The 288,358-nt window shown below is 40.4% G+C and overlaps 4 protein-coding genes across 12 annotated transcripts in view; 2 read left to right on the forward strand and 2 right to left on the reverse strand.

The window, feature by feature from the left end:
- Positions 1–25,403: 25,403 nt before the first annotated feature.
- Positions 25,404–79,151, forward strand: SLK (STE20 like kinase). Of its 2 annotated transcripts, XM_082631683.1 has the most exons (19): positions 25,404–26,173; positions 43,058–43,222; positions 45,192–45,240; positions 45,572–45,721; positions 52,206–52,278; positions 52,441–52,635; positions 53,176–53,257; positions 55,221–55,349; positions 55,696–57,072; positions 59,279–59,409; positions 59,636–59,759; positions 61,228–61,407; positions 63,874–63,966; positions 71,362–71,491; positions 72,115–72,239; positions 72,759–72,947; positions 73,502–73,627; positions 74,898–75,011; positions 75,452–79,151. In XM_082631683.1, the coding sequence occupies exons 1-19, from the start codon at positions 26,024–26,026 to the stop codon at positions 75,596–75,598; spliced, it is 3,729 nt and encodes a 1,242-aa protein (XP_082487809.1). In that variant the 5' UTR covers positions 25,404–26,023; the 3' UTR covers positions 75,599–79,151. The 2 variants fall into 2 exon arrangements, with proteins under 2 accessions (XP_082487809.1, XP_082487810.1); XM_082631684.1 differs by lacking the exon at positions 63,874–63,966.
- A 1,017-nt stretch (positions 79,152–80,168) lies between these two features.
- Positions 80,169–124,314, reverse strand: COL17A1 (collagen type XVII alpha 1 chain; the record flags this gene model as incomplete). 4 transcript variants are annotated; one of them, XM_082642164.1, is made up of 56 exons in its annotated part: positions 80,169–81,117; positions 81,478–81,558; positions 81,714–81,776; positions 82,019–82,156; positions 82,645–82,989; positions 83,273–83,419; positions 83,901–84,011; positions 84,112–84,201; positions 84,703–84,843; positions 85,152–85,220; positions 85,558–85,695; positions 86,158–86,283; positions 86,746–86,796; positions 87,106–87,180; positions 87,261–87,293; positions 87,610–87,636; positions 87,944–88,000; positions 88,465–88,518; positions 88,679–88,720; positions 88,840–88,893; positions 89,801–89,878; positions 90,407–90,442; positions 91,779–91,859; positions 92,094–92,129; positions 93,969–94,004; positions 94,967–94,993; positions 95,853–95,924; positions 96,178–96,213; positions 97,421–97,483; positions 98,130–98,165; positions 98,698–98,733; positions 99,104–99,157; positions 99,792–99,827; positions 100,482–100,544; positions 101,317–101,421; positions 102,183–102,245; positions 102,348–102,374; positions 103,729–103,755; positions 104,135–104,164; positions 104,524–104,745; positions 105,329–105,541; positions 106,566–106,610; positions 107,754–107,834; positions 108,208–108,369; positions 109,454–109,522; positions 110,357–110,428; positions 111,765–111,836; positions 112,451–112,609; positions 113,819–113,962; positions 115,362–115,409; positions 116,616–116,651; positions 117,562–117,609; positions 119,812–119,946; positions 120,955–121,059; positions 122,314–122,358; positions 124,263–124,314. In XM_082642164.1, the coding sequence occupies 56 exons, from the start codon at positions 124,312–124,314 to the stop codon at positions 81,065–81,067; spliced, it is 4,545 nt and encodes a 1,514-aa protein (XP_082498290.1). In that variant the 3' UTR covers positions 80,169–81,064. The 4 variants fall into 4 exon arrangements, with proteins under 4 accessions (XP_082498290.1, XP_082498291.1, XP_082498293.1 ...); XM_082642165.1 differs by lacking the exon at positions 88,679–88,720; XM_082642167.1 differs by lacking the exon at positions 87,261–87,293 and having other exon boundaries at positions 87,115–87,180.
- Positions 124,315–181,902: 57,588 nt separating this feature from the next.
- On the forward strand, positions 181,903–185,944 carry SFR1 (SWI5 dependent homologous recombination repair protein 1). 2 transcript variants are annotated; one of them, XM_082602645.1, is made up of 5 exons: positions 181,951–181,984; positions 182,258–182,296; positions 182,847–182,962; positions 183,808–184,218; positions 185,263–185,944. In XM_082602645.1, exons 3-5 carry the CDS (start codon positions 182,867–182,869, stop codon positions 185,452–185,454), a joined length of 699 nt encoding a protein of 232 aa, XP_082458771.1. In that variant the 5' UTR covers positions 181,951–181,984; positions 182,258–182,296; positions 182,847–182,866; the 3' UTR covers positions 185,455–185,944. The 2 variants fall into 2 exon arrangements, with proteins under 2 accessions (XP_082458772.1, XP_082458771.1); XM_082602646.1 differs by lacking the exon at positions 182,258–182,296 and having other exon boundaries at positions 181,903–181,984.
- Positions 185,945–189,746: 3,802 nt separating this feature from the next.
- Positions 189,747–288,358, reverse strand: part of CFAP43 (cilia and flagella associated protein 43) — a 104,501-nt gene continuing 5,889 nt past the window's right edge. For 2 of the 4 annotated variants that reach the window (XM_082631707.1, XM_082631709.1), the window contains 36 exons: positions 286,036–286,132; positions 280,650–280,817; positions 277,150–277,300; positions 271,305–271,464; positions 267,440–267,507; positions 265,718–265,849; positions 261,277–261,393; positions 254,517–254,597; positions 250,068–250,216; positions 248,387–248,490; positions 246,230–246,370; positions 245,235–245,407; positions 243,950–244,099; positions 241,767–241,897; positions 239,666–239,813; positions 237,117–237,218; positions 236,285–236,362; positions 226,684–226,809; positions 221,455–221,559; positions 219,190–219,306; positions 218,071–218,298; positions 216,286–216,492; positions 215,290–215,379; positions 214,911–214,991; positions 214,159–214,284; positions 208,660–208,779; positions 205,722–205,829; positions 203,847–203,933; positions 203,071–203,159; positions 201,242–201,455; positions 200,028–200,140; positions 198,373–198,532; positions 193,463–193,627; positions 191,590–191,670; positions 190,242–190,395; positions 189,747–190,057 (listed from right to left, as the gene is read on the reverse strand). In XM_082631707.1, coding sequence (XP_082487833.1) covers positions 189,891–190,057; positions 190,242–190,395; positions 191,590–191,670; positions 193,463–193,627; positions 198,373–198,532; positions 200,028–200,140; positions 201,242–201,455; positions 203,071–203,159; positions 203,847–203,933; positions 205,722–205,829; positions 208,660–208,779; positions 214,159–214,284; positions 214,911–214,991; positions 215,290–215,379; positions 216,286–216,492; positions 218,071–218,298; positions 219,190–219,306; positions 221,455–221,559; positions 226,684–226,809; positions 236,285–236,362; positions 237,117–237,218; positions 239,666–239,813; positions 241,767–241,897; positions 243,950–244,099; positions 245,235–245,407; positions 246,230–246,370; positions 248,387–248,490; positions 250,068–250,216; positions 254,517–254,597; positions 261,277–261,393; positions 265,718–265,849; positions 267,440–267,507; positions 271,305–271,464; positions 277,150–277,300; positions 280,650–280,817; positions 286,036–286,132 — 4,688 coding nt within the window. In that variant the 3' untranslated portion in view covers positions 189,747–189,890. Of the gene's footprint in view, positions 190,058–190,241; positions 190,396–191,589; positions 191,671–193,462; positions 193,628–198,372; positions 198,533–200,027; positions 200,141–201,241; positions 201,456–203,070; positions 203,160–203,846; positions 203,934–205,721; positions 205,830–208,659; positions 208,780–214,158; positions 214,285–214,910; positions 214,992–215,289; positions 215,380–216,285; positions 216,493–218,070; positions 218,299–219,189; positions 219,307–221,454; positions 221,560–226,683; positions 226,810–236,284; positions 236,363–237,116; positions 237,219–239,665; positions 239,814–241,766; positions 241,898–243,949; positions 244,100–245,234; positions 245,408–246,229; positions 246,371–248,386; positions 248,491–250,067; positions 250,217–254,516; positions 254,598–261,276; positions 261,394–265,717; positions 265,850–267,439; positions 267,508–271,304; positions 271,465–277,149; positions 277,301–280,649; positions 280,818–286,035; positions 286,133–288,358 lie in introns of those variants that run through there. The other 2 variants (XM_082631708.1, XM_082631710.1) reach the window with 2 other exon arrangements.

Consider the following 288,358-nt stretch of genomic DNA (forward strand, 5'->3'; position numbering starts at 1 on the left):
GTGAGACAGGAGGAACTCCACTATATTGCAGATAGAAGTGTAAATTGGAGTATCCTTTAAAATTATGGCAATAGCTATAAAAATTACAAATGCATATGCCTTTTGGTTCTGCATTCAACTTACAGGATTTTTTTCTGTAGAGGAGCTTACATATGTGTGAAATGAGGTATGTAAAGATTATTTACTGCAGCATTGTTTGTAATGGCCTGTAATTAGAAACAACATAAATGTCCCTCAATAAAGGACAGATTAATCAAATTAAATCAAATCAAGTCAATTTAAATTGTACAGTGTCATTAAATAGCCTATACGAAAAGATATAATAAGTGAAGAATGCAAGGTACAGAGCTGTGAGTATAGTATCTGTATTAGGGCTTTTTAGAGAAATAGAACAAATAGGATTAATGGATAGATGGATAGATAGATAGATAGATAGATAGGAGAAGATTATAGGAATTGACTTATGGGCTTATGGAGGGCATGAAGTCCCACAGTCTGCCATCTGTAAGCTGGAGAACCAGGAAAGCCAGGGGTGTGATTCAGTCTGAGAACAGAGGCCTGAGAACCATGGGGGCTGATGATGTAAGTCCAAGTCCAAAGGCCTTAGAATCTGGGACTGACGATGTAAGTCCCAGTCTGAGTCTGAAAGCCTGAGAACCAAGAGCACCAAAGTCTGAGGGCAGGAGAAGATGGATGTCTCTCCCAGCTTTACCTTTTTTTGAAGATTTACCCTTTTCCAGCCTTTCTGTTCTATTCAGGCCCTCAGAGGATTGGATGATGCCCACCTGCACTGGTGAGGGTGGATCTTCTTTACTCAGTCTACTGATTCAAATGCTAACCTCTTCCACAAACACCCTCACAGACACACCCAGAAATAATGTTTATTATCTATTTGGGACATCCTTAGCCCAGTCAAGTTGACACATAAAATTAACCATCATCAGTATCCTTCCATTTATTTACAAAACATTTGCTTGCATATGCAAAGCTTATCTCTTGAAAGATACTCAAGAAATTTATAATGGTGGCTGATTTGAGGGAGAGAAGGTAGACAACTGGGCTGCAGGGTGGAAGGAGACCTACTTTTCATTGTGTACCCTTTGTCCTTGTAAAACTTGTACCATGTTAATATACATGTAAATGTGATATAATAAATTAAATGTGAATTTAAAATCCTTGAAGAGTATAAAATAACTGCAGAGAGCAGTAGGGGAGTGAGAGCCTTTAGCTCTGGATTTAGCATAATCTTGGCAACAGAAAAAAGAAAGAAGATGAATGGCATTGAGTGCAACAGGCTTAAATGTGGCCAGTGTCACAGTGATTCCCCTGCCAGATAAGAAAACATCTGTATCTAAGGATAAAATGCTTATGCAAGGAATGCAACAGTACATAGATGAATATGAGTATTTTGTAAAACTGGATGAGAAAAAGCATTCTGAGAATATGAGGGGAAGTTTTATATTGAGGATTGGTCCTGAGAGTCATCCTGGACCTTCCCTCTCCCTCCATCTACATATCTATGAATCATCAAATCCTAGCAATTTAACCACTAAAAGATGTCACAAATATCTCAACTTTCCTCTACCACGTCCCTAGCCTAATCTACCACTAGTCACTAACCCAGACTGGCAGTCCTGAATCCCTTCATTCTAAATTAGAATCCTTAGTAGTCTCTATTCTCTTTCACAGAACCCTTTATTTGTCTTCATAAGTCTTGTCCATATATGAGAATACTTATTGGTGTACTTGTTTGATTAATGTCTCTTTCCCCAACTGGACTATAAGCTCCAAGAAGTCAGAGACCATGTCTGTTTTGCTAATCACTATATCCCCAACTCCAAACTTTGTGTTGAGTAAATGAATGAACTAGATTATGGAATTCATTTGATAAACATAGCTGTATACATAAGGGGAATATTTTAAAACTGCATTGATGAGAATATAAGGAGATAAATTATCAGAAGCAGCTGTGTACTTGGTCATGAAGGATGGTCTAAAAAATACACTAGGTTTTTTCAGCCTCTGACCTCCACAAGTGTGCCATGCTTTGAGAGCTGTCTTCCCAGACGCTTCAGCAAGGCATAAGACTTCAATACTAGTAAGCGGAACAATTCTCCCTTTCACTATTTCACTCTACTCTTGTGTACAGCAAAGAGCTTCTTATTTGAAGACGTGAGGTCAAAGAAGACTGTATATATCGTTTTAGCATCACCTCCCTAGCAAGTCTGTACAGGTTGAGTATGAACTGGATGGAGTTCATGGTGAAGTTTTGCTTCAGGAATTTCCTGAAATACCTCTCCACAAAAGTTCGGCTCTCAGAATTGAAGATTACATTGACCTCATGCACTGCTAGTGACATTTTAAATTTTTCTGGGAATCAAGACCACCATGAAGAAGTTTCCAGTGATGATGTTACCAGCGTTTAATGACCAAAGTACTCTGTACATACGTTTTTTCATGTTCCATTGTGATAATTGTAATGTATTGCAATAATTTATGTGTCTGTTTCTTCTGCCTCTGTAATGTGCCCTTCTCAAGGACAGGAATGTAATAGGAACTCAATATATATGTCTTAAATGAATAATCTGAATTCAGTACCTGGATTTGCCTCTTGGAGGAAAATTTTATTAGAGGGAGAACAGTTCTAGTGTAATTCACCACTGATTAGCACCATAGCTCTGGACAGATCATTTACTCTTTCTTCATTTTCCTCCCTTTTAAATAATTATGAAAAATGTAAACATAAAGAATAATAAAATTAACATCTACCTACCACCCAGTTTTATAAAATTTTAATATTTCATCAATTATGACAGAGAGAATGCCATGTGTTCATCAAATCCTATTTCATTTTCCTCTTCCCTGGACACACAAAAAGATTGCATCCCCCAGCCTCCTTTGCAGGCAGGTTGGTACCATGAGACTCGTTGTGTCAATGGGCTGTAAGCAGATGTGGTGTGTGTGTGTAAGTTCCAAAGTAAGCACAGAAGAATGAATTCTCTGGGCTCTCTTCCCTGCTGCAGAGACCATGGAAGCATGTTTTAAACTGGCATTATTGGAAGATCTGGAACCTCCATCAGCCTGAACGACTGATGTATCCCTGAATGACTACATGGATCAGTGTTTGAGAATATCCCTTGCTCTACATCTTCATCAACACTGAATTTATTTATTTATTTATTTATTTTTTGCGGTACGCAGGCCTCTCACTGTTGTGGCCTCTCCCGTTGCGGAGCACAGGCTCTGGACACGCAGGTTCAGCCGCCATGACTCATGGGCCTAGCCGCTCTGCGGCATGTGGGATCTTCCCGGACTGGGGCACGAACCCATGTCCCCTGCATCGGCAGGCGGACCCTCAACCACTGCACCACCAGGGAAGCCCAACACTGACTTTTGTTAGTTTTTAAAACTTTTCTGCCAGTTTGAAGGTGTGAAATCATTGTTTTAATTTGTGTGTGTACGTGTTTAAAATATTTTTCAATTTCTTTCCTTATTTTATTTGTTTATTTTTTGGCTGTGTTGGGTCTTCGTTGCTGCACGTGGGCTTTCTCTAGTTGCGGCGAGCGCGGGATACTCTTCCTTGACGTGCGCGGGCTCCTCATTGCGTGGCTTCTCTTGTTGTGGAGCACTGGCTCTAGGCACGTGGGCTTCAGTAGTTGCAGCACGCAGGCTCAGTAGTTGTGACTCACGGGCTTAGTTACTCCGTGGTATGTGGGATCTTCCTGGACCAGGGCACAAACCCGTGTCCCCTGCATTGGCAGGTAGATTCTTAACCGCTGCGCCACCAGGGAAGTCCTTAATTTGTGTTTTGCTGATTATGAGTGATCCTGAGCATCTTTTCAAATGCTCGTTTGTCACTGAGTTCTGTGAGTGCCTGTCCCTTCACCCATGATGATGGTGGGTTTCCTTATCCTAGTGTTTTGCAGGAATACTTTTTTTTTTTTTTTTTTGTGGTACGCGGGCCTCCCACTGCTGTGGCCTCTCCCGTTGCGGAGCACAGGCTCCGGACGCGCAGGCCCAGCGGCCATGGCTCACGGGCCCAGCCGCTCCGCGGCACGCGGGATCCTCCCAGACCGGGGCACGAACCCGCGTCCCCTGCATCGGCAGGCGGACTCTCAACCACTGCGCCACCAGGGAAGCCCCAGGAATACTTTTTTATTTTGGAAATTAATCTTTTGTCAGTTACGTTCACTGTAAATACTTTCTCCAAATCTGTAGCTTATCTTTTTTACTTTGTTTAAAGTATCTTTGTTAGATAGAAGTTTAATTTATTATAAAATAAAAATAAAAAAGAAAGAAGTTTAATTTATTATTCTCCTTCTTCTGCAGCTTTGTGTAAGAATTCTTTCCTATCTCATGGTCGTAAAGATATTTTTCTGTATTTCTTTTTGAAAGTTTTAAAAACTTCTCATTTTAAGTCTTTAATCCATCTGTAAAAGTTTCTGAGCCTGTATGCACGTGTGTATGCATGTGTGTATACATGTGTGTATGCGTGTGTATGCACGTGTGTGTGTGTGTGTGTGTAGTACGGTATGAATGTTATTTTTTTTTCCATAAAAATAGCCAATGTCCCAAGACCATTTATTATTTATTTATTTTTTGGCCAAGACACATGACTTTTGAGAACTAGTTCCCCAACCAGGGATTGAACCCGGGCCACGACACTGAAAGCCTGGAATCCTAACCACTAGGCAAACAGGGAACTCCCCCCAAGACCATTTACTGACTAATCTATCATTTCAATTGATGGTAATACAACTTTGCCATATATCAAGTTTCCGTTTGTGCTGGGTTCTGTTTATAGGTCCTTTAATCTGTTTCATTGGTTATTTTTCTGTCCCTGGGTCAAAGCTATGCTGTCTTAATGGCTATAATTTTATAGGTCTTGATATCTGGTAGTATGAATATTCCTCTATCTTGATTTTCATTATTGTCTCTGTACTGCTGACCCTTTGTATTTCAATGCAAACTTTGGGTTGAGCTTGTCAAGCTCTACCAATAGCTAAAGCTGAGATTTTTTACTATCACATTTTCTGGTTAGTACTAATGATGCATAGAAATTCTATTGATTTTCATATTTTGATTTTGTACCCAGAAATCTTGTGCCCTAATATTAATTGTATGTAGACTTTTTGGAATTTATAGATAACCTATAGACTGTAAATAAGAACAGCTTTGGTTCTTCCTTTCCAAATCTTATATTGCTCCTGTACAGTATTAAAAGGAAATGGTTACTCTTACTCTTTATTTTAATAAAAATGCCTTTAAAGATTCACCATGAAGTATGTGTTTGCTCTTGTTTTCTCTCTCTATGCTTTTCTGGTGAATATACTTAAGCTAAAGGAGTATATTCAAACTTTTTACGCTTCATTCTCCTTGTTTGTAATATGTAGATATCACCACCTGTTTTACCTATTTTGCTAGGCTATAGTGAGGATTAAATGAGATATCTTCTAGAAAAACCTCTGAAAACAGCAAAATACTATATTCAAATGTCAGTTTGTGTGTGTGTATAATTTTTTGTTCACTGCTGTATCCTTAGTACCTAGAACATTTTCTGGGACAAAGTTGGTGCTCAATAAATATGTGTCAAATGACTGTGAAGAAAGAATACTAATAATAAACAAATGTTTCATGTAAAGTAATATTTCCTTACATCTTAGCAGAGACGGCAGCAAGGGCATGCATGCTGCCATTCCCTGTATCACCTACCAGTGGCAGAAGCCACTAAATTGTCTCAGAACCTCTTCTGAACTTGAACGCTCAAACTCAGAACCCTTTTCAGCTCAGTGTTCTAGCCAGCCATTTGCAACTTATTGTAGTTGGCATATGAAAAAGAACTTGTTTACCAATGTGCCTTAAAATTTAACCAAACGATAGCATTTAATCTCTACTTGATTGGGCATATGGTACTGTTTGAAATTGAGGGTTTAGTATTTACAAAGGTAAATAGCCACGGGAGGGTTACATAACAACCGGAAATTCCATTCTGTTTAGTTGGCTTATTTTTCTCATATAGTTCTTCAAAAGTTGAAAACAAAAGATATCTGTTAAGTTAAAAGCAACATTAGGCCTACACAAAATTTTCCTTTTTATTAGTAAAATGCTCCGTTCATAAATTTATCTTTATTATTATATTGCTAGCTGGAAATGAATTGTGAGCATGATTTTAATAATTGGTTAAAGGGCTTAATTTTAAAAAAATTGTTTTCCAGCAAAGCTTACTGAATCTTCTATTTCTGATAGGTAGAAATTAAGGTGAATCATAATAAGTCATCCTCTCACATACAAGAACAAATAAGCATTAAATTTCCAAAGTGATTAAGAACATAATTTTATTTTGTACGTTTATATTGCTTCTCATATTACATTTGCCATTTTCACTTCTTCTCATGTTATTAATCTGCAGTTTCATGTAAAAAGGGACCTTGTGTGTTTCTCTTCACAGACATTTCCACCTGTCACTTCCCTCCCACTTATGACAAACCCCTGTCAATTTTTGCCCTAGAATATACAAAATTTAGTGATTAAAAATAGAAATGTAAGATGTGTGCACTGGAAGGACACGTTCATTTACTGAGAGGTAGGTGATCAATGAAACATATTCTCTTGTATTAAACCACGAACACCTTACACCTGGAAAGATTTGTGATTTCCCTGTGGTCCATGATGCCTGTCATTTCTCACTTCTTGGCTTCCTGGGGAAATGAACGTGTTCCAACTTTGCACTCCTGCTGCTGGGCTTTTAAGAAATGTGTCATAACATTCAAAAAAATTCAGATGCTATTTTCTCCACTAACCAACTTTGCCAAAATCAAGTCTTGAGGCTCTTATGAAAGATTAAAATTTCAAAGCTAGTACTTTGTAGAGAAGGGCATACATCATTATTTCGTTCTAATCTGCAGCCACCTGACAGGCTCAAGAAGCAATCATGGCCAGGAACCAGATTTCACATATTGTAAAGTCATTGTTGCTTTTCAATTTTGATTTAGCCCATACAAAAGCTAACAAGTAAGGAAATTTGCATGATAAAATATTATAGGAAAAAAGAGAGTTCACAGTAGTATGGTTGATATATATACATAAATATGTGTATATATATGACATTAGGCAAGTTAGCTAAGGCCTCAAATTTCCTCTTCTGAAAAATGGAGATAATAGTATCTATCTCATAAGATTATGGTGAGTGTTAAATAAAATAATCTATGCAAAGTACATAGCACAGCACCTGGTAAGAATGTGTACAATAATATATAGTTTATGTAGACTACGTATTATTATCCATATTTTAGAACAAAGGTTGGATGGATATAAACCTAAATCTTAACAATGCTTACTTTGGGGTGGTGGTATTATAGGTGATTGCTTTTTTCTTTCCTTTGCTTTGACAGTATTTCTAAATTTTCTCCCATGAGTCTATATTACTTTAAAAAAAATAAATTTATTTTATTTTATTTATTTTTCTTTTTGGCTGCTTTGGGTCTTTGTTGCTGTGCATGGGCTTTCTCTATTTGCAGTGAGCAGGGGCTACTCTTCATTGCAGTGTGTGGTCTTTTCATTGTCTTGGTTTCTCTTGTTGCAGAGCACAGGCTCTAGGCACATGAGCTTCAGTAGTTGTGGCACTCAGGCTCAGTAGTTGTGGTGCACAGGCTCAGTAGTTGTGGCACACAGGCTTAGTTGCTCCATGGCATGTGGGATCTTCCTGGACCAGGGATCGAACCTGTGTCCACTGCATTGGCAAGTGGATTCTTAACCACTGCGCAACCAGGGAAGTCCCTATATTACTTTTTTCTTCAGTAAGAAGTCAGTGTCCCTTGACCAAAAGTAGTCAGGTGGTTCTCACTCACCAGAATGATGGGGCATATAAATGAATGTCTGGAGCTGCCTGTGTTTGTTAGGTCATTATAATGGTCCCCAATGAATCCCAGCTCCCAGTGTCCACGCCCCTTTGAAATGTGGCTTTGCCACTCCTCCCATCAACAAAGAGAGTCTAATTTTCCACCACTTGAAACTGGGCTGGCTTTCTGACTTGCTTTGACTAATAGAATGTGACAGAAGTGATGCTGTGTGAACTTCAGGACCTAGACCTTAAGAGACCTTGCAGCTCCTGGACTTCCCCGTTAGTGCAGTGGTTAAGAATTCGCCTGCCAATGCAGGAGACCTGGGTTTGAGCCCTAGTTCAGGAAGATCCCACATGCTATGGAGCAACTAAGCCCATGTGCCACAACTACTGAGCCTGTGCTCTAGAGACCGTGAGCCACAATTACTGAGCCTGTGTGCCACAACTACTGAAGCCTGTGAACCTAGAGCCCATGCTCCGCAACAAGAGAAGCCACTATAATGAGAAGCCCATGCACCGCAATGAAAAGTAGCCCCTGCTTGCCACAGCTAGAGAAAGCCCGTGTGCCGCAACAAAGACTCAATGCAGCCAAAAATAAATAAGTAAATAAATAAATAAAAGAGACCTTGCAGCTTATGCTTTTGCCATCTTGCAATCCTGAGATGCTTCATGCTGTGTGGAAGCCCAGTTTAGCATACCTGAAGGATAGCTTTTGTGTCCCAAAAGACAGCCAGCACTAGCTGCCAGACATGTGAGTGAGACCATCTTGGACCCTCCAGCTCCAGGCAAGTGGTCAGATGACTACAGCCACATAAGTGACCCCAGCTGAGCCTGAAAAGGAGATGCCTAGAGATTCAATACACAAGATTGTGAGACATAATATAACACTGATATTTTAAATTACCATGTGTTGGGTTGGTTTGTTACACAGCAATGGATACCTGAAACACTGTACTTCATAAATGCCTAGGCTGCCCAAACAGCTTCATCTTCACAGGGGATGCTGCAGAAAGAAGGGATTGCTCTCCAAACATATTAATTTACTGTACAGTTGTAGAGAGTAAAAAAAGTCTTCTTTTTATCTTTGATTTGTTACCTGAACTTAATCTTACGCTGTTGTAAATCTATACAGCTGTCCCTTGGTGGATATGGAATTGAGGATTTCCTCAATCACCTACCCCAGGGGCAAGAGTGCTCATTTCCAGGAGTCCCTGTTTGAAACTTTTGAGAAGCATTGTCTCACTCTTATTTACCTATTGTGTGTCCCCCATTTTCTGGGGCTACCCTGGCTGGGATATCAAGGGACAAAACATTCATTCATTCATTAATCTGCTTCTTAAATATTTATTGAGCACATTGAGACTGGGCTAAGCAATAAAAGAAAGCAAGTGATTTTAAGACATGGTCACTGCTCTCCAAGACAGGAAGATAAGACATGCAGATAACGTCAATAGAAAGTAATCCATGCTAAATCACTGAGCGAATTACGGACAACTCATAAACCATATGAGTTTAGGGGAAGAAGGCCTTCCAATTAGAAGGGTCAGGATTGGGTTTATAGGAAACACGCAATTTGATTTTAGCCTTAAAGATTGAATTAAGCATTTGGTGGAGGTGAGATGGTGAAGGGCCACCCGGACAAGGGAATTTTCATGAACAAAGGGCAGGAAGGAGATACAAGACACATTTGAGAGGTGTCCAGGAGACAAATTTAACTGAAGTGGAGGGTTCATTTACTGAAATAAATGAAACAAACATTTTCTGAATGCCTGCTGGGTGTCAGACACTCTGCTAGTCTCTGAAAATATTGAGATAAATGACAGTGGACCCATTTCTAAGGAATGAGTAATCTAGTGTGCCAGTAGCAAATACACCATTGTAGTGGATAGGATGATAAGCTTGTGGCTGAGTATCAAGGAAGATAAGTCTGGAAAAGTAGGTTGAGGCCAAACTATTGGAAGACTTTGAAAGCCAAGATTTCCCTCCCCCGTATGGTTCAGAGAAATTTCCACTTAAAAAAAAAAAAAAAAAAAAAGAAACTTTTTTTTTTCATATTAAGCTTTCTTTGGAACAGTGTAATAGATAAGAATGGAACTATTCTCTCTCAGTCCTTTTCCCTATGGCAGCCCCAGTGTTCCTCTACAGTCCCAGATAACACAGTTTCAAAAACAATATTACTGTGCTGGTAATAGGGGCTTATTGAAGTTTTTTGGTTAAAATCAGGAGAGTCACATAATGTATGTAACATGTCCAGTCAAAATAGATCACAATTGTTGAGCAATTACTAGGTAGCAAGTATCATATTAAGTGTTTTCGAACATCAGGATGGTACTATTATTATCCCCGTTTTAGAGGGGAGGGGTGTTTTCAGAGAGATTAGGTAAATTATCCAAGGTGTACAGTGGCCAGAGTAGAGTCAATGAGACCTCAGAGTCTGTGTCATAGGTTAGGCACAGCTGGGAGGGTGTGAAGCCTCTAAACTATACTGCCTTCTAATCTGCTCAGCTCATACCAAACACTTGATTAATGGTATCTATTAGTATCATCATTTTTTCTAGTGCTCTTAAAAGAGGACAAGGGTCTAGGAATTGCTTCATACATTTGGATATACAATTTTAGTTGAGGCAGATGAGTTAATGACCCAGAATCACTAAATTTAAAGACAATTTGGAACGTCCCTGGTGGTCCAGTGGTTAAGACTCTGTGCTCCCATGGAAGGGGGCACAGGTTCAATCCCTGGTTGGGGAACTAAGATCCCTCATGCCATGTAGTGAGGCCAAAACTTTAAAAATAAATAAATAAAATGAAAATAAAGTCATCTTGTTTCAATACAGTAAATAAGGTACCAAATGATGTCATTATTTACAATTCATCTGTTCTGCTGGGGTATTATACAGATTCATGAAAATATCACCTTGTTGGGTTTTGAGCTACTTAGAACAGTTTTCTCCATAAAGAAAAATGAAAAAAAATGACCAAGAAAAGTACCAAGGGTTGTATGGACGAAATGCATAGTTAAAGAAATGCAATTTCAAACAGTGAGGTTCCAAGGCTGCCATGTGGAGTTGTTCACCTTGGGCAATGTGCAAAGGTGACTGGCCAAGGGAAGAGCAATGTGGAAATGGAGTTCTGAATGGAAAATTCCACATTCTGGCATGGTCTGTGTCCATCTAGAAAGCTGGGAGTGGGGAGGGAACTTTAAAAATTTATTCACCCAGAGGGGACACCTTTAAAAAATTTAAACAAAGGCATTCTATAGGTTTGCAGGGGTGTGAAGTAATATTTCCCACCTATTATTATTGGCAAAGATGAAAACCTTTTTGTTAAGCTCACAACTGGTGAGAGTACAAGGGAAAGAGGCATTCTCTTGCATTGATTTTGGGAATTTTTGGACTTTAAATTGGGACTGCCTTTTAGGGAAACAATTTAACAATATCTTAATTTTTTTAAAATTCTCACAGCATTTGATCTAAGAATTCAACTTCTATGAATCTATGCTTTAGATATACTACACAAATAGGCAAAGGTAACATTACAGGATGCTCCTTGCAATATTATTTGTGAAAAGAAAAACCAAAAAACCACCTACATATTTGTGTAGGAAAGTCTGATTAAAAAATTATGGTGGGGCTTCTCTGGTGGCGCAGTGGTTGGGAGTCTGCCTGCTGATGCAGGGGACGCGGGTTCCTGCCCTGGTCTGGGAGGATCCCACGTGCCGCGGAGCAGCTGGGCCTGTGAGCCATGGCCGCTGAGCCTGCGCATCCGGAGCCTGTGCTCCGCAGTGGGAGAGGCCGCAGCGGTGAGAGGCCCGCATACCGCAAAAAAAAAATTAAAAAAAATAAAAATAAAAATAAAAAAATAAAATAAAATAAAAATTATGGTGTATCTATATAATGGTATAATATGGAGCCACTAGGAGGAAATCTGTATGTACTTATATGAAAAGATATACAGAATATATCTAAATGAAACCAATCAGATTGCACAACATTTTAGATATTATGCTCTCATTTGTGCAAAAAAAGAGACATACATGTGTATAGGGCTATGGATTTATAGGGCATTTCTGGAAGGATATACAAGCAATAGTTAACAGAGGTTCCTTCTGGGAAGCTAGGAGAGTAGGGGTATGATTTTAATCTTCCATTTTATATCCTGTTTTGTTGTTTAACTATTTTTAAAAAAAATAAGATGAAAACAAACAGGAGGGGTTTTGGATCACATGTTCATTGCAGCATTATTTACAACAGTCAAGATATGGAAACAATCTAGGTGTCCATAATTGGATGAATGGATAAAGAAGATGAGATACATATACTTACATACACACAATGGAATATTATTCAGCTATGAGAAAAGACATTCTGCCGTTTGTGGATAGACCTTGAGGGTATTAGGCTAAGTGAAATAAGTCAGAGAAAGACAAATACTGTACGATATCAATTACAAATGGAATCTAGAAAAGCTGAACTCCCAGAAAAAGAGACTAGAATGATTGTTACCAGGGGTTGGGGTGTGTGGGGAAATGGGAGATATTGGTCAAAGTGTGCACACTTTCAGCTATAGGATGAATAAGTTCTGAGGACCTAACATACAGCATTGTGATTATAGTTAATAATACTATATTATATACTTGAAACTTGCTAAGAGAGTAGATCTTAAATGTCTCACCACAAACAAAGAAATGGTAATTATGTTACATGATGGAAGTGTTAGCTAATGTTATGATGGTAATCATTTTGCAATATATAAATGTAACGAATCAATACGTTGTATACCTCAAATTTACACAGTATGTCAATTATATCTCACTACAGCTGGGAATAACAGGGGATTTGAGGGAACCCAGCTCTGAGACAGAGATAACTGTGCTGCAAGTTTATTACTTGCTCATGCTTGGGTTCAACACCTGTGGAAGGAAGGGAAGGAAGCACGATTGGGCAGGAAGAAGGTGGGCTGTGAAGTAGTCTCAACAATGGCCTCAGTTAAGCCTATTGGGATCTCCGGAGCTGGGATGGCTCTTCAGAGCTGTCCTGCATCGGGGTGAGAGGGCCAGGCCTTGATGTACCCTGGCATCAACCAGTCAATGGGTGAGGCTGTCACAGGAAGATGTGACCTCGGGGGAGGAGACTATTGAGCTGAGTCAGTTCTGGTCTCCCATCGCCCAAAAGGAATTAGTCCTTCAGTTCTGAAGAGGGAACTGGGTGGCCTATTTAACACCACTTCTGTTGCAAAGCCCATTTTCCTGCAGGCTCAATAGCATTTTAAATTTGTCAGGAGAACCCCACATGGTTAACCCTTCAAAAGACAGCTGAGGGCTTCCCTGGTGGCACAGTGGTTAAGAATCCACCTGCCAATGCAGGGGACATGGGTTCGAGCCCTGGTCCGGGAAGATCCCACATGCCGCGGAGCAACTAAGCCCATGCGCCACAACTACTGAACCTGTGCTCTGGAGCCCGCGAGCCACAACTACTGAGCCCGTGTGTCACAACTACTGAAGCCTGCGCACACAGAGCCTGTGCTCCGCAAAAAGAGAAGCCACTGCAATGAGAAGCCCACGCACCACAACGAAGAGTAGCCCCGTGCTCGCTACAACTAAAGAAAGCCCGTGCACAGCAACGAACACCCAACACAGCCAAAACAAAAAAAGACAGCTGATACAGCTAAGAACAGCACTGGCTTTTGGCTATTGATCCTCAAACATTGCCTCATATTAAAATATCGACGAACACCATTTAATTGCTGGTCTTCTTGAGCTCTTACTTCTCATATTAAGCAAATTGTAAAAGATGAAATGTCTTCTATATCAAAAACATCACTTTTTCTTTTTTTAAACCCTACTTCCACCCACTCATTGTTTGACCCTTATTGGAGTGGTTTTAAATCCTCTGTTGAATTTGCTACCTGCTCTTGGGAATTAAGGGAATACTGAATTTTTCCTTCTGTGTAGTACATATATAAGTAATACTTTGACTACACAGAAACCCTCATTCTTTAATAAAAATGATGTTTTATTGAAGCTGAAGAAGCACATCAGTGCACGTACAGTGCTTTTATATTAAAAATCAAGCTAGCTTGTTTGGCCAGTTTAATAAAAGGGTGTGTAATTTGAAAATAATTAAGTTGGCCTGGTTTACAGGAGTGTACCACCTTGTAAATGAGTTTATCTGGAGAATCTGGATGCTATCAAAACATAATGGAACATAACCTCCCTTTGGGAAAATAAATCATGTGTCTTGAGAGGAAGACAAAGGAAAGCTCTGGAAGAGAGCTTGTGCTTCTGAGTTTGTGGGTTTAGCAAGATCGGTTCTGGGGTTGGATGGCAATAATACTGGCGTCAAAGCAGTCTTTATCCTTTAATAATTCCCTAATCCTTGTTGTTATGTGAACCAGCAAACGTTTGAAAGGCAAAGCTGTAGAATGGAATTAAGATGGTTTCCTGAATGAGGCAGAAAGTTTCAAGGGGAGCAAAGAACTTACAGTTTTCCACTGGAAGCCTACATTTTGAGAAATTTAGTGAATACCAATTAGAAACAAAATGTTCTACAAATCTCAGTATAAATATTGGTGCTAATCAAAGGCATAAAAACCACCAAAGTGGCTTCCACATTGTAGGAAGAGTCACTTAAAGGGGAGATCTCTCCCAGTGGTGGCCCAGACTTGTATGTCTGGAAGCTTATTGGTTTGGATGTACCTCTAACCATTTACATAACATTGAGAAAAACTATGTCTATAATATTGGTCCATCTCAAAGAATGGAGGGGGTCATTGCCAACAGAAATGATGGGGGTGCCAAAGCCCACTCAGGTCACCCCTGCATACTACCAGTTTTCTTTCCTATGAAAATAAATTTTCAATAAACAAAGTTATCAAAGGACCATTTCTTAATGTTTTGCTTAGGGACCCTGACTGTAAACTTAAGTTAGCTGCATATCCGTAATACAAACCTGGATTTATTATTACCATTACTAAGGAGAAGCCTATGAGTTGCCTTTGAATAAGATACAAGGTCACAATAATTGATTATAATTATTAATTGATTATATAACATCATTAAAATGTATTTTTCAGTTTCATTGAGGTATAATTAACACAGTAAATAGCACATATTTAAAGTGTACAATTTGGGCTTCCCTGGTGGCACAGTGGATAAAAATCTGTCTGCCAATGCAGAGGATGCAGGTTCGATCCCTGGTCTGGGAAGATCCCACATGCCGTGGAGCAACTAAGCCCGTGTGCCCCAACTACTGAGCCTGTGCACTATAGTCCACGAGCCACAACTACTGAAACCCACATGCCTAGTGCCTGTGCTCCGCAACAAGAGAAGACACCGCAATGAGAAGCCCGTGCACCACAACGAAGCCCCAACGCAGCCAAAAATAAAAATAAATAAATTAATTAAAAATTAAAAAAAATAAAGCATACAATTTGGTAAGTTTTGACATAAATATTCACCTATGAATCCATCACCATAATCAAAATAACGAACACATTTATCACCCCCACCAAGTTTCCATGTACTACTAAGTCCTCTCCCTCTTCATTCCCAACAACCACTGGCATGATCTTTATCACTATAGTTTAGTTTGCCTTTTAGTTTCCATGTACTCCTTTTTTTCTGGCTTCTTTCACTCAACACGGTTTTTGAGATTCATCCATGTTATTGCGCACATCAAATAGTTCATTCCTTTTTGTTGCTAAGTAGTGTTCCATTGTATGGTGTGATGGTTGATTTTATGTGTCAACTTGATTGGGCTAAGGGATGCCCAGAAAGCTGGTAAAACATCATTTCTGGGTATATGTATGTAGGGGTGTTTCAGAAGAGATTAGCATTTGAATTGGTAGACTGAGTAAAGAAGATCCACTCTCACCAGTGTAGGTGGGTAGCATCCACCTGTAAAGGGCCTGAATAGAACTAAAAGGCAAAGCAAGGGTGAATTTGCTCTCTGAACAGGGACATCCATATTCTCCTGCCCTTGGCAAGGAACACAACATGTTACAATTATTTTAGGTTTTCTCTGAAAAAAAAAAAAACTCATTAAAAAGTAACCATAGTTTTCAATTATTTTAAAAGTTGTAATAGAAGTCAATAGGATTTACCTTTGCAATTTAATTGGATGTCTGCACATCTATATGTGAGGCTATTGGAAAAAGGGATAATTTGGGGTGGGTTTGGAAGAACGAAACTTCTGCTGCAGCAGTGGGTAGATGACAGCTTCTCAGGTGGAGGGATAGGGCACTAAGTCCATAAGAAGAGGGGAGACAGGAAGAACAGAATATAGAGTCATAGAACTTGAGGGCACAAAATTCTTTAGAGGTCACCCCGTCGAATGTCTCATATTTAAAAGACCTTTCTGAAATGCCATGGGATAGCACAGAGCCTAAGACAATAGAAAAGATGGAAAGAGAATATCCCAGATGTTTCAATGATGACACTGAGGTCTATGTTAGAGGCCAGTGATACCACCACTTTATGAATCACCTTTGTTAAAACCAGAAAAGATGTCCCTTTGGGCTGACAGACTCACAGGCTCTCAGCCTGATTAATGAAATGTGTGCTGGATTTCAGCCTTCCCAGACCCCTTTGGTGGTGTGCTTTTGTATTTTGGCACAAAAGCCAAACAAGTGTCTTTCCCCAAGCCAGAGAGGAGTCTAGAAACCAGAATTTCTAACTCAGTTGGTTTGAGAGGGAGCTGATTAGAGTCAGCACAGTTTGAACACAAAGGTTCAAACAAAATAACTTTTCCAGCAATCAAGTATAGATCAGGGTGGCTAAGACTTGATAATAAGGCCAGGGGATGGAAATCAAGGTGCTGTGGATCCAGGATAAGAGGAGACTAAGGACTGATTGGAGAACTCTATCTGCAGAGGTCAGGTTCTAGTGGAGGATCTGAAAGGCTAAAGGAGAATGATGACAGGGGTATTTGTGAAGCTGGTCAATATCCTACTCGGCACAATGCTATACTTTGATGCTACAGTTTTTAATCCAAAGTTCCCTCATGCTGAAGTGATACATCTGAGCTGAGACATGGGGAAACTGAATGTGTGTGGGGACTGTGAATTGGTCTCTGATAAGAAAACCAAAACAAAACCTCCATTTGATTTTGGATGATGACAATATGAATAAACTTGAGTTCCACTAGATATGAGACAGGATATAATTTCTAAATTTATCCACTTCAGTCCAATGTTTTCTTTTTTTAAAAAATTAATTAATTAATTAATTAATTAATTTATTTTTGGCTGTGTTGAGTCTTCGTTGCTGCACGTGGGCTTTTTCTAGTTGCGGCGAGCAGGGGCTACTCTTCATTGCGGTGCATGGCTTCTCATTGCAGTGGCTTCTCTTGTTGCGGAGCACGGGCTCTAGGCGTGCGGGCTTCAGTAGTTGTGGCACGTGGCCTCAATAGTTGTGGCTCGCGGGCTCAGTAGTTGTGGCTCGCGGGCTCCAGAGCACAGGCTCAGCAGTTGTGACACACGGGCTTAGTTGCTCCGCGGCATGTGGGATCTTCCCGGACCAGGGCTCAAACCCGTGTCCCCTGCATTGGAAGGCAGATTCTCAACCACTGCGCCACCAGGGAAGTCCCCAATGTTGTCTTTAAGGACAAATAAACAGACAACTTTGTATCAGTATATTAGAAGTATGTTGTGTAGTTCAATTTAAGATCAGGTGAGAATTTTAGGAAACATGGAAAGCATTCTATAACATTCAACACCTAAACTGAAGTATACATACATCTGAAACTAACACGACATTGTAAATCAATGATACTTCACTTAAAAAAAATAAATTGAAGTACACATTGCTACTATTACTTTCCAAGCAAAGACAGAATGTAGAGGGTTTTTTTTTTTAAACTTATGTAGCCTTTGATTATGACCCCAGGGACTTTGAAATAGCTACTGAGATGCCATCTACGCTTTTTAACTGCCATTAAAATAATTTTAAATTTGGTTAGGCAAATTTAAGGTATTTCACTTTATTACCAGAATTAACTGGATTACATATGAATTTTTCTAGTTAAAACTATCTTGATATTAACTCTTCAATTTTAAGGGTTAGAATTTCAATTACTGAATTACTGAAAGGTTAGTCTGGTTTTCTTAAAGTCTGGTCTATTGAACACCTTTCTTGCAAGATGACACTTTAAAATACAGATTTTACGGTTAAAAATGTTTGAGAAACAGTGGATAATCTTGTGCAGAAACGCAAAACACGTTAGCCCATTAAATGTTCTGCAGTAAGAGAAATTTTAAAACTTTATTTAACCAAGAGTTTCCCAAAGTTATATGGCTGTAGTACTCCTTTTTAAAGTAAAGTTTTGCTTTACTTAACCTTGTTCCAGTTATAGATTGCTGCTTAACAAACTTTCCTAAAACGTAGTCACTTAAATTAACAGCAGTTGTTTATTTAGTTCATGAATCTGCAATTTGGGCAGGGCTCAGTGGGGAAGGTTTGGCTTTTCTCCACTGGGTGTCAGCTGGGGTAGTTTGAATAGAGTCAGGAGGATCTACTTCAGGATGGTTCACTCGCCTGGCTGGCAGGTTGATGCTGGCTGTCAGGTGCGAGCTCAACCAGGACTGAGGGCCTGGGGCCTCTGTTTCCTTCCACACAGTTTCCTCCACATGGGCCTCTCCGTGGGTTATTTTGGGCTCCCTTAGAGCATGGTGGCTGGGTTCCAAGAGTGAGCGTTCCAAATGACAGGAAGTGGAAATTGCCAATTTCTTAAAGTCTGGGTCTGGAAACTGGCACAAGTGTCACTTCTGCTGTATTATATTGGTTAAGCAGTCACAGATCTAAGATTCATGGGGAGGGAACATAGATACTTCTCTTGGTGGAAGGAGTTTCAAAAAATGGAGTGGATATATGTTAAAATTATACACATAGAAAAATGCACAAACCACAAGAGCAGAGTTTAGAGAAATCTTGCATAATAAATGCACCCGTGTAATCAGCATCCAGAAACCTCCCTCCACCCCCACTCTGCTCCCACCCCTTTGTCCTCTTCCAGTCACTACTCCCTCAAGGGTAACCAACATCCAGGACTATAATACTAAAGGTTAGTACAGGGTTTCTCAACCTCAGCTGGATAATTCCTTGTTGGGGGTTAGGTGGGGAACTGCCCTGTGCATTGCAGGATGTTTAGCAGCATCTCTGGCCTCTACCCACCAGATGCCAGAAGCACCCTCTCCCCTAGTTGTGACAACCAAAAATGTCTGCAAAAATTGCCAAATATCTGGGAGGGGGGCAAGCAAGATCACCCCCAGTTGAGAATCACTGGGTTAGAAGATAATATCTCTCTTTTATTGTTTGTCTAAATCCCACTTAACCATCTAGAATGCAAGTTCCTAGAATATATGCCTGGCGTATAGCAGCAAATGGAGACTATCTATTGAATGAAGGGGTGAATGAAAGGTAGCAATTCTAAATAGGTATTTAAAGACTCAACTCTATATATTTACACAGCTGAACCCTCAATTACAAATAATTTGTTCGTTTTGGGGAGACATGCCATTTTATGAAGTTCACATGGATTTAAAAACTCGAGAATATATATGCATGTAAATAGAAATATATATTGGTTAATTTCTTCCTGCAGCAACATAAAATACAAGCCACGGAAATAGAAAAAAAACTGTGATCACCCAGACAAATAGGCAGTATCTCATGATAGTGTTAATGATTTACTGTAATAAGCCACAAACTGTGGTTTGTAATTGCTGTGACAGCTTCGTGAAACAGGAGTTTGCAGTAACAAGGTTTTCCTTAAAAACCTGGGTGAGGCACTAGGTTCTAAAAGATTAGAAGGGGAGGAGGAAGAAGGACAAGACGGTAACAAGGGCTTGGAAAGTTATTTCTTTACAAGAAAAATCTAAAAATTTCCTTTGGAAGATAGCCACTGACTTTACTCTGAAAATATCCCTCCCTCCCCCCAGCACATGTGACAGTGTGACATCTCACTAGGTAAATTTTGTAAGGGTTATTCCAAGAATAGTTTTCAGTGGAAATGGGATTGTCAATGAATTTCAGCAGACATGCCCTTCTTTTTGAAATTCCTAACTACAGTTATTACTCTTCAGTCAAAATTGTGCCAGAAAAATGGACACAGTTACTAGTAGATAAGGCAACTAAAGTTAGGGGCACCATGAAAACAGAATTTTATAGTTGCCAGAGCTCTTAGAGACCATACAATCATTCTGAAAGGGCAAACTACTACAAAAATTTTACCTTAGCAGTTATCCTGTTTTCTGGGTCATTCTGAATTGTCTCATCTCCTTGAAGACACCTCTGTTAAAAGTGAAACTCGTGTAATCCTCAGGGTGTAGAGTAGTGACTTGCCCACAGAGCTGGTTAATCACAGGACAAGTAATTTTGAGCCAGTGCTCAAAACGATCACATCCAACATATGTCTTATGTAGCAAAGAGAGAAGAAACATAATACATACAACTATGGAGCCATATTAGCACAAAGGCTTCTATCAACCTCACAGGCCTGGTTGCCTGAATGCTGTGGCTAGTTAATGTCTGAATGAAATAAATTTGATATGGATCATTCAAATCCTTAAAGTTCAAAAGATGTTATGGTGTCTAGATTTTTAAACTGGAATTTGAATACCACTTATAAAAGAAGTATGTCTGTACAGTTTTGTTTTTTTTTAATTTCCTAAGATCTGAATATGTTAAGACTTGTCATTACACTGTGAAATGCTTTTGATTCATTTGAGCAGAAGCAGCTAGGGATGAGGAGAGGGGGGGAGTGTGAGTGTAACAGTTCTGTATGATGCAGAAAGGGAGATGAAGTAGAAGGGAGGAATTTTTGGATTCCCTTTTTGAATCAAAAATAGCTTAAATCAAGTAATTTGTTTACTTTTAAAACAGGAAAAAATGACCAAAAATCTGTAGTTTCCTGAATGACACACAAATCCTATTTCAGGAGAATAATTGTCATAATTGCAGGTTACTTTCTTAAAATACCTGAAAAAATTCCTTCCTAAAAATGTAACTTCACAAGGATAGAAAAATGTATTTACACCACAGGGTGCTCGTACACCAAAGGAATTTGCTCCTTCCATGTAACCTCCACAGTAGCATTTAAAGAACTTATTAGCAAATTTACTGCCTAAATTAAGAATATGGAAGGGAAAAGGAATTGACATGTATTTTGATTTCACTAGGTATAAAACTCTTTTATTTTCATTCACTATCCAACAAAAATTTATGGAATATGACAAAGACATTGGGCTAGATGCAGGGGGTGTAAGGATGAGCAAGACACAGTCCCTGCCCTCAAAGTCTAGAGGGAGAAACATACATATACTTTCAGACACATACTCAAATGTACACATGCTCACACACACAAACAGACCCACATATACCCCCATACACATATATTCACATACATATTCATTGCTCATACACAAACACACCCAACACCCATACACTTTCACATACTCACACACATTCACATATAAACATATTTACACATACACACACATGTACATATGGGAGCTCACAAAGTGGAGACCATGAGTAGAGTATGTTTCCAAGTTACAAAGGGAAGGAGAAAGAAATAACAGTGGCAACAATCCTGTGAGACAGCTATTACAGAAGCTCAGTACGGCTAAGGAGATAGTCATAGTGGAGCTGTTAAATCCTAAGGAACTGGTTTACCAAGATCTAGATTCAAGTTCAGATCCTCCATTACTATCTCTGAGGTCATGACTATGTTATTTATATTTAATGCTGTCTCAGGTTTCCTCACTTTTATTTGGGAGCTATCACAGAACTTACCTCAAAGGGTTTATATGAGGTTTAAATGAGATGATACATGTAAACCACTTAGCACAGTGCCTGGCATGTAGTAAGCACTCCATACATATTCAGTTTTTAATTTTTAATGATATCCTTATTATTATCAGTGAAGGTTAGTTACCTGGTAAATTGTGAAGACAGTTCTCCCCTCACCAATCTGTTAGTGAGTGGAGACAAAACATTGTGTATTAAATGAATACTTTACATGGCCACTGTTTAAACTTAATTTTTAAAGGATTAAAAATTGAAGGAAGGCAAACTATTATTTACAGATAACACGAACATCTAGATATAATAGTCATTATTGGGAAAATCTGAATCTGACTAAATATCATCTCACCTGGTGTTATTAAATAATTTCTGTGGCTGTAACTCCATGGAAAAACTATATAAGCTATTATTAACTCCACGATCATTTCACCAAAGTATGTTGGACTTGATCACCTCATTTATACACTACTGACAATGTCATTTGATATTATTCATTGATATGATGAGGCAATTTATAAGATAAGAAATAAAGGTGGCCAGTATACATCTGAAAAGTTGTTACATCACCAACAATCAGAGAATTGTAAATGAGAGATTATTTTGGACTATCTTGGCAAAGTTTAAAAAGATGGATTGGGTGCTATTGAGGGGCTGGTGACACTGGCATTCTCATACATACATTGTTAGTAGGAGCAGAGATTAGTACAACCTTTCTAGAGGCCAATTTGGCAATACAATTAAAAACATTTAAAAATATGTTCTTTGATTCAGCAGTTCCACTTCTTGAATTTTATCTTAAAGGAATATAATCAGACAAATATACAAAAATGCTTGTATATGCATGCTCACTGCAGTGTTGTTTATGATGACAAAAAATTGGAAACCACCTAAATGCCTGTCAGTAGAGAAATGCTTAAACAAATGATGGTAGAGCTATACACTGGGACTCTATGCAGCTATTAAAAAGATAGATCTGGGCCTCCCTGGTGGCGCAGTCGTTGAGAGTCCGCCTGCCGATGCAGGGGATACGGGTTCGTGCCCCGGTCTGGGAGGATCCCATATGCCGCGGAGCGGCTGGGCCCGTGAGCCATGGCCGCTGGGCCTGCGCATCCGGAGCCTGTGCTCCGCAACGGGAGAGGCCACAACAGTGAGAGGCCCGCATACCGCAAAAAAAGAAAAAAAAAAAAAAAAAAAAGATAGATCTATTTGTGTTGACATGAAAGATGTCCATGATCCATATCAGATACCATTTTTATATTTAAAAAGTATATGCATAGAAAAAAATTTGGTCATCTATAACTTTTTAAAAGCAGCTTCATTGTGGTATAATTTACATACCATACAATTCACCCATTGTAACTCTACAGTCCAATGACTTTTGGTAAATGCATACAGTTTTGCAAACATTACCACAATCCAGTTTTAGAACTTTTTTGTTACCATCCAAAGTTCCCGCCTGCTCATTAAGGCTTAACTCTTAACAGTGGTTAGGTTGGGGGTGAAGTCTGGGAGGGTGAAGGCAGGAGGGGAGAATTATAGACAGCTTCCTAGTTTATCATTTCTGTCTCATTTGAATTAATTTACAACAAGGATATACTATCTTTTAATTGAGAAAACAGTAAAGGTTTTTCTATTTTGAAAAGAACAAAAAAAGGAAACAGACTTATACCCTTTGACCCAAATCTACTTCTGGTAATTTATCCTAAGGAAATAATCAAATATGTGGAAAAGGATCTGTGAACAAAGATATTTATTAATGTTTTATCTGAAACAGAGAAAAGTTGTTAAGCAATCTAAATATCTCATGATGGAAGAAAACAATTACTAATCACACTGAAATATGAAAGGTACAGGATGCAAATATTTATATGCAATCTTTATAATTTTATCCATGTAAAAAATCTTAATGCACAGCCAGAAAGTCCTGTTTGGAAATATAATGAAATCTTGCCAATGGTTATCTCTGGATGGTAAAATTATAGCACTTTTAATTTTTTTGTGCATTTCCCACAATGAGTATTATCTTTACATCTAAAGCCAATTACATAAATGATACTAATTAAAAGTAGGGCTTCCCTGGTGGCGCAGTGGTTGAGAGTCCGCTTGCCGATGCAGGGGACACGGGTTCGTGCCCCGGTCCGGGAAGATCCCACATGCTGCCGAGCAGCTAGGCCCGTGAGCCATGGCCGCTGAGCCTGCGCGTCTGGAGCCTGTGCTCCGCAACGGGAGAAGCCACAACAGTGAGAGGCCCGTGTACCGCAAAAAAAAAAAAAAAAATTAATTATGGTATTGTTTTCACAGGTGTTTCCATTTGTCAAAACATAAAAGTGTGTATTTTATTTTATTTATTTTTACAATAACTTATTTTCTCATTTTTATTGAAATGTAGTTGATTTACAATGTTGTGTTAGTTTCAGGTGTACAGCAAAGTGATTCAGACCATATATATCTATATCTATATATCTATATATATATAAATATATATATTCTTTTTAAGATTGTTTTCCATTATAGGTTATTACAAGATACTGAGTATAGTTACCTAAAAGTATATATTTTAAATATGTACATTTTATTGTATATCAGTTATACCTCAATAAACCTATTAAAAAATAGTCTTGAGAAACAAGATCATCATATCCCTCTTACTACAAGAGGGGTTTTGTTATGCCATTTTGGGGCTGGAGGACAAAATGATTTGGTAGGGGTACTTGGACAGCAAAATGGCCTCTGCTCCAGATAGCATGGATGCATGCATCCATTCATTCATTCATTCATTCATTCATGGGGTCTGCTTTCCTATCACATGCCAGTAATGTTGGTAGGTACCTGGATATCATGATGCTTAACCAGCCACTGCCCTGAAAGTGCTCCCTCCTAGTGGAGGGGAAGGCGCGGCACCATCTGACAGATTGCAGCCAGCACCCACATGAGGTCATCTTCCACTAGTGCTGTCCAAGGGGCCCGGAGGCAGATCAGGAAGTGAAGGCCTTAGTAAGTGGTTCAGATGGAGTCAAGAAGGGTGACACCAGGATTACGGCTATGGAAGTGGCCAGAAGACGGTAGATTACCCTCAAGGGAGTGTCGTGATCATCACTCAAGAAGCGGGCTTAAACAATTTTTATATTTTATGGCTGTCTTACGTGCACACTTGGAACAACAGCAGGAACTGAAATTGAGCGTTTGCCGGTGCAGGCACCTTGCAAAGGGCTTACATCCATTGCCTCATTTACTCCTCGCCACAACCCCCAGGTCGGGACTTTAAGGACCTTCATTTCACAATGAAGAAACTGAGGCTCGGAGAGGTTAGTCGCCCAAGGTCACAGAGCTCGTAAGCTCTGGATCCAAAGCAAACAGCCACCACAGATACTTCCCTCTCACTCTGGGGCCCGTTTGAGAACGAAAAGGTCCAGATCGGGACAGCTCAGCTTTCGCTCGCTACGCATTTTCCCAGATCCAGAATGGAGGAAACATCCGCTAGCACAACCAACAGGGTCGTGCGCAAAGAGGCAACTCCATCAAAGCCGTTGGCTGACAAGAATTTGGGGCTTGGAGAACAAACCCGGAGCAACCGTCAACCAGCTACCAGCTGAAGCACCAACAGCGAAGCCCGCGCCGAGGGCAAGCGAGCCTCCTAGGGCCGCCAGCTTGCGGGGCTCAACGCGCGTGCGCGGGGCCAGAGGGGCCACCCCCGCGCGAGTGCGCGGAGAGCCTGGCGCGCGGCCGAGGGAGCGCGCGGGCGCGCTGCGGCGTCGGCGTTGGCGCGCACTCTAGGCCGAGGCTGCGTGGGCTGGGGAGGGAGCTAGGCGGAGGCGGCGGCGGCAGCGGCTGCGGCAGCTGCGCCCCAGAGCCCAGGGGGACGCGCGGACCTCGCACCGCGGGTGCAGACGGCTGCGGAGGAGACCCCGGGCTCCCGGCCCGGGGCGGGAGAGCTCGGCCAGACGACTGCCCGCCTCAGAGGCTGCCGGCCGCGTCCCTATCCCGGAGTGGCCGACGCCCCTGGAGACTCGCCGTGACACGGGCCTAACCGCGGTGGCCGCGGGCGTCCGGACCACTCGGGCCCGTCGGGCCGGGCCGGTCGGGGAACAAGCGTCCGGGCAGGTGCCGCCCCCCGAGGGCCGGCCGGGGGCCAGGCGCTTAGCCGCGCGGCCCACGGGCCGGGCTCGGCGGAGGGGCCGCCCGCGCAGCGTCCCCACCCCGTGGGCCGGAGCGGGAGTCGCGCCCCGCCTTCTCCGGAGACGGCCGGGCCGGAGCGGCGGGATCCCGGACAGCCAGCGCCCGCCGTCGCCCGCCGGGCTCGCGCGGGAGAGGAGGGAGGAGAAACTTTGCCTCTTATTGTTGTTTTTACTCCTTAAGTGTAAGGAACTCTGTTGGGAGGAAGAATGTCCTTCTTCAATTTCCGTAAGATCTTCAAGTTGGGGAGCGAGAAGAAGAAGAAGCAGTACGAACATGTGAAGAGGGACCTAAACCCCGAGGAGTTTTGGGAAATTATAGGAGAATTGGGCGACGGAGCCTTTGGGAAAGTGTACAAGGTAAGAGGGAGAAACGGGAAGTTGCACTTGTGAGATCAAACAGCCCGTGGCCCGGAGTGGCACGAGGATTTCTCGCTCCCGCGTCCTGTTCCTGTCTCTTGGACCTTCTTCTGACTTCGTAAACGTACGTTGGAACTTTATTTAGGTTATCATCCAAGCAGCAGCTAAGAGGTAGGGTTTAAGGTTGAACAAAATGGGGCCTGGATGTAGTTTAAAGAGTAGTTGCCAAACGGAGGCAAGGTTTACCGTCTGCTCTGTTAAACGTTAAAGGAAATGAGGGTGTTCTTTAATTTAAAGGAGGGGTCTGGTTGTGGCCCTCAAGCATTTTCAAATCAGAAACTCATTATACTTTTCAGTGGATTTCAATTTGTGTACTAGCTGTTTGCATTCGTATGTATACTTACACTAAAGCAGTTCCCTTTTGGGGTCCAGAGTATATATTTGGTTGTATCTATTGCTCATACATAACCAGTCTCTTGGGGATGAGAGCAAAGTAATTGCTACTTGCAGACTATTCTTGAGTTGGTTGCTTGACAGCATACTGTAAAATGGAGTGGAATTTCTGATAGAAAATTTTCTGAAGAAAACCTGCATCTGGTATTAGTTTCTAAATATAATTATAATAAACATTGACTAGAAGTCAGTTTAAGGGCTTAAGAAATTTAAAAAAACATGCACCTACATATATACACACACATATTTTTACATACAGATGTTCATTTCAGTAGAAAGAGGTTTGCCGTTTCAATAGGAAGGCATGGGTTAACTGTTTACTGTCTTGTAAGGAGTATATGAATGATGTCATCAGATATTTTCATCCTGAAGGGTGAGGATTTTATGAGACAGTTTAAGGGGAAGGACCCACAGGGTTGCCTAGAAGTGAAAATATAAATAACTTAAGTTTATACAGGACTCTGCGGTTTTTAAAGTACTTTCACATAATTTGGCCCCCGTGAGAGTTCTGCGAGATATGCAGGTCAGTAGTATCTACATTTCATAGATGAGGACACTGAGACTCAAATTGTTCACATTCACACAAGTCACAGCCTAGATTTGATCTCAAGTCTTCTGACCCCGTATTTACTGTTACTTTTTTTTTTTTTTTACTTTAATGTCTATTGGTAGAAGTGATAGCAGTTTTCCTTCTAAGCATCATCACACTGTCTGCCTTTGCCCTGCCTCTAATGCATCTCAAAGCCCCTCATTCTTAGTCTGAAATATCTACTCTTTTCTGTGTGCTTTCAAAACACATTGTTCACCTTGCTTACTATGGCACTTGTCACATGTTAATGTATTTATGTTTTTATGATAAGACTAGGGGCCAAAATTATATACATTTGGGTTAATTCTATTGCCTTAGCACATAGTGCATTTCTCTTTATATTTGTGGAAACGAAAGAATGTGTGTTACCTGCTTGTGAGCGCTATTGAAGCTACTGTGTGCTGTGAAAGTTGACAAAGTAAACTTCAGTGCCTAATGTGGAGGGTAGACTATGGATTTCAACAAGAGCTTACAGTATAGAATGTATGGTAGACAGGGCTTTTAGTGCAGTGGGATGATCACTCCTGGGAGTTAAGAATTGTGTTTTATTGCTGGTTGTCACAAACCAGCTTCGAGATCTTCGAGAAATTTAATGTCTTTGGACCTCCTTTTTCTGAGGTGGAAAATCATAGATTTCCCTAAGTGTTTAGATTCTTTTACCCATTAATGTTCTGTGAGTATGCAGTTATCTAGGAAAGGCAAAAATAAATCCTCAAGGCTGGGATCTGGTAGTTAGAAGGCAGTAGGTGATTATGGGCAGTTTTCGTGGTATAAATGTTTTATTGAACAGAAACAGTGTAATATTAAGACACTGGCTCCAGAGTTGGACTATATCTTGGCTCCCTCAATAGCAGCCTGTGACCTTGGACAAGTTACTTAATCGTTCCGTGTCTCATTTTTCTCATCAGTAAGACCTCCTCCTCAGTGTGTGTGAATTAAAGGAGATAAAAAATGTAAGACACAAAAAAGGGCTCAGAACATGGCAGAAAATTACTGTTATTACATTTACAGCTCGGAAACAAAATATGGGATGGGACAGGAAAAGGGACCTACGAAGATAGTAAACCATTTTCTGGCACAGGCAGATTGTGTGGACATGCTAACGCTATGTGATTTAATTCTTTAATGACTCTGCAGGGGGAATGTATCTTCCTATAGTGGGAGACCAATTGAAAAATTTTTGAAAAGCAAGAGACTTACTCCATGTAGTTGAACACTATAAGGTTGTGTCAAGGATAATTTTTGTGGGCTTGGTATCTATTTTAGTGGGATATTTGAAGAGTGTGAGTTCTTTGCATCTTTTCTTTTCATCTTTCTATTTTATGCTTTCAAGGAGTAAGCTCTGAGATTTTTTTAAAAAGAAAATTTAAAATTTAAACTTATCTGACCTGTTCTGCCTTTTTTGTAACCTTTTTTATTGTACAAGATTCTCTAGAAATTTTAAATTTATAAACTTCTGTGTAAGAGAAAAAGCTTTGATAGCTTTTTTTTTACAATTGTATGTATTAGTATGTAATAGAAAACTATTTCTAAAGTTGCTTCCAACTGTCATTTGCTTATGGAAATTAGTAACTGTTACAAAGGTTAAATTTCTAAATAGGCAAAATCACTTTTCCATCATATTGTTGTATGCTTTCCACCCAGTCCTGCACTATACAACTCTGTAACAGTTACTTTCTTGCCTGAAAGATCTTCCCAATTTAAAATTTATTTTCTCTTTTTAATAGTATTATTTGACACATAAATGAAGATATGTAGTATCCCTCACAATTTTTTATGTTTGGATTTCTGTTGCTTTGAACAGAAAAAAAAAAAAAAAAAGGAATGACATGAAATGATCTATTGAATTGAAGCTGAACTATTGACTGTGTGCTGGATGAAGGTGATTCCTTTTATGTCCCTGATGGGTATGCACCTTTTTTTAAAAAAAAAGTAGTGAAATATATAATCTTTGTATTGAGAAGTATAAAACATATATGTACGTTTAGCAAACAATAGTAAAGTGAACTCATATTAACAACCATCAGAGTAAAGGAATTCTGCCAGTACCCCAAAATCCTTCCCACCTCCTTTCTGAATTGCTTCCTCTCTCCCCCTAAAGGAAACCACTATCCTATCTGTAAGTTTTTCATTTCTTTCCTTTCTTCATAGTTTACTATCTAGGAGTGTATAACTAAACATGATACCTTTAGTTTTGTATGTATTGAGTGTATTTTGTGTCTTGCCTCTTTTGAAATCAGCATTATGTTTGTAAGGTTTTTGTCTTTGTTATCGCTAAAGCGGTATGTAGTTCATTGTTGCATAGAATTCCAATATATGGTTACATCACCAATTATTTACCATTGTACTGTTAATGGATATATCAGTTGTTTCCAGTGTTTGGCTTTTATACACAGTACTGGTGCATATATGTATGAGTTTCACTAAGACTTAACTCAGGAGTAGAATTGCTGGGTTATAGGGTAGTGTATCTTTAATTTTACTAGATGATGCCATACTATACCAGTTTACACTCCCACCAGCGGCGTATGATAATTTCCTTGCTCTGCATTCTCTCCAACATTTGATATTGTCAGAATTTTTAAGTTTTGACAATCTGATGTTATAGTTTTCCTTGTGGTTTTAATACATCTTTCTCTGACTGCTAATAAGGGATTCTTTTCACAGGTTTATTAGTAATTTGAATTTCTTCTTTTGTGTTCAAGTTTCTTGTTCATGTACCTCTTGGATGTCTTTTTCTTGTTTATTTGTAGTGTATTCTGGATTTTAACCATTTGCTGGTTATGGTTATTGCAAATACATTTTCATTCTGTGCCTGTCTTTTCATTTTCTTTATGGTGTCTTTTTATGAACAAGAAGTTCTTGACTTTAATATACTCCAACTTTGTTTTTTCTTTTTCAGTTAATGCTTTCTGTATTGTATTTGAGAAATTCTTTCCTGGAGTGTCCTTCCAGTTATTGGATGGGATGCTGCCCGATTGATGAATCACCTAATAAAGCTAATTAGATCTTTGAAAAAAAAAAAAAAGAGAAAAGCTTTCCTAACCTGAGATCATGGAGATAATCCCCTATTTTATCTTCTAAGAGCTTTATGATTTTGCCTTTAACATTTAGGTCTACAACCCTAAATGTTAGAATAGATTTTTGCAAATGGTATGATATAGGGGTCCAATTTCATTTTTTTCTTCAATGGATACACAGTTGTCCCAAGACTCTTCATCACTGGGGGAAACTATTCTTCCACTGCTCTGCAGTGCTGTCTGCAACATGTGTCTTTTTCTGCGATCTCTAGTCTCTTCATTAATCTATGAGTCTATTCCTTTGTCAGTATCCCGCTGTCTTAATTAGGAAAGCATTAAAACAAATCTCTGCTAGAGAAAGACTTCCCCTTGTTCTTATTCAGCAGTGTCTAGTATATTCTTGGCCTTTAGTGCTTTCATGTACATTTCAGAATTAGCTTAATTGAGTTCCACAAAAAAACCTGTTGTGCCTTTTTGAAGGGGTTTTACTGAATTTATATTTAGATCAACTTTGGAAAAATTAACGTCTCCATGATACTGAGTCTTCCTACCTATGCATATGTTTTATCTCTAGGTCTTTTTTTTAATAATCTCTCAATGATGGCTTATAATTTTCCTCCCCAGAAGTCTTAGGAGCTCAAACTACTTCAAGAGTGTCTTAAATGCATTGTTTTTCCTCTTGGAATTTCTTCCTTGTTTTGGTTATGTACAACCTTCAGTAGTCTTCTGAGAAAGGATGAATGGAAGGTTCGGTTAAGACCAGGCCTGTCTGAATATGTCTGTATTATAATGTCATACTTGATGTATAGTTTGGTCCTAGAAGTCTAGTTCAAAAATACATTTTTGAACTAGTGTTGGTGAGGACAAAGAGCAATTGAGAAAATCCCCATCCCTTACTTATGGCCAGGCTTCCAAAGTGATGGTATGAATTTATACCCCCATAAGTAAGGGATGGGGATTTTCTCAATTGCTCTTTGTCCTCCCCAACACTTGCTACTGTTATTAATACTGTTATTAATATTTTATGTTAGCCATTCTGGTGAGTGTGAAGTGGTTTTATTTACATTTTCCTTATGACTAAAAAAATTGAGTCATGTGCCTATCATGTGCCTATCGGATATTTGGGTATTTTCTTTTTTGTGAAATTTCCTGTTCGTTTGCCCATTTAAAAAAATAGCTGTATTGAGGTATAATTTATATAACTCAGAATTCACCTATTTTTTGTTTATAACTTGATGAGTTTTAATAACTTTGTACAGTTTTGCAACCATCACTACAGTCTAGCTTTAGAATCCTCTTTTGACCACCTGAAGTTCCCTTGTGCCCATTTACAGTCAATTCCTGTTCCTGCTGGGGTTTTCTTTGTCTGATTACTAATGAGGTTGAGTTCCTTTTTATAGACTTATTGGCCATTTGGATTTCTTCTTCCCTGAAGTGCTTGTTAAAGTCTTTTGGGTTCTTTTTCTTTTTCTCATTGATTTATGGGAGTCTATATATTCCGGAAACTAATCCTCTCAAGTTATATATGATGCACATTATTTTCTCTTGCTTTGTAATTTGTCTTTTCTTTCTCTTTATGATATCCTTCTTTTGTATAGACATTTCAGATTTTAATGTAGTTCAATTTATTAACTTTTTATACTTAGTGCTTTTTGTCTTAAAATTTCCTTATCCAGGGTGATGAAGATGTCCTCCTATATTATGTTCTTAAAGTTTTGTGGTGTTGCCTTCTTCCTATACATTAGGTCTATAATTAAACTGATGTTGGTTTTTGTCTATAGTGTGAAGTAGGGGTCCAGTTTCATTTTTTCTATGTAGATACCCAGTTGTCTCAACACAATTTACTGAAAAGACCACCCTTTCCGTATTGCTTTGCAATGCCTCCATCATATGTCGAATGTCAATATACACATGGTATATTTCTATGAATTTCCTATTTCTTTAGGATAAATTCCTAGAAGTAGAATTGTTAGGGTAAAATACATGATCATTTATTAATGTTTACTTTGAAATTACTCTAGAAAGGTTTATAAATTTATTTTTAAATTAATTTTTAATTATATTGTAAGATGTTATGGAAAAACCTGAATGAACTTTTTGGCCAATCCAATACATAGTTAAAGAAGTTCTATTTATTGGGAAAATTAACTTATTAGAGATTAAAGTTGGTTTCTTTGACCATTACTCTAATTATTGTTCCTTCTCTTCTCTCCATAAATGTAACTATTATCATCGGTTTCTTTTTCTGTTTGTTTTGTTTTTGGGGTTTTTTTTTGGCTGTGCTGCGCAGCTTGTGGGATCTCAGTTCTCTGATCAGGAATTGAACCCAGGCCACGGCAGTAAAAACACTGAATCCTGTCCTCTGGACCACCAGGGAACTCCCCATCACCAGTTTCATGTATATGTGTCTAGATATTTTTCTGTGTACTTAAGTATATATACATGGGTTACACCTATTTAAACAACCCAACAATGGTCTATTTCTGTGCCTTTGTTCCTTGACCTTTTTCAATGTTAGTTTTTATCCTTTTAAAAAAGTATTTGCTTTTTCACTAGACAAAAAGAGTATCTGTTTATTTCATTTTCCATTTCTCTCATTTTTAAAGAGATTGCCATTTAAAAATTAATTGAATTATTCATATTCTAATAGAGTTGTTTTCTTGTTGATTTGAAAGTACTTTTTATGTACTATGAAAATGAGCACTTTATAATAATGGTGCAGTTATTTTAGTTACTTTAGTTTATGCTGCTTTTTTGATATAAAGACATATAATGTTCTTTATTCTACAAAATCTGTCATTGTGTTACTTTGCTTTTTTCCCTTCACTTTCATGCTTAGAAAAGCCTTCCCTACCCAGAAATTAGATAAATATTTATCTATATTTTCTTCTAAACTTCTTAATAGTTCAGTTATGAAGAATTTTAATTTTAATTCATCTGGAATATAATTTTTTTTCTGTGGATTGACATGACGCTCTATTCTACCTTAAAAAAACCAAAAATATATTTCCTCTATTTCTAGAAATGTAAATACTATTATTTTGAAAATATAGCAAAGTATAAAGAAGAATATATAAAAATAATTCTACCTTTTAGATAACCTGTTAATTTAAAAGAACCCAAGGGTATACTCATGTGGTTAGAAACTTGAAGAGTACAAAAAATGATAAAATTGAAAAATGAAAGCCTTCCCCGCCAGTCTTTTTTCCCGAATTTAACCACTATAATAATATCTGTGTATCTTTTCAGGTAAAATTTTATGCCTGTATGGGCATATATACAAATGTTTCTTTGTAAAACTGAAAATGTATCGACACATGCACGTTAGTATATACAGGTGAACTTAACTGCCTATCAAATTGATAGCATAATCATACTGGAAAAGTGCTTCAAATGATGTTTTAAATTAATTAATTAATTTATTTTTGGCTGTGTTGCGTCTTCGTTGCAGTACACGGGCTTCTCATTGTGGTGGCTTATCTTGTTGTGGAGCATGGGCTCTAGGTGCGCGGGCTTCAGTAGTTGTGGCACACAGGCTCAATAGTTGTGGCTCGTGGGCTCTAGAGCGCAGGCTCAGTAGTTGTGGTGCATGGGCTTAGTTGCTCTGTGGCACGTGGGATCTTCCTGGACGAGGGCTCGAACCCGTATCCCCTGCATTGGCAGGCGGATTCTTAACCACTGCGCCACCAGGGAAGTCCCAAATGATTTTTGAATAGAGTGCTCTGACTAGTGGGATGTATTTAAAGGATAAAAAGAACAGCAAAGAATGCTTGAACTTTATTAAATAGGTTTGTTACTAGTAGTGATACTAATGTTATAATTCTGAAAATACTTTGCATGTACTATAGGATAGAGCAAATTAATTAATAATTCCCCACTAAAAGGAACCAGGGCTCTTTGAAAAGTCTAATCCAGGTCTGGGCTAGAGAAGTACAAAAGTGATAAAATTGAAAAGTAAAAGCCTCCCCACTACTCATTTTTTCCCAAAGGAGCCTGGATATCTTGGACCAGAAAGCAAAGATATGCTCAAAAATAAATGGGGACATGCCCAAAGAATACTGGTTAGTTTTGAGCAACAAAAATATCAACAAAATAGTAGCCTAATAGAGGAATGCTAGTTAGTTAATATATAAAGATTGATAAAATTAGAAAAACCACTATTTTGCAACCACACTATACTAATTCAGGCAAAAATTATTGATGGATGCTAAAAAAATCATTGTGTGGAAGGCTGTGGAGGAACATGGTTTCACCCCGTAAGTATCGTAAGTAAGTATCACCCCGTAAATGTACCTTTTTGGTAGAGAGAGCTGATGGATACCATCTTAATTAAGTGATCAAACCTGGGGTTAATCAACAGTAACAGGAGGAACTGTATTTTCTGATGTAATTCAGTGGGAACTGTATAATCACCTAATGTAGTATTTTTGTTAAAGATATCTAACCTGAATCTGATAATGAGGAAACAGTCAGACAAGTCCATGGTTTGAACTTTTAAAAATGTAAGCAATAAAGGATTTTTTTTTTAGATATTTGAGAAATTTGAATATGCAGTATATATTAGATATTGTATCAATGTTAAATTCTTTGGGTATGTTAATTATATTGTGGTTATGTGTGAAGTGCAGCTTACTTTGCAAGTGGCATAGTAAAAAAGAAATGCATATATGTGTGTGTTAGTATATACATATGTATCTTTTACATATATATGTAAAATATATGTGTGTGGATCTTGTGTGTGTGTATGTGAGGGTGAGAAAAGCAAATATAACAAAATGTTAATTGGTGACTGGGTGAGGGGTGTATGGGTGTTCACTGTTCACTCCTCTGTAGGTTTGAATTTTTCAAAATAAAAAAGTAAGGGGTCATATTTTAAAATACTCTTCTGCACATTGCTTTATTTCACTTAACAGTTCTCCTTTTCACATTTTTTTCCTCCCTCTATATAGTCATCATTTTTCTCTTTCTCTTTTTCTGTGAAAGGAGAAAGAAAGTCTCCTTTCAGAGTAGGCAACTACTTCTATACTATTACTAAAGTTATTTGGTGTTTGTTAAATACTGCATTATGTTTTGTACTCAATACCACATGAAGTCCAAATTCCTAGCATGTATACATTTATGTTTTAAAAGAGGTAACTGAAACTTTGGATTGCAAAAGTAGCTTTAACGTGCTGGCTTTTCTTTTCTCCTTATTTGTAAAAATCTTCGTATTTGTGTTGAATAACTTACCTTGACAACAGCATGTTTTGGCCCTTCTATAATTTAACGTTAAGAATGTTTGTGTGTCGGGCTTCCCTGGTGGCGCAGTGGTTGAGAGTCCGCCTGCCGATGCAGGGGACGCGGGTTCGTGCCCCGGTCTGGGAAGATCCCACATGCCGCGGAGCGGCTGGGCCTGTGAGTCATGGCCGTTGAGCCTGCGCGTCCGGAGCCTGTGCTCCGCAACGGGAGAGGCCACAACAGTGAGAGGCCCGCGTACCGCAAAAAAAAAAAAAAAAAAGAATGTTTGTGTGGCAATGACCTGCCTTATCATTTAAAAGCCTTTATTTTTCTTGAATTAATGTCCAGAAGTAGTACATCTTTGTCGTATTTTTAAATATTTTTTTGAAATTGTCTTTTCGTGTTCTCACTTTTTCATCTGTTCAACTATGCAGCCTGTGCAAATTTCCCCAGCTTATCTTTCACACAATTGTCAATAATGTTCCAGTTTATTCAGGCTGCTCCGAGTCAGCAAGTCCTTGAAATAAGTGGGAAAACTGTGTGATCTGAGAATTGGTAAAACATTTTGGAAACTGCAGATTTAGCCAACGTTAACTTATTACTGACATTTTGCTGTTGGTATCTTGACTGACAATAACTCAGTTTTCAATAAATAACCAGAACAATATAAATAAAATAGTGTTTGGGAATATAAAGAGAATATAGAGTATATTCCTTTCTCTTTTGCAGAATTCAGGAAATGACATGAAAACTCTTTAAAAATTTTATTTATTTATTTATTTATTTATTTGGCCATGCCAAGCGGCATGTGGGATCTTAGCTCCCTGGTCAGGGATGAGCTCATGGCCCCTGCAGTGGAAGCGCAGAGTCCTAACCACTGGACCGCCAGGAAATTCCCCGGAAAATGCTTTTTTAAAAAGGATTTCTGTAATAGTTTCCAGATGTTATGGGAAGAGTATGTATAGTTGATCCTCATTATTTGCGGATTCTGTATTTGTGAATTTGTCTACTTGCTAAAATCTGTTTGTAGTCCCCAAATCTATACATGCATTACTTTCACAGTCATTTGTGTACGTGTGCAAAGCTATGTAAAATGTGAGTCCCTAGACCCACACATTACATGCTGAGATTGAACTAAGTGATGCTATGTCTTCTCGTCTCAGCTCTCACACAGAGATTTCCAAAGGATGCAGACAGTAGAGAGCAATGTCGTGAGGTGCAAGAAGCTCCTGCCTTGGGACCAGTTGGGTGGGGTTTGAATCCCAGCTCTGGCACCTGTTAATTGGGGCAGCCACCTAACATTTTTGAACCTCATTTTCTCTTTTGTAAAACAAAGAAAATAGAATCTACCAGAATGAGTTGTTTTTGAGATTGAAGATTATAATCTACATGAGGAGGGGTGTGTGTGTGTATTTCTTTTAGGAGCAGTGCTTCAGTATTCACTAATTCAGGGTCTGTAGTGACCTATATAGAACATAACTAGCACAAATAATGGAAAGCAACTGTATATCTTTGCCAAGTGATGTTGAGTAATTTTATTCTTATTTGATATTCACACTCATTCCTAGCAAAATCTTATCAGGGCTCTGAGAAGATCACCAGAATTAGCATATAATGTAAAACAGGTAGCAACAATCGCTAAACAATCTAAAACTATCTGCTTTCTCTAGTGCTATTCTTTTTTTTTTCCCTCACTTAACTGCTCTTTGGAACTTTGAATGTTTATTAACCAATATTTATTTTTAATTTTTTTAACTTTTTATTTTATGTTGGAGTATAGCTGATTAACAATGTTGTGATAGCTTCAGGTGCACAGCAAAGGGACTCAACTATACATATACATGCATCTCTTCTCCCCCAAACTCCCCTCCCATCCAGGCTGCCACATAACATTGAGCAGAGTTCTCTGTGCTATACAGTAGGTCCTTGTTGGTTATCTATTTTATTTCTTTATTTTTAAATGCATAGACCTTTTTTAAAGTTTTATTTATTTTATTTTTGTCTGCATTGGGTCTTTGTTGCTGTGCGCAGGCTTTTCTCTAGTTGAGGAGAGTGGGGGCTACTCTTCATTGCGGTGTGCAGGCTTCGCATTGCAGCAGCTTCTCGTTGCTGAGCATGGGCCCTAGAGCACAGGCTCAGTAGTTGTGCCGGGCTTAGTTGCTCTGCGGCATGTGGGATCTTCCTGGACCAGGGCTTGAACCCATGTCCCCTGCATTGGCAGGCGGATTCTTAACCACTGCGCCACCAGGGAAGCCCCAAGAATAGCTCAGTCTGCCTTTAAGGGGCTTGCTGAAAGCCAACTAACAGCTGGAGGTGCCGGGGAATGAACCTGGGGCCTGGTACATGCACGTACATGTTGATCCCAAACTCTGTGACTATCCCTTCTCCCCATCCTTCCCAGTATGAGTTTGTTTCTGTTTTGTAAATAAGTTCATTTGTATCATTTCTTTTTAGATTCTGCATAACCAAATATTTAGTACTACTCTGTGTCTTAGTTCTCCCATCTATAATCCTCATCTGTTTTAGAAGGATTATGCCACTTATTAAATTCGTGTCTTTCAGCTCCAGACACCCCCTTCTATAGCTCTACTTTGTGATGCAGTTCTAAGATTTTGCAAATCACATTTCTGGCTTGCCAGCTGCTCACTTTTAGGTTTCAGAAGTATGGAGCACTAGAGGGAGGCTGCAAGGAGGAGGAGGAAGAAAGAACCTACGCCTTTCTCTTTGTTTCCTGTGGGCTCCCTGTCTGCTTTCCTGTTACTTTGACCATCATCCTAGTGGAAGGTCTTCACTCCAGCAACAGCAGTCCTGAATTCAGTTTGTAGTTTTTCCAACACTCACAGAGCTAGCCTCATCACAACCCTTACTAACACCAGCTCCAGTTGGCTAGTCCCCTCTTCTTCAAAAGGTACCCTAGTCCCACAAGATCCTCTTCCAAGTTCAGAGCCGCCAGAGGCTGCTGAGCAGAGCAGCACTCTCTCCTCAGGGAGCTCAGTTTCAGCTCTGCAGAATCTTTCCTCCAGGTTTCTGAGTTTTAGTCATTCCAGTCTCTTTCCTTGGCTCCTGTGATTCGTGAAGATAAAAACATAGTGATTTTTAAGTGATCACGACTGATCTCTGAAAACTGTTTATCTATTGAAGTTATGTCTCCTTTAAATTAATATCTGAGTATTTGTTATTTCATTCTTGTTTTTTATTAACACTTGTTTAGTTATAATTACGTCTTTATGTGAAGAATTTTCATGCTTTTAGGTAGTAGATGAGACTTTCTTTTTTTTTAAAATGAATTTATTTATTTATTCATTTTTGGCTGCATTGGGTCTTCGTTGCTGTGCACGGGCTTTCTCTAGTTGTGGTGAGTGGGGACTACTCTTCGTTGAGGTGTGCGGGCTTCTCATTGCTGTGGCTTCTCTTGTTGTGGAGCACGGGCTCTAGACACCAGGCTTCAGTAGTTGTGGCTCGTGGGCTCTAGAGCACGGGCTCAGTAGTTGTGGCACACGGGCTTAGTTGCTCCGTGGCATGTGGGATCTTCCTGGACCAGGGCTCGAACCCGTGTCCCCTGCACTGGCAGGCGGATTCTTAACCACTGAGCCACCAGGGAAGTCCCGAGACTGTTTCTTTTTAACACTTTATTTGCATTATGTTTGTTGATAGTTTTACACACTTAACAACAATTTATTTCAGTTTTGATTTTTAGAGTTCTCTGGAATCATATCCTGATGAGTAATCAAGTTATTTTCAAACAATAATGTAAGAAGCACTATATTTTCTAATGTAAATTTTATTTATTATTTGTATTTAACCAAATGGTATTATTGTTGGTTTAATCAGTATACCCAGGGCATGGAATAATGAAATTTGTTACTACAAAGAACTTTAGAGATTATCTAGTATTAATTATTTTTCCCCTTTCATGCCATTCTATTCGCAAGTAAAATACACATCTTTAAAACCTTCCAGGACATTGGTAGAGGCATGCAGAAGCAGGATGACTTTTAACTCTACTCACAATATCCTTGGTCTCTTACCAGGGCTCGTATTTTATAGTGTTCCTCTTTAAGGACCATTCCCCTGTGCTCTTTCTTCCCAAAGTGTTATGTTAAAATGGTGAGAGAAGGGCTTATTTCTCACTGGCTTATTTCCTGACTTGGGGGAGGGCGAGTTCTATTTATTACTTTTTCAACTGTAGTGTCTTTCTTAGAGAGATAAACTTAATGCCATATTTCACCAGTTAATGATAGACTTTTTTTTTTTTTTTTTTTGCATTACGCGGGCCTCTCACTGTTGTGGCCTCTCCCGTTGCGGAGCACAGACTCCGGACACGCAGGCTCAGCGACCATGGCTCACGGGCTTAGCCGCTCCGCGGCATGTGGGATCTTCCCGGACCGGGGCACGAACCCGTGTCCCCTGCATCGGCAGGTGGACTCTCAACCACTGCGCCACCAGGGAAGCCCCTAGGATAGACTTTTAACTTTTAAACATCTCTCAAATTGGGATATGTCCCAATTTATTGATTGACGCCTTAGTATTGTTGTTCGCCAGATGACAGTTGTGATGTATCACCAAAGCTTTTCATGGCTAGAGAATGATATTGTGTGGAAAAACACAGACATTAGATAATTCTGAGTGAAAAAGTGACTCAGGAGTTAAGTGTGAAGAAGTGTTTAATTTTTCACGTATGCACAAGAATAATATACGCTAACAATTTTTGTCTATATTTATCCCAAAGAGCTCTTAAAAAGGAATAATGTGAAAATTCTAAATGATAAAGTGCCTGGCAGTTTTGCTTCCTTAGTGGAATATAAGATAATGGCACATCTTAAAAGGCTTTGTAGATTTGATAAAATACGGTAGATTAGCATATTATTCTAGAGTGGTAGTTATGACTGATAAAGTTATCTTTCTATCCATACATATTCTTTGAACCCTAAACATTAGGGTTACTTTCTTAGTAATTAGTATTAATTTTTATCTCTACCTAAGGAAGTAAAATGTAGCACAATCTAATTAGGAGAATTCCCATATATAGGCTAATACCTGGTTTGTTTATTCTTTCTACCTAAGGAAGTGAAATGTAGCAAAATCTACTTAGGATAATTCCTATATATAGGCTGATACCTGGTTTATTTATTCTTTCATCATCATCTCAAAGGTTAGATAATAGATCCCTAAGAAATATCCCGTAGACTGATTTTTTTGTATCTTATTTCTCTGTAAAAATAATACATGTCCATTTAAAAATGTAAACAATATGAAAAATATAGAAAAAGTCAAAAGCACGTGAAACTCTGCCATCCCCACTGATGATGTCTTTCCAGATATTTCTATGTAGCTATCCCTGTGTGAAAATGGATGTGTAGTTTTTGTAAAACTGCATACCTTTTGTGTTTAGTAAGTTACTTTTTTTCCATTCAGTGATATGTTGTGGCTTTTGTCCCATCTTAAGAAATATTAATTGGTTAGTCAAATATTTTTAATGGTTGCATAATTTTCCATTGTAGAAGCATACTGAAGGATTTAAGTAGACTCCCGTTAATGGACATTTAGGCTGATTAAGTTTTCTTTATTGTAAACAGTGCTTTGATGAATATTTTGCGCATGCATTTTTTTTTTGTAAAATTATCTCCTTATAAATTATTAAAAATGGGATTTGGACATTTATTTGTTTATTAAAACACTTATTACTAGCTTTTGAAAGTTTGCTATTTTTTCTTTTAAGGTGATTTACTGAAGTGATGATAACATATATAATATTGAAATGTCTTTTAAAAACCTCATTAGTATTTTAAGATTTGATTCCTAATTTTAAAAAAATGATCTTGGCTTCTACTACATATTTGGAAACCTTTCATTTCTAATAAATGGAGGTGAGAAGTTATTCAATTAAAGAAAAAATGGAAAAGTTAAAGTACTAAAAACAATGAAAAATACTTAAACTGATGGAAGTATAGGGAAACTGGAAAGGGTAATGATTAAAATAAAGAAAGGGCTTTGGAAACAACCTGGATTTGAATCCTGATTCAACCTCTTACTAGCTCTACATGACCTCGGGGAAGCCTTTTAATGTCTCTAAATTTATTTATCCTCCTTAAAAGTAGGGATGCTAATATATCATGGGGTCATTTTGAGGATTAAATAATAATAGTAATAATTCCAGATAACATGTTTGAATCTTTTTTACTATGTATGGCAGGCATTGTATTAAACGTTTATATGTATTTTTTTCACTTGGCAAATATTTATTATCTTAATTCTCACAAACTCGTGAGATATAAGTATGCTTTATTGATGAGGAAGCTAAAACTAAGAAAGGGAGTTTGTAAGTTGCCCAAGCAACATAGTTAACAAGTGGCAGAATCAGAATTTGAGCCCTACCAGTCTGACCCCATAGAGCCTGCAATAGCATGCATCAGTTAATATTTATGTTTAGGCTATCTTTAAAAAATAAGTATGTCAAGAGAATGAGAAGACAAGCCACTTGGAGAAAATGTTGGCGAAATATGTATCTGATAAAAGACCGTTATTCAAAATATATTAAGAATTCTTAAACCTCAACAATTAGAGAACCTACAGTCTGATTAAAAAATGACCAGAAGATTTGGACACCTCACTGAAGAAGATACTCAGATGGCCAATAAGCATATGAAAAGATGCTCAATATCATATGTCATTAGGGAGTTGCAAGTTAAAACAAGGAGATACCACTACACACGTATTAGAATGACAAAAATCTACGCCAACAACACCAAATGTTGGCAGGGGTGTGGAGCAACAGGAACTCTCATTGCTGTTGGGAATGCAAAATAGTACAGCCACTTTAGAAGACAGTTTGGCAGTATCTTGCAAAACTACACATACTCTTACCATATAATCCAGTAATTCTGCTCCTTGGTACTTACTCAAAGGGGTTGAAAACTTAATGTCCACACAGAAACCTTCACACAGATGTTTATAGCAGCCTTATTCATGATTGATAAAACTTGGAAACAACCAAGATGTCTTCAGTAGGTGAATGGATAAACAAACTGGCACATCTATATAATTGACTATTATTCAGTGCTAAAACGAAATTAGGTATCAAACCATGAGAAGACATGGAGGAGTCTTAAATGCTTGTTACTAAGTGAAAGAAGCCAATCTGAAAAGGCTACATACTGTATGAAAAACAAAATTATGGAGACAGTAAAAAGATCAGTGGAAGGGTTAGGAAGAAGGGCAGGACGAATAGGCAGCGCATAGAGATTTTTAGGGCAGTGAAACTATTGTGTATGATATTATAATGGTGGATACATATCATACATTTGTCCAGACCCGTAGAGCACATACCAGGCGTTAATCCTAATGTAAACAGTGGACTTTTGGTAATAATGATGTGTCAGTATAGGTTCATCAGTTGTAACAAATGTACCACTGTGGTGCAGAATGTTGATAGCGAGGGAGGCTGTGCATGTGTAGGGAGGAGAGTACATGGGAACTCTGTGTACTTTCTGCTCAGATTTGCTGGGAGCTTAAAACTACTCTAAAAAATAAAGTTTATTAAAAAAAATAATATTTAAAAAGCAAGTATGCGTTATAAGCGTGAACTTCTGATACTTTTGCTTTTAGGCCCAGAATAAAGAGACCAATGTTTTAGCTGCTGCAAAGGTGATTGACACCAAATCTGAAGAAGAACTTGAAGATTACATGGTTGAAATTGATATATTAGCATCTTGTGATCACCCTAATATAGTCAAGCTTCTAGATGCCTTCTATTATGAGAACAATCTTTGGGTAAGTATTTTCTGTTAATCTGTAGGAATAACCAAAATGAGTTAATTGTCCTAAAGAGGTTTATAAGTTGTGTAGGCCGATTTTATGTACTACCTCTTCTTTTTAGTCACTTATGCTACTTGAATGAGAATTGACCTGCTGGTGAGAGGGTCATTAACAACATAATTATCCTTAGCTTCAACAGACGTTTTGATGTGTATTTCAGATTGTACTGAATTTCATGATTGTTTGACATTGGACTCAAATGTAGAAACTTGGTTAAGAATATTAAATTTCCTAAATAATGAAATTAGATGCCTTTCTTGTTTTTAATTAATTTTTTTTCCCAGTTGGAACTTCTTTCTTTCTTTGAAGTCTTTTTTTTCCCCAGCACTTTAAAAATTTTATTTTTTCTTTTTTAATTGAAGTATAGTTGATTTACAATGTTGTGTTAGTTTGAAGTGTCTTGTTTAAGTGTCTTGATTTACATTTAAGCATTTACTTAAAATGTTTTAAAGTTTCTTTTGTTTTCTTTGCAATTGTTTATAATTTCTTATACTAAACTTCTGATAAATCATGTAATAAATTATAAAATGCTTACTAGAAATGTTAAATATTGGGTTTGCCAAAAAGTTCATTCAGGTTTTTCCTTACGGAAATTTTTTGGCCAACCCAACATTTATCTTATGTATTATCAAGCCCAACTTTAGTGCATGATGTAGTGGCCAAGTCTGTATGTAAAAATTTTATTCATTTTTAGGAAATATTAGGCATAAATAAATATATAAGTAAAATGTTAATATTTAGTATAATAACCAGTCACTTGCTCTGCACTGATGCTAATTCAATCAATAGGACTTTTTGAAATGGAGTTTTAGTTTTTTCTCCTTGAAGGAAGAAACAAAGTGTTATGAAAGAAGAGTAGATTGTACAAGCCGTACCTGATTGGGAATCAGAAGGCCTTTATTTTTTGATTTTGATGATGCTAGGCAGGAGCTTGAATAAGTCAATTAACCTTTATGACTTGTTTACTCATCTCTAGGATGAGTTATGATCTGTCTCTCAAATTACTTTTCATATGATATAATGAATTTCAAAACAATTTATTGGCAAACTCCTGTAAAAAATAAAGTGTTGTTATACAGAGGAGAAAAAAGTGTGAAGCTACACAATTTGTTAAGGTATGTAATTTAAAAAAAAAATCTATAGTTATTATTAGTGTGGTGCCTTCTAATATAGTTGTTCAGAGTTCTAGCAGAATGTTTCCAGAGATAGTAATGAAAGTGAATTCCTAGACAACTTAATAAATAGATAAGATCTTTATTTGAGACTATTACAAAATAAAAAGCTGGACAACTGTGAGGGACAGTTTAGTGGGAGAGATAGACATTAATTAATCAAAGAATCATAATAAATATAACATTAAAACTGTGATAAGGGTCAAGAAAGAAAGGTGCATGGTGGTATGTACCAGGGAGATCTGGGAAGGCATCCACCAGGAAGTGATAATTGAGCTAGGATCTGAAGCTTTTGTATATGTTTTTTTCCCTATTTTTCAGAAAAACTAAAAGTTTCTCTTTTCAGGGTTTATTCCTAGAAATAAAGTTAAAAGATATACTTGATCACTTACTTCACAATAGTTACCTTAAAAAGGAGAGTATAAAATCTTTCAGTGGTGATGAAATGGATATATAATACTGTCCTGAATAAAAATTCTACACCTGGTAATTTTACAGAAGCAGGGATACTAAACATGATGATTAAAAAAATGCACATATTTCCACAATGTGTTCTCTTTGTGCTTTCTTAGTTGTATATCATTAAGACTTGTAACTCTTTTTACAAAGAAACTCTTTATGGTTGTTAGCCTACTATTGTTTCTGTAACCTAGGTTATTTTATAGCTATTTCTTTATCTTTTATGCTAAATTGAAGACAAAATACTCAGACTCAATGTCATTTTAGACACGTGCTTTTTTATTTGCCTGCAGATCCTCATTGAATTTTGTGCAGGTGGAGCAGTGGATGCCGTGATGCTTGGTAAATGGTGTTTTGTTCTTCATGTTAATATCTCAAATTCTACTTTAAAAAAGTCAAATGATTTCAAACATTTATACATATATATTTATCTTATTGTTTAGAGCCATTCAGTAAGTTAAGAAATCAGCCTAATTATTTTTATATCCTTGGATAATTGTAATAACATTCTAAAAGTAAACATTGAGTATAATATGTGAAGAAAGTTCTGTGTATAGTTTTTTAAAAGTCAGTTCATTGTGTATGATCTTTGACAGTGATGGTAAAGTTATATAGCCTGCTGATATGCTTTCACTGTACAAAAATGCAGCTTTGTTTACTTTCTTCCTTGTAGAGCTTGAGAGACCATTAACTGAGTCCCAAATACAAGTAGTTTGTAAGCAGACTTTAGAGGCATTGAACTACTTACATGATAATAAAATCATCCACAGAGATCTAAAGGCTGGAAACATTCTTTTTACCTTAGATGGAGATATTAAGTTGGGTAAGTTTATTCCTTTATATAAAACATTTGAATTTGTGCTTTGAGATTTCCCCCGTATGTCTGTAACTTAATATTGTTTTGTTATGAGTCAAATATGTGAAACATGGAGAATTATATTCAAATATGTGAAACATGGAGAATTACTCGGTGTTAATTTTTTTCCCCCATTTATTTAGGTCTTCTTTAATATCTTTCAACAGTGTTGAATAGTTTTCAGAGTACAGGTCTTTCAATTCCTGTATGCTTTTATTTATTTATTTATTTATTTTAAACATCTTTATTGGAGTATAATTGCTTTACAATGGTGTGTTAGTTTCTGCTTTATAACAAAGTGAATCAGCTATACATAGGCATATATCCCCGTATCTCCTCAGTGTTAATTTTTAAGATACTTCCTAGGAGGGAATTCCCTGGAGGTCCAGTGGTGAGGACTCAGCGCTTTCACTGCTGAGGGCCCGGGTTCAATTCCTGGTCAGGGAACTAAGATCCCATACACCATGCAGTGTGGACAAAAAAACAAAACAAAATTTCCTTGGATACATAATTATTCATTAACTCCCAGAATTCCTAAGTATAGGCACCTCATATAAAGACTCTTTTAAAAGTAAGAAAGGATGGATTTTTATTTTTTAAATGGCACACTTTTAAAAGACTGGCTAATTATTTGTATGTAGACTTAATACTTGTAAATATAATACATTTAGAAAATGCCATAGTATGTAAAACCACTAACTTAGTTTTATCTTCATTTCCAAGACTCATATCTAGTGGTTTTCTTTTTCCATGTTTAGTTTTATATTCTATTTTGTAGATATGGTATCCTGGCTAAACTAACAAAGTAACTAACCTTAAGTCTGAAAAAGATGCCTAAAGTAAGTGTAAGGACTAGAATTTTTAATTTTGTTTTTTACACTGAGGGAATAAAGGATAATTTCATAAGGAGTAGATGTAGATTTTAGATGGGAATTAATGAATTTCATATATACGCATACAAATAGAAGTATCCCCAAGATATGAATTAAAAAAAAATCTGGTGATGAAGTCTAAATTTGGGTATTTTGGAAGGATATTAAAAACAGAATATATTCAAAGGCCATGCTGATACCAGTGATCATATTCATTTCACTTCACTTTGTCATGACATCTAAACAGGTATAATTTGATATACTACTAAATTTTAACCTTTTTATTAAGAAATGGATACAGATACAGAAAACCACACTAACAGTTGTGTAGTTTATTGACTTGTAGCTTTGTACACAATAGCTTTGTAACCACCACCTAGATAAAGAAATAGAATGGGACTTCCCTGGTGGTCCAGTGGTAAAGAATCCATCTTGCAATGCAGGGTACGCGGGTTCAATCCCCCCTGGTCGGGGAACTAAGATCCCACATGCCGCGGGGCAGCTAAGCCCAAGTGCTGCAAACTACAGAGTCCACACTCTCTGGAGCCTGAGAACCATAACTAGAGAGAAAAAACCCACACGCCACAACTAGAGAGAAGCCTGCGAGCCTCAACAAAGAGGCCGCGCGCTGCAGCGAAAGATCCCGCATGCCTCAACGGAAAAAAAGAACTAGAACTATGTCAGGCACCCTAGCAGCTGTTTCATGTGCCCGCTCTCAATCACACTGTCCCTCCCTTCTCCACAGGTAATCTATATCCTGACTTTTATAGTAATCACTTCCTTGTGTTTCTTTATGGCTCTATCACCCAATGTTCATGTCTAGACTTTAGAGTTTAGACTTACCCATATTTAAAACCTGCTTTTTCTTCTAAGTCTCTTTTAATTTATAGGTTGCCCGCCACCGCCCTGCCATTCCTTTTTTCTCTTTACATTTTATCTATGGCATGCATTCTCGTGGCATGCTTTCTCAAAGAAAGTTGGTTCTTTGGGGACAAAAAATTTTAGTGTTACCATGGTTGTGACCCTCCAAAGGCCCATAGATATACACAAACAGATATACAGTATATCTGTGGCATTAAAATTTCATGGGGGGGAGGGAGGATTCGGAAAAAATGTCTAAAAAGGCTCCTTAGGAGAGAGATGAAAAAAAGGTTGAGAAACACTGATGTATAGGACCTAGGCTGTTGGACCTGTAGAGTTTCTCTCATCTTGCATTTTGCTGACTGTGTACTCCTGATGACTTTAGTAAGTTCCTCTCTGTATTTCCCTCAATTTGCAGATGAATCCAAAAGCCTCATCAGTCTCAAGTTTGACTTTTTTGGCAAGACTATAGGTGGTTTTGTGTTCTTTCATTGGGAGGCATGTAATACCGGCTTTTTGATCTTTTTTTTGATGTTAGCAGCTGTTGATGTTTATTGCCTGGATCCGTTCTTTGATTGGAGTGGAAAAATGAATTATATCATTTTGTTTTCATTTATTATTTTTGATAATAATTTTGGTGTAATTATTCATCAGTTATTTCATTATTTTCATTTATCATCATTATAAAATTAGGAATACTTATATAAAAAGACACTTCCCTTCAACTGTTTGGTTATTCAGGAGTATAGTTCATATAGACAGGACAGGAAAAATGCTTGATTCTTTCCTTTTATTTATTTAGCTTTAAAGACAATGAATTGGTTCTCTCTCATCCTTAGTTTGTGGCCAGTATTTTTTTAAATGGCATTATTAATTCATGAATTTAATTTTATTTTATAGGTTTCAAATCTATTACAATTTTTATCCTTATTAAAGCTCACGTTGTACCATCTTGGTCAGTGGGAGTTTCTTCAAGCTGGCTTGTTAATCTTTTTGACATGACTCTACTAATCTTTGGTAGGTTCCTTGCTGTCTGTTAGGTTGAGATGTTTCAGGCTCATCTTTTACATTTCCTGCCTCAGACCTGTAATTAGCCATTTCTTCAGGAAGCCCTGAAGAAGAAGTTTTAGTAGGACATGGTATTTCAAGACCACAATCTGAGTGTTAGACATGCTTATAGTTTCTGGATTTGCCTTCATTCTAGGCCTTTCCAAAGGACAGAGCTAGGCTCTCATGAGTTCCTACATATGTCCTATTCAAATTCAGGGTAAAGCCTTTTTTTTTTTTTTTTTTTCCTTCTCTTAGCCCCTTCTGTATTACATCTGTATCACTTTTCTTCTATCCTGAGAATCTTGCTTCTCAAGAACATTGATGATAGATTTGGAGTATTCTGTAATTACTCATTTTAACCTTCATTTCTATATTCAGCGCTCACCACCGCTCTTGTTCATGTCTCTTTGGTTGTGTTGGTTGTCTGAAGTTCATTCTCTGGTAGATTTCTCTGAAAGGGCTCTCTGAGTTCTTATATAATGGTAACACTTCTACCCTTTATACTTTGAAGGTCAGTTTTGCTGGATAGAAAATCCTTGGTTCACATTTCTTTCCTTGAATATCTAAAATATGTTCCTCTGTTTTCTTCTGACATAAAGTGTTATTGAAAAGTCTGATGAGAATCTGATTTTCTTTCTCGTGTAAGTCATGTGCTCTTTTTGCCTAGATGCCAAAGACTTTTTTTTTTAAGGACTATACTTTGACTAAACTTTTCTAAGTGTTGTTTTTTTGTTTCCCGCTCACCCCCCGCCCCCGAGGAAGGTTTTCTGTAATTATAGATATAAGTATTTATTCTGTTCCCTTACACTGACTTTCTCCTTTTAGAGACTTTTATTATCTTTTTGTTGGGCTTGACAATCATCAGTAGTTATAACTTTCTCTCAGGTCCTTTTTATCTTTCTTCATTTTTATTCATTGTGGCAAAATATACTTAAAATTCACCGTCCTAACCATGTTTAAGTGCACAGTTCCGTAGCATGCAGCGCATTCACACTGTCGTGCAGCCAACACCACCACCCCTCTCCAGAACCTTTTCATCTTCCTCAACTGAAACTCTGTACACACTAAAACACTTAAGTCCCCATTTCCTCCTTCCCCCAGCCCCTGGCAACCATTCTCCTTTCTGTCTCTGTGAATTTGACTACTCTGCGTACCCCATATAAATGGAATCCTGCAATACTTGTCCTTCTGTGACTGGCTTATTTTACTTAGCATAATATCTTTAAGGTTCATCCATGGTGTAGCATGTGTTAATTTTCTTCCTTTTTAAGGCTGAATAATATTCTGTTATATGTATACACCATATTTTATTTATCAATTCATCCATTGATGGACACTTTGGTTGCTTCCACCTTTTGGCTTTTGTGAATAATGCTGCTATGAACATGGGTGTACAATATCTACTTGAGTCCCCGCTTTCAGTTCTTTTGGGTATATACCCAGAAGTGGAATCGCTGGATCATACGGTAATTCTCTGTTTAATTTTTTGAGGAACTACCGTACCATTTTCCACAGTGGTTGCACCAGTTTATGTTTCCACAACAATGCACAAGAGTTCCAGTTGCTCCACCTCCTTGCCAGCATTTGTTATTTTCTGTATTTTTGATGATAACTATCTTAATGGGTGTGAAGTGGTAATGGGTGTGAGTTTGTTGTGTTTATTTGCTCTTGCATTCCTCCTACTTTTAGCCTTTGTTTCTAAAATTGTTTTTTATTTCTAATTTTCCCTTGAGTTCTGTCACCTCATTTATGAGTTTTAAAATTCTGACTTCTGTTACTCTTTTATGTCATCATTTTTTAGTCTTGTAGCTCGTTTTGAAATATAATTTTGATCTTTTTTAGTGCATGTTTTTCTGTAAGTGTACTAAAATCTTATTTGAATACAGGAATATACTTTTGTGTAAAATAATGCATGCCATTAAAAATAAGTATATTTTTGAAGATTTAGGAATGCCAAAATAGTTTTGAGTTGGTTGACATTTAAAGTAGTTGCACTTTGTTTCATTAATTCATAAATACAGAGAACCTTCCAATTCTGTGACATCGTATTAAGTGTACACAGATGCATATAGAACCATACTATCCTCAAGAACCATATATACATTACAATAATCAAATTTTAATGATCTTGTCAGATCACATTGTTACAAATGGAAATAAGTATATAAAATGCTATTTTAACAGACCAACATATATATGCCATATCATTATAAGTAGAACTGTAAAGCACATAATGGCCTTAGTTTTCCCCTTTGCACAAACATGAAGATGCCTTCTTGTCCCTCCTTAGTTTACCTCCTGCTCATAAGAGTGCTTCAAGAGGTACGAATGTTGACAGTGGACCTTAGTGGTTTAGGCCTGTTTCTCGACCTCCTTTCCCAGTCATGTTCTGAGGGGAAAAAAGTTAAAAAGAATAGACCATCAGTAGGTTCTAGGAACACACTGGAATACGTACTGAGCTGATTCTACCTGAGTGGAAAACCTCTTCTGGCAGGAATTTCATATTGTGATCTCAATCCCATCCTGTGGAAACATGGCAAGTTATAAGTTGAGGAAGTAGGGGGGTAATAGGGATGGAGAGTCCTGAATACATCTATTTATGTTGCATTTTCTGCAGATATGTCTTCCAAGTATAGTATGTTCTATTGGCAAATTCATTTATTAATTTAATTATAAAACATTAATGAAATATCTAGTGTAACAAAAGACTTCATACACCATATTAAGAAGCTTAAACATCATTCTACAGGCAATAGGTAGCTGCCAAGATGTTTTAAGCAGGAGAACTACATGGTCAAAAAAAGAAAAGAAAGAACTATATAATAGACATAAATAATTAGAATATAGGGCAGGATTTCATGAGTTTTAAGAGTTCTACTGCCAAAGTATCACGAAGGTTAAAATTACACATACGATTAATAACAGTAGCTGACATTTATTGTGTGTATATTCTGTGCCAGGCCTTGGGGCATGAATACTAAATACAGGATTTTTGGTATTCAGTTTTGAGAATTGTGGCATGTCAAATAAAACTTTAAAAGTTAAATGTATATGGCATGAGGTAATTTATGCAACAATAGCAATTTTATATTGCTATTAATGATTGAACTCTAAGCTGAAAAGGAGTTAACAACCGATAAAGCTATAATGTTGCTGTGCCCTATAATTTAAATTAGAAAGCATCGTTCCTAATTTTTTTCTTAGTGGTATAATTTTATGAGGAAGTTAGCAAGACATATGCTGTCATAAAGGCTGCTTTGGTATAATTTCTGTTTTTCACACTATAGAAAAAATGTCCCTTAATTTAATTGTAACATATAACACTAGTTGGCATTTATTTTGGTGAAGTGGATAGACTGACCTATTTTAAAGTTACTATTTTTTTTTTCAATTCTGGAGTATTTGTGATCTGAAGATGTGTAAGGATGGTGGTATCAAGTGTGTTAATGATGGAATCTTTTCTTTGGCAGTTTTTTTTTGGGGGGTGGGGGTATGGTAGAAAGAGGGTGGTCAAAATTAGGATGATAGGGAAGTTATTTCTCTTTCTATTTTGCTTGCCCTTTAATAACAGTGGCCTTATTAAAGACTTGATATACTTTTCCCTTATGTTCAATATAGTGTTCTTTGCTTAAAAACTATCATTAATACTTTTGTATGATTATTTCAAGCGGATTTTGGAGTATCAGCTAAAAACACAAGGACAATTCAAAGGAGAGATTCCTTTATCGGCACACCCTATTGGTATGTATTCAGTTTTATGGATTTGCAGCGTTAGTTATGTCAACAGTTATTATTACTCATTAATTTTGTCCACATAATCAATTATACTGTCTATCTTTCACGTGGTTTGTGATCACTGCTCTTCAGTTAAACATCTTAATTTTCAGTTCTCTGTCTTCATAGGATGGCTCCTGAGGTAGTCATGTGTGAAACATCTAAGGACAGACCCTATGACTACAAAGCTGATGTTTGGTCCCTGGGTATCACTTTAATAGAAATGGCTGAGATAGAACCACCTCATCATGAATTAAATCCAATGCGAGTGCTGCTAAAAATAGCAAAATCTGAGCCCCCTACATTAGCACAGCCATCAAAATGGTAAAGTATTCCTAAACAATTTTTTTTAAGAAGCAAAACTTGATGCTTTATTCTTCCAACTTTCCAAGGGTATTTAAATTTAGGTACATGGTACAAAGATTGTATGAAGTAGAAAACTGATTTTTGGTGTATTTTCAAGACTTAAGGACCATATAAACTCCTGTAACTAACTTTACCCATAAATTAAAAAATACCAGTGATTTGAGTTCTACATGAAAGAGATATTTTCTGTACTATGAGAAAGTGAGGCATAGATGTGATTGATCTGTATTTGTGGAGTTTAATATAATGGAAGAATTTTTGTGATTTTTAGCATACTTATGGATATATGGCTGCATCTCAATGACTTAAACTGTGAATCTATTTACATATATGTAACTTGTATTTATAGATAAATGACTTATGAAATATTTCATAACTAGTTTTCTTATGTTGAATTAATACTATTACATACATAATGGAACTTAACCATAATTTCTCAGAGTTTTGATTTCAATAACAAGAAAAATAGAATGTCATTATTAAAATTTTATTTTGAAGGTCTTCAAATTTTAAGGACTTTCTAAAGAAATGCTTGGAAAAGAACGTGGATTCCAGGTGGACTACATCTCAGCTACTGCAGGTAAGATAAGAGTAGTATGACAATGGCAAACCATATAATTGTTGTAACATCTCTTTAAGAAGAATACAGTTTCAGATTCCTTCAGTGTGCCCTCTTTCCACTTGAGTTTCCCTGTGCAAACTCACTCAAGATTCATTGTAGTAGTTAACATTTGCTTTAGAAACATTTGCTGCTGTTACTAAAGGGCATTTATTTAGCTTTTAAATTTCTCGTATGCTTTTTTGATTCAGTTTAATTGTGTTTTTTTCATTTTGTTTAGTTATTTCCACTTTGTCAGTTACTTACATTTTGTCTCTCCAGTTACTAGAAAACAAGCACCTTGGTGGCAGGGGCCATGAGCTAATTAAATTTTTTTTAATGTCCCTTACAGTGAGGGTAAATGTTCAGTAAATATTGCTAACTTTTAAAAAATGGTGTTAAAGTGATTGGATAATTTTGTTTTATAGCAGGACTTGTTTGTAATATTTGAAATAAAATTTTGTCAATAATAGTATAGGTAGAGAAATAGAATGACAAGTCTTGAGGCAGTTACTGTTAGATTGAGTACAACTCCTCCATTATAGTTTCTTAGGTTGATCTATTTATCTGGGGGGAGAAGCAGGAAAAATTTCCTTTCTCTGTACAACTATTCTTGGAACACACTTTCTCTTATTATTTCACTAGCCCCCCCATTTGAAGGCCTTAATCTGTGACAAACACCAAGTGTTGAGTGTACAGAGGTGAATAAAATATCTTCTTACTCTTAAGAATATTAGAACTATGTCAAAAAACAGATGTTTATAGACACTTATTATTAATTTTTATTGGAGTATAGTTGCTTTACAATGTTGTATTAGTTTCTGCTGTACAACAAGTGAATCAGTTATACGTATACATATATCCACTCTTTTTTAGATTTCCTTCCCATTTAGGTCACCACAGATCATTGAGTAGAGTTCCTGTGCTAAACAGTAGGTTCTCATTAGTTATCTATTTTATGCATAGTAGTGTATATATGTCAATCCCAGTCTCCCAGTTCGTCCTACGCCCCCTTCCCCACCTCAGTAACCATAAGTTTGTTCTCTACATCTGTGACTTTGTTCATCTGTACCATTTTCCTAGATCCCACATATAAGTGGTATTATATGATATTTGTTTTTCTAACTTACTTCACTCTGTATGACAATCTCTAGGTCCATCCATGACTCTGCAAATGGCACTATTTCATTCCTTTTTATGGCTGAGTAATATTCCATTTTATATATGTACCACATCTTCTTTATCCATTCCTCTGTCAGTGAACACTTAGGTTGCTTCCATGTCCTGGCTGTTATAAATAGTGCTGCAGTGAACATCGGGGAGAATGCATCCTTTCAAATTACGGTTTTCTCCAGATACATGTCTAGGAGTGGGATTGCTGGGTCATATGGTAGCTCTATTTTTAGATTTTCAAGGAACCTGCATACTGTTCTCCCTAGTGGCTGTACCAATTTACAGTCCCACCAACAGTGTATGAGGTAGATACTTTGAACAGAACTTTAAAGCTTTTTGTAATTCTTTTATTGAGGCTTTATACATATTGTTACTTTCTAACAAACATATTGTAAACATATTGTTACTTTATAAAACTAGTAATGTACTTGAAACTTGCTTTAAATTTTAATTTAGATTTTAGGTTATGAAGTTTTCAGACATACAGAAAAGTATATATACCTGCTACCCAGATGTAATATGTTATCATTTTTGACATATTTCTTTCAGATTCTTAAAAAAAGGTACAGATACAGTTGCAGGCAGCCCTTACTCCTGCTCAATTCCCTCCCCCTCCTTCTTTTCCCAGATGTAATATCATCTGAAGTTGTTTGTATTTTTCCTACTTATATGTTTATATTTTTGTCACATAACAATGTGTTTTATATATTTGAAATTTACTTCACAAGCATTTCAGTTGTTACTGAGTATGCTCTTTTTAATGATCAAACAGCATCCCTTTGTGACAGTTGATTCCAACAAACCAGTTCGAGAATTGATTGCAGAGGCAAAGGCTGAAGTAACAGAAGAAGTTGAAGATGGCAAAGAGGAGGATGAGGATGAGGAAACAGAAAATTCTCTGGTTAGTATTTAGAAAGGAAATTTCATTTAGGTAATTTTTAGAGTTGAGTTTTGAGGTATGATTGCAGCTGTGTCTAAGAATTAATTGACGGGTAGCATTACAAAAACCTTTAATTTTAGAGGTGAAGATTTGTTAAGTTTGCTCCTTGCTGCCCATTTTTGTCATATTTATTATGTGAAGATTTGTCAATTCTTTAAGTTATTTTTATAATTTCATCAAATTTTACTGAATAAAGATATTAAATCATTATACATATGAATTAAATCATTTTTATATATGGAACGTTGTTTTGGTTACCATCTTGAAATTATGTTTTAACACTAAAACTGTATAAAATCTTTTTTAGCCAATACCTGCAAGTAAGCGTGCCTCCTCTGACCTTAGTATTGCCAGCTCTGAAGAAGATAAGCTTTCACAAAATGCTTGTATTTTGGAATCTGTCTCAGAAAAAACAGAACGTAATACTTCTGAAGATAAATTTAACAGTAAAATTCTTACTGAAAAACCAGCCACCGATGAGCCTGAAAATACTGTGGTAGGCATTAATGAACATGTTAATGATACTCATTTAGAAGCTATGGCTGAACTTCATAATAGAGCAACAGTAATCGAGGAAAATGGGAGAGAGGAGAAGAGACCCAAGCTTGAAAATCTACCTGACACAGAAGACCATGAAACAGTGGACATTAATTCAGTCGATGAAGGAAAAGAAAATAACATAATGATAACTTCAGAAACAAATATTGAACAGAATCTGAAACCTGAGGAAGAAGGGGATCGAGAAAAGCAACAGATATTTGAAAATAAGTTTATAAAATCTGAAGAAATTGAAGACACTACTATTCAGACAATGGACTTAGTTTCTCAAGAGACTGGAGAAAAAGAGGCAGATATTCAGGCAATTGAAAGTGAAGTTGAGTTTACAAAGGAAGACACCCTCGAGAAATTAGGAAGAGATGACAAAACTGAAAAAGATATGATCAGTGATACAAGCAAAGTGATAGGAACAAATGCGGCAGAAGATGTTGCTCAGAAGGCAACTGAAAACAGTGCTGAGGATTCTCAGAGTAATGATGGGAAAGAAGTGGGTGAAGCAGGCCAGAAATTAGTGATCAAGTCCACAGAGGGTCCTGAGGCTGGTGGTACTGAGGAAGTTTCAATTAAAGAAATAGTTGAAACTAATGAGATAGATCAAAAATCTGTAGAAGGTAAAGGTGAGGAAGAGGAACAGTTAATCAGCAGTTCAGAGAACATAGTGGAGACCAATGAGGAGCTCGGGACAAATGAAGCTGAGATTACTGAATCAAGTAGCACTGAAGGGATGGAGGTCAGAAGTGCGGTGACTGATAGTGACCAAAAGGCTTTAGGAAGTGAAACTCAGGATGCTTATGAAGCCACTGCTCAGATGGACACAGAGCAGAAAGATATCCCATGCGAAGTGCCAATTAAAGCAGAACCTCAAGCTCCTGCCACTTCACAGTCCAGTGAACCTCAGCCTGTTCTAATACCCAGTATTAATATCAACCCTGAAGATGCAGAAAATAAAGGAGAAATAGGTGCTTTATCAAAAACTGAAACCACGTTACCAGAATCTGAGAATCAAAAGGAAAATGATACTGATTCAGGCACTGGTTCCACTGCTGATAACAGCAGCATTGACTTGAATTTATCCATCTCTAGCTTCCTAAGCAAAACTAAAGACAATGGATCAATATCTTTACAAGTAAGTGTATACGGGTCCTTGTTTGGGTTTTTCTTTGTTATTTTGGCAGTTGAGAGTTTATGTGAAACTGACATCTTGAAAACAAAACAACACTAAATCAGTGTGGTATTAACCCTATAAAATTCTTCAGGCCTATGAGGGCAATCAATTAAAAAAAAAAATAAAGAGCTTCTGGATGTCATCTTTAAATTTTTGGTAGTACCTATCTATTTTTGCCAACTTGATAGAAACAGTATAATACAGTTGCTTACTGGAATTTGGGTTTTCCTATTGTACATACCTAGGTATAATTGTAGCAAGAATCAGCAGTATATGAAAGAATTGAGGACTTGAAAGAATGATCTCTTTTTAAGAATGTTTAGGGTATAAACAGCCCTTGTTACCACTGGCACGTGCGGTGACCGCTCTTACCTCCTCAGTCATAGCAATCACTACTGCCGTGAGAATCATCGTGGGAAGAAAGCCAGATACTAAACCTCGAACACTTGGAGCTGTTAAGCACAATTCTCCAATCTGAGTTACTAGGGGGAGCTGTGTAGAAGTATGGAATGGGGCCATAGAATCAGTATTTATAGCAAAAGATCCCATGAAATTCTGATACAGGTGAGACTCTGGATTGACAGGTGGCAGAAAAGCAGAAAGAACTGAAGAAAATTGACCTTAGGGATAGGACTCCAGGGCATGACTGATCAGCCTGCATATCTGTCCCAAATTATTATATGTATTGCCTAGATAGTCTTCAGTTTTCAGGTTGTTTCCCTGCTGAAATTCCATTAATCTGAAGTTCATTCACTGACTTAATAGTTAGCCTTTCCAAAAAATGCAGATACTTCTGTGAGAATTAAGGTGATATTAGCTGTGGATACTTTAGTAGGAACTGAAGAAATGGAAAATTTGGAAGTTACAGGGAGGTAGATTTATTTTTGGAGCATGCCCACTTTAGGTTTTAGAGGAAGTCTGGATAGGGTGGCCGTAGTCCAGGGCTTAGGGAGAGCAGTGTGAGAATACTAAAGAAGCCTAAAGAGTACAACAGTAAGAGGCTGAAGAAAGGTGATTAGGAAGTGCCAAAGATCAACTTAAAAATTCTAATGCATTTTGAATGTAGTATTTTCACAGTCCCCTTTTGCTCCCTCTGCTTTCTAACCTTTTCCACCTATCAAAACTAAGTAATTATCTGTTCTGAATACTTACATGTTTACCAAGATGTATTTGTAGCAGTGTTATACTTCTGTTATTTCTCTTTGCTTTTAAAAAGCATTTGGATAACCAACTGAGGAATAAAGAGTTTGGTCTTGATAAAGAATTTTGGGCAATAGCTAACAGGCAGATCTGGTATTTTGGGAGTGCAGTAAGGGTGCTGTCTTTCTAGTAACCCTAAAATCATTCATCCATCTCCGGCCCTGAGGTGGAAGAGGGCTGGGGATATTATTGTTGTTGATGAAATGGATTTTGAATCCCAGTCCTGGCAGTGTTTAAAAGTTATCTGGGAGGGGCTTCCCTGGTGGCGCAGTGGTTGAGAGTCCACCCGCCGATGCAGGGGACACGCGTTCGGGCCCCAGTCCGGGAAGATCCCACATGCCGCGGAGCGGCTGGTCCCGTGAGTCATGGCCGCTGAGCCTGCGCGTCCTGCTCCGCAATGGGAGAGGCCACAACAGTGAGAGGCCCACATACCGCAAAAAAAAAAAAAAAAAAGTTGTCTGGGAGCCTTTCAAAATGAAATTCTCAGCCACCCTCAGACCTGTTGATTTAGATTCTTTAAGGGATGAGTCCCAGGAATTCCTTTTTAATTGCTTTGTAAGTGTTTCTAAAACAGAAAAACAGAGGTATCTGCGAACCTACAAGAAAAAAGAGGAAAGAATGATTAACATGTGAAAGTTGCACTAATTACTCTTTTTTGTGAATTGCTTGTTACCACTTGTGCCTAATTATGATGTGGTATAAAAATTTTACATGCACATCATCAAAATGCATAATTTCAGTTGAAAAAATTTGATTTTATCTGTAAAATCATGTGAAAGTCAGATGAGGTGTGAGATGATATAATTGGCTTCAAAGTTGAGTCTTACTGCTTTCTATTCATAATTTATATGTGTAGTCTTCATAGTCTTCATAGCTGTTTAGTTTCTTGTTTTTTTAAGAAGAAGAAAATGTTTTCTCTCTCTAGTATTCCCCATATAAAGCCTAACTAAAATAAAATCTCACTCAGGAAACAAGAAGACAAAAGAAAACATTGAAGAAAACACGCAAATTTGTTGTTGATGGTGTCGAAGTGAGTGTAACAACATCAAAGATAGTTACAGATAGTGATTCCAAAACTGAAGAATTGAGGTTTCTTAGGTGAGTAGAGAAACAACATGATTTAAACTGGTTTTGTGACTTCTCAAGTCTCTGCAGAGTCTGAAGAAAAGAGAAACAAGAGTAAAGTCTTGGCTAATTTTGGATTCGTGTATTACTTTTCCATTTGAAAATAAATGTTACTTTTAAAGTTTTTTTCTTTTAAAGCATTACTTCAAAGGTGTAACTTTTGCTGTCTTTCTCTATCCTTGCCATTAAATTTTATCAGACGTCAGGAACTTCGGGAATTAAGATTTCTTCAAAAAGAAGAGCAAAGAGCCCAACAGCAGCTCAATGGCAAACTGCAACAACAGCGAGAGCAGATTTTCCGGCGTTTTGAGCAGGAGATGATGGTAAAGTCTTGGAATTTTGTACCCTTTTGTTAATAAAGAAATTTAAGGCTTAGAAAAAAACCCACCACTGGCAGGTTTTAGAACTTGGTCTCTAATTACTAGATTTCTCTGGCTTTGTGATGTATTTCTCGCCTTTATTTCTTTGGTGTTTTAGATGCTTTCTTTTTTCTTCTCTCCTCTTCTCTTCTCTTCTCCTTTTGCCTGACTTACAGTGTGGTGGGTGTTTTCATTTTTCTCTGATTAAATCTGTCATGAAAACCTGGAATCATGAAGCTAGTCGATGGTTTGCAAAGTTCTTCGGTGTGCCTGTTGCTGTATAACTTTTTATTGTTACAGTTTGACCTCTCAGAATTAGAATCCAAGATTTAAACCAGTCTAGAGCAGTTGTCTTCAAACTTGGCTGAGTATTAGAACTTCCTGGGGAATTTTTCAAAATACACTTACTTTTCTAGCTACTACAGTTAAGCTTCCACATCCCTTTTCACAGCTGCTAGAGAAGTTAGTGCTGACTTGTAAAGGGTAATTGTCACCGAGTCTTTAAATTTTTACTTTGTGTCCAAAGTTGGAAAAGGTATTATTAATGTGATATAAAATTTCAGTAACTTATGTTGAACATGTAGCTTAATGTAGGTTAGAAAAAAGATCATTTGAAATGTTATAGGATTCATGGTTGATTATAGTACTTACATTTTTATAATTTTAAGTGGTAAGGATTGTTTTGTGTGAAGATTGGCATTGCTGATTACATATGTTGGATCATAACTGAGAATTCCTAAGAAAATAATGAACTTTTGTTCTCTTTGAGTATTTTTACAGTACTTATATTCTGTTTTTTTCAGAACTTTATAAAAACTGTTTCTCCCCCCCATATTTTCCAAAATATTTTGCTTTTTAATTTTTTTTAAAAGAAAACACCCTTTACAAATACTTAACTCTACCTGTGTCTAAAATTGCAATGTTACTCAAGTATTATATAAGCAGGAATCTTTTGTTGAGAGAGTAGATTTATAATTCTAAAAGGTTTGTTTCAATGAAATAGAATATTTAAGAATCTTAATGAGGAAGGGTAAATTTGAAAATGACAAGTAATGGTACGTTTTTAAAATAGACTTCAAATGAGACCTTTGATTTATCAAAAATTTTATAGGATAAATATTGAAATTTTTCTTACTTTAGTATTGCATAGCAACTGGATATTCTTCTAGATTGTCTAAAAATTTTGAACATTCTACACTTGTACAATAGAAAAAAGTTTTCCATATTAGAAAAAAACGAAATGCACATCTTTTTGAAAAAATTTTAAAACATATTTTAGTGCATTTGAACTTGTTCAGTATTGCAAAGGGTACGTATTACGTCACTCAATTTAAATGCCAGTTATGTGCTCTTAGTAAACATCTTCAGTATAATGAATTAATATGAGCGTTAATGTTAAAGTTAAATGACCTTGAGCTACATCATTTTACAGAGCAAGAAACGACAATATGACCAAGAGATTGAGAATCTAGAAAAACAGCAGAAACAGACTATTGAACGTCTAGAACAGGAACACACAAATCGCTTACGAGATGAGGCCAAACGCATTAAAGGTGAACAAGAGAAAGAGTTGTCCAAATTTCAGAATATGTTAAAGAACCGAAAGAAGGAGGTAAGCGTAACTACTGTTTTTAATGTACACTTAAGACTGTCTAAGGAATTAAGATAATACTTGGTAGTTAAATGGCACTCATTCATTTTTTTTTTTTGGTCTTCCCAGCATTTATGTAGGGTAGTAGTAAGGTCAGATGTTACCTCATTTTACTGCCAAGAAAACTGGAGCAGAAGAGGTTTTAATGGCCTGTTCAAGTTCACAAACTATTATTAAATGTCCAACTAACCCTTGAACCAAGTCTTCAAATTGAGTGTAATCCATTTTCCTTTCAACCTATCACTCCTCCTTTATTAATGCAACATTTAAGGCCTGACATAGTAATGTTTTTTGTTTTTGTTTTTTTTTTAGTAATGTTTTTTTTTCAAGAAAACATACTATGTTCTGTTTGCAGGTGGCAATAATAGTTCATCTTAATATTTATTTGTAATATTTAATTCATGCTTAAAAATTTTTTTTTCTCTTGATTAGCTTGATTACCTTTCTTGGACTTTGTGTCAAAACAAAAGCTGAGTAAGCTGAAATTTGGAATAATATCTTTAAGTTTATCAAATTGTGAGATACTTTGAAGAATCACAGGTGGAAAGTATCTGTAAAGTCATTTGATTATAATGAATTTTTTTTTTTCCTGTAACTGTTCCATATTGTCATAGAATCTATTTGTGGTATTATTTACTATGAAAGATTGTCATTGTTTCAGAAGGAGGATTTACGTATTGTATTAGTGTGTCTTTTTCTTCCCCAATTAAGGTAACACTAAGAGAGCTTTTACATATTAGCAGTTTTGAGAGATAATTTTATAATTTATTCTGTTCCTTTAGTGTAAGAGGAGAATTCATCTTTTCATGATATGAAAGACCCCAGGACAATATTATGATCAGTTTTATTAGTTTTGGAACACACTAATATCAACCAAACTAGTGAATACATTTTCACTTTTGTTACATGTCCCAAGTACTCAGATTCATTGATTTTAACAATGAAATTATGCAGATAATGGAACATCATTTTGCTGAACTTGAGGATCTGCTTTAAACAGGATAGAATCAAATGTTAATAAATACAGTGCCTTCTATGATTTCTTTAGGTAAAGATGAATGAAATGGTATATAGCCTTTTGATGTGGCTACCATTTCTAAAAATTACTGTTTATTATGTTTTATGTAGAATTGCTCTATATACCATGATGTATGACTTTACTGTATTAACTAAATGTTAATTTTCTTGAAAGCATGAGTAGTTTTTATTAAGAGGTTATTTTTTAATATCAGGTTAAATTTTAAAAATTTTGTAGGTAAGTATATGATTTAATTATAGATATATAGAAGTTTCTAGTTATTGTTACTGTTTTGGACTAGGAGAAGTTTAGCCAGAGAACATGTTTGAGATAGTGATATGCATATTTTAAATAATTCTATTCTGTATTTTTTTTCCTTATCGCTAAACTTCTTGCATTTGGGGAGTCTCTTCTTTTTCATGGTGATTTGGTTTCATGAGAGATTACTGATGGGAAATTTTAAATACACTATGTTAAATCAAAATCAGTCTCTTTCACAGACCATCAATGGCGTGTGGTGATTTGGAATCTGGTTGCTTTTGGTGCTTCTACTTATAAACACGTGATCGTTTTTCGTAGTTGGATTACAGATCTCTTGTTAGGTGGAATACATATCTAGGGTTTTGAAATGATTGAAAGAAGGAGCTCTAAAATACACTTCATTTTATAATTACTTTATTTGGTATAATAAATCATAGCATATAAACTTATTTTATGAGGGGTTATATTACTGATTTTAAAGCTGACAATTGATTTTGGCTTAAATTATCAGCAAAGGAGAATGTTTTTCTAATCTAATCCCAAAATCATCAGATGTGTTCATTTTTATCACACCATATATAAAATACTTTATTATGAAAAAAGAAAACTTAGTGTCCATTTGTCTCTCCTTTGTGTATTCTAATGCTTACTTTCCCTTTTGTTTTTCTTTTGATGTCATTAAGTGGATTTCATTTAGAATTATTTCATTGGTTTTATCCAGCCAATTATGAAATTTTGCAGATTTATAAATGAGTGGCATTTGTTTTCTTTATATCCAATATTTCAAACAGTGTCAGTAGATATGTTTATAACTTTATGATCTTTCAAGGTCAGTTGAGTTTATCACCTTTAGTTCAGCGTTAGCGTTGCAAGTAATGCTTTACTGATTGTCTTTGGATCTAACGAGAGAATGATATGTAGGGATAACTAAGCAACTAATTTTCCTTGTATGGTGTAATGTCCCTTTCTGCACTGAGATTAAGCATGTTCTATCCTTTCATTCTTTTTCACCAAACTAACACCTATGCTAATGCATGTTGAAAGGAGCTTTTTAACAGCTTTATTTGACTTGTAGCTTGTCTGCTCTCATAAATGCTTGCTGTGGAGAAAGTGTTTTTCCCCACCTCCTGCATGCTTATACACTGTAGGTTATAAATGAAGTGGAGAAAGCACCCAAAGAGCTGAGAAAAGAGCTCATGAAACGCAGGAAAGAGGAGCTTGCACAAAGCCAGCATGCTCAGGTAACAGCAGCAGCTTAATGCTACTAAAAACAGAAAGCGGCAGTATTCTCACAGCTCAGTAAACCATGGTTGAAAGGGTAAATTCTGTACTTATTATATGATGTTGACGTCTCCTTATACAAAGGTCCCCAGGGCATTCTTTATGTAGTACTAAATTCACACTAATGGTGACATTTTAGTTGCTAACATGAAATTAAGTGAAATGTTTGGAAAGCTGACTCCAGATGAAATAAACGTGTATGTTAATGTATAATCCACTGCATTCTTATTTTAATCATGATAGAAGCTTGTATTTAAGTGGTAATGTCAATGGTTGATAGAAGATTTTTAGGGCAGAAAAATATAGAGGGTGAGTATATAAGCTTTATGCATACAAAAGGAATGCATATTTAAAAGGCCATTGATTCGGGAGCTCCCTTATGGCCTGGTGGTTAGGATTCCGGGCTTTCACTGCTGTGGCTTGGGTTCCTTCCCTGGGTGGGGGAACTGAGATCCTGCAAGCCTGGTATATGGTAATGTTAAATGGTAGATCAAACACTTATTACTGTTAAACTCAACAGTATAAGCAACTTAAAACCGGATTTTAAATATTAAGTATGTTGTTTTTCTTTTTGATTCAGAATCCAGCAGTTACAGAAATAGACAGTTTTTACCTATATAAACCTGATTCTAGGTTATGATAAGGCCAATTGATGGGTGAATTCTCTACAAAATAGATAAACTGGTATTTTCAACAGTTTTTTCTAGAAGTATCTCACATGAGTATGAGGTCTTTTATACTTGGGATCACCTTTCTTTTAATTAAGCTTGCACTCAGCTGGGAGGCAAAGAGAGAAATGAGCTCAGTTTGTAGTTACAGATGTTAATGAAAGGAAGAAGAGACATGGATTATTTATTTGTTGCTTTAAATTTATCTTTTTAATGTGGGTTTTATGTAATTTAGAAAGTGGTTCCCAGACTTTTGAATTTTATAGATTCATGAAAAGAAACATAAAAGTAACACAAACCTTTGGGAGGCATGACAAATGGGTTGCCATTAAAAGTTTTTTTGTTTTTGTCAAGGAAGGGTATTTGAAACTGCCATTTATTTGTCACCATCATTTCAAAAGAGAGATGATTTTTTAACACCATGAAAAATAAGGAAACTATCTCAGAATTTAAAATTTTAATAAAACTAGCCTATTTGAATACATTTAGTTGTTTTTTTCTTCCTGTGAGCCAATGAAACATTTTGTCTTGGCCTGGTAGGGAAATTACTACAAGCACACCTCGTTTTATTGCTCTTCACTTTATTGCACTTTTGCAGTATTGTGGTTTTTACACATTGAAGGTCCATGCAGCCCTGCATTGCGCAAGTCTGTCAGCACCATTTTTCCAGCAGCTTTGCTCACTTCATGCCTCTGTGTCACATTTTGGTAATACTCACAATATTTCAAACTTTTCCCTTTTTACATTTGGTATGATGATCTGTGATCTTTGACGTTACTACTACGACTTGCTGAAGGCTCAGGTGATGGTTAGCATTTTTTAGCAATAAACTACTTTTTAATTAAGGTATGTATGTTGTTTTTTTAGACGTAATGCTATTGCACACTTTAATAGACTATAGTGTAACCATAGCTTATACATTTGGTAAACCGAAACATTCATGTGACTTGCTTTATTGCGGTGGTCCAGAGCCGAACCTACAGCACCTCCAAGGTATGCCCGTAGTTAAGGCGATAATAGCAAACACAGCATTTACTGCGTGGCACGTGCTGTTCTAAATGCTTTACCTATATGAACTCGCTTAACCTCACAGCACAGGACGTAGTTACTCATATTACCCCCATTCTACAGGTGAGGGAGCTAAAGCACAGGAGGTTGAATGACTCTGCCACGTTCACGCATGTGGTTAGTGATAGCGCCCGAATTCTCACCTAGGCAGGTTTGGCTCCATGTTTCATACACTGAACCACCGCATCATACTGCCTCTTGTATTTAAGCTACCCCTCCTGTGCCTAATCTAAATTATTGGCTTGGCCCAGTGGTTGTTGGCCATGTCTTATTAATAGGTGAAGAGGAAGTCCTTGCTGGCCACACATCAAGTTTTGGGTAATTTGGATTTCAAACCAGAAGATAACAATTTGGTTTTGCCTTGTCAAGGAATGTAAAGTTTTTAATTCCAAAAGGTAATATGTCAGACTCTAGAGTTGAAATTGAGAATTTAGTGTTGAATGGTAAGTGATCCAATGCTTTAATAAAACTTTGTTGGTGATTTTTCATATAATTTGAGGGGCTAGCCTGTATTTTCCAACTAAAGCTGAAAGCAGTAGTAAATTTCTCTCTGTAAATTTAATGAAGAATTTAGTAATCAAACAAATTTCAAAAGTATTTCTATTTAGCTACCACTTTTGATGAAGGTGTTAACACATGATAACTTGAGTCTAATATTTTAAACTTTTTAAAGAGTTTATGAATAATAGCCATATGGTCGTGGAACTAGAATGTATTTGATCATCTAGTCCAGTGGTTTTCAAACTGTACTCTGAGGAGCTCTTGAGTTTGGAAGAAGCATCTCGAGAATCCTTCAAAAAGTGAGGACAGTAGGGCTCTGGGCCCCTGCTTCCAGAGCAGGACCACTTTTCATCTGTTTTATAAACTGAGACTGTTTTGGTGAGTTTTTTAAAAAGAGAGTTCAACTGGTTTAAAAACAATGGCAGCAAATTAGAGTTTGGAAACCACGGATCTAGTTCAAATCCTTCATTTTACAGATGAGAAAGAGACCCCTTTGTTAAGTGACTTGTTCCAGGCCTCAGGAGACTCTGCGTTTGTATAATTATTCTTTCCATTTACAAAAAGTCATTCAGCTCTGTTCTTACCTGGGAAGTGCGTTGTATTCTGATCCACAGGGCGTTGCTCAGGTCATGATTCAGTCTTTTCAGTTGTCATCTTGTGCAGTCTTCAACGCCCAAATGCAGGACGTAAGTCCCGCGTGCCTTGTAGGAGGGTGCCTTCTTCTGTTTTACCTGCTTTTTCTTTGGCTCACATGTGCCTTTTCACTGTTAGCTTCATTTGTTGTAAATCTAGAAGATTGATAGATGATAATGTCAGTGATGACAGTCGTAATAACCTGACATGAACTTTATAGTACAGTATTCTTTGAAGAGTTCACATTTGATTCTCGTTGCCAACCCCAAATATAGGGATGGAGTGTATCTGTTTTACAGATGAGGAAATCGAGGCACAGAAGACTAAGTGATTTGCCTAAAGTCACAAAAGAGATTAGTGGTAGAGCTGGAACTAGAACACTTCTACTACAGTGTTCTTTTTTCTGTCTACACCACCACAAATTTTAATCTGAGATTTTCATCTTTTTCAAGAAATATCTTCTCAATAGTATTTTATGAACTTTGCACATGTGAGAAATTGAATGCTGTGGTTAGATTTTTATCTTCGTGTGAAGTGACATTTTGATTGCATATATGTTTATGTAGATGTTTTAATTATGGATATGGTCAGAAAAGCCATGTTAAAAGTGGTGATTTTAGTTCCATTTAGTTTTCACTGTTCAAATTGTCCATAATGAATGGTGGGTTGCTATTCTCCATGTTGCAGTTTTAAATTAAGTCTGGAATTCCAGGCTGTATTCTTTCTCACAGTTTCTATAGGGAAATGACTAGCTTATTTAACACTGTAATATTTGTGATGTTTGATATACACAACTGGAGTAGATAGAATACAGCTTGATTTCAACCACTCCTTCCCCCGCCCCGAAATTATTTATTTATTTATTTATTTATTTATATTATTGTCAGCCATTGGACTCTATAGTTTTCTAAAAGAGTAGTCAAAATGTTAATTATTTTTTGACGAGAGGGAGAACTTATGAATTACGAACACTTTTCTGATCATTACCATTTTTAGCTTTTAAGTTAAAATGACCAGATGCTGTACAAATAGCGCCACGTATCATAACCCTTTCTTATAGTTTTCTAGAACCCAAAGCTGTATTTTTAACGTTCACAGTTATCTGACTAATAGGATAAAATTCCTTATCAGAATTAAAACTTGTACATTTAAAGAACACTCATTTTACAATTTCTGTGTCCATTTTGAAATTGTTACTCTTAGTGATCAAATTGATGTTATTTTTTTAAATGAGTGTAATTTGTGCAGTGTTTTTGGAATGTAAGATCACTTTTCTTTTAGATCCTAAGAGTAATTTCTAATTACAGATTCCACTGTGAATGTATTATACTTGGCTTTTGAAGTTAGGAAATTTAATGAAAGCTCAGTGATATTAAATTTTCATTTCTTTTGTGGTAATAAAATATATTAATTAGTGTGTAAGGGACCTTTTTGGTAGTTTTTGGCTTTAATATAAAAAAAATCAAATGTGCAGTATTCTTGACTATGTAATCATCCACACTCTGCTTGATTATTCAAGTCCATAGCTCTGTAAGGCAGCTGGTGTCTTTGCAAACTCTGATGGTTAGGAAACACTTCCATACGTTGCCAGCCTTGACCTGTTGATCTTTATTTATCTTCTGGAGCAGCACAGTGCTAGTTCTGCCCGCTTCTACATAACAGTCTTAGCTCCTTTTTCCTCTCATGTCCTGGCCGCTTCAGGGCATGCTTTTGTAGTTCCTTGTCATTCATTTTGAGTCTTGATTTCTGGACCCTTATTCCTTGCTTTGAGTTCTCTGTGGTTTACTTTTAAACTTTTCAAAGTATGTTACTAAGGGAAGGGACCCACTACTCTTTATATGGGCTGACAGATAAAACCAATTTGGGACCAATAGAGTGGAAATTCCTTGAAGGCAGTACTGTCTTTTATTAATTTTAGTAACCCTGTAAGTAGTACAGTCCCCAGCATTTACTAAGTGCCTAATAAAGGTTTTCTTTGACCTGAACTCTTATCTTGCTTAATTTAGACATAAATATAATAATATGACCAAAAACTGCATTGACAAGAAATCACGTTCACTTTTTTAGTGGCACTGGCTTATACAGTTGACCCTTGAACACCTCAGGTATTGGGGTGCTGACCTTCCGCACAATTGAAAATTCACATATAACTTTACAGTTGGCCCTCCACATCTGTGCTTCCACATCTGGACATTCATCCAACCATAGAATGTGTAGTACTGCAGTACATACTTAGTGAAAAACTCCACGTTTAAGTGGACCCACACAGTTCAAACTTGTGTTGTTCAAGGGTCCACTGTATTTACCTTTTTTAGTTTCATATAAATATTTATTTGCCCCATCTTTTACACTTGATTTTTTTGATAAATATAAATGTAATATTTTTATTTATGATAATTTGGACCCATTATTTCTGTCCACACAGATATTTTTAAAAAGTTCTTTATGCAAACTAGTGGTAAAAATGTTGAACAAGGGCTTCCCTGGTGGCGCAGTGGTTGAGAGTCCGCCTGCCGATGCAGGGGACACGGGTTCGTGCCCCGATCCCGGAAGATCCCACATGCCGCGGAGCGGCTGGGCCCGCGAGCCATGGCCACGGAGCCTGTGTGTCCGGAGCCTGTGCTCCGCAACGGGAGAGGCCACAGCAGTGAGAGGCCCGCGTACAGCAAAAAAAAAAAAAAAAAAAAAAAAAAATGTTGAACAAAAGAAAACTTTTGATAAATCTGCAGGTTATATTGTTTATTAAACAAGTTTGCATATAGAAATTTTACAATGAAATTAGAGAATCAATTTAATTTTTATTACAAATGATATTTACTGTAGGAAAAGAGAAGCTTGACAACTTACTTTGTTATAACTGCTTATAAGATAGGATGGAGATTTTTGCATCTCTTTAAATAAAACTCAAAAGCCTTATTCTAGATAGTTGAATTTAAATATTCATTGAGGTTTTTTTTTTCTTTGCTGTGATAAAGTGATGTAGGTGACTGTAGTCAAGTTGGCAATTGTAATTTTTTTTTGTATAAATTTGCTCAGCATTTATTATATCTACGGAACTGACAATGTGTGTGATATATTTTTTTAACGACACATAAGTACATTTCCTGTCCCCAGTACATAAGACCACAGCTCAATAAATACAAAAGTACATGTTATTCCACTTGCACCTGGCAATTGTATTTTATGGAGACAGTTTATTAGTCTTTCTGCTACTGTATATTTGTATTTATGCTAAAATACAAATCATGATGTAGATAAGACAGCAGCATTTGTGACAACAAACTAACAGGATGTCATGGATGGTAAGACCTGATTCTCACCTCCAGAGAAACAGTAGTAAGACAAGCATCCTGAGGAACACTGCTGACTCACTCTTTGTGCACTGAAGACCAGGCTGGTAGTGATCCAGATCCTGCCAGACTCTGTCCAAGGCCTAAAAAATAGTTCCAAAATGGGTCTTGAGGTTTTACATCTCTTAGATGTGCAAGAGGAGGAATTATAGGTGAAGTGCTGCTGTTCAACCCTAAATTTCTAAATCTGTGCTCAAATTGATCAGAATACCCTTGAGCTAATCACAAACTGCTATAATAGCCAAGAGAGGGATGGAGAGCCAAACGTTTACTGGCAAAATTTGCATTTCTTCAATTTGAGTATGGTTCCTTTCCTTCTGCAAATGTATAATCTAGCATAATGACCATAAGTCACTTTAACGTTTCCTTTCCTTACACAGTAATTGAAGGACTTTTTTTGAAAGTATAAGTTTGGCATTTGGGCAAAAATAGTATATACTCAGTAAATACTGTTGAATGAGTGAGTGAATCCCTTACATGTTGGCAGAATTCTCTGATTATAAGGAATTTTGTTTGTAGAGTCATAAAATGTAACTCATTTTCCTATTTCTAGTTCACATTTCTCTAGCAATGCATTATTTCTCATTAAATCCTTAAAGTATTGTTCTTTTTAGGCACAGGCTAAAGATACAGAAACTGTCTTTCTCTGTTAGTGTAGCCATGGTATGGCTTCCTAACTCTTTATTAATAGAAAAATAGAGAGTTTAAAATCCTGATATCGATATCTGTTTTTCTTGTTTGCTCTTTATTGCCTCTCTTCCTGAAAGACATTTCTTGTTTATTCTTGTTTTGTCCACACTCTAGTGAAATGAATAGTCAGTTTTAGAAACTGTAAATTTATTTTTTCCCCAAAGATGTAGGGCATTTTAATTATGAGTGGTGTTTTTGTATGTGTTATTCTTAATAGTGAGTTTAGAATATTATGTATTCTAGTACTTTCTTTCTGGGCTTGAATTGGGTGACAAATACACTTATGTTATGTCTATACTATATAATTTTGGTGATTTTTAAATCTAGTTGACTTTAGAAACTTGGTTCAGAAATGTTGTTAATCACTAATATATACAGAGGTATAGATAAATGGATGTTTTGCTCAGTAGATACTTATTAACTGATGGTTAACTATGTCTAATAGGAACAAGAGTTTGTTCAGAAGCAACAACAAGAATTAGATGGCTCTCTGAAAAAGATCATCCAACAGCAGAAGGCAGAGTTAGCCAATATTGAAAGAGAGTGCCTGAATAACAAACAACAGCTCATGAGAGGTATATGAAATTATGCAGCATATGTGTATATATATCTCAAAACATTGCAGAGATATACCCTGGAAATTATTTGAATGTTTTCTGTTGCTAGAGTGGTAGAGGGAAAGATGAAGCAACTTAAAGTAAATAAGAGGAAAATACTTTATAAAATTAAGAAATACTGCAAGATACAGAATTCCTTTAAGGCAATAGAAGTGAACATAAACATATAATCCTTAAAACATCTTTTTTGTCCAGATGATGGTAGAAATACATCTGAATAATTTTATATACTCATTATGCCTTACAATGTTGGTATACTTAAACTGGCTACATGATAGAATGGAATTTTAAGCACTTATTTCCCCTAACAAATACCTTATATTTTTTTTCTTTCTCACTAAGATGATTAAATGGAATTTTGGTGTTGTGGGTAGGGCATTCTCTGTTTACAGGACATCAGAGCAGAACGGAAAGTGGTAATGGATATTATCTTTATGTTGGTAATATTCCATTTATAGCTCAGAATGTCTGTGTGTATTAATTAGTGTATTAGAACACTTGTATGTAAATATTAAAATGAAGACCAAAGTACATTAGTAAAAAGAGCAAAGTTACATTTTGAAATTGCTTTCTTCTTCTAGCTAGAGAAGCTGCGATTTGGGAGCTTGAAGAACGACACTTACAAGAAAAACACCAGCTGCTCAAACAGCAACTTAAAGATCAGTATTTTATGCAAAGACATCAGCTACTTAAGCGCCATGAGAAGGTTAATGAAAGGAAAATTTGTTCACTTTTTTGTTCATTTTAAAGTTTGCAGAGCTATTTATTTTTGAAACTTATATTTTTTTACAGGATAAAGTTTAGATTTCCTTTCTTTTATCCTAAAATTTCTTTGAAATTTGGAGTAGTTAATTGTATGTTGGTCATGATTGCAAACTCTTTTCTACAAATTCCAAGGAAGGTAACTGATTACAATGCTTAAAGACCTCTTACACATTATAATCTTCATCTTGTCTCTCGGAGTTAGCTACTTTGGCTCTATTTATGGTTCAGGTATCTTAAAAATGTGGACTCCCTATACTTAGTATACGAGAGTCAATATAAATCTCTTATTACTAATAGCTTATTTTTCTTATAACTTATTTTTTGCCTAATATTTTGCTGGTTGGTATGCAACAAGGGAGAGTAATTTGGGGAAGCAACAGCAAAATGACATGTTTGAGCATACATGTGGGTACTGAGTATTAAATTATATCTACATCACTGGACTCTGAAACTTTCTTAGGAAACAGAACAAATGCAGCGTTACAATCAACGACTTATTGAGGAGTTGAAAAACAGACAGACTCAAGAAAGAGCAAGACTGCCTAAGATTCAGCGCAGTGAAGCCAAGACTCGCATGGCCATGTTTAAGAAGAGTTTGAGAATTAACCCAACAGCAACACCAGATCAGGATCGTGACAAAATTAAACAAGTAAATAAGCAAATTACTCTCTTTAAGTTTAAAAATTTTGAATGGCCTTTAGAAGTACCACATAACTGTGCTGTAAACATTTGGAGCTACCTTGGGCTCACTGATGTTCACCATGGCTCTGTACACATATGGCATATACCAACTCAGTCTCCCTCAGGTGCTGGCCACGGAGAGCTGCTCTCTTCCACGCCCCACACCAGATCCAGGGCTAGGCTGGTCCTAAGACCAGCCCTGGGAATAAGATGACTTGACCAACTTTTCAGTCAAACGTGTGGCCTCACTATACTTCTACAGTCACAGATCCCACACGCAAATTAACTGAGGTGACTAAGCAGGTAGGAGGAACAAGGTTTTAATCAGAAGTCTCTCTCCACCTCCCTACACCCCACCAAAGCCATGACGTAGACTCCAGCTTTGAGTCCCAGCATATTATTACTTGCAGCTTTAGCTTATTGTACTTTAAGCTTTGTTACATTCCTTAATTACACCTTTGGAAGATGCAGAAATTACATTACTTGTTAACCGTATTTATCTTTTGTTTTTCTTATTTATAGTTTGCTTCTCAAGAAGAAAAGAGGCAGAAAAATGAGAGACTGGCTCAGCATCAAAAACATGAAAATCAAATGCGGGATCTTCAGTTGCAGTGTGAAGCCAATGTCCGAGAACTGCATCAGCTGCAGGTTAGCTGCAGAAGCATGAATGCAAAGCTGGTAGTAGATGCACAGTACAGGTGGCTGGTTTTGAGGAAATAATAGCTACTCAGAGTAAGCTGCACATTGCTTGTGAAGATGCTTGGATTTAAAGGTTTTCTTTCCTCTCTAGACCCAAAGGAAGATCAGTTTAGTACCGCAGGCACTTGTTTAGAACTTACACAGCCGTGATTAGTATAAACATGAAGCTAATTTATGATATAAGAAGTTGCATCTTTCAAAAGTACTGTTGAGAATTTTTAGTGTATTTTGCAAAGAAGATGAACGAAGTTTTAAAAATGATGTAGGAATTTTTGTTATTCTGAATTTAAAATTTCTTCTTTTTTTTTTTTTAACCCCACATTTGTTTATTTATTTATTTTTGGCTGTGGTGGGTCCTCATTTCTGTGCGAGGGCTCTCTCTAGTTGTGGCAAGCGGGGGCCACTCTCTTCATCGCGGTGCGCGGGCCTCTCACTGTCGCGGCCTCTCCTGTTGCGGAGCACAGGCTCCAGACGCACAGGCTCAGCAGTTGTGGCTCACGGGCCTAGTCGCTCCGCGGCACGTGGGATCCTCCCAGACCAGGGCTCGAACCCGTGTCCCCCGCACCAGCAGGCAGACTCTCAACCACTGCGCCACCAGGGAAGCCCTAAAATTTCTTTTTATTTAGGGAGAAATAGTTCATTTTCTTCAAGGTTTTTGAAAAAGGTGATAAATATATGAGAATTCTTTTCCTAAGGAATTTAAACATTACTTTAGAGAGGACTGTTTTTGAACCTTACCTGGGGTATGCAGCTCTCTAATATATATAAAATAATATAATATAATGTATTGTAATGTAATATAATTTCTAAAATGTTTACAGTTTCAGAGTAGTGTATACATTGTGGATATGCTACATATTTGCTTAATTTACTAGAGTGGAATAGTTTCTAACCCCATGTTCTGGTACGATTGGGTAAAATGCTTGCAAGTTGCCCTCTGAAGTGTCAGTTTTGTGAGTGAACCTTCTTTGAAGGAAAATCAGGATCAAACTAGTTCTTTCTCTTCAAGTTCTTTTCATATGGATAACAGATCTAGCCTCTAAACTTGCAAAAATGAAGTTATGACTCTTCATAGTTCTTGGCCTTTGGTTAGAGGAGAATTTCAACCTCAGTAATAGCTTTATGTTTAATGAATACTTTATTATTTTGGAAGATAATTGTATTTGTGAAAAATTGCTAACTTGATCTGAAATTTTTTAAATCCAAACTTTATTTTCAGAATGAAAAATGCCACCTCTTGGTTGAGCATGAGACTCAGAAACTAAAGGAGTTAGATGAGGAACACAGCCAAGAATTAAAGGAATGGAGAGAGAAATTGAGACCTAGGAAAAAGGTAATTTTAAAAGCTTTAATTAAAATATGCTTGCATTCATCCATCCCTCCATCCTCCCAGCTCTTGGCTCTTGACCTGTATCAATAGTTAATAATAGGTGCCATCTGTTGAGTACCTAGTGTGTGTTAAGTACATTATTATCACATTTAATCCTCTCATAGCAGCCCAGTAGAAGTAGATGGTATTATCGCTGTTTCATAGCAGAAGAGTGAAATGATTCTGTAATATAGAGAAGTTAAGTAATTGCCCCCAAGTTATCCATTCATGTGGCTGAGCCAGGACTTGAACCCACGGCTGTACAGCCTATGGCCCTAGCTGTTGAGCAGTCTCTTCTTCCTTAGGATAACAAAGTCTTTGGGGCAAATAATTTTATCTGGGCTGTCAGAGTAAATTCTGTTTTTAATACCAGTGCATAATTTCTTTTTCCCTTCCTTTTTAAGACACTGGAAGAGGAGTTTGCTAGGAAACTACAGGAACAGGAAGTGTTCTTTAAAATGACCGGGGAGTCTGAATGCCTTAACCCATCAACACAGAGCCGGATTTCCAAATTCTATCCTATTCCTAGCTTGCATTCCACTGGATCGTAACAATGGGAAGCATTCTGTGGTTGGGTTTGTCTTAAGTATGTCATTCTGTTCTCTTCATCTTCTGCCATAGTCTATATCAGAGAGCTCACGAAGACAATCACCTGCCTCACCTTCTAGATGTTTTTTTGTTTGTTTTATTTGTTTAGCAAAGATAAAGGGAAAGGCACTAAGACAGATGCTGGGCCATGCTGGCAAAGTAGCATCTTGCAGTAATTCCCTAAGGTGATTTTTGTATATAATCTTAAAAATTGTGTTGTTTAGATACTGTTACCTGAAAAACTGGTAGAGATATAATGTTTAAAGTTATTTAAAAAAACCCTGTTATGTCACTTAAGTATTACTAAATATCTTTTTTCCTGACTTAACTTCTTCTCAATCATGCCTAAAATCTATAGTTGAAACTGCTGTAGAGAGTTGGAATAATTTTTTGGTGAATCAGCTCTCATGAAAAAACTATGAGTTGCTCAAAATATGATATTGATTCAGTAAATAAATCTATTATCTTTAAATGTTAGCATCAAACTCGTTTAAAAGAGAAAAATTATTTCAATAATTTGTCTAAAATACTTACCTGTTTAGACATGAGCTAATAATTAAGGGTGCTAGTTTTATTAAAATAGTGCCTAAAACACTAAATTTCAGTTGAGTCTAAAATTGCATTTCCTTTTTTGATTCAACAGGGACAAAACGCCCTTAGCATTAAGCATTATTGTTTTTTAAATCTTGCTCCTATTACCAATTGATAGAAATTTTCATCCTAAAGTATATGTTGTACAAAGTTGGAAAGATGAAAAAAATAAATGGTAGCTTTTAGATGTCCAAATTGGAAATGTAAAACTCACCAAATTAAAAAAAATACAGATATAGCTATCTCAGCTTATTTCCTAAAATAATACATGAGCTGGTTAAATGACTTCTCCCATCTTAGCAAATTCTGTTTAAAACTGTTGGAGGCTGGCAGGCTCTGAGTTATATTTATGAATATATTTTTATGAAATTAATCTTAAAAGAGGCATTTGTTCAGAATAGTTTTTAAGAAAGAATTTAAAATATTTAGGCAAATATCAGAAATGACTTTTCGTTGTTTTGAGATCGAGTCATTTATATTTTGGTTTTGTTTTGTTCCATGTTTAAATTATTTACTTTGATTTGAGTGGGAAAAGCCTGAAACCTTTATCATGAGGTTGCTGATACGTGTAATTATTAATGAAATGTTCACTCTAGTCCCTTTTGAGGGTTAGAAGTTCAAGCACGTGTCAGGTCGAAACAGTATTATAAACCATATTTCGGGGTGTGGGACAGTACATTTGTAGACGAAGCTTGCTGCCTGCCATGTGCGCCTGTTCTGTCATGAGTGCCAGGTACCAAATTGTAGAAATTTCAGTTTTTAGTTATATTACATTTGAGGCTCGTGAAAAATGCAAATGAAACTTTGTGGGAACACTGATTCATGTTAAGAAAATGTAAATATCTGTAGCACTTTCTTGCAGTTAATCTGAAAACTTTGAATGCTGAACCTTATTTTATTTTGTCAGTGGTTTAGATGATTTAAAAATGCATGTGATTTTAATTTTGTAATTGTTTTGACAAGCATAATTTACTTGGACAACTTTGTAGGTAGCCTTAACTTCTGGCCAAGTTTGTTTTTTATATAAATATATATACATTTATATATATTATGTATGGTTGTAAATTCATACACTTATCACATGAATGTGTTACTGTATACAAAACTCTTAATGCTTTATTCTCAAATGCTGGGTTGAAAAATGTTTTGAAAGCCTTTTAAAATATATATCTTTATAAAGTAATGTTCAGGATGATGATGGAAATTGTTTATATTGTTATGATAGAAATGACAGTATGTTACCCAGTGTATTTAATGATTTATTTGAAGAGGGAGAGAGGAAGAAGGTTCTCATACCACTTTCTCCTTTGAAATTTTCAGTTTATTGGCTTTTTAAAAATTAATACATCAGGCAGTGGACAGTTTTTCAGTATCGTTTAAAGGCTATCCTGTGTGCTGAATAGTTTATGGCACATAATTAATTTGGTCTGAATATTTGGTTCTTTTTCTTCCTTTCAAGTTGACATTCAGAGTATTGAATAAAGAGGCTCAGAGTAGAACGATTGACATGCTGGTAAGTTTGTTAGCACCTCTCGCATCTCCCGTAAAACTGCCCTTTGGATTCCTTGTTCACGCTCGAGTTCTCTTGCAAAAGTGACCAGACCATAGGCATGTAGCAGCAGGACTACAGAATGATATGTATGTAGAGGTAAAACCTTCATTTTAATACTTAAAGTTACTTAAATCTGTTCAAAAGGTATTTTGTTGTATAGACCATGCTGTTTGTACCCATCCCTGCCCACTTCTTGCTAGACCCTGTATTCACGTACAGAAGAGTGATCCTTCTCTCTTGCATGAAGTGTAGGTGGGGGCTTGGGGAGGGACACAGACATCTTTGAAATCAAAGAGTACAGTCAAATGCATTCCTGAGTTGGTGGTTTTGTTGCTGTGGCAGAATGTACTATGAAATGCGTAGAAGAAATTCTCCACGTGTTGCCCCCTAATTACCCAGCCTCCCCTCCTCTCCCTGCGTGCTGTGGACACACCAGGCCACCACGCTTCTGCAGGTCTAGCTCATGGAGCTCGTTGCACCAGGTTGCCTTTCCTAGTCCTGTCAACCCATGGTTGGGTGTGAATTGCTGAATTAGCCGCTATACTATATGGACTCACAGTTAAGCTTTTTCTTACTGTTTTCTATGGGGAAGCTATAGGGTGGGTAAGGAGGAAATTTGGAGTGCTTATACCTTGCTGAAAATGTTGAAACTTTCCTGTGACAGGATACAGCAAATTGTAATTAAATATAAACCAGAACCAGACCTACCTCTAAGTAGTGTTTCCTCAAGCACAAAGCTCTCAGGCACATGAGACCCACTGTAATGGAGGGTCTCTGATTTCTTGAGCATCAGTGAGTTTCAGAAGCGATTGTCTTTTGTAGTCTCCTAGTTCCCTTGTAACTACACACTTTTCCCCCCATTCCACACTGTGCTTAAATGACAAAGACTCTTCTGAGAAGCCAAATTCTGTCAAATGATTAGCTAGAGATATTGTTGATTACAGGGAAATGTAGAGCTGTGAGGTGGAGGCGGCGAGCTCTGTAGTTCCAGTTCGAATAGGCTTCTGGTTGAATAAATGAGTTCTTTCCTGGGAAATGATCTTTTGTAGGAAATGGGATATTTTAAATGCTTCTCTTAAGTTGACGGCACAACAATTAATGCCACCTACTGTTGCTATCCTGTGGCTGACGTGGTTTTGATACAGCTTTAAAACTTCTGTTGCTAAGCTCGGGGTTGAATGTGATACCAGTTTTAAATGTTGGCTGTAGCTTTTTGTAATCCTTCTCTGATTTGCAGTGTAATAACTAACTTCACAAGCTAAATTTTCAGAAAGAATTTTGTTTCAGAAAATGCCTCTTTTGTCTATTTGGGAGCAACATGTCTTTTCAATCATGGGGTTGGCAAATGAAAAATAAAGTTATTTCTTACTCTACTTTGGGAAGCAGTCTTTTATTGAGACTATTTGAAACTAGATTGTCCTGCGTGAGAACATTTTGTAGCATTTTTTAAAATCCTAATTATATTTTAAAACTCACAGTCCTCCAGATCTTCTGACCCTTCAGACTCACTACTATTCCAGACCATCTGTACTCATCACACACAAGAGGGTCCTTTTTACTGGTAACTTGGGTGTGTCTTTCATTGCCCAAACCCCGCCTTTGCGTGGTGCTTAAAATATTTCCATCCGCATATGTATATATACCTTTTTTATGTCCTTTTTTCCCCTTGGAATGGATTATTTTTCTCACCAAACATTTCACAAACTGTGACGTCACTTCTGCTAAAAACAACCTCTTTTCAATCATTCATACATTCATGCAAGATTCAGTAGACATACTAGGCTGACCATTTGGCACGTGGTCAGCTTGGATGGAGGGAGGCACAGCATGTCATTTTCTAATCCAGGAGCATTGCATACTGTGGAGCTCATGCTTGACTTTTTTTTTTAATGAAACAAAAGAGGCTAAGATCCACCACCATCCAGCTGAGGACATATCTCATATCTGGGTTCTGTCCAGAGAAGCTAACAAGTTTGGGCTTTTACCCTATTTCTCTTGGGCATAGGATTCTATGAAGACTTTTGGATAGCTTGGATAGGCAAATCTCATAACTAGGACAAAACTCAGAAGTCTGGTTAATCAAGATAAGAATCATTAAAGGGGATATAATACTTGAGCTTTTAAAGCTACTATTACAAAAACAAATTGAGTCAGCCTTTAGGTAAAACTAAAATATGAAAAAGGCATGATGGTTGCATTCATTCATTATACATAGTAAGTTTTCATTAGACACTAAAATGTCAAACTTAATTAACCGAAAATATTTTCTTTCCCTCTTTCTTTTCCTCCTTTCTTCCTTCCTTCTTCCCTCCTCCCCTCCCTTCTTTTTTTTTTTTTTTTTTGGTTAGATGGATCACATTAAACATATTAAAAAAGAAAAAACCCTTTAATTGGAAATTTTGCAATTGAAATGACTCATCTAATAGACCACATGAACGTAGACATTGCAAAGTGCAATAAAACCAACTGCGCCCAGTCCCCCATGCGTTTCCTAAGTGCAGAGCAGGGGTGCCGGCTTCCGGTGTCGGGCAGTCTGCTCTCCCCCGCACCGCCTTCTTTCCTCCTTGACCCCGGCCTTTCTCTTCCTATCGGCTGCAACCTAGTTCAGTGTTAACATACTATCAACTCTAGTGTGGACCTATGGAGACAGATCATAGCTGCAATCAAACAAACTTCCTAAGTGGGAATGTGATACATAGTGAGAAATAACTAGTAGAAACCCTGTCACCACCTTCAGGGGAAGTGGATTTCTTAAGTTTTTCAGCTGAGAGAGTTTTTTTCTATGACTAGAGAATGCAGAGTGAAGAGAGGAGAAAGGAGCTGAGAGCAGAGCCTTGCAGCGTTGACCAGAACAGTCCCATTGAGTGGCTCCCAGGAAGGCACCCCCATCCCATCTTCCATTTTCTGGGCTCATTTTTAAGGTGAAGCTCAAGGGCTCCTGTAACAACTTTTATGTACCTGGTTTTCCTAGGCTGGGGCTTGAACTCAGTGTTAAAGAAGCCGAGGAGCTCAGGCCTGGACAGCAGGGAGGCCAGCTTCATCCTACCACACTGCATGCGGCCACTGTTGAGTCTACCCCGTGAAGCTGTTTCAGACTGTGTACCTTGGACTGAATTCTACGTACATATATTTTGCTCCAGACTAAGATAAGGTTCTAGTTGACTATTTGCTGTGCTGCCTCAGTAGGACAGTGAGATTCCAGCTTGTACCCTCTGGAGAGGTCTTGACATAAGCGCCATAAGCCACTGCAACAACTGGTCCAGGCGGCTGTTCTGCCAAGGGTCGCTCATGGCTTGACAGCGATGCTTCTCCTTCTCCGGCCAGCATAGACTTGGTCACCTAGAAGTTGGAAGATGAATGGGAAGTTAGAAAATGTCCTGTGGTCTGTGGGGACTTCCGCTTGGGTAATTACAGTAACTGTGACTACTACAAAACCAGCTTGAAAGATGAACTCTTGTAAGACTATCAATTGATTTAAATTGATTTTACCCTATTTCATTACCAGCTTGGTTCTCCTTTTCCTCCCTGCATTGACACTCTTCTTCCTTTCTCCCTGGCTGTTCATTTGATAGTTACACAAAGTATGCTGTTGCCAGTATCTGCCTTTCATAACTGGCATTTGCCTAAAATTTTCAGGCTTGCTCTGGAACATGTGGCCTGCTTCCCAGCACTCCAGAAACTGTGGCAAGTGAGGCTTACCTTTGTCTCCTTTTTCTCCCTTGTGTCCTCGAGGGCCGGGTGGCCCAGGCTGACCTGGTGGCCCAGCAGGGCCTCTCTCACCTAGGAGGACAGAAGGGGGCACGGCTAAGCGAGGCACAGTGCAGGGCCTGAAGGAGCCGCACACGTTCCCAGCACAGCGCTGGCAGAGGAGCTGCTTCCCACAAGAGGCAGTCATTAACACGGGATCCTGGTGGCTGTTTCCTGCCACCACTTACCTTTGGGGCCAGGGGTGCCCATCTCGCCCTTCTGCCCAGGGGGTCCTGGGATGGCTCCATAGGCTGCAAGGGGGAAAAACTGGCCTTAGACGAGAGCTCATCCTGGAGCTTGGGAAGTAAAGTGATTTGTTCAGACTAACACAGGCAGGTAGTGGTAGAGTTTGGACTTGTAAGAAGAAAACGGTTTAGAATTTATCCGATTTTCAGCATCTCAAGCGTTAACAAGGTTTTTGGGAGACTAGTTTCTGTGGAGCAGACTACACGGCAAGTGGGGTGTTGGGGAGGTAATCGGGGGACGCCCTTACTTCTGAAAAAGTCCATGAGGTCCTCGGTCACGTTGCTGTAGGCGGAGAAGACCTTGCTGATGCCAGGGGGCCCCTGGGGCCCAGGCCTGCCTGGTGGGCCCCGCACAGTGTAGGCCATCCCTTGGAGCAGGCCCTGACCTGTAAAAACCAGAGTGGGTGGGCACAGGCAGCAGGGGTCGCCCGGCACCCTCCTCACGGTGGGAGCGCGGTGCCCTCTGTCTGGCGCCCATCCCAGCCAAACTCTCCTGTGCGGCAGCGAGGGAAGAGCCTCCTTAGTCTCCCCTGTTGACAGGCATGTCTCGCCTCCGTGGGCTTGTTTCACAGGCCTTTTACTGCATAAGCTGTGCTGGTGAGCCGCCCGGGAAAGGGCTTCTTAGTCAACAACCTTCCCTCAGCCCCACCAGAAAACCTTCATAGTCATATAGACTCTACTGGGAAAACAAAGGACAAAGACCCCAGCATCTCTGTTCCCTGCAGCATAGGTTCCAGTCCCGACTGGGCCCCTTGAACTAAGCTTGTCTTCAGTCCCTGCCCGTCTGATTTCAGAACTGCTGTCCTCCTGGATGTGGAGATGCTCACGTGATCCTGTAACCCCGCAGCGCTGAAGCCTGTGTGTCCCCACTTACGCTGCAAGCTTTCAGACACCCGAACGGCCAGCTCGTTGTAATCCAGACCTCCAGCAAAGCTGGCCCCGAAACCGCCGTCACCGCCATACGTGCCGCCTTCTGCCGCTGCCCCATAGCCTCGGCCCAGGCCCGTGTCCAGGCCAAAGGCTCCCCCTTCGCCCAGGGAGCCTCCGCTGGCTCCTCCTATGCCCGTGGAGGAGCTATAGGAAGAGGCCCGACTGAGAGAAGAGGAGCTGCCGCCCCGGCTGTAGGAACTGTCCGTGGACACCAGGCGGCTGTCCCCGGGGGGACCCTGGGGCCCGGGAGGACCCGGCGGGCCGACGATGAAGCTGCGCACGTCAGGACCTGTGGGGAAGAAGCGGCGTTAGTGGGAGCCAGGTCTGGGGGAGAGAAAGAAGTGGGACTTGGGGGTGTCTCTCCCAGGGCCTCAGCACCCCTGAGCAGGATGTGAACTCGCACTGAGCGGGAGCATGTGGGCTGGGAGGAATCCAGGCTTCCTCGGCCGACCAGGGCGGCTTATGTGTTTGGCCTCCAGTTCCCTTCAAGCCCCGGCTGGCTGCCCCTCTCACAGGGAGAAGCGTGGTCTGGGAGGGGATGGAGGAGGGAGAGTGACATCAGGGACACCCACTTGTGAGGTAGCTGATCAGCTCACTCCGGAAGTTGTCGCTGTTTTCAGCTGCGTATGTCACCAGAGCTCCTGAGACACCCGGGGGCCCTCGAGGGCCTGGGGGGCCAGGGGGACCAGGAGGGCCTGGGATGGATGACAAGCCAGCAGCTGAACAGGGAGCAAGAGAAAGAGAAAGATCAGGGATCCCCTGCCAGGACCGCGGAATTCCCAGCCTGGGCCCGTCTGGAAGGAGGCGGTGAGGGAGGCCTCCACACGCGTGTCCCGTCCTCCCTGGAGTGACGGCTCCCCGCTGCCCTCCACCCCCAGTCCCGGCCTCACTCAACCCAAATCATACCCCTTCCCCTCAGCCCTTCTGCTGCTGGGAGTTGGGGCTCCTGGCTAGGCACCTGGTCACCCACTGGCCCGAGTTCTCTCGTGACTTGGATGCATGGTGTCCCCCCACTTCTCCCCCTGCCAGGGCTGAAAGCACCTCAACGTCAAGTGTGTCCCCCTCCAGGGCCCCAGAGCCCGGCCCTGTACCCGCTCTAGGAGAACTGGTGCCTGGGCTGAGCCCTCCATGGCTGCCCTGGCTCAGACCCGCGGGAGCCCTGGAGGTCAGGCTGCAGCCCTCGCCTGCCTCACTCCTTACTCTGCAGGTAGGATGAGAGGTCCTCTATGCTGATGCTGGACCACGCGCTGCCTGGGAGCCCTGGTGGCCCAGGGGGACCTGGGAGCCCAACAATGCCTCTGAATTCAGACCCTGAGACAACAAGGAAGAGCAAGGATCGGTCAAAGCCTGGGCCAAGGAGCTCTGCCCTCCACCCCAAAGCACTCGATCAGATGGCCCTGCTCGGCCCTACCTTGGAGCAAGGACAGGAGCTCCTCGTAGGATGTTCCCGGCAAGCCTGGGGGCCCTGGGGGGCCAGGAAGCCCAATGCTGACTCCGGAGCCTGAGGAACAAATCCCAAGTTGCGATGGATGCAGATCAGACAGGGAAGGGCAGATGGAAACACCGTGTCAGAGAGGAAGCCAGACAGAAGCAACCTGAACAGAAGTGGAGGCTGGGATAGGGGCAAGAGGGACAGCGGGAAGAGACCGGCAGAGAGTAACGCGGATGCAAGACCCTGGGTAATGGCACCACGGAGGAGAGGCCCCAGGGCTGGGGAAGAGTGCAGGTCAGAAGTGCCCACAGCCCTCCTCCTGCTGGGTGTGTGGGAGTGTGCATGTGTGTATAGAGAAGTGTGCACGTGAGTCGTGTGCAGGACGGTGCTCGGGACACTCATTCTGGCTTCCCTCGCCAAGCTCTGTGACCTGCTCTGGAGCCACAGGTTTGAACAGCTCTGAAGTGCCCCCCCCCTCTGGGTTGGGTGCAGCCTGGCAGGAGAGAGCCAGGGGGCCATTTCCGGATGTCCCGCCCTGCTGCCCGCCCTGCCACGGAGGCGGACACTCACTGGACATGTAGCTGAGGACGCGGCTGCTCAGCTCTGCGTAGTCCAAAGACTGGAGGGACCAACCTCCACTGGCTCCTGGTGGCCCTGGGGGACCCCGAGGGCCCATCAGGTACTGCTGTAGATACTGACGCACGTCATCCCCTGAAAGGACAGGAGGCACCAGTATGGACCACACATCCAGCCTAACCTCCCCGCAGACTGGCCTGGGTGACGTGTGAGCTGGGGGTTCTCAGACCCCCAGGGGGACATCAACAAGCTTCCGGTAGCTGAAGGGGCTCCTCTCCGGTTGCCTGGCCTTAGAGGGGAGAGCTGATGCCCCCTTTCCAGCTGGCTGCTGGGAGCGAGGAGGGAGCGGCTCCTTGTCCCAAGGGACCGCCAAGTGTGCCTGACAAGTGCGGCCAGGAGAGAGGGAAGGCACCCCACCCTCTAGCCCACCGCAGCCGACTCACGCTGGAGCGCAGCCAGGATGTCTTGTGAAGAGATGGAGGTGGAGGACGTGCTGATGCTGTACCCCGAAGCTGTGGGGAAGGAAACTGGTTACCCGCTTAGCTGGTACTGAAGCAACGCACTCACTACTCCAGAATCACAAAGACCCGGTCAACCAGCTGTTTCCGTTTGGGGGAAATGAATGCATGGGGGTGTTAGCAGACTATTTATAATTTCTCATTTCTATATTTCTTAATCTGAACAAACCTTTTTTGAAGCTAGATTCGGCGGCCTGATTACTGTGAATTCAGCAATGAACATCACATTCAGAAAAAGGGCAAAGCAAACAGCAAATTAAGAGACGAGGCTCCAGGAATAACCGTGGACCCTGGGAGGAAGGTGTCATTACAGGGGTGGGGAGAGGCTTACTCTGTAAGTAGCTCACGACGAGGCTGGCCAGCTCTGAGTAGTTGAAAGTCTCCCCCGTGATGGTGGTGACAGGCCCGGGGGGACCAGGTGGGCCTGGGGGACCCTGAACTCCAGATAGATAAGACCTGATACTGTCACCTGTCAACAAAGAAAGCAAAGTCAGGCTTGTCCCCAAGAGGGCGTGTCCTCCCCACAGAGGTGACCTGAAGTACTTGATGAAATACACCCACCCATCCCACACAGGGGCCAAGGCAGGGCCAGCAGGGAGCCTAGATTCCCCTTGCTATAGATGGAGAAACTGAGGCCGACTCTGTGCTGGGCCAGGTGGATCTCCATGGCTGTGGACTAACAAGACTCCAGTCAGCCACCCACTTGACAAAGCTCTGGTGCCCACATGTGTGAAAACCACACCCTCACCTCCATGGCACACGGATGAGGTCGGGGGAGTGCACACCAGTATGAAAGTGTGTGTGCGTGTGCACGTGCGTGTACGAGCCTCTGCTGGGGTGAGGACAAGTCCATGTATCAATACGGAGGCAGCTGTGAGAAGGCGGGTGTCCGGGAGCTCACAGACTGCCCACTCAGACGCCGGGCACTCACTCTGCATGTAGTCAGAGATGTACTGCTGAATCTCCAGTCCGGAGCTGCTGATGGAGCCTGGAGGCCCGGGGGGCCCTGGTGGGCCTGGCGGGCCCTGCATGAACATGGTGCTCGATGACGATCCCCCTGCAGGAGAGAAAGCCTCTGAGTTGGTCTCTCCACCCTGGGGTCCAACAAGGGAGCCCAGGCAATGCTTTCACAGTCTGAGGAGGGAGAGTCTTTCTCAGTAGGAGGACTAAGACAGTGGCAAGGAGCTGTCCCAGGCCGAGCCCTCCCTTTCCTTCGGCCACCTGCTTACCGCCCACACGGCCTCCCTCGCCCCTGAACCCCCAGCTCCCAGGCTCTGTTCTCGCCATCATTCATCATCGGCGTTGCTAGTCATCTTTATCGTGCAGGCATCCTTCCCTCCCACCCCCACTAACTTGTAACCTCCTTAAAGGCAGTTCAGAGATCCCAGCACGTGGAGAAAGTATCTCATCAACACTGAATCATGGATAAGTGAATGAATGAGTTAATTAACATCCTCATTGGCATGATCAGCCTCGCTTGAAGAAGGAGAGAAGAACTTTGGGCCCCTTTGGTTCTTACCTCGAGAGGGGCCACTGGGAATGCCGGGAGCCCCTGGGACTCCGGGATCACCTGGAATCCAAAACAAGCAGCTCTGTTTGCATCACCTCCTCCAGGAAGCCTCCCCTCGTCCCTCAAGTTGAACCACACTGTCAGCTGTGGCTCAACAACTGTCCCATGTTTCTCAGTCTCATTTCTGCAATGGTGTCACAGCTTCCCTGGGCAGAGACTGTCTCCCCACACCCGTCCCTTTCTCCCTCCAGGCTCTCCTCTCTTCAGCCTCTTCTTCCTCCCAAGGCTGTAGCATCAGCAAGTACTCGCTGCCCTCTATTCAGGCTCTGGGAGCCATGCTTGCTCCCACTCCTCCCCGCCTTCACTGACCTCTGTCACCCTTGGGTCCCTGAGGGCCGGGTGGGCCTGGTGGTCCTTGTAGGTTGAGTCCGAGAGAACTGGAGCCTGGAGGCCAACAACACAGTGCAGTCAGCCAGGTGGGAAGAGGCTCCGGCAGAGCCGGCAGCAGGGGGCTCAGCACTTACCTGAGGCTGAGAACCCTGGGAGGCCTCGCTCGCCTGAGGGACACAGCAGAGACGGGACAGTCAGCTGTGCCGGCCTCCCTCTCCCCGTGCCCCAGCCCAAGACACCACCTCCCTCCCGGGGCTCCCCAAGATTCACGATGGCTGGGGCAGCACCGGCCCTCGGGTAGTATCTAGAGCTGCCGCACAGACACAGACACACACACACACGCATGTAAGTTCTCAACCATCAGAGACACACTCTTATCTACCCTCATCTGGACCAAACTCAAGAAGCTCAGGGATCTTGGAAGGTCAGCCTTTGCCACTCCCACCCCTACCCCAGGTTTGTTTGATGCCAGTTCTACTGTACCTTGGTGTCCTCGGGGGCCTGGGGCACCTGGAGGAGAAGACAGTCATGAGACGTGTCCCACCCAGATGCTGTGACTGCAAGGGGCCCATGGGGAAGGGTTCGGGGCCCCAGGGCCCCTCGTGCCTCTCCTCCCATCAGGACAAGGCAGAGGCGGATATTCTTGGCAGAGCTTCCGACCACCCCCCACGCCCTGCTGCAGGCTGCTGAGCTCCTAATGGGATAGGGCAGGAGGGTGAAGGCCCGCTCATTCAGCCTCATCCGAACTCTCCCGGCCACCAGCTGGCTCAGCAGGGGTTCACACAGGCTCCTGCGCTCCCTAAGACACTGTGCTCACCTTGCTCTCCTTTGGGGCCTGGGGGGCCAGGTGGGCCTGGAGGGCCGGAGAAGGTCTCTGTAGAGGAAAGAAATAGTTTTGAGTGTGGACGATAGATGGATGGATGAATTTTCCACTAGGGACAAGTTCTGGGCTAAAGTCTGTTCTAAAGTTATTTCCATATGTTTCTATGTTATACTATCAGCATTTATCTCATTTCATGAGCATGTGTCCTACCTACTTTATCAGAGCTGGGCTCCCTGAGGACAGGAACTAGGTCTCCCCAGTTGGCCCAGAAGCTCCCCAAAGGCAGATCTCCCCCAGGCTAGGCAACCAGGGATTCTCAGGGTGGCTGGGTTGGCATCAGTACCTTCTCTCCACGCAGCAGGTAGCATGGAGTTTATGCAAACACACTCACGGTGGAAAGTCAGAAGGAGGAAGCATGGTGAGTAGGTCAGAAAGGCTGCGTGCCCATGACCATGGCATGTGCTGGGGCTGGGGCTGAGGTAGAGAACAGGAGCGACTTGACTCCCCAGCATTACCTGAGCTGGTCAGGAGAGATCCTGGTGGGCCTGGTGGGCCTGGCAAGCCTTCCCCTAGATAAGAGAGCACCCAAGACCTATTAATGCCAAGAGGTGGGCCAAGAACACTCTGCCCAGGAGCCGAAGTGACAGAGAAGCTGTTTCCTAAGAGCCGGCCCAGAAGAAGCCTGGGCTCTGGGTCCCATCATCTCTCACCCCACTGCTCAGCTCTCACCTGCTGGGCCTCGAGGTCCTGGGGGTCCTGGAATGGATGGTCCTGTAGAAGAGGGTGAGGAAGAGGCAATACTGAACCCAGGATCTTGGCTTCCTCACTAAGTGCCTTGAGCCCCCTGCCCCTAAGATTCCCCACCTTCCAAAGATCCCTGAGGTGCTCACCTGGTGGCCCAGGTGGTCCAGGTGGGCCTGGGAGACCTCGCAAATCAAGACCCTCTGTGGAAGGGAGAAACCAGAAATGAGCAAAAGCTGTCATAAGGCTGCTCTCCACCAGCCTCACCCCTCACCAGGATCCTCGGTGCCTGTGCTCACGCCCACACACCAGGCCATGGTCATGGGTCGTGGCACAGGACCCTCCAAGACCCCCTCTGCTAGAGGTGCCTTTTGCTCAGAGGCAGGGCGGGGCTGAGTCGAGCTCCCTGGTGGCTGATGGGGGTGTGCAGTGATGATTAAGAGCATGGCTTCGGAGTCAGACAGCCTGAGTTCAAATCCTGCCTCATCACTGCCAGCCTGTGGGCAAGTTCTTGACCTTTCAGCCTCAGCTTCCTCCACTGTAAACCAGAGGCCCAAGATCTACATCACAAGGGCCTTGTGCAGACTCAGTGGGACGACAAGGCACAGCGCCTGGCACATGGTGACTGTTAGACCAGGGCTGGCGTTGTCTCTGCTGTTCAAGTGCCCAGGTGCCCAGGTGGGAGGTCCAGCAGCATCTCTGCCTGGGTTCTTTAAAGGACTCTGGGAAGCGGAGGACCCAGGAGTCAGCGCTCCTAGGCCGGGCCTGTGGCTGAGAACCCAGGGAACCTCGTCATTATTCATGGTGTGGGGGGTTCAGGACTCCTCCAGTCACACTCACAGGGCTGGGCTCAGAGGCCCCATGTGACCCTGGTCCTCCTGGAATCCGGAGAGCCTCTCTGACAGCTGTGCCATCCCCTGTGACTCATCCTCCACAGCTGATAAAACTGCTGTTCCTTCTTAGCGAGCACTGCATTTCAGAGGAACTGGCCATCCTTACACTGGGGCTCACGATGACTCACTGGTGCAGCTGCCGCAGGCCCCAGTGCATGGCCACCTCTCCCACTCCCACCCCTGTGTCACCTGTCCCGGAGAACACGGAGGCACTCACGGGCGGAGAGGACCTCAGAGATGGAGCTGCTGCTGCCCATGAACGATTCACCAGGAAGTCCTGGCTCCCCTCGCGGGCCTGTGGGGAGGACACAGAGTTGGGGGACACCGCCTGCAGCTGTCAGTGCTTTCCCTCTGGAGCTGCCCGGGTGCTCGGGGTCGGGCAGGGCCAAGCAGAGCTGACTGTGGGCGGGGCTGAGCTGACTGTGGGCGGGGCCAGAGTGTTGGCTGGGAGCGAGACACACCCCAGGAGGAGCTGGAGTCCATTTTTTTGGTATTTGGATAAGTTGCTGGACAGTGACACGATTCTCAGGATATGGTCACCAGAGGCCTGAGGCCTGTGAAGATAGCTGAGCTTGATCCTGACCCAAGAGCTTCAATCTCCCTTTTGGGAGGACCCCTACCTTCTCAGAAACATAGAAAAAGGTGGGAGGAGGTGTCTCCTCTGGCTGCAGAGGCCTTGCCGGGGCCTTGGAGAAGAGCCCGGTGGCCCCTCACCTCCCTTCCCAACATGCACATCTCTCACTTAAAGGTGGGGCACAGGGCCACCCCAGGAAGGAAGCTCTCCACAGCCTACAGTCATGCGTTCTTTCAGGGTGTGACATACCTTGCTGTCCTGGGAGACCAGCTGGGCCAATGGGGCCTGGAAATGGGGTTGGGGAAGAAAAGATTTTATCATACCTCTAGGGGCAGAGTTCTAGAAAGAACTGAAGAAAAGGCAGGTGCCTGGGTACATAAGTACTTTCCTCACAAGGCATGGAACAGTGGCCCAAAGAGGTCACCTTGCTTATTTGAAAGCAATAAGCAATTTGAGACCAGCCCTGTGGTCCATTCCAGTGAGAATTCCTCTGCCAGGCACTGAGGCCCCTGGGATGGGCAGGACTGCCCTCTCTGACACTGTCCTCCGATGGTTAGGGACTTCTAAACACCCCCAGTGTCCCCACTCTCACTGGAGTTCATCAGGAGGGAAGGCCGATCCATACTTGCATTGGTCATATTAAATAATGTATTTCATTTACACACAAACATTTTAAATAATTAAAAAATAGATATAAAAAAACAGGCATTTTGGATAAATAGAAAGAAGTATCACCCACAATTCTTTAACTTACAGGCATTTTGTTGTATTTCCTTCCAGCATTTTTTATCTTATATAAATATAGTTGCAACTACAGAGCACACATTATCGAGTATTCTGCTCTTTTATTTTTAAAAAAATTTTTTATTGGCGTATAGCTGATTTACAATGTTGTGTTACCTGCCCTTTTATTTTTTTATTTTATTTTTTTTGCGGTACGCGGGCCTCTCACTGCTGTGGCCTCTCCCGTTGCGGAGCACAGGCTCCGGACGCGCAGGCTCCGCGGCCATGGCTCATGGGCCCAGCCGCTCCGCGGCATGTGGGATCCTCCCGGACCAGGGCATGAACCCGCGTCCCCTGCATCGGCAGGTGGACTCTCAACCATTGCGCCACCAGGGAAGCCCTACCTGCTCTTTTAAATAACACTGTTATCTGCTAACAACTTTAAGTCTTCATATTTTTGTAACCATCTCATTATTGTTGGACGATTGGGGGATATTTGCACTTTTGTTGTTCTTGATGCATATTATCAAGTTGTTTTCCAAGAGGAAACAACTTGAGGACTGACTCTGACAAGTCAAATACTGGATCTGGAGGCAGAAGGACCTAGGCCAAACCCTGACTCTGCTATTTCTTATCCGTGTGACCTTAGGCGTGTCATTTACCTGCTCGAGCCTCCAATGGTACTGCGGGGACCTAGTGAAGCAATGCCATGCAGGGCTTGGGCTACTTGCTGGGGAGTGATCAGGGCTCACCGGGCTGTCCGGGAGAGGCTTTCTCAGCCCCTTCCTACTCTTCCCCGGGTTCCGGCCCGGGTTTCAGGATTTGAGCGAATGCCGCTATAGTCAAATGCAACCAAGGCCTGATACTGATCTGGGGTAAAGCAAGAAAACAGACTGACCTGAGGCACCTGGAGGTCCTGGAGGTCCCATGGCTCCAGGAGGTCCCGGGGGACCTGGGACAGTGAGAGTCGATGATCCCTCTGAAAACAGAAGGCACATTGAATGCTGAGCCTCACTCTCCTCGCTCAGAGGGGACCCAGGCCAGGCTGTGGGCCAGGTCGGGCCAGTATTACGTCTGAAATCCCCCCACCCTCCTCACTTCTGACTGGAAGAGCTCAGCCCTGCACCTTGCCCAAAGCACCAGGCCCGCGGACTTGGAGGGTGTTGAGGCGGAGCCGGGGCAGACGCCCAGTAACAGCGCAGGGCCTGCTCACCTGAAGTCACGATCCTGCCTGGAGCTCCCGGTTCACCTGGGAGGGGAGCAAAAGGAGAGTGGTTATTCCCAGCATCAATTAGTGGCTCAGTGAATCATTTTCAAGGCCTCTGATTGCATTTGAGACCCACTCCTGGGCTTCTAACCCTCAGGCTAAAGGCATTTTAATGAACTGAAGGGAAGCATACAGGATGCATTAAGCACAAATCTCTGCACTGGAGACCCTGGAGGCTCGAGCATCAATCTTCTTGGCTCACATTAGCTTTTGGAAGAAGCTGGGACTCTGCGAAGGGGCTTCATTTGTGGGTGTTGGAGAGTTTGCCTTTTGGTGAGGCCAGAATGAGCTGACTCAGGAGTCGTTCCCCCTCCCACACTCCATCTTCTCCCACACTGGGCACTGCAGGCTCTTACTAGGAATTGCTTTAGGTGGGAAAATCACTGAGAGGTCAAAGAGCAGAGGCAGTGAGCCTGCGGGGTGGAGCCTGGTTCCCAGTGCTCCTCAGGTGCTAATTCCCTGGGACAGTAGTAGGGTCTGCACAGTCAAGAGGGGGTTCTGTGGTCTGGGAAACTCCGAGTTATGTAAAGGTTAACAGATCTCTTCTCTGCCTTGTGTCTTAGAGGGTTGAAAATGCAAATGTGCATAGAGGACTTCCAAGAAGGGAGTGTCAGAGTCACACTTTCCCAAGGCTGTCGCGATGGAAATCCACATTCTGAAGAACAAGGTGAGTGAAGTAGAGGATGGAAAACCCTTGACTGGAGATTCTTCTGGGACACTTTTTTGTCATTTCCCAAGGCCTGTGGGCAATTCAGTCATCCACACACTGAGGGGTGATATTGACTTCCCCCTTTGGGGAAGTAGAGGGATGGGCTCTCTCTGCTTGCAATCTGCCAGCCCCTCGAGGTCAAGGCCAAGAGAAAGCACTTGACTTTATTTTTGTTGGAACACAATCCAGTATCAGGTAAAATGTCCACCTCTTGTGCACACTGGACAGAGAGTCACAGGCCCTGGAGAAGGGCAGGGTGTCTCTCCTTGAGAATCCCCAAGCCTCTGATCTCTTACTAAAGACGCCATCAATCCATGAGCAGATCTGTGGACCCAGAGACGTGTCTGCTTGGGATGTACTTGAAAGAACTCCTTGGCCCAACCCGTTGTTAGCCATAGTTTCTGGAAAGCACGTCCCCCCCAAGGTGACAGTGACAGAGGGCAGCTCCACCGAACGTCAGGGTTCAGGAACGTGGGGTCACAGGGACAGGAGAAGGACCGTCCCTGAGCAGCCCCTTTCCTGGACTGGCTCAGGGTTGGGGTCTGATGGCCCAGAACTGGATGCGAATGTCACCCTACATGTAAGGGTCCAAGTCCTGAGGATGCCTCTCTGAGAACTCTGACTTTGCCCTCTTAGTAACATCTGAGAGGCTCCTCCCTGCCTGCATCAAAGCCCCTCTCAGAAAGGGGGTGGCAGCGTCCCCGTTACCCTGAGGCCTGTGTGGACCATAACACTTGTCCCAGGGAAGAGGCATATCATGGGGGGACCATGCCTAAGTGAGGGGACAGAGTCAGCGGTGGGGGGCACCGCGGTGGGGGGCATTAGAGAGTCAGTGGTGGGGACAGCAGCCTTGCAGATCCTCCTCCATCGAGGGCTTGGAGACAGCCGGGCACCAAAGCGAGGCTCTGGATTGTGGGGGGAAGGGTGGGGCTTGAGGACTCAGGGCTTAATTGGTCAGAAGAATCCCTGGCTCCCCAGCCTCACAGCCTTCCACTGAAGCCACTAGATGCCACTATTGATCCAGGCTGTGGCCACAGAGGGACCTCCCTCCTGCCAATGCCTCCCCTCCTGCAAAAATGACCAGTGACTGTCTAATTTGGAAAATCACTTACCTTTAGCCCCTGGTCGGCCGGGGGTACCAGGAAGTCCTGGTGTGATTGAAAACAAGTCAGTCAGGATGATTAAGGGCCAGCAATTCCAGACCCCCTGTTTTAGTACCTAGCGCTCTGTCACTGGCAAGGCCACAATTCTGACTGAAACCTGCAGACCCACCTGGCTCAACCTTCTGCCTTAGCCCAGCTCCCTTGAGGGAGCCTCTTGCTCTGAGCCCTTCTCCCTCTCTAGGAAATGGAGCAACAGCTGGGCTGGAGGCAGAGGCTCACAGGTCGAGCTTTGGGGGATCCCAGTCCCTCTGGGTAATGAGCCCCCTGCAGCCTGCAAAGCGGCCATTGTAACCCACCGGCCCTGCAGCCTGGGGGAGTAGGGGCTGGGCTTCCTATATCTGATGCAACACCCCCTCTTGCTTTTGTCCACAACTCCACCAGGGAGCATTTGAAAGATATCCCTGTGTGCTCAACTGTTGGGGGGGAGATGCTGTTTGATTTTATTTTACATCTTTGCCTAATTTCCTTTAGGAGTTGGGGCTGGTGTGGTGACAGCTTCTCAAATCCAAGTGGGTGCACACTGTCCAACTATCAGACAGGCTCTGACACTGGGGCTGTCCCAGGGAGGCTGGGCCCTTCTGCATGAGATGAGTGCCCACTCCCTACCGTGCCACAGGGGATGTGGGCCTCTGTAGGGCTAATGGGACTCCTGGGCCTGGAGCCTCCTCTTGGGGGTCCCTGCACCAAAGGGGACCAGGCTCAGGCAGGCAGAATTCACACGTGATCTAACCTCATCTCTCCTAGAATGGCTTTCTAGATTGTTCTGTGCATATTTTTCCTTCCTAAGGTGTTTCTCAAGACTCACATTAAAATGACCTGAACCCATTTTTGCTGGGAGAGTGAGGGAAGGAGAGGAAACACTAAGGTGACTGGAGAAGCATCTGCCAAATGCTGGGATTGGGAGGCTTGGCGGTGGCATTTGAAGTGGCAGTGACCCGATGACTCACCCTGAGGTCCTTGGGGTCCTGTGAGACCTACGGAGAGTAGAAGACATGAGAGGAGAGTTGAAGGGTGGAGGAGCCGACCCCTCAGCAGCAGGAGAGGGCAGAAGGGATTGGTGGGCACAGGAGGATGAACCCCGTGTCTGGGACAGCCGGACTCCAGGGTCCTCGCAGCCCTGGATGAGAGCAGTTTTCTGACTCACTGCTCCATCAGGGGATGGTTCTTAGCCCATTTGGGGTCAAGACCCTTTGGTGTCTGAGAGCTACAAACCCCAAAATTTCATACACTCACTGATCCCTAATGCTGCCCCCAGGCTCCCTCCTGGGTACTCTCCATCTGTGCACCCACCAAAGGAGCCCAGAGGCCCCCTGGTTCCTCATTGGCCCCTGAGGATTGCCACCTTGTCCTCCCGGCTTTCTTGGTTTGTTTTGATTTGTTCTTCCTGCAGCCCTGAGGATCTTGCTCCTGCTGGGCCTTTGGTGGAGACCCTAACAATGGCTTATCTCCCCAGACTGGTGGGTATTGGCGAGGGTCCAGGTATGGCCCAAGGGGGTCCACTGGGGAAGGGCTCAGAGGACCCAGACACTGAGGTGGTGATAAACTGCCATTTTTAAGAGACTCCTTGCCCCTTTCTAGAACTCCTTGCTTTCAGTGTTGATCTCTCTTTTCCAAGTTGCCAGACTTGGTGACTCAGGTGTCAGGACTCACAGCCGCTATGCCCGGCTCAAGCCAGCAATTGTGGCATTTTCCTAATGAGCTGCTAGAGGAAAATGGATTAAGGAAGGCACGCACACGCACACACACACACACACACACACTCTCTCTCTCTCTCTCTCTCTCTCTCTCTCTCTCTCTCTCTGCATGGCCAGCTCCCGCTTCCCACTCTGTTACCTGGCTTTCCTGGGTCTCCAGAAGGTCCTGGTAAGCCCCGGATGCCGGGCATCCCTGGAAGACCTTGTTCCCCTAGAGAAAGCATGACCAACATGGAAACGTTTTCCTTTTAGGCAAGCTGACCAGCCAACGCATCGGAGCCAATGGTCTCTTGGGGTTTTACTGAGTAACTTGCTGGCAGTTGGTAGGGAGGAGGGAGATGAGACTGGGACCTTGCACACCTCCCTGTGATGTACGCCCTCTGGCCTTGGGGGCTGCGCGCTGGGACATGGGCAGGGGGGCAGTGGCGGGCCGGGGGAGTGAGGACAGCAGCTGAGTGACCAACCTCTTGGGCCTTGGTGTCCGTCGGGGCCAGCTTGTCCTAGGAAAGAAGATGCAAGCTCATCAGTGACTCTGGGAGCTACTCTGGGACTCCCTCTCTCCACTGCCTTACAGCCTCACAAGCTGTCTCCTAGGTGGGGCACCCATGCATCCCCTCCCGCAGCCATTAGACGTGGAAGAAGCCCTGTCGTTGTCACACCTGCAGGGTGCAGCTTTCCCCCTGCCCTCTCCTCCTAAACCAGTAATGCCTCTTTTCTCCTGCTGAGAACTGTTCCACGGCGCCCACTGCATCTCCCGCATTGATGGCACAGGACTCGCACACACCAGATGCTCAATACACGTCGGCCTCATTTGGTCCAGGTCCTGGAGGTCAAGATTCTCCAAGATCTTGTCTCCTCTGCTGTAGGCATTATCTTAACCTCTGTCCAAAGTGATGTCCTTCTGGGACCAGCTCTTCCCACCTGCTTTTTCCCACCTCTTTGTCTTTCCTCACTCATATCTCTGCGTGGCATTTTCTAAATTGATGTGATTAAAATCTTCTTTACTTTTTAGAACCATCTGAAAAGGCACCTCTCTCATCCTTCCGGTTGGAAGAAACTTCTCTCTCTACTGTTTCCGCATAGCACCCTGTACCTTTCACGGCCCTTGTCATCTCACACAAACTTGATCTCCCCTCGAGGGAGGTAAAGCATCTTACTCTCCCAGCACAGCATCCTGCACACCATCAGCGCTTCCTAACACTTTGTTAATGAATGAGATCATGAATGCACCACGTCTCCATTGGTGGGGCTTAGACCCTTCTGGGATGTGGTGTCAAATGCCTGGCCCCGTGGGGGGTCTTTAGCCAGCTTCCTTGTCCTGGCTGACAGGTTCCTCAGTGAGGGTCGGCCAAAGGGCTGAACCCTGGAGTATCAGGGCTATGCCTGGAATTCTGCGGGTTCCAAAGAACCTCAGCCCTTGTTTGTCCTCCCCAAGGGCCTGAGGGTCTTAGAGGCAGGAACCGGGGGCAGATGGACCATGTCCTGCCAAGCCCCTCCAGAGCAGTAAGAAACTGTTAGAGACAGCAGCAGCTCTCTGAACCCCAAGAGGGATGCCCAGATCCAGGAACAGCCTGTAAATGGAGCCTCTACCAGGGGTGGGTAGATTAGAGAATGGGAGCTGCAGCTCTAGGAGAATCTCAACTCTAGGGCCATGATGATGACCGCGGCGGGGCAGACCCATGGTGTTTGCTGCTGTGAGACACTCACCCATTGCTCCTTTAGGCCCGGGCTCGCCCACAGCACCAGGTAAACCTTTCAAGCCGGGCTCGCCTGCAAAGGAAATGGACTAGGTGTTTGGAGGAGCTTGACAGTGGTGAACACTCTACCCTCCCGGCCACCCCCAAGCCTGCCACTTCCCCACCCAGAGGAGCTTGGTGTGTCAGCCAGAGGCGGGAGCCACAGCGTCAGCTTTGATTCTAAAGTCAGGCCTCCCACCCCCGGCAGCAGGCACGGACTGGCCCAGAGGCCACGCCCGGTCTGAAGGGGCCTGTGTATGAGTCTTATTTCCTTGGCAACAAAACGCTGCCCCTCGTAGCCAAAGCACTGGTGCTGTTAAAGTCCTCTTTAATCGTGCAAGTCGGCAGGAGGTACGTGGATACAAGTAGTGCAAACTTTCTGCCACTAGGGAAGAGCTTAATTTCCCAACTCAATTCTTCAAACGGATCAGAGATAATCATAAACTCCCTTTTCTGCCCCAAACATTTACTATCTGGGCCATACATGTTGATGCTGGCTTATACTCCATTCAGTGCTTTATTTTATCTTGGCCTGCTTTTTTCTAGATTGCAAGTCCCCTGAAGGTTTTAGACAGAGATTCTGTCTCCTACTTCTGTATTTTTTCCCCCCATCTCTGGTACCCAATGGATTTACAAAAAGTCTTTAGTGGATCACAGTAGATTTCCTGTGTGGGACTGACCTGTGAGGCCTCGGGGTCCTTTCTCACCCTGGTCACCTAAAATAGAAATGGGGCAGGGGTGGGGGGTGGAGGAAGCAAGCATCAGTCAGGAGCAAGGAAAAGAATCTCACCCAGTAAGAGGGACCCCGGGCTGCAGAGCGGTCCCCACTCTACCTGTAAGCTGCGGTCAGCTGAATGTTGGTAAGAACTCAGCATTAACAGAGCCCAAAAGGCACACTAGATAGAGCTCTTCCGGGTCAGGGCCCCCCCACAGACTGACCCAGGCCCTGCTGTCATACCAGTGTGTGCTGTGGGCAAGAGGGGGGCCGGACTAGAGGGGAGAAGCCTCAGTGCTGCATCCATGCCACCCCGAGGGCCACCCAACCACAGCATTGTGACGCTGGTGCTGTTCCTCCTCTTTGTGCCTCAGTTTCCCTGAGAGGTTCGACTAGAATATCAGATCCCTCCCAGCCCCAGGGTCCAGGAGCCAAGTCATATGGGTTTTTGGACACCGGGACAGGGGTCACATCTGGGTTCCCAGGAGTCGGCAGGCTGTGGTGTTGTCCGGGCAGCAGCAGGAGAAGCATACCTTTGGGTCCTGGTGGTCCCATAGGTCCTTTGTCACCTGAAGAGGAAATGGACACCTTAGTGTAAAGAGCCTTGGTAGGGACGACCAACAAGGGGCAGAGTCTGTGTCTAAAGACAGGCTCCCCCGCAGTCCTCACTGCCCCCTCCCCTCATGCACCTGTCGGCCTGCACAGGCTGTTGGCATGTCCACCAGACCCTGTCCCCCCAGACCTCCTCCTTTTTTTTTGGCCGTACCACACAGCATGTGGGATCTTAGTTCTCTGACCAGGGTTTGACCCGTGTCCCCTGTGTTGGAAGCATGGAGTCTTAACCACTGGACCGCCAGGGAAGTCCCCCAGACCTCCTTCTTAAGTGAGTGGCATCTACAAGGTGATGTCCCCTCCCTCTAACCCCTTCCCCCAGCTTACCTTTGATGCCAGGGAGTCCCACTTCACCTCGGAGCCCTTGGCGACCTACAGAGCCTGCACACAGAGGAAACCACACGGGTGGATGAGTGTCCCCAGCTTTGGAAGGGATGGACATGCACACGGCACACATACACACAACACGTACACACACCTACTTGGCACACAAATGTACACACACACATAGGCACACACACTCCCTGGGGTAAAAGTCAAGGGCTGCTGTTCACAGACTCCTCCCCATGTCCCTGCTACATCGTCCTGGTCCAGGTTCCTTGTCCCTGAGACTACCAGGCCCGGGGATGAGGACCCCTCATGGGACCCTGGCAGAGACGTTGGCCTGCATCACAGAGTGGGCTGCAGCTCAAGACTCCCAGGACAGCGGGACAAGCTCTGGCCCACAGGGGATCAGGTGAGGCAGGCGCTTTGCTCAGATCGTGGCAGACTGGGAGCTGCCTGCTGCTGAAGCTGCTGGAGGGCCTCGTGCCCCAAGTCAGGTCAGAACAGATCTCAGGGGACCCATTGGTACCAGCCTCAGCCGCAGGGGACACACGTGCAGATGTGAGTTTTGTGTCTCTTAGAGGCTCTCTTTATAATTGCTTCTTTTGCTTGAAAAATGTTTGTTTCTCCATTTAACATCCCTCTCTTTGCCCCAGAAATAGCATCTATTTATGAGAAGAAGGCTACTGACCTGGGGGACCCTGTGGGCCAGGAAAACCGCTAGAACCTGAGGAGGACAACATGACAACAATGAATCAGATGGGTCGGGTAGAGGCCAGGGACACTGACCCCATGGTGAGTGGCAGGTGGGAGGGGTGGGGCATGCACCCCCAGGTGAGGGCTGCGTGTGCGCACCAGGACCCCAGAGCCAGTGGGTCCAGGAGTGATCCCAGTGCAAAGTCCTCCTTAGGGAGGAAGCTGTAGCTGCTGGGATCAAGAGACCCTTTGCTCCTTCCCGGTCAAACATTTGATCTGGGGCAGGGGCAGGGAGGAGAGTGGGCCAGATGGGCGTCGCACTGTGAGAAGGCCCCATTTGCCTGGCTTGTCCAGACATATTGCTCTCAAACATTTGCATCTCGGCCCTAGCCAGCAAGGAAATTGTCTGACTTCTGATTTCCAGATCCATTCCCCCACTTAGGGGCCACATAACAGGGCCATCAAAGAGAGATGGAAATGTGACTCCCAAATCCACCACAGAGCCAAAATTACAGCCCCGATCCTGATGCCCAGGGACTTCTTTGTGGGGGGACCCTCTGTGGGCCCGTCGACCCCGCACAGGCCTGGGACCGTGGGTTAGGACCATCTGGGATCCCAGTGCCTGGATCTCTGAGATCCATCCTGGTTGTGGCAAACTTGGGTTCCGTCTGGGTACCTGACTTACCTTTGGGACCCACAGAACCTGGGACACCAGGTGGGCCTTGAATGCCCGGTTGACCAGCATCCCCTGGGGAGAAATAAGCACTTTGAGAGGGTACCCCAGTTTGGTTGCCCACCCAGCCCAGTGGTGTCATTTGCAGGGTAGAGGGAACACTTCCCACCCTGCCAGTGGTCTCTGATCCACTGGGGCCTCCATGAGGCCAAGAATCAGCAAAACACCTTCAGTTTCTACCTCCAGAGTCTTTATATTCCATGATGTCTGGCATTCAGTAGGTGCTCAATAAACATTTGTTGCCTGGTTGAGCAATATTTTTAAGAGAGAGTGAAGCTAAAAATAAAGCTTCTTGCTCACAATCTTTTGGCCTTGAGAGAATTTCTGGTGTCTGTGCTTCATTTCCCCTGATGAAAGCAGGCTCATGGTTAAGTATCTAATGCAACATCTTCCCAGCTCCCTCCAGGGCTGGGCTTGTGTCTGAAGCTTTCCCCGCCTCCTTCCAGCCACGAGAGGCTCCAGGGCAGGCACCCCACTCTGCCTTCCGTCAGGCCCTACCGTGAGCTCTCCACCTCAGCCCTGACTCATCCCCACCCCCTCTCAGGAATATCATTTCTCCCTGTGACCACGTTCTGTGGACTCAGACTGCAGGGGTCTTAGCCCCAGGCTTGAACTCACAGTCCAGCCCATGCCCCCTCATTAGACCACAGTCTCTGCAGGGCCCAGCACAGCCCCTGGCTCAAGGCAGGTGCTCAGCTAATGCTAGTAAAAGACAGAGGGAAGGAGAACGATGTAAGAAGGAAGTGTGGACGCAGCTAACCCTCCTGGTGAAGGAATCACCTCTTACCTCTGTCTCCTTTCTCTCCAAACCCAGGAGGCCCTGGTTCACCGCGAGGTCCCATGGGGCCTTCTCGCCCTCTCTGGCCCATGGGTCCCTCCATGCCAGGCTCTCCTAAAGACAGGAATGTCCATCTCAGTTAGGGCCGCAAAGGACGCCACAGGCAGCACCTCGCTGGCGGGACACCTGCCTGGAGCATCCACACCTAAGTCCCTACCTCTCTCTCTCCCCTGTGGCCCAGACTCGAAGCAGAAGCCAGAGAGTTTGAAAATGCAAATGGGTCATGTCCCATTTCTGCCCCAACCTGCAAACGGTTTCTCTACTCACTGGGAGTAAAAGCTGAACCCTCACAAGGCCTCCAGTGTCCCTCCCTCTCAACTCTCTGCCTTCTTAGTGGGCTCCAGCACCCGCCCCCATTCCTCCTGTTCCCCCCCAAGCTCCTGTTCCCCCCAAGACTCACGGGCACACGCTTGCCCCAGGGCGTGTAGCTGCTCCCTCTGCCTAGAAGGTTCCCCCAGATCTCCTCAGGCCTGGCTCTCTCCCTGTCTTCACATCTTTGCTCAAGTGGCACCTTATCAGCAAGGCCTTCCCTGCCGGTCCTATTTTCAATTACCCCCTCAGCCCTCCCAAGGCTCCACTGGGCTCTGTGTTCCCATTTCACGAGCCACTTCCTCCCTCTATGTACTTCACTTATTTATCATGTCTGTTGTTTATCTCCACCCAAGAGTAGGTAGGGGTTTTGTTTTGTTCACCACATCTCCCCAGCACCTAAAACAGGGTCTGGCACACGGCAGGCACTCAACGAACATTTACTGAATGAATGAATGAATGAATGAGAGAATGAGGGAATAAGTGAACAGAAAAACGGTTCTCACCCACGCTGCCTTTTTGTCCCTTTGGTCCCTCCGGACCTTGGTGGCCCAAGGGCCCAGGGATACCTGTGGACACACAAGAATAACTCAGCCCTGCTTTCCTCCCAAACCCCAGGAGCAAGGACCGGGCAGCCTGCAACCCCAGCAGAACCATCAGAGGCTACGCACCTGGAGTCCCAGGGAACCCTCGATCTCCTGTGGGAACACAGAGAAAAAAGTCAGCCAGAGGACTCAGGCCGGTCACCTAAAGGAGCCACCAGTGGAATTCAGGTAGGATCGCCAAATTTAGCAAGTGGAAATATGGGACTCTCAGTTAAGTTTGAATTGCAGGAAAACATTGAATAAACTTTTACTTATAGTGACAAGTGATTTCGTGTTTATATGTAATTCACATTTGACTGGGCATCCTATATTACAGTCAGGAGGGGTGTGGGACCTGCAAGCTGGAGCCTTGAGGAAGGGGGGCTGAGGCAGTGACCCAGGGTGTGCATGTCAGGGCAGGGAATCCTGAAGTTGAGGGCCACCAAGTGGAGGAACCCCAGTTCCTGCACCGGGATCTCCTGGGAAGGAGAGAGGGGTGACCCTGTCATTACCAATAGTGATTCTCAGAATGGTCTGTGCAGCCCTGCCCTCAGAACCACCCGGGTTGATCCAGGCCACAGGCTCACGGCCCCACCCACACCTGCTCATCAGAGGCTCTGGGAGTAGGGCCCAGAATCTTCCGGCAATTCCCACATACCCTGAATCTTGAGAATCCCACTCAGCTAGATCGAGGGGCACTTCTGTGGTCACTGGGATTGGAAAGATCTTCCTCCCACCCCTAGGCCTGTCCCAGTGATTGTCAGACCACTTTTCTGAGGACATATATCAGTTTCCTACAGCGATACTGTGCCACCCAAGTTAGCAGGTGAGTGTCCCCCAGCTAACCAACACTGAGGGGCACCTTTTCCAGTGACTATGTCCTGTCTCCCTGCCAGCCGCCCCTACTTCCCCTGAAGGCAGGTGGTGTTGCTCCTACTGAATGTCCCCCACAGGTGCTCCATTTCTGACTGGTGGCTTTTATTCCCAGGCTCCCTGGGCTAAAACCCCTGAGAGCAGGCTGCTCACCTGGATCGGTGATTCCTGACCTGGTTCATCAGAATTAACCTGGGGGGAGGGGGTCTGTCCCCAGAGCATCTGATTCCTGGCAGGGCCCAGGAATCTGTATTTCTCAAAATCTCCCCAGGGGTTGTGCAGTAGAGGCCCTCAGGCTGCCCTTTGCAGCTGGGGAAAATGCAAGTCCTGGACGCAGGCCTCCTCAGGGTCCCTGGCGTGGGAATCCCTGAGAAGGGGCCAGCGACAGTGCTGCCCCAGAGATGTAGCCTTGCTCTGTCATGAAGCCCCCCGGTCCCAAAAGCCCGAGGGTGTGCAGGCTGCTCTGCAATTCACGATCCTACCACAAGGGGAGATGGCCAGGGGAGTGGGAGGTGCATCTTCTGACACTTGCTGATTGCTTCAAACTGTCAACCCTCACTAATATTTAGGGTAAAGTTTTCCAGGTTTTGTTTACCTTTAGGGCCTTGACTTCCCATGTCACCTAAAATCAGAAAGACATGAAAACTGTGAGATGGGGTGAGAACCCAAGGGCCATTCTCTCCTAGTATCTTAAGGCCAGCTGACAGCATGTAAATGGCGTTTCAAGGTGAGCTGGCGTGTGGTGTCGCTTCCTCGCGGTCTCCGTCTGCGTCTCTTGGGCACTTCACTCGGCCTCTCTTAGATGATGCCTTAGTTCCCTTCTCATTCTAAGATATTCTGACTGTAGAGCCAATTCTCAACCCTCCCAACAGATTCTGTAAGATCTTTCCACTGCTCATCCTTCAGTTTGGAAAAAAAGAGAAGTTTTCCGATCCTCCCCGAAAACCCAGCTCCAAGTGCAGGAAATGAGAGCAGGGAAAGGGCTCCATCCACTGTGATACCTTTAGGGCCAGGGCTTCCTCGGAGATTTCCTACAAGAGACAGCAAAGCCTGAGTTAGCTGCACATCTTCTGTGTCACACACACATACACTCATGCACACACACATTTGAAGGGGATCACCATGGTACAGTAGGAAGAAACAGAGGCTAGGACTAGCAATCTGATTCTAAAGTGTGCAGGTTGTGTGATCTTGATCATGGGCAATTCTCCCCAGGTCTGAGTTTTACTAGCTGTAAAACAGGATAGCAACACGGGTCCTCCCTCCCTCCCTCCCAGGGCTGTCAAGAGGGCTGAATGAGGGGAGCTTGAGAGTGCCCTAAATGGGTACCACTCCACATACAGGAGCCGGGACCGGGAGCCACTGGCCCTTTGCCTTGCGATGTACTCACCGTTTTCCTGTTCTGCCATCAGCTTGCCCCTCAAGAATTGCCAGAGGTCTTCTTGACTGTAGCCATCAAGCCCAGATTTCCCGACACCTTCCGCCAGCCTCGGTGCGACACCCTGCTTGGAGTCCTGGCTGCTCCGCTCCATCTTCTCGTTGTAAAGCAGCACGCTGCTCCTGACCTTCTCCAGCTCGTCCACACGTGCTTTCAGGTTCCTCACCTCCTCGGCTGAAATGGACACATGGAGGCAGTGTCAGCACAGGGGCCCCCGAGCCAGTGCCTTCCAAGCTTCCAGGGGAGCCTGAAAAAAGGGGGCTCTGGAGTCCGTGGAGGCTTCTTCATGCCATGGGGACATTTTGCTGGCATATTTTGGGGGAGACAGTCTGTTGTGGCTACCAGCAGGATGAGCTACTCAAATTCGGAACTGAGCCTTGAAGACGCCTGGCCATCATCTGAGATGGTCACAAAGCCGGCCCTCTCTCCCAGGGAGCTGGTGTGAGAGCCAACAGAACGTGGAAAGTAAAAAGGCTATGAAAGGCCTGGCCTGATTGTTAAGGGCAGCCAGATGCTTAGAGCAGGATGCCACGGGGTTGGGGCCTGGGGCCAGGACTGAGGAGCTGCCTTAGAGTCCCAGCTCAGCCACGGAGCAGCCATGGGAGCTTGGCCAGGTGCCTCCTGGAGGCCCAGTGTTCTCATCTGCAGTAACGTGGGGTCTGCACCCATGATCTCGGGACCCTTGGCCCCTGACACTTGGGACACTCGCTGATTCTTGCCCTTCAGAACAGGCAGCGGGGCTGCCATCACCACATACCCAGAGCGATGAGGCCAAAGAGCAGCCCCAGGAGCAGCAGCCAGGTGAGAAGCAGGCCTAGCAGCCACTTCCACCAGCTGCAGCAGGAGCCGCAGGGGCACCAGGCCGGCGCTACCCCCCACGAGCCCTTGCCGCCTCCACCGGAGACCCCGCTGCCAGCGCCCCTGCCGCTTCTACTGCCGCCCCCACGGTGGCGGTTGTAGCCGTAGAAGTCTGTGGAAGAGAGGGCAAGGGTAAGGTGAATGCAGGCAGCTCTTGCCCTCTTCCCTCCAAATTCTCAAACGTTTGGTGCCTTCCTGTGGGCCTGAGTGAATGTGAGTGGGGCTTTCAGCTTCCTGTGTGGCTCCTGGAAAAAAACACAGGGCTGGCGAAGAGTGGAGGTCTGACAATCCTGGCCTTGAGCTGTGTGACCCAGAGGAAGTCACTTAACTTCTCTGTTTCATTTTTTATAAAATAGAGTTCAAAGCTGACCTTTCTTCATGAGAGGGATGTTGAATGAAATGAGATAAGGCATGTAGAGTAATTAGCAGAAGATGTAGCAGATACGACCAGGCTTAAAATTCGTGGTTATGAATGTGGATCTGCTACAACCTCCTGCGTTTTATTATGCCCAAAGCTGAATAATTCCCATCTTCATGTCTCAGTTCACACGGCTCTTTCTTTGTAATCCCCACAGTGCCTAGAACTACACTCAGCTCTTAAGGGGTGGTCAGGAAGCTTTTTATTTTTATTTATTTTTTAGTTTCAGTGAAAGTGTTTTTAGTTTTTAGTATCTAAAATGGGCTGATACCCCTTGATCTGCTTCTCTCACAAGATTATGGGAGCAGGTGAGGAAAGTGTAAAGGACTGGAGAAGTGTGTGGTCTTAGTGTCACCTTGGAACCCCGTGTGGGTGGGGGGAGGGGAGTGGTTTGTAAGACACAACAGTAGCCTTGCTGTGCTGCTCCTGCCACGTTGGCAGACTCTGCAGCTAAGGGCAGACAATGGGCACCCACCAGGGGCAGCGTGGCTCGTGAGCACATCTCCTGAGCTAAGCTCCTTCTGCAGCCCTGCTCCAGCCCCCAGCCAGCCGCTCTCCTGCCCTCCACCCCCCTCCCATTGAAGGCTTTTGGGGAAGATCTGTAAGAGTTGGGTGGCTCATGCATGCCCTGGCTCCAGGCTAGGGGGCCGTTATCTATTCCATTCACCATAACCAGCCCTTTCTGCTCCAGTCACTTCAGGACCCAGGTCTTACTCACCTGCAGAGGCGGCCTTGCCCTTTGCAGACACGGTCTTCACATCTCCTGAAATACAAACACCAAGAACATGTGTTTTGACTGAGCCTTTCAACTGCAGGAGCCCACAGTCCAGTCCAGCCTGTGCATGGACTTGGGACAGGGCTTGAAGTAGATGTGCCCCCAGGGACCTTGTGGAACAGCCACATGCAGGTGCAGGAACATCCATTAACTAAGTCCTCACAGATCTCATATTTGCAATAATCACATTGTTGAAGACATGGCTTGGCAAACAAGTCACAGTGGGAAAAAGCACAGTGTCATAACCTTCTTGTGACCTTCAATCTCTAAAGCCCGAGACATTTTTTGGAGGACATTTTTTAGGAATGACCATGGCATTCAAATAATAAATGTGCCTGTGAGAAATGACTCTTGATTTCTTGGTTATAAGACTACACACAGGTTCCTTACCTGGGGTGGAGGGAACAGAAAGGCAAAGATGGGCTTGGAGGAGGGCTGATCATGAGTCCTGGATGCTGTTTGACCATTGAGTTTGTGGGCATGTGTGGAATTTTCTGGGAAAACTGTTTATAGCTTTCACTAGATTCTGAAAAGGATCTTTTGGCTCCAAACCCCACCTCCACCCCTAAAATGTAAGGAACTGCTAACTTAGAAGACTTGGCTTCCAACCTTGAAAGGATTATAACTGATGTCATTTTCATTAAAAAAAAAAAATGTTCTGTGACTTAACTTTTCTCTTCCTTTACTGACCTCCTTAAAATCAGTGATTTGGAGAGATTCATAGCAACCAGAGCAGTGAAGAAACGTGGTTATGCAAGACAGAATCCAGGTATTTGGGAAGAAAAAAAATAAAGCTAGCAAGTGCTTTGAAAAGCCTTTTTCTATTAGCTCTGAAAATTATGGAGGACAAGTAAGGTGAGCAAAAAATACCACTGTGGACTTTAGATATACCATGAGAAGACTTTGCTTCTATAATTAGCACACGTGAATCAACAGGGGAGCTTGTTAAAATGCAGCCTCCGACACAGCAGGTCTGGGCTAGGGCCCAGGATTCTGCATTTCTAACGCGCTCCCAGGTCTTACAGATGCTGCTGGTCCAGGACCACTCAGACTACTGAGGTCTTGGGAGACAAATAAATGACAGATGGATTGGCCGAAGTCAAAGTGGATAGCGATCAGATTTGCTCTTACCATTAGCTTCTGACATTAGGTAGGTGTCAGTGGTGTATGCGGCTTGCTTTTCCTTTTTTAGGGTGTCCTCTGAAAAAGAAGCTATGCACACAACCCATGATGATCCCGGATTTTCTCTCCCGACTCCCGCCACCCCACATCCTTTCCTGCTTGTGGAGGTAGAAGTTAGCCTGGTAGGAAGAGGGCCTGCTTTCCCGGGGTTAATCCCCCCAGTCTGGGCCTGTGGTTAGGAGACTTATTATTGCCCAAAGACACTCTGGGAGCTCTTTGCTGGAATTTCCCTGACTTGTCTGCATTCAAGGCAGACCCTGGGACACCCTATTTGGCAGACATTTTCAATTTGAATGGGATGACTGTGGTTTCATCATTCAAATGTCTCAAACCATCTTGCTAGGACATTTGTCTACGCTGTTTGTCCTTCTTCCAAAACCCAAGTCTCGTGGCTGCCACGTACTTGCAGTGACACTGGCGGGGGAGGCGGTGAAGACCTTTCCACTGTCCTTGGACATGATCAGCAGCTCCATCTCCTTCTTTGCAGGTGTGTTGTCTTTCTCCAGGATCAGGAATTTACAGTCCTTGTGCAAGAGGTCATTGTTCTGGACACCTGTGGTACTGGCTGGAGAGGAGAGAAGTGGGTGAGGAGGATGGAAATAGTGGAGGGAGAGGAAGAGGGAAGAAATGACCAGAAGGAGGAGAAGAGGCAGAGAAGGAGGGTGGAGGAAAAGAAAGGGTTAGTGGGTGTGTCGGAGGGTCTCCTGCTCCTGCTCGTCGTGGTTACTAAGAAGCATCTTGGGGACCAGAGACACCCTCCCCTGCCTAGCTGGGCCTGGCCATCAGGGGGTCGGGTCAATGTCAGAAGCGCTGGGGGCTGGCCTGAGGGGCTGCCCCCCACCTGAACATTACAGGGTCTTCAGTGAATGGTCAAAAGTTGCTGTGTCAGGCAGGCCTTTCTTTAATTAACTGGGTGGGTTCATTTCTAACTGCAGGTCTCAAGGGTTTGCAGCCTGGGGGCACTTTTCCTGACCCCTCCGTCCAGCGTACACACAGGCCTGTCTCTACCACCTCATTATGTCAGCCCTTCAATGATGTGTCATTTCCTGTAATTATCTTGTATATTTTTTCCACTTGTTTGTTATCTGCCTCCTCCACTGGAACTGTCAGCCTGGTGAGGGCAGGGATCTAGCCTCCTTGTCTATGTCTGTAATCCGGGAACTCAGAACACAGTCTCACACAAAGCAGGTGCTCAGTAAACAGCTTTTGAATGAATGAATTGTTGAATGGAGGGAAACACACCAGGATCAGAGCAACGGAAGAGATGGACACATGACTCGTGGCAGCCTAAGTTGATAGATTCTACGGGAAGTAGGGAGGGTGCGGCAGCTTCTGGGGGGGCGCCCTGGCCCTTGTGATGGGTAACCAGTAACCAGGCCAGGGGCTTCCAACAAGGGTGGGGGCTGGGGTATGAGTGCCTGACCCTGGGCAGGTGTGGAGCTTCCTGGCCCCCTGGGACAGGAAGGCCAAGGTAAGGTAAGGGGCATACCCACCTGCCCACTCCTGGAAACAACCAAGAGGCCCGTGGGGTGAGTCCCATTTGCAGACCTCAGACCACCAATGGGTTATGTCCCCTCCTGCCATGTGTCACTTGAAAACAACTCTTCCTGTGTGCCAGCCTGCCCCCAGCAGCTGGGGACAGCACTCACCTGTGGAGGTGGACACCCCAGTGCTCACAACGGCAGGGCTCTGGGGCATGTTTTTCTTCACACCATATGCTGCAAGAGAGGAACCTATGAATGAGCAGAGCCAGTAGGAGGGCAGCTCCACGCTGGGTGGAAGCAGCCTGTCCCGCCCCGGCAGACAGACAGCCTCCCCAGGTGACAGGAAGATATTGGGCTGGCCAAAAATTTCGTTCGGGTTCTTGGTAGCATCCCAGACGAACTTTTGGCCAACCCGATAATAATGAACAGAATAATAATGAATAATGGAATCAACTCTCTCCTGCCTTGGGGGCAACAGTGAGTTTAGATGAAAACTTCTATGATATAATCCCCATCCTTGGAGGACCATTCCAAAGGCCACCTGCCCGGTGAAGTCCTCCCAGACCCTCCCACATCTCCTTCCCTTCTGAATTCCTTCAGCTAACACCTGCTCTGCACAGCTTGATTCATGCTAACAGGATCCCCCAGATGTTTCATGTGTATTAGACTTTCTACTCCAACTTAACAGTAAGCAAGCTGAGTGCAAAGGCTGAGGCTTGCACGTTTTCTGTCCCCGCCCCCGCCCCCCCCCCCCGCCCGGGTGCACTATAAAGTCAGCCAGATGATTGATTTGCAGTGACAGTGGGCTGTCAAGGACAGCAGGGAGACATGGGGATATATAGGAGACACCCCCAGCACAGGCACCCACTGATGTCTGAGCCAGCACATGATTCAGGTTGGCATCTCTGGGTCGAGGTGTGGAGGGTTGTTTCTTTGGTGGGAAAGGTCGATTGATTTTTAGGGACATTTTGGCCCCTCTAATTCCCTTGTTGAAAAGGGCTATTGTGAGTTATAGCTGCAAAGAGGAGTTATTTCCCAGCCCCTAGGCTCCAAACCCCAGTTACGGACCTGTGGAGGTGGTGGCCATGCCATGGGACAGGGCGGGTGAACTGGGGGCCAGGTTGTTCTGCATGCCAAACACTGTGAGAGGAATTGAGGACAGGTGAGTGCAGGTACATAGATGAGGCCCCCCAGGTTAGGGCAGCCAGTCCCAGGAGCCCCCCAAACCATTTTCACAAGTAATGCCTTTGCATATGACAGAGATCCCGGACATTCTTGGTTCCCACACTCTCACTGACATGGCAATTTTTTTAATACCCCATCTCCCTACCCCAGGCAAAAGTTACTAAGCTCCATTTATTGAGTAGTTAGGTTCACACAACTTAATAGTGGTAGTTCGCATAAGGTCTGTTGCTGTATGCCTCAAAATTTTAAAATATCCCAGGGGTTCCCTTCCCTGCAGGACCCTTGGGTGCCGTGGTGTACAGTGTGGGAACTGTGGATACAGACACAGTGGAGGCTAAGAAGCACTGACTGGGCAGGACCCTAGTTTTCCTCCTTTCTTTTCTTGGCTCAAACACACAAAACTCCCCTCGTCCCCATTACGATTTCAAAGGCTGGTTATTTGTTTGTTTTTAACAATGTGCAGAAGCTCATTCCTCCCCAGGTAACAGCTTCTCTTATTCCATCCTGTCTAGAGTTTGGGCCACAAGATCATGGATCCAGCATCAGCCTGCCCTCCTCAGTCAGGACTTTGCAAAGTACTGATTGAATAACAAAGGCAGGAGGAACAAAGCATGAACCTGGTGTCTTCTGGGCTTGTGGGACTCTAGTCAATTGGAGATGTTAAAATCAGAAGCCAAGAATACCAGCCAAGGAAATAAGGAAGGCCCACATCACTGTATTTCTTAGTCATGATATCACAGAGAGGAGGCAGATTGCTTTAACAAAAGATGTGGGCGGATAACTTATTTACGTATAGGCTATTACGATGTATGTTGAACTAGAGTGAACACATACTTCTTTAAAATGGTCCTATGTTTGCCTTGGACTTTAAGCAGTAACGTTATTGAGCCCCCAGGGAACTGCGCTATTTATAAAAAGATGTGAAGTGAAGCTCTTCCTAAATTAACAATGCTTTCCACCTGAAAATGTCCTGAGCTCTTCCTCACTTGGCCCCTTTATTTCCATCTCTCCACCTCTCCCATTAGGTAAGGGGACCAGAGCAGAATAAGCACATAGTGTGGTCTCCGGCGCCCTCCCCCTTAGCCCTTTCCCTCAGGGACTGAGCCGTGTCTCCCAGGAGGGCAGGCTCTGTGCCTTCTAACGCAGCTCCTTGGCTGCGGATTCCACGTTGCCATGGGTGTGGAGGAAGTCCTCGTGCTCTTGGTCAGGAAGAACATCCTCCCTACAAACCATTCCATTTTCCTCCCTAGGCAAGAGCATCCCTGTTTGTTTCAAGCTGGCAAGCACTGACCTGAGGAGCTGGTGCTGATTCCAGGCTGCAGAGCTGGGGAGCTGGAGGCCATGTTATTTGGAACTCCAAAGACTGCGGAGAAAGAGGAAGGCTGGTGAGAGGACGTCCACACAGAACAGGGGCAAAGAAGCACCGGAAGAAATGCCAGCATTGCACTGTGTTACATTTCTGTTTTTAGGAAAAACCTGGGCTCTTGCTTTGCGGCACGGAACCAACCATTAGTCTGTGGAGTGCCTTGGGTCATAACAGCCAAGGGGCGGTCACAGGTTGGTGGGGTTTGAGTGGACATCAATTCCAGCCAAGCCCCTCTTGTTAGTGACCATTTTACATAGAAGGCACTTTAAGCCCAGAGAGGTTAAATGACCTCTTAAGGTCACACAGTTAATCCACATGGAGTGAAACTAGGTTCCTTTCATTTGTTTTCATGTTCTTTCCCATTACATTTTTTTTTTTTTTTTTTTGGATACACTGTACCATGTAGTCCTTTCCATAGGGGACCCACCAGAGGAAATGCCATAGAAGTTGAATTGAATTGAAGTTCCAGTGGAAAAATCTTGGGATGCTTGGCCACAGAAAGCCCCTCTAAGAAGCCTTGGGGATGGCAAATGCTGGAGGGGTCATTCAGCTCCATCATAAGGTGTGGAGGATTTATGACTGGGAGGGGATGTGGACTGCAAGCCACGTACCTGATCCTGCAGAATAGGCATTGGTGTTGAGGAGGGATGTGCTCTGGGCTGTGATGTTGTTGTGATAGGTGCCCATGGAGGACCCTGCCGGCAGTGTGGAGGACCACATGTGGGAGGGAAGGTTGGCATCCAGGATGGTTGTGTCATAGGTGCCGGACACTGGAAACAGACATGCCCGACCACACCCCAGTGAGAGACAAATCCCCTCTGTAATGGGGGGAACCAGTGGGCTTGGTTTGCAGGATTTTCCTGGTTTTAGCCCTGAAGATCCCATGCCCTGGCAACCCCTTCAGTCTGGGGTGAACTGGGGCAGTTGGTCATCTCACTTCTTTTTGAAATCTCAGAGCTGGTGAAAACCTGACCTCTTGGGTTAGAAATTCTTTTTGGCTCTTGGTGAAATCTGAGGTAGGTAAATTTTGCTCTGTGGTCCACCCATTTCTCCTGCTAAGCCCCCTTTGCCACCTCCTGGTGCACTGTCCCCACCAACGGTCTCTCTCTCCCTCTGTTGCTGACTCCACCTTCAAAGATGCCATGGACCCGTGACTCCCTTACAGTAAAATTCCAGGTAGACAGGGAAGCCCTTGGTCCCAAGGCCACGCTGCACAGGTGGCAGCCTTCTCCGGTTGAACCCTCCTTAAACATTCCCATGTGCCAACCAGACCCAAGGGGCACTCTGCCCCCAAGAGGGGCTATGGGTACTTCTTCAAGTCTGAAGTCAATTCTGCCTATTTCTTATCTGAGAGGGAGTTAGCCACTCAGGTCACAAAGTACCCTGAGATTTTGGTTTTATATTGAAAAACACAAGATCACTATCTCAAGATGGTTTTTCTTCAGTAGTGAATGAGAAGAAAGCTTCACCTCATAGCAGAACTGGCTTCTTTCCATATCTCCCCCCAGAGACCTTGCCCTTGGTAGGCACGTGATATATGAATGCTGAACTACACTCATCCTGCTTGACTTCCCCCAGAGGCCCTCACATCCACGCGGGCAGTGGCCGTGTCCATCCTGCTCATTGTCTTTCCTCAGTGCCTGGTGCTTGGCGTATAATAAATGTTCATTGGATGAATGAGTGAATGATAGAAAACACTGCAACTTTCCCCAATAGTCTTCATTCAGGGAACCTGAATTCCCAGGACATGTCAAGAATCTCCTGGGAGAGAATCTCTAGGATCTAGAGCCGGACTATAGCCAGCACATAGAATGGTTGACCAGACAGGGATGAGAAGGGTCCAGCCCACATTTTCACACTGCAGGAGGAGCAATGCTCAGGGTTTTGTGAAGTCTCTGCCACGGCCTGAAAGCCCTGTCCGGACACATCTGCCACCTTTCTCCCTTCCTTCCACAGCAGGTCGGGGCTGTGGGGCTTACCTGACTGGGAGCTCGCTGTCACCAATTTGGCCTCCACGGTGCCTTTCTTGGGGATGGGGAGTGTGTTAGAGGAATTCCGGGTGGGGCTCACACTTGCTGATCGGCTTCCCTTGACCAAACGCTTGACATCATCCAATTCCGTCCCTGTAAAGGAATCCTCCACTTTTTCATCAGGCCCAGGATTCCTTCCTCAGTCCAAGTGCAGTGGGAGGAACATTCGCTGCACTCTGAATACCAGGGAGTATGAAGCATCCACCTCACCCGCCGGGACATTTTTGGTTAGCCTTATAATTTTTGCCTTTTGTCAATTTATAACACTGATTAACCTGGAGTTTTGTAATATTAGTGGCCGCATAAATACAGTGCCTCTACAAGGAAGTCAAAGTTCTCAGTACATATTTCTTAATTAGACCTCGTCAGACAGCACAGGGAAGATTCTGTGGCTGGAAGACACTGTCATCCTGGAACATTTACACCCAGGACAGTTGGAGCACCAGACCCCTTGAAACAAATGCTTCAACAGTGGTCTCATCCCGGGTACAGGATGCCTCAGGTGTTGGGTCCCTGACCTTGTATGCTCTGTAGTGGGGTAGTTATGGGCCACAAATTCAAAAGGAATTTGTGGCCCATAACTCTTAAATATTACGCTGCTTTCCTGTGGGTTAATTGCAAGACCCTCTGGCTGATGTAATCTGTAGCGAGGTGATTCAGTGGAGTGAGCAGCCCGTGCCTCCTGAGGTGGCAAACAGAGAGGAGGGAGGTGTTGTGCAAGGGCAACGCACAGGACATCTTCAGACAACATTGCTGGAGGACTGCCCAGGCAGCCCCTCTCCCGAGAGCGCCGTTCTTTTCGCTCAGCACCCCGAGCCTGGAAGGACTCAGGTGAGACAGCGTCAGGCCTGGAGTCCAGCCCAGGCCCTGAGCTCTTTGGGCAAGTCCCAGCCTGTGATTGCTGAGCCATTCGACCCAGATCTTTCTCCTCCTAGTCTTTGTACTTGGCTCTTGCCCATTTGGGCTCATTTCAAAATGGCAAACAACAGGAGTCCAACACAGTCAACAGAAAGAGACTTGGAAATCCTCGACGTTTGAGATAAAGTTTAAACTCTCACGCTCTGCTTCTGAGCCTTCTCTAAGCTTCACCAGCCCCACTGTGTCCCATCCTGCTCTTTTTCCTTCAGCTGCACCGAACCTTCCTCCCGTGTCTCTGCCCTCTCATCTCGCTGAGTCTAGCTGACCCACCCTTCAGTCTCCCTTCAAGTGACTGACTAGCCCGGGGAGACTACTGTGGCCCCCACCCCCTCAGCTCCCTGAGCTGTCATGGTTGGTAGGTTTTTTTGTCTCCCCTTAGTCTGTGAACTGTGAAGCATCAGGGACCATGACTGACTCAGATCCTCACCCCCTGCACCCAGCCCAGAGTCCCCGTCACAGAAGGCCTTAGACATGTCACTTATGATGGAGTGACTGCACACACACATGCACACGTGTGCACACGCACAGCAGTAGCCCTGGATTCCTGGGTCCTTCCCAAGACCTGAGCACTTACATCGGGTAGATGGGGATGCACTCTGCAGTCGAACTCGGATCTCGCTCTCTGTACAGGGGAGAGATGGAGAAGCTGTGAATGAAGGAGCTCGGCTGACAGTGCCTGGCACTGAGCTCTGAGCGGCAGATTATCTTTGGGCTGATCTGCAATCTGTGTCCTGGGAACAGAAAAGCTAGGTGTGCCCAAGAAGAGTGCTTAGAAAGAGGTGTCTTCTCTCCACCCCCCAGCCTGCCCACAGCTAACCTCCCAGGCGCCTGGAGCAGAAACGCCGGGCTGAGCCCGGAGACTCTATCACAATCGGCAATGACCAGCCCCTTTCACAGGACCCACTCCGCATTGCCAGAACCAAGCCGCTCTCCTGCCTCCAGGGTTTCTCAAGCAATAGCAAGACAATTCTAAAGCCTGTAGTGTTTCCTTAGCCATTCTGGCCTTTTTAGGGCAGAAAGTGGGTGATTTAACATTATTAGCTTCAGGTGGAGTATGGGCATCTATCGGACTATCAGCCTAAGGTTGTAGGTGGTCGGTATGTGCCTAACTTTCCAGTTACCAATACAACCAGGCCCCTGGGAAGTTTAGACTGGTCATTGAGAACTCCCAGGGCCTGTGAAGAATTCTGCCTTCAATATATCTCTCATACGCTCCTTGCCACCCTCACCGGATAGATCAAGGGCAGCTTTCTCCAGGACACATTCCCTCCTAGGGCCTTATCTACAGGCAGTTGTGGAGAGTGCGAAACTCTCATGGAGCCCTATGTCCCCTGGAATAATGAAAAAGAAGGGCTTGTGCTCATTTTTTGCTGCATAAAGGCAATTACAGCACATCTTGTTAAAGTCACCCAGGAGACTAGGTGTGAAACCAGATGTGACGCCAGCACCTTCAGACAATCCACAGCAGTGCAAACCACTCCATGTACTTGCTAGGTCGCTGTCAAAATCTACCCTTCCCACCCTCATGGAGCCAGCGGAAGATGCCCAGACGCTGCAGGCTCCTTGAGGGTAGAAGTCATGACTTATTCATTCTTTTTTTTATTATTATTAGTCTCTGCTTTACAACAAAGTGAATCAGTCGTACATATACATCTGTTCCCACATCCCCTCCCTCCTGCGTCTCCCTCCCTCCCACCCTCCCCATCCCACCCCTCCAGGCTTATTCATTCTTTACACCTCACATTTCCTTTCTCACAGCTGGACACACGTTAGCAGCTCAGAAAATACTGGTTGAATGAACTGAACTGAATCCAGCAACAGAGCTCACCTCGTGTTTGGCTCCGTCCTCTGGTTGAAACAGATGCTGAGAAACAAAGGAAAGTAATATTAGGCATATATAAGAGGTGGCATGCTAAATATTTGTGACTTGGAGGAAGACCTATTTGGGTGGGAGGAGGAGGTTGTTTTCATAGTGCATTTATATCCAGATAGAAGCCTTAATGTATGGTGGATGCTTAATAAATGATGCCCACATAGCCAAAGGGCAGAGAAAGTTTTGTCAGCCTCAGTGCATTTAGGGTATTAAGTTAGCAAATGAATGTGGAGTTGGCTCACACTTAGTGTTAACTAAGGAAATTGTTTGGGAGCATGATCCATTTGGACTGGCTGACCACACTGGTCAACTGTATCAAAAGACTGCCAGGTCTTTCCCTTTCCAGGTCTTTTGTTAGAGACTGCCTTCGTTTTCCCACTGTATGCAAATAAATACATGAAATTATAATCCCTGTAAACTCAACGATCATATCATAAATTCATATGCACAGTGAGAACCCAAGAATGTGGACTAAAGATTTAAGGTCATGTGAAGATGCAGCCTAGGGTTTCATTTGGTTAAAATGTGTCCCTTTGAGACTGCTTTGGAGAAGGTGCTGGGATGTTTGACATTTGTTCATTCTAAGCCCTGCTCCCCTTTGCAGAGAGGTCTCTGTGGGTTCTGTGGAAGGAAAAATCCTATGACTGTTGCCTGGCGTGAGGGCTTATCTGTCCAAGCCTGAGCCTTGTATGAATAACTTGCCATTTCACGAGCAAAGACTTATGACAGCAAGCGAATGTGGCTGACAGTCCCCTTAAGATGCTTCAGGATAAAGAGCAGGGAAAAGAGGTCAGCAGAGGTCAAACTCCTCTAGAAGAATCCACTTAACTCATCATATTCCCCCCTCCATCCCCGCCAGGCATGTTTGACCATTTCTTCAGAAACTAAGGATAGGACATACCAAATTCCTTCCGAGGGTACTCAGGGGAAGAGTTGCCGCTGGAGCTCCCTGGAGAGAGGACAAAACACTTAGTACAAATGGCCCCTTAAGCCCAAATGGCTTCCAAGAGAACGGGTCCTTTCTAAACCTCTGCAGCCTGGGTGTTCAGCACCAGATTTAAACATGATTCGCCCGGTGGATGCGCTTGTGGCACTTCCTTCCGGTCACTGATCTACCTTGGTGGGGCAAGGTTTGAGCAAAGGAGAGCAGGAAGTTTTCGTTTCCTTTTTGTTTTCACATCCTCGACTGCATTTGCCCTATGCAGTGCTGACGCCAGCGACCCGGCTCTGATCAAATGAACGTGCTGTCAGCACCAGGGCTTCTCTGACTCCATGCAGCTCGTCCCAGATGTGGGCCTTGTGAAATGAAGAGACAAGCCCACGTGCCGGCAGAGCAGCAGGAAGCACTGTGGTGACCCCATCCACCTGGCCGAGATTTGGGGCTCTCCCTACCCCTGGCAGCTGTGGGTCAAAATCATTTACTGGGGTACCCATCTTAATCCTGCTTCTCCATCATTGGTACCCATATCCATTCACTCTTAGACCCATTTGCCACCTGGCTTGTCTATTTTCCACTAAAACTGCTTCTGCAGATCACCAGGAACTCCAGTAATCTTAGGAGCAGGACCCAGATGTCTTCCTCTCACCTTCTCCTTCTTGGTCATGAGCTTCCTCCCTCTCTCTCTCTCCCTCCCCCCGCCCCCCATGACTTCAATGGCATCGCCATTGACTCCTCCTCCTTTCTGTGATCTGACTCTTCTTTCTCCATCTTCCCCCAACTTTATCTTTCTATGCTCCCTTCTGCTTTTTTTTTTTTTTTTTTTCCGGTACGCGGGCCTCTCACTGCTGTGGCCTCTCCCGTTGCAAAGCACAGGCTCCGGACGCGCAGGCTCAGCGGCCATGGCTCACGGGACCAGCCGCTCCGCGGCATGTGGGATCTTCCCGGACCGGGGCACGAACCCGTGTCCCCTGCGTCGGCAGGTGGACTCTCAACCACTGCGCCACCAAGGAAGCCCCCCTTCTGCTTTTAAACTCTTTCCTTGACCAACTCCTTCAGTTTTCCAACCTCTACTAACAACTCTGTGAATAACCCCAAACCGGGTGTCTTGCCTTGACTTCTTCCCTTAGTTCAAGTCCTATGTGTCCCACTGCCTGCTTGGTACCCCCACCAGAAAGCTGTGCCAGCAGCTCTACTTTAGGACAAAATAACTGAACTCATCCACTGGGAGGCCTCCACGTGGCTTCCCTGCTTCAGTCGTTGGCACCACAATGAACCCAACCACCTGTGTCTGAAATCTCAGTGGAATCACCGACTCCTTTTTCTCCCTTCCCCCCAAACTTGAATAATTGAGAAGCCTGTCAATTCCAGCTCTGCAACACCTTTCACTCCAGGTCCTCCTGTCGGCTCCCACTGCTACCACCGCAGTCCCGGCCAAGGTTCCCCTCCCCGGACTACTGATCACCTCCTAACTTGTCACCGTGTTCAGCCTCTTCCCGCCCTATTCGTCCTGAGCATGGCAACCAGAGTTCTAGTTCTGGACAACAGACATGATGGCTTCTGCTCAGACATCTCTGTGTCTCCTCATTGTGTGCAGAATACAGCCCAAACCTCTTGGCCTAGCACCGAATCTGAGTCTTTCCGTCTGTCTTCACACAGGTACCACTGCTGCTCGCTGCCTGAGCCCTGGACTCCTGTCTTCGCTGTGCTGCCGGCTCCCGCAGCCTGGAACAGCCCAGCTCTCCATCAGGTACAAGTCTTACACATCATGAAGGCCCAGCTCAGATGCCACCTCCCACATAGACTCTTCCCTGAAGACCCATCTGGAAATGAGAATCCCCTTCTACTTTACATTATAGTTTTTTTTTTATCTGTCATCTTAACTTGTCTGTTAGATTCTAGGCCCTTTGAAGAGAAGATCCAGGTCTGATTCATTTAAGCATCCATCAAGGCATTCTGCACGGCATTAAACGCCTGGTAGATGTCTGATAAAATACCAGTTGAAAAAGTGACTAAATGGATAAATGAATAAATGAGGGGTCGATAAATCAACAAAATCCCCAAGTAACCTGAGTCCATAAAAGAACCGAAACAAGAGTGGAAAGAAAGGTGGGAAGGCCCAGGTGAAGACAGGTGGCTGAGGCTTCCGTCTTCAAAGGATGAGAGAAGTTACTGAGGGGAGAGAGTAGCTCTCAAAGTCTGTGGGACTGGTACCTTCGTATGTTCCATGGCGGGTGACATGAGTTTTTCTCTCAAAGGTCGAGCCTGGTGAGTTGGGCAGAGTGGAGGCCAACTCACCAGGGGTCCTCCTGTAACTGGAGGTAGAGGCATTGCCTCGTGTGCTCCCACCTACAAGAGGGGAAAAAGCACAGACCCTCAGAGCACTTCACAGACTGACATACGGTTCCACTAAGTGCATGCAGACTGCTCCTAATAAAGGAGGGCCCTATGGAGGGGCCAGGGGACTTCAGGAGAGCACGTCCGAAAGGATCCACCCCTCAGCATTCCCGCGGCTGCTCAGAAATGGGAGATAGAATTATTGCTACTGGAAGGTAGGGAGGTCCTTTATGTCTGTGGCCAAAGTGCACGGAAATGGAAAAACAGGATGTTTCTTGAGGACCTGGCCTGCAATCGTAGAGCACTGCTGGGTGGACTAGAATACAACCCCACGTGGAAGTATTCCTCGAGAGGTAAGGGCAGGCACTGCACTTGGTCAGCCCAGCTGTTTGCCTGTCTTGGGCCTTTTCTTTAGTGTCATTCCAAGATTTTAAAAATGGCTTCAGCGGTCGTGTGTGTGTGTGTGTGTGTGTGTGTGTGTGTGTATGTGTGTGTGTATGTGTGTTTTCCCTGATTTGTTTTGTTTCAGTTTGAAAGCTACCATGAAAGAATGTTTCTTTGGGAACAACTGGGCCTGTGTTGGATGCTTGCCCAGTGGAAACGCACAAAGTGTGGGTTCATATGTCACCAGATTTCCTTAGCACAGTAACCCAATCAGTTAAGTTTCTTTTGTTGCTGTTAATTCAAATTGTAAACCCTCAGACATGTACACCCTTTTCTAAAAGAGATGGCTTAAAGAGAGTAATTCAGTGGGAAAGGAGTCAACTCCCCAGGAAGCCTTCTTAATTAATTATTGTTATTTATATTGGGGGAGAGAATGATAACTGATTCCATTTTAAGTAGGCTTCAAATGTGGATAATTCGAAAGTCTCACCTTTGGTGGGATGTGTGTCCTTTACACAGCTCTTTGGGGTATTTGGAATGGGTGACAAACAGTGGTAATGGTCTCCCTCCATCCAGGACCCTCTCTCTCCCTGTCCACCTGCCCTTCCCCCAGCCCTCACACCAGCAGGCACTTACTTGAGTTTATGTAGCCGCTGCTGCCATGCATCAGGCTCTGTTTCTCCAGCCGGCTACCTCCACCAAGAGAACCTGTTTTAGCATAGCCGTTGCTGGTGCCCCCTTCTGCAGAAAGGAGGAGCAGGTGACAGTTTACAAGTGGAGTCAGTGCAGAGGGCTTCCTCATTCCCTGCCCCTCGGAAGCCTTCCCTGGCTTCTCACCCACGAGGATCTTGGTTTGGGGCCCCTTTCCCACCTTCACTGCACGATACATGCTGCCATGCTCTTGGTTTGTTTGTTTTTGATACAAATGTCAAGAGCAAATATTCTACCCAATTTAAAAAGAAAGTTCCCTGGGTGGAGCATAGCAAGTTGCTGATTAGGAAAATTAAATATTTGAAAAGTCAGCAAGTGATGAAAACTCCTTGAGGCCAAGGCCTGGGCTGGGCTCGCTTTTTTTGAATGCCTGGTCGGTACACTGGACATGGCAGCCACTGGAAGTGCTGGAGGGATGAGTGAGAGCTCTGGGTTGCTGGTGTTTCACCCGGCAGCCCATCATGCTCCAACCTCGTTTGTGGATGGAGGGATCTCCCTACTCCCCACATTGAGCCAGGCTTCCCGAGAGGTGCAGGGCTAGTTTGAGGACTCAGATCTCCATTATAGAATCCACTAACCTTAACAACCTCCCGAGAAAAAAGTGGATTCAGACAGAAGCCTGGATGTGGTTCCCTCCTCCCACCCAGGCCCAGGCTGGATAAGATTTCTGAAATTTTAGTGTCTGGATCAGGCAAACTTATAGAGACAGAAAGTAGATTTGTGGTTTTCAGGGGCTGGGGAGAAGGGAGGGGGAATGGGAGTGACTGCTAATGGCCGTGGAGGTTTTTTTTGAGTGATGGAAATGTTCTAAAATTAGATTGTTGCAAAGGGGCTGCACGACTCTGTAAATACACTAACAACTATTGAATTATACACTTTGAACTGGTGGATTTTGTGAGATATAAGGTAATTTCAATACAGCTGTTTAAAAGAAAGATTTCAGGGCTTTCCTTGTGGCGCAGTGGTTGAGAGTCTGCCTACCGATGCAGGGGACACGGGTTTGTGCCCCAGTCCGGGAAGATCCCACATGCTGCGGCTGGGCCCGTGAGCCATGGCCACTGAGCCTGCACGTCCGGAGCCTGTGCTCCGCAACAGGAGAGGCCACAACAGTGAGAGGCCTGCGTACCACAAAAAAAAGTAAATAAAAGAAAATTAAAAATAAAAAAAAGATTTCAGATATTTTGGACTTGCTCAACGGGAGAGTGAGTACCCATGGAAAAGGTTACATGTGGAGCCCTTCACACAGGCCTTACTGAGAAGAAAGCTCTCAAGATGGTCACTTACTTGGTGGTAAGGACGTAAGTCTTGTAGTTATTGTTTCCGTGATAACTAGAAAAAGACAAAGAAAAGATGAGATCTTAAGTAATGTACTGAAATCTTTGTACTTTGGCAAGGTCTCACATCGTTCATAGGTTCAGCACATTAAATTAGGTTCAATATAGACTTTTATACACTTGTGCTTTAAGGTATTTGATCTGACCCACTGTAAAAGCAAATAGGTGCAATAACAATAGGGCTTAATGTATCTGGAAAATAGGTTTATAACCCTTTGGTACCAAAAGTAGTTAGTAACCCACTGATTTGAACAATGAATTGTCTTGCATTAATGTCTCTCATATAACAATTAGATCTAGTCCAGGCCTGGATTTGCCTTTGAAAGAGGATCAGGCCCTCAAGTCACTCTCTTTCTCTGCACTGTCCCTTCTAAATGGTCACCCAGTCCAGCTGAGGCCAGTATATCATCCTGGCTGATTACACTATGATGCGAATAACTACCTTGAACCTTTTTATGAATTTGAGGGTGTATCAAGGACATCATAATTCATTCTAAAGTCTTCAGGGTCACCCCTGAGTGTGAGGAGGTGTAGGAAGGAAGGGGGTCGGTAAGTCACATTTGGTGCTTGGACAGATGAACATCCAAGGCAGACTTGAAGAACCAGTCCCTTTGCCTCCCGAAATTGAGAAGACTCCAAGTGATGGTGAGTCTATAGAGGTCACAAAAGCTTCCAGTGTTTTTTAAAAACACCAATTAGAAGAAAGACCTCTTGCCTTCCTGAATCACTCTCTCCTCTACAGCAGCATGGGGAGGTGAGTAGATTCCCGAAACCATAACTGGGCCAATTCTGTGCTCTGACTGTGACCATCATCAACCACTACCTCCCTCTGGGTTGGACATCAAGGAGCACCTATCTAGCTAAGGTCACTGGTTTCTAGAAGCACCCTTCTCGTGCACACGCCCAAGCATATTCATATGCGTGTTGTGAATGCACGTATGGTTGGTGAAAGGAGAAAAGGATGAAGAAGATTGTGGGGCATCACTCTGTGCTGCTGGCAACTGCTGCATCCCACACTGGTCTTACTGCTCCCAGCCCTCACCCTTTCCTTCTTCACCCTGCGTGTTCCTATTAGTTTGGTTGTCCTAGCAGCAACATGGGGTTATGAATGGAGCAGAAGCATCATTCCATGCATAAAAGGAAATGGTTTTTCAGACTGAAATGGCAGCTTGATTTGAATAATAGTCCTTGAGCTTTCACTAAACCTCTCATTGTGTGGACCTTTGGGATTCTATGACACATAAAAATAAATTATTTCTTAACCTGAAGTTCCAAGTCTGTGGAGCCAGAATTTTTTATTGGCAATATATGAAAGTCACAGGATAAATGAAAGAGTCAGAGCTGCTAAGGGGCTATTTTAAATGTCTCTGAGTTTATTATTTGGGCAGTTTCACAAAAGAAATGTGTCTGTTTTCAGTTTTCAGTGTAGACTGCAACTGTGACACCAGTGTGATTCCAACTTTGTCCCTGCAATAATGGGGATATTATTCTTTTGGATTTCTGTTGCCCTGTATCCCTAAAAAAGAACACAGTTAAATAAGCTGTTGCAAATTCATTCAACAGGATATTATGAAACCATTAAAAAGGCTGGTTATAAAAATTGTAACATAGAAATGATGATTTTCATCTTTGAAGAAAAAGCAGAACACATTTTGATTACAAGTGTGTTAAAAAAAATCAACAAAAGGCTTCTTATAGGAAGAAATAGTCTATTTAGGAAAACATTTAAAATGATACAGTGGGGAAAAAAAGCAAAAAGAAAAAGCTAAGAAAAAAACTAAAAACAAAAACATAAGAAATAGAAAAAAAGATACAGTAGTTGCAGTAGAATTAGGAATAAATTATTTACTCTTTCCAAAAATTTTTTTACTTTTATAATGACACGTATCATGCTCTTACATCTTTCAGTGACTTCAGTGCCATCTCGTTTGTTCTTCTTGGTTACATCCATACCATCACCACCTACGGAAAAAGCCAGAAACCATGAATAACCATGTCTATGACCATCACTTTTCATAAGTACAGGTCCCTACTCTTCAAGCTGAGAACCAAAACTTGATTCCTAGAATTCAAAGCATAATTCTTTCGTGTGTATATTTTTTTAACAAGAGTCATTCCTACTTCCTGTATCAGTGAGAGAGTAATTTAATAGTTCCACCTTGGATTCTATTCCTTTGTATTGGGATCTTTTATTTTTTATTTATTTTTTATTGAATGGAGACACCATAATTTATCTCATTCCCCACTGATAAAGATTTAAGTTGCTTTCAACGTTATTTAACTTTTTATAATGGAAAATATATACAAACAGGGAGAATAGGACAATGAATATCCCTGTTCCCATAATCCAGCCACAACAATAAAAAATTCATAACCTGTTTTTTTAAATTTTATTAATTTTTTAATACAGCATGTTCTTATTAGTCATCCATTTTATACACATCAGTGTATACATGTCAATCCCAATCGCCCAATTCATCCCACCACCACCCCCCACCCCTGCCGCTTTCCCCCATTGGAGTCCATACGTTTTTCCTCTACTTCTGTGTCTCAACTTCTGCTCTGCAAACCAGTTCATCTGTACCATTTTCTAGGTTCCACATAAATGTGTTAACATACAATATTTGTTTTTCTCTTTCTGACTTACTTCACTCTGTATGACAGTCTCTGGATCCATCCACGTCTCTACAAATGACCCAATTTCATTTCTTTTTATGGCTGAGTAATATTCCATTGTATATATGTGCCACATCTTCTTTATCCATTCATCTGTCAATAGGCATTTAGGTTGCTTCCATGACCTGGCTATTGTAAATAGTGCTGCAATGAACATTGGGGGGCATGTGTCTTTTTGAATTATGGTTTTCTCAGGGTATATGCCCAGTAGTGGGATTGCTGGGTCATATGGTAATTGTATTTTTAGTTTTTTAAGGAACCTCCATACTGTTCTCCATAGTGGCTGTACCAATTTACATTCCCACCAACAGTGCAAGAGGGTTCCCTTTTCTCCACACCCTCTCCAGCATTTGTTGTTTGTAGATTTTCTGATGATGCCCATTATAACTGGTGTGAGGTGATACCTCATTGTAGTTTTGATTTGCATTTCTCTAACAATTAGTGATGTTGAGCAGCTTTTCATGTGCTTCTTGGCCATCTGTATGCCTTCATTGGAGAAATGCCTATTTAGGTCTTCTGCCCATTTTTGGATTGGGTTTTTTTCTTTTAATATTGAGCTGTATGAGCTGTTTATATATTTTGGATATTAATCCTTTGTCCATTGATTCATTTGCAAATATTTTCTCCCTTCTGAGGGCTGTCTTTTCATCTTGTTTATGGTTTCCTTTGCTGTGCAAAAGCTTTTAAGTTTCATTAGGTCCCATTTGTTTATTTTTCTTTTTATTTCCATTACTGTAGGAGATGGATCAAAAAATATCTTGCTGTGATTTGTGTCAAAGAGTGTTCTTCCTATGTTTTCCTCTAAGAGTTTTATAGTGTCCAGTCTTACATTTAGGTCTCTAATCCATTTTGAGTTTATTTTTGTGTATGGTGTTAGGGAGTGTTCTAATTTCATTCTTTTACATGTAGCTGTTCAGTTTTCCCAGCACCACTTATTGAAGAGACTGTCTTTTCTCCATTGTATATCCTTGCCTCCTTTGTCATAGATTAGTTGACCATAGGTGCGTGGGTTTATCTCTGTGCTTTCTATCCTGTTCCATTGATCTATATTTCTGTTTTTGTGCCAGTACCATATTGTCTTGATTACTGTAGCTTTGTAGTATACTCTGAAGTCAGGGAGTCTGTTTCCTCCAGCTCCATTTTTTTCCCTCAAGAGTGCTTTGGCTATTCGGGGTCTTTTGTGTCTCCATACAAATTTTAAGATTTTTTCTTCTAGTTCCATAAAAATTGCCATTGGTAATTTGATAGGGATTGCATTGAATCTGTGGATTGCTTTGGGTAGTATAGTCATTTTCACAATATTGATTCTTCCAATCCAAGAACATGGTATATCTCTCTATCTGTTGGTATATCTTTAATTTCTTTCATCAGTGTCTTATAGTTTTCTGCATACAGGTCTTTTGTCTCCCTAGGTAGGTTTATTCCTAGGTATTTTATTCTTTTTGTTGCAGTGGTAAATGGGAGTGTTTCCTTAATTTCTCCTTCAGATTTTTCATCATTAGTGTATAGGAATCCAAGAGATTTCTGTGCATTAATTTTGTATCCTGCAACTTTACCAAATTCATTGATTAGCTCTTGTAGTTTTCTGGTGGCATCTTTAGGATTCTCTATGTATAGTGTCATGTCATCTGAAAACAATGACAGCTTTACTTCTTCTTTTCCAATTTGGATTCCTTTTATTTCTTTTTCTTCTCTGATTGCCATGGTTAGGACTTCCAAAACTATGTTGAATAATAGTGATTTGATTCCTAGAATTCAAACTTGAATTCAAAACTTGATTCCTAGAATTCGAAGCATAATTCTTTTGTGTGTATATTTTTAACGAGTCATTCCCACTTCTTGTATCAGTTAGAGAATAATTTAATAGTTCCACCTTGGATTCTATTCCTTTGTATTGGGATCTTTTTTTTTTAAAGTTCTAATTGAGCAGGCTGCCCCCTGCTGAATGTTAAAGGTCTTACATAGAAGATCTGGTGCCCTGACTATAAAACTTCCGTTTTTTGCCCAAGTAACACACAGCTGAAGGATATCTGTCAAAGCACATGGTGCTTTCAACTAATTCATTTTGATGCATCCCATAATGTTCAGTGTTCTATATGGAGCTCTACGAATACAAGACATTCATGCTTCATTAGAGTTTGGATGTGAGAATGATGTTTGATGGATTCAAATCAGGATAAAAATCATAATGGTCATACTTGTGTGGAACTTTATACTTCTTACAACGTGAAACTTTCTCTTCGTAACACACCAGGCCTACTATGCTTATTTACAGACATAAGTAGTGAAAACATGAAGAAAATCAGTGTAAAATCTACTGAAATACATAGGAAAATATTTGTATATGTCATCTATGTTCTCCCTTCACTCTTACTCTGTGTTCTGAGTAGAAAAATCATTGAGATCTTGTCCGCTGTGTCCTGAAGCCTGGATGAGATGAGGCAAGGCTGACTTAAGGGGTGGGGTCGGGCTGGGGGGTGGGGGAGGAGCATGATTCAGGCTTGAACACACAGGAGACCGTGGCAAGGATCCCTGACCAACTGGGTGCGTTTGGCTGTAGTTCCCAGTCTCAGGCTCTGCAGGGAGTTGAAATCTGGCTTTCCCTGTGGTTCTCTCCTCCCATCCCCCCAACCTTCCCTTCCTCCTAGTTTACTTTTTGGATGCAGTCCAAATTGGATTCTAGAGTTCTGGAGCAAGCTACTTCTGCCCAGGACAACCCTTTCTTGAACGCTTTTAGTCTTTTTCTCCTGCCTGGTGACCTTAGGGTCTACTTATCCATTAGGTGCAATGGGCACAGTGCCTAGCCCCATCATACTTTCAGGGGCCCTCAAAAATGTTTGAACTTCTTTTTATAATTGAAAGGAAAATGAACACAATGCAACCTGGATTATATTCTTTCAATGCAGGGGTTTTTTTTTGTTTGTTTGTTGTTGTTGCTTGTTTTTTTTCTGGAGGCAGGACATCCACAAAGGCAAAATTATCTAGGGCCGACAGAAGTCCTAGTGCAGCCCTGGATGACTTTCCCACTGAAAATCAAGACCTCACAAGACCAACTGGTCAACTACCCAGAGAAATTCACCAAGATCCACACACTTAGCGTCAGGGCCTGATCGAATGTGCCAACTTTTTGCTCATCAGAGTTTTTTAAATGCAGCAAGGAATGAGGCATCATGGAAAAACTCCTGGCTGCATCTGAGAGGACACAGTTCTTTGCAGGTATGTTTCCCAGAGCCAAAGAGCAGGGGCTCCATAAGCAATTTAACAATGGAGTCCAGCCTCATTAGAGGGCCAAACCTAGCCTGTGACTGTCTGCATTCCAGCTATTGCCTGTATGACTTATGTCACACCAACCTACCTACAACCTGACACCCTCTCTGAAATCCTTTGTTTAAGCATTAATTACCTTTGGTACCTCTGAAATCCCTCTCCTTCCCCCCTCCCAATTGGTCATTAGCTGTGAAACAGGAGGTATTTTGGAGATCAAACGTTCAAATGCCCCTGGCTGCTGGTGTGGAGCCACCTAGGATGGCACCTGAATTGATATGAAATATCATCCTGAAAGGAACTGTTTATAACAATCCATGGAAACTTTAACTTCCCACAAGTTATTGCTTACTATGATCCTTTAATGAAAGTTGCTGCCGGCAGCTATAAATTTGGGTTTGGCTGGGTTGTTTCCACTTGTAGCCATCAAGGCAGACTGATGATAGCTCCATTCCATTTGTTAAGAGTCTCAGCATCTAGGCAGCAAAACTGGCAAGTGTTTTCTTGCTCTTTCTGTACCCAGAGATATAACAGACATTTCTAGGTATCCGCCATCTTTTTCTTAGGTCCCAATGATGAAGCCTTAAGATCTGCAGCAAAAAGCCAAGAGTTCCCTAACTTCCAGAGGACGTGAGGAGACAGCCTGCTAGAAATCAGATGCCCCCCTCCAGGGCCTGGGGGCTCTTCACTGACTGGTGCTCTGGGATAGAAGGCCCCCTAGGTGGGTGCAGGTAGATTGGTTCTTGCGTCTCTCTCAGCCTGCAGCCCCTAAATGGCTGCATCCCATGGCCTTAACACAATGATTTCTCGGGCCTGAAGTACACAGGACGGAGCTCTGCTGACTTTGCCAAAGCTCTTTCCCAGATTCATAGTCTGAAATGGCAGAGATGTTTTGGGAGGTGGATTCCTTTAAACCAAAGGTAAGAGGAAGCTTTCTGTGAGTTATCAAAGGGAAATGATGGGTTGAGGGCACAAATCTGGACAGGGATCATCCCATGGGGCCTATAGTTTTCCCACAGGACTTCCTTTTTAAATATTTTAAGTGCCGATAGTTTTAAAAAGTGTAACTTAAGGGAAAGGAAAGTTACATGCCCAGGCACGTGTCTGAGCCTGCCTCTCCCAGCAGTGCTCATCCGTACACCTTCCTCCAAAAGCACTACTTAATGGAAGCACAGTCAAGTAGCATAATTTTAAACTTCTTGGATGTTTGAGCCACTTAACTAGAAATGAGGATAAGTAGGTCATTTAAGTTCTTAATTCCAAAATTATGTTAATTTCCATCCGTATTTCTAAGGGGCTGCTTTGTGGCTATTTCAATACTTAATGTTCTTTTGAAGATGTAAAAATGATCCTGTGTCATTTTCTTATGTAAGAAAACACAATTCAAAGTCATTTTTCTACTTGTATAAGGTTTTTTCCTTTCCCCTTCATTTAAATGATGTCACATCCACCTGAGACTATTCCGATTAGGATTGGGGTGTAACCCAGGCACAACCCGCTGATACCAACAGAAAACCATCTCACTGAACTTCTTATGATAACAACTCATGAGACACTTGGCCTTTGACACAAAGAAGGGAATAGAGAAGCTAAGTGTTTTTCTACTTTCCAATCTCTGCATACTTTACATTGTAAAACAAAACAACAACGGAATAACCAAAGTGTGGGAAAACCACCCACTAGCTATTGCTCTATTAACAGAGAAGGGGCAAGCAGTTTGCAGGGGATATGAATACCCATGCCCTAGAGTTAACTCTTTCAGAGGCTTCTGTCTCCACGCCACCCCACCCCCATGCCTCTCCAGCAATGGGTCTCCAGCTTGCTGCATTTGGCATCCTCCACTTTCATAACCCAGGGGTGAGGGAGCTTGGGCCCTGGCTTTGTGATCATGCCGCTTGTTTCGAGCCATGTTTGGTTAAATCCTGCCGCCGCTAACCATGGCAAATGAGCCAAACCAGACAGATGCAAACTTCTTTTGGTCAGGCATAATTGAAGAATGTGGTTAGTCCTTAGGTCAAATCGGTTTCACCAATATGGGTTTCTATCCAAGCTTGAAGCAGGACTCCTTGCTTTAACTGCCCCCATGTAAACTCTGATCAGATTTGTGTGAGTGTTTTGAAGGGGCTGAGAGTAAAGCAAGCCCCCTCTGATTCTCGGAAGGGCTCCATGAGGGGCTGGACATGTTCTTTAGTTTAGTTCCGACTTTGATCTGTGCTTTAGCTCTAAGAGAAAGCATGTGGGTGTAAGAAGAAACAATTCTCCTTTCCAAATAATTTTCTTTTAAAAATCTCACTCACTACATTTTATGGACAGAACAAATCCAACCCTTAAGGCTACTAATTGACCGTTTCTCAAAAGAAGTGAGGTGCCAAAGGCTTACTTCCAAAAGTAAAGTGGTAATTTGTCAGTTAGTAGTTAATGTGGTCCAGTGAGATACCTAAACTGGTAATTCTCACCCCAAAATGAATTCCTTTTGGCCCAAATTGGCCAGTAAAAGTAAGACAGATTTTTTTTTCTTGTTCCAAGTTTGCCTCCAGGAAGTTCCTGGATTAATTATATCATTTCAGATATTCCACTTTACTTTAGATTAGGGGCAGTACTTGTCAGCGTGATATACGGCAGTGTCCACCCAGCCCCTTGAGCTTTATCAGAACCTGCCAGAACAGACACCCGGGCAGCACTTTGGTTCTTAGTTCTCAGGGGCTACTTCTAGAAGCCCCAACTCACCTACACTTTAACTTCACCTCTGAGCTGTCCTCTGCTGTCAAGGGGAGAGAGGGGAAGTAGAGGAGGGTGGGGAGAGAGAAACTGATTGAGAGGGAAGGAATTATAAACTCATCGTATTCTAAATAAAACAATTTAACACAAGTCTTTTTACAATACTGAAAACAATACCAAAGAAATCTGGCCACTGGAGCTCACTTTATCTTAACTGGCCTTTTTCTTCTCTTTCCCACTGACAAAACTTTCTTATTGTTCCTTTAAAAGACTTACCCTAAAAATAGAACACATAAGCCAAAGTAATCATTTATGATCAATTAATCACTTCAACCAGAACACTGGAAACTAAATAATGTCATCTCAGATTCTCTGACAAACATTGAAGTTCTCAGTAGCAAACCTCAAATTAAAATCTCACAAGAAGGGAAAACGGTCAAATTCCTATTACTTACCTAGTTTGAGGTGTTGAAGGAATCAGAAACAACTTTGAGTAAAGGCTCCCTCTCTCCTTCTTCCTCTGACGTTTTCTTCTAGACGTCCGCTGTTCCCACTTTTTTTTATCCAGACCCAGCCAAGGTGTGTTAGAGCTGAGTGATCTTTCAAAAATGTTCACTTCTTCTCTTGCCCTTGTTTCTTTCAGTTCTTTGCTTCCAAACAAGTCCTGACAAAGGTGTGTTGGCATTTACAGTGTGACTCCACCCTTCCAATTATCTGACACTTGCCGGATTAAAAAAAATCCGCCTCCAGGATCAAACTTTACAGGAGGCAGAAACCTTCTCCAGTTTAGGTGGATCAATCATTTATGGGCCATGGGCAAAAGGGTGCAACTGTTCAGAATAAGGAAAAGACATTTTATTGCTCCTCCTTACCTTCTACAGCCAGGGAGCTGCCACAACCCGGTATTCCCCTCTCCCCTCGCGAGCTGCCATGGGAATAGTCAAAATCCCCATGTGCGTGACTCATGGTGTAGGCATGTAGGGGCCTGTGGTCAAGGTCTGAGCCTGAGCCCTAGAAAAACTGTGAAGTTGACAGGATTTATATTCAATACCTGTTTCCCCTATATATACCTTTTCCCTCTTTCCCCCATTCTGACCCAACCCAGGTCAATCTCACCTGGAGGAAACAGTGGGTGAACTAATTCAGAGTAAGACATTAATGACTGAAAATATAGAGCAATTGGTGGCATAGGGTTCATTTTTTAAAAGTAACCAGGTATAGTAATGCTGAGTCTAAGGTGTGATGTGAGTGACAGGATTTTAGGCATTTAGCCACCTAGTAATGGAGAGAGATACTGTTGGGGAGGGTTAAGGACGTTCTTGGCCCTCAATTCAGCACCCACATAGTCTCTACACATGCAAAGACATGTGAGGACTCCCAGAGGCCCTGTAACTCCAGGTACATTTCATGGGGCCATTAGACTTTTCCAAGAGGGCTAATTTGCGCCAATCTAGAAAGTTCTCATGAGCACCTGGATAGCATCTGGCTTTCTGGGACCCCTGAACACTAACTTGAGGGACTTCCCTGGCAGTCCAGTGGTTAAGACTTTGCCTTCCAATGCAGGGGGTGCAGGTTCGATCCCTCGTTGGGGAGCTAGGATTACACATGCCTCTGGGCCAAAAGAACAAAACATAAAACAGAAGCAATATTGTAACAAATTCAATAAAGACTTTAAATATGGTCCATATCCCTCCACAGCCCCACCCCCAGAAAAGAGTAATTTGAGACTCTTGGTGTTGGGAATATGGGAAGTCTGACCCTAGAACTCACACAGATGGTTCTTTGGAACCATAGCATCTTCTTGGGATCCAATGCCAGGTTTGGATTCCCTGTTCTGAGGCATTATTCCAAGATCCTGGAGGGGAGCTAAGGGATTCCTGTAGCATAGTGCCCATGCATGTCTACACCGTGCTACTGTGGGTACTCACACTGCATGGGAGGGTAGCAGACCACTAAGCACCCCTTGTGGGATTCTCACTCCTAAGCTCCCAATATTCCTGCATTGAAGTCACTCATTTCAGACCCCTTTCAATGGTCTAGAATGTGACACTTATTGGGTTCTTGTTTTCTGGGATGTTCCTGCCTTCCCTAAATAAATATTTACTCAACATGTCCGCTGTTAATCTCACAGAAGAGCATTGAATGTTCTGGAAGAGGGAGAGCTTTCAGCATGAAATGAACATAACCCTGCCTCCTTTATTCACTTATTCATTAACTCATGAATTAAACAAAGATATATTGGCTTATTGCCTCCTGCTTGGAGACAGACATTGAACTGAGAATTTGGTGGTGAAATATAGACATATTCTCAGTCCTTATAGAGTTCAGAGTCTAGTGGAGGAAGATAGGCCTTAAATGTATTAGTCTGCTAGGGCTGCTGTAACAAGATACTACTGGTTTTTTTAAAAGCCAGAAATAACAAGTCCAAATGGAGTCATTTGCCCCCACAAGAGCAAAGCAAGACTTAATTGCAATTCCAACCTCTCCCAGAAATGGAACATTTAAGTAGACAATCCGAAATTTCCTGATCAGCACTTAGTGAGGTAATCTGCATAATAAGACTCCTGCTGTTCCCTTCCCCCACAAAATGATGACCTGGCCTGAAACAATTCTTTCTTGTCTTTTGCTAATAACATCCTTGCCCAACCCTCCTTTTGCCTAAAAACCTGCCATTTTGTACAACCCCTTGGAGAGCCCTTCTATTTATTGGACAGGATACTGACTGATTCATGAATCCTTGAACAAAGCCAATTAGACCTTCAAATTTACTTGGTCAAATTTTGTTTTTTTAACAGATTGGTGGCAGTAGTGGGATCCAAAGTGAACTTCCGATGGCTTTCAGAACATTCAGGCATGGTACCCCGTGAACTATTTTGAGTTCACTGCCTTTTCTCACTGTTTCTGAGGGAGGTTGGCAAGTTCCTCTCTGGTTAGCTCTGCTTTTTTTGCATTCAAGCTCCCAATCTAATTGACTTTCCTCTACAGGACAGGTCAGCTTGAGCTTGAACTTGTAGATGATTCTACCCAGAGCCCAACTGAGCTGGTGGATGCTTCTGCCTACAGCCCAGCCCCTAACTTTTCAGACCACAATTCCCCATGTGAAAAACCCAGCCCTTAGCTCTGTCCCTGGATTCCACTTTGGACACTGTTGATAATTTGGTCTGCAGTTCTCTGTTTGTTTGCAGTCCTTCCCCAGGTTTCATGTTGGGAGCTGTTGTGGGCAGCTGGAGCTCTCCATAGGTGTGGAATTAGACTACAGTCCCCACTCTTTGGGGTTTGCTGGTCCAATCCTTTCCCCAATCCAAGGTTCCATGGGAATTGGTGGGGTGTGCACAAGGCCATCTTCTGGCCAGGACACAGTAACATCTCTTACTTACTGCTAATACATTAAGGTGTTTGTCTTGTTTTGTGCAGCTAAAGGCTATTGCTAAGTGGGTACCTGGAAAACCAAAAGAAACCCCTGTGGGTTTTGTCCCAGGATCCCCAGATTCCATGTTGGGAACTGTTGGTGGCAGCTCTAGTTCCCCATGTATTTGGAATCATTCTGAAGTCCCCATTTTTGGGGACCTGCAGGTTCAGTTCTTTCTCCACTCCCCAGATTATTAGTATGGCTCTAAGAAACCCAAAGGCCTAGCTAAAGAAATGGGATTCTTTATATCCAAAGAGTTGTGTGTGTCACCTTCTGGCATACTTGCTTACTTTGTGTTTAAAAACTATAGTCCTGGAAGTTGAAGATCTCTAACAAGATAGCAAGATTTTATTAAAAACAATCTAGAATTACAACAGTCATTATGAGGAAAATTTCAAAGAGATAAGATCATTTAAAAAGTGCACTTAAAAGAAAGAGCTCCTAAATCAAACAGAATTGAATACCTATTTTAATTAGCATGATGAAGGCTCCAAAATTTTTGAAATTTCAAAATAGTTTCATTAAAAGATTGGTTGTACAGTCAGTGCGCGTGTGTGTACTCTGCGCATGCCCAGTGCAGGGCCTTTTACATATAGCTCTTCATTTCATCACCACAACCCATTAGGGAGGGATTATGATCCTCATGAAAGCCTGTAGCCTGTTAAGAGGCATTGCTGATATTCAAAGCCAGTTCTTTTTCCAAAGCCCATGTTCTTATTCACCTGGAGATGCTGCCACAGCATCTCTTCCCTAACCCCATTAGTTTTTGCTGTTGTCTACTTCTGTCCCAATGATTTGTTCACTCATGCATCATATATCAAATAGCTACGAGATTCTTAATATGCGTCCTGCCCTGTGCTAGATGCTCTCAATACAGCAGGGAAATCTATGTGTTTCTTCCATTCATGGAACTTACAGTCAATCAGAGGAAACTGAGAATTACTAATCATCATCATCAAACAGTATTTATTTAGTACCTAGAAAGTGCAGTCTCTGTCATTTTTGCAGCAATGCTTTACTTTTGTGATATCACCTTCACTTTACATATAAGGACATTTGGCAATTGGTTCTGATTTCAGTCAGCTGTAAAGTGTCTGATCTGGGATGCCAGCCTTGGCCTGCAGAATGTTCTATTGCCTCCTCATGACATCACCCTGCCTCATTACTATGCCTCTTGATTCTTCAATGAATCTCTCATCAGGAACATAAGTCCCCTGTGCCACTATCTTTTGCATTTTTTTGCCACTACCATGTTGTTATTTTCCCTCTAAGTCACTTCTCTGTCAGAATCTCCCACAGATGGGATCATTTTTGTACAAAGTAATGTGTTCAAAGTAACGTGCTAATACTGTCTCTAACAGCCTCATCTCCCATGAGAAACACACATGCACATGCACACACACACACACACACACACGTTAGCCATGGCACATGTATTAAATGAACTGAAAAAAAAAAAAGATTGGTTGTAAAGGCTAATGAAAAATTAAAGACACTAAAGGTATTTAAAACAACACCTAGGCGTCCCCCATTACACCCTTCTAGGCGGTCATCACAACACTGGCTCAGAAATTGATGCCTCAATTGTAATCAACTGAAAGAAACAATGGAAAAAAGATTCTCTTCAAAGGCCCTCGCAAATTCTTCAACATCAACTTAAGTGCCCCGATATAGGTCCCTCCCAGAGTTGACAAAATTCTGAGGGCTTTTCTGGTAAACTGCTACATTATTCCCTTAAACAGCCAAGGGGAAACTAAAGTTAAAATTTATTGGGTTGTTCAATACTGCCAGAAATATTCAGTTTGTTCCAACTGAAATCTGACAAGATATTTGAAAGGATTTAATAACTTTATGATCAGAAATGCGGCCAAATTGGAAGCTGTTATTCAGGGCCTGCTAGGAGTTTTTTATTTTTAGGGTTCTCCCCTTAGCTAAATGTATCCAGAGGGAAGGAGACATTCAGGCAATAGGTGGATGGGTGCATCAGTTCTTTTTTGTCAATCCCCAAACCTCCTCTACTCATCTCAAAATAGCTGTAAATATTGGGATATTAGAAACAGAATTGTCCTGCAAATATAATCCCCAAACTCCATCTTGAAGCAAACCTGGATACCTTCTCTGTGCCTTTTCTACCCTCATTTTCTTTAGGACCTAAGAGCCATTCTTTGAAATGCAAATGTTTCTCATCAGAAAAAGAGGAGGAAGAAATATTTGGATATTGGGCAGATTAAAAAAAAAAATTAAGTGCCTTCTCCACAAATATTATTAGCTATAAGATTTCTATTTGCATCTGTCTATGTGTATCTATATATGTATGTTGTAGATGTGTGATATTTTTTACCTCTGGCTGGTGTTGCTAAAATTAATTTATAAAAGAGTTGTATTTAATTGGGTTAAAAGTCAAGTGTCTATATAAATTAAGGGTTGAGTATTCCACAACTCTCAGAATATAGAGACTAACCCAATTTTTTTTTTAAGTTCATGTGATCTAAGGTTAATCTTTCATAAATAAAATCTAGTTTGTTTGTTGGTTTAATTAAAACAGACATGTCTTTAGAGTTACCAGCATTAAATATAACACTTTTATTCTACCTTGATTTACAAATTTGTCAGCAAGAAAAATAGGTATGATGAAGTTTTTGTAGATAATATAAACCACTTTTAGGAGCTTATGATTTAGATGGGTGTAATTGGATAAGAGTTCATAGATAAACTTTTTAACAACAATTATATTTTATAGTATATGTACTTAAAACTAGCGACTAAAATTTTTTTGGTAGTTTGAAAACTTAGAGTTTTGCTAAATTAAGGTAAATGATGGGAATTCATTGAATATCTAGAGGCCAAATTTAAAAAAAACTGAAACATTAATTATTGAGCATAGGTTTATCTATTTTAGGCTTCTTTTTAGAGAAACTAAAGATAAATTTGGTTCTCTTAGAAAACATGTCTTTTGTCACATTGAAAGATTGCACTGTGAAGAAGCACATGTTTCTAGAAATAATGAAATGTATTCACGAATTTGCCAAACTAAAGAACACTGGTATAAGAGACAGTCTACGATCGTTCACTTCTTAAATTTTCACTAGAAATAAAGTTTCTAAAGGTTTAGAATACTAATGTAATTAAAGCTACTGAAAACAAAAAATGAGACATCTCCATATGCAAAGAAAGTAAGTTGTGTGTTTTTGGCTAAGAAAAGTATGAAGACTGAAGATGCATTTTTGTTAAGGGAAATGAGAGTAATTTTGTCTAAACTAGAATTTCTGGTTATTTCAGAATGGAAGGGAAGAAAATGAAGGACAGACTAAATGTATACAGAAAGAAAGAGGAAAAAAAAATTTACCTTGTGTAATCAAGCTGACTAAAATCCCATTGTTACTATAAGGGTTTTCAAAATTAAGATTTGACATCACAGTGTATTTATCTAACTAGAACTTTTCTTTCATCTGCTAACTAGATAATTAAGTATTTTTTCATACTGATCTGTGATCCTATTTAGTCAAGTGTCCAAACATTTTGATATCTTCAACAAACCTTCCAAAATCAAGTTCCAAAAATGAAGTCTTTTTGACCTGGAAAATACTTTGGGATTTTTCCAGAGGACCCCTGGAACATTCCAAAATATTTCTTAGACTAATTTGGCTTACTTGATACATTAAATTACATGGGAAGTATTGCTAAATAAGAAGTAACATTAAGCCTTGTTCATGTTCTGTCTGCATAGATAGGTGTTATAAGTGTTCCAGAAATTATGTAAAATTCCTGGAAGTCTGATGTGTCCTGCTATAAAATGTTGTCTGTTATCAAAATTGAGGCTCACACTAAAAGGACTGAACATGAGTATCAGGGAAATGCCCTGGCTGACTTTCACGCAAGAGCAGGAGCAATAGAATCTATAAAGATTGTGGCACATGTGGATGAAGCCCATTCTGCTTCTGCAAAAAATGACCCCTCATCGCCCGACTTTGAAATTCTGATGTCCGTGTAACATGGCAACAATCTGCTCCTGAATCAGAGACATTAAGATGGGTAAACAATGGCTGTAAATTAATCTCCAAAATATATAAACAGCTCATGCAGCTCAATATTAAAAAAACAAACAACCCAATCCAAAAATGGGCAGAAGACCTAAATAGACATTTCTCCAAAGAAGACCTACAGATGGCCCAGAAGCACATGAAACACTGCTCAACATCACTAATTATTAGAGAAATGCAAATCAAAACTACAACAAGGTATCACCTCACACCAGTTGGAATGGGCATCATCAGAAAATCTACAAACAACAAATGCTGGAGAGGGTGTGGAGAAAAGGGAACCCTCTTGCACTGTTGGTGGGAATGAAAATTGATACAGCCACTATGGAGAACAGTACGGAGGTTCCTTAAAAAACGAAAAATAGAATTACCATATGACCCAGCAATCCCACTACTGGGCATATACCCAGGGAAAACCATAATTCAAAAAGACACATGCCCCCCAGTGTTCATTGCAGCACTATTTACAATAGCCAGGTCATGGAAGCAACATAAATGCCCATTGACAGACGAATGGATAAAGAAAATGTGGTATATATATACAATGGAATATTACTCAGCCATAAAAAGGAATGAAATTGGGTCATTTGTAGAGATGTGGATGGATCTAGAGACTGTCATACAGAGTGAAGTAAGTCAGAAAAAGAAAAACAAATATCGTATATTAACGCATATATGTGGAACCTAGAAAAATGGTACAGATGAACTGGTTTGCAGGGCAGAAATAGAGGCACAGATGTAGAGAACAAACGTATGGACACCAAGGGGGTAAAGCGATTGGGGAGGGCGGTGGTGTGATGAATTGAGAGATTGGGTTTGACATATATACACTAATATGTATAAAATGGATAACTAATAAGAACCTGCTGTATAAAAAAATAAATAAAATAAAATTCAAGAAAAAAAAAAAAAAGGAACAGACAGGCCTATGGGAAAAACAAGTTGGTGGCTTGGTTCTTCCCGGCTCTCTGGCAAACCACATTTTTTTGTTTGCAAATTTCTTAACCCACTATAGGAAAAAATTTTTTGTCTCCAAAGGCCTCAGAACTCCTCCTCTGGGACCTTTGAGTGTCTGTACCCGGACTTTGTCCAACTGTCATTTAGTATGGGTTATCAGTATGTTCTTGTTGTTGTATGTACATTTTCTGGATGGGTTGTAGTCTTCCCTGTGGCACTTATATAAACAATCAGGCCAAATTTAATATAAACAAATTAGTTTTAGTGAGGTTATGTTTGGGGAAAAATGTAGAGAGAAGAATTATGTTTGTACCTTTATAGATATTAGATTCTAGCCTTGTTAATTATCTTTGAGGTTTTGTTATATAAATGTAAACTAGACTGAATCCTGAATTCTTCTAGTTTCCTCAAATATATGGCCATGAGAAATGTTTCACATTTTCTCCCACCCTTCTGCTTTGAAATCACAAAACAAAAGATGGCCCTTCAATCTCCTTGAAAGGGACTGTACCAGGTCCTCCTCACTACCCAGATGGCAGCCAAACTTCAGGACTTGAGCCTCAGATACACATCACACAGATAAAAGGGCTACACCTGACATCTGGTTCTGTACAAATGCTAGAGACCTTCAAATCTAATTGACGAGGAAGAGGAGGAGCTGCCATTGAGGTAGACTGCTTCCACCCAAAATGATGGATCAAGACCGACTTTAACTAAACATGAAACCCTTTCTTATCTTTCCTTTACTCTGGCATTGACCTTTCCTTTACTCTGGCATACACCCTCATCTGTATCTCCCAGGCCGTTGATAAGGGGAGTAACCCCTGGAATTTAGAGCAACTTTTATTTCAGGCTAAGAGAAATTTCACTGACCCCTGGCTTGAATGGGCACATGCAACAATTCTTACAAATGAATCCATTAACAGTGCCGCCTTAGTGGAAGTAGTTTGTGCCCCAACAGGATTTATCTTTTTCTGTGGTGGTTATGATTCTCCTTGGACCTATGAGTGCCTAGATGGCTGGTGCACAGGTGAACAATGCTTCCTGTGTTATCTAACCAGGTCCCTAACTATTCTGGAAAGGACTGACCAGGAGTTTTTTTCATGATTCATGGTTCACTGCCTTTAGCAGGGCCCTAGTTCCCTGATTAGGAGTAGATGTGAATGAGACTATGATCAGAAATCTCTCCTTAACTCTTTTTTCCTTAGTCCTATTGAGATATAATTGACACACAGCACTGTATAGATTTGACATAAATACACTACCATGTGTAAAATAGATAGCTAGTGGGAACCTGCTGTATAGCACAGGGAGCTCAGCTCGGTGCTCTGTGAAGATCTAGATGGGTGGGATGGGGGGAGGGGCAGGGAAGTCCAAGAGGGAGGGGTTCACTGATTCACTTCGCTGTACAGCAGAAACTAACACAACATTGTAAATCAATTACACTCCAAAAAAAAATGTATAGCATAATGACTTGACCTTCATACATCATGAAATGACTACCACACTAACTTTAGTAAACATCCATCATCTCATATAGCTATAAAATTAAAGACATAGAAGAAAATATTTTTTCCTTGTGATGAGAACTTCTGGGATTTACTCTTAACAATTTTCATATGTAACATACAGCAGTGTTAAATATATTTATCTTGCTGTACATTACATCTGTAGTACTTATTTTTTAACTGAAAGTTTATACCTTTTGACTGCCTTCATTCATTTCTCCCTTCTCCCACTCCTCGCCTGTAGTAACTACAAATCTGATCTCTTTTTATGAGTTTGCTTTGAAATATGATTGACCAACATTATGTTAGTTCCTAGTGCACAACAGAGTGATTCAATATTTCTATGCATTTCAAAATGATCACCATGATAAGTCTAGTTACAATGTCACTATACAAATGTATTATATAGTTATTGACTATATTCCCCACACTGTGCATTTCATACTTGTGATTAATTTATTTTATACCTCTTAATCTCCATCACCTATTTCTCTCCTCCCTCCATCTTCCTGAAACTTCTCCTTAACCCTTGATGATAATGCAGATTCTATTGCTAAGCCATTACCTGCCCAGCAAAAGTCTTTGGACTCTCTCTGGCCAAGGTTGTTCTTATTAATAGAATACTCCTTGATTATCTTTTAACTGATTAAGGAGGTGTCTGGGCTGTGGCCAACACTACCTGCTACACCTGGATTAACACTTCTGGGGAAGGTGAAACTCAGATATATAAGGTCACTGAGTAAGCCACTTGGCTTTAGAAGATGACTCCTTTCGTGGGGTCTTTTTTTGACTTATTTGATTCTGATTGGTTTTGGTCTTGGGGACCATGGCTCCCAAGTGCACTCAAAATATTGGGAATTGATATGCTTATAGTTATTATAAAAATCTCCCTGGTGCATTGTATCCTCTCAAAAGCTTTATATACATGTTTCCAGCCACTAACTGCCAAGCAAATGATCTCCCTAAGACTGGAACATCAAAAAAAGGAATGAGGAGACCTTCAAGATGGCGGAAGAGTAAGACGTGGAGATCACCTTCCTCCCCACAAATACATGAGAAATACATCTACATGTGGAACAACTCCTACAGAACACCTATTGAATGCTAGCAGAAGACCTCAGACTTCCCGAAAGGCAATAAACTCCCCACGTACCTGGGTAGGGCAAAAGAAAAAAGGAAAAACAGAAACAAAAGAATAGGGACAGGCCCTGCACCTCTGGGAGGGAGCTGTGAAGGAGGAAAGGTTTCCACACACTAGGAAGCCCCTTTACTGGTGGAGACGGGGGCGTGGGGTGGCAGGGGGGAAGCTTCAGAGCCACGGAGGAGAGCGCAGCAATAGGGGTGCAGAGGGCAAGCAGAGAGATTCCCTCACAAAGGATCAGTGCCGACCAGCACTCATCAGCCTGAGACGCTTGTCTGCTCACCCACCAGGGCGGGCAGGGGCTGGGAGCTGAAGCTCGGGCTTCGGAGGTCAGACCCCAGGGAGAGGACTGGGGTTGGCGGCCTGAACACAGCCTGAACGGGGCTAGTGAGCCACAGCTAGCCGGGAGGGAGTCCGGGAAAAAGTCTGGAACTGCCGAAGAGGCAAGAGACCATTGTTTTGGGGTGCGCGAGGAGAGGGGATTCAAAGCACCAACTAAACGAGCTGCAGAGACGGGCGCAGGCCGCGGCTATCAGCGCGGATCCCAGAGACGGGCATGAAACGCTAAGCTGCTGCTGCAGCCACCAAGAAACCTGTGTGCAAGCACAGGTCACTATCCACACCTCCCCTCCTGGGAGCCTGTGCAGCCCGCCACTGCCAGGGTCCCGTGCGTGATCCAGGGACAACTTCCCCGGGAGAACGCACGGCGCGCCTCAGGCTGGTGCAACGTCAAGCTGGCCTCTGCCGCCTCAGGCTCGCCCGGCATCCATACCCCTCCCTCCCTCCCTGCCTGAGTGAGCCAGAGCCCCCGAATCAGCCGCTTCTTCAACCCCGTCCTGTCTGGGCAGGAACAGCCGCCCTCAGGTGACCTACACACAGAGATGGGACCAAATCCAAAGCTGAACCCCAGGAGCTGTGCAAACAAAGAAGAGAAAGGGAAATTTCTCCCAGCAGCCTCAGGAACAGGGGATTAAATCTCCACAATCAACTTGATGTACCCTGCATCTGTGGAGTACCTGAACAGACAGCAAATCATCCCAAAATTGAGGTGGTAGACTTTGGGAACAATGATATATATATTTTTTTCCTTTTCCTCTTTTTTTTTTTTTTTTTTTTTTTGAGGTATGCGGGCCTCTCACTGTTGTGGCCTCTCCCGTTGCGGAGCACAGGCTCTGGATGCGCAGGCTCAGCGGCCATGGCTCACAGGCCCAGCCGCTCCGCAGCATATGGGATCCTCCCGGACCGGGGCACGAACCCGTATCCCCTGCATCGGCAGGCGGACTTTCAACTACTGCGCCACCAGGGAGGCCCACCTTTTCCTCTTTTTTGAGAGTGTATGTGTATGCTTCTTTGTGTGATTTTTTCTATATAGCTTTGCTTTTACCATTTGTCCTAGGGTTATGTCTGTCCATTAAAATTTTTTTTTAATAATTATTTTTTATTTTAATAACTTTATTTTTTTTTAATTTTTCTTTCTTTCTTTTTTTCTCCCTTTTCTTCTGAGCCATGTGGCTGAGAGGGTCTTTGTGTTCCGGCCAGGTGTTAGGCCTGTGCCTCTGAGGTGGGAGAGCCGAGTTCAGGACATTGGTCCACCAGAGACCTCCAGCTTTACATAATATCAAGTGGCGAAAGCTCTCCCAAAGATCTCCATCTCAGCGCTAAGACCCAGCTCCCCTCAATGACCAGCAAGCTCCAGCGCTGGACACCCTATGCCAAAAAACTAGCAAGACAGGAAAGCAACCCCACCCATTAGCAGAGAGGCTGCCTAAAATCATAAGGTCACAGACAGCCCAAAACACATCACCAGACGTGGTCTTGCCCACCAGAAAGACAAAATCCAGCCTCAACCACCAGAACATAGGCACTAGTCTCCTTCACCAGGAAGCCTATACAACCCACTGAACCAACCTTACCCACTGGGGGCAGACACCAAAAACAAGGGGAACCACGAATCTGTAGCCTGCAAAAAGGAGACCCCAAACACAGTAAATTAAGCAAAATGAGAAGACAGAGAAACACAGAGCAGATGAAGGAGCAAGGTAAAAACCCAACAGACCAAACAAATGAAGAGGAGATAGGCAGTCTACCTGAAAAAGAATTCAGAGTAATGACAGTAAAGATGATTCAAAATCTTGGAAATAGAATAGAGAAAATACAAGAAATGTTTAACAAAGACCTAAAAGAACTAAAGAGCAAACAAACAGTGATGAACAACACAATAAATGAAATTAAAAATTATCTAGAAGGAATCAATAGCAGAATAACTGAGGCAGAAGAACGGATAAGTGACCTGGAAGATAAAATAGTAGAAATAACTACTGCAGAGCAGAATAAAGAAAAAAGAATGAAAAGAATTGAGGACAGTCGCAGAGGCCTCTGGGACAACATTAAGTGCACCAACATTCGAATTATAGGGGTCCCAGAAGAAGAAGAGAAAAAGAAAGGGACTGAGAAAGTATTTGAAGAGATTATAGTTGAAAACTTCCCTAATATGGGATAGGAAGTAGTTAATCAAGTCCAGGAAGTGCAGAGTCCCATACAGGATAAATCCAAGGAGAAACATGCCAAGACATGTGTCAAACAATCAAAAATTAAATACAAAGAAAAATATTAAAAGCAGCAAGAGAAAAACAACAAACAACATACAAGGGAATCCCCATAAGGTTAACAGCTGATCTTTCAGCACAAACTCTGCAAGCTAGAAGGGAGTGGCAGGACATATTTAAAGTGATGAAAGGGAAAAACCTACAACCAAAATTACTCTACCCAGCAAGGATCTCATTCAGATTTGATGGAGAAATTAAAACCTTTACAGACAAGCAAAAGCTAAGAGAATTCAGCACCACCAAACCAGCTTTACAACAAATGCTAAAGGAACTTCTCTAGGCAGGAAACACAAGAGAAGGAAAAGACCTACAATACCAAACCCAAAACAATTAAGAAAATGGTAATAGGAACACACATAGCAATAACTACCTTAAATGTAAATGGATTAAATGCTCCAACCAAAAGACATAGAGAGGCTAAATGGATACAAAAACAAGACCTGTATATATGCTGTCTACAAGAGACTCATTTCAGACCTAGGGACACATACAGACTGAAAGTGATAGGATGGAAAAAGACGTTCCATGCAAATGGAAATCAAAAGAAAGGTGGAGTAGCAATTTTCATATCAGACAAAATAGACGTTAAAATAAAGACTATTACAAGATACAAAGAAGGACACTACAGAATGATCAAGGGATCAATCCAAGAAGATATAACAATTGTAAATATTTATGCACCCAACATAGGAGCACCTCAGTACATAAGGCAAATTGTAAGAGCCATAAAAGGGGAAATCGACAGTAACACAATCATAGTAGGGGACTTTAACACCCCAGTTTCACCACTGGACAGATCATCCAAAAGGAAAATAAATAAGGAAACACAAGCTTTAAATGACACATTAAACAAGATGGACTTAATTGATACTTATAGGACATTCCATCCAAAAACAACAGAATACACTTTCTTCTCAAGTGCTCATGGAACATCCTCCAGGATAGATCATATCTTGGGTCACAAATCAAGCCTTGGTAAATTTAAGAAAATTGAAATCGTATCAAGTATATTTTCCTACCACAACGTTATGAGACTAGATATCAATTACAGGAAAAAATCTTTAAAAATACAAACACATGGAGGCTGAACAATACACTACTCAATAACGAAGTGATCACTGAAGAAATCAAAGAGGAAATCAAAAAATACCTAGAAACAAATGACAATGAAAACACGATGACACAAAACCTATGGGATGCAGCAAAAGCAGTTCTAAGAGGGAAGTTTATAGCAATACAGTCCTACCTCAAGAAATAAAAAACATCTCAAATAAACAACCTAACCTTACACCTAAAGCAATTAGAGAAAGAAGAACAAAACCCCCCAAAGTTAGCAGAAGGCAAGAAATCATAAAGATCAGATCAGAAATAAATGAAAAAGAAATGAAGGAAATGATAGCAAAGATCAATAAAACTAAAAGCTGGTTCTTTGAGGAAATAAACAAAATTGATAAACCATTAGCCAGACTCAACAAGAAAAAAAGGGAGAAGACTCAAATCAATAGAATTAGAAATGAAGAAGGAGAAGTAACAATTGACACTGCAGAAATACAAAGGATCATGAGAGATTACTACAAGCAACTATATGCCAATAAAATGGACAACCTGGAAGAAATGGACAACTTCTTAGAAAAGCACAACCTTCCAAGAGGGAACCAGGAAGAAATAGAAAATATAAACAGACAGATCACCACTGTAATTGAGACTGATTAAAAATCTTCCAACAAACAAAAGCCCAGGACCAGATGGCTTCACAGCCGAATTCTATTAAACATTTAGAGAAGAGCTAACACCTATCCTTCTCAAACTCTTCCAAAATATAGCAGAGGGAGGAACACTCGCAAACTCATTCTACGAGGCCACCATCACCCTGATACCAAAACCAAAGATGTTACAAATAAAGAAAACTACAGGCCAACATCCCTGATGAACATAGATGCAAAAATCCTCAACAAAATACTAGCAAACAGATTCCAACAGCACATTAAAAGGATCATACACCATGATCAAGTGGGGTTTATCCCAGGAATGCAAGGATTCTTCAATATACGCAAATCAATCAATGTGATACACCATATTAACATGATACACCTTGGCCATTTCCCCCCCAATAGGAAATGATCCCGCCTGGAACAATTTATTTTTTTCCAAGCTAATAACGTACTTGTCCCACCTTCCTTCTGCCTATAAAAATCTTCCATTTTGTACAACCCCCAGGAGAAAAAACCATATGATCATCTCAATAGATGCAGAAAAAGCTTTTGACAAAATTCAACACCCACTTATGATAAAAATCCTCCAGAAAGTAGGCATAGAGGGACCTTACCTCAACATAATAAAGGTCATATATGACAAACCCACAGCCAATATTGTTCTCAATGGTGAAAAACTGAAACCATTTCCACTAAGATCAGGAACAAGACAAGGTTGCCCACTCTCACCACTATTATTCAACATAGTTTTGGAAGTTTTAGCCACAGCAATCAGAGAAGAAAAAGAAATAAAAGGAATCTGAATTGGAAAAGAAGAAGTAAAACTGTCACAGTTTGCAGATGACATGATACTATACATAGAGAATCCTAAGGATGCTACCAGAAAACTACTAGAGCTAATCAATGAATCTGGTAAAGTTGCAGGATACAAAATTAATGCACAGAAATCTCTTGCATTCCTATACACTAATGATGAAAAATCTGAAAGAGAAATTAAGGAAACACTCCCATTTACCATTGCAATGAAAAGAATAAAATACCTAGGAATAAACCGACCTAAGGAGAAAAACGTCCTGTATGCAGAAAACTATAAGACATTGGTGAAAGAAGTTAAAGATGATACAAACAAATGGAGAGATATACCATGTTTTTGGATTGGAAGAATCAACATTGTGAAAATGACTCTACTACCCAAAGCAATCTACAGATTCAATGCAATCCCTGTCAAACTACCAATGGCATGTTTCACAGAACTAGAACAAAAAATTTCACAATTTGTATGGAAACACAAAAGACCCCGAATAGCCAAAGCAATCTTGAGAAAGAAAACTGGAGCTGGAGGAATCAGGCTCCCTGACTTCAGACTATACTACAAAGCTACAATAATCAAGACAATATGGTACTGGCACAAAAACAGAAATATAGATCAATGGAACAGGATAGAAAGCCCAGAGATAAACTCATACACACACGGCCACCTTATTTTTGATAAAGGAGGCAAGAATATATAATGGAGAAAAGATAGCCTCTTCAATAAGTGGTTCTGGGAAAACTGTACAGTTACATGTAAAAGAATGAAATTAGAACACTCCCTAACACCATACACAAAAATAAGCTCAAAATGGATTAAAGACTTAAATGTAAGGCCAGACACTGTAAAACTCTTAGAGGAAAACATAGGCAGAACACTCTCTGACATAAATCACAGCAAGATCCTTTTTGACCCACCTCCTAGAGAAAGGGAAATAAAAACAAAAATAAACAAATGGGACCTAATGAAATTTAAAAGCTTTTGCACAGCAAAGGAAACCATAAATAAGATGAAAAGACAACACTCAGAATGGGAGAAAATATTTGCAAATGAAGCAACTGACAAAGGATTAATCTCTAAAATTTACAAGCACTCAATATCAAAAAAACAAACAACCCAATCCAAAAATGGGCAGAAGACCTAAATAGACATTTCTCCAGAGAAGATATACAGATGGCCAACAAACACATGAAAGAATGCTCAGTGTCACTAATCATTAGAGAAATGCAAATCAAAACTACTGAGGTATCACCTCACACCAGTCAGAATGGCCATCATCAAAAAATCTACAAACAATAAATGCTGGAGAGGGTGTGGAGAAAAGGGAACCCTCTTGCATTGTTGGTGGGAATGTAAATTGATACAGCCACTGTGGAGAACAGTATGGAGTTTCCTTAATAAACTAAAAATAGAACTACCATATGACCCAGCAATCCCACTACTGGGTATATACCCAGAGAAAACCATAATTCAAAAAGAGTCATGTACCACAATGTTCGTTGCAGCTCTATCTACAATAGCCAGGACATGGAAGCAACCTAAGTGTTTATCAATAGATGAATGGATAAAGAAGATGTGGCACATATATACAGTGGAATATTAGCCATAAAAAGAAACGAAATTGAGTTATGTGTAGTGAGGTGGATGGACATAGAGCCTGTCATACAGAGTGAAGTAAGTCAGTCAGAAAGAGAAAAACAAATACTGTATGCTAACACATATATATGGAATCTAAAAAAAAAAAAAAAAAAAAAAGGTTCTGAAGAACCTAGGGGCAAGACAGGAATAAAGACACAGATGTGGAGAATGGACTTGAGGACACAGGGAGGGAGAAGGATAAGCTGGAATGAAGTGAGAGAGTCGCATGGACATATATACACCACCAAATGTAAAATAGATAGCTAGTGGGAAGCAGCCGCATAGCACAGGGAGATCAGCTCAGTGCTTTGTGACCACCTAGAGGGGTGGGAGGGAGATGCAAGAGGGAGGAGATATGGGGATATATGTATATGTATAGCTGATTCACTTTGTTATACAGCAGAAGCTAACACACCATTGTAAAGCAATTATACTCCAATAAAGATGTTTTAAAAAAATAAAAAAGGAATGAGAGAATGACCAGTTTGAGGATTATAAACCTAGGACTGTGACCGTGAATGTCACAGGGATTAAACAAAATATCATGTCCTCTGGATACCACACCCAAGATCAACAAAGCTGCAAGAACTACAGAGTGGTAGCCAAGAGTGGTGCTAATTCCTTAAATTTTGATCATGTCTCTCAGTTGGGCTGAGAGTTTATCAAAAGGGGGATTTGTTAAAAAGATGTAACAAGCCCCAAACGGAGTCATCTGCCCCCACAACAGCAAAACAAGACTTACTGCAATTTCCACGTCTCCCAGGAACGTGACCTTTAAATATGCAATCTGAAATTTCCTTATCAACCCTAGTGAGGTAATCTGCATAATGAGACCTTGGCCATTTCCCCCCCAAAAGGAAATGATCCCGCCTGGAACAATTTATTTTTTTCCAGGCTAATAACGTACTTGTCCCACCTCCCTTCTGCCTATAAAAATCTTCCATTTTGTACAACCCCCGGATGGGATGCTGCCTGATCCATCATTGAATAAAACCAATTAGATCTTCAAATTTACTCAGTGTAATTTTGTTTTGTTTTTTAACAGTTTAAACAACACAGATTAATTGTCTCACAACTCTGGAGGCTAGAAGTCCAAGATCAAGGTATTGGCAGGTTTGGCTTATCCTGAGGCCGCTCTCCTTTGCTCGCAGATGGCTATCTTCTTGCTGTCTTTGGCCCTCTCTGTGCATGTGCATCCCTGGTCTCTCTGTGTGTCCTAATCTCCTCTTCCTACAGGGACACCAGTCAGATTGGATTAGGGCTCACCTAACAGCCTCGTTTAAACTTAATTGCTTCTTATAAGGCCATATCTCCAAATACTATCACATTCTCAGGTATTAGGGGCTAGGTTTCAACATCTGAATTTTGAGGACAATTCGTAACAAATTACCTACATAACAAGCAAGTGTGTACCAATGTACAATTAAGAATGTGATAACTATTATAAAGGAAGAGTGATGAGGCCAATATATTTAAGTACACCTATGGAAGAGAGGGTGGCAGTGAAAGAGAAGCTGGAGAGATAGGCAGGGGCTAGATCACACAAGACCTCAAGAGCTGTGGTAGGGAGGCATTTTTTGGTACTGACAAATGTTTTTTATTTATTTATTTTTGGCTGTGTTGTGTCTTCGATGCAGTGCAGGGGCTTTCTCTAGTTGCGGTGCGAGGGCTTCTCACTGCGGTGGCTTCTCTTGTTGCGGAGCATGGGCTCTAGGTTTGTGGGCTTCAGTAGTTGTGGCACATGGGCTTAGTTGCTCTGCAGCATGTGGGATCTTCCCAGACCAGGGCTCAAACCCGTGTCCCCTGCACTGGCAGACAGATTCTTAACAACTGCGCTACCAGGGAAGTCCCCGACAGATGTCTTTAAATTGACATTAAGGATTAACTCTATACAGGCACTCTCTTGAGAGTTTGTATTATTAAGAAAGAAGAGAGACTGGAACTAATCTTTTCTAAGGTCTATTATGTGCCAGATATTTTACATACTTCATCTTATTTAACCCCTACAGTAACTCTAATAGGTGTATACTATTATTATCTTTATTTTATAGCTGAGAAGAGTGAAATTCAGAGAGGCTGAGTCAGCAGGCCAAAGATCTTACATCTAATATGGCCCCAGAAATAGATAAGGAGCTGGAAATGGAGTCAATGATTGATCATGCCTACATGATGAAGCCACCATAAAACCCCAATAGTATGAGATTCAGTGAGCTTCCAGGTTGGTGAACATAGCCACACACTGGGAAGGTGACACACCCCCAACTTCACGGGGACAGAAGCTCCTGCTCTTGGGACCCTCCCAGACCTCGCCCTATGCATCTCTTTACCTGGCTGGCTGTTCATCTGTATCCTTTATTATATCTTTTAATAAACTGGTAAATGTAAATAAGTGCTTCCCTGAGTTCTGTGAGCTATTCTAGCAAATAATCAAATGCAAGGGGGAGAGGGTAATGGAAACCTCCAATTTGTGGCCAAGTTGAACAGAAGTTGTAGGTAACCTGGGGACCTACTACTTGCCATGGGCACCTGAAGTTGGGGAACACTCTTGCGAGACTGAGCCCTTAACCTGTGGGATCTGATGTTATCTCCAGGTAGAGTGTCAGTATTGATTGAATTCTTGGATACCTGACTGGTGTAGTACAATTGGCTGGTGTGGAGAAAATACCCCACATCTGGTATCAGAAGTGTTGAGTGTGTGAGAGTAATGAAAAACAGGAGGAGGACGGGGAGGTTTTTATACAGTGGCAGAACCTATAACCCACTTGACTTTTTAACCCTTGTTTCCCAACGCCTTGTGTATTATTAAAATATATGTATGCCCATAGCTTTGCATTGAAATAAAGTAGTATCAAAACAGATCAGGCTGAGGGCAAATGACAACTTAAATAAGAACTAAAACCATTGGAACGATGGGGATAGTTTCAGTCTATAGCATTATGGTATTGGTATAATTTATTGATGACTTAAGACACAAATCTGTCTTCTAGGACTCAGCATCCATAGAATCTATTATTCAACTATAACAACTATATAAAATCAAACATGCTAACCAACCATGGGAATCAGCATGGATGGTTTTTCCTTCCCTTAGGTTCTTGTAATAGTAGTGATATTCTCCAGGGACAATGGAAAAGTCAGATCTGAAATAGATAAACCCCAATGTAATTCATCCTGGATCCTCTAAGCTAACTCAATACCTACTAAGCCTGTGTGTATGTATGTATGTATGTGTGTGTGTGTGTGTGTGTATGTTCCCACGTGTTCATATGCATGCATGTGTGAGTACTGTTTACAGAGCCTTGTAGTAGGCACTTTGGGGGAGAAGAAAATTAAAAGAATTCAAGTGCTTATATTCTAGTTACTCAAGCCTCATAGTTTATTGTGCTTAGCAAAATCATTTACAATAAGACATTATCTTGGTACATGAAGTGAAAGAAAACTTATGTTCACCCAACATTCATATAATAAGCTCCTACAATATGCTTGGTACTGGAGAATTGTCTTTTAAATGTTTTAAATTAAACCAAGAAACAACAAAATTCTTGCTAAAATGAAGAACAAGATATAGGAGATAGCAGTGACTAAGACACCGGAAAGGTGTTTCTTGTTCCCTGCTCCATTTGGAGCTGTGTTGATGAGTCATATTTAATCAATTTTTGATGCATCAGAAAGAAAATTTCCTTAAGAGGTAACTAGAAAAATATTCACCCTGCCCAAATTATCTACTGACGTTTAAATAGGTTGGGGAGAAAAAAATGTCTGTTTATATGTAGCCCAGATTGGCACCTAGTGTCTAGACTCTCATCCCTGGCTGAGTGACAAGAGTAAAGGTGGCCCCCATTTTACATGGCTGATGAGTTTCTGAAAAGTGATGTGTAAATCCAGTTTTTGGTGATCAGGGTGAGTGTTTTTGTCAAATGGCTAGTCACTACCTCATCAATCTTCATGAATGTTGATTTCTCTTTGTTTGGTTTAAAGGAGTGAACTCTATAGATGGATTTCTACCTATTCTGTGACCCTCCTCTCATAAAACAGTATCACATGATATGTGATATGGTGATATGGTGATATGGTGTGATATGGTGTTTTTATGATACTTTCATCTGGGGATCCTGAAGCTTTGGAACACATTTGCCTTGCATTCCTAAGAAACAATATGAAGTGAAGTTTGCTGAGGTGAGAGAAGAAAATGTTCTATTTAGTGAGATAATTTCAGTATCTACAATCATTGATTTAGCTCTTTTGTTGACAGTAAATCCACTGATTAAAAAAAAAAGAATTCTTGCACATTAAAATAAAAATGATACAATAATTATTTTTTTCTGTTTGTGACTCCTTTTCTAAGGCTAGAGGACTGTATTTCCACCTACCTTCTCTTTGGTTAGCAGGTGCTTCTGGATAATAAGACTTCCCTGTAAACAATTATGACAGCAGCATATGTTACAGTCTATGGAAAGATCTGGCTTTTGGAAAGATGCAGCAAAAAAATAGTACCAGTTCCTGCCCTTCACATGTCAGCTTAATGTCTCTATCTGCTTTTCTTGTCTATCACTGTTCTTGACTTGTACCCAAACTGTGTTCCTTGCTGCCTTTATTATAATAACAAGCACCCTGGTTTCCTTTCTTTCAATTTCAAATCTATTCATTCATTTATCCTTTCAAAACTCACACATATTTGCTGAATGACTAAAGAAACACCTATTGAGGATCTAACAGGAACAAGGCATTGGGTGTATAGATACAACTGAGGATGAGCTGTAAAACCTGCCCTCAAGGAATTGACAATGTAAAGAAAAGACATATGGCTATATTCACCACACATACAAATAATTACAATACAAGGAAGACTGTAAACCATAAGAGAATGAAGAACTATGGAAATTCACTTCCAGCTGGGGACATCGGCCAATGCTTCATGAAAGAGGTGTCATTTGAGCTGGACTTCAAAGGATGAACAGTACTAAGAAGCTGAAGGCAGAGCTGGAATTTCAAGTACAGAGTCCAGCATGAGAGGCACAAACACAGGAGAGAGTAGAGCTCGCGTGGCGGATGGTGAAACATATTGTAAAAAAAAGAGTAACTGGGGAGAGGTTGGAAGTATAGGGTGTGCCAGTCAGATCATGGGGAATCTGAAATGCCAGTCTGAGGAGGGTCTGCGTTATTCCGTGGGTGAAGGGGAGTTGTGGGAAGTCAAAAATGAAATGATGAGGGCTTCCCTGGTGGTGCAGTGGTTGAAAGTCCGCCTGCCGATGCAGGGGACACGGGTTCGTGCCCCGGGCCAGGAAGATCCCATATGCCGCGGAGCGGCTGGGCCCGTGTGGCCGCTGAGCCTGCGCGTCTGGAACCTGTGCTCCGCAACGGGAGAGGCTACAACAGTGAGAGGCCCGCGTACCGCAAAAAAAAAAAAAAAAAAAATGATGAGAACTGGGCCAAACAAAGATGAATTTGGTGACAATGTAGAGTGGACCAGAAAAGATAGAGATGAGATAGGGGGGCTGATCAGAACACTATGGCAGCTATAATTTAGGTGAAAGATAATAAGGGCCTAAAGTTTAGCAAGGCAAAAATGAAAAAGGAAAGGAACCCGGGGGCAGGGGCTGTATCAGTGAGGCTGGGACAAGACAAGGCACCTAGTGATTGCTGTTGGATGAGAGAGAGGACAATGCCTAGGATGATGCTTAGAGTTTTCCAAACCAACCACACTGACCACAGCACATTCCCTCTCCTTCCCTGCCAAGTTACCTTCCTCTGAAGTCCACCTGGTAGAGCTTACATTTCAATGGAGGATTAAAAAAAAAAAAAAAAGTTTACTCCTTTTGGTTTGGGTTCTTCCCCATCCGCATTTTGTTCTGTGTTCATGACCTAACACATTACAAATGGGAGGTTTAAAAAAATGATTTACTTTTCTGTCTTGAAGAATTTAGATATTAAGACAATAGGATATTAGAATTTATCACCAGTAGGTAATACATTTAATTAGTGAAAAACCACCATGTGTTATGTCTAACACACGCCCTACTAAATTATCTGTAGCATGTTTCTGATAATTCAACATTAATAGATTAGTTTTATCAAAAGACAGCAATGGACCAAATATGCGAAGTGCTGGCCTTAGCAGGTGCTACCCTTTCATAATCAGAGAAAAACATGCTGGTATTCCAAAAGCTTCCCGCAATCATGGAAGAAACGAAAATCCTCTTGTCTGAGAGGGAAGTGATTTCTAGTCTTATATTTGGCATTGTTGACCTGCCCACCCTGGTGGTGTTAAGCCTCTCTGAGAACTGAGGAAGCCAAGATATTTGCACTTTATTTGCTCAGAAATGACATGGGAGGTATGGCAGAAGCATCAAGGAGATGAAAAGCTCAGTGCTGCTCATAGACAAAGATGTGTTCCAGTGTTTGAATATAAGTAGGTCAGTTGTTTAAAATTTGTATTAGGCTTGATCCTTATTGAGAAGCAAGGAAAAACAATTTAACAAAACAGCAGAAAACCACCTGACAGTGGGATTTATTACTGGGTTTTATTGGCTTTTAGCCCAAAGATCTACAAGGTCCGTATCAGGTGATGAGAATTATTTTGTACTGTAGGCCATGATTCAGAAGATGGGCTTGGCTCTCACAAAACATGTCCACACAAGGACTACCTTCATTAAGATGAAGACCGAACCCTATTATCTGGTTGGTGATTACCACTATTTTCCTCACGGGTATTATCTCTCGTATATAGACTCACACTGAAAATCAGGTCTCATTGCCTGACATACGTATTGACTTATTTCACTGATTATAACATGCATTTGAAAGTTTTTGAATTACTGTTACATCAGTGGTTCCCAACTTGTGTTTTGGAGGACCTGGGTTTTTTTTTTTTTTCTTTTTTTTTGCCATCTGCCAGAATCAGATGTAAATCAGATTAAATTAAATTCAGTAAAATTCCCTTTTTTAGTGTCCTATGAGTTTTGACAAATGCATATAGGTGTGTAACCTCCACCACATTCAAGATACAGAACAGTTCCATCACACCCCCAAATCCCTTGTGCTCCACTGTAGTCCACCCCCATTTCCAGCCCTTAGAGACTACTCATCATTTTTAAATTTTTATTGGAGTATAGTTGCTTTACAATGTTGTGTTAGTTTCTACTGTTCAGCAAAGTGAATCAGCTATACATATACATATATATATATCTCCTCTTTCTTGGACCTCCTTCCCATCTATGTCACCACAGAGTACTGAGCAGAGTTCCTTGTGCTATACAGTAGTTTCTCATTAGTTATCTATTTTATACGTAATATCAATAGTGTATATATGTCAATCCCAATCTCCCAATTCATCCCCCCCCACTTCTCCCCTGGTATCCATACATTTGTTCTCTACCTCTGTGTCTCTATTTCTGCTTTGTAAATAAGATCATCTATACCAATTTTTTCAGATTCCACATATATGCGTTAATATACAATATTTGTTTTTCTCTTTCTGACTTACTTCACTCTGTATGACAGTCTCTAGGTCCATCCACGTCTCTACAAATGATCCAATTTTGTTCCTTTTAATGGCTGAGTAATATTCCATTGTATATATGTACCACATCTTCTTTATCCATTAATCTGTTGATGGACATGTAGGTCACTTCCACGTCCTGGCTATTGTAAATAGTGCTGCAATGAACATTGGGGTTCATGTGTCTTTTCGAATTATGGTTTTCTCAGGGTATATGCCCAGTAGTGGGATTGCTGGGTCATAAGGTAGCTCTATTTTTAGTTTTTTAAGGAACCTCCATACTGTTCTCCATGGTGGCTGTATCAATTTACATTCCCACCAACAGTGCAAGAGGGTTCCCTTTTCTCCACACCCTGGACCCAGTTAAACTTAAAATCTTTTACACAGCAAAGGAAACCATAAACAAGACGAAAAGACAACCCTCAGAATGGGAGAAAATATTTGCAAATGAAGCAACTGACAAGGGATTAATCTCCAAAATATACAAAGAGCTCATGCAGCTCAATATCAAAAAAAAAAACCCAATCAAAACATGGGCAGAAGACCTAAATAGACATTTCTCCAAGGAAGACATACAGATGGCCAAGAGACACATGAAAAGATGCTCAACATCACTAATTTTTAGAGAAATGCAAATCAAAACTACAATGAGGTATCACCTCACACTGGTCAGAATGGCCATCACCAAAAAAATCTTTCTGCTTACTTTGGATTTTATTTGCTCTTCTTTTTCTAGTTTCCTAAGGTGGAACATTAGACAATTGATTTTAGGTCTTTCTTCTTTCCTAATATATTCATTTAATGCTATAAATTTCCCTCAAACACTGCTTTCACTGTATACATCAAATTTTGATAAGTTTTGTTTTCATTTTCGCCTAGTTTAAATATTTTAAAATGTGTCTTGAGATTTCTTCTTTGACTCGTGTTATTTAGAAGCATGTCATTTAATTTCCATGTATTTTGGGATTTTCCAGTTATCTTTCTGTTACTGATTTCTAGTTTAATTCCACTGTCATTGAGAGCAGACATTATATGATTTCTATTTTAAATGTGTTTAGGTGTATTTTATGGACCAGAATGTTGTCTATCTTGGTGAATGTTCCATGTGAGCTTGAAAAAAAATGTGTATTTTGTTGTTTTTGGATAAAGTAGTCTATAGATGTCAATTATATCCAGCTGATCAATGGTGTTGTTGGGTTCAGTTATGTCCTTACTGGTTTTCTGCCTGCTGGGTCTGTCCATTTCTGATAGAGGAATGTTGACGTCTCCAACTATCATAGTTGATTCATCTATTTCTCTTTGCAATTCTATTAGTGTCTGCTTCATGAAGTTTGATGTTCTGTTAGGTGTATACACATTAAGAATTGTCATGTCTTTTTCTAGAATTGACCTCTTTATCATTTTGTAATGCTCTTCCGTACCCCTGATAATTTTCCTTGCTTTGTCTACTCTGTCTGAAATGAATATAGCTATTTTGGCTTTCTTTAGATTAGTGTTAGCATGTCATATTTTTCTCAATTGTTTAGTTTTCATCCATACTTTTAATCTATATGCATCTTTATATTGAAAGTGGGTTTCTTATAGACAACATACCATTGGTCTTGTGTTTTGATCCACTCTGACAATCTGTATTTTAACTGGTGCATTTAGATCATTGACATTCAAAGTGATTATTAATATAGTTGGATTAATACCTATAATATTTGTTACTGTTTTCTATTTGTTACCCTTGTTCTTTGTTTCTATTTTTGTCTTCCACTCTTTCTGCTCTTTGTGATTTTAAATGAGTATTTTATGATTCCAGTTTCTCTCCTTTCTTAGCATATTGGTTATATTTCTTCTTTAGCTTTATTTAGTGGTTGCCCTAGAGTTTGCCATATACATTTACAGCTAAAGTCCACTTTCAGATAATGCTATACCACTTCATGGGAAGTATGAGTACCTTATGATAACAAAGTAAACCTAACTCCTCTCTCCTGTCCCTTGTATCATTGCTGTTTTCATTTAACTTATATAAGATTACGTAAGTGTGTATACACACACACACAATGGATAAGCATCCATAATTGAATACATTTTTGGTAGTATTTTGAACTGTTATATTAAATCAATTAAGAATATGAGAAACAAGGGTTTTTTTCTGAGAAAACGTCTGCATTTTTTAGTATCTCAAAGTATACTTCCAGACCATGAGACATACTAGATATAAAGGTCATTTCAGAATAAAAAACTAGTCAACTATTTAAGAAGTTATGAAAGACTAAATATTTATGCAATTAATGACTTCAAAATAAATAAAAATTGGTATTAAGTAGACATAAACCCATAACCATGGTTATTTTAACACTTCTCTTTCAATACTTGATAGAACAGGGAACAGTCTCTCAGGATATAGATATTTGAAAAACCTGTGAAGTTAACCAACATGACTTAATTGGCATGACTTAATTGGCATTTATAGAACACTATGCCTAACAATAACAGAAAACACATTCAGTTTAAGTACACAAAGACGTTTCATCAAAAGAAACCATATGCTAAGCCATAAAACAAATCTCAATAAATTTCAAACCATACTGAAATACATAACTTATAGAATACATTCTCTGACCACAGAAGTGTTAAATTAATCAGTATATAATTGAGAACAAACTAGTGGTTACCCGTAGGGAGAGAGAAGCGGGGAGGGGCAAGATAGAGGTAGGGGATTAAGAGGTAAAAACTACTCTGTGAAATTAAGCTACAAGGATATATTGTACAACACAGGGAATATAGCCAATATTTTATAATAATGATAAGTGGAGTATAACTTTTAAAAACTGTGAATTGCTATGTTGTACACCTGAAACATATTATACATCAACCACACCTCAAATAAAGATTAAAAACAGAAAAAAAAAGAATCAGTATCTAAAAGGTATCTAGAAAATTCCTAAGTGTTTGGAAATTATACCACACAATTTTAAATAACATAACAATCAAGTAAAAAATAACAAAGTAAATAAAAAAAATTTTTTTTGGAACTAAATGAAAATGAAAACACAATAAATGAAAATCTGAGTAGACAGCTATATCATTCTATAGAGGGAAACTGAGACCTTTATAGGCTTATAAGAGATGAGTGCATTAGTCTCCTACGGCTACTGTAACAAAGTACCACAAACTTGGTGACTTAAAACAATACACATTTATGCACTTACAGTTCTGGATGTCAGAAATCTGAAGTCGGTTTCACTGGACAGAAATCACGATGTCGGCTGGGTGCTCTCCCTCTGGAGGCTTTAGGGAAGAATTCATTTCTTTGCTTTTTCCAGTTAATAGAGCTATATTATTTGCAGCCCTTGGTTCCTGGATGTTCTTCCATCTTTATAGCCAAAAGTATAACATTTTGCCTCAGTCACCACACTGCCTTCCATCTCTGCAGTAGTGAGTAGTAGCTCCCCCTGCCTCCCTCTTATAAGGACGCTTGTGATTACATCGTTGGACCCACCTGGATAATCTAGGCTACTCTTTAAAATCCGTAACTCCCTCACAGCTATAGAATCCTTTTTGCCATATAAGATAACATCTTCACAGGGTCCAGGAGGCGGTACTTGGATGTCTTCGGGGCCATTATTCAGCCTGTAGTTTAAAAAGTTGTAAAAGGCTGTTCACACACCACAGGGGACCACAAGTCATCTCAATAGAAGGGCGGTCAGGTGAAGCATTCTATAGGGTTTGGGTGTGGGCTGGGTGGTTTTGGGTAAGGTTCAAAGAAGCAAGGTTTTCATCTGGATTGAGGTGTCAGAAAGTTCCAGAAATTTTTATTTTACCTTCCCTTATTCCTTTTTTCATGCTCTTCCTTACTTTATGTAGACCCAATTTTTCACCTTTATCATTTTTCTTCTCTCTAAGGAACTTCTAACATTTCTTGGAAAGCAGGTCTATTGGCAATGCAGTCCCTCAATTTTTGTTTGTCTAAGAAAGTCTTTATTTCTCTTGCACTTTTGAAGGATAATTTCAGAGGGTACAGAACTGTAGGTTGGTGGGTTTTTTCTCTCAATACGTTAAATATTTCACTCCACTCATTGCATGGTTTCTGAGAAGTCAGATACAATTCTTATCTTTGTTCCTCTATAGGTAAGGTATTCTTTTCTTTTGACTTCTTTCAGCATTTTATCTTTTATTTTCTGTAGTTTGACAATGATATGCTTATGTGTAGTTTTTTTGGCATTTATCCTGCTTGGTGTTTTCTGAGTCTCCTGGATCTGGGGTTTGGTGTCTGATATGAATTTGGGGACATTCTCAGCCATTATTGCTTTAAATATTTCTTCTGCTTCTTTCTCTCTTTGTTATCCTTCTGGTATCCCCGTCAGATATATGTTATACCTCTTGTAATAGTCTCACAGACCTATATTTTTCAGTCTTTGTTCTCTTTGCTTTTCTATTTTTGAGAAGTTTATTGTTATATTCTCTAGCCCAGAGATTCTTTTCTCAGCTGTGTCTAGTCTACTAATAAGCCTGTCAAAGTTATTTTTTATTTCTTTTATGACTTAAAAAAATATATATCTAGGATTTCTTTTTGGTTCTTTCTTTATATTTCCATCTCTCTGCCTACATTGCCCATCTGTTCTTGCATCCTGTCTACTTTATCCATTAGAGCCAGTAGCGTATTAATCATAGTAGTTTTAAATTCCCAGTCTGATCATTTCAAAATCCCTGCCATATCTGGTTTTAATGCTTGTCTGATTCTTCAAACTGTGTTTTTTTGCCTTTTGGTATGCCTTCTAATTTTTTATTGCTAGCTGGACATGATGTACCAGGTAAAAGGAACTGCTGTAAATAGGCCTCTAAGAATGTGGTGGTGAGGTATGGGGGAGGGGGAGCATTCTTTAGTCCTATGATTGGGTGTCAGTCTTAAAGCCTATGCTTTTGGACTGTGAACTTTACAAATGTGGATTTTTTTTCTCCCCATGTAGGTGGGACAGAATGGCTGGAGTTGGTTGGAGTTGGGTATTTCCCTTCCCCAGGTCAGTTAGGCTCATAAAAATACTCCAAGAGGTTAGACTCTAGTTAACTAGTTTTCCCTGAGGTTGGGCCTTGTTAAGAACAGAGGGCTCTGGTGTATTTCAACATGGTTCCTTTTGTCCTCCTCCTGCCAGAAGCAAGAAGGGATTTTTCTCCAATATTTACTGTGGGAATGTGGTCAAGCTCCTGGAGGTTAATATCACAGTATTGTGGGGACCCCTTTGACTGGGTCCCCCTGGAGTTTTCAACTCTCAGAACTGTCCACACTGAGTTTCTAGCAGTTGGTTGGTTACAGTTCAGGATTTCCTACACCAGCACTGGTTCCTGGGGTAGTTTCTTCTCATGAGTCTCTGCTCCAGTAAGTCTTGACTCCCTGTGTTCACCTGTCTGCCTCTCCAATCTTGCAGGCAGTAGTTTGCCCTGTGTCCTCCCCTCTCTTAGGAATCCAAGGATGATGACTCCTCATATGCAGAACTGGAAACCAGAAGTCTTTATTGTTGTTATATTCTCAGTTTCATTCATTTCTGCTCTTTTATTATTTCCTCCCTTCTGCTTGATTCTAGTTTTCTTGTTTTTGTTTTTGTTTTTTTCTGGCTGTGCTGAGAGGTATGCGGGATCTTAGTTCCTCAACCAGAGATTGAACCTGGGCCCTCCGCAATGAAAGTGCCGAGTCCTAACCACTGAACCTCCAGGGAATTCCTTGTTTATTGTCTCTTAAGATGGAAGCTTAGATAATTGATTTGAGATATTTCTTCTCATCTATTATAAACTTTACTAGTAAATATTCTTTCTAAGTATGTGCTACATCCTACAAATTTTGATATATTGTATTTTCATTTCATTTAAGATACCTTTTAATTTCCCTTGTGACTTCCTTTTTGACACATGAGTAATTTAATTTTAAAATATTTGGGGGATTTTCCAAATATTTTCTGTTATTAATTTCTACCTTAATTATGTTGTGGTCAGAGAACATACTTGGTATGATTGCAATTACCTTAAATTTGTTGAGGTTTGTTTTATGTCCTGGGAAAAAGTCTTGAAAAAAGACTTTTGAAATTGATTAAAATTTTACTTGAATTTTTCTTACTTCCTTATAAGGTGATTGGGTCTTTCCCTTGTGTCCTGCTACAGGTGACCAGTACTTGTATCCCATATCCTGGGAGAAAACCCTGCTTTTCCTTAATTTCAGGCTGCTTGATTGCCCTGAAAACTCAGCATTCTGAGAGGTTGAAGCAAATTTATGATTTTATATTTCATCTGGATTTTTATTGTTGCTAGTATGGGAGCAATGCTCATTTCAGCTTTTACATTCCAGGCACATGTGGAAACCCTAAAGTTAAAAAAAAAATAGAGTGGGAATTTTAGGACACCAAGAGACTTAGGCAATCAAAGAGTGGTCCATTGTTCCTTTATTATCTTCCCAATACAATACTTAAAATCATTCAAATTTTTCTTCATATGTGTTTCAGCTACCAGCTAATGAGATTTCTTCTTTTTTTGCCTGGATGTTCTGGAATGCCCACTTTTGGACTGGGAGTAGATGCATTGGGTTTTGTCTGCTATCAGGTGACTGCTTCAAAAAAAATGTTCTGACTTCTTTTATTACCACTCTTGTGGCAGAAATGATTGGCAGTGATGACATCTAACCATAACCTCTGTGATCTCATTTGAGACTGATTCATTGGGCAGATTTTTGCTTTTTTTTTTTTCTTTTACATTAACTAGTAAGAAAGCAGTACATAGTATTATATTTGTTGAAATATTTGAGATTCGTCCTCTAGGAAAGATGCACACACAAGTTAGGGTGATTTACTTCAGAACTATTAATTTCATTTTTTCCCCATGGAGGTATACAAGTCATTAATAGTGTGGTGAGTGTTCAGGGACTTTGGTCTTATACAGAGGAATGGACCAAGCATTTCCAGAAGTGGGCAGTACATGTAGGGTTATTACCACAGCTCTGTGCACAGCACACTGTTGACTGAGAATGTATTACCTGTTATAGTGGTCATGGTGGTTGCCTCCCTATTTCTTCCCCAAACTTCATCTTAATCCATTGCCCTTGTTTGTGATGGATTTATTGAAGGAACTATGACCCATTCCTGGCCATTGGTACATGAAGAAAGCCTGTCCAGGGACTTATTGCTTCTAAGGAGACAAAAGAGAAACAACCCTTTTCTTTTTCAGGACATTGTTATCTGGGTACTGCTAAAGCACTACAGCCACAAGAGTCAAATCTCCACAGTGAGGTGATGAGAATTGAAAACATCCTTGCTCCTCAATGCCAACACTTGAACACCTGAATAAACAGTCCTGGAGCCACCCTACCTCTGGATCCCTTGTATGTACGAGCATAGACTTCCTTATCATTTAAGCCAATATGGTTATTGGAGTTGAAAGCGTCCTCACATATACCTAATAATAAGCTATAGTTTTCTCCAAATATAGATGCATAATAAGTAATAGTATTCTCTAAATATGTGTAGATGCTGTTGTGAATAATAAAGCACAAGTTCATTTTTAATGTTATTGGTGTCAAAGTAGCCCTCTGGAATTGCCTAATTTTTCAATCAATTGATTCCAAAAGTACAAGTACCATGATGTGTAACTCTACAAAATACTTTGACCATAAGAAGAAATATTTACATTTCCAAAGGTTGAGGGTGATTCACGCAGACTCAAATGTAGCTTGCTCACTGTGAAGACCACACAGACACCTAATTTTTACAAGTACCATGAAGAAATTAAACATTCTCAGAAGACGGTAGACTCTTTGAGACTAATTTTAGTTAAAAGTGGGCATAGTTCTAATATTAATATCACAAAATCTTGGAGCTCAAAGAGGTCTTAGAGATCAAATAATGATGATGCAAGTGAGAAAACTGAGAACGAAATAAACTAAGTTACTGAAGGTAGTTAACGGTCGAGTCAGGACTAGGATACAGATCTTTTGTTTGCTTCCTTTTGCTATAGCATTTGGGAAAGTTGTTTAAGATGCTCTTAACTATCCTAAATACTGGGGAACCTGAAGAATTACCCAAAATATGTGGCCCAAATCTATGCTATTAAAATCCTGTGCAAGTTTTAACAATTCTCAATTATGAACTTGAACAGAATAGCCCTGCTCTTGATTTTTACCACCCACTATTTTCTCTTGGAAGAAGTGGGCTCAGCTATCCTACATACTAACAGGATACTTGAAAGGGCAGGATAGTTAGCGTGGCATAAAATCAAATATGTTTTATAAGATAATTTTTTTGCCACCTACTTTACATTTATCAGATTATATTAATTTCATCTATATAAATAAAACAGCCACAGCAGGAAGAGTACCTGAAATGGGGTACTAAAATTTAATCATGTCTGATTATCTCAAATACTCCACCTCTTCAGAGTAGCTAGAGGACTTAATTAAACTTTTAAATGGCAAAAAAAGATAAAGATCCAATAAGCAGTCTTTCTTTTTCCCCAGAACTAACAAGAAGCAACTTTAACTTCAGTAAAAGTATTTCATAATAATCCTGTAACTTTCAAGAGTATTATAAATAAGTTTCAAGAAGTGATCAATTAATAATGTATTACCATAACTTAAATAACATTTTAATAGGTAGTTTTGGAAGGAAGTCAACAATCTAAATTGAAAACCTGGGAAAACAAACCCAGACTGAGAAGAAATATCCCACTTGATGGCTGGCCATATTGATTTACTATATATAGAAGCCCTGTCAATATTCAAGGCTGCCTGTTTTCTTAGGGATAACTCATGGGTAGAGAATAATGTTCTTGGCACAGGAAAAGCACAAAAGGGGACTTTTCCTCTAAAGGGATAAAAATGCAGCAGGTATGTGACCTTTGGTTTTCCATTTTTGGTTTGTCTTGGTTAACTCGGGCATCTGAGAAAGGACTGAGTGAGTTAAGTTGTTTACATGAACCTTAACATACTTAATCAGCCTATGAGGATTTTTTAGGTGAGGAGAGAGAGACACAAGTGGGAGACTAATGAAAGACAAGGGTTTTCTCTGATGCTCAGACAAGTGGGGTTGGGGGAAGGGTAGGGTGGAAAGACACTTCCATTAGTTCCAAGATCTGATAAGTTAATAGTTGAAGGGGATTTCATTACAAAAGCTGGAAAGTCTAAAATAGAAGGTTAATTTCATCTCATCTCACACCAGAGAAAAACTCCACAGTAATGATCTACTTGTGCTCCCAGTTTTTACAGCCCCTCAGACTGCCAGCTTTATCATCTCAGAATACCCTCAGGCTTGTTCTACTATGGAGCAGGATTCTGTATACCAGTCAGCAAAAATAAAACGTGTGATTAGAAGCCTGTTCCTAACCTCATAGTTCTCGAGATGAAGCTCTGAAATAAAGATCTGGGGTTGAGGTTCATTTGTTTTTCCCATGGGGAATGATTCCCTATTTTGCCTTAGGTATATAGAGGGACAAGATCTTGCCTGTTCTTCTGGTCCTGGAGTTTTTACAGTCTTGTAACTTTTTGTATGTTTTCTTTTTGGGTTCTGTTGCCAGCTTACTTTAAGTCTAATGTTCTAATCTCTCTGAGTGATGACATGTCATAACTGTAACCCCAAGACATTTTCAGGTAAAGGCAAGATGCAGGCACTCCTTGATTTTATTTGTGGGAAGTACATTCTAGCCAACACGGAAATGTGTAAGAAATATTCTGTCATTGTGAGGGACTTAGTAAAATCATGCTGACATCTGGTAGTTTTGAAGGGTGCTTAGATCTATGAAAAGAACATTTTCCAAAGAAATTATTTGTTTTCAACAGTTGTTCCAAAAAGAGGCTTAAATGACTCCTGTGATTTTTTATTTAAACGAGTGAAAGCACCTGTTATTCCTAAGGCAGCTGCCTTCACATGCTGAGTATCAATCTGTACACCCCAGATTCCTGGGATCCCTGGCAGAGGTTTTCCCATTGGAATGGAGGATTTCACTGAAATATAAATGGGCAAGAGTTTGTGAACTAACTCCCTTTAGTCAACACATGAGGCAGGATGTGAAAACCAACAGCAGGAGGTCCCTTTCAGCTGAAACCTTGGCCTGTAGACTTGAAGCATATTCTTTTTTGCAGTCTTTTAAACAAAACAGTACAAGCACTCCTCGATGCTTATTCACATGGTACAGAGTGTATTAAGAGTTTTCTGTAGGTTTCTAATATAAATGAATATAAAAACACAGTTCAGCTTGCTGCCTTCAGGTGTGGTGCTCACAAAGCAAATAGTAGGAAATAGTATAGATTAGAGCTCAGTACATCCCCATACAACTCAAAAAGTTGTCCTAAAAATTTGGAGTTCAGAGGCAAGAATCATTTTCATATGAGAAGAACAAGGCATTCATTCTTAATAAAGCAAATGACATCTACCACACAGTAAATGAAATTAGCACACAGCTTATTTTTAGATGAGTGTGATATTCCACAAAGCACTAACTCTATGGATGAACCCTGCATTCCGTTACCAGTGTTTACATTTGTGCAGCTTGATTTACCCAAACACATCTGAGAACCTTGCATTTCAGAAAGCAGCTAACAGGATTCACCGGAGGACAGATTTGGCCTCAGAATGGGGAAGCCTATTGGTATCTCAGAGACTTTCTCAGCCACACCTGAACCAGCAGGTCATGATGTATCATTAGGTGAGCACGTTTTCAGAAAAGAAAGAGATGTCTATATATTTGCTGTTTCTAAACAAGATTTATGATCTGGTGGATGGAAACAACAAAGATGAGTGATGGAAAAAATATAATTCGGGATACTTTGAGAACTCCCATAAGCTTCATGCAAAGGAGTATAATATAGGAGACAACCAGAATTAATGAATGTAATTCTTGCTTTGTGGTACCTCAAACTCATGTAACACACTGCTTTGTTGTAGTGGTTGAAGACACTATTTTAGTCAATAGGTAATTGTCATCATGCTTGTAGGTATACAAGTAGATATTAAAGTGTTTCAAAATGGTTTTATTAGGGATAGTTAGGGAGTTTGGGGTTGACATGTACACACTGCTATATTTGAAGTGGATAACCAATAAGGACCTACTGTATATAGCACAGGGAACTCTGTTCAATATTATGTAACAACCTAAATGGGAAAATAATTTGAAAAAGAATAGATACATGTATATGTATAACTGAATCACTTTGCTGTACACCTAAAACTAACACAAACTTGTTAATCAACTACACTCTAATATAAAATAAAAAGTTAAAAAATGATTTTCCTAAATAATTCCCCATAATTTTATCATTTTAATATTTTCCATGAAGAAAAAAGTTCATTAAACCTAAGGTGATTACATGTCAATCCAATCCTTCCTCAAGTTCTGATTTAGAAAAATTAGTATTAAAATGAGACTGTACCAGTGGTAATTTTGGTATTATCTGGCTTAAAATGTTGGTAAACACATCCTGTCTCATGACAACTTTGAGCTGCCTTTGATGTGATCCTTGACTTTGGATTTTGTTAGTTCTATTTGTGGATTGTGTTTATGTGACAAATTGTTTGGTTGTTTCTGAACACCTCTGAGTGTATCTGCTTTCTCTTCTTCCAATGTATAATCGACACTCGCAGTATGTTGTTCTTTTCAATGACTAAAAAGTGGATTTTTCTCTAATCCAATGCTCGTAATTACATATCCAGCAAAGTTCACTCTAAGACCAAAATGCAGTCTTTAGATTTTCCCCGTTAGCCCTGTATACTTACTAGAAACCACCACTGCCTGCTTCTTCTTAGTAAACTAAGGCAGGTGAGAACAGTTATCTTCCCTTCCTGTCATAACGTTAGTCATTTCTGAGGTGCTGTCCTGGGAAGGAGTGGAGGAGAAATCTGCTGTCCAGACCCTCTCCAGGTGAGTATGATTGATATTCACATGGTAGGGTGTACTAAGCCTTTTAAGATGACTGTGCCAGGAGTAAGAACTTGCACATCTTGTCCTGAGTCTTGTGTTGATTCAGAGCATGACTCAGTGATCCTCACTGTAGGGGCTGAGGGTAGAATGGCCCATGGCAAGTCTTCCTCGAAACATTATAATAGAATCTTTCACCAGAATGTTGATACACCTTGTAACTGCCAAAGACAAGTGGAAGGTAGAAGAATCAACTTCTCTTGCCCAAGTACTTGACTCTGAATCCTTAACTTGATTATTACTTAATTCAAACCATTGGCTAATGGCATAAAAAGAAAATTACATCCTATCTGGAAAATAGCTGTAATTATAAAGAAGACAAAATCAATCAGCAATGGGAAAGAATAATCATTACGGAAACTGTATGAAGCTAAGAAACCAAATACCAACTTAAACTAAAAAGAAATTTAAAAATTCATTCAACTGTAGTGGTGAATATATGTCATTATACATTTGTCAAAACCCATAGAATGTATATCCCAAAGAAGGAACCCTAATGTAAACCATGGACTTTAGTTAATAATAATGTATCAATACTGTCTCACCAATTGTAACAAATGTACCACACTAATGATGTTAGATGTTCATAACAGAGGAAACTATGTGGTTGGTGGGAAGATGAAGTGAGCAGGTATTATGGTAACTCTTTGTTAATTTTTGCTCAATATTTCTGTAAACCTAAAAGTGCTCTAAAAATAGTCTATTCATACTACAAGGATTTAAAAAAATTATATATATGTATGTGTATATATATATATATATATATATATATATTTATATTTAACATAGCTAATACATAGAAATGCTTGTTACCTTAAAACTAAAGCTAACCATCAAGCTTTTCTTGTAAATCCAACTGAGGTCTGAGTTATGGAACCCTTAGGAAGAGAGACTGATACTCCTAATTTTTTTTTTTTAGCATTTCAGATTCTACTTCACAGCAATGAAGCCAACACTTGAGATAAGCAATTAGTAAAAATAAATATAATTAAAATTATGACACATCCTTGAATGTGAAGCATTACTTGCAAAATGAAACTTGACTCAAACTGAAGTGTCCGACCAGGCCTTCAGCAGTATGAAAGCGCCTGGAGAAAACTAGACTTGGGTCCCCAAATTCATGCCATGTTCTTTGAGCCATTTTATTTGTGTCTGGATAATGAGATTTCCAAATCTTTTTCTTCCATGCCTCTGAATAAACATGGAAGACTTAGTAGGGTAGACATGGGAGAAGTAACACTGCAGCCCCACCATGAGATGAGGGCTGCCCAAGGCTACTTAGCAGATTGGCTTCCTGTAGTCCTCAGAAATCAGTCATGCCAGTCAATACCTAGAACTGTGCTAGACTCACCTACTTGTCAAGAACAAGAAATAGACAAGTTACTCTGAGCCTCAGAGGAGTTCTGAGAGGAAGATGAGTCAAGATTTAAACATTTGTATTTTCCATAGCTTGAGCACCTACCTTGTTCAGTCGTTAGCTGTGAGCTTTACCATTCTCTCTTCTTGAGAATGACTGGTGAAGAGCACACGTTAAAACAAGACATGCTTCTTCTACATTTCCCATTTCCTACTCCCACTCTTTGGGATATCCTCCTATACAGTAACTCCAGGAGGTACAGATATACTTATTCATTCATGGTATATATTATACCATAAATAACAGAAATGTGTAGCAGATAAGACATTTTTCTTATAAATTCTGTATTTGTAAGGCAGTGTTCCTCTAATATAAGAGGGAGTTAAGAGAGGAATGGTTGGGCTCTCCATGGATCCTTCAGTGAAGTCTTAGGGGTGCCCTAAAAACTAGGATTCTAAAGCTTCAGACAGTGGGATGCTGGCAATAACAGACCGTGTGCTTCTGCAAGTGGTGGAGCATTGGATGACATGGTGATTTGGGGATTTTATGCTCTTTGCAGAATAGCATGAGATAAAGCCACATTTAATTTTGGCACTAGGAGCAATAATATTAGAAAGAAAATGACCAAACTACATGTTTACACGTCTTTACCAAAAAAAAGAAAGAAAACCTTTTATAAAACAAGTATTTGTTAAATGTTGAATAAACATTTAAAATAAATCATTTACTGATGTTTCCTCTTAATATTCATTATCTACCTATTCATCCTGTTATCTGTCATCCATTGGCAGACACTACAGTTTTAAGAAGAGTATACAGAAAAAATATATAACTGGAAGCATTCTACTTCTATTTTAACGTTTCCTGCATATTTAGAAAAGATCACCCTGATTTTGATTTTACCTGTGAAACACCTCAGACCAGCTCACAGAACACTAATGTTCTCTTGGAGTACAATCTGAGAAGTTCTGGCTAAATGAAAGGGATGAGAAAAGTTCCCTCATCAAGCAGCTCTCCTGTACTGCCCCGCCACCTGCCTCTATCCTCAGCTTTAAGGTAATCACCACCTTCACGACCATATGTTCAGTGTTAATATGTTAATATCCATATTAAGCACTTTATCTGCTTCATTAGATTTAATGGAGTAGATATTATTACCCATGTGATATAGTATGAGGAAACACTTTTAATGCGGTTATCATTAGCATGGCTTATAAAGGCAGGGTTGAGACTTAAACCCAGGTATGTCTGACTCCACTATCCATTCTCTTAACTGATACCTATGCTTCCTTCATGACCAAATATATAGCAACAAGAGTGGAAAATAACAACCCATTGTATTCTGTAAGCCTGTCAATAAGCCCTTAAATCTGGTGTTCGAAAACTTCTCAGTCATAAATCTATCACTATATTACCCAAGGAGTATCTGTGTCCTGTAGTCAGGTTTTATATACTTGTAGAATATATTTTACAGAATTAGTTGTAAAAAAGAGGTGTTGATTGAAAAGTAAGAAGGAAGATTCTATCAGGATTGTTGTGAAGACAATAACATATAGTTCATATACCATTTTTTTCCCATGAAGCCTTCCTTGACTCAACCTTCTGGGAACTCCCTAAGCACTTTCCCTATACCCTTAGCACTTTATCTCGCAATTGAACCCACCAAAATCTGCTAAGTCTTTTGTGCAGGTGCTGGGGATACAGAGATCAAAGACATGGTCCCTACTCTCAAATAGCTCATGGTGAAATGTGTATTATGATACCTACAGGGTGCTATAAAAGAGGAAAAGCATTTATCTCTAGGTAGAAGTCTTGAGGGAGGGAGAAAAAAAGGAGAACGTGGGCCAATGGGAAGGAAGTGAGATGGAGTGGGGATTATGACCCTTGATCCTAGTCTTCAGGTGGGAGTAGAAATCAGGCAGATGGAGGTGTGTATGTGTTCGTAGGTGTGCGTGGGTGCATGCATACACATGTGCCTCTGTTTTCTAGGCAGAAGAACCAAACTAGATGATAAGGAGGAGGGGAGCCTGGCCTGTTATGGGAACTGTAAGCACATGATTCGAGAAGGCTTGTGTGCAGGGTGTGTGCTGAGAAATGGCACCAGGTCAAGCTGGAAAAGTATGTTTAAGTGATTTGTGAGGAGTTTGGATTTTATCATGAAGAGGTTTGGGTATCATTGGAAGATTTTAAGATCTTTGGAATGATCATCCTGGCAGTAATGTAGAGAACAGATGGGCCTGGGAAATGAGATGCACAGAGAAAGCAAGGCGCAAGTCTAGGCGTCAGAAGACTCTTGAAGGCATCCAGGCCAGACTGAGCTTGGGCAGTGGCAGTGACATTGAAGAGGAGGAGTGAGATACAAGACATATTTAGGCAAATAACATGAATAAAAAGGGAAAAATAAAAGGAATCTCAGTTTTTCAAGTAAATAAAACTTATTTAACTTTTATGTTGTCCCTGAAGGATTCACATTTCTCTACTTTTTCCAGAGGTTGTACTACTGGTATAAAGCACAATTAGCAGATTTAATAGAATTAGTGTTCTTTGAAGCACCCCAACATATATTCATTTCTTGTTGCACTACCTGACTCCTTTCCCCGAAACTGAAGCTATGGGTGGATTTCCGTGAACCTGACTTAACCTTTACTCTATCCCCTGGCTACACAGACTGAAAATTATGCTGACTTTCACAAGAGGACGGAGTAAGGGGCAGAAAAGACAAGCCTGTTAAAACCCATCCCATTGTGAATACAGAAACTCAAAGGCACCACTTCCAAAGAGGGCTGGTGGCATCACCCAGAAAGGGAGCACATCTTAGTGTTTGTCTCCAAGTAGCCTTTCTGGTCCAATGACAGAAGCAACAATAAGAAATAATAAGACAGGAAGCTGAAAGGTGTAGATTAGATCTGAGGAACAGTTTTCCCCTCAGAGGAGCTGTTCAATATGGGTATCAGTTATGCTAGAGAATATTCTTCCCTGGAGATTTTTTTTGGGGATTGTGGTAAAGTATACATAATACAAAATTTACTCTTTTAACCAGTTTTAAGTATACAGTTCTGTAACATTATCAATACATTCACATTGTTGTCACTATCCGACCTTCTGTCTCTATGAATTTGACTACCCTAGGTATCTCATATAAGTGGATTTATACAATATTTGTCCTTTTGTGCCTGCATTATTTCATTTAGCATAATGTTTTCAAGGTTCATCCATGTTGTGGAAGGTATTGGAATTTCATTCCTTTCTAAGGCTGAGTAATATTCCATGTATGTATATGTGTGTATAGACCACATTTTGTTTATCCATTCATCTGCTGATGGGCATTTGGGTTGTTTTGACCTTTTGGTTATTTGTGAATAATATTGTTATGAACATCGGTGTACAAATATGTTTAAGTCCCTCTTTCAATTCTTCTGGGTTTATACCAAGGAGTAGAATTGCTGGATCATATGTGTGTAAGGAAAAAATCCAGTCTTTCTTCCTGTGTGTCTCCTTTAATCTCACACCACTACCACACTCACAACACTTCTGACACTTCTGGTCACTAAGCAGTGGGGGTTTTTCCCCACACCAAGCAATTCTCTGTGACACCAGCTGAGTGTCCTACGATTTAACTCAATTCTGACACTCTCTACGTGGAGGTAACATCAGATCCCCCAGGTTAAGGGCCCAGTCCCACGAGACTGTTGCCCCACTGGAGATGCCAATTGCTATCAGTAGGCTTCCAGGTTACCCGCAGCTTCTGTCCCACTAGGCTACACTTCGAGGTTCCCATGACCTCTTTCCCCTTGGATTTGATTATGTGCTAGAGTGGCTCATAGAACTCAGGGAAACACGTTTACCAGCTTATCAAGGGATATGATAAACAATACAGATGAACAGCCAGATGAAGAGATACCTAAGGTGAGGTCTTGGAGGGTCCTGAGCACAGGAGCTTCTGTCCCTGTAGAGTCGAGGTGTGTCACACTCCTGGTACGTGGATGTGTTCCCAAACCTGGAAGCTCTCCCATCCCCTTACTAATTGGGATGTTGTGGAGGCTTCCTCATTTAGGCATGGTCAATTATTAACTCCATTTCCAGTCCCTCTCCCCTCTGTAGAGAAGTGGGGATGGGAGGTAGAGACCAATATATATATTTTCTAATATCTCACAATATGGTAATTCTATGCTTAATTTTTGAAGAACTACCACCCTGTTCTCCACAGCGGCTGTACCATTTTACATTCCTACCACCAATGCAAGATATTTAATAAAAAAAAATAAAAGAAAAAGGGATTTTGCCTGGGAGGTTTACAACTGCTTCTCCCAAAACTCACTCTACATTTACCATGCCATAAAAGTCACTAGACTTTTTGCTTGTATTGACTTAGTTTACCTTTTCATCATTTTTTTAAAGAAGAATAAATTCAATAATTTATCAGTAATTTAAAGGGCACAGTGAAAGTTCTGCCTGCTGTTAATATTCCCCTGTCCCTGCCTCTATTGGATTGCTACACTGTCACTCTCTCTTCTTATCATGTTTGGAATTCTCACCTTTTGAGCTACTGATTAAATAACTAATCCATCCATCCTTAGATTTATCCATTCAAAACATATTTGTTGAGAACTTAGGGTAAGAGAAAAAAGTTGTAAACATCAATGTATTCACCAAAACTTGTATTCAAACAAAAATCCCAGGTGGCTTCCCAACTTTCCCCAATTTAAACTGACAACCCATGATTATGTCATGTTTAGTACAGATTTAAGCAACCTCACCTTCACAATTTGTGACCACAGCCAATTCCAGTTCACTGTATACAGCAACAAAAATCAGCAAAGAAAGGGTTTGGAAGGTCAAAGAAAAGTCAAGTAGGTGAGGTCTGTGGCTTTACAGCCTTACTCATTTAAAACTTCACCTACTGTAAAACGTGGCTTATCTCACTTACAGGATACAATCAAGTTTAACATGATTATTACAATACTCTATCAGCCCTAAGGAAGTACACGTATATCTACTAAATGCATATTTACATCATAAAATATTAATCATAGAATCATGAACTTCCATAATCCTTTTTAGTCAATTATATCAAAAGGTCTTTAGAACATGAAGTATGCATTTCTCGTTAAGGAAAAAATCATGATTTTCTCAGAATTTAGCCCTAATTAAGTGGGCCCAGGTTTTGTGGTGTTTGATCTGCTATTTGGACATCAAAACCCAGGTTAAACCTACAGAATAATTTGTAGTATGGAGTAAACAAGCCTAGTAATCTGTAATCTGTTATAAAAAAGTGTTTTATTTATTTATTTTTTTATACATTTTAATTGGAGTATAATTGCTTTACAGTGTTGTGTCAGTTTCTGCTGTACAACAAAGTGAATCAGCTATATGCACACATATATCCCCATATCCCCTCCCTCTTGAGCCTCCCTCCCATCCTCCCTATCTCACCCCTCTAGGTCTTCACAAAGCACGGAGCTGATCTTCCTGTGCTATGCAGCCCCTTCCCACTGGCTATCTATTTTACATTTGGTAGTGTATATATGTCAATGCTACTCTCTCACTACATCCCAGCCTCCCCTTCCCCCCGTGTCCTCAAGTCCATCCTCAATGTCTGCATCTTTACTCCTGCCCTGCCACTAGGTTCATCAGTACCATTTTCTAGATTCCATATATATATGTTAGCATATGGTATTTGTTTTTCTCTTTCTGACTTACTTCACTCTGTATGACAGACTCTAGATCCATCCACCTCACTACAAATAACTCAATTTTGTTACTTTTTATGGCTGAGTAATATTCCATTATATATATGTGCCATATCTTCTTTATCCATTCATCTGTCAATGGACAATTAGGTTGTTTCCATGTCCTGGCTATTGTAAATAGTGCTGTAATGAACATTGTGGTACATGTCTCTTTCTGAATTATGGTTTGCCCAGTAGTGGGATTGCTGGGGTCATATGATAGTTCAGTTTTTAGTTTTTTAAGGAATCTCCATACTGTTCTCCATAGTGGCTGTATCAATTTACATTCCCACCAACAGTGCAGGAGGGTTCCCTTTTCTCCACACCCTCTCCAGCAAAAAATAGTGTATTTTTTGGTAGTGTATTCATAGCAGACAGGGTTGTATGGGTGGGTAAAATTGGTAGATTGATTCATCCTAAAAGCTAGTGACTGAAAATAAATTGCTATCCCTGTAGACAATTATTGGAATGAAACAAAATCAGCTTCAAAACCTGAGGAAAATAGCTCTGAGTGAAAATAACATGCACTGGGAAACTTTTTTTTAAAAAGAGGAGCATCTTGCCAAAGATTCAAACTCATTCCTCTTGGAGCAGCTTAACTGCACAAACTTTATGCTAATTGTTTTTATATTAAAGATTTGGCAGCTTTACAAAAATCTTAAACTTGCACATGCAGGTTCAAAATACCCTATTTCAATGGCCCAGAGTTAAGCTAGGAAAGCATTTCAGATAATGCCAACCTGTAGTAATGCTTGTTCGTTTGTATGTTTGTTTTTAATCTATGGGTGGTTTCTAGTTTCTAGTTTCTTAGGAATTTGTTTAACAAATGCGGACGTGATTAGTTTTCTGCCCTCCAAAACCCAAATCTGTGTTCTTTGGTATCAAGGGATGTTATCTGCCAAATGACAGGCTTTCAAAAGTCAAGAAGACCATCTTTGCTGGTGAGTGTTATTCCTGCACTTGGTATGAATTCCACTCACAGCAGATCTTCAGCAGCATAGAGGCTGAGTTTTCAATATCCAGCATTCATAAAAGGGCATAGATTCACACATTATAAAAAAGTGTAAGAAAGAGAGTAAAGAGTACAATGGAGATAGAGTAAGCCAACATTCCCATGTACTGTGGCATATTGGCAAAAATTAAGTAAACTTCTCTTGATTAAAAAAAAAAGATAAAAGTTGGAAAGTGGCCATAAGAAAAGTATAATTTGACTCAGAGCTAGTCACTTACAAAAAGTGAAAAATAACTGAGATGATATCAGTACTTGATAGCTGCTATAGTAATAACCAGAGTGACACATAAGGGGAAATTTTGGGAGGTGGAAGTGTTGGGAAGAGTTCGAGCTAAAGGTGTTCACTGTTGAAGGAAAAGTATTATCTGTCTTAATCTCGTGTTAACAAAGTCTAAATAGCTGAGTGAAGTCTTGGAGAACCATGTGGGGTGAATGTAGGCTGCATTCTATGCTTCTTTTCCAAGAGCTTCTTTTCCATGGGAAAGATATATTTTCACTATAAAAAAACAGTGATATCATTTGCCGAGTGGGGGTCACCAGCATCATCATTAAACTTCACACATTATTTCTTGGGAGCCACAGAGGTGGAGAGGTGAGTAATGTTGATATCACTGACAAGTGGTGTAATTTAGACACAGTGTGGGGTTAATGGGCACTAGGCATGATCTTGGAGATGGAAAGGGAGAGGATCAAGGAAGAGGTACCTTTGCTCAAGCCGCCTTCCCCACCTTTGACCATGCCTCTGCAAGGGATCCTCCCCGGGGTGGGGGGCGGGTCAGACCTCTTGGTCAGGGGTTCTAGCATTCAGTGGGTTTGGTACTGCTCATAAAGGTCCCTGATGAAAACATTTTATGTTGCCTTTGGGAGTGGTGGGAAGGGATTAAGTTTCAGTCTAGCTCTTAGATCCTGAACTGGGCCAGAAAATTCCTGGTTATAGGCTAATGCACAGATCTACTCTACTATTGTTCTTATCATCAAACTTTGCCAAGGTGTGGAAGAGCAGAAGCGGAAAGATCAGTAGTGTCCTAGAATATGGTAGAATGGTATCTTAACTCCTTATTTTATTGGTACTAATAGACACTCTTACTCCCCCATTTTAAAAAAGCATCACCAAAAAGAAATCTTTTATATTCTCAAGACCAAAACAGTAATGAGAGGTGAGGCTAGAACACTGAACTGACTTCTTGCTGGCACTTCAAAAAGGTTTCAACACTGTGAAATTATCTTGGGAGTTGTTACCTCTCAAACTTCAGGTGGTTAAAGATGATTACAAGGCATGTTCTGTTGCTTAAGGATTTGCTGACATCTACTGTCTTTTTTCTCCAAATGACATTTCTGAGTTAATAAAGGATCTGAGAAAGATGTGGCCTTGAGCAATACTTTTATTACCATTACTTTCCCACCATCTAACTCTTCTGCCATGACCCTCCCACTCACCCACATCCTACAGCCTTCCCCACTGCGTTATTAATCTAACCTGAATCACTCTATTCTTCTCCAAGAGAACACACCCCACTAATAGCAGTGAATCATAGATACTCTTACTTCTCTAGTCTCTACTGAACTTGACGAAATGCCAGATCTAATAAAATAAAAGCATAGGAACTTCGCGTGAAAGGAGTTCTTTAGGTTCTTGTTCAGTATATTACTCTCAATATTAGTTCCCAGATCAACTTTCTGGTTACCTGGTGGTGAACAGGTTTTTATCATTGACCCTCCCCTTATCTCCAGGCTCGAAGTAGCCATCCTACTCAGTGAGGCAACCTCACAGCCATGCCTAATAGCTAAGTCAAGGGCTCTTTCACCTTGAAGTTGAAAATAAAATCCTTTCTTGTTTAACTTGACTAAAAAATATTAAACAGTTTACTCTCAAAGGTCACTTTTTGATAACAAAGTCTTCAACAGTCTTTACAAGTGAACCAATTACACTGTAGAATTCCATATGAAATATTTAGGTAATAGAGAAAAAAGGAGAATGAGTTTGTCAGTTATCCAAAGGGAAATTTATGAGATGACACAGCACTAAAACACATCTTCTTCACCACGGATAGGTCTATAGGATGAGATCTGAATTCATGGCAAGAGAAACCTAGAGGAGAGTTTTTGAAGGTGATTTTCAACTTACATATCAGTGTCATTAGAAATATTGAAAGCCAGTTGAGAGAATTTAGTAGACTTTCTTGTGAGTGTTATAAATTTAGTTTAACTTGTCCTGATGGACTTTATAAATCAACTTAATCATGTGGATTTTATATAGTTCTTCTTCACCCAAGTGGATTTTAATTCCAGTTTTAAAAGTGTGTATGTATATTTTAAATTGCTTAAAAAATAGCTATGGATATTACCTATCAATACAGAAAAGTCAATGGAATGGAATTTAGGTCATCCTGAGATTACTGTTAAGATTTTTTAACTAAGGCTAAAGCTAAGAATTTTTACAAAAATTACTGCCATAAAATTTTAAATTGTGGCTTGAAAGTGTGTGCGTGTGTTTATGCTTGGTTTTGTGGAGAGAGGGGCAGAGAGAGAGAGAGAGAGGGAGAGAGACACTATTCACTATTCTCTTCTTGCTATTAAGAAAGAAGAAACCCTCATAAAGTTTTTTAGGTTTATGTCATTACCCCACCAACAATAATCACAGACAAGAATGAACGGAAGAAGCATTTTACCACACCCTGATGAATAGCAAAGTGGTGAATAGTAGCCTTGGGTACTGAAGAAAGTTAAAAACAGAGAAAGCCTGCCTTAGGTTAGTATTAATTACTATTATCATTGAATTCTATTGCCCAAATTATTCTCTATGGTGGAGTAAAGAGTCCTTGCTTTCTGGTTCTCTGGGGCAATATTGTTCCCTGCCTGAAAAGTTTCATATGGGGGCTTACCTGGTGGCACAATCGTTGAGAATCTGCCTGCCAATGCAGTGGACACGGGTTCGAGCCCTGGTCCAGGAAGATCCCACATGCCGCGGAGCAACTAACCCCGTGCGCCACAACTACTGAGCCTGCGCTCTAGAGCCCGCGTGCCACAAATACTGAAGCCCGCATGCCTGGAGCCCGTGCTCCGCAACAAGAGAAGCCACCGCAATGAGAAGCCCGTGCACCGCAACAAAGAGTAGCCCCCGCTCGCCGCAACTAGAGAAAGCCCGCGCGCAGCAACGAAGACCCAACGCAGCCAAAAATAAAATAAACAAATTAAAAAAAAGAAAGATAAAAAGAAAGTCTCAGATGAAACATACAACGTCATGTGTCAGAAACAACAAACTCCTAATAGGCCAGTAGATTTCAAGTTCCTAAAGACATGGAAATGGTTGCTAGGCTTTATGTAAAGGTACAATGAAAACTATAGGGGCTGTATTCCAGATCCCTTACACTAAATTGAGAGTGAAAGGTATGTTTCCATTTTGGTACATAATGGGAGTAAGTAAAATGCAAACTTGTATTTGGGAAAATCATTCAATTCTAACAACACGTGAAAGTCAGAGATGTAGGTCAGCAAATGCACATTTCTGAAATACAGGTTCTTCTGAGTACATGTTCTGAAGTTCTCTGAAAATCTGGCTAAAACAATCCCTTATAATATACCAGTTCACATAATAAGCAAGTCAGAACTTTTGCTAGGCAAGATGTTGTTTTCCTTTATGGAGCCAGCAAAAACACAGCTCTAAGCTTAGGTTATAATGATAAAAGGCTTTTGGAGCAGCTGATTTTAGGGAATCATAAAAACAACCCAACCCAAAGTGTAAAGAATATGCAGAGTGTGCATCATGCTTCTAATGTCAGGACAAATCACTCCGCTTTTTTTCAGTGTAACTGATGCCAATGGATGAGTAAAGGGAGAAATAAATGTACAGACTGGGACCTGTGGCTTGCTGAGGTGAATAACACCTGCATCACAAAATCATGAGTTCTCTCATTTCGTAAATTCCTTGAGATTAATTTACATACTTTTTGAAAAATTTAGAAGGATCAGAATATATTACCAATTATATGTGGAAGCTCCAAGTTTTCTGCTATTTATGGCTTACATGGTGAGGTGTCCTACACATCACAGCATCTTTTTAAAAATCTGTGGCCTTTTTTGGGGAGGTAAGTGAAGGGGTGAAAGGATTATGTGATGCATTCCTTTAGACCAATTAGGGAATGGTGAATATAGTTGCTTCGCTAGCATAACTATCGAGTGCTTCTTAGATACCTACTGACGCTTTTCACTGCCTGTCATGAATGCTCATTTAATTCTCCAAACCCTAGGAGGTTGATACTATTATCCCCACTTTACTGATGAGGAAACCGAGGCACAGCGACACTACCTTACAAAGCACACAAAATGATGGTGCTGGGATTTGAACCTAGGCAATTTGACTCCAACATTTATGTCCTTAATCACTGTATTAGGTTGTTTTCAGGTTCCATATTTACATCCCACTGTTTAGCACTCAGTGAATTCCTTCTGGATCCTAGCTACCTTTAAGCCATTACTATCAGATGTTAGTAAAAAAGACAGGGTTGACGTTTAAAATGGCCATTCACTGGGATTCGAACACTGGCCCGTTAAAATTCCCAACTTCCGCGCGACTCAGAAATTACTCAGCTGTCTTTTCCTAAACCCAGGGCTCCACCCAATTTAGTTAACTTTGTTGTTGCACAGCAACGGGACGTCACCACACAGGAAACGAGGATTATTTTAGACTGAGGATGCCGCTGCCCAGTATTCAGCCAGGGCCCTATCTGCCTCAATCACCCCAATTCTGGACCAACCCAATCTTATTGATTGTTCTGCTTCCTGTGTTGCACCACAACAGATTTCCTTGGGCTACATTTTCTCTCAGATTTGACGACAAGATTCGGAGCCAAGCTAAGAAATCTAACTTTTGAGGTAGATCCGGCCGAAAACCCGTGGCGGGACCGCAGAGTGTGCGGCAGCGAAGGCTACAAAAGAGCTCAACTGCATCCGCCGGGGCTCTCAGAGAGACTGCTAGCGTGTTTGACTGTCAACAGGCCATTGAACCCCGCGCTGCTCTTTCGTGGTCTCTGCCTTTGGAGTTCACAAGCTGTAAATTTAACACACAGCCCGCCGCGCGGCTCTGGGTTCCCGGGAGTCTGAGGAAAGGCCTTTGCTGGGGGGAGCGCGGAGAAGGGACTGACGGGAGCCAGGAGAACGGGAGGGGCATTCTCAGGCGTCCTTCACAAACACACAAAAACTAGGAAGCAGGAAGGGAAGGCGATGCAAGGAGAGAAGAGGGAGGGGAAGCCGTGAATAAAAGAGCGCCCCTCCCGGGATCGGTTACTCGTTTTAAGCTCATTCCGGAGAGTGCCCAACTGCTGCTAAGGATTGCGGCCGCGCGCGCGCGCGCGCTGAGTCCCACAGCTCTCGGGCGCTGGGCGGGGAAGAGCCGCGCGCCTCTGTCAACCTGGCCAATCACGCTTTTCGACCCCTCCCGCGCCGCCTCGCCCCGCCCCCTTGCGGAGGCTCGCGGCCGCGCGCGCGCAGTCCCGCCGCTCCGGGCGCAGGGCTAAGTGGAGCTGCGCGCGTCAGTCAATCTGGCCAATCGCGCGTCTCTTCCGCCTCCCGCGCGGACCCGCCTCTGAGACTCCCGGCTGCAGGCAGCAGCTGGGTGAGTTCTTTACGCTCTCCGGGGATGGCGGAGGGAGGTAGCGTGCTGGGCGTGGAGTGGGCGTCTGAGAACTGGACTTCTTCGGGGATTGGGTGGGGAGTCGAGTAGCGCTCCCTTTCCCTGGTCAGGGAACCTCTCAGCTCTACCTCAGGCCTGGGGTCTCTCGAGGGCTTGCTGTAGTGGCGGGAGGGGAGGGAGGACTCTCTGTGGTATTTTTCCCGGTAAAGTTGATGGCCTTTGTTTGAGAAGCAAACTTAAGTCTCTCCTTTTCAGGGTCTCTTCGCTGCTTAATCGAAAACGATGCACACAGGAGTAAGTTTATCTGTGCTTGGGCTCCTTATTCCTCAGGCCTGGAGGGTCATTAGTTTTAGGCACACAGCCTTTAGGATTTAGGGTACCGTGACAGGTCTGATTATGTTTTTTTGAGTCAAGATTTCAGGTGCATTTCCTTTCATTGTGAAGCTGCCGTAATGAAATTAAAGAATTCCTGAGTATCCAAAGTTGTTATCCAACTCACCCCCCCCCGAATATGGCAGATTTTGAGGATTTTATCAGATTTTATCCATCAATAAAAACAAATGTGGAGTTGTTCATACGAGATGCTAGCTAGTTAACTTGTCATGAAAAAAACTAGTAGTCACCATAATGACCAACACAATTCGATTTAGGAAAGTAAATGGAAAACTGCAAAAAAAAAAAAAAAAAGAAAGCAAGAATGAATCACAACTAAGTGAAAGAAGGAAGTTGGCTGGCTTACTTGGTGATGTTATGTAAAACAAAAAATTCTTTGATAAAAATTGAGGAATATATAGAGGTGTGGGTTAATTTGATTTCCGTTTTGTGATTATTTTTTGTTTTTTAGAAGTAAAGCAAGATTTCAAGATGGAAAGTCCATCAGACTCAGCTGTGGTGTTACCTAGCACTCCACGGGCTGTTGCCAATCCACCATCTCCCAGTACAAGCAGTTCAAGAAAACAAGTATGAAAATCTTAGTTCTTTCAGTGGATCTATTCTATATTTCTAAGTATTGTGGCAATGGTGCTTTCAAGTCTACTGAACATTGTCAGTTAACGTAATGTGTAAATTAGTAAGTAAAAATTTTATTAACATAATTTTAGGTCTTTCCCCTTAGATAATGTATTGGACCTTCCCCTCAAATTTTCATCTTGACCCAATTATTTTCATTTAGTTTCAGTTCAAGTTATTACAGCATTCCAAACAGGAAGTTTGAATCTTGACATCATGAAGGTCTTTGGGGGAAAGATCTAGGTCGTTTCTTTAATTTGTAACTCTGAAGCACCTAACCATGTCAGGCTTGGGACAATTGCTGAACACATGTTTGTGATTACTGAGATAAGTGTTTCAGCACTGTTTTAGAAGGGTGCTGGCTCTGCTAATATAAAAAGGGATTAAAACTTAGTGGAGTTTACAGGAATTAAAGACATTTTGTGATGTTACTTTAGATATATGGAGACAGAAAGTCATCTAGTGCTGTCTGCCATAGAAACGTAAGGTCTTGATTTCTAGTAGATTTATTTATATCAAGAATGTTTTTCTTGGGCCTCCCTGGTGGCGCAGTGGTTGAGAGTCCGCCTGCCGATGCAGGGGACACGGGTTCGTGCCCCGGTCTGGGAGGATCCCATATGCCGCGGAGCGGCTGGGCCCGTGAGCCATGGCCGCTGGGCCTGCGCATCCGGAGCCTGTGCTCCGCAACGGGAGAGGCCACAACAGTGAGAGGCCCGCATACCGCAAAAAGAAAAAAAAAAAAAAAAAAAAGAATGTTTTTCTTGATTAACATTATTAACGTTTGATGCCTTTTTCAGCCTATGAGTGCAACCCTTAGGGAACGATTAAGGAAAACTAGATCTTCATTTAACTCTTGTTATGGTGTGGTCAAACGACTTAAAGTAGAGAGTGAAGAAAATGATCAGACCTTTGCAGAGAAACCAGCACCTTCAACAGAAGAAAACTGTTTGGAATTTCAAGAAAATTTTAAACACATAGACAGTGAATTTGAAGAACGTACATATTTGAAAAATACCTTCAAGAATATCAGTGCATGTGCATCTAAATCACTTGATTCTGAGTCATGCAGTGATCTCCGGAATGACTTTATGAATGAGAATCTTCCCAAACATGGATTAAACAAAGAAAAAGCAAAATTGGTGAAGCAGATTCAGGAGAAAGAAGACCTTCTTCGGAGGCTAAAACTAGTCAAAATGTATAGATCAAAGGTGAGAAGAATTTCAGAACCATTGCCTAATTAATTTTTTTATTTTTACATAAATGGTAGGAAAGTATTTCAAAAAAGTTTATTTTACATAATAAGAAATAAGCCAAGGATCCAGAAACCTGGCTTCCAACAGCTTTAACTCAAATATATCATAGATTCAGAGTAGAGCAGCAGAGGCCTCTAAACACCAGGTATAACTTTTAAAAGTCCCACCCTTATGTAATGTGCAGTTGAAGCTTTCTATCTAGTTTCCAGCCCACAGCAGTATTAGAAGCTTCAAATGTTAGCCGCAAGTGGCAATGAGAACAGAAGCAACAGTGACAGTGAATGAGAAAAAAAGCTAAAAATGGACCACAGTGTACAATGAAAAGTAGTTTTGGTAATGATCTTTTGTTATTCAATTATGTGTAACAAATTATTAAAATATTCCGAGCATTTTCTTTAAGGAAACAACAAATATATATTAGATTTTAGATTTCAACCCAGATAAGGTTGAAGAAAATAGAATTTGGGCACTTGGAAGAAGACGACCCTTACTTACCTGGATCATTCATGTACATTGCAAGTGCTCCTTCTTCCCCAGCAATGTGTAATAAATGACGGAATACTGTATCTTATTTGCTCTCTTGAATTTTTAGGACTTCTCTAAATATAACTACTTGAGTTTTATGAGATAGTGACATTGAAAAATATTAATTTGAGTATCATTTTTTAAAGTACAGCTGTGGTAGAAAAAGTAGATTTTTTTTTTTTAACCCATATTGTTGCTTCTTTACATAGTTTTGCCCTATTTAATGATTCGATTTTTCCCTGAGGGTAAGGATAGCCTAGAGCTTCTACCAAACAAAACAGCCATAGAACTCAATTTGAGTGATAGTTACTTAAAACCATCCTACTTTTTTCCTGGGTAGAAGTCCCATTCATGTCCAAATGTGTTACCCTTTAAACCTACTACTCATTGACTGATTTGACAACTTTCATTAAGTTAGGGTGACTGTCTAGTTATTGACATACATTTATGTCTTTTTTTTTTTTTCTGTTTCAGAATGACCTGTCTCAGTTACAGATGTTAATAAAGAAGTGGAGAAGCTGTAGCCAGCTGTTGCTTTATGAGCTGCAGTCAGCTATGTCTGAGGAGAACAAGAAACTAAGCCTTACTCAGCTGATAGACCACTATGGGTTAGATGATAAATTGCTACACTATAACAGAAATGAAGAAGAATTTATAGGTGTTTAATTCATAATTTTTTTCTCCAGAATGTCTTTGTGGATGACAATGTAATTAAAAGATATTTATACATTTTAAAGGGAAGATGTAAACCATTAGGGCTTAGAGAAAGGTATCCTGGTGAACCTGGATCAATTTAGGGCCTCTGTTATATAAGTATAAACTAGGTTCTAAAATGAAAATTTAGTGTTTTGAATAAATTTGCCAAAGAAAACTTGACAGTTAAAGAAAGGTGAAAAAAATTTTTTAAATTAAATCATGATTAAAAAAATAATTTGGACAACTGTGGAAGTGAGTTTTAGTACATTGTTCTGTTTATTGTGGTAAAAGTTTTATTTTAAATGTTAAAAAACAGTCCATCTAGTGAATGTCTAAACCTAAACTTGTCTGAAAATGCCTGCCTCTCCTAGGTTTATGCCTCTCCTTTGTTTCCACCCATTTACCACGTATTTCCATCTGGATGGTCTAGCAGGTAGTTAAACTCATATGTTCAAAATTACATTAGTTTCTGTCTCTTCAAATTTGTTACTTGTATTCATCATCTCAGTTAGTGAAGTGATCATCTATTTCTTATAAAACCACATGTCCTCATCGCCCACTTCAAGGCATCACGGCATACAGGGCCTTTTACATTCATCTACCTTTCTAGTTTTATCTGTGAAATAGGTAAAAGCTAGCGTATCTACTCCATTAACAGTGACTCCTCAGCCAGAAACCCACCTTCACTGGGTTGGGGTTCTGGCTGCCATGTTGTACATTATCTGTCATCCTGGCCATAGATGGACGTATGACCCACGCATCCCAGTCCTTGAGAATTCGGAATTGAGCTCAAGAAAAGAAAGCCCATCTCTTTTTGTGGCTGGAGCTGTTGTATGTGAACTTGAAAGCAGAAAAGCTGGTGTGCTTAAGTCTGCCCTTACAGAGAAAGGCAGAGATGATGGAGAGAGAACTTTGTGGGTCAGTGGCTTCTTGGTTCTGGTTTCCAGTCACTTGGGTCCTTTTAAGGGCTGAGACAGCTTTACTTAGTTGTGTTTTTTTCCCCCAATCTTAAAAGAAAAGTACTTCCCTACTACTTGGTAAACAGCCACTACCCTAAGCTTCCCCCCTCCGCCCCCAGCCGCTCCTTACTCAGCCCAGTACTTCCCCGTGATCCAACAGACTATTAATGTTGGCATATCAAGACCCTGCTCTTGCATGCATTCTAATTGTTAATGCCCATGCCAGTAACCTACCCCTCACCCCGGCCTCAATTCTTGCCTTCTAGACACTGCCATTGTCATTGGCTTCTGTGAACCCAAGAGGACTGGCCTTCCCTGGCTCTGGGATTCCCAGATGGGCATCCCTGGGAAGCTGTGCTGACCAGCCTCCATTGCTTCTTGCTGCTCAGCCAGAGGTCCTAAATGTGGCAGGAGAAGTGGTTTCCCTGGTGATGGTACCAGCATTTGACTGCAGCTGCCCGTTACTGACTAGCACATCCCCTGGAGTCACCCTTACACGTCCATTTGGGGGAACTACAGCATCAGTGGGACTCTGGTTTTGGGAGAGTTGGGGAGCAGTTGGTGGTATAGCAATGGGGATTTCTAAGGCATTGGCTAGGTGCTGAGGGCTCCAACAGCTCAGTGGGCACTTCTACAAGAGGAGGTGGGTCATGGAGTATGGATGGGGCTTATGGGAGAGTTTGGGACCTAGGGATGCCCAGGAAGCAGTCCCCTTTCTAATAATTTCTGTTGAATTTCACCTCCATTTAATAGGATATATTTATTAAGAACTACTGAATAAGAATTATTTTTATTCATTAAAATGAAAGCTAACACTTAGCACTTGCTTTGTGCCAGTTTTAAAAGTATGTTAACTCATTTGAGTTTTACAATTATCAACATCCCAATTTTAAAGATGAGGAAAATTTAAGATTAAGTAGTTATTTAGTGACAGTCAGAATTTGAACCCAAGCAACCCAGCAACAGAGCTCATAACCATGTTATGTTTGACCCAATTAATTATATATATTACTACTTGATAATATAGATAATATTTTAAAGGGCTATAAAAATACAAATATAATTGCTCTTAGTTCAGCAGAAGCTGAGAGGAATCAGTACCATGAACATATCAAGAGAGAGGACTGGGTTCCATGACCCATGTGCCCTTCCAAAGCACCTGTCAATAACCCCAAAGCAGAAGATGCCTCTTGCTGAAAGTGCTGCTACTAGAATACAGCTTGGGGGCAAGAGGCTCTTGCTAACCTCCATTCTATTTATGCCTCAAAGCTGAGGCCTTCAAGCAAGGAGCATTGCCAGAATCACTCAGGGTAGACACTAAGAAACAGAAACGACACAGGCTGTTAAGACCTGGGAATCCACAGGGCACTGTCCAGTGAAATCCATGGCCTTGCCTTAGTAGCAAATGGAGGCTCCAGTAGCTAATTTAGGTGACATGGAAACGTTACCAATAGGCACTACCCTGCTTAATCAGCCAAATCGACCACTTCGGGAATCATTCTAGGTCTAAGGGACCTAGATGTCCCTTAGACATCTAAGGGGAGATGTCAAAATGACGTTGGTTCTATTTTCCTTACCATTCCCACCACTGATCACTATACAGGTGATCAATTATGGTACTATCCTGGCAATTTCTAAATAGAAGGTTTTAAAACTTCTAAATTTTTTTTCTAAATAGAATGTTTTATAATTGCTCTCTTGCTTTACCTACACCAGTGTACATTGGATATGGTGTTACTAATTAAACTTAACATTTAATTCACAAATTGCAGAACATCGAGACATTGACACCCTTTGGAGATTGAGGTTAATGATCCCAATGGTATTACCTTGGAATGCAGCAGTCCATAGGCTATGGAAAGGCAAAGCAGTTTTCTGAACAGTTAATCTTCTCATTACTTATTTATCATCCTCTACATGAATAAAGTGATAAACTATTTCATGGAAATGTAAGAATTCTGATCACCAAATTCCTTTGTGTGTGTCTGTGTTTCTCCACACCAAGCAATTCTCAAAACACCATCTGGATGCCCTACAATTCAACTCAATTCTGACACATCTATCTGGAGATAGCATCAGATTCCACAAGTTAAGCGCTCAGTCCCACAAGACCGCCCTCCACTTCAGATGCCATTTGAAAACCCAGATTGTTACCAGTGCTTCTGACCGGCTGGCAATAAATCAGAGGTTCCCAAGATTCCCTCCTTCCTTGGGTCCAGTTAATTTGCTAGAGTGGCTCACAGAACTCAGAGAAACATTTTATTTATCAGATTACCATTTTATTGTAAAAGGATCTAACTCAGGAACCTTGGGATGGAAGAGATGCATAAGGCAAGTTATGGTGAAAAGCTCAGAGCTTGCTTGCTCTCTCTGGGCACACTCTCCAAACCTTGTCCTTCTAGGCTTTTATGGAGACCTCATTACATAGGCACAATTGATTAAATCATTGGTCATTGGTGATCAACTTCCAGCCCCTTTACCCTTCCTAGAGGTGGGGGTGCGGGGTGGGTGTGGGTAAGGGTGAGTGTGGGTAAGGGTGGGTGGGTGGATGGGAGGTTGGGACACAGGGTTGGTTCTCCTGGCAAACAGCCCCCATCCTTAGGTGCAATCCAAAAGTCACCTCATTAACATAAAAAGACACCTATACCTCTCTCATCACTTAGGAAATTCCGAGGGTTTTAGGATCTCTGTGCCAGGAATGGTGTCAAAGACCAAATATGTATATTTCTTATTATAAATCACAATATCACAAAATGAGAAAATGCTTTTTTTCTGTTTACTAAACTATCGTGTGGGGCACAAAATTAAGTTCTGTTGCAATACATATGAATATAGAAGATTATGTCATGTTTATGTAGAACGTCTATGTAAAAGAAAATATGTTGTAATTTACAAATGATTTAGGGCCTGGTAAAAGTAAACAATTCACCTTGTTCCCATTGGTAGGACAGGGAATAATCTTAAACATTCTATTAATTTTTTTTCTGATGATAGAGAAATGCTTACTGAAGAAAATGGGAAATATAGAAAAGTATAAAAGATAAAAATCATTCATAATCTCATAACATTTCTGGTAATTTTATAAAATTAGAAATACCAGTAGTGGCTAAAAATAATTTTTTGTCTTTAAGACTTTCTATATTACTGCGGTGAAAATAATTTTTGATCAAATTAAGACTTAATAAAATAGATCTTGAATATATTCTGAGTTAAAATCGTGTTCATTCTTGAATAAAAATCATTCATGTTATTTTAGACATTTATTCATGTAGGACAAACATTTTTATAATGACTAAGGCTAAAAATCAAACAATTTGCTATTAAAAATATGCCACTAAGAGGAGACTCTACTTAAATTTCCTTATATAAGAGAAACAGAAATCATTTTAACCAAACGAAATTATTTTTAAAATGACTGATTTGGTCTTATGTTTCCCACCAGCATTTTTACATTTGAACGAGAGCAGGAAATGTTTTCATCTTTAATCTTTCAACTTCAGCCTGTAGTATTGAAATCTGCTCAGCTTGTTCTTTTGAAATTTTTGTTAACTTTTGCTGTCGCATCATGTTTTCATATCGTTCTTTGGCAATCTTTTCACAAGTCAGTGTAGACCCTTATCCCAGAAATGAAGAAGAAGGAATTATTTGGATTATTATCTATACTTTTAAATACAGAAACAGTACTCAGAATCATTTAAACATATGGAACAAATACTGGTAGCTTTATAACCACTGTACGGATTTTAGGAGTTATCACTTTTAAAGAAACTGACAGTTGATTAAAGAAAAAAATCTTACCCACTGCATTACAGATGTCTTTTCTCTCTGAGACAGCCACCAATTCTTCTCGTAAATTGCAGCTTAGGGTATAATTTGCTACATCTTTTTGATTGCTGCACCTTCTCAGTTTTTTAAGCAGCCTTTTGCAGTTTTCCACATTCTTTTTGTGGGTCTGAAATTTTTGTTCCGTGACACCCCACAGAAATAATTTTGAAAAAATATATTATATAAAGACATTATTCTTAAAATTTAAATACATTGTCATCATTAGGACATCTTAGCATCATATCCCTAGTACCTAGCACAATGCCTGCACATAGTAGGTACTTAAATTATTTGTTGAAAGATAGAATGGTACGTTAATACACATTTTAGAAAAAAATTTGTATATTCTTAGAAATAAGAGAAGATTTAAAAAACACATAGCCTTGAGATTACTTTGTTTCCATCTTATATATGTTAAACACTCAAAACTGAGCATTGTTAGGCAATTAGGGTAAAACAAAGCCTTTACAATGAAAAGGAAAGACTATCAACACTTCTACTACATAAATCATAACCTAATGTGAACCAGGAAATTCACCTACACTCTGATATCTCCCAAGGGGTTAATTCAAATGTTAAAAGAAATGCTTCACAACCTAAATGACTGACAGATGAATGGATGAAGAAGATGGGGTACATACATACAATGGAATATTGCTCAGCCATTAAAAAGAATGAAATAATGCCATTTGCAGCAACATGGATGGACTTGGAGATTATCATACTAAGTGAAGTAAGTCAGACAGAGAAAGATAAATATAATATGATGTTGCTAATAGGCAGAATCTTAAAAAAGTTATACAAATGAACTTATTTACAAAACAGAAACAGACTCACAGACTTAGAGAACAAACTTATGGTTACTGGGGGAAGAGAGAGAGGGATAGATTGGGAGGTTGGGATTGACATATACACACTGCTATATTTAAGACAGATAAGCAATAAGGACCTACTGTATAGCACAGGGAACTCTGCTCAATATTCTGCAATAACCTAAATGGGACAAGAACTTGAAAAAGAATAGATACATGTATATGTATAACTGAATCACTTTGCTGTACACCTGAAACTAACACAACACTGTTCATCAACTATACTCCAATATAAAATAAAAATTAAAAAAAAAAGAAGTGCTTCAGGCTACCACATTGCTTACAGTTGCAAAGACACTATTTAGAGACCTCTAATTACATCCTGAATACCCGTATAAAAGACCAAGATTTTGGTAGGTTCTATTTGAATTCATGATTTGCAAACTATTACTTTGTTCAAATCATTCACAACTACTGTAATTATAATGATCAGTATCCTTGAGACCTACCTTATCTAAAACAGCAATGGTTTGCTCCAATATTCCAATCTGAATGGCAATCAGAGTCTCATAGTTTGGTTCATTTAGGTACTTTAAGAGGAAAAAAAAAAACCACAATGTATGTAAGGATATTTTTCTCTATTTCTTTCAGTAGACAATTTTATAAAGATTATCTTAGTTTTGAAAGTTACTGTTTCTCATAAAAATTATCTATCCAAGTTAGGATTGACTTGACTTTAGTGTCATGCTATTTATTTATATTTGGCTATTGATACACTCATCCATATATTAACAGTTACAAATGCCTAGAGTTTATTTTCTCATTCATTCATTCACTTATTCAACTCACCAAATATTTATTGTGTCTCATTTGAGAGTGTCTCATTAAGTCCTATATTAACAATGTCCCAGTTAAAGATACTGAGGGAGATAACAAAGATAGATAACATGACAGAGACTTCAAGAAAAAGAGAACATGTAGTATGATTAGTTGTCAGAATGTATGTAAGGTGACATGCAAATTAAAAGGTGGTTTGAGTTGGGCCATGGTTTCTCTGAACTGGGGAAATCAAAAGGCTTTATGGATGAGGTGGCATTTAAACCAGACCTTGAAAAATAGATAGATTAAGGATGTGAAAAAAAATGTGGAAAAATATTGCAGGTAGAAGAACCAGTATAAGCAAAGGCACAGAGGTAGAATCCTAGAAAATAAAATCAGTTTGGTTTGAGAATACTGATGTGTAAGAGGAACAGTGGGAATGAATTTCAAAAGATAGTTTGAAGGACACCGAACGCCACTTAAGGACTTCAGAATTCATGTGCCAGGTAAGAAGAGGAACTTTAAAATGTTTGAGCAGAGTAGTAATGTTATTAGACCTGAATAGGAATGGGACAGCAGTATACAGTATAATTAGAAGAGAAAAACCCAAGGTCAGAGACTAGTTAGGAGATTATTGTAAAATACTCTAAACCATTGAAAAGGAAGGACTGAAGCAAGGTAAAGGCAGTGGGCATAGAGAATGAGGGAGTAAATGGATAAACTAGTCAAGACTTGGAAGACAAGGGAAAGAGAGGAATCAAAAAGGACAACAACTTTAACCCTGAGTGAATGGCTGAAAGAACAGAAATAAGCAAAATAAGAAGAGGAGCTGTTGGGAGGTAGGAAATACAGAAATAGAGCTTGAGAAAGGTCAGGTTCAGAGAGCTTAGATTGGAATTGGAATTTAATTGGAAACCAGAAAGCTTGGATGAGTCTTAGCAGTGATCATGAAAGTCAGAAAAAGAGAAATCATCAAAGGAGAGGGCATGGAAAGAAACACAGAGCTGAGGGCAGAATCTTAAAAATAGCTATACTTAAGAGAAACAAAAGAGAAATGAGGAAAAGAGGCAGAGTGGTATGACATGTTGGAAGAAATACAGGAGAAAACAGGGATGATTAAAGCCAAAACAATGGGTAATTAAGAATGAAGATGGATGGACTTCCCTGGCAGTCCAGTGGTTAACACTCCACGCTTCCACTGCAGGTTCGATCCCTGGTCAGGGAGCTAAGATTCCACATGCCACACGGCCAAAAAAAAAAAAGAAGATGGACAAATGCTACAGGGATGGTTATGACTGGGAAAGGGACCATTAGACTTGACAATTAGGAAACTCTTGGTGAACTGCAAAATGGAACTATACTACTGAATGGGTCACAAAGAACCAGAGGCAGCAAATGTAAACTACCAGAAGAAACAGACAGAATTCATAGTCACATTATGAACTACTTCTGGCACAGAACATGCTTGACGTCACAGAGGCTTCTTATTAAATACTGGTTGAATGAATGAATACATTAATGAATGAAATTAAAATTATATAGTGGGGGGCAGGGAGAACTTACCTTTTGACGATCTCTTGAAAAAAACAGCATCTGAATATCCCAAGCCTTCTGATTTAGATCTTCCATTTCCATCTCCATTTTCTTATGTTCCCACTCAATCTGAACTATTCCTTTGTGGACTTCTTTACTTTCCATCATGCTAGCAACTTTCTTTTGTCCTTGAGTCTTAAAGAAAAAGTACATTCCGATATTCATATAATATGATTCTGCATACAGAATACAGAATATTTGAAGCTGAATGCTTTTCTTAGAAAATGCTTGGAATGCAGAGATAATTCTATCCTCTTTCTTAAAATGTAGTAGATATTAGAAAATTACTTGATGGGCACAATCTGATCACTATAAAGCATGGTAGTTACTGAACAGAAGGGATTAGAAGATACGTTTGAATGGCATAGCCAATTTACTTTTATGTCAGTGATTAGGCAGGAACTCCTCTGGCCATCACCAATCTACCAATCTGTATGCGTTTATACCCCTAGTCTGCCCTGCTTCTTGACACTATAGATAAAGGATTGTAATTTAATGCAACTAGGCACAGCAGTATCTTGTTGGTAGCTAATGGGAAAGCAAAAAAATTCAATGGGTTAAATATGATATTTAAACACTTAGATGTTTTGTACTTCATTTCAAATTGCCTACATGAAGTTCAGGAATACTTTCATGGAGTTGTTCTCCCAGATTGCTAACAGTGAAACTACTATGTCTCTAAAATAAATTTGTATGTGAGTTCCATCAGTTAATGTTTTATATTTTTCTTCCCTTCTGCTTCAAGAACTTAGCTTTTTCAAGTTCATGCCACTAGACTATACCAACTGCTACTCTTTCTAAAAATTATTTTCATCTTTTGGTCACTGCTTGGCCTCAGTTCCTTGAATTTCCCACTTTCAATGCTCTTTTCTCTATCTTGCTCAGCCACCCAGCTCCCATGATCATACCCTTGATCTTGTCATCGCCAGTTCCAAAATCTTGAGGTCAAGCATTTCTCTGGAGCAGTATTTCCCAAATGTGGGAAATATTGCCCCACCAGGGGACATTCAACTATGTTTGCGGACATTTTTGGCTGACGTAACTGTAGGGGGGCATTGCTCCTGGCATCTAGTGGGTAGAGGCCAGGGAGGCTGCTAAACTTCACACAATACACAGGACATCTCTCCCCAACAAATAATCATCCAGCTCAAAATGTCAGTAGTGCTGAGGTTGAGAAACACTTCTGTCGAACTACCACATCTCCTCTCTCCTTTCCTTTCAGTCAACTTTGTCATAAGATTTATTTTATAGTCCTGGTCTCAACTTCCTCACTTCATATTGTTTCTTCAGCCATCACCAATTGAGCTCCTGCCCCAAACCTCCACTAAGACTGCTCTTGTCAAGTAATTGACATAGTGCATGGTTCCCTCCTCCTTGGAACTGTTTCTCTTATGGTTTCTAGGTTTCCTTCTCTCTCACTGGCAGCTCCTTCTCAGTCTCCTCACTTAACTCCTTCTCGGCTAGATCTTTCAGAGTTGGACTTCGGATGTTGGCCCAAACGCCCTCCTCCTATCTACCCACTTGCTACGTGGTCTCAAGCAATCTTATGGCATAAATTATCTATATGCAGATATCTATATGTAATAATCCATATGTAGTTAAATATATGTGATCTACATATAGAACACTCCTAAATATATATCTCAACCCTGAATTCTGGCTATTAGATATTTCCACTGAGGTGTTCTAAAGGTATCTCAAATTTAACAAAAGCCAACATTCTTCATCCTATGTCCCCAGCCAAGGCTACATCTCCCCAGTCTTTCTCATGTCAGTGAATGACACCATCACCTTCTCAGTTGCTCAAAAGCCAAAATATTAAGATTTATTCTTGATCCCTCTCTTTACCTGACCCTTCACATTCAGTCCATCAACAAATCTGATGATTGTTACTCCTACCCTAACAACAAAAATTGAAGGAGAATTAAAAACTTCCTGAGAGAAACAAAAACTGAGGGAGGCCATCGTTACTAGACTGCTCTACAAGAATTGCTAAAGGGAGTCCTTCAAGCTGAAATAAAAAGCAAGTAGACAGTAACTCAAAGCCAGAAGAAGAAAAAAAAAAAACTAAATAAAAAATGTAGGACTTCCCTGGTGGTGCAATGGTTGAGAGTCCACCTGCCGATGCAGGGGACACGGGTTCATGCCCCAGTCCGGGAAGATCCCACATGCCGCAGAGCGGCTAGGCCCGTGAGCCATGGCCGCTGAGCCTGTGCGTCCGGAGCCTGTGCTCCGCAACGGGAGAGGCCACAACAGTGAGAGGCCCGCGTACGGAAAAAAAAAAAAAAAAAATGTAGCTACATAGGTAAATATAAAAGCCAGTATTCTTCTATTTTTGTAAGTACTATTTTTCCTGTGTGGTTTAAAAGAAAAATGCATAAAATAATAATTAAAAATCTATGTTAATGGACACATAGTATATAAAGATGTAATTCATGATAATAGTAACATACTGGGGGAGAAACAGAGCTCCATGGAAGCAGAGATTTGCATACTACTGAAACTAAGTTGGTGTTAATTTGAACTAGTCTGTTATAAAATTAAGATGTCAATTGTAGTTCCTAGGGGTAACCACTAAGAAAGCATACAGAAAAGGAAATGTATAGGGAAAAGGAAAAGAGAAGGGGATCAGAATGGTACTCTGCAAAAAACCCCAATTATATACTAAAGAAAGCAATAATGGAGGGACTGAACAACCACAAAATATGACATACAGAAAACAAATACCAAAATGGCAGCAGTAAGTTCTTCTTTACCAGTAATTATGTTCAATGTAAATGCATTAAAGCCTACAATTAAAAGGCAAAGATAGACACAATGGATTCAAAAAAGATCCAAAAATATTCTGTCTAGAAGAGACTCACTTTAGATCCAATGACACAAGTAGCTCAAAGGTGAAAGGATGGAAAGATATCTTCTATGCAAACTGTAACCAAAAAACAGCTGACATAGTTATACTAACATCAGACAAAATAAACTTCAACACAAGAATTGTCTTTTATATGCTGATAGAAGGCCAATCCTTCAAGAATATATAACAATTATAAACATATATGCACCTAAAAACAGCTTCAAAATATATGAAGCAAAATTGACAGAATTGAAGGAGAAATAGACATTTTAATAACCATAATTGGAGACTTCAATATCTTACTTCCACTAATGGACAGAACAAGTACATAGATCAATATAGAAATAGAGGATTTGAACACTATAAATTAATTAGACATAAGAGACATATACAGAATTCATCACTCAATAACAGCAGAATACACATTATTTGCAAGTGCAAATGGAACATTCTCAAATACAGATCACGTGTTAGGCCATAAAATGAATCCTAATACATTTTAGAAGATGGAAATCATACAAAGTATCTGCTCTGACCACAAGGGAATGAAACTAGAAATCAATAACAGAAAGAAAGCTGGAATATTTACAAATATGTGGAAATTCAACACCACATTATTAAGTAATCAGTGAGGTCAAAAAAGAAATAAGTGATATTAGAAAATACTTTGAAATGAATGTAAGTGAAAATGTAACATACCAGAACTTATACAAATCTTTCTCAAACACTTAACAAAAAATTGAAAAGGAGGGAATATTTCCAAACATTTTATGAGGGCAACATTACCCTGTTTGATTATCAAAGCCAGACAAAGACACCACAAGAAGAGAAAATTACAGGTCAATATTCTTGATGAACATGGATGCCAAAATCATGAACAAAATATTAGCAAACCAAAGTCAACAGTACATTAAAAGGATCACACACACACACACACACACACACACACACACACACTCCTAGACATATGTTCAAACTGCTGAAAACCGAAGATAAAGAGAAAAATCTCAAAGGCAGACACATTATTTTAAGAGGAACAAAGATTAAAAAAATATAGTAGGCATCTTGTCAGAAGTTCCGTAAGCCAGAAGAAGATGAACATCTTTAAAGTGAAAAGAATGAGAGGGAGAAAGAAAGAATCTGTCAATCCAGGGAACCCAGCAAAATATCTTACAATAATAGAGGTGAATCCATTTCAGACAAGGAAAAACAGAGAGAATTTATTACCGACAGACTTGCAATTCAGTTGCTAAAAGAAGTTTTTTAAGTAGAAGGTATATAATACAAGACAGAAACTTCAATCTATACAAAGAAAGATCTCTTGAAATAGTGAAATTGAAGGGGAATAGAAAATGCTTTTTTCTTATTTTCATCACTCTAAAAGATAACTATCTATAGCAACAATAATAACAATATATTGTGGGTTAAGAGCATTTATAAAAGTAATATGTATAGCAACATTAGCACATAATTCCCAAATAGCACAAAATCCACAAATATTTGGAAATTAAATAACACACTTCTAAATAACCCACAGTAACTTCTAATAGGAAGTTACAAGGGAAATTAGATAATATTTTAAATGGAAAGAAAATAAAATACAAAATATCAAAATTTGCAGAACGCAGCTAAAATAGTGCTTAGAAAGCAATTTATAACATTAAATGTTTATATCAGAAAACAAGCAAGGTCTGAAATCAATTCTCTAAGCTTATCAAACTTATCATTAAGTGAAGAGATTTACTCTAACAAAATAATAGTATGTATATTAGGATGAACATTTAACTCCGTGGTCCTGAACTTCTTTTACATTAGAATTACCTGGCAAGCTTTTAAAAAATATCCATGCTTAGGGGTGGGGTCTGGACACATTTGTAAACTTGTTCAGGTGATTCTAATGTAGAGTCAGAGTTAGCAACCACTGGTTCAACTGAATGAAAATGATTTACCATAGAAATGGGAGAAGATGAAAAATATTTGGTACAGCAAGTGATATGTTGGTTTTTTCTCCTTAAAGCATGATAATTACCCGAATCACAGAATTCAAGGCTTCAATTATGTTCTTGTTGATGAGGATTGCATCAGAATAATCCAGCAGTAACTGGAAATTCTCCAGTTCTACTTGCCCTTGTTTAAGGAGGATTTGGATTGTCAAATTCAACTGGAATTTCACTTTGTCTTCCTGTAATCTAAATTGAAAAAGACTTTAAAGTAAGTAGTTGTAATATATTTATATTCCAAATTTCATCTATCATCTGATATATAAATTCGATAAAATATATGATATAAAAATTGAATATAAAATTCAAAATTAATTTTCCTTAAGTTGAAGGAAAACATGCTGGAGATTAATGTGGAAAATATTTTCCCAATGACAAGCTTTCCTAGAGGTCTCTATGGTACCTCTTCTTACTGATGTGGAATTACACTTGGGCTGCTCAAAGAATGGTATGGACAGAAACACATTCATAAAGTTTTACTTCATGATTAAGAAAATATTAATATGGTTTTGAATGTAAGTGGAAAAAATAGAGATGCTACCAAATAACAAATCTGTTAAAGTTCTGACTTTATGTATTGATCTCTGATATTATATTAACAATGTTTAATCTGCATGCTACTTATCAAATCTATTTTTAGGTAATTCATATTCCTACTTATCACTTAGATCTGAAAATGATGTTTAATGATGAATTTGGGAACATCAGAGAAGTATTTATCAATGTGGCTGTAAATATGGCCAAAAGTGAAGCAAGGACTTAAAACAGTATTCCAATTACTCTGGAAAATACAACAAGCTCCCTTGAAGAAAAAATATTAGCTACTTAGGCATCTACATGGAAATATCTTGGATATCTACTTAATTTTCCACACAGTTTGCTTGTGTGGCTTGAGCTTAAAAGTACTTACCAGCAGAAACATGTTCTTTGTATTTTCATGTGGAAGGAGATTAAAATAAAAGATTTTCCCCAAGTTTGCCTATTTGATTAAGTCACAGGAATGTGAGGTATAGTATAGGGAATATAGTCAATAAAATTGTCATAACTTTGGGCTTCCGTGGTGGCACAGTGGTTGAGAGTCCGCCTGCCAATGTAGGGGACAAGGGTTCGTGCCCTGGTCTGGGAGGATCCCACATGCCGCGGAGCGGCTGGGCCCGTAAGCCATGGCCGCTGGGCCTGTAAGCCATGGCCGCTGGGCCTGCGCGTCCGGGGCCTGTGCTCCACAACGGGAGAGGCCACAACGGTGAGAGGCCCGTGTACCACAAAAAAAAAAAAAAAAAAAAAAAAATTGTCATAACTTTGTGTGGATAGATGGTAACGGCTTATCATGGAGATAATTGAGTAATGTATAGGAATATCAAATAACTATGTTGCGCATCTGAAACTAATTTTGTAAGTCAATTATGCTTCAAATTTTAAAAAAGGGAAAAAACGAAATTGAAGAGTTAAAAAAAAACCTTGACCATTTGCAGTAAGAACAGTGGGGCATGTAGGCAAATTTCATTCTGAAATAAGGTCTTATATAACAAAATGCACTTTCTCAAAGAGAAGTTACAAAGCCATGAATATAGGTGAGCCAGTGCCAGCTGTAAACCAGTGAGTCAGCATTCTCTCCCTGTGATAACACAACCTAATTTAGCCCTAGATTTTGAATAAATGAACATGAATGAAAGGTTCAAATTACAGGATGAGCTCATGGAACACTTTTTCAATTTCATGTTGCACCTTCTCATCATCCTCAGTTCTCCTCTGGAGGAAAGCCACCATTTCTGTTAAGCCAGCTGCTTTCTGCTTTACCTGAAGAAACCAAACCACCACATCTCAGAACATACAGAGCTTTAGAAATAAAAGCAAACTAATTTTAAAGAACTTTAAAAAATAGACATCTTTTAACTTTGTTACAAAACCTTAACAAGTCCAACTTTCTAAGAAATAAACAAAAATTTAAATCCTGCCATTATGCAATATAAGAAACCCAAAACTTACATGGTACCTCCCATGAATAATTAGAAAAGTATCAAATTTGCTTCTCACTGAAAGACAATATGCAAGCAACTAGAATTTTTCTTATATCTTATCATCTTAGATAAAGTTTTACAATCATGGATACTTTAACAAAAATATGACAGCCTGACGCATGCGGCACACAATTTAGGTAATCTGGCATCAGGGCGGGGGCAAGGTGTGGTCAAGAAGCAGCAAGAGGAAGGAGTCTCTTCCTAATTAAACACAGTCTCAAACTGCTACCCTTTGTCACATTAACAAAATATTCTAGCAAAACTATAAAGCTGACTCTGGTGAAATATAATTCTTCTATGCAAAAAGGGATGAGGACTACTCAGGACCAGAGCAGACAGGAGAAGTTGTATCTACAACAGTGTTGTCCAAGAGAAATGTCGTGTGAGCCATCAATGCAAGCCACATATGTAATTTTAAATTTTGTAGGAGCCACATTATACAGGTGAAATGAAACAGATGAAATTAATTTTATTATCTTATTTAATACAATATATCCAAAACATTATCATTTCAACCTGTAAGGAATATAAAAAATATTAAGACACTTCCCCTTCTTTTTTTCATGCTAAGTCTTCTAAATCTGTGTGTATTTTCCAGTTACAGCATGTCTCAATTAGAACTGTCCACATTTATTTCAAGTAAAAAATAATCCCGTGTGGCTAGTGGCCATCAGTTTGGGTCTACACGTACTTAGCCCTCAATAGGACTGAGGTTAATATTTTATTTCTTTATCATTATTATTAATATTACTAACTACTACCCTAGTGGGAAAACCTAAATATAAGTAGCTTTTCTAGAAGCACTGACCACCATAAACTATATATTTGATACTAGTACACTAAATGAAATGAAATAAAATAATAAAATGTTATTATATACTTTCTGTTCATTTTCCACTTTTGCTCGTCTGGTCATGCAGAAATGTTCCCAGATGGAGGGGTCCAAGCCTTCTGGCATGTTATTAATACTGTCCAAGTCATCCATGGCTTTCATTAACTGGGCAAAGGCATCCTTATTCAATTTCCCAGATCCTGGTCGCTCTCCAAAAGGCACAAGACTGGTCGTATCGGAATGCACTTTTTGTTTGTGAATCCTGGTATTACCAATAAAAGCCCATCAACCTTTCACATTCTCACATACAAAAAAAATCACTGTTAAATTAATGTAAGCCTTAGCAGAGGTGTGACACTGCATGAGAGTTTCCTGTGGCTAGTGGGTGGATTACCCCAAAGAGAAAAGCACCCACTTGGACCTTCTTCCATCCTCTCTGGATCCCCAGACATGACCTCGGCTGGACTATAGATGTCCCCAATTGCTGTCAGCACTGGCAGTTTTACCTGCACTAGAAAATGTCTCCCTTCTGGGCATTTTAAGCAGGTAGGTAAATGCCTGAGGGAAGCGTGGATGTCCCCGGGTTCTGCCCCATATATCCTCTGCTGGTATCCTTGTTGCAGGTGAGTAGCCTGGAAAATGTTCAGATATATGTGCAACTGGAGAAGTGCCTCTTTTTATCTACATTAATGGATTAGTTTTGTTTCCCTGACCTGCAGCTGGGAAGAGAAGGGTACAGAGATTTGTACCAGGCACTCACTCTCAAGGTGATTTACAATACGCTGTGAAGTTACTATTGTTATCCTCTTGTTCTAGATGAAGGAAGTGAGGCTCTGAGAGAAGTGACTGGCCAAGGCCACAGGTCTGATAGATGTGGAGTTAGGATTTAAAGCTAATTCTGTTGGACAATAGAGTTTATGCTTTTTTCCACTGCTGCCTCCCAGTATATGGGAGGTCTCACTTCTTTCTTCACAGGCTTATGTAACTCACTCCTTTAAAAATAGGGAAACAAAGACATAAGGCTTGCTCTAGACTGAATTCCTCAGGTTGCATGTAACCTGTCAAAGGTGAGAGAATGAGTTTGCATCTCAGACACAAATGAACCTATATCTTCGTGACAAACTCCATGATTCCTACATTATGTCTGATTAAAAATTATGGAAATCTGAACTGATAAAAATTTGGAAATGTGTGAAATGTAATTCTAATGCTACTCTCAGTATAAAAATCAGATATTTTAGAACTCTTCTGATAATGGTTATTTTCAATCATTTATACTGGCATTTTTCAAACTTTGTCTTGAACACAAATCACATGAGATGCTCTGAGGAAAGGGTATTTGTGGTCGAATAAGTCTGGAAAACATTTCCTACTCTATTTCTTATACTTGGGGATGCAAAGGCTACAAAAAGTTCTGAAATGTTCTTCAGTAAAGAAAATCTTTTAACTTTATCTTTTTCAACCCAGCATTTCCTTAAACTTATTTTGTCCTGGAAGCCTTTTATGTGTAATTCCAGTTCATACTGCAAGCGACTCATACTTGCTGGAACACATCTTGGGAAGAACAGTTTATAAATCTGTCTGCCTTTTGTGTCTTACGAGGAACTACTTTCATATATAAAAGAGAACCTATAATAGCACTATGATTACCTAGATACTTTATTTTTAAATAGTAAAAAAGAAATCCTTAGTCTTCATTGCCTACTGTAAGATATAAGGATGATCTTTAACAAACTGAGTTATGATCAAGACACTTGAACATTTTCACATAAAAGATGTTACACTGAGTATTACGAACTAATTGGGAGAAAAAGCTGACATCTAATAACGCTTACAATTTTTTTTCTCAAAAACATGATAGCAAAGAGGAAACAAACCTTGGTCGGCGTTTAAAAAGTTTGTAGAGTATATCCACCTGGTGACTGGGAATTTCAGAAAATTCCTTTTTAAAGCTGCGATCTAGAACCTAAGGGAAAACATATCATTGACAGGATTGTAACTTTGTTCAGAAGGCTTTTATGTGTTGACAATACTCTTTAAAATATAGGTTGTATCACTTTGATTTTAAAAATCCATGAAAACTTGGTTTATAACCTTGTTAGAGGGTGACCACTCACTGTGCAAGGATTTAACAAAGATTTACTTGGAACAAGAAGCACCTCAGTAAATTTAGAACATTACTTCATATAAGAGGTCTTAGAAATCATTCAGAACTGAAGTTTCACAAAATGATATTTACCTGTAAAACATGCAAGTTACCTCTATTTTATTCCATTCCGTTCTATTCTATTCTTCTGTTTGCTTTTCTATCCTATTCTTTTCCATTATAAATCTGCTGATCATAGCCTACTAAATTGATTTCATAACCAACTAATGGGGCTTGCAACCTGAAGTTCAAAAAGCTCCAAAGTCTAGATGAGCTCTCTCTTTTTTGTACAAGAGAAAGCTTGAACGAGAGAAGTTTACAAAAATTTATTTTACACAGTGATTTTTAGAAATACACAGTGGCATAGAACGAAGTACACCCATAACTGTGAATTACAGTAGGAGAAAAATCTATGAGGAAATTAAATTATATCCCTCTTAATCTTCCCCAAATCCAGGCAGCAGCAACTCTGTTGCATTAGCGAGTGGGTGAGACGACAGCTCTCACTTTGTCTTCCGCCAGTAAGTTGTCGTAGTGTTCCTTGTACATATCGAGGTCTTCTCTAGATTTCCGGATGGCCTCTGTAGTCTGGCTCTATAATAACATCGGGAATAGAAGATTGGAACTGGAGATTTTTCAGGATAAACAAAAATATTGGGGATACTGAAAAGAACAAGGAATTCCCTAGTACAAGATAAATGTGAAGTGAAGTATCAATTACAGATAACGTTCACAGAAGAAAGTAAACTGACTGGAGACTGAAAGGACAAACATCCACTCACCTGTTTCGAAGGGTAGCCAGCTCTGTATGTGAGTGTGTAAGTGACTAGGGAGCACACTACACTCTTGGCAGGGCAGTATGGATGATGAAATTGCACAGGCTTGGGAGTTGCATGGACCTTGGTTCTGAGAGACTGAATATATAAATGGGCAACGGCCAGACCGTACATAAAGTTAGAGCCCTGACCCATAACCTACAACCAGCCAGGAAGTGAAACCACAGCCTCTGCAGCGATTGGCCCTAAACTGCCAGGACTTGGTCAATAACTTTCAGCTTTCCTAATTTTTGCCACCATTTTCAACTTAGGACCAACCAGAGAAAGCCAAAGCTGCTTCCTAAACCAAGCACATAGGTTGCCAAGCTTCTAATTAACTTGCTCCAGGCTTCTCCATGCCAACTACTTCAAATCAGGGAGTAGCCGAAGCCCTCTCTTCTATTCATTATAAAGCCTTCTCATCCCCTGCCTGCCTTCGAGTGTCTGCCAAACACAAGTGATGGTGGCTAATTCCCTTACTATACCAAGCTCTGAATAAATAGTCTGCTTATTCTCATTTGGAGGGTCTTTATTTATAACTACAGTTCCAATTTCTGGTATGTTACACACTAGTGAGTGACTTAGCCTGTTACCAGTCTCTCTGAGATGGACTCCTCATCTACAAAAGAAATCCCATACTCTGCAGGGTTGTTATGAGTAGGGTTGTATTTAGAAGGTGCTTTGCATATGCTCTTTAACAGACTGTTGGCAACAATAATTACATATGTCATTTGATACTTTATATCATTCATAAATGTCATTTATTAATACTAATAAAAGCTGACATCTTTTGAAAATTATTATGTGACATGTATTTTGTATTCATTGTCTCTTTAATGAAACATATCTATTCATGCTCCTATTTGAGTTTTTCAAAATATGACAGCTTTTCATTCTATAAGCTAACCCATTACTTATATATTTAGTGAAACTTAGGGTGCCAAATGGTCCAGAGAGAACAATATTCCCTAGAGAAGAGCTTGAAAATAGCTTTAAAGGTTATGTGTCTTGTCCAAGGTCCCATAGCTAGTCAGTGGTTAAAAGTGGGCCCCTTTGGGGCTTCCCTGGTGGCGCAGTGGTTGAGAGTCCACCTGCCAATGCAGGGGACACGGGTTCGTGACCTGGTCTGGGAAGATCTCACATGCTGCGGAGTGGCTGGGCCCGTGAGCCACGGCCACTGAGCCTGTGCATCCGGAGCCGGCGCTCTGCAACAGGAGAGGCCACAACAGTGAGAGGCCCACGTACCACAAAAAAAAAGAAAAGAAAAAAGTGGGCCCCTTCAACCACGAAGCCACATGGCCTCATTTTATAAATCATATGTCATATGAAAGTTACATAGTTCGTTTGACTAAATGATTGCAGACGCAGAATCACATAACTTTTTGAACGGATTGGAGTGGGCACTTTCATCTGACCCTGGGGCAAAGTCCCAGACAGGGAGCCAAGGAACGCACACAGTTGAGTAGGAATGTAGAAGGAAGGAAGGGGCTAGGCATGTGAGCTCTTGTTAAGAGGGATCCCCTTTGTCAGAAGATGCTTGTACTCAGGTATCAGACACTATACTTACTTTCTCCTCCTGCTTCCTTGCGAGGTAGTTCTGCAGGAAGGCTTCTCTGGAGCTTATTTCTTCATCCAACAGTAGGGAAAACACAAGGTTGTTTATTTTCAATTCCTCCTATAGAAATATAAAAAAGGGGGAAAATGATCAATATGCCTACCTTTGAAAGGATTTCCTATTGAGGGTCACAGACTTGGCACTCATCAAGCAAGTTTATGACATACAAGTAAGAGAAATTCTTATTAAGAAGAAGGGAATATAAACTTGCAATAACTGCTCAGTTGTTTTTACCTTTTTCAATTTTCATTGTAAGATAAAACACATACATAGGAAAATACGTAAAACAAATGTATAGTTGAATGAGTTATTATAAAGGCAAAACACCCTTGTAATCACCACTCAAGAACTAGAACTTTACCACTTTACCAGAGCCCTTTCCATGTGTCCCCATTCTAATCTCAACCCCGATGATAACCATTGTCCTGACTTTTATAGTAATCACCTCTTTATGTTTCTTTGCAGTATTATTACCCAAATATGTATCTCTAGGCACTACTGTATAACATGCTGGTGAAAAAAACTGTCACATTTTAAAAGTGTCTTATAATCCACAGGTTCCCTTTCAGCCCTTTCTTTTTCTCACATTTATTTGCAGTTATCTGTAGTTTCACCTAGTCTGGGTTTTGCTAACTGCATACTTATGGCAAGTTTTTCAGAGTCCTTTATCCCATGTATTTCCTGAAAATTGGCAGCTAAATCAGAGGACAGATCAGACCTATGTTTGATCCTTTTATGAAGATCATAAAGGATATTGTACTTTTGGATCAGGAAACAGGTAGTATCAAATTGTCTTTCTTTTTGAGATGTTAGCAGCTGTAGATCTCAATGCCTGGGTCCATTAATCCACTGGGAGCTGCAAAATGGTGATTTTATATTTCTATCATTCCTTTTTCACTTACTGATTGAAATCCTCTTACAAAGGGATGCTTCTCCCTATCTATTTGGTTACCTAGCAGTGTAGTTCATACAGGAAAACAGTAAATACTTGACACTTTCTCTTTATTAGTTTTTAGATAATAAATTTGTTATCCTTTGATGGCATTTTTATTTTTAAAATATCACACATTCATTAATCTAACAAATTTGATAGGTTTCAGTTAATTGCAATTATTATTATTGTTGAATCTTAAATTGTCCCATTTAGGGGAGCTTTTAAAGTTGACTCCTGAGTCCTTTTGATGTTACTTAGTAGTCTTTGATAGTTTCCTCATTGTCTTGTATGAAAAGATGTTCTAAGTATATCTTTTTAAAATAACAGCTTTATTAAGATATATTTCACAATCCATACAATTCATTCCTTTAAAGTCTATAATTCAATGGTTTTTAAAAATCAGATTCCCAGTTGTGCAACCATCACCACAATTTTAGAATATTTCATCACTTCCAAAAGAAACCCGTTAGCAGCCATTTCCCATTTCTCCCCACACCTCCCAGAGGCCTTCGCGCCTCCACCCAAAGCAACCACTAATTAACTTTCTGTCTCTATGGATTTGCCTATTCTGGACATTTCATATATATGGAATCATTCAATATGTGGCCTAGAGTGTCTGGCTTCTTTCACTTAGCATGTTTTCAAGGTTCATCCATATTGTAGAATGCATTATTACATTCTTTTTGTAGCTGAATAATATGCCATTATAGGGATAAACCACATTTTATTTATCCATTCATAGTTGTTGAACATTTGGATTATTTCTACTTTTTGGCCATTATGACTAACGCACTCTTAAGACTAATGCTGGAGCATTCATTCCCAATCTCCCCCCACCCAACTACCATATGCATACATCCCCTCCCTGCTGGGCCAGTGATTATGTTCTTCTATCTGTGGCCATGATAACTGAGGCACAGCCCCTCTCCCATGGCTATGGGTCTTGCTGGGTCCTGGTAATAGTGCCCTTCCCTTGCCTCTTTAACTCTAGGGAAGACACTGGCTTCCCATCGTTTCTAGTCTCTGGCTGTTTCACCATTCTTTACTGTTTCTCTTAACCCTGCCCATACCTCAGTGAAGAGTCCCTGCATTACCTCTCTTAAATGTAACCCTTTCAGGGTACCATTCCTATTAGGACCCTGACAATACAGACATCCTCCTGGAGGTTCCTTAACCTCTCCCATCTTTTTTGGTTGACCCCTTTGCTTTGGTGAGATACGTCTTCCATTAGCTTCCAGAGAATGGGTGCATATAAATTTTTGAGACCTTGCATTTCTCAAAATATTATTCTCCTTTCACATTCAGTTGATAGTTTGGTCAGGTATAGAATCTAATGTTAGGAATAATTTTCCCTCAGAATTTAAAGCCTTCATTCTTGGTCTTCTTGCTTCTAAGTTATTGTATGCTTCATTTATATTCTTACTGCTGAATCAAATTAAGTCAGATTTTTCATCTGATCTTTTGGGGCATGTACATTATTCATTCAATCAACATACAGGATGAACCCAGCCCTTTGCTAGTTGCTGGAAATACAAAAATGAACAAGACAGACTCAGTCCCTACCCTCATGGAGCTTATAGTCTTGGGAGCATTAAAAAGTGATTCACAATAAATTAAAATTCAGTTGTAATAAGTGATAGGAAGTAAAAGAACAGAGTATATAACAAGAAGATCTAACCTAGTCTGGAGGCTGACAGATGAGTAGATGTAGCCCAGGAAGCAGAGAAGTGGGCAGAGTCTTACTGCCGCGTTGGGAGGAAGGAGATGTGAACAGGAGGCAGAGAACTGAGCATGGCAAGTGAGGGGGGTGGGCACAGATGAGGCTGGAGCAGGAGTCATGGCCAGCGAGTGCAGGACCTGGATGCCAGACAGGGTGTTGGTCTTTGTCCTAAGAGCAATGAGAGGCCTTGGAGGCTCCTTAAAAGAACAAGTCAAATAAGTAAAGCTTTTATTTACCTGGCTGACAACCATCTCCGCCCTCACTCTCCTTTCAAAGAGTCTTTTCAAATGTTCATCAAAATTCTGTGTGCTTTCTTGAATAGAGTTTTGAAGTTTCTTCATTTCTGTTTCTAATGACTAAAAGGAAATCAACAGCAAAGTTAACATTTAGGAACATCAAAGTGGTTGTTTGATGTAAACAACCTAGGAAGTGGTTGTTTGCATTTTGCTAAAACAAAGGGGCAGGTGGAGGGCAGGCCTCCTGAGGTACTCTGGGCTCCCCCTTTAACCAGAGATGTTTCTGCTGGGTCTGTTATATTGTGAATCTGAGATTTTTGCTTAAAAAAGATTACACTGGAAAAAAAAAGTTAAAATCACTGATCAGGGCTAATGATGCAAGCAGACAGAGGTCTAGTAAAACAAATTACAGCAAAGTTTTCCAGAAAATTCTGACTCTCTCTACAGGACAGAAATTTCCAGGCACACACTGGCCCTAAGAAATCTTGGTTTGTTTTTTTAAGTTATGAATACAGTTGGTCGTTGAATAACATGGGTTTGAACTGTGTGTGTCCATTTATACGCAGATTTTTTTTTCAACAAATATGTATCACAGTACTACACCATCCACAGATGGTTGAATCCACAGATGTGGAGGGCCAACAGTAAAATTACACTCGGATTTTGGACTGTGAGGAGGGTCAGGGCCCCTAAGCCTGAGTCATTTAGGGGTGAACTGTATATATACATATTTACGTTATTTATACTCTCTCTTGCTTTCTGTATGTTTTCTCCCTCTAAATAATTCTACGTCAGAAGGAAAAAGTACCACCTCCTTCTTTAAAATTCCAACAAGACTTAGCACTAAGCACACAGTAGGTAAGTAGAAAGATATAAATTTACATTTTTAAAGAGAATGACATCTGCAGATCAATCCTAGACATAGTGTTACAAACTATTTTTACCTTAAGAAATTTTTGGTAACTTTTAAATTTTGATATAACTTCAAATTTACAGAAAAGATGCAAGAATAGGACAAAGAATTCTCATATGCTTTTAACCAAATTAATCAATGGTTAATATTCTACCCCATTTCCTTTATCGCTTGCTAAATCTCCCCCCTTCCTCTCTCTCTCTCTCTCTCTCTGTCTCTCTCTGTCTGTCTCTCTCTCTCAACCATTTCAGAATAAGCTGCAGACACTTGAATACAGGCTAATTATTTTGGGGTCTGCCACTCAGGTTAGGTCTGTCTGGCGTTTCCTATGCTTAGACCAGCATGTACATTTCTAGCAGGAATGCTCCACAAATCATGTTGTATCCTTCCCAGTGCACCACTTCAGGAGACACAATGCTGCTTCATTTCACTTTGGCTGATGTTAACTGTGATCACTGGGTTAGGTAGCGTCTGCTAGTTTCTCTATTGTACCATTCCCGCTTTTCCATTTGTAATTGATTTGTGGGAAAATACTTGGAGACTATGTAGAAAATCTTGTTTCTCAACAAACTTTTAGCATCCATTGATAATTCTCAACTGAATCAACTATTACTATGATGGTAGAATGTCGTTATTATTTTAAATTTATTTTAAAAAACCAAGTTTTCTCTATGCTGGTTTAATAAAGGAAGAGACTAACTCTGGGAAGATTATGGAGAGAGAAGTTTAGCAAAATGTATAGACATATATGATACAAGGAGAAACACCGCCTAAATTAGGCTAATTAAGCAATGAGGAAATATTAAAAATAAAACAAATACAGCTCTGGGCCAATTTGCTTATAATAATTTATGACACTATCTCATAGGAATGGAAAAATCCTATGAATTGTGGCCTCCTAGTAGTTGTTTATCAAGTTCAGGTGTTTCTGGATAATGGCAGCATCATTATATGGCAAATGGCCAAAGACTCAGCCTCCTGAGGCCAGATTGTCCAAGGGTCCCCTATGTACCCTTCTTTAAAACACTGAGTTTTCAGGCCTTTGAAGCTCTCTGGTCTGAAGGGAACTTTTTTTTTTTTTTTTTGCAGTACGCGGGCCTCTCACTGTTGTGGCCTCTCCCGTTGCGGAGCACAGGCTCAGGATGCGCAGGCTCAGCGGCCATGGCTCACGGGCCCAGCCGCTCCGCAGCATATGGGATCCTCCCGGACCGGGGCACGAACCCATATCCCCTGCATCGGCAGGTGGACTCTCAACCACTGCGCCACCAGGGAGGCCCTGAAGGGAACTTTTTATGATATCAAAACGGCCTTTTGCTAAAACTGTTCTTCAGATGCCCCACACTCTCCTCACTGCAGGCCCTTCTCCATGCTTTTCCATCTGCCTGCTGTCCTTTCCTCACTCTTCAACCTGTTCATTCTTTCTCATTCTTCTAATGTGAGAACAAATGCCACTTTCTCAAGGAAGCCTTTCTTGGGTCCTGTCTTGGGCACTATCTTGAGTCTTAGCAGCAAAGTCTGGTACAGGATTCCGGTGCACATGCTTTCTGGAGGGAGTGCTCTTTTGACACCTATACGGGGGTGAGGGAAATAGGTAGGAAGGGGCAGGAGCTGAGCTATGATGTGCTCTCAGGTGGCCCAGCCCTGGCCTGATTCTCAGGGGTATAAGGGTAATAGAGAGGCTCTGCTGACCTGTCCCAATTTGAGCCAAGAGGGCTGGACTTTCATACCCCCATCTCATCAGTCAATTGCTGGCTGTTCTGGGTGGGAGCAGTGGTATAACCTTGCAGTGTCTCTGGACAATAATGCCCCCTTGGTCAGCCAGGGACAAGACTCCAGTGGCCTTGGGTATAAGCCTTTAGCTGCAGCACTCACAGCAGCAAAGGGATGGGCAGGCCAGCCTGTAAAGGGGACCAGGTGAACACCCTGATCTAAGTCAGTGCCTCTGTGTTTACTGTTATAGATGGCATGTGAACTTGTCCTTCCTAATTTATCACACTGTAGTTAAGTAATTATTTTGTGAATGTCCAGTTAATATATAACCCCCTTCACCACCAGATAGTGAACACTGAGGGTTGAGGGCTGTGTCTTTCTATTCACCATGTGTCCCTTAGATCTAACATAGTGCACATAGTGGGAACTCAAAGAGTATTGGTTAAAAACACAAGTTTTTCCATCAAACATTCCTGGGGGAATCTAATTTTGTCTAAAATGTCTGTATCAGATGCTGAAAAACGAGAAGCAGGGGAGGTGAGAGATGGGAGACCAAGCAGGAAGGATGAATATACAATGCAGAATCCATCACATTAAGATTTGCTCCCATTCCCGGGACTTCTCTGGTAGTCCAGCGGTTAAGAATCCACCTTCCAGTGTGGGGGACGCGGGTTCGATCCCTGGTCCAGGAATATCCCACATGCCATGGAGCAACTAAGCCTGGCCACCACAACTACTGAGCCCATGCACCGCAACTACTGAGCCCGCATGCTGCAACTACTGAAGTTCCCACGCCTAGAGCCCGTGCTCCGCAACAAGAGAAGCCACCGCAATGAGAAGCCCATGCGCACCGCAATGAAGAGTAGCCCCCGCTTGCTGCAACTAGAGAAAGCACAGTTGGCGTGCAGCAATGAAGACCCAACGCAGCCAAAATATAAATTAAAAAAAAATTTTTTTACAAATGAGTGAAAAAATAATTCAGTGTCAGGGAAGTAGGTAGAGGTATAAAATGAGATAAGATTTGCATTAGTCAATAATTGTTGAAGCTGCATAACGGGGTCATTATATATGTTTGACATTTTCCATAACATAAGTTTTTTTAAAAAAAGATTCTTTTAAAAGAGGGGAATTAGAGACAGTGAACATCAGTTTTTTGAGGGGACATTGAGCAGTGGATTGAGAAGAAAGTGGAGTCAAGGGAGTGTTTTTTCTTTTCTTTTAACTTTTTATTTTGAAATAAATTCAGACTAACCCCAAAGTCACAAGAATAATAGAAAGAACTCCAGAATCCCATTCAAGGGAGTCCTTTTTTCTTTTTTATAAGATGAGAGATGTATACAATGTGTATAGCATGTGTCTATGGAAAAATCCAGTAGAGAGGGAAAACTGACGATGCAGGGAAAAGGGGCAAATTGCTGGAGTAACAGCACTGAACAGGTAAGATGGGATGGGACCTAGTGCACGAGTGGAAGACCAGGCTTGGGCAGCTGCAAGGCCATTTCACCCATAAGGAACAGAAAGGCAGGGAGGATCTCTGGATGCAATGCAGGTAGGTGGTAGATGTGGCGGGAGAGGCGTAAGGAAAATCTCTTTTAGTTGCTTCTCCTCTCCCAGTGAAAAAGAAAATAAGGTGAGAGTAAGTTGACAGTCAGGTGTTGGAGGTTTGAGGATAGGGGAGAACACATGAAGTAGCCCTCTAGGATCTTGCTAGGATCTTGTAGTCCACCCACCAGCAGAAGCTGCACCATGTGGTTACTTGTTAGAAATGCAGAATCTCAGGGTCCCTCTATGTCCTCAGAATGACGGACTCTGAATTTGTATTTTAAAAAAGATCCCCCAGGTGATGTGGATTAAGCTAGGGGGAAATTGAAAGCTAGGGGTAATAGCATTGTTGAGCAGCTTTAGGGACCCAATAAAGATTAAGGTCATTAGACTGAAACCAGTCAGTATTTTTCCTTTACCCACTGCATGGTGCAGGTGCAGAGAAGGTTGAGTCCTGGTTTAATCAAGGCTGAGGTTTTACCAGGTGAGCATGGCCAAGGAGCAGGGGGTGAAGGTGTAGGCAGCAGACTATTTTACAGTGCAAGACTGTGGGGTAAATGGCACCACTTTAGGCATCTATACTCTGTAACTTCTTGAAATCTTTACTGCATTCAAAACCACTCATTTTGGACAATACACAAAGACATTGTTAGAGGACTGCAGTGAATAAAAACAGGGACAAGTTAACAATACGTTCAAAGGAATTGTTCACCATAAAGCTGACAAACTGCCTTGCCTCAAATGATGGTATGATTTTACTTTCTTCACGGAAGAATAAATATCATTTACTTGGTTGTATACCATCACCTTTTACATCTCTATTATAATTGTAAGCACTTTTAATGTGGGAATGTTTCTTTGTGATGGAAGGATAAAAGTGGGAGACCTGCATTGCAAAAATCTCAAATTAGAACTTTATTGACTGTGTCATTTTCCTCTCAAGTCTTTTCCTTGAAATTGAGAGCAAGTCAAGCAACAGTATACAACTCAAATTGATGTAGACAATAGAGAGCAATATCTTGCAGTGCCTTGAACATACTACCATAGGTGTTCATTAGATATTTGAAGAATGAAGGAAGGACCAAATGAACTGTAATGATGTGAAATTTGAAATCAATAAGAACTTTAAAAAATTGCTATATGTTCTTTTCGTTTTAAATTGTACTAAGCCTTTAAATTTATCTCCTCTCGCTTCTTCAAATTCTCTTGAGAATTTAAGCCAAAACACCATCCCTAGGCTACTAAAGACACTGAGAAAATAAAGAGCACTTCATTTGAAAAGATACTGAAACAAAACCCTTGATAAGGTAGGTTATATTCTTTGCTCTTCTGACCTTTCTATACTTATCTCTTTCTTCATTTAATTCCTTGACTTTTTTCTCATACTCTTTGAATTGTTTCCTTTCCTCTTCAGACCACAAAGCATCAGGTTTTGACATGAAAGCAGGTGGAGGAATCACCTGAAGAGATAAAGGAAAGAATATATTCTAGGTTAAACATAAGTATAGCAATACAGTAAAACTCAGAGTTATTGTTGCAGTTAAAAAAAAAGAGCCCTTTAAAAGGGTATAGTTCTTCACATTGGCAAGGCAATGACCTAACACTTTGACCAAAGGATATGAAAAAATGTTACAATGGTTTTTCTGTCACTTAAGCGAGGGCAAGCATTTTGGGATGTACCCTGACTCTTGGGTGACAAGTTCAGAAGTGTGAGTTGATATCTTCATAGCTAGAACTACGCCTGAGCTCCAGGGATACCTATGTCAGGTATCAAAGGGAATGTTTCTTGGTGTATCTGGAGAATTAGAGGTGCAGTATTATCCCTGCTTTCTGTAGAGACCCAAACAACTGTGGTTGTTTTTTTGTTGTTGTTCATTTGTTTGCTTTTCATCAGATTGGAAGGCAAGCCTGGTGTTTCAAACTTCCTCTTCTTTGCCTGATGTGGTAAGTTTATAAGGTACTGGGGGGTGGTATATTTGTCGCTGTAGAATTTCTACAACTCAGGTTCACATGGGAAAAAATGGTCACATTTAAGTAGCTCTTTCCATCCCATTCCACCTTCCACAAGGATGACCAGGAATCTCACCATTCTCAAAATGTCTTCTTTCTTGACTTCCAGAACTCCTCCCATCATGTCCATGAGGGCTCGGCGTCTTGTGTTGGGGCCCTTGGGAAAAAGCCAAGGTCAGAGAGGGTCACTGAGACAGAGATCTGACACTCCAGTGGCACTGGAGACAGCCCCCCTGTCCCCAATGTTAGAATGACTGCATTTAGGATTGGGGAGGGTGGGCAGTGGCATGCATGGAGGGGAGAAGAAGAGGCCACTGAGATTCCAGTGACTTCTGACCACAACAAATGCCTTGATGTGTTTCTATGGTGGAGTACAAGACTATTCAACCAAATTAGGAACAAATATCCCTAAAAGGAAAAGGGTCTTAGGTACCATTTGAAAAAAAACTGCATACCTGTGACAGAAGCACTCGCTCCATTTCACGGGTCACAAGCAATTCTGTTTTGGCTTTTTGCCATGGATTAATATGTCTCTGGGCTATAATCTGAAAGAGAAAATGTGGTTTCCTGCTGTTATTCTTACAAAATTCAAGCCATACCTCCTTTCCACACACCAGGAGGAGGTTAGAAGGGATTAAGGAGATAGAGGGACTATCCAGATTTTGCAACCAATTTCCTATCTTGGAATGAAGATGAGGTCCAAAATGAGAGAGTTAGAAAAATAGATAGTTACTGTTAACAGGTACTGTATAAGTGTTTGTTATTACTTCTAAGCAACACTATTATCTTTTGCCCCAAAGTAATCAAGATGGTTTCATGTGAGCAAGGGTATTCTCTTTGAGTTACTTTTTATAAATGAAATATGATTATATTTGAATTGTTTTCTTTAAGCATTTATTTGTAACTGCACCTTTTAAGAAGGCTGTCCAGTGAGTCCCTTTCTCTGGGACCCATACTACTCTAATGGCTAGATAATTACTGGAGCTCCATCAGCCTCATTCCCATTATGTGACCCAACCTCCATGGGTACAGGTGCTGGACCCAAGCTGGACCAAGAAGCCCCTTCCCAGGTGAATCCAGAACTAGGACTAAGAGATTATAGTTTGGACAAGTTGCTCTCTTGAGCATAGGCGATATAACATAGAAACTGCTAGAGACAGCTGAAATGCAGAGAGAAGTGAGTCAAGAGATGAAGAAAGAGTACTTCTGGACTCTCCACTAGGTTCCAGTGTGTGGTTCCTGCTTCTTGGTGTCCAAATCTTCTCTGGACTCTATGGCATTCATAGAAGAAATCCTCATTATTGCTGGGGCTATGTTAACTGTTTTTGTTACTTATAACCAAGAATGCTACCTTATACGGTTGCTTCTGGTAGCAAAAACAAGAAGAATAAATAAGAGCCTGGAAACTGTCATGAGAAAGAAGGGAAGAGATGATGTACGGATAATCGTACCTCAGTACTTTCCACAATAAGGGTTCTCTCTGGCTTCTCACAGTCCTCAAATTCTGGTTGCCAGACTGATTCTTCCAACTCCAGATCCAAAACGATTTCTTGAATTCTTACATTTTTTTCCTTCACACGTGCAATTTCAATCTCTTTTTGTTTATATGCCACATCAAACTCATTATTGAAAGCAGTTTTTACCTTGTAAATAATATCCTAAAATATCAATATGTTATTATAAACACACCATGTATTATACCCTTACTGGCAACATGGTCCCACAGCTTTACTTCCCCTCCAAAATCACTTTACAAATTATAAGCAAAGTAATCTTTCTCAAATACTGTTTATATTAAGTCACTTCTTGGTTCAGTAATCTATAGTGGCATCCCACCATGGGTAAGGTTAAGCAACATCATAACTGTTATACTACAACGTACTTCCAGAAATGTATGAGGTAACTCAGTGTGCAGGTATATTGATAAGTGGGTAATGACTACTTGGAGGCTCTTTGGGCTATTCTCTCTACTTTTGTGTATGTTCTTAAAAAAATCCATCATAAAAATATTTAAAAAGCAATATTCGGTATTAAAGTTGGGAAATATCTTTTCTTTGGAACCAGGTTTGGGGAGAGGAGGTGAGGAAAAGATGGCCTATAGAGATCTGGAGAATCTTCCAGAGAAGAACAACTACACACAATATTCTTCCTCTGTATGGACAGGTCATTTTCAGGTAGAAAGGGAATCCAAGCTGTCCAGTTGGATCAGCCAGTTACTAAGGTGGATGTGGGTCCAACTGGATTGCCCCTAGCTCTGCTGATGAGAAGAATGACGGGTCAAACTAAAAGTCTGACTTTACCATCAGACTTCAGTCTATATATCTATCCTACTGAAGATGAAACCATTAAAGCAGGGTAGAAAATGATCTTAACGGCTGGCACCAGAATTTCTCTCAGGCTGAGATTACTTTCTTGTAGGAAAACACCTTAATAAAGCAGCAGGAAGGTGAGACACTGAGGGCATAGGTCAGCAGAAGCTAAGCAACAAAAGGGATAACTCAACAGTTCTCAGTATAAATGAACACGAATTTTAGGTATTGGAGGAGACAAAGAAGAGAAAAAGATAGGAAGGGAGAGCAGAGTAACACAGCAGGAAGCTAGAACTCAAATTGCAGACATGGCTGAAGGACCTTCAGGAGTACGAATGGCCAAACATTAAATTTCAAACCATCTGCATTGGTGCAATCTCAGTTACTGAGTTTTCAAAAACCTTCAGTAGGCATGTACAGGTGCGTTCTGAAACTGACTTGTTTGGTGGAAAGCAAGGAGTAGGAGCTTAGAGCCTGAAGGACACCATACCTTATCCCTGAGCCCCAGCACTTACAGAAATCTTACAGAGGAAATTGTATTTTCCTAGATTAAGGAGATAGATAAGCATTCACATCTTGATCTTACAAGGAGGTCCTAATTGATATCTGGGTTACCTAGAAGGTGGCATTCAAGGATTTCTTTTATCTTTGAGTTTCCCGAAGATCTAAGTAGAAAAATGGTTTGTGGTGTTAGCCAGTGGAGGGTGCTCTTTAGAAAACCTGGTATCACAGAACCCACTCCAAATGGATGAAAACAACTCTTGTCCACGAGCTCTGTTTAAAGAACATGGATGCTAGCCATGTGGATATTTCTCTGTGTACTTTAAAGACATCATTTGATTGGCATTAGATTTCAGTTTGAGCCTTTGCAAGACACCTCATGGAAAGTTTTAGAGATTTACAAGGGTAAAGAAAAAATTCACCCACTTTCAGTAATATAATTTGGTTGATTTTCTCCTCTCTGGAATGAAGTTCCAGTTGGCTTGACAACAAAGAGGTATGCACCCTAAAATCGGTACTCAGACTACCAAGCAGGTAATTGGGCAAGTTGGTATCTTTTGCTGTCCCATCTTCTTCCTCTTCTTCATCCTCCTCTTCATGATGCTTTTTAACCAAGGTAATTGCAGACTGAACCTCTACAATTTCCTTCTGTAGCTAAATATAGAAAAAGATGAAATGAAAGTTATGCAATTAGAAGAATTCTCTAAAGGGCAATTTTGGGACAACTTAATTATTTCAACAATCATTTTAAGATGTTAATTGTCTTGCCAACAACTGAATTTAAAGTGATGTCTTGAACCTGCTGAAGAGAAAGCCTCAGAAATTGATAGACTGTAGATAAATCATAAGAGTAAAAATTCTTCTTGATAGTGTGTAATATTCATATTTTTCTGTCAGGATGACAGCTGCTTATAAATATTTTGAGTCTTTCTTGGTACTTAAGCATTAAAAAATATACTTTCTCTTCCTATTTTACAAAGGAACTTATTCACATAGGACTGGTATGTGTATGTAAAAAGAATTAAGCATGCCTTCATTTTAGTTTTAGAAAAAGAATGGACGCAAAGTTCTGGCCAAAATGAAACTACACCAATTGGGCAGTGTTTTTAAGTGGTTTGACAGAGATTGATGGGGAAAAAAAGCTAGGATTGCTTTAGGAAAACCATAAATCCCACCAAAACAGATTCTACTTCATCCTTGGCCAACTATCTTAAAACACAATCCCCAGTGATAAGAGGTGGTAAAAAGAGTATATGTGGATGAAGAACTTCTGACTGGGACAAGAACAAAATCCCAAATCTCAATTTTAAAAGTATATCATCATATTTGAGGGATAGCCAATGTTGTTAGGATATAGGCTCCTTACATGGATATAGGCTCCTATATTCATTAGAATATATTCCTACACATAAACAAGGAATATAAATATAAACACAAACAATATCTAAACGTATTTTAAGTAGTATTCCAACTCAAATCTGTATGAAGGAAATCTTGAAACAAAACATGTCACTTATATAAACACATATATATTTAAAATTGTACTTTAAGACACTCTGCTTCAATCTTTTTTTGCTGCACAACTCTCTTCAATTCTTTCAACTCTTCATCTGTGCGTTCTTTCATTGGGAAGTTCTCAACCACACATGGGATGTGAAAGCACTTGGGAAAAAAAGAGCAAAATGAAATAAATCCATTTTTAGAACAATTGTGTGTATCCGGGGCAGAGTGGGGCATGTTTTCTCTCATCAAAATTAATCCATAGGTTATCATGCATGAGTGAAATGGCCCATGGAAGCTTTCTTTAAAATAAAACAATGTAGAGATTATCACACTAAGTGAAGTAAGTCAGAAGGAGAAAGACAAATACCATATGACACCACTTATATGTGGAATCTAAAATATGGCACAAATGAACTTATCTACAAAATAGAAGCAGAGTCATAGACATAGAGAACAGACTTGTGGTTGCCAAGAGGAAGGAGGGAGGGAGAGGGATGGACTGGGAGTTTGGGGTTGATAGATGCAAACTATTACATTTAGAATGGATAAACAACAAGGTCCTAATGTATAGCACCGGGAACAATACTCAATATCCTGTGATAAACCATGATGGAAAAGAAAATAAAAAAAGAATGTCTATATGTGTATAACTGAGTCACCTTGCTGTACAGCAGAGATTGTCACAACATTGTAAAACAACTCTACTTCAATTTAAAAAAAAGAAATAAAATAAAACAATGTATGCCTTCAGTATTGGTGTAAACTTTGTATAAAAAATACTGTGCTTTTGTGAAAGATTTATTTCTAGAGCAGTGCTTCTCAACCAGAAGTGATTTTGCTGGCCACTGTCCCCATCCTCTCCAGCCTCCCAGGGACATTTGGCAATGTCTGGAGACATTTTTGATTGTCACTGATTGGGGTGGTGGAGTCTGCTGGGGCCTGGTAGATAGAGGGCAGGGATGTTGCAAAATCCTCCAATCCTTGGGTCAGCCCCTACAACAAAGAATTATCCAGCCCCAAGTGTGCCATTCTCAAGAAACCCTGTTTTAGAGCAATACTCAATCACATAAATGGAGAGTGACCAATACTTCATTATCTAAACAGGGGGCATATTTGAAAGTGAAAAAGGTGCTGTTAATAGTTACTCTAGGACCACAGGCATAAATTGGGACTCTTGGTCACCCTACACAAAGAGGGAAACTGTGTTGGGAGGAATCTCAATAAAAAGGCACAAAAAACAGTCCTTTAGAAAATGTGAAGGCAGGGGTTTCCCTGGTGGTGCAGTGGTTAAGAACACCTGCAAATGCAGGGGACATGGGTTCGAGCCCTGGTCCAGGAAGATCCCACATGCCGCGGAGCAACTAAGCCTGTGCATCACAACTACTGAGCCTGCGCTCTAGAGCCTGCGAGCCACAACTACTGAGCCCTCGTGCCTAGAGCCTGTGCTCCACAACAAGAGAAGCCACCACAGTGAGCAGCCCACACACTGCAACAAAGAGTAGACTCCCCTCACTGCAGCTAGAGAAAGTCCGTGCACAGCAGCGAAGACCTAACACAGCCAAAAATAAAAAAATAAATTTTAAAAAAAGGTCATAAAAATCTCACTGTGAATATTAAAAAAAAAAAGAAAATGTGAAGGCAGGTACAGGTAGAAATGTGAATAATACACAGAGCAACTAAGCCTGTGCGCCACAACTACCGAGCCTGTGCTCTAGAGCCAGCGAGCCACACTGCTGAGCCCAAGTGCCACAACTACTGAAGCCCGTGCGCCTAGAGCCCATGCTCCACAACAAGAGAAGCCACTGCAATGAGAAGCCATGCACCGCAACGAAGAGTAGCCCCCACTCACCGCAACTAAAGAAAGCCTGTGCACAGCAACAAAGACCCAACACAACCAAAAATAAATAAATAAAATAAATAAATTTATATAAAATAAAAGAAATGTGAATAATATTATGTCTAGTTTTCAATCTGTGTGGAATGTGAGTGAAGTGGCTTTTTGGAATAGACAGATATTGAGACCCGGATGCAGGTGGTGTCGTAGAGGAAAGAGGGAAAGAGGTGCTGAAACAAAGCTTAAGAGATGCTGGCTTAGAAGCACATGGGGACTGAGCAGAGAGTAAAGAACGAGACAAGGGAAAATGACACATCGAGGTGGAGTCAGTACAAGAAGGGGCAACATGTGCTTCGAATGCTTTCCTATATATGGATTTTCTTAAACTTTTTCTTTTTAAAATTTTCTGCCATGAGACTTTCCATGAAAATTTTCATTGGCAAAGGTGTTGTACCTGAAGTTCTATCTGTTACCTTAAGAGCTCGGCCTTTCACAGCCATCGAATTCCAGCATTCTCCTTTGATAAGTTCAGCCAAATATCTCTTGGCTAGGTTTTGCATCTCAGCATCCTTTCTTATCTTAAGGAACACAAATGAAGGGAAAAGTAAGAATGAAAATGTGGCCTCAAAAACAATCTCAATTGTAAAAACCAGATGCACTTGGAGGGGGATACTTCCCTGTCTTTGGTTTAGTCTGGAGGCTTAGGATTCCATTCCTTGAGGACTAGGGTGTCAACACAAACACCACTAAGGCAGGCAGGTCCTACACAGGAGCCAAGGCAGGTGTGTGGGCAGTTGCACAGCCATGGTAGCTGGATAGCTAACACACACACCATCACAGATCTGGCTGGTTGGCACAAGGTGGTAAAGCAAACCCACTGTGCCAAGTCTTCCTGTTTTATTAGAAGAGTTTGAAATATGTAAATGTTGGCTTAATCCTTGTCAATGTATATTTGAAGTGGCATTTTGTGACCTCTGTCCTGGGGTCTTTATTGCACTATATTCTTCTATTATTTATGTCCACTGTGAAATGAATGTTCCACTATTCTTGGGGATCGTATGATGTACCTTTTGCCATTTAGAAACATATGTTACATCAATTAGTTTTACCTCCTTAAGTGATTAAGTATTCTTATTTTAATAAAGTTTACAAAAAGAGCTGGCATGAAAGTGACACCTAACAATCCTTAGTCCTTAGGGTCCTCTTCAGAAACTTTAAAAAAAAATTTTTTTACTTAAGTATAGTTGATTTACAATGTTGTACAGAACCTCTTTTTTTTTGCATTTCACTTTGTTGGCAGATCGTTAGCAAACTAGCTGAAAATAATATCTCCCAGATTAGAAAATGTCTTATTTATTTATTCATTCATTACTCATTTATTCATGTTTATTTTATTCACTGTCTGAACAAATAACTTGTTTAATTTGCGTTTTACTTATTTTTGATTTTACCCATTGAGTTAATGGCTAATACAGTTTTAAATTATTTTTTCTTCTTCTTTTTTTCCAGAGATCAAAAATGTTCTTTATTTAGAAATAAAGAAGGTATTTGATGGGCTCTGGACATGATGGTAGACTGGACATGGCTGAGGAAAGAATCTCTGAGCTAGAGAATGTAACAATAGAATCTTCAAAAACATAGAATTCCTTTATTCCTTTTTAATTTCCATGGAATCTGTAGTGATGTCCCTCTTTTATTCCTAACATTAGTAATTGTACCTATCTCGTTTTTTCTTAGCTTAGCTATAGGCTTATTCATTTTATCAATCTTTTCAAAGAATCGGCTTTTGATTTCATTGATTCTTTTTTTTTTTGAATTTTATTTTATTTATTTTTTTATACAGCAGGTTCTCATTAGCTATCCATTTAATACATATTAGTGTATACATGTCAATCCCAATCTCCCAATTCATCACACCACCACCACCACTGCCACCGCCACTTTCCCCCCTTGGTGTCCATACGTTTGTTCTCTACATCTGTGTCTCTATTTCTGCCCTGCAAACCGGTTCGTTCATCTGTACCATTTTTCTAGGTTCCACATATATGCGTTAATATACGATATTTGTTTCTCTCTTTCTGACTTACTTCACTCTGTATGACAGCCTCTAGATCCATCCACGTCTCTATAAATGACCCCATTTCATTTCTTTTTATGGCTGAGTAATATTCCATTGTATATATGTGCCACATCTTCTTTATCCATTCCTCTGTTGATGGGCATTTAGGTTGCTTCCATGACCTGGCTATTGTAAATAGTGCTACAATGAACATTAGGGTGCATGTCTCTTTTTGAATTATGGTTTTCTCTGGGTATATGCCCAGCAGTGGGATTGCTGGGTCATACGGTAATTCTGTTTTTAGTTTTTTAAGGAATCTCCATACTGTTCTCCATAGTGGCTGTATCAATTTACATTCCCACCAACAGTGCAAGAGGGTTCCCTTTTCTGCACACCCTCTCCAGCATTTGTTGTTTGTAGATTTTCTGATGATGCCCATTCTAACTGGTGTGAGGTGATACCTCACTGTAGTTTTTATTTGCATTTCTCTCATAATTAGTGATGTTGAGCAGCTTTTCATGTGTTTCTTGGCCATCTGTATGTCTTCTTTGGAGAAGTGTCTATTTAGGTCTTCTGCCCATTTTTGGTTTGGGTTGTTTGTTTTTTTAATATTAAGCTGTATGAGCTGTTTATATATTTTGGAGATTAATCCTTTGTCCGTTGATTCATTGGCAAATATTTTCTCCCGTTCTGAGGGTTGTCTTTTCGTCTTCTTCATAGTTTCCTTTGCTGTGCAAAAGCTTTTAAGTTTCATCAGGTCCCATTTGTTTATTTTTGTTTTTATTTCCATTACTGTAGGAGGTGGATCAAAAAAGATCTTGGTGTGATTTATGTCAAAGAGTGTCCTTCCTATGTTTTCCTCTAAGAGTTTTTTTTACAGTGTCCAATCTTACATTTAGGTTTCTAATACATTTTGAGGGTACTATCCTGTTCCATTGATCTATATTTCTGTTTTTGTGCTAGTACCATATTGTCTTGATTACTGTAGCTTTGTAGTCTTAAATTATTTTTCCTTAAACAGCTGTTTTGGCATATTAATTGTCAGAACCTGTCTGATTCCCAGGCTCCTCCATTCCTCCCCTTGCTACTCTTGAGGCTATTTGATCAATCCCTCCAGAATAATGCGAATACTGTGTCTAGGTGGTCATTACTGGGCTTTGGTCTTTGCCCTATTGTTGAGATCCTGACCAGGGTGGGCTAGTAGCCCGGTCCCTTTAGGACTGGGATCCTTAGCTCTTCCCAGGGGTTAGTGTTCTGCTCCCAGGTGGATTTATGGCGCCATCTGCTAGCACTGTTCTGTTCTGGACTGTCTGGTTCTACTATCACGCCCAATCTAGGGCTGATATCTCTTCAAAAGCCCGGAGCTCAGGAAAACTAAACAACGTGAGGGAAATGAGCATGTGAAGAGCCTTTCTCTGTACCAAAGCCTGTGACAGAGGATCAAGGAGGCTCCTCGAGGGATGCACAGGAATTTGATAAGCAGCAAGGGATGGGGGCATCTGGGGCAGAGGCACAGGGTGGGGGTCAGGTGGGCAGAGTGGCTTCATCAGTGGTCAGTAGGTCAACAGTCCAGAGGAGCAGGTTCATGGGGCCGAGTGGTCAGACAAGAGCTTGGAGAAAAAAACAATGAGAGGGTGAGCATAGGGGCAGGCACCTAAGCCGAACTCATCTTAGAGTGATCAAGATGAATGGGCTGGGAGGATGTGGTGCCAGAATAGGAGGTGGCATTCCAGGCCTGTGAGGCCAGGGCCGAGGAGGATGAGCCAGAAGTCTGGTGGGCAGACCAGGACTGCTTACCTGCTCAGACTCGAGTTGTGGGCTCCTAGCCAAGTGACTCGAGCACCTAAGCCTTAGTTTCCTTAAGTGGGGAGAACAATAACCTACATTTTTGGATTGCTGTGATGATCAAATAACATTCAAAAAGCCCCTAGATTGGTGCCTATCTGCTATAATAAGAAAAAGGGATCATTTCTAATAGCTTCCTGTTGTATGTTTAAAAACAAAAGCCAAATTCTTCACCACAACATACAAGGTCTTCAGAGCTGGCCTCTGCCTACCTCTCCCACCTCATTCTGTGAGGCCCTCTCCTGTCCACTGTGCCACAGCCTTTCTGGCCTTTCTGGCCCTGGAATACACTGAGCAATTTCTGCCTCAGGGCCCTTGTTCTTGCTGCTCCCTTTGCCTGACATTCTCTTTCCTCAGATCTTTGTATAGCCAGCTCCCTCTCTTCTCTTAGTTTGCAACTGAAAGGTCCCCTCTTTAAAGTTGTCTTCTCTGACCACAGAAGTAGATCCCCCACATCTATTATCGAATCTGGTTTGTTTCCATCATATGATATATAGAGATTTGTTTATGGTCTCTGTTCTCTACTGGAGTAGCCCCATGTGGGTGGGACCTATCTGTATTATTCATTGTATCCCCAGCACCTACAGTAGTGCCTGGCATGTAACAGGTGTTCAATAAATGTTGCAGAATGAATGAATGGATGGGCGAATGAACATCCAGGTGAATTTTATCTCCTTGAGTTAGTCCCTTGAGGTACTTTTGGTATTAATTCTGTTATCTAATATATTTCCTCTCATTCTCAGCCTCATGTCATTTACCATTTGGACAGACCCACCTCATTTTCACATCTTCACTCCAGTCGTTAATAAACATGTTTAACAGGACAGAGTCCTGGGGCACATGATTGGAGATTTCTCTCCTAGAATCATCAGTCAAATAACAAGTCTCTTTTTGGTGTAGTTGTTTAACCAACTATAATCCACTTAAATGTCCTTATATCCAGCTTTATTTAATTCTCTTGTTCAGTGGGGGAAATGTATTTATACTTGCACACTCAAAGAATCAAATGTACTGTGCAGGTTGAGAGAGAGGTTGCTTAAGAACATCCTGTGTAAAACACTCTTAAGGCTTTTACCCAAAATAAAATCCATATGAGTAAGCAGTGTGTTGTGACTGCCACACAACAGTGCAAAGGGTGAATTAATAGAAGTACAGTACCTAGAAAAATGGAGGTTTCAGTTTATGCTTTTCTCTAAACTGGAAAGATAATAATTAAAATTTTTTGTGGGTGCCATACAGAAATAAAACGAAATTAGAGGAAAACTACAATAATAATAAAACTATTAAAACTACAGTATATGATATCATAGGAGCTGGGATAGTTAGCCTAGACAAGATACATAGGAAACATGGTAATTGCTAGTCTTCTCTAACCACTTTCACAGTGGCTATAGAGATGGTGCTCAAAGAGTAGAAGAATCAGTGAGTACAGGGAGAAAGATTTCAACTCTAATTAAGAAAGGGCTTACTAAACCAAAAATCAGTTTGAAGTTGGTATGAGGTGGCTGAAGAGATCTCTAAAAATGTTCAAATATATGGTGGAAGATGGTTGGCATTAATGTCATGGGGGAGAGACAAACATCAGATGTCTGGCTGATCTAGATGTTCTTCTTTCCCCTGAATCCCAAATTCAATAATTCTCTGACTCATTCCATTTGTATGCACTGAATTTGCTGTATTCACATCACGCTGGAAAAGTTTTGTTTTATTTGCATTATCCTAGAAAAGTTTTCCTTCCTATTTTCTTTTTACTTTCCTTATTAAATCTTTATGGTGCTTAAATCAGATTTTTCCATACCTTTGCCACTTCTTCCTCACTTTCATCGTGGAGTCTTTCCAGTTCTTCAAGATCCAGGCCAAATTCTTGTTGCTCTAATTTTGCAATATTATCTACTGCTTCATTTTCTTCCATCATGTCCAGAATCTGAATTTTCCAATAGTAAAGGATGGAGACAAGCAAAGAATTAAACTTTAAATGGATGGTTTTCTGAGTCTCTTCAGACAGCAACCAATTAAAAAAAAAAGATATTCTGTTTATCTAAATGTAACTATCAAATAAAGAATTAGGTAATAGGCTTATTTAGGTTTTAAGGTTTAATCCATAAAAGCTCATTCATCTAAAAACAACAAAAATATGTAATGATATTAAGGAATTACTGATATTTAGGTGTGCTAGTAGTATTATTATTAAGTATTTTCAGAGTTCTTATCTTTTAGACACATATACTTAAATAATTAAAGGTGAAATGATATGACATCTGGGGTCTTTTTCAAAACAGTCAGGGGAGAGGATAGTGGATGGTGTATAGAAGCAAAAATATTGGTGATTAGATTTATTATATTAGTATTCCCTCCACTTTTATATATATTTGAACATTTCTATAATAAAAATATCTTTAAAAGTTTATAGCTTCTAAACAATTCAGTGACAAAGGGCACACATTACAACGTATATGACAAAATATTAATATCTTCAAAATATAAAGAGCCCTTACAAATAAACAAAAACAACAAAGACAATATGAGAGAAAAAAATGAGGACTTCAGTTTCAAAATTGACTGAGAATGGGCTTTACAATCTTCCTTTCTTGCCCCAATCCATAAAATTAAGAGGAAAAAAAGTGTATAATAAATCAATAAATCCAACACTGCAATTAAGAGGGGGAAAAAAAGGATCCTTCAATAGCATGGAAACTGTAAAGTCTGAAGGATGAAAATCAGTTGGATCTGAATGGTGCATCATGGCCCCATGGGTCCCCAGGACAGAGCTCAGCATAAGGTAGACTGGAATACCTGCTGAAGTCAGATCTCCTACACATCTTCTTCCCAAGCTTGCTGAACTGGTGTAGTGAAATTATAATAGGGAATTTCAATTATAAAGAGTGAGAGAGTGGCATGGACTTATATATACTACCAAATGTAAAACAGATAGCTAGTGGGAAGCAGCCGCATAGCACAGGGAGATCAGCTCTGTGCTTTGTGACCACCTGGGGGGGGTGGGATAGGGAGGGTGGGAGGGAGACGCAAGAGGGAGGAGATATGGGGATATATGTATATGTATAGCTGATTCACTTTATTTTACAGCAGAAACTAACACACCATTGTAAAGCAATTATACCCCAATAAAGATGTTAAAAAAATAAAAAAGATGAGCATGCAAAAAAAGGAAAATAAAAATGGATCACAAAATATTTGGGGAACAACAAGACCACTGAAGACAGACAATAAGTTTAATAAACAGAAAACTTGTTATGCAAAGAGAAAGAGTTAATTAAGCAAGAAGAGTAGAATTTTACAGTAATTAGGGATGCAAAATATTAGATCATAAAATAATCAAGAGGGGCTTCCCTGGTGGTGCAGTGGTTGAGAGTCCGCCTGCCGATGCAGGGTACACGGGTTCGTGTCCCGGTCCGGGAGGATCCCACATGTTGCGGAGCAGCTGGGCCCATGAGCCATGGCTGCTGGGCCTGCGTGTCCGGAGCCTGTGCTCCGCAACGGGAGGGGCCACAACAGTGAGAGGCCCGTGTACCACAAAACAAAACAAAAAAACCCAAGAGATTATGGAACTTAAAAGTTTAATCTTTGAAAAAACAAAAAATTCGACAGATGGGCTGAATAGCAAAATGGACAGTTGAAGATAATTAATGATCTGTAAAAGTCAGTTAAGAATTCTCCCTGAGTGTAACAAAGGATAAAAAGATGCAAATGTGAAAGAAAAATTAATAAACATGTATGACATATCTAGAAGTACCTGTTACTAATATGACTTTAAGAAGGAGAGAATAAAGAGAACAGGAGCCATGATGTTTAAAGAAACAATAAGGGAGGATTTTTTTAAAGACACAATGAAGCATGAATACTCAAGATTCAAAGGGTATAACAAGTGTTGAGCCAGCCCAGGTCTACAGAAAGAAATGTCGGGAAACTAAGGAACCAAATCCTAAACATTTCTGAAGAGGAAAAGAGTATCACAAAAATAGAAGAATTAGACTAATAGAAGAACTCACATCAGCAACACTGAATGCAAGAATACAATGGATCAATAGCTTTGGATCAAAGTTTTAAGTGAAAGAAAAACCTTGAATCTCTAATTCTATAGTCATCAAACCATCATTCAGGTATGGGGTCAAAATAGAGTAGAGTCATTTGTAAAAATTCAGGGGCTCAGAAAGTTCACTAATACCTACCCCTCTGAAAGGATTATTAAGGACGTACTGAAGCCAGAGGGAAGGTAAGCAGAAAGACTTATTAAGTCTAAATAAAATTTACACATTTTGAAGAGTTTTTAAAGGTACCAATTTAAACTATAATTCTAAATGATATCAATGAGAGAAAGTAGGGAAGCAGAAGGAGATGAAAACGTAAAAACCGAGAACAACATAAGCATACTGGGGCTCCTATCTGGAGGGCAGATATGGTATGATACATGCTAAACCAGAGCTTCTCCAACTTTAATGTGTCTATGAATCACCTAGGGATCTTGTGAAAATAGCAGATTCTGTTTCAGGACATCTGGGATGGGGTCAAGATCCCAGGTGGTGTCAATGCTTCTGTGCTCTATACCATTGAGTAGGAAGGCACCAGGTGATGTTAAAAAAAAATAGGAGGTCAAGCATGTGAGTTAGAATTTTATAAAAAGAATATATTTATGACTCCCAAAATAGTTGAAAAAAAAAGAGAAAAGAATAACAAAAAATGCACAAGCAATCCAAGCAGATAGGAAAGAGGGAAAAAGAAAAAACTTGGAAATAGGTTAAACAGAAAGCCCAAAATCAAATGGCAGGAATTATGTGTAAACATATCAATAATTATAATAAACATGGCTAAACTCACCTATTAAAACTCTTAGATAGGATTTAAAGAAAACAATCCAGTTATATACTGATTAGAGCACAGAAGAAACTTGGAAATAAAGCAATGGAAGAAGATACGTAAATAAGTGCTAGCAAAAGGAAATACAGCAAAAAATATTAATATAAAAAATCAAGGGGCTTCCTTGGTGGTGCAGTGGTTAAGAATCTGCCTGCCAATGCAGGGGACACAGGTTTGAGCCCTGGTCCAGCAAGATCCCGCGTGCCATGGAGCAACTAAGCCCGTGAGCCACAACTATGGAGCCTGCGCTCTAGAGCCCGCGAGCCACAACTACTGAGCCCACACGCCACAACTACTGAAGCCTGCGCACCTAGAGCCCGTGCTCTGCAACAAGAGAAGCCACTGCAATGAGAAGACTGCGCACTGCAACAAAGAGTATTCCCCACTTGCCGCAACTAGAGAAAGCCCGTGCATAGCAATGAAGACCCAACACAGCCAAAAAATTAATAAATAAAAATATAATAATAAAAAAGTTTTTAAAATCAAAATGTAGAGTTAAGAACATTTAAAGAGACAAAGCTAAATATTCATAAGGATAAAAGAAACAATCTACCAAGGCGATCTGTCATGTACATTTTTGTATCTAACATACATATGATAGAAGTACAAGGATAAACTGCCAAACTTAATCATATCCTAGAAAACAGTTTAAATAGCAAAAACATGAACTTTGCTAACTTAACTAACAAAATTAGATTGATCTAGTAGGAATTTAAAGAACATTTTACCCACCCTCCCCCTCCAAAAACCCAGAGAATAAATACTCTTTACAAACACATGGAACACTCACAAAAGACCAGATACAAGACCACAGAGATAATCTCAACAAGCTTTGTTTACTGAGCATAGTGAAATAAAGTTCAAAGTTAGCAACAGAAAGATATACAAAACAATCTATAAATAATAGACAAAACAATCTGGAAATTAAAAATAGAAAAATACATACACTCTTGTAGAAAACCCTTTGGTTGATATGTTCAAAATGGAATTAGAAATATTTACAACTAGGCAATAATGAGAAATTGCATATCAAAATCAGTGCAATGTAGTCAAAGTGGTACTCAGAGGAATACTTATGGCCACATGCATAATAGAAAAAAAAAGGAAATAAACCACATTTTCAACTAAAAAAGGTAACAAAATGAGGAAAAATAAACCTGAATGAAGCAAGGAAGAATGAATAAAATTCTAAATTGATCAAATCCTAAATTTATAAAATGTATAGGTATAAAATTCTGTATAATTTTCTCTTATAATAACAGAGTCAAATCAATAAAACTAAACCTGCTTCTTCAAAAATGTTAATAAAATAGAAATTCTGTTGGAAAGTGTGATCAAGAAAAAAGATAAAAGGCATAAACATACAACATTAGGAATAAAATAGAACTATAACTGAAAAATCAGAAGAGACTTAAAAAATAGAATATTATATAATTTTATATTAAACATTTAGATGGACACTTTTCTAAGAAAATATTATTTATCAAATCTATACCTGAAAAGAAATAGAAAACTTGATAAAACTAAAGACCACAGAAGAACTTGACACAATCAGAAGAAATCAACTCTGCAACAGACATCAGGCCCAGATAGTTTTATATGTGTGTGGGAGGGGAGGAGGGCGTTGTTTATCAAACCTTAAAGAAAAGGAGAATTCCCATTCTATACAAACTATTCCAGAGAATGGGAAAAAAAGTAGAAAGCTACTCAATCACTTGATAATGCTGATACCATAATTAAACAAAGAAAGTACAAGAAAATTAGATCAGTATTATTTACAACTAGAAATTAAAAATTCTTAAATACAATATTAGCAAAATGAATGTGGTGTACTGCTTAAAATGACTAATGTCTATCTGAGGAATACAAAGAATACAAGGCATTTGATAAATTTCACAATAAAATTCACAAAAAACTCTTAGATTTTTAAAGTATATCATTTCACTTGACCCTCAGAATAAACCAACATTTTTATTAGGAAAAACAAAAACAAAAAACAAAAAAATCACAGAAAAAAGACTTAGAAAACAAGGTATAGAATGGCATTTCTTTAACTTGTTAAAGGCTATCTAGCAGGAACTACAGCAGGCATCACACTTAAAAGTTAGAAGCATTTCCATTAAGGTTAGTAGACAAGCATGTCCACTGTCAATGACCACTATTACATTAGAAGCCCTTACCATAAGATAAAAAAGAAATAAAGTAATATAAAGATTGATAAGAGACACGTGATATTCTGAATATATGATAGTCTACTTAGACAGTCCAAGAGAATCAATTGACAAAGCAATAGAACTAAAAAGAGAATTCAGCAAGGTGGTCATATATAAAATGAGTAACATTCATATCCAGTAGTATCCAATTAGAAAATGTTATAGAAAATATTCCACTCACAAAAGACCTCATAAGAGATGTATACAAAGTCACTTTTAGACTATAAAACTTAACTAAAGAACTTGTTAAAAATTTGAATAAAGATATATATATATTTATATGTAATATATAACATATAAGATTTATATATTTTATAAATATATACAATATATATGTAATAAATTTCAGAGATGGCAAATAAATTCTTCACCAAATCACACTGTAAGCAGTTATTCTCAATTAAAATCAAATCAGAGATTTTTACAGAGCTCAACAAGCTAATTTTAAAATTCAGATGAAAAAGTAAGTGTGCATAAAGAGGCCAACATTTTCTGAAAGTGAAGAGCAAAGGGAGAATTACTTTCAAGATATAAAAACATTTTATAAAGCTATAGCAATTAAAATAGTTTGGAATTGGCTAAGGAAAAGATCAATGCTCGATATCAGAACACAGAGTGTCTAGAAATAATTCCGTATTCATGGGAATCCAGGGACTGATGAAGGAGGCACTGCAAATCAGCGGGAAAAGGATGGTATATTCAATAAAAAGCACTGGTGAAATGTGCTACTTATTTGAAAAAATAAAGTTAGATCTATACCTCATATCCACTCACAAAAATAAATTACAGGTGAAATTAAGGAGTATCAGGAGAAAATACGTGAGATTTGGAAGGCTTTAAAAATCATGCACATAAAGCAAAAGCTATAAATGATCAATACATTTGGATCATAATCTTAAAATTTTGCATTTAAAAAGGTACAGTATAGGGACTTCCCTGGTGGTGCAGTGGTTAAGAATCCACCTGCCAGTGCAGGGGACACGGGTTTGAGCCCTGGTCTGGGAGGATCCCACACGTCGCGGAGCAACTAAGCCCGTGCGCCACAACTACTGAGCCTGCACTCTACAGCCAGCAAGCCACAACTACTGAGCCCACATGCCACAACTACTGAAGTCCATGCGCCTAGAGCCTGTGCTCCACGACAAGAGAAACCACCGCAATGAGAAGCCTGCGCACCACAATGAAGAGTAGCCCCGGCTTGCCTCAACTAGAGAAAGCCTGTGCACAGCAACAAAGACCCAACGCAGCCAAAATAAATAAAATAAATAAATTTATATGTAAAATAAATTAAAAGGCACAGTATAAAAATTGAGACAAAGCAGAAAATATTTGTAGTATATTGGGCTGAACCATATAAAACAGCAATCTCATGTGGTTCAACCTAATAATAAGGGCTACCTCCAGATTTGCCCAATGCACGCCTCCATGCTCTTTTCCCCTTCCAGCTGAGTGGGATGAGATCAAGCAAGGCAACCTTAGAAGCCATGTGCTAGAGACAGCAGAATCTCTGTCAGCTTGGGTCTCTGAATGACTGCATGGAACAGAGCAGTTGCTGACCTGAACACCTACCCAGAATGATTATATAGGAAAGAAATAAACTTCTCATCCCTATGCCATTATATTTTTGGAGTTTGTTATCACAGCTTAGCTAATGCTAATTATTATAAAGAAATATAAACTAAAACTAAAAATAAAGAACTTCTACAAACAAGAAAAAGACCAGCAACCTGATAGAAAAATTGGCAAAGGACATGAACAGGGAGTTTATAGAAGAGGAAATTCCGTCTTCAGAGTTATGAAAAGACGTTCAGCCTCATTAGTAATCAGGAAAACAAAAATTAAGGGGAGGAAATTACCAAAGAAATAATTAAAGAACATTTCCCAGACCTGAAAGAGACAGGTTTCTTGTTAAAAGTGCTCCAGTGCTTAGCACATAAAAGAGACAAGAAAGCCCAAACAAGCTAGGGTCCTGGTATGAAACAGAATGACACAAACAGCATAAAATGGGGAGAGGGACCTTTAAAACAGACTTGGCATGGTAAGGGAAATCAGCAAGGCATGATAAAGCATCTCAGGCGAGCAACCACGGGAAGCTATCACCACTCCCAGGTCTGAAAGGCAAGGATGGGAAGTGGTTACTAGAACCTGGGGAGATCAGTAGCTGTAGGAGAGAGCTAGCAGTCACTGCCAACTCATAACACCACAGAGAGGAAACTGGAGAAATAAAGACCCTGACCTTGTCTTCTCCTGCCCCTTGATCGTCTGCTGATGCCACTCACTGTCTAAACCCAAACAAAAGACAGAGGCAAGAGAGCTCATTGATGCCATCCACAGAGGCCAGCCTCTTGGGGCTAGGAGCAGGGTGAAAAAGGGTGAAGAGTATGTCTGCACCAGCAAATCAAGAATATCCATCAAAGGTATGAAGGTGCATATTGTAAAGTTTCCAAACACCAGAGAAAAAGAAAGGATCCTGTAAGTTTCCAGAGATAAAAATCTGGTTACCTAGAGAACTGGGAATCAAAAAGAAATTGAATTCTCTAAAGCAAACACTGAAAGCTAAAAGACAATGGAGCAAGTCTTCAAGATTCTGAGGGTAAATCATTGTATTTGAGAAAAACCACATCTCAGAAAATGTACCTCCTATGTACCCTTTCTCAAGAACAGAGCCAAAACATTGTACACCTCTAGGGGGCAGGCACCACTCACACTGTATTACATTTGAATGACACTAGCACAGCTGCATGATAAATGATGTTCCCAAGTATGGGCCTGCACAGCAGTCCTGCTTAGAAAGCTACGGGAAGATGCACCCCAAGAAGACAAAGAAAAACACACAGGACTCTGGAAACAGGGGCTCTAACTCAGGAGGCAGGTGAGACAATTTCCCAGGAAGATGGACAAGAGAAGTCCCTAGAACAGCAGCTGTGTGCCTGGTCTAGAGAGCAAGGTGCGTAGACTAGTGCTGGAAGATAGAAAGCTCTAGAAGGGAGGTCTCACACACACACACACACAAATGCACTGACAGATTGATTACCTCAGGTATCTAGCATTTTGAGAGAGTTGGAATAGAAAGGCTTAATCTAAAACAAAGGCAATTATTAATTCCAGGAAAAATAAAGTTGTAGAAATGGAAATGTAATCATAATATACCATGTGGCTCAGCTTTGAAGAATATTTATATAACTATAATAGTGTACCTACTGAGTATTGATTTATGTGCATACAGTAATGGTAGAGGGTGTAAAAGAACCTGAGTACTCATCTTCCACACCAGAAAGCCCACAGTGAGTGTCAAAATAGAAATATCAAGAAATAGAAGCATTAAGAAGACCATTACAAAGATGGAGGGGGCTTCCCTGGTGGCACAGTGGTTGAGAGTCCGCCTGCCAATGCAGAGGACACGGGTTCGTGCCCCGGTCTGGGAAGATCCCACATGCCGTGGAGTGGCTGGGCCTGTGAGCCATGGCCACTGAGCCTGCGCGTCCGGAGCCTGTGCTCCTCAACGGGAGAGGCCACAGCAGTGAGAGGCCCGAGTACCGCAAAAAAAAAAAAAGTGAAAAAAAAAAAAAAAAAAAAAAGATGGAGGTAAACATCCAAACAAAAAGGCTGAAAGAACTGAAAACATTTACCTCAGGACTGTAGGAATCATAGTGAAGAAAAGTAGAGCAGATGCTGCTACAAAAACATTTTTAAAAATTTTTTATTTATTTTTGGTTGCATTGGGTCTTTGTGGCTGTGCGCGGGCTTTCTCTAGTTGCGGCGAGCAGGGGCTGCTCTTTGTTGCGGTGCGCAGGCTTCTCACTGCGGTGGCTTCTCTTGTTGCGGAGCACGGGCTCTAGGCGCACGGGCTTCAGCAGTTGTGGCTCGTGGGCTCTAGAGCACAGGCTCAGTAGTTGTGGTGCATGGGCTTAGTTGCTCCACGACATGTGGGATCTTCCCAGACCAGGGCTCGAACCCGTGTCCCCTGCACTGGCAGGCGGGTTCTTGACCACTGTGCCACCAGGGAAGCCCCAAAAACATTATTTTTAATTACATAACTCTGTATTATTTAATTTGTAAAAATGTAAATGTATAACTTTGACAAAAATAAGTATTAAAGACAGTATTTGGGGAAGACAGGAAGAAAACCACTGTTTATATGTTGTATGCTATGATAAAAATTATACCCTATTAAAGTGCCCCAGAAAACTAAGCTTACAGGCAGAGAAAAAAAATGGGGTGTAGTGTCTCATGCTGGGTTGAACAAAATAAAGTTCAAAACGTAACTTTAGACCGAGGGCCAAATGTATTAGTATATGGAATCGCAACACTTACAGTTTTAGCAAGTGCTTTGATTCCTCTTTTTATCTCTTTCCTTTTGTTGGAAAACAGTTTAACCTCGTTTTTGATGGCCTGGAATGGAGAAAGTACATCATTTAAACAAGCAACAGGGACGATAGCGAGATGATAGATACATATGTACATACTTAGATACATAGATAGCACTTCCCTAGAAACAGAAATAAGGAAAAAAATTAAAGACCCATAAAGTGTACATGAAATAATACCACTGCAATACTTTGCTTAAGTCTAAAGTGCTACTATGTAAGTGGCCACTGAAGCAACTTGGAACTGAGGTCAATGATAAGGCCAACAGAAAGAAAATAATTTAGTGAAAAATTAAAGAACAGTTGATAACAGAAAACTAGTCTGCTATTTTATTGGGAACTTGAGTGAGACTCGATAAGCAGGCTAAATCCAGACACAGGCTGCCACCTATGTCACCTTTCTGCACATCAGAAGCCACAATGTCTCTTCTGTTCCGGGCCCACCCCTTTTATTTAAGCCTACCTTGCAGCATCCCCCCAAATGTACTTCAGCATGAGGTATGTTAGTTCATTCTTTGCTTTGGCCTCTGTGGACACTTTTCTCGGGTTTCGTATTAGCCAAAGTACAGCACTTAAAGCTCATATAACTTAATCTAGAAGACTGGGCCGTGTTTAGTGTGTTTGCCTGCTATCAGGGAAGGTACACTTATACGATGTAATGGTCTGCCAAGTAGCATCTCTTTCCACTTTCTAACTTTCCAAGGGGTTTCACGGGAAACGAATCTAGTTGGCACCCCTACAAAGCATTATTTCAAACTTCTCTCATGTTTTATAAATACCTCTTGGCTTTTTTGTTGTATCCAGGGAATTTCTGCCGTATTATCAACTTTGACTAATTCCTCTTGTAATGAGTCAACGCTTAACCGCACATTCTCATTTATCTTAGAAGAAGACAGACATATCTTAAATTAAAAATTCATCAAGTTATCCTCCTACCCTACTTCATTTAATTGCTTTGGATCCCTCTTCACTTGTTGCATTTTAAAATATACTACCAAACATTTTGCCTGCTCAAGATGTAATGTTTAGTTAATTTTATTCCTTCCATTCTGTGCTTCTATCAGCCACACTTTTCACTGAGAAAGCAGCAATGATCAGACAGGTCACACGTTCACCAGATCACTCTTGGCCTTCTTCCTGTTACTGTAGACCAAATGCTGCTGCCTATCAAGGCCCGCCCCACCATTTGTGCTTAGGATCTTAATCTTTTCCTCCTTCTTGAAGCCTCTGCACTTAAAAAAAATTTCCATCACCCTTCTGCATCATCCATTTCTGCCTTCTACTGAATCTTTCCCTACAGTATCTAAACATGCTCTGGAATCTCCTGTCCCAGGAAAGCTACTCTCCACTGACCACCACATTCCCCTTTAGCTGCCACCCCTATTTCTGTGCTCCCTTTGCAGCAGAGTTTGGAATGTCACCCTCTGCTTGTTCTCCTGCAACCTCACTGGCTGCCCCTTCTCAATCTCCTTCGCCTCCCTGAATTCTTCTCCTGGAGTTCTAGAAGTTGCTCTATCTTGGTCCCCTTCTGTTTCCCACCATCCACTCTTCCATGATGATCTTACTCAGTTTTATGGCTTTAAATTCCATTCATATGCCCCTGACTCTCAAATCCACATCTCGAGTCCTGGACTCTCCCCAGAACATCTACACGATGGCGTACTTGGTATCTCGCTTGGATGTCTAACAGTATTCTCATGCTCAGTCCAGGGAACTGATTTTAGATTCCCTTCTTCCTCCCCACAGTGGCTCCTCTCCCCACCGTCTTCCCCTTCTCTGTGAATGGTACCTTCTTCTACATAGTTCTTCAAGTAAAAAATCTAGGAGTCATCCTTGAGTCCTTTCTTTCCCTTTCCCTCTATGTCCAATTCATCAGAAGTTCTGTCAACTCTACCTCTGCAAACGGCCTGGAAACTACCACCTCTCCACAACACTCTTGCACCTCTATCACTGGTACCTAAGCCTTCTAACTCCTTCTCTGCTTCTACTCTTGTGCCCTACAGGAATCATTCTCCACACAGCAGAAGTAATCATTTCAAAAACGTAAATAAGATCTTGTAAATCCTCTGCTCAGAACACTTTAATAGGTTCTCATTACATGTAAAATTATGTCCAAATGCTACCTGCTTGACAAAGCCCTTCTTTACCTGTTTCTTTCCCACCTCCAGGACCTTATCCCCTACCACTCTCTCCCTTGCTCACTTCAGCTGCACAGGCCTTTTTTAGGTCTTCAAACGTGCCAAGCTTTCTCCCTCTGCCCTGAGTGCTTGCCCCTCCCCCACGTATTGGCACATTTCTTTTAAGTCAGATCACAGCCTTTCTCCGTGGAGGGGCTATTCCAGCCAAACACTATCACACCAAACCATTTTTATTTGGTAAATAGATCTTGTTACTACCTATTTTCTTCTTATTTATTTGATTATTTATCTATATCTCTCTGCTCACACCCAATCCCTAATTAGCATGTAAGCTCCATGAAAGCAGAAACTTTTCCTATCTTTTCATGCCTGTACCCACCAGAGGCCAGCACTTTGTAGGCACTCAATAAATATTTGTTAAATGATTGAGTGAATAAATGTTCTCTGGCTAGACACATCCTAAATAATGTATGTGATGTAAAAGTATAGAGAGACTAGTTTGAACAAGCGCCAGAATTGTAGTAGATTTTTTTTTCAAGCAAGCCCAGACAGATCTTGTACTGTGGTTTAAATGAGATCTGAAATGTGATATTTGTGATTGCTTTGAGAAAGGCTGAATATTTTCTCTTAAATGTAGTGTATGCTCTTTTTGAAAATCATGAGGTAGCTGGATAAAGAGGAATATTACTAAAATATCTGCTAAAAGAAAACCACAAACTGAAAACTGATATCTGATATAGAAAGGAAGGAAGGAAGGAAGGAAGGAAGGAAAGAAGGAAGGAAAAAAAGAAGGAAAGAGGGACTTCCCTGGTGGTGCAGTGGTTAAGAATCCGCCTGCCAATGCAGGGGACAGGGGTTCGAGCTCTGGTCTGGGAAGATCCCACATGCCACGGAACTACTAAGCCCCTGCGCCACAACTACTGAGCCTGCATGCCACAACTCCTGAAGCCTGCACACCTAGAGCCCATGCTCTGCTACAAGAGAAGCCACCGCAATGAGAAGCCCGTGCACCACAAGAAATAGTAGCCCCCGCTCGCCACAACTAGAGAAAGTCTGTCTGCACGCAGCAACAAAGACCAAACATGGCCTAAATAAATAAATAAATAAATAAAATAAAAAAAAAAAAAAAAAAGGGAAAGAAAGGAGGGAGGGAGGAAGGAAGGAGAAAGAAAACTATAGTGAAACTCAACTGCATGTTCAGGTTCTGATCCCAAATCCAAGGAATCTTTTTTTGCTATACTTAAATAATCATTCTCCTCGTCCATGGTGTTCTTCAGGTAAGTTGAAAGTTGCTGGCTATATTCAAGAATTTCATTGGCTAAGTTTCCTCCAAACTGCCTATATTAATAAAAAAGAAAACACATAGGCTACAAAATCACAATTTGAAAAAGACACATTTAGCAGTATTATTTCCAGATACCTAACCATTTCTACACAAAGAAATATGTGGATAGTTCTCTGCAGTGCCCTGTAGTTATTAGGACTCTGCTTCTTAGAGGACAGTACTTTCATGGGCTCCAGGACATGACAAACCTCCTGACCTCCCTGGGGTCATCTCTCTTCACACTGTCCCCATACCCTTACCCTACATGCCCTCTGTACCCACCCACCCCGGTCATTGTGCAGAAGAGCCACTGCTCTGGTTGAACCCTCAGAGATAGTAGGTGCTGTGCTGCTTCACATATATAACCACATTACCACATTCAGTCCTCATAGCCCCCACCCCACACTCCGGAAAGTATTATTACTTCCACTCAATACACCAGGGCCTTTCAAACTTCAGGCACATCAGCATGGCCTGGAGGGTTTGTTAAAACAGATTCCTGGGCCCCACCCATAGAGATTCTGATTCGAAAAGTCTGGATGAGGCCCAAGAATATGCATTTCTAACAAGCTCACAGGTGCTGCAGATTCCACCTTGAATAACATGGTTACAGATGATTTAGAGGGGTTGTCAGATGCCTAAGGTCACAAGTGCTGGACCAAGTTTTCAAACTCAACTTTTTTTGAGTCAGAGGTCCATGAGATTAACTGCCAATGGATGGAAATGTCCTCACTGCTGTAAATAGGGCTCCAGCACGTTTGCTGTTACTTGAGATGCTATGTGATCCCTTACTACAAAGAACGCATTAGGATTTATATAGTGAGATACAGGTTGGTGTTTTATTCAGGATTCCATGTATAAAATGGGCATGATGATACAGTCAGTCGTCAAATGGGTCTTTGAAATAAGTGGTGACCAAAATTGCTATGATATAGAATCTCCATAATATGTAACATTTCACAGTGTCACTGAGATACGCCATGTTTTATTATTGTTTTGCTCACAGGAGGCACCGTGAAATAGTATTTTTGTGGAAATGAATTGCACATTGACTAGTGACATGCATCGGCAGATCAAACAAAGTAACATTTCAAGTCCAAGGTGTCACCTTCATGTTCTCTATGCCCTGGCTATTATCTGTATGCTTGGCTAATATATGTTTATTTAGGATTTTAATTTTAGTCTAAGCAAAGTCTAAATAATTTAATATTGTCTAGGCAAAGTCTAATTAGGAAAGTAAACGTGTATGTGTTTACAGATACGTACATACCTATGTCAGGTTTTTTAGGGATAAATAGGAGTTTTAAAAATGATCTACCGTTCAGAATTGTCCTCATTCCTTGTGCTCCTCCAACAGATGTTATGAAAGGGAGGACTGGTCACTTCATAGGTCTTAACTGGGTCTTTTTATTTTTTGTATTTTGATGCTTTGACATCTGGGGTCTTGCTAATAACCTTGGAGGAAATGCCCCTCCCAGGACCAGCAATTCATAGAGATGGTAAACAACTCATCTGGAGCTCACCTTTCAAATGCAAACCCACCAACTCAGAGCCCACATCCCCAACCAAATCCTCTATTGGGCTTTCACACTTGGGACCACTATTTCTATCCTAATCATCCCTGGGTCAAGTACCAGAAAACTAGCAGCAGCCCCTATGGCCCAGAACCCACTGAAATTATCCAAACTGGTCAATCCTAAACCTGCCTGCTCCTTCCCATAGAAACCATAATGAAGACACTTGCCCACATTTCCCTGCTCCCTCTGCCTCCTTACCCTCCCTGGTGCTTCCCCATGTGGCCCCCCCATAGCATGGCATATCCCCTCCTCTTGGGATCATTAGTATAACAATCTTTTCAATGGCAGTTGTCTCCTGTTGTGTTGGCCTTGCTATTACCTAAATAATAGCAACATCTTTATTTTAAAACACCGTATCATGTGAGGTTGCTTATTGTATACTGTACTCACCTCCATCTCAGGTTAACAAGGGTGCTGTCATCCTTCCCATTCACCAGAATGCTTTGTCCATCCATTGAAATTCTCACCGATTGAATTCCATGCCCCTGGTGAGAATGACTCCGACACCGAACAAATGTTTCCTTAATAGTTTTAGGAACAAAGTGCAGAAATTACAAATGCGATTCTACCACATGGTTTTTCTAAGGGGGTTACGTGCACTTTTGCTTGTGGATAAACCTTTTTCTATTTGTTAACAGCATTTTAGTTGGTATGGAGTAGCCTCTTAATAATACATAGCACTGAAAATTCCTAGTACAAAATTCATTCACCAGTACTGGTTTGTTCACCCTTCTGTGTAATATGGAAGAAGAGGGATTATTATCATCAAGTTAAAATAGGAAAATCAGACACAGAGAGGTGAATGGACTTGCTGAAGACTACGAGAAGGGGCCTTGAGCAAGCAGTGCGGGCAAATTCAGATGCCTTCAAGGATTAGGCAAGTTCCCTTTATGTGCAGAGAGGCTGAGTGTGATGAGAGAAGGTGATGGGCTCTGTGAAGAGTGACAGAGGATGCCAATTAAACCAGTTTAATTAGAACCCGAACAAATCACTAATTGGTACAGTGCAATGGTTTAAACTCTTTGACTAAAAACTGAGATTTCTTTGTCACACTAGTTATCAACCATGATGCCTTTAAAATTTTTTTAATTTTTTGAATAGGCAATACATTCAAATGTTTCAAAATTAAAAAACTATAAAAGAGTATGCAGTGAAATCTCCTTCCTGCCCCCATTCCCCAACACCTCCCAAAGGCAATCAATATTATTAGTACCTTCAATATCCTTTCAGAGTTTTTTTAATGTACATAAACAAATTTTTATACAAACAATTTTTAACATAAATTGTAACATAATACGTATATTACACACCTTGCCTTTCCTCCTTAACAATATATCTTGGGATTCTTTTCATACCGTTTCATAAAGATTTCCTCATTCTGTATTACAGCATAATATTCCATATTTTATTTATATACTGTTTATGTATCATTATTTATTTATCCAGTCCTCTGATGATGGACATTAGGTTGCTTTTACAAACAGTACTGCCATGAGTAACCTCCTATATGAGGTACTTTGCATAGACTCACCCAGAAAAACTCTGACGTCTTGCCACTATCAGTTGTAGCGTACATTTACAAATCATTTGAAAAAGAGACAATGTAGCAGGGTTTGCACATTGTTCACCTAAAAATAATTTCTAAGGGATTTAGGATTTTTCCTATATAATATCACTTTTGCCCAACTATATTCCAAATACGCTTTCTTGCACAAGTGAGCAAGGAGAGCTGGATATGCACAGCCAGGGCCCAGTTTACCTGTGGCCCCATGGGAGAGTGTCATGTGGGGTGATTGTGATGCTTCGGGTGTGTGGGGTAGATCCCTGGGTAAAAATAACTGACCGAATTAAATTAAATTGATAACCAGTACTACTTGGTCTCAAAACCTAGAAAAGGATCTTTCACTTTTTTGGGAGAAGAAACTATTTCCATTTTTTCAGAGATCTGAGAAAAATGGAAATCAGAAATGGTAGTGGTACTGGTGACATCCAGGTCTGCAAGTGATAGGGGAGGACTCAGTAAGGGCCACACCCTTCTCCCTTATGCTCTTCTAGCATCACATGAAGAGTCAGGTGGGGGGGTGGCAGCAACCAGCCTAGAGGCCCTCCAGGCCAGGGAGCTAGCCATAATCAACCCTAGGTTTGCACAGCAATTCACTATTTCCAAAGAAGTTTTGCAGGTACCCTCTCACCAGCTCTCACCAGGATCCCACAGGGTGAGAGCAGGCAAGGCTTCCCTAAAATTGCAGAGGAGCAGCTGAAGCTCAGTGAGGCTCAGTGAGTTTCCAAGACACACAGTAAGTGGTGATGGAGCTGGGCTGGAGCTCACCTACTGTATCCCAGCCCCATGTTCCTTCTTTGCAAGATCTCAGTCTATTTGTTGGCATTTCCTCCCTTAGAGACTCAAACCTTAGCACATAAATACACCCAGTGTTGGAATCAATAACACCATTAGGGCTAAATAAGTTGTGAGTCAATTTACTTAAGAGTTCCAATTCCTATTGTAAGAGCTTTTGTTCCTTATATGAGATCAAGACACACATCCCATAACTGGAAAAAAAAAAGGAGTTTACCAAAGTATGAATATCTCGGATACACAGAATTCCACATTTAGCTATTGTTATGAGCCACAATCCATGCGGAGACAGAGAGAGCATTCCAGGTCCATATTGTTTGCTTTGTACTTTTTGGTATGACTTAAGAATGCAAATACCACTATGTTCCTGCCAAAGAAAATGACCACATTATAGAAAAGATCAGGCGAGTGGTAACTTGGGGTTTGCAGTTGAGCATATAGAGTCAGATTCAAATCCCAAAACACTGTCATTGTAAATAAACTGATACATGATAAAGTGGGCACCTGTATTTGCACCACATTTTCTATCTCTGATTGCAAGTAAAAGTTCGTTTTGGCCAACTAAGAAAAGTCTTCTTTGTATATTAGCTACCATTAAAAGTCCCAGCCTACAACTGACAATCTTTATTTCTCACTAATCCGTTTCATATACCCCGTGCTCAAGTCAAAATAAATGAGTCAATTTCCCCCCACGTTTCTCATGTATGCCCACCTTCAAACCTCTGCATGTGTTGTGACTTTTGTCTGGAATGCCCTTCCCCATCCCATCCCCACCAATTTGGCCCCCCTCCCTATATCAGGAACCCCACGTCCCTGCCAAGATTGCACGCAATATTTCTCATGTCTAAATCTGGCCTATTCTTCAAAGTCCAGTGCAAATATTACTTCCACCAGGAAGCTTCTCTTGAATCCTCCTTACGATAAACCATTTCTTCCATCTCTGAATGTCTTTGTCTCAGACCTTACTGACATTGTCTACTCTGGGAGAGAAGCCCTTTGATTGAAGGATTTAGAAAAGCAAGGGTGATAGATAATCTGGGTCAGTATATGTAGCAGGAAATGACACAGTATGGGAGAAGTTTGAAGAGAGTATGATGAAAGGATGCCAGAAACATAGTTTAGGTATTTTGTGAAATTTTCTTTAGGACTCAGGTACAAAGCTCCACCAAAAATCATCAATCCTGTAGCTCCTGACACGTGTGGAATAGATTTTCTAATGATAGATTTTTAAAAAATAGTTTTGAAAGGCACTAAACTAATATCGTGTCATCTGCACTTTTATCTGACAAGTATGATGTTGTAAGTGTGAGGTTGCTCAAATGTATTTTATGATGAATTAACAAATCATGCTAACATATATCTAATTCAAAGAAATTATGTTACTATAATATAGACATTTGTTAACTGGACTAGAGTGTTAAAGCATGGATCACATCTAATTGATACAATGTGTCAGTCTTGACAGCTAAGAAAAATGATAGCATGCTTAAGTTTTGGCATACTTTTTCAGGAAGAAGATAGCTGCAGATGTATGGCACTTGGTTACAGAAGCCATATATTCGGTTACTTTGAAAGTTCAAGACAGCTGAAGACAGAGTGTGCTCTATCTCATACACGAACTTATGAATGAATGCATCTCTCAGCCTCCCTCGTTCATCAGCAAAGCTTGCAGAAACTATAAGATTTGGGGAAGAAGAGAAATCACTTGCACCATATATTGATTTTATTTTTAAAAAATTGTTCTGAAAACTATGAAAAGCAAAATAAAAAAGTTAAATGCTCAATTAATGCAGAAACTCTTAGGAGATAAAAATGGTTGGAAAGCAGCTTGGCTCTGTTAGAAATACTTGAGTATTAAATGACTAATAGTGAGTAAAATATCTTTCATAAAGCCTTGGTTAATTTTATCAGTTAAGTAGAGACACAGCATTAAAAGAAACTCATGATGGTGTAGAGAGTCTTAATTAAGACACAAAAGTACTTTGAGGTTTTTGACTCTCTTATACTCTATAATTATATATGTGCAAAATAGCTACCCAGATATATTTGTTATCTATTGATAAAACAAAGAAAGTGTCTATTTTATCAGACCTTTTTATCCTGAAAGCTTTCTTTATAATTTTATCAGTGAAAGTAACTACACAGTAACCTATCTGAATTTGACTATGTATATTTAAGGCTACAAAAAAGAGACATCACAAAATGACAAATCAATTTGACAAAAGTGACAGTTGATCCTGTTTTTTCTCTGATAATAAGACAGATTCATATGAATGACAGGACCTAGAGGAAAGTCCACATTTCACGTTATTTAGCAGCCACATCAATTTCATTTTGCAAGACACAGAAAAGGTGGTGGCCATTTTAACCTCTTCACATGTTAAAAGGAAAAAAAAATGCTATCACCAGGAAAAAAAAAAAAAAAAAAGAAGGAAAGCTGTAGCAGCTATTCAACTGGATGCCCAGGACAGAATTTGTTGCTCATTTTTTTCTTTACCTTGTGGTAGTATTTTAGGCAGAGTAAATATTTCCAGCCTGCTTCTTCCTGTTTCTGGAAGTGGGGAAAGCACCATCACTTCTACTACATCTGTTTCCAAAGGAGACACTGTGGATATTTGTAAAATGCCTTTGCCCACCTCTGAAAGCAAATGGAAATCAACACCACAAGTCATCGTTGATAAGTTTATAGAATCTTTTATACTCAGGTAAGATATCACATTATAGAACTGCCTTCACTAAATCTTTAGATCCAAATGTATTTACTGGATATTTAAGTGACCTTTAAACATAAGTGATGGAAACATTTTTGATGAACAGATGGAGGCTTCTCCATCTAATTTACATATTTAGGTTACCTGTTTGACCTCATTAAACAATTGGATTTGCTTCAACTCTGTCTTAAACCATCTCATCAGCTTCTAGGATTTCAAGATCAGAATTCTATCATTAAACTTTGAACTACAAATCTTCATTTCCAAATTTATGGTAAAGATTCCCAAATGAAGAGTTTATTGGCTTCAACTCTACAGAGCTTGTCAGCTCACCCTATCCCTCTACCTCCATAACATTCTTTTTCCCTGAGTTTTTACTTCAATTGATGACAGCACAAACTTCCACCATCCAGGTTAGAAACTTTGGAGTCATTGCTGATCACTCCCTTTCACATATAATCAATTATCAAGTCCTACCAATTCCATCACTCAGAGCTGTCCCCTCCTTTCTCTTCCCATGACTGCTGCATGGGCTCGTACATTGTGAAAAAGAGCACAAGCCCTGAGCCGGTCTTCCTGAGTCTGAGTCCTGGCTCCACCACCACCTACCTTCACGGCTTTGAACAAATACTTAACCTCATTGTACCTCAATTGTCTTATGTTTAAATTAGGCATAACAGTAGTCTCTACCTCATAAAAGTTGTCTGTAAGAATTAAATGAATTAACACGTGCCAAGTACTTAGAACACTGGCTATCACATGGCAAGGAATCCCTCAATAAATGTTCGCTATTGTTATGATTAATATCATTTCTTGCCTAAGTTACTGTAATGTTATAGTTTCCTAACTCGTCTTTTTTATTCCATTCTCTTGCCTTTCTGCTCCAGCCTTCACAGTGATGCCAGAGACATCCTCTAAAAACCAAGTCAAATCACACCAGTCCCATCTTGAAAACATCTGATGATGTGTCATTAACTACAGAACAAAGTCCAGACTCCTTGGAATGATGTTCAGCGTGCTCCACTTTCTTTCAGACTTTGTCACCATGGTCATCATCTAGCAAACTCTTATTTACCTGTTACACCAGACTTCTTACCATTCCAAGTGCCTTTGCTCAAACTTTTGTCCCAAGCTAGAATACCAACAAGCCCTATCCTCCACTACTTTAAGTCCTTGGAAAACTCTCCCCCAGTCCTCTGTGCCACCCCATCACTTCGACTCCTTTCTTCACACATGGCAGAATTAATTGCTTCTTCCCCTGAGCCTACACAGCTCTCTGCTATTACTCTTCCACTAAATTGTCTCCTTGACCTTCCCATGCTCCCACAGAGCCTAGGTTCAGCATCTTACACCTAGCAGGCACTCAATTTTTAAAAACCAATACATAGATTTTAAAATATACATACATATTTGGTATGTAAAGCCAGAAAGAAAAGTATTAGTTCTTATTATTTATCACCTAAGTGCTATCTCACCTACCAAATCTGTGGTTTACCTGGGCATTTGGATGCACATTACTGAAAAAGCTGGATGTCATTTTGTTTAAAGAGGAAACTCTAAAGATGCATGGAACAAAACTTTCTTTAGATATCTTAATTAAATAGAGATCAAATGTTATTTAAAAGTGTTTCAGGGATAAACCAACCCAACGCTCCTTTGTAGTAATATTAGAAACATTTAGCCATTTCATTAATTCATTAATTGATTCAAGAAGATTTATTTACCATCAACTATGTACCATTTTGTACATTTTGTACATGTATCAAAACCTCTAAATATGATGTGGGAATTCTCTTAAGTAACTTTGAACAGTTATTTAAATGTTTCTGTTTTAGAAAACATGCTACAAGTAGTTGTTTCACCATAGCCCCATTTTCAAAACTGTAAATTCTTTGGAATAAAGTGACCAATATTTTAGGTTAATAAGCATTCTACGTAAGTACCTATGAATCCAAGAATCTGAAATAAGCTTGAGGGTTTGGCATTGATAACAAAGACGTGGCCTTCTGACGTTCCAACTAATAGATACATTCCTCTCTGGTCATACCTAGAAAAGAAGAAATCTGATTATCAGATTCTACTTGTTTCACTAATAAGATGGTAAACAAATTTATTGAATGACAGCATGGAGATACATCCAAAACCAGTTATTCTTATGGTTTGTGATTTTTAATATTATCAGACCTTATAAAAGGCAAGTGATTATATATAAACGTAATCATTACATTCTAGGCTAATACTGTTTCCCAGTTGCAACTTATAAGTACAAGGTCAAGAAGACTCACTAAAAATGGGTAACTATTTCATCATAAGTAAATGAAATATGAGAGTAAAGCTTTCTTAATATTTCAAGTGGACATAAGCAATTGTCAAAGTAGTGATGAGTGGAACATTCCAATGCCTCTCAGTACCCATCCTGGCAGAAAGAGGAAGAATGTAGTGAAATGTTTCTATCCTATCATCAAATTGGAACAAGTGGGAAATGCCTATTAGGGTAAGAGAGAAAGATCTGAAAAAGGGGCACCATAAAATACAGTACAGAGGAGCAGAATGTAAATGCAGGGAGACTACAGATCCTTCCCCACTGAGCCAGAGGCAGCAGAGCTTGTAGGAACAACACAGATGGTGGAAACCCAGCTCCTCCCGGCACTAGCTGCGTAATCTTGGGCAAATGCTTCCCTTAACCTCTCTGAACCTAAATTATCTCACTTGTGAAATAGGAACAAGCATAATACTTTTCTGAATGTGTGGCAAATATCACACTCAATAAGCTACAATGTGTGACAGCACTTCAAGCTGTAAAACAGGGCATAAATGTCATTTCTTATTAATACTTACTATTAGGATATAATGAAAGAAAGAATAATAACGTGAATCTAAATCCAGTGCTCTGTGCTGTCTTCTTAAAAGTATTGCTTCAAAAAATTTGAAATCAACTAAATGTCCATCAGTATACTGTCTTTTTAAAATTATGGTATACCCATATAATGGAATACTATGTAGCTGTAAAAAAGAATGTGGAAGGTCTTCATGTGTGGATAGAAGACTTTCTCTAAGACATACCATTAAGTGGAAAAAAAAAATTGAGGTGCAGAACATTGTATATGGTTTGCTGCCCTGTAAGAGCCAAGGCAATGACTCTGGAGCCCAATTGCCTCGGTTCAAATCCTAAAACTTGCCATTTACTACACGTGTAATATTAATTATTATTTAAATTCTTTGTCTATCATCTTCCTTATCTCTAAAATGGATACAATAAGAATATCTATCTCATGAAGTTAATACAACAGAAGTGCTTGGCACACTCTAAGTGCTTGATATGTATTCATATAATTAAAAGGAAGTACTTACCTTTTTTGCTTGTTTGTGAATAAAATATATCCAGAAAAAAGACATGAGAAATTGGTAACAAGCTGCCTCCAGCGAGGAGAACTGGGTATTCAGGGACAAGCATGGGAAACTGTACCATACACTGCTCTGTACTTCTTGAAGGTAGAGCCGAGTCAATATATTAATTTTCAGAACAACACATGTAAAACTTAAAATTGAAAGAAATTAGGGCTTCACTGGAATTCTCAACACACAGGCCTGAAAAAGTTGCTGCCAGAAGCAGGTACTACTTACAGAAGATGCTGCACGGGCGATTCAGAGAGATAGGCCTTATGAACTGAGCGAGGGGATTCAACATTCTGGATGTCGAGGAAGTGGACAAAGCCACCCTCAGTCCCCACGGCTGCAGAGAGGGAGGAGGGAGAGCAAGCCAGAACCGTTGCCTGTTTAAAATAAACGCCATACAGAAACAGACTCACAGATATGGAAAACAAACTTGTGGCTACCAAAGGGAAGAGACAAGGAGGGAGGGACAAATTAAGGGTATGGGATTAACAGACACAAACTACTATACATAAAACAGATAAGCAACAAGGGTATACTGTAGAGCACAGGGAATTATAACTGCTATCTTGTGATAACCTATAATGGAGTATAACCTGCAAAAATACTGAATCACTATGCTGTACACCTGAAAATAACACAGTATTGTAAATCAATTACACTTCAATATAAAATAAAATAAAATAACCCCCCAGATGCTCAACTTCACTGTGCCAGAAAATGAAACCTGCTCTCCCTCACATAAGAATTCTACAGTTTATTTGAAGAGCCTGCAGAACAAGAAGAGTGGCAAGTGTTGTGTGGTATTACAAATTATACACTCAACATTCTTCAGTTAATCAATAGCATAAGAAGTCACAGCAATCTGTACATCATCCCCTTTTATCCTAAAATTAGAATGATAAAAATATAAGGAAATTGCTTGAACTTTAAACCATGGCTTCATTTTTATCCTTAAGTGATTGCAAAATGATTATACCTGATAATAATGAAAAATAAAATAAGAAATTTAAAATATATTCCTAGCATCTTTTGGACATCTTTATAGAATGTTAGCGATTTTTCAAAATCAGCATTCAACTGCTGGATAATGGTAGATCCTGAGATGCTGGCATAACTGAGGAAGACTTAAGAAAATAACTATTGAGTTGGCCAAAATGTTTGTTTGGGTTTTTCCATAAGATGTTACAGAACTTTTTGGCCAACCCAATATATCACTGGACCATGTGGCCTGTCACCAAAGAAATGCATCACAGATTCCTGCTTATGTCACAATCATTTACAGAAGATGATGTCTAAGAGAATAAATTTTTTGTCATGACACTTAAGGAATCAGATTCATTCCTCTATAGTTGTCACTGACAAAGCCCACTGGGTTTTCCGGGAAAAATAAGATGGAATCTAGGTGATAAGGTCTAACCTCTTCTTTTGTGCTTCATCTAGTTTGACTTGCTCATAGGGTGCTGTGTGCCGCAGTCTTGCACCCAGCACTTCAGACCAGGAAAGTGACACCTCGACTCCGTGGCCGTGTGGAGAAGCGCTGCCAGTGACACCGCAATTCAAGATGGCGGCAGTAGCAGGCAGTGCGCAGAGACACTGCACCCAGAACTTGGATGTGAAGCCAGAGCAGCACAGCCGCACTAGCCCCGCGAGAACTCCAACCCCCCCGCCCCGTCCCCGCAATGAGGAGAACCATATAGAGCATCCCCACCCATCCCCTGTCCCAAAAACCTGTGCTCTAGAGCGAGAGCTCCCACCTCTCCGTTCTCTGATCAAAGAATAAAACTTTCCTTTGTTTCTGAACCAAACTCGGTCTCAATCGATTGGCATGGGCAACACCAGAGAAGAGGACCCCTACTGGGGCCCAACTCGAAAGGGGTGGTAACATAATTACATTTTGTAGTTTGTTTTGAATAAAATAATGGAATGTTAGAAATAGAAAAGATCTTAAAGAGATCATTGTTTTGCAGACTAGAAAACGGAGGCAAAGAAAAATGTAGCAATTGGCCCCAGGATCCCATAGCTTATAACAAAGCTCAGAGGAAAACTCAGGTGTCCTGCCCCATTAGAATGCACAGTTTCCCCATTGAGCAGGTTTTCATTTTATTTTTAAAGTGAATTTTCCAAGCCTTAAAGACCAGTTTGAGTCTTTAGTGGTATCTCAGTATGAAACTGGAAACGAAGTGGTGAGGGTTTGTTTTTTTAGCTAAAAGTCTTTATGGGAGATCTCAGTGTGTGTGTGTGTGTGTGTACGTGTGTCTGTGTGTCTGTGTTTCCTCAAAATAATCAGTTGAAATTACCCTCCATTCCAGGGCTGTTGTGGACTAGGCTAAATATGTACAGCAATGCTTGGAGGGTCTTAGTTACCTAGCAGGCACCATCAGGGGAAGCCAGTAGTGTTCAGGCATCCCGCAATCATGATGCTGAGCAGGGTTCTCTAAGGACCACTGCCTAAAATGTTCACGGGGAACACAGTCCTCGGCACAGGCAGGGAGATCTGGCCTCAGCACTGCTGGGTCAATCCACTTATCATTTCCCCATGGGGCAGCAGTATCCTCCAGTAAGAAGAAACCACTGACTCTCCCCAATAAGAGCTGAACTACACGAGTGTACAATGCCTGGTTTGCAGCTCAATGAAGGGTTGTCTAATTAACTGTGACAGTCGTCCAAATCTCTCCCCTCTGATCAGAGGAAGGGAAGATACCTGAAGCAGAAAGAGGGCCTTTCGGTGGTACCTATGTCCCTCCTTAGCCAGGAAGTGCAAGTTAAGTCCTGATTATACAGACCCTTGGGTGGGTTGTCAAACATCCATATGTCTCTCAACTGTAAAAGGTGTGATCAGATGAGCTTTAAGATTTTTCTAGTTCTAGTAATTCTAACGGAAATGAATACATATAAACCTTGTCACATAGATTATGGAGTCTACACATATTCTTCCAGGTAAGAATTTTTATCTTTACTTTTTAGGATGAGTTTTTTATCTCATTGAATTTTATGCATCTTGTAATCCTCTTGCATCCTTTTGCATCTTGTAATCCTCTTATGTGAGGTATGACGCTTCATCTTGTATTACAACTGGGATTTTAATTTATAAGAGAAGGATTGTAACTTCTCTTCCTACTACCAAGATCCATATCTCATCTAGAACTGTGTAATACAGAAAATGATAATTTAAGAAAAAATAGCATTACCACTGTTTCTTGGTCTTTTTATAGTTTTAAAAATATTATTTTATGTAAAATGCACCATGAACATGGTGGAAAGAATGGTATCACCTTATGGTAGGCTAGGGTTAGGTTTAGGTAAGGAATTGTGGTTTGCCACCCAGCATCAATACACCTTCCTTCTGGAAAATTTCTTGAATATCCATTGAGAAACCATCTCTCCCCTATTTTCAGGGTTGAGTGGAACAGATCTGACTCCCATTTCCATGGCTGATTTTAAGCCAGTTAGCATTTCTCATCCCCCTGTCTACAGTGATTAGTTCAGGGTTATTATTAAGACATTAGGAGGTATTTACTAAGCCTTCTGAAAAGGAGAAACTTCTTTTCTCTTCCTCCTCCCACTGTAGGAGGCTTTCTTCCCTGATGATCTGATGTGACATTGGTACCTGTGGCATTTGGGTACCACTAAATGAAGCCTAAGATGAAACTAAAGACATAGTATACAGACAGAGAGGAAAACAAGATCCTTGGTAATATCATTTGAGTTGCTAGATCAAGCCACAGCTGAGCCCAGACAAACTCTATACTTTATAGTTGAGTCAATAACCCCCACTTTTTAATTTTGGGCTCAAGTTGGTTAGAGTGGTACTTTTCTTTCATTTGTTTGTTTGTTTTAATTTATTTATTTTTGGTGCACTGGGTCTTTGGTTTTGGCGAGCGGGGCTACTGTTCATTGCGGTGCGCGAGCTTCTCAATGTGGTGGCTTCTCTTGTTGTGGAGCATGGGCTCTAGGCACGCGGGCTTCAGTAGTTGTGGCATGCAGGCTCCAGTAGTTGTGGCATGCGGGCTCAGTAGTTGTGGCTCACGGGCTCTAGAGCGCTGGCTCAGCAGTTGTGGCACACAGGCTTAGTTGCTCTGTATCATGTGGGATCTTCCCAGACTAGGGTTTGAAACCATGTCCCCTTGCATTGGCAGGTGGATTCTTATCCACTGCGCCACCAGGGAAGTCCCTTTCTTTCATTTCTAACTGATCCTCTTGAGGTTAGATGGGGTCATTTATCTAGTTATGGCCAAGGAGATGTTTCATTTTTTAGTAAAAGCACTTAATTGCTAATTCAAGACCTTCCAGCACTCTTCCCATACCATGGCACTGAGGAGCTATTAGCTGGTGGAGCCTCTGTCGACTTTTTTCCCTGAAAGGCCGTGTGGAGCAGAGAACCTGTCAATCCACAATGAACTTACAGCCTGAGTGAGATATAAACCATTAGAGTTTCAGGAATAACTGCCACCACAGAAAATCTTGCTCTTTCCCATACACCAATAGAGTACCTTATGTTCCACCCTCTGGGCTGTGGAATATACTTTATACACAAGAATTACTCCAATATATAAGGTAAAAATGCAATAAGGCCTCTGTAATTAGTATTTCCACGCTATTGACATGTGAATATGAAAAAGTAGGTTGGAGTACAATTCAATACATATATTTTTAAATTCATTTATAAGGCACACTTACTGGGATATTCAGATAAATCCTGCTGACACGAGCACCATCCTCTATGTCCCAAACACAAACTTCTCCTGACTGTGTGAGAGTCTGTAAAAGAAAAAGAAAACTCAAATGGAAAACAAGACTTTGCTATGGGAGTATGTTCTAAATTCCTTTCTAGTATGTCAATCTGATGATTTAGTAAAATTTCATTTTATTTATGTGGATTAAAATTACAATTTCAATGTCAATACTTCTGATTTGAACAAATATTAACTATTACCTTTAATGCAATTTAAGTAACACATAATAACTAATTAGGATTAGAAAAGTGAAATAAAGTTTTCTTTTTCTGTGTAACATAATTGAAATAAGTTACTTGGAAATTCAATGAATTTCCTAGTGAATAAGCCTAGAAATAGAAAATCACAATTGGTATTTTAAAAAATTAATAGACTTTGCTTTTAAGAGCAGTTTTAGGATTACAGAAAATTTGAGCAGAAAGTAGAGAGTTGCACTTCCCTCCCTGCCCTTCCCAATATCCATACAATTTTCCCTGTTACTGACATCTTGCACTATTGTGGTATATTTGTTAGAATTGATGAGCCAATATTGATACAGTGTTATGGACTAAAGCCATAGTTTACATTAGGGTTTACTCTTTGTGTTATACATTCTATGGATTTTGACAAACGTACGATGACATGTAACCACCATCACAGTATCATACAGAATAGTTTCACTGCCCCCCAAATCTCTATGCTTCACCTCTTGATCCCTCCCTCCCTCCCCACTGAACCTGTGGCAACAACTGATTGTTTTTAGTGTCTCCACAATTGTGCCTTGTCCAGAATGTCTTACAGAGGGAACCATACAGCTTTCTCAGATTGCCTTCTTTCACATAGCAATATGCATTTAAGGTTTCTCTATGTCTTTTCATGGCTTTATGGCTCATTTCTTTTTAGTACTTTTTAGTACAATATTCCATTGTATGGATGTACCACAGTTTGTTTATTCATTCTCTTATTGGAGGACATCTTGATTGCTTCCAAGTTTTGGCAATTATGAATAAAGATGCTATAAGCATTCACATGCAGATTTTAGTGTGGGCATAAGATTTCAACTAATGTGGGTAAACACTAAGAAGCCCAATTGCTGAATCATATGGTAAGAATATGTTTAATTTTGTAGAAATTGCCAACTGTCTTCCAAAGTGGCTGTACCATTTTGCCTCAGTAGTGAATGAGGGTTTCTTTTGCTCCATATCCTCACTAGCACTTTGTATTGTCAGTGTTTTGGATTTTAGACATTCTAATAGGTGTGTAGCATTGTTTTAATTTGCAATTCTCTAATGACGAAAAATGTTGAACATCTTTTCATCATTCTTATTTGCCACCTGTATATCTTCTGGGTTAAGGTGTTTATTCAGATTTTTTTCCCCATTTTTCAATGGGGTTATTTTCTTATTGTTGAGTTTTAATAGTTCTTTGTATATTTTGGATACCAGTATTTTATCAGATATATGTTTTGCAAAGATTTTTCTTCCAGCCTGTGCTTTGTCTTTTCTTTCTCTTAACAGTGTCTTTTGCAGAGCAGAAGTCTTTAATTTTGATGAAATCCAGCTTATTAATTTTTTCTTTCATGGATTGCATTTTTGGTGTTGTGTCTAGAAAGTCATTACCAAACCCAAGGTCACTTAGAATTTTCTCCTTTGTCATCTCCTAGGAGTTTTATAGTTTCGTATTTTACATTTAGGTCTACAATCCATTTTGAGTTAATTTTTTGGGAAGGGTGCAAGATCTGTGACTAGATTTTTTTCTTTTTTGGCATGTGAATGTCCATTTCCTCCTGCACCATTTGTTGAAAAAAACTATGCTTTCTCAATTAAGTTGCTTTTGCATATTTGTGAAAGGTCAGTTGACTATATTTCTAGACACTGTTCCATTGATCTGTTTGTCTACTCTCTCATGAATACCATACTGTCTTGATTACTGTAGCTTTATAGTAAATATTGAAATTGGGTAGTGTTAGTCCTACCCAATTCTAGAATCAGTAAGTTCTAGAATCATTTTATTGATATCCACAAAATAATTTACTGGGATGTTGATCGGAATTGCATTGAATCTATAAGCCAAGTTAGAAAGAATCGACATCTTAATAATACTGAGTCTTCTTACCCATGTACATGAAATATTTATGCATTTATTTAGATCTTGTTTGATTTCTTTCATCAGAGTTTTATAGTTTTTCTCATATATATCTTGTACATATTTTGTTAGATTTATTCCTATTTTACTTTTTCAGGGCTAACGTAAATGATATTGTGTTTTAAATTTCAAATTCCAATTCTTCACTGCTTGTATAAGAAAGCAATTGACTTTTGTATATTAAACTTGTACCCTGCAACCTTGTTATAATCACTTAGCTCCAGAAGGATTTTTTATTGATTCTCTGGGATTTTCTACATAGACAATCAGGTCATCTAAGAACAAAGTTTTATTTCTTCCCTTGCAATCTTAATACCTTTTATTCCCCATGCCCCCCCCCTTTTTTTGGTCTTATTGCATTTAGGACTTCCAGTTGATTTCATTAAGGTTTTCTTTTTTAAAGATGTCCTTTATCAGACTGAAGAAGTTACCCACTATTTCTTGTTTGCTGAGAGGTTTTGTTTTGTAATGTTATTATTAATTATTTATTCAATTTATTATTTAACTTATTCAATTATTATTCAATTTATTAATAAATCAATTTATTCAATTTATTTAATAGATATAGGCTCAGATTATTTATTTCTCCTTGTATGAGTTTTGGTAGATTATATCTTTCAAAGAATTGGTCCATTTCATCTAAATTATCAAATTTGTAGGCATAGAGTTGTTCATAATATGGTTGGCCCTCTGTATCTGTGGGTTCTGCATCTGGAGAGCTGACTGTACTATGCCATTTTATATAAAGGACTTGACCATTCATGGATTTTGGTATCCACGGGGAGTCCTGTAACCAATCCCCCATGGATACTGAAGGATGACTGTACTCTTTTTTTTTTTTTTTGCGGTACGTGGGCTTCTCACTGTTGTGGCCTCTCCCGTTGCGGAGCACAGGCTCTGGATGCGCAGGCTCAGCGGCCATGGCTCACGGGCCTAGCCGCTCTGCGGCATGTGGGATCTTCCCAGACTGGGGCACGAACCCGTGTCCCCTGCATCGACAGGTGGACTCTCAACCACTGCGCCACCAGGGAAGCCCGACTGTACTCTTTTATTATCCTCTTAATGTCCCTGGGGTCAGTAGTAATGACCCTTTAATTTTCATTTCTGATGTTAGTAATTTGTATCTCCTCTCTCTCTCTCCCTCCTGCCCCCACTGCCTTGTTAACTTGGCTAGAAGTTTATCAATTTTATTGATCTTTTTAAAGAACCAGCTTTTGGTTTCTTAGATTTTCTCTACTGATTTCCTATTTTTAGTTTCATTGCATTCTGCTCTCATTTTTATTATTTCTTTTCTTCTGCTTACTTTGGATTTAATTTTGTTTTTTTTTTCTATTTCCTAAAGTGGGGGCTTAGATTATTGATCTTAAACATTCTTCTTTTCTAATATATGCACTGAATGCTATAAATTTCCCTCTAAGCCCTGTATTCACTGCAAAATCCCATAAATCTTGATATTTAGTATATTCATTTTCATTTAGTTCAAATTTTTAATTACTCTTAAGACTTCTTTGAGCCATGTGTTATTAGAAGTGTGTTGTTTACTCTCCAATTATTTTGGGGTGGGGGAGTTTCCAGCTACCTTTCTGTTATTTACTTCTAATTTAATTCCATGTAGCCTGAGAACATATTTCTTTTAAATGGTTAAGGTATGTTTTATGACCAAGAATGTGATCTATTTTGGTGGATAATTCATGTGAGCTTGAGAAGAATGTATATTATGCTATCATTTGATGAGGTAATCTATAGATGTCAATTAGATCCAGTTGATTGATGGTATTGTTCAATTCACCTATGATTTTGATCTTCTGCCTGCTGGTCTGTCTCTCTGAAAAATTTCTTTTAACATTCCTTGCAAGGCAGTTCTGCTAGTGACAAATTCCCTCAATTTTTATTTGTCTGAGAAAATATTTTTTCCTTCACTTTTGAAGGATAATTTTGCTGGATATAGAATCCTGGGTTGTTTTTTTTTTCTTTCAACACTTTAGATATTCACTCTACTTTCGCTTACATGATGTCTGAAGAGCAGACCACTGTGATTCTTATCTTTGTTTCTTCAAGGGTAAGGTTTTTTTTCCCTTTGGATTTTTTTCAAAATTTTTACTTTGTTTTTGATTTTCTATCATTTGAATATAACAAGCTTTGGTGTAGATTTTTTGGTATTTATCCCGCTAGTGTTCCCTGAGCTTCCTGGATCTGTCATTAATTTTGAAAAATTCTCAGCTATTATTACTTGAAACATTTCCTCTGTTCCTTCCTTCCTTTCTTCTCCTTCTGGTATTCCTATTATGTGTATGTTATACCATTTATAATTGTCCCATGTTCTTGGATATTCTGTTCTTTCTTTTTCATTCTTTTTTCTCTTTGCATTTCAGTGTTGAAGGTTCTACTGACATTTCTTTAAGCTTATTCATTCTTTCCTTTGCAATATTCAGTCTATTGATGAGCCCACCAAAGGCATTCTTCATTTCTGTTCCACTGCTTTTTATTTCTAATATTTCTTTTTTTCTTTCTTAGTTTCCATCTCTGCTCATATTATCCAGTCATTATTTCAAGTTGTCCACTGTTTCCATAAGAATCCCTAGTATATTAATCATAGTTTGTTTTAAATTTCTGGCCTGGTAATTACAACATGTCTGTCATATCTGAGTCTAGTTCTGATGCTTGCTCTGTCTGTTCTGTTGTTGTCTTTTAGTATGCCTTATAATTTTTGTTCAAAGCTGGACATGATGTACTGGGTAAAAGAATATGAATTAAATAGGCTGTAGTGTGAAGTTTTATGTTTATCTGGCTAGGAGTTAGACTGTGTTTACTGTTTGCTGTAGCTGAATGTGTCAGAAACTAAAATTTCCTCTGGTGTCCTTGTTTTGGTCTGAGATGTGCAGTTTCTCCAGTTGTAATCCCCCTGGGTACTGGCTCCAGTGGTGGTTTCTACTTCTGGGCATCTGCTCCAGTAAGCTGTAATTCTTTGCATCTGCCTGTCTGTCTCTATAATTTTTGGGGGAGTGGTTTTCCCTATGACCTCAATTCTCTGATGGGTCTAAGAGGAATTGTTGATTTTAAATTTATTCAGCTTTTTTCTTTTTAAGATATATTAATTAATTTAATTTATTTATTTTTGGCGGCATCGGGTCTTTGTTGCTGTGCATGGGCTTTCCCTAGTTGCAGCAAGTGGGGGCTACTCTTCATTGTGGTGTGCGGGCTTCTCATCATGGTGGCTTCTCTTGTTGCAGAGCATGGGCTCTATGCACACGGGCTTCAGTAGTTGTGGCTCATGGGCTCTAGAGTGCAGGCTCAGTAGCTGTGGTGCACGGGCTTAGATGCTCCGCGGCATGTGGGGTCTTCCCAGACCAGGGCTTGAACCCGTGTCCCCTGCATTGGCAGGTGGATTCTTAACCACTACACCACCAGGGAAGCCCAATTCAGCTTTTTTCTTGTTGAAAGGTTCTTTACATGCTGGACTGGAAGCCCAAAGTTCATATTCATTTTTACAGATAATTTTGACTCTTTCTCAGGATCAAGACTGAAAGCAGCTTAAAGTAACTGCAATGTGATACAATTTAAATTCTGTTTCTTGAATACTAGGGAGTGGGTAACATGATACTATGGATCAAGTATCTAAATCCTAAACATGAAAATCTTGTATTAAACTTTTTTATTGAGTTGAAACAACCCTAAAAACAGACATAATTCTTATCAGAGAACATCTGGAAGAAAAATCACATAATCAGAATCTGAAGATTGGAAGAAACCTTAAGTGTTACCTATTCCATAGTCTATGTATTTTTTTATTTGCTAGAACTCCCAAAATCTTAATGGATTTGTTGATGAATCATATGAAAAGTGAAATATGTTTCTTGAGATCAACTAAAAGTAAGCAGTTAAACACCAGAAAAAAATTTTCTTTTCTGCATGTAGAGGGAAGGGTTTTTTTTTTCTTCTAAGTAGACTGAATACATGTTTTGTGAATGGCAACTATTTCATTTTCATTTTCAGATTGGGCTGCATCACTCTGAGAGGGTAAACACTAATAGTTTAATAAGTGTTGACAACTCATTAGCAATGAATGTGTTTAACGATCTGGCTTGGAAAACTTGGATGGTGAATACAAACAGGATGGCTCCTACAGGGAACTCTGCTCAATATCATGTAGCAACCTAAGTGGGAAAAGAATTTGAAAAAGAATAGATACATGTATATGTATAACTGAATCACTTTACTGTACATTTGAAACTATCACAACATTGTTAACTATACTCTAGTATAAAACAAAAAGGTTAAAAAATAAAAACAAACAAACAAACAGGATGGCTCCTAAGATTTTAATTGCTTTGGTCATGTTCAGAGACTTAATATTAAGTCACAATATGACGATGTCATTCTAACTGGGGAGTAGATTTGATAATGGAAGCAGTTGGCATTTCTACCACATCTTCAAGAGTACCCTTGGGGGACTTCCCTGGTGGTCCAGTGGTTAAGACTTCGTGCTCCCAATCCCAATGCAGGGATTTACAACAGGTTGCACATGAACTTCCAAAATCTTACCCATAAATCCTACTGTGAAACAATACAATATTCCTTACCATGCAGTATTCATTTCCAGGTGTGATAAAGTCTGTTGCCTGAAATTTCCCATCACAAGCTGCTAGGAGTTTTTCAAAGGTTGGCTCCTCATCAAAAGTGTAAATATAAATAGATCCCTATAAATATACCAAAAAAGAAAAAAACAATGCAATTGTGTGTTCAGCTCAACAAATAGTTATTAAATGCTTACTGTGAACAAGGCACTGTGTGAGAAAAGGTAGTGGGAAAGTAGAGATAAACTCAGTAAGGCCCTGACCTTGAGGAGCTTAAAATATAAATGTTTATTGATTCATTCATTCATTCCTCAATTAAAATAATCAATAAATAAGACTTTCTTCTTTTCTCCATTTCCAAGCATTTTTTAAAGATTACAATACATAACAAAGCACTTTTTCCTGACTTTAAAAATAATGTCTATTTATGCAGAAAATTTGGAAAATGTAGAAAACCAGAAAAGTTGTTAAGATGAACTAACTTCTATCACATACTAGACCACGGTGGGCACTAACAAAAACTTTTAAATGTACATTTGTGAAAATTGTAGAGGTGTGGCTGAAGCTGTTACTTATGACTTGTTTATCATTCTCAGGTTCCAAATTCACCTCTCCAAAAAATCTACCCTGTACATTATGCATCCCTGCCAAGTAACTATAATACGGTATGTTTATTTAACTAGCAATAAGAAGTCTGTTTTCAACTGATCACAAGTTCTTCAAGTTTATTTAGGTTAAACATGAATATTTTTGCTCCTGTTTATCTAAAAAATACAACTCTGTAAAGTCTAAAATTTGGTAGGTATTTACTGATTTTACCTTTCATTCATTTACCTTTCATTAATTCCTTCAACAAATATTGAGTGGATACACTGTGCCAGACACAGCTCTGGATGCTGGGGCTGCATCAGAGGACAAAACAGACAAAAGTTCCCTGCCCTTATGGAGCTTACATTCTACTGGGGACTTTGGTCAATGAATAAGGTATCTAAATAATGTATATTGTAAGTTAAAGAGCAATAATTGTAAGAAGAAAAAAATAAAGCAGGGAAAGAGGATATGACATGGCAAAATAAGAGGATGAAATTCTAAACTGATTGTCCAAGAAAGGCTTTACAGAGAAGGTGTGTTTAGAGAAAAGACTTGAAGGAAATGAGGAAGGGATTCATGTGGATTCTGTGGGAAACGCATTCCAGACAGAAGGAACAGCCAGTACAAACACTCTGAGGGAGAAGCATGCCTGGTGCGTATAAGCAAGCTTCATGATGACCAGCATGACTGAAGCAGGGTGAATAAGAAGAAGAGTCATGGGAGATAAGGCCAGTGTGGGGAGTGGAGTCCACATCATGAAGGGCTTTGTAAAGCATAGTGAAGATTTTGGCTTTTACTCGGAATAACATGGGGAATCACTGGAGGGCTCTGAGTAGTAGAGAGAGATGCTTTGCTCACTTTGGCTGCTATGTTGAGTACACATAGTCTATTCTACCGTGTACTGAGAAAAGTATATTAAAATCTCCTATTGAGATCATGATTTTGTTTTTCTTTGTCATTTTGTCATGTTTTGCTTTATATATTTTGAGGCTATTTTATTTGGTACATATATATTTTAAAAGTTTATGTATTCCTAGTGAATTTAACCTTTTATTATTCTAAAATAAGCCCATTTATTCTTAGTAATGATTTTTGCCTATAAGTCTTTTTTACCTAATATTAATATATCTCCAAAGGCTTTCTTTTGGTTAATGTTTGCATGATATATCTTTTCCCATTTTCTAAATTTACTTTCAATTTTTAATTTATTTTCAATGTTACTGTCTTTTTAAAAATTTACTTTCAATCTTATGCTTTAGATATGTCACTTGAAAACAGTGCAGAGTTGGGTTTGGATTTTTTTTTTTTTTTTTTTTTTTTTGCGGTACGCGGGCCTCTCACTGCTGTGGCCTCTCCCGTTGCGGAGCTCAGGCTCTGGACATGCAGGCTCAGCGGCCATGGCTCACGGGCTCAGCTGCTCCGTGGCACGTGGGATCCTCCCAGACCGGGGCACGAACCCACGTCCCCTGCATCAGCAGGCGGACTCCCAACCACTGCGCCACCAGGGAAGCCCTGGATTCTTTTTTAATCAAATATGGTACTCTTTGCCTTTTAACTAGACCAACTATTCTGTTTTGTTTTAATTTGTAATTACTAGTATATTTGAGATTAAACATTATATTTTAATTCATGCTTTCTACTTTCTCACTTGTTTTGTATTTATTTTTCTCTCTTTTCTTACCTTGTTTTGGGTTGTTTTTTTTTTAACATTTCACTTCCCCCCTCTATGATGTGGAAATTTCATCTGATGTTTCAGTTCTTTTATGGTTACCTTAGCAGTCAGAACACGCATACTTAGCTTATAAATATCAGAAGTTACTTAAAACATTTACTCTCTTCCCAGGAAATACAATAAACTTGAAATACATTATTCCATTTACTCCTTTCCCTCCAACTTACATTATTGTTGTCTGGAATTTTAATTCAATGTAATTTTTAAACCCAACCTTGAATTATTTGTGCTGTTTTATACAGTCAGTGTTCACTTACATTTCTCTACACATTTACTACTGCTCTTCATTCTTTTTGTATCACAGTCCTTCCACCTGGGGTCATTTTCCTTCTGCCTGAAGTACATTCTTCAGAATTTTCTCTAGTGATGATGTGCTAACAAACTCTCAATTCTGGAGTGTCTAGAAAGTCTTTTTTTACCCCTGTACTGAAAAGTATTTTCCCTGAGTATAGAATTCCGGGTGGTAGTAACCTTATTTCACTAAATCAGGGGTCAGCAAACTTTTTCTATAAAAGGACAGCTAGTAAATATACTAGGCTTTGCAGGCCATATGGTCTCTCACAGCTACTTAATTCTACCATTGTAGTGTGAAAGCATCCATAGACAATACATAAACAAGTGGGTCTGACTGTGTTCCAGTAAAACTTTATTTACAAAAACAAGCAGCAGGCTGGTTTTGGCCCATGGTCTACAGTTTCCTGACCCCTGCACTACATGGAAGATCTCATTCCACTTTTCTTACTTACATTATTGCCAGAGTAGTCAGCTGTTAGTGTAACTGAAAGTCCTTTGAAATAATCTGTTTTTTTCTCTGACTACTTTTAAGATTTTCTCTTTGTCTTTGGTTTTCAAAAATTTCACTTTGTTAAGTCTAAGTGTGTATATTTTTCCTGCTTGGGATTCACTGGGCCTCTTGAAGCTGTAAATTCATGTCTTTAATCAGTTCTGGAAAATCTCTCTTTAAATATTACCTCTGTCTCACTCTCTCTCCTCTTTGGGATTCCAATCAAATACATGTTAGATCTTTTCACTGTATCATTCATTTCTCTTACCCTCCCTTCTGTATTTCCCATACTTTTGTCACTTGAGTTCATTCTGGACAACTTCTTCTGATCTATCTTCCAGTTCATTGATTCTCCAGTCTTCTGTCAGACATATTCATTTAATTTTTTCTTTGTTAGTATATTTTTCTTTTTTAGAACTTCTATTTGTGTCTTTCTCCCTTCTGTTATGTTACTTTTTTATTGTTTCCTGTTCTCCATAGATATTTTAAATTTGTCATTTATTAAAACATCATTAACACAGTTTAACTTCTGGTAATTACAGACACTTAAGTCTTTCCATATTTAAATTTAAATTTCTTTTAGGCAGAAAATCATTGAACTTTACTGTAATTCATCTAAAATCATTGCCTAACAATATAAACTAATATATCCTGACCTAGGAGTCTTCCCAACAGTATAATTCAGGTAGGCATTTGATTTTATCCTGTATTTATTTCCCTCCCTTACTTCTCTTACAGAACCTGTGTTTTCCTTAGAGAACCACCCATGACCCCAGTCTCAGTTCATGTTTGGGTGGATTGACTCTACCCAGGGTCCAAGGGTAGACATGTGACTTAGGCTTGGTCAATGAGAGTTTAGAATCCCTCTGGACATAGTACTTGACCCAGGGGTAGAGAGGTGACCCAAGTTAGTACAATGAGTCTAGATTCCAGGACATTTTTTTCCCAACTGGTATCTTTCTACCAGGGTCACCAAGAGGATAAAAATACAAAATTGGAGTTGCAGAAGGCTCTCTTGACACCACAGGGGCGAGTCTGCATAGAAAAGGAGGAAGCAAAGAGGAAACAGAGCCAAGATATGGCAGAAAAACAAGGCATGCAGCCTCATGGGAGCTCCTGGATTTATATCAATTCCTTGCTTGCTTTCAGTTATACACACAAAAACAAACATCCCTCTGTTATTTAGGTCTTTTAAATTGGGTATTTTTTCATTTGCAAGCTAAAGAGTCCTGACTAGTAGTGTATCATTATGCAACACACTCTGCCCTTCATTCCTGTCATGCAATGATGATAATAATAATATCTGAAATTTCATGTCAAGAAACCACCATCTAGCATACCTTGTCTGTCTGAATCAGCAACATTCTGTAACTGGGAGAAAACATCAAATGTTCCACAGGCCCTTCAACCTCAAGAAAATCCTCTACTTTGTAATTTGTATCTTTAATAAGAAAAGAATACACAAAGCCATCCTAGGGACCAAAAACAATGAGATAAATGAAGAAAATTAGACTTGATCAATGCATAGTATTCAATATACTTTCCTCATCAAACAAGCTAAGAATTGTTGATTACCATCTACTATTCATTTTTGGAATCATCATCTATGTTTACATTATCTAGAATGCCGTGGTTTCTTACCTTTATTTAGCCAACTTTTAACCATGTTTCCTGGTCAATTTTCAATTTTATCTCTTTTGTGACACATTTTTCAATTACCTAAAATTTGACTGATCTCTTTGAACTTCTTTAGCATTTATCTTCTTACCACATTCTTCATTATATAGGAGGTGAGGTAGATGAGGCAGAGTTTATCGTTTGGCTGGTATCCAGAAGTCTCCTTACTTCAAAGGCCTTAGCCTTAATGTATGTATAATCATCATTATGTGCATTTCCTAAATCTCTAAATGACTCAAAGGTAGGGAGTGTGCTGTTTATTTCCCTTGTATTTTCTTTTTTAGTTTTTCACACAGTGCTAGAAACAGGGCAAGTATCCAGTAAAAAGGGTTGGTTAAATGTTGATCAGTTAGTTGTAAACAGCTTTAGGTTAATTTAACTACTCTCAAGAAAAACGGCTGGGTTCAGACTTGAGACCTGGGGGGAGAAATGTGCAAGGTGCTTTCTCCAAGCCCATCATCATTCTCCATCCCTCACCAGAGCAGATGCTCCAATCTCTCCTTTAAACTCGGTTAAAAAAACACACCAAGGGTGGCCTTGAGAAGGACAAATGCAGACTAAATGTAGGAGGAAGTAGTCCATTGCAAGGTTGGGGAGAGGAGATTACAAGCTACATGTAGGTTAATGAGTTCCAGATTGTTTCTTGTTGGTGGAGCTACATCTCTCATTCTGACATCATTGCCTAGCTGCCCTTAGGTTCCTGGAGATGTGATCTGTGGCAAAAGAAGACACAAAGCTAACAGGGTTCTGAGACAGCTACCAGTAGACTTGAGATTTTAGTGTAGGTCGGCTCCAAACCTTAGTACTGATTACAACCACATGGAAATGTAACTTGGTCTGGCCTCTTTTCATACTTACTGAGGCTGTGTGCCGTAATAAATGAGAGCAAGAACTTTGGAGTTTGCCACACCTGGGTTCAAGTCCCAGCTTCTCCACTTACTGGCTGGTGAACTCTGTAAGACTTGACTCCTTCGTGTGTGTGTGTGTGTGTGTGTGTGTGTGTGTGTGTGTGTGTGTGTTTGGGGGGCTGGATTTTTTAATCCTGTTTTTGCTTATTAGCAATAAGATAGACATATGATAGATCATTATACTGTTATCTCTAATTTTGTATATATTCGAAATTCTTCATAATAAAAAGTTTTACAATAAACATCTCCCCAAAACAGAATTTTAATTAATAATCTGACAGAACTTGACATCCCAAATTATGGCTCATCATAGAAAATGGCAGCAAATGGAAATTGTATATTTTCTTTTTTTTCTATTTGAAATAAATTTTTAACCATTTTTTAATTGAAGTATAGTTAATTTACAACGTTGTGTTAGCTTCAGATGTTTGTATATTTTCTTGAAAGCAATTAATTTTGAAGAAAAAAATACATTACAATTCCAGAAGCAAGCACGCCTCCCTTCTGATATGCCATGGTGACTGGACTGACAAGATTTCTTCCAACTTTGGAAAAGAAAAACAAGGTAAAACAGGTGACACGTAATTAAAAGTGCTGTACAGAGTAATTAATCTCACTTGCTTTCCTAGGACTATTCATTTCTTTGTAATTCTTCTTTCCACAAATCAACTTCCTATCAGGATATGTGCTATGCTTCTCAAACAACGCAGAATAAAAGCTGCTTTGCAATGACTACTGATGTAAATCACACAAGTTTTTTTCTTTTAATGTTCTGTATCATCAGATCTATGGAAGTAACATTGTGGAATTATATAGTTAATATATTTTCTTTTTTAGGAAAGCAATTATCAGAGATTTTAAGGGGTCAGAAAGAAAAAAGACAAAAACTGTATTATTATTAAGCTGTATACTTAAGATTTGTACATTTTATGGTACATACATTTATACCTCAGTAAATAAAACACAGTGGACTTAAAAAAGTAAAAACAAAAAGTGATCTATTAGAACTTTGTTATTGGGGCTTCCCTGGTGGTGCAGTGGTTGAGAGTCCACCTGCCGATGCAGGGAACGTGGGTTTGTGCCCGGTCCGGGAAGATACCGCATGCCACGGAGCGGCTAGGCCCGTGAGCCATGGCCGCTGAGCCTGCGCGTCTGGAGCCTGTGCTCCACAACGGGAGAGGCCACAACAGTGAGAGGCCCACGTACCGCAAAAAAAAAAGAACGTTGTTATTAATAAAGTATTGTCCTGGGGAAAGTAACAAAAGCATATTACCTTTTACGTAGATAAACCGCAAGAACTACAAGATCAAAGGCTCAGAGACATGTATCAGACTTTTACTTACTGAACACTACATGCTTGGCATTTTGCCAGATGCTAAGACACATACTGTCCTTTCCTTCAAAGATTATTCACCCCAGCAGTCTCTTCTTTCCAATCCAACTGCCACCAGAGTCCAGGTTGCTATGACTCCTGGCCTAGTCTAGGTGCCTGCTACTTATAGCCACCCGCTTCTAGGATTGTGCTTCCCTGAACTATGGATAATTAATCTCCCCAAGCACAATTCCAATTGGGGCACATCCCCATTCAGGAGTTGATGTCAGTCCACTGTCAGCTGAATTAAGTATAAATGCCTTAGTCAGACATTCAAGGTCAGATATGGTATCAGATAGATGTCCTTTGTTCCCCACTATTCCTGCATAACACTTGATGCTCCAGACAAACTGCACCACTTCTTTTTCTCAGCCTTCCCCATGTTTACTTGTTTATGCAGATACCATTGCCCCAAATTCCACCTACCCTCATCTCTGTGAACCCATCCTTTAAGGGCTATTTTAAATGCCACCTACAAAATGACTTAACTTGGCAGTTTTCCCTCATCTGAATTCCCATAGCACTTTATGAAGTTCTCCTCACATCTTAATTTTCCTGGCTGCAATTATTTATCAACTTGCCTTATTCTCTTTAATAAAATATAAATCAGCATCTTGAAGGTGCTGATTATGAGATTATATATTTGCCACCTATGTCAACTTGGAGGCACCTTGCTTAATGTCCTCCACATTGTAGAAGCTAGATAAATATTTATTTGAAAGTATTTGTATCGTGAAAATAATAAAAAATAGTGTACAGGAAGGAAATAGTGAACACTATAAGACTACATACAGGGACTTCCTTGGTGGTCTATTGGTTAAGACTCTGCACTTCTACTGCAGGGGGCGCAGGTTCGATCCCTGGTCAGGGAACTAAGATCCAGCATGCCGCGAGGTGTGGCCAAAAAAAAAAAAAGACTACATACAACTAAGTCCTAAATTGTGTAAAACATTACAAGTGTGATAGGGATTTGGAAATGTGAAACATTGCTTGATAATTCACTTTACAAACACACAGAAGTGCCAGTTTACTCCCTAGCAATCTCTGGAATCAAACTATAGAGCCAAGTTTGAGTAAGTCACAGTTCCTAACTTCAAAGAGTTGGTGACTAGTGGCAAAGACAGACAGGCACATGGGGCGTTGTAACAGCACAGGATGAGGCTCTAACAAAGAAGTGAGTCTGATGGAACCCCAGATGGGGCACCTGATTTTGCCTGTAGGTGAGGACAGAGGAAGGCTCCAGAATGGATAATTTTCCAGGTAGACAAGGAAGAGAAGGGCATCCTAGACAAAGGTAACTACCAATGCCAGCAGGCAGAATTTAGAGAGAGCACAGGAATGATGAGAACTTCTAAAAGGATCAAGTGGGAGAGCTGAAACTGGAAAGATAGGCCAGAAAAGAGGCTTAGTTTTTAGAGAGCTGAAGGATGGCATTGTGGACATGAGATCAGAGGGTGGACTGGGCCTGGAGAGTACAGGTGACAGTAAAGGGAAGAGAGATGGGGACTGGGGTAGTAAAGTTGAACCTAATGGCTTCACTTTCTCAGTGGAGTGAGTCAGGGAACAGGAGAGGGAGCAGATAAGGGACATGCAGCTGGGGAAAACTTGCTGTAGGACCTGGTGTTTGAGCTGGGAACTGGAGGATACAGAGAGTAAGGTGGCAAGGGAATGAGCAGGGTGGCATGTCTGTAAAATGATGGGAAGAAATGACTGGCTAGATCAGGAGACTCATACTGGGGAGTAGCAGGAAATAATATTATTAAAATAATAATATTTTTAATAATAATATTTAATAATAATATTATTAAAATAATATTAATGGTGCAGGTAAGATCAGATTAGAGAGGGCTTGAAATCAAGGCAAAGTAGTCCTTGAGTTTTATGTTGAAAATGGTCTTCAAGTTTGGCAGGGATGAGATGCCTGATTTGGGTCAGCTGTGGATTAAGGTCAATGAAGTCAGCCCTAAGGTTGCTGCAGAAATCAAGCTGTGAAATAATAAGAGGAATTAGAGTGGAGAGTGCATTGGTCAGGTTGGAGAATTTGCCCTGGTGAGAATCCCTTCTCAAAGTGTCTACACATAGGCCCCCACAAGGTGACATTGGCTTCTCTGACTCAGGCCCAACTCTGGCCACTGCTGATGGGACCAGGAATGGACACCAGATCCAAGGAGAATAGGTCAAATTCTCTCAGAAAGTCTAACCAAGCAACAAAAAGTAATTTTCAAGGCGGAAGTTGGTCTTAAAAGAAGGTCTTGTGGAGAAAGGGTCATTGTGGAAGGCACATTAGCTGATTAAACACAACAGGCATATATGTATGGGAAAGGATATAGCATAGTAGCTAAGAACTTGGACTCTGAAGTCATTGTCTGGGTTCAGGTGTCAGCTCCATAATTTACTAGTTACGTGAATTTGGGCATGTTTCTTCTTTTTTTTTTTTTTTTTTTTTTTTTTGCGGTAAGCGGGCCTCTCACTGTTGTGGCCTCTCCCGCTGCGGAGCACAGGCCCCGGACGCGCAGGCTCAACGGCCATGGCTCACGGGCCCAGCCGCTCCTCGGCATATGGGATCCTCCCGGACCGGGACACGAACCCGCATCCCCTGCATCGGCAGGCGGACTCTCAACCACTGCACCACCAGGGAGGCCCTGGGCATGTTTCTTAACCTCTTAATGCCTTCATTTCCTCATCTATATCGTGAAGATAAAAATGTATTTCCTTACAAATTTGTTTTAAGGAGTATGTGAAATATACATATAGAGTGATAGCAGGAAGTCTAGAGCATAGAGCACTCAATAAACATTAGTTAGCTACAAGAAACATCCAGAGGACTCGGTAATGAACTAGAGGATAAAGAAGGAGGAATCAAAGATGTCTCTAGAAAGAGAAAAATAGGCAACAAAACATCCATTGTCAAGTGCAAAACCATCACCAATGGCTACAGTTCTGGGAAGATAAAGCAAAGCAGTTTCTTACCCCTTGGTGGTCCGTCTTCTATCTTATTAAGCACAGTTACCTTCAAGTTTTCTCCACTAATCATTAAAAGATGACCCTGTTCACAGCCAACATATAGGTCACTTGTTGGAGTCCAGCAGTGCATAGTCGGGTGAAGCAAAGTATATAGATCATCTTTAGGCTTCAAGGAAAGATTTAAACCTTGTGTTAAGACAACAGTCATGGCTGAAGAGCCAGAGAAATACTCAGCAAAAACAATTTCCAAGACAAAACAGATAAACATGCGGTGGCTTCTCTGGTTGTGGAGCACGGGCTCTACGCGTGCTGGCTTAGTAGTTGGTGGCGCACAGGATTAGTTGCTCTGCAGCATGTGGGATCTTCCTGGGCCAGGGCTCGAACGCGTGTCCCCTGAATTGGCAGGCGGATTCTTAACAACTGCACCACCAGGGAAGTCCCACAAAAGTCTTGAGTAATAACTTCTACACTGTTTCTTGGTGGACTTTTTGATATCTTGGATCTAAGAAAGTCATTGTTTAGCTAAAATCACACCATTTGAGGAAGATTTTGGTCAACCTTTCCCCTCCTGGTTCTGCAGGGGGACATGAATGTGATTTTCCTTGAGTGGCTATGGAGAGGTTGGCCTCGATCCTCTGCTTGGTTAACTGTCACGGGGAATAAGAGGACACTTTGTCTGCCTCTGGTAGCCTCTCTAGTGCATGAAACATCCTACTTGACTTTGATTCCGTGGAAAACTCAGAGAGAAATGCACAAAATCTTTGGGACGTACCTAGAAGAAATGTTGGTTTTGGGAACTAAAAATAATATGGACCAAGGGTCTATGGCAAATTTTTCCTGTAAAGGACCAGGTAGAGAATAGGCTTTGCAAACCACATAGGTCTCTGTCACATATCCCTTTTTTTTTTAATCACTTAAAAATGTAAAAAACAGGGGCTTCCCTGGTGGCGCAGTGGTTGAGAGTCTGCCTGCTAATGCAGGGGACACGGGTTCGAGCCCTGGTCTGGGAGGATCTCACATGCCGTGGAGCAGCTAGGCCCGTGAGCCACAACTACTGAGCTTGCACGTCTGGAGCCTGTGCTCCGCAACAAGAGAGGCCGCGATAGTGAGAGGCCTGCATGCCTCAATGAAGAGTGGCCTCTGCTTGCCACAACTAGAGAGGGCCCTCGCACAGAAACGAAGACCCAACAGAGCCAAAAATAAATAAAATAAAAATAAATAAAGAAGACCCCAAGATCACTAAAAAAAAAAGTAAAAAACAGTCTTAGCTTGAAGCCGTGTAAAAGCAGGTGACAGTTTGCTGATCTGTGCCTTAGATGATAATATCTCAGTGTTATGCCCCCTGCAGCCTTAAACACTGTGTCCAGCAGGGGAGAGGTCACTCCCCCTTTCTGTCCACACAGAGCAGTCATCCTTGTAAGCCCTGGACCACCTGCTTTCCTTCCCAGAGGTCAAAATAGCCATGGCAGCTATTCTGGGCATGTGCCCTCCACAGCACTGATTAAGATCCTGAATTCAGGGTACCATAACATGGCATAACATAACATAACATAACATAACATAACATAACATGGCATTCTTTCCTTTCTATTTAAACAAGTCAAACATACTACCTTACTTTTATTTATTTATCTATTTACAGATGCATTTGTTTGGAATATAACATTTAATACTATATTAGTCTTTTTTTAATGCTATACTATTATTTAGAATTGCATTAGCTACAACATAACGTCTTTGTTTTCTTTAGGCATCCTTATAGCCATAGGAACAGAAAACATTTTTTAATAATATTTTTATTTGTTTCTAATTATAAAAGTGGTATATCCTTATTTGGGACAGAAAACATTTTTAATAAGCTAATGGCCAAATTAACAGAATTCTTAAATTCCTTGAGAGCTCCGTATGTATTTCATTCCTTTATTCATTCATCTAACAAATACTTATGCTACATAACAGGCACTGTTCTAATTACAGGGATGTAGCAGTGAACAAAATACACACCCACACACAAACACACACACAAACCTGCCCTCATGGGGCTTACATCCTGGTGAGGGAAAACAGAGTAAAAATAAGTTAAGAAGTTAAATATATGGAATGTTATGTTTTGAAAGTGCTGTGGGAGAAAAATAAAGCAGGGGAAGGTGGAATAGGTTTCATAGTTGGGGAATACTGTAAACCTATATAAACAGCCATTTTTTCATTCAAAACTCTTCGATAATGCAAGCCACCAAGTTGTACTAAATACTCAGTTATCTGAATAATATATACTGCTCTTTAATTTAGGAAAGGTTTACAGATTCAAGGTAAAGCAGGTGTAGCACTGCCAAAGTAATTATTCTGCTGGATTCCCAACTGATATAAATTTGTTGCATAATTGATATTTCCACAAACATTTATTGGGTGTTGATTATATAGCAGGTATTGTGCCAACTGCTAAGAGAACCCTCTTCTCAATAGGATAATCACCTATCGAGGGAAGAAGTAGTATCAACAAACATCAGAATCAGAAAACATAGTAGGCTATAGTAGAAGAGTGTTTAACTATTACAAGAGAATCTATGAGAAAGCAATTTGCTCTTCTTGGTAGAGTGAAGGAAGTGGACAGAGAGAGAATTATCATTTGGGATGGACCTGGAAATATGACTAAGGCAGAAATCATACATAGAAGCACTCCACATGATAATTTTTTAAGGGATACATTGTCTTTAATTGTATGATTGGCCTATTTCATGCCCTCATAGCCTTGGATTGTTAGAAAATAAATACTTGAGTAACAATTTCACCACCCAGTGGGCAGGAAAAGAAAGGGGACAAAACCACTCAAAAGGATTAAACTGTTGCTGAGTAATGACATTTTTGTGGTGTCTAAACTGAGATTTGACTCAGAGGGAAAAGAGTTACTCACTGACTACCATTATTTAATCATCATTATTTAAAAGTTGCCTGGGTTGTCTTGATGACCTTAGACTATAAATCACAAAAAGACAGACTCTTACCTCGTATGGCAATGGGCTCAAAAATCTTTAAAAAACCACACATATCTGGTTCTCACAATACCAGTGAATCTGTATGTATGCCATAGAAGGTGAGAATTAAAACTTGGAATTTTCTTGCCTTGGTATATTAAACTAGTATTGTGTGTGGCTTTTCTTACTTTAAGATAAACCTGGGCTTGTCTTCCTATTACTTTCTTTCATCAGTAAATATGTTCTGGGCCATTTAAAAATGAATGTAATATTATGGGGTGCAAGCAGAAACAATAATTTTCAATGCTGGAAACTGAGAATTTTAAAAGAAAAGGTGCCAATAGTGTTTAAAACTATTTGTTGGTAACACCACCTCCTTGTTTAGTCCTCTGAAATCAAACATTTTGATCACTTGAGGACCAAATATAAAAAACTCAAGCCCAACTTAATATTGCTTTAGAAATTGTAAGCATCTGAATATGTGTCAGAATACTTGAGTTTTAAAAGGAATTTCTATTTAGCAACTTCTGCTTAAAAAAAAAAAAGTAGATGGAAAAAGAAAACTGGACCCTTGAGATTAAATTCACTATCTTGGATCCAATTTCTGCCCAGATAACACCTGCCTTTGATTTCCCCCATGCTACTACTGGATACCATTTCTAATGCCCCAAATAAGTTGTGTAACGTGATGCGGGCCTATTTAAAGTCCCATTTAATGTGTCTTTCTAGTGTTAGCTATAAGAGAAATAAGGGGAGTATTTAACATTTGTAATTTTATAAAAATCCACATTTGTCAATTTTTAAGACCCTTAAATAGGTCAAGTCATTACTGGTTTCTTTGCCATTGGTACTGGGTCACAAGAAATTTCATTCACAGGAAGAAACAGAATCAAAACATTTGAGATCTAAGTTTAGTTATGCTTTCACTCATTGTATAGACATTACTCAATGTTTTAGCAATTTTTCTCACCTTATTTGTCTATAAGATGAAAGAAGTAAATACTGGGAAAGTTGATTTCTAATTTAAATGTAAAGTAAATGGCTTTAATAATATTCCCTGTATGATTTAGAGATGTCATACTTGAATATTAAATTTCTGTTTCAGAAAAAGGTCAAAATGCACTGAGTTACAAAAGTCCTAGGAAATAAAGATGTCTGTTTATTATGAGCATTTAAAAAAAATGGTAACTCCACATTTAATTATTTAAAGGTGGCATTTCACAGCATTTTTCAAATAACAAGAACAATTGCTTGAATTTTAAATGTTTTATGTAGGAACCATCAAGTTGGCACAAAGGGTGAACGATGGGGGCTCCCACAGAAATCTGTTGCACATACACACACATACACACACACACACACACAAATCTGAGATGGTTGAAAACGTGGGTTCTTTGGCATCAAAAACTAAGCATAGAAACATTGTTTCAAGTTGTAAACCTTGATGGCTGATGTGTTTGGTTTTACTTTGCTGCCCCACTGTGGCTGAGCGTGGTTGCATTTCCAAGCGTTAAGACCAGTACTATTAAAAGGAATTATTTTCTGTAATTTAAAAAAAGTGAGTAATTGTCATCCTTTAGAGGAAATACTAAGAGCATACAACCTTTTCCCTTGCTGGCCAGAGATTTTTTGATAAACTAATTATCACATGCAACTATTTTAAACATCTATAGCCTAATTCTCTGCAGTGTTCAGAAACATTGGGGAAACTCTACTTCGGTTCTCCTGGGCTTGGAGCTTTCACACAAGCATTCACATAACGCAGGTTCCAGGGGCTCCGCAGAATCCAGCTGCTTACCTTCATCCCAAAGGCCCTGCATGTGTCACTCTCTGCTCCCTGCCTCGCTCTTGGCCATCACTGCACCTCATTCCCCCTCACCTACTCTGCTCCAGCCACAGGGCTCTTTTCTCAGCTCCTCAAACATACTGAGTTCTTTTCTTCCCCCAGGGCCCTTGCAGGCGCAGTCCCCTCTGCCTGAACACTCTTTACCCTGCTTATCGTAGGAGGAGCGCCTCCTTGTCCTTCAGTCACCTCCCCAGAGGCCTTCCTTGAGCAGCATGTTAATCTCTCCCTCACCTCCACGCCCACCTCTCATTTATCCTGTTGTAATAACTGTCGCATTTCGCAACGATGTGCTGTATCTCTTTACTTCTGGTGTTGGTGGTTCTGCCTGGTTGTTTGTCTCCCTGGTAGAACGGAAGCTCCAAGAAGCAGGGTTATGCCTGGTTGGTCGCCATACGACCCTGTTGCCTGAAACAGTGCCTGCTACCTACAAGGAGCCTGATAAGTATCTGTTGAATGAAAAAAACGGAGTAACTGTTGGCAAACTCCCTTATGAAGCCTTCTTCCACCGTTCTCCATGGCCTCATTTTCTCCTGGATTTGCTCCTGCTTCTGTGACTGTTCCTCCTCAGGCTCCTCTTCTTCCTCCTGTCTCTTGGCTGACTCCTTCCTCTCCGGCTCTCCTCCCTGACACCCTCTCTCTCCTTTTCCTCACCCCCTATCCCCTGCCCCCCGCCACGCTCCCACTATCCTCTCTGGGGGAATGACTCTGACCACACACTGTGTCTCCAGCCCTGCCTTCTCCTCCCTGACACTAGGTCCAAGTTGCCCGCTTCCACGTGGCATCTCCACCTGGATGCTGCCCAGCACTGCAAAGTCAGTATGTCCAAAACTGAAATCACATCTGGGCCCCCTGTTTCAGTTAGCAAGACCATCCTCTTCCTAGTCACCCAACCTCAAAACTCCAGAGCCTTCATCTCTCGTGGCCTCCAGGGCTAGTCTGAAATAAAAACCAGGAAGAGCCTCTCTATCCTGCATGTCTCACGGGATGGTCATAAATGCAAATAGGCAAACACGGAGCGGGGCCAGGTCATTACCCTGAAAGTTTCTGCCTCTTCACCCACTAGTCCGGCAATGGCTGACACGGGGAGCACAGGTCCATAGATAGGATCTTTGGGCAATGATTGGGGAAAAACTACATCTGTTTCATTACAAAATGACCCATCTTCCATAGGCAGCTTTACTGACCTGTGGATAAAAGAGACATCAGAATAATCAGATTAACAGGAACAAGTCATTGATGGAACTGCTGCATATCAGTGGTAAGCAAAATGGGAGGTGTTACAACTCATTAAAAAAACCTAGCAAAAACCAGATGAAACCAAATACTAGATTTAAATATATATATCATAGGGCTTCCCTGGTGGCGCAGTGGTTGAGAGTTCGCCTGCCGATGCAGGGGACACGGGTTCGTGCCTCAGTCCGGGAAGATCACACATGCCGCGGAGCGGCTGGGCCCGTGAGCCATGGCCGCTGAGCCTGCGTGTCCGGAGCCTGTGCTCCGCAACAGGAGAGGCCACAACAGTGAGAGGCCCACGTACCACAAAAAAAATAAAGATAAAAAATAATAAAAAATATATATATATCATAAAAGTACAAGTAATACACAGTCATAAATTAAGTATATAGGGATTTTTCAAAAAATTTTAAAGTTAATATGTAAAGCAGGAATTGTAAATTTGAACACTGCCAAGGGTTAGGCAGGTGATGTGTAGCCAGGTAGGACTGTGGCAGATGGGAAAGTGTTTTCCCTCCTGTGAGACAGTGGAAAATATGCATATAGGTCTCTTTCTAGTTTCCTGGCACAGAGTTCCTGAAACCCTTGTAAGTCCCAAGTGATAAGAGCATCGGGAGCATCTTCTGTGCTACTGAGGCGATTCTAGGTGGGCTCCTGGGTGGCTCCGGAATGGGTGCTGGTCACCAGAAAGACAAAGCCGTGACTAGAAGCTTGGAAGTTTCAGCCCCAACTCCCATCCTCCAGAGACAGCAGAGGAGCTGGAAATGCCGCAAATAATTGATCATGTGACACGAGGAAGCCTCCATAAAATCACAGTGGTGGGGAGTCTGGAGAGCTTCCGGGTTGGTGAACACATACACTTGGGAGGGTGATGCAGCCCAACTCCATGGGACAGAAATCCCTTCATTCAAGACCCTCCAAGACCTCGCCCTATGTGTCTCATCATTTAGCTGCTCATTTGTCTCCTTTATCATATCCTTTAATAAACTAGTAAATGTAAGTAAGTGTTGCCCTGAGTTCTGTGAGCTGCTCTTGCAAATTAATGGAACCCAAGGAGGGGGTCATTGAAACCTCTAACTATAGCCACTTAGTCAGAAGTACAGGTAACAACCTGGGCTGCAGCTTGCATCTGAAGTGGAAAGGGGAGGACAGTCTTGTAGGACTGAACCCTTAGCCTGTGGAATCTGATTCTGTCTCTGGGTAGATAGCGTCAGAACTGAGTTGAATGGTAAGACACCCAGCTGGTATCAAGGAGACTTGCTTGGTGCCGGGAAAAACCTCCTCCACAAATGTCAGAATTGAAGTGTTCACTGTGAATAGTAAAGGAGACTCATGGGGAAGAAAAACACAGTAGGGAAGAACTAGGCTCTTCCCTACATAGAAAAAGAAAATCTGAGTTTTGTTCTCTATACACACCCCCTAAAGCTGGCAGGCACCACTTAGTTCCAACCAAGAGGGTTTGCTGACTTGTGAGAACTTTGGTTCCAAAATTTCAAGAGAAAATCATAATCTGTATATTTACGAGAAATTTCTCAAATTTTAAATATTGGCAACACACATGGACCAAAAAACCCATAAATGTAGGTTGTATTCAGCTACCTTTACAACCTCTAGTATCAAGAATTTATTTTCAGATTTGCCAAATATTTACTTTTAAATCACAACATGGCTATAAAGTGAGTTTAGAGAATTCATGGCTTTATGTGTTAAACTCAAAATGTTTTTGGTTATGTTTTATGAATGATGAATAATTTTGAAAAATGATCACGCAAAAACAGTACTCACTACTCAAATGCAAGACTTAACTAAGTATTTTCAAATCCTGCTTGTTTCCTGATCCAGGACAATCCACTCACTTTGCCTCCCACTTTATTTGCCTATAGAGAAATCACAACTCAACATTCAGAACTAAAGAAGCATATTCAAGGGAAGCAAAAGGAGAGAAGGATGTGATAAATTACTTGCCTGCTGTGGCAAGGATCTGATAGAAACATTACCCACTTTATAAAAAGGGACAGTGTTGTCAACTCTGCCTTGAGACAGATTTGGCTATTCAATGGGTTCTTGTAAAGATGAAATTGAGACATAAAGAATACTGAGGAGAACGAAGTGCCTCTCTTAGGGTTTTCCATTCGAAAACTTCATTTACTAGCTTTACATTTCTCTTTAAGAAGGCAGTTTTTCAAAAACTGCAATTTCAAGGATGTGTATGTCCAACGTTTCCTTAGTCTTTGACTTTGGGGAGTATGATGAGAATGGTCAGCTCAGGGGCACCTTGAGTCTTTGAATTCTTTTCAACAAAGTTACCATTATTATCAGCTATCACCAGGACATTGGTCATAGAACTTCTCTTTGACCCAGTTCTATTTAAACAGGCAATTCCATGACTTCACTACATGCAACTACCCTTTTGTTTACAGATAATGTGGCTGAAGGTATAATCTACACACTTCCCATATCTAAAAATTTCTTAGTTTTGAGATTTCAATTGGGCATCAAAGTAATAGGAGCAAAAAGTGATAACATGACCTTAAAAAAAAAATATATATATATATATATATATATATATATATATATATATATACACACACAATAGGCATGTTTTGAAATAGTAAGAGCAAATACAATTTTGGAAAATTAAACCATGTGGGAAAAGCTTGATATTTAAAAGAAACTCAGTGGGAAATCAAAGCACAGAGAATCCTTTCGAAATGCAAACAACCACTCCAAGGAAATTATACTGATATATGTAGAAAGAACGTTTTAAGTTAAGATGCACGTATATACAGATGAACCCATTTGCAAGGCAGAAATAAAGACACAGATGCAGAGAACAAACGTATGGACACCAAAGGGGGAAAGCAGGGGGGTTGGGGTGATGGTGGTGGGATGAATTGGGAGATTGGGATTGACATATATACACTAATATGTATAAAACAGATAACTAATAACCTGCTTTAAATAAATAAATAAGTAAATAAGGAAGGGAAAAAGAAGAACCTACTGTATAGCTCAGGGAACTCTACTCAATACTCTGTAATAACCTATATGGGAATAGAATCTAAAAAAGAGCGGACATATGTATATGTATAACTGATTCACTTTGCTGTACAGCAGAAACTAAGGCAACATTGTAAATCAACTATACTCCAATAAAACTTAATTTAAAAGTATTTAAAAAACAAACAAACAAAAAAGGTTGCACGTATAAAGCCACTTAATTCACCAAACTGATCCAATCACGTTACATGAACGCAAACAAAAATCCCCACCTTGTTGTGTTGTAATGAAGTCTCTTACTTTGCTTTGAGATAATGCTCCTGGCTACTTCTTTCGATTGTCCACACAGTCACTGCACTTGGACTTGACAAGCACAGCTGGTGCCAGTTCATGGGGTTAAAAGTCATCTGGCTCACATCTATACCGGGTTGTGATTTCTTGCACAAAATGACACCCGATTCCCAGTTCCTGAGAGGAAAATTGAGTTTGGTGAAAAATAATTCGTTTGAACTTCATATGTTGAGAACATCTATCTAATTATTTGAAAACAATTTACATAAATTCAGAATTTATGATATAATTTATTAATCTATGATCTTAATATCAAATGTATAAATAATTATGCTTATCATTATAGTGTGCCCTCCTAGGAGAGCAAAATAACTATTTTAAAATATCACTCTTCAATATGCTACTAAGGCTGTTTTACCTCCTTATCAAATTTGGATTTGACCCGTTCAAATCTAGAAAATGGAATATATCATCGCATTTGCTGAAAAGTAAGTGTAGGTACCTAAATCTCTTAGTACACATGAGTACCCCTCATAGATCGAGACGTGCTGTACACACTGATGCCAGCAGATCATTTACTGAGCTTTTAAAGTCACAGTACTAGTGCCTTAAAACAGACTAAATCATTTACCTATTTGAGGGAATATCTTGAATGCCTATCATGAGCAAGTTCCTTTGCTAGATGACATATACAGAAAAAAAATTAGTGTGAGCTGTCTGGCTCCTGAATGGAGCCAGAACTCCATTCAGGGTTGTGGTTTGCGAATTGGAACTAATAGGCGTGGAGCTCGCCTTGTCTATCAGCTCCCTCCTGCTTCCACCTCTTTCCGTCCCCGTCACAAAGGTCCCATCCATCAATATCAACCATTCTCTTGTTGGTACCACTGGCTCCCTGGATTTTTTGACTTTCTGCCTCAGATGCCTGGGAAAACCCATCAACCCTGGATGGATACGACTGAAAGCCTGGGCAGTTGAGAGAAAAGAAGAAAGATCACAGGACTATGTGTGTCAGTGACATTATAAATTCGTGGTTACCACCCCGGGGACCCACTATACCACCTCCAGTCCTGCTATGTTTCTCTGGTTGGTTTTCTCTCCTGTTCTCTAAAGTGCTGGTTTTCTGATACTCTCCATTTTCCTGAAGCCTCAAACTCCTCCACCTCCTTCTTACTCTCAGTAAATGGCTTTGATTTCCACAAAGAAAACAGAGGCCATCAGCTGAGAATTCCTCCAAATTTCTGCTAGCGAGTGTAGTGACCTGCCAGGATCTGTATCATTCTTTCCCTCTCCTCTTCTGTTACAATGAAGGCATAGCCTTCCTCCTGCCTAAGGCCAATTTCACCACCTGTGCTCTGGACCCTACAGGTCCTGACTTCTTAGGAACGTTAGTTTATCCATTGTTCCTTCTCTTCTGCATCTTCAGACTCTCCCTCTCTCCTGACTCCTCCCTGTCAGCACTTAAATTAAGCGCTCATCTGTACTATCTTAAAAAAAAAAAAAAGCCCTCCCTCAGTCTCACCCTTCCACGTCTCTCTCCTGCCCTTCGAGCCAGACTTCCCGAGCGAGTTGTTCTAAACTCACCACCTCCTCTTTCTCACGCCCACTCTCTCCTCATTCCAGGAAATCTGCATCCCGTCACCACCATTCCATCGACAAAGCTGTGTGTCTCCAAGATCCACTGACATCCACCTTCATCTCAAACCCAGCAGGCACTTCTCGGTCCTTGTCTAACTTCACTTCTGCAGGATTGGACTCCGCTCTCACCACAACTACCTTCTGGGATGACTCTTGGACTCTCTGTCACACAGCTCTTATGGGACACCCCATACCTGTCGGCCTCACAGTTTCTGGGACCTGAACCACCTGTTCTGCCTAGCTGACTCGGTGGCTGTCCAGCAGTGTAGGCTTCAACTAACTTCACGGGCACACCTCATGCCCGCTCCACACACACAGGGCCATCCCAAGTTGCAATAAATCTGAAAGCGTGGCAGAGTTAACATCCTGGGCAGGGAAACTTTGATCGATAGGGTAACGGGAGTAGGTGGGTAAGTTCCCATATCTTCCTCTCCCTTCCCCAGCCCCCTGTGTCATAGCCCAGGGACTGTCCATGTTCACAGGAGTCCAATACAGCCTCTCAGAAGACCACCTGCGGGACAGAGCAGCCAAGTGGTGCCCAGTAAAGCAATGCGCATTCACATTGGCTCCTGCCCCTTCCCTGCCCCCTTTTCCAGCTTGCCTCCCACCTGGAACTTTACTCCCTCCTGAAGAAGTCGCTGGTGAGCTTCTGCCTCAGGCTCTGCTTTCTCTGGAATCCAGGCTGAGGCATATTCTGGAACCTCCATGCCTCTGTCCCTCCTTGCTCCATGACTGCTCCTTCTGAGTGTCCTGGGAGATCTCTCTGGCCTCTTTCAATCTCTTTTATTGGTCTTCCTCTAGGTTCTGTCTCGAGGTTCCTCTGTAGGTGCTCTAATCCACTTTTCGCACTTTGATTACGAATCTCATTTAACAACACCCAAATGTCAATCTCCAGCCCTCTCTCCTGGGCTCTGGGTCTGGCTATCTAGGACAGTGACAAATTGTGTCTCTCAACATCTGTTCTCCATTTCCTCCTCTGAGTAACAGAACCCCTGGCTTTTAGCCAGGCACACATCACCCACAGTGAGGACCATATTTCCCAACTTCCCTTGTAGCTTGATTTGACGTGTGACTAAGCTGGCCAGTGGGATCTAAGTGGCAGTGGTGTGTGCAGCTCCCAGGCTAGGCATCCCAACAAATGTTTGTGCCCTTCCCCTTATGCTTTTCCTTTCCACATGGCTCCCCAGAATACATGGCTGGTGCCCCACTTCAGACTAGAGGTGAGGGCAACACGCTAGGAGTAGGAGAACAACAAAATAGGGTGGACAGGTCCCAGACACTGGGGAGCCACGAGACCAGCCATGGGCTGCTCATACCTGGACTGCTGCATGGGAGGGAAAGAAACCTCAGTCTTGTTTAAGCCGCCTCTTTAGGGTGATTTGGGTTTCTATGACAGCAACTGAACCTAAATCCTAACTGATATATCAACTGCCAACTAGACATCCCCATTTCTTCATCTCAGGCACACTCAGCTGTCCCAACTCATCTTCCCCATTGCCTCGTCCAACCTCCCTCCACCCATGCTCTCTGTATCTTTCGGCACCACAACAAGCACCGTAACATCCTCAAGTTTCCCAAGTCACAACTCTGGGTAAAACCCTCAGCTGTCCCTCTCCCTCAGCACCACGCCCAACATTCAGTCGGTCACCAAGCCTCATGGTGCTGCCTCCTAAACATCTCCACATTTCTCTGTTCCTATACTCACCACTCCAGTCCGTGCCACAACCATCTCTCATCTGGACCACCACAGCCTCCTAATTGATGTTCACGGCTTACTTCCCTCCAATATCCTTCCATGATGTGACTACAAGGAGTGTCCTTACATGCAGATCTAATCATGTCACATCCCTGGTTAAAATCCTTAATAGTCTCCTAATGTCTCTGGGATAAAGGATGTGCCTACTAGCATGACTTATACATAGGGTGAGTATCCTTCTGTGTTAATTATTGGTAACATACCCCTTTCACTCTCACATGTGTCCTGATTTGGATGGTGAACTACATGGTCACATATTTACAAGGCTGCTCATGAGCTGGCCTCAGACTGTCCCTCTGAGCTTGCCTCTCGTGGCTGATCTCTTGTTCTCATCATTATGATCTCTTAATTAAATCTGCAAACTCGCCATAGTTTCTGACCTCATGGACTTTGCACATGCCTTTCCTCTGCTTAGAATCCTCTTCCTTTTCCTCTTCACAAAGCTGATTCCTACTCATCCTTTAAGTATTGCTATGGTTGAATTGTGTCCCCAACAATTCAAGGGTTGATGTCCTCACCCTCAGTATCTCAGAATGTGACCTTATTTGGAAGGAGGGTCTTTACTGAATTAAATGAAGCCACTTAGGGTGGCCCTACTCCAATATGACTAGTATCCTTACAAAAAGGGGAAATGAAGAGACAGATACACATACAAGGAGAACACCATGTGAACACGAAGACAGTTATTCACAATCCGGAACAGATTGTCCCTCACAGTCCTCAGCAGGAGCCAACCCTGCTGACACCTTGATCTCAGACTTCTGGCCTCTGGAACTGTGAGACAATAAACTTCTATGTTTGAGCCACTCAGTTGGTGGTACTTTGTTAATGGCAGCCCTAGCAAACAAATACAACCATCAACAGGTGAGTGGGTAAACAAACTGTGGTACATCCATACCAAGGAATAGAAAGGAATGAACTATTGAAACACACAGTACATGAGAGAATTTCAAAATAACTGTGCTGCATGGAAAAAGCCAGACCAAAAATTAGAGTATATAATGTATGTGCAATTCTAGAAAAGCAAAGTAATCCAGAGTGTGAGTAAACACATCAGTGGTTCCCTGGGGGCAAGGGGCAGGGCAACCATGGTGTACAGGAATGTGTGGCAAGAGCCAGTAAGGAAGGGTCTGAAGAGCAAAGGGAAACTTTTGGAGATGATAGATATATTCATTATCCTGATTATGGTGATGATTTTATGGGTAAGTCAAAAGTTATCAAGTTGTGTGTATGTGTGTGTGTGTGTGTGTGTGTGTGTATGAGCAGTATATTATACGCCAGTCATACCTCAGTAAAGCTGTTTTTTAAAAAAGTAACTCTGCATAAACTAAATGTTGTTCTCAGAATCTAGATTATTACATTTTTTCCTGAGAAATGCTGGTATGTAAGGAGTGTCCTCAGTCATTCGTGGAACATTCTGTACTTCCCCTTAATAAGATAAATTCCCCCCTGAAGCAGTTTATATTATGGATGGAAGAGTGAGTGCAGCTTTGAAGGTGGCCACATGAACTGACCCAGAAAAGACCAGGCATGTGCCTTATTCACAAGTATTTCCTCTACAGCTGGAAAATGGGATATAATGTTCCATTCTCTGAACATATAATTGTTCTAATGTCCCTAAAAACAATTACTCAAATGGAGCTCTAAAATAGAGATCATCTTAATTTCAACATTAGTGGAAAATATGAAAATAATTCAAAGGTACAATTTGTTTTAAGAAAAGATGAAACTTTATGTACTTATCCATGTGTTCTGTACCTGACAAAGGAAATATTATAACAGGTTAACAAAAAGAGAAAGATGGTAATTAATCTCTTTTAGCTTTTGCCCTGCCAATTTTCTGCCTGAAAGTAGTGACTATATTAAGCCTTATGATTAGGACTTTTATTCCTTCCATTTTTCCTTGTTCTGGATTTTTCATGTATATGTCCTTTGATACAATCCAGAAGGACAGCATTAAAATGTGAGACAATGAAAGGAATTCTGCAGGAGGCTGCAACTTACCAGAGGGCCAGTTCAAATTCTGGGAGGGAGGAGTAACTAGCCAGGTAGGTGCCACAGTAACTGAATGAAAGTAAAGTGTAGTCCAGAAGAACATTGCCTAAAATACAAAATCCATTACAAGGATTTAATCATTATGTTCAGATTAACTAGAGTCTTATAGTTTAATTTCCCTTATCTAATAATTTTTACATAATTCAAAAGCATTTGGCTCCTGGAATAAGAGATGTCTTGGTTGATTTCTAACACTATTAACAGAAAGCTATGAGCTAAGTTCAGATACATGCTTAAAAGATTTTAGAGTGAATTAAGACCACAAGGTCACTCTCTCTAGTCTTCAGTGCAAAACTGAGCATGCTGCACCATGTATGTCCCCATTTGGCTTGAAACGGCCCAAGAACCATAAAATATTCCATAAATATATGAAACATGGTAATTAGAAAAATTATTCAAACAACTTGAAAAACCCTGGGGAGTTGAGTAATTCTAGCATACTTCCATATCTCTGACTCTTAGGCCATATCTGGCCCTTAGCTTAGTATCTTCCAGTTCTTGGAACAACTATACAAGGTCTATTCTCATTTGTACCTACAGTTGAAGAAATGAAACGTGATATTAAAAGTCTTAGCAACGTGTTTAAAATGTGCATCACGAGGATGCTAAAACAGGGAAATGTCGGCTTCTGACTCCTTGCATATGAGCCTCTGGTTTCCCCTCCTTTATCTGCTCTTCTTCAGTGTGGTTCCATAGATGCAAGCTTTGCCTTCTCCTATGTCTGTCTTTACATTCATGTCTTTGTATCAATTTTTACCCCCACCTTCAACAAAAAAGAACGCTATCAATTTCACTGCACTCTGCCTAGCAATTATGAACTTTAAAAAAATTGTGACCTTGATAAGCAGAATAACTTCATCTTGGTTTAAAAGACACTTTTTAGAATGAATATTGAGATGGAAGAGTTTTTATGTTTTTGGTCGTTGGTAGTCTTGTGGTTTGGGCAAGTTCCATTGTTCTAATGAATATCTGTCTTTTTTTCTTATTGTTTCATAAATGCTCTGAAAATGTTTGGTCATCCTTGTTCCAAATATTTCCCTCAGGTTATTATTTGCCTGTTAATTTTTCATGTATTTTTGATGTTCATAAGATTTAAATTTGTATGTAATCAAAAACATGTCTATTTAAAATTTTATCCTTCGTGTGAAAAGTTCTTTCCCATCCTCAAATTATTTGTTTTCTACCATGCTTTTTCTACTTTTCAATGGGTTTGTTGTTTATAATGAACTCTTATTTTTGTTTGATATATGTTTCGATGTACAGTATGAGTACCTAACTTGATACTTTTGTTCTGATAGTTTTAATACCATTGTTGAATAATCCATATCATCTATTGTGTGTGTATGTGTAGGGGAGCATCTTCATCATATACTTAGCTGTATACATTCTAGAGTCTGTCCCTAGCCTTCAACTCTTCCATTGATGGAGTGATCCCTGAACCAATACAACACTCTACATGACTATAGCACCATAATGCTAAGAGGGCCCTCTGCCTTGGCATCAAGCTCTTTCAAATTATTCCCATTCTCTACTTTTTGTTCTGGAAGAATATTCATTTCATTTAAGTACTCCTGGCTCTCTAAAACATAGGATAAACCTATGAATTATACTCTGTGAAGATATCAGAAATATTTTTATAATAACTGGACTCTCCATGCAGGAATATGCCTCTCTATGTTTAAATATTTTATATCAGTGATTTTTGTAGTTTTCTTCATTAAGGTCAGCCACATTTCTTCTTTGGAGTATCCCTAAGTGTTTAAATCTTCTAATTGTATGGATATTTATTTGGAAACCAGCATCTTACTAAGCATTATTTTATTAGTCCCAGTACACTATTATGCATTAACTCCTTTCCCATAGGTATAATTTTTCAGTTTCATATTTGGTTGCGTTGGCTAGAAACTCCACGTTGGTTTTAATATTAGTGGTAACAACAGGCATCCTTGATGACTTACTCCTAATTTTATTATAAATGTCTTTAGAGTTTCATTATTCAATATTAATGTTGGCTATTGGTTTGAATTAACTTTCAATTGCTGTACAGGGCTACAGCCAAATAATAAAGCTGGGGAAACTATTTTTAATTTTATTTTTAATTTAAAAAAATTTTTATTGGAGTATAATTGCTTTACAATGTTGTGTTAGTTTCTGCTGTACAGCAAAGTGAATCAGTTATATGTAGACATATGTCCCCTTTTTTAGATTTCATTCCCATTTAGGTCACCACAGAGCATTGAGCTCCCTTTGCTATACAGCAGGTTCTCATTAG

The sequence above is a fragment of the Mesoplodon mirus genome (genome assembly GCF_964341445.2).
Source record: "Mesoplodon mirus genome assembly, chromosome: 2".
NCBI classification, from domain to species: Eukaryota; Metazoa; Chordata; class Mammalia; order Artiodactyla; family Ziphiidae; genus Mesoplodon; species Mesoplodon mirus.

What these genes read in the sequence shown, in the direction of transcription:
- SLK (XM_082631683.1), top strand. Translation starts at nt 26,024, where the DNA reads ATGTCCTTCTTCAATTTCCGTAAGATCTTCAAGTTGGGGAGCGAGAAG. An exon ending in ATTATGAGAACAATCTTTGG is followed by an intron (nt 43,223 to 45,191) that starts GTAAGTATTTTC and finishes ATTTGCCTGCAG; the next exon opens with ATCCTCATTGAATTTTGTGC. An exon ending in AGTGGATGCCGTGATGCTTG is followed by an intron (nt 45,241 to 45,571) that starts GTAAATGGTGTT and finishes TCTTCCTTGTAG; the next exon opens with AGCTTGAGAGACCATTAACT.
- SFR1 (XM_082602646.1), top strand. Translation starts at nt 182,867, where the DNA reads ATGGAAAGTCCATCAGACTCAGCTGTGGTGTTACCTAGCACTCCACGG. An exon ending in CAAGCAGTTCAAGAAAACAA is followed by an intron (nt 182,963 to 183,807) that starts GTATGAAAATCT and finishes TGCCTTTTTCAG; the next exon opens with CCTATGAGTGCAACCCTTAG. An exon ending in TCAAAATGTATAGATCAAAG is followed by an intron (nt 184,219 to 185,262) that starts GTGAGAAGAATT and finishes TTTCTGTTTCAG; the next exon opens with AATGACCTGTCTCAGTTACA.